This window comes from Odontesthes bonariensis, chromosome 13 (genome assembly GCF_027942865.1).
Source record: "Odontesthes bonariensis isolate fOdoBon6 chromosome 13, fOdoBon6.hap1, whole genome shotgun sequence".
Lineage (NCBI taxonomy): Eukaryota > Metazoa > Chordata > Actinopteri > Atheriniformes > Atherinopsidae > Odontesthes > Odontesthes bonariensis.
The window spans coordinates 22,985,149-23,246,984 of record NC_134518.1 but is presented as its reverse complement, the minus strand read 5'-3'; the positions used below and the strand labels follow the sequence as shown (position 1 = coordinate 23,246,984).

Below are 261,836 nucleotides of genomic sequence, written 5' to 3'. Positions count from 1 at the left end.
ATTTTTCACATTGCACCTTCACATCTGAAGTATGTTTGTGTTGAATCCTGATTAATTCTCAAGCACTTCCAACCTTTCACGCATTTGAGATTTGAAATAAGTGCAAGATTTTTTTCACATTAAATTACACATATTATTATGAAGGCCACTCTGCACATCCAAACCATTAATCAACAAATTTCCTCATATTGCGGCTTCCCATTTTTACGCTGGATGAAGAAAATGAATCGGATCGTTTGGCTTCATCAATCAAATTAGTAAATGATGTCGTAATCCTTACACAGTTAATTGAGCAGGTTGATTGTTGCCTGTCATTATTCAAAGCTCACAGATAGATCTCCGAGTATTTTAAGATTTAGAGCTAGTAAAGTCAATTTGATTGCCGTAGCTTTTCTCAGTTAAAGTATCATATTTGTACATAAAATAGATGTTACCATATTCACAATTATTTGAAAAACATTTTTGAAAATTAGGCTTCAACACCTTGTGGCCTGCTTCTGTTTCGCAAAAACGATTAAAAAATAATGATATAGTGATTTTGTTCAGTGCTCTGTTCCTGTAAAAAAAAAAAAAGAGAGAAGAGAATATTAGGTTTTCATCAATGTAATTGTCATCCATCCATCTTCTGTGCACAGTGAGTTGATAACAGTGCATGAAAAATGACTCAGAGCTGTAATGAGTGTCACACCTCTGAGGTTCACAGCTCTCCGTGCAACATCAGTTCCCCATTTATTCCACTTCGCTGTCTTTACTCAACCTAATGTATATATATTCTTTATCCTAACAAATTCCTCTCTCTCTGTGCAACCCCACCTGATTTCAGTGATAAACTAAAAGCCTTTTGTCCAAACAGATTCTGATAGGCGATCGGTGTAGGATTGCAGGTAGGGCTGAGGGGGAAGAATCCTTAATTCACTTATAGAATACGTTGATTATGACGGTTTCCCACATTCTTGCTCTTAGAGTTTTTTCATACAATCTGAGCCACCAAGGGAGGAAAAAAAAACAGCCAGTTTCAACCCCGGAGTGCAGCTGCGAGGCAATTATCATCAAGCACCCCTGCATCTGTGTACAAACAATCTCACAGCTGCTGCCATTGATACTGTACATGCAGAAAAGAGCAGGTTGACCCCAGGGCGCCCGTATCGCCTCCAGGAACATGGCCTATTCATGTACAAGGTATTAGTGACACCTACGAACACTCAACCTGTTTATAATTTTAAATCAGCTGTCATTCATTGTTTATCGCAACGTGTGCTGCTTTTTGTTGCTATGGAATATTATCTAAATGTTTTTGTCTTTATGCAAAATGATAGCAACAGTAATCAAAAGGTACCCACTGAAGCATAGGTATAAAGTGTGAATTCCTGTTTGTCCACACAGGTGTAATCTGGTGTAGTCTTTTTTTGAGTTGCCAGAAAAATGTATACAACTTAAAGCACATATAGGCTAAAGATTTTTCGCTATTTTTCAACTTTTAACCTCTTTTTTTTCAGTAGGTTTAACACTGGAAACACAAGCTTATTTCACAATTTGAGTGTAGAAGCCATATGTTACAATGCACAAAAATATTCTAGAAGTCTAGAATGCCTCCATTGAATCACAATTTAGTATGACACGTTCTCATTAGGGGATGTATTTAGTTTCAAAGAGTTTCTCATATGAAATCTGTTAGTTTCTACTAAAAAAAAAAGAGCATCCACCTACATCTATATTCTTCCGGACAATTTTGTTTTTCAGTAGCTTTACAATCGTATTAAAAAACATTTAATCATTGCTGTGTGATTCTTTGTTTGCTACCAGGGTGGGCATATGTGTGTCTAAGATGGATGAATGTGTGTGACGAAGAATGTGACGGGGCCGGTGAGAGTGCGTGAGCGGGCTCATTTGTGAGAGTAGTGTGGCTGTTGGGAGCACTGTGGGACAGAGCGGAGATGGAGGATGACTTTATGACACAGAGGGGACAGGATCAGGGGCAGAAACAGAAAGGGCCTGGTGGAGGTGTTGGTAGTATGGGGAGAGGGGCTGCCCAAGCTGTCAGTTCTGAGGGGCTGCTGGAAGGCTCAGCGGGAGCCCAGCTTGGCCCCCGGGATGCCTTGTCACCAAGGCGAGGCCCTGGAATGCACCAACACACAATGAGCTCCTGGGGCTTAGAGGGCACTCCGATTTGATAACCACATTAAAGTCCTAGCAACATCTGTTGGGGTGCAGGAGAAAGGGCTACTGGCAAGCTTTAACCCCCGAAACTGGGATCATTAACCCTCACCCCTGTGAGAGAAGGGGGACAACAGCCCCCTATTTGTCAGCCGCCCTGCACAGAGCTGCGGGGGCTAATATTTTACCAGAAACAGCGTGAGAAGAGAAGCAGCCCCGGGCACCATGGAGAGAACTCCTTCACACTTTACATACGCATTAACAGGAAAGTACAGTCTGTTTTGTTTTACGCAACTCCCAAAATAACATTTGCATGGACTCAAGAGGCCCACTGAGCATGTTTTTGATTCATTTTGATCAATTGCTTATACTTAAAAAGGTAGAAATTAGAATTTTGATATGTCATTCCTTTACATGAGTAAGTGCAAAACATTTTAGTAAATATCTAATAAATAGAAAGGACTGTCACTCATTAGGTACAAAAAGATGCGTGGGTGTAGTTTTCCTCTCTAATTTATTAATATATGGTTAGGGATGAGAGCCTGGGGTTGATAGAGGATGGAGAAATAACAGGTGTCCTGTCACAAAGACACATCTCAGGCTCCAGGATGCTCTGGTGCTTCATGGGTCGGCTCCAAGCCTCATTCACCTCCACAGGTTTCAAAGCGAAGGCCACCTCCCTGTAATGAATAATTAAGGAAACAAAAGGCCCCAAGGGGGTGAGAGCGTAGAAGAGGAGATGGAAGCTGTGGAGGGCCTAATGCAACTAGACCAGATGCGATGAGGAGAGCCAAGGTTTTTGCCCCTGCGCTTCATAGAAAACATCATCCTAAATGTATTCCCTGGAGATGAGGGCCTGCAGGAGGTGCCCCCAATGCACAGGGTCCTCAAGTACCTCCGCACAAGTAATCCCATTCACTGCAGCTCATTACATGGGCAATTAAGTGCTGGGGTGGAGGAGCGAGGCGGGGTGGATGGGGTGATAGCAAAGAAGTGTGTATGTGCGCGTGTGTGTATGTGTGTAAGTGTATGGGGGGAGCTAACAAGCCCATCATTTGGTTTTAAGGATCAAAACCCCTACCAATCCATTTCCCCTTTACCCAGCATCACCCTCGTTGGCCACCCCCTCCCTGCTCCTTCACCTGATGCTGAATCTCTGTGGACACCTGCCTCTCCTAATGAAGATCTATGGCTTCATTTCCATTTCTGGAGTCATATCAGAGACTGCCAAGCACAAAACAGGCCTGTTTCCTCAGAAGCCCAGAGAGCCGGATAGAATGACACAGCTAAGTGCTTTGGCAGAGCAGGGCAGCTGCAGAGCCTGAAAATGGGATTTGGTTGGGGGTTCTGAAGTGGGGGGCTCGGATGGAGAGGATCTGATGTTTGGATTGGCCACAATGGCAGCCGTGTGCTACCTCAGCAGCTCCTTGGTACTAATGAGACTTTCTGCAGGGATGGAAGAGGAGAGGAGAGGGCCTGAGGAAGTGGAGAAGCAGAGAACAGAGGAGTACACCACTACACACCTACCTCACACATCCCTCTCATCTCTTCTGCTGACAACAGCTATGCTAACTCTTGAGGACACACACCAAAGATCTTTAAAACACAGACATGCATTCGCTCTCATGCACACTCACAGGTGTCAAGACTCACATAGCCACCAAAGCACCTGTTTTGCTCTGTGGCTGCAAAGCTCTTGTGTAGGGTAGCTGACTTAACTATAAAGGTTTATTGTACATGGATACATTGAGAACAGGTGGTAAAAAAAAGAATAACTGTTGCAACATACATTATATGTTCAACTCCAGTTTATAGAGTAATCACTAACTACGGAGACTTGATTGTCATGCTCAAGCCTAAAGAAAAGGCACTCAAAAATGTGCATAAGCTGTAAATTGTCACTGGAAAATATAATTGCATGCCAGCCCTGAACTCTTCCTGCCCCACCATGTTACCCCCTTCTGCACAGCAAGCATGTGTGTCTTTCAATACAGTGGTTAAGGTCTGGCTTGTTAACATGTTCTAGCTCACTGACTCCTCTCAGCACCCGGGGCTAGGGACACAGAGCTGGGGCAGGTGAGGAAGAGGAGGACAGGAAAAACAAACAAGGTGACACCTTAGCCATATCACAGCTGTCTGCCTCCATGGCACACTCAAGTGAAGTTTTTTTCCGGGCTGGCTGTAAAGTGTTATATTTGGGCAATAAATATGTGTTTATATACAGATATACATACATATATATGTAAAAGTAACAGAGTTAGGCCATGATAAAGACTCGTCTGTTTTGACACATAGTGTCTGATGAGGGAAATGACTGAAACAGTCAGATGTGAATTTAGTCTTCAATGGTTATTGGAGTTAAAACAAAACTCACATTGGCTGATTTAAGTATATGAATTCAATGCAGTTTATATCAGTATAGATTCCACAGCTAACATGGAGAAAAGCAGGTCATTCATGAGGCATAAGGTTACCTGTTTGTGTGTGGGGGGGTGGAGCTTGGAATGGTGTGTGTGTGGGGGTGGGGGGGGGGGGGGGGTGGTCAGGTCAGGATTGTGTATGGTGTCATTTTGCAGGCCCCTCTTCACTCACCTGGAACAGAGCACTTCCCCTCCCTGTGTCTTATCAGCTCTAGGAGGAAATACCTGCTGCAGGTAAACACGACCCTTCGACCCCTCTGCCATCCACTCTGCCCGACTCTCAGCGGCCAACATCCCCGTCTCATTCTAAATCCAGGGATTAGCTCGACCACAACCCCTAACACCCAGCTCAGAGTCTCACATCTGCATTTAGCCCTGAGTCTGTGTTCAGACCAGGTCTTCTGACACCCCCTTGGCCCCTACCCCAACCACCTAAGATGTTGTTCTTCATGCACGGGTGAGGACACCTTTACCCCCCCCCCACCCCAACCCTTCCTCCATCCACTCATCCCTCAGTCTCAACTTTAATCTTATCTACATATCACCAGGTGTAACCAAATATCCCCCTTATCAACCAAGGTATCCTCAGCTCTGTTTTGCACTGTCAGGGGAGTGATTTATTCACTGGAAACTGGATTAAATACTACATCATACGTCAAAAGAATGGCTGTGTTTGCGATGGAAGTTACGTTCATTAGAGTATGAGAAATATGATGAACTTTCAAAGTGAACACATTAAAGAATGGTTGTAATTAAAGAGAAGACGTCTGCTTTTAATGACTTTGGAGTGTAATTAATTCCTCTCCAGTATCTGTAACAGATTTTTCTAATAAATGTGTGGGTGGTGATTTATTTTTAATCACTTCCTTAAGAGTTTTGAAATAAGAGTTGTTCTCTGAAATATGACATCGCTCGTTATGGCTGGGGCAAAAGCCCCACCCTGTTGTTTTTTTGGGATTACACATAGACATACATGCAATAGCACAGGCACATACAGATGCAGGGTTGCAAATATATGATCAGTATCTCCTAAAATGCCCCCTCCTACACACAAAATGTAGATATCCAAAAAAGTGCAGAATATGTGCCACATTGCTTTCACTACTGTCTTTGTATTGCTGGGAGGAGGAAGAGGAAGGTGGGTGAGGCTCTGCTAATTGAACCAAGAATAGTCTGTTTTCTAAGGGTCATGAGTCCCTTTTAACAACAAAAATGTTCCCAGTTGCCTTTCTGCCCTCGTGATAGAGTGCCAAACCAGAGGGCGCTGCCAGCCACTGCCCACACGCACCTCCCCACCACAGGGAAATCTCTCTCCCTGAGCCACTACCAACTCCCACCCCCCACACTTCCCCACCCCTCCTCCACTGTCACCTGAGCCACACAGGTAAATAGCTTGACTATATTTGATGGATGTGGTTTCCCACGGAGACAGTGATGTATGCAAGGCCAGAGGCCACTCCCCCACACCTCCCCTCAGTGAAGTCTGGAGCTGGAGCCGTGATTTTGCACTGATAACCTTGGCACGCCCCTTATCGGCTGAGGCAAAGGAAACTGGAGAGGACACACGACTTCCTGTGTGATGCACCTGAGTGTATGCCTCATCAGGCTGACACAAAAAAAAAGAGGGTCTCCTCTTTGAAACCAGCCCATGAAGACATACGCACATATCAAAGTAAACTTAAGTGCTTCATGAATGAGATGACTGTGAAGAATAAATGTACATTTTGTTTGTGCATGTATGTACAGATATCTATTAGACCATTGTTCAATTTACTATTGTTGGTTTATCGCTGACATGAATCTCTCCGCCACATTATGGGGAGGTTGCAGTCCCCAAACCACACCTTAATTAACAAAAAAAATTGTTTTTGTTCTTTATCAGTGACAAGAACTCTCCTCCTCGTCATTAGCAGATAGCCCCTAAATTAGAGATAAGCAGTGACAATGGTAGAGGTGAAGGCCTGGATCACAGTTGTTTTTTTTATCTCTCACCTCATCTGCAGCCTGTGGTGTCTCTGTCAGAGGATGTTGTTAAACCAAGTCAAACACTCAAACATCCTGTGGCATCATCCTGCCTATATAGTGTCCACAGTCCCACACACACATACACACAACCCTCTTTCTTTTATGACAGTTCACACTTGGCTGGGGCCTGGTCCCTGTGGACAGTTCTCAGACTCAGGGATGCTATTTGCTGGTGTGAGGGGGATCCTGGATTTCTCTGGGTAGATTTTATTAAACACCCATACTCATTAAAACTTATACATCTATCCAATAAAAGGATGAGGACATGTTTTATTATGACAAAGGCTCAGAAACTTAAAAGGCAAAGCTTCACACATGAATTACCTACTCCGATCAATAAACTGGCAAAATTATTGATCTAATTTGACCAACTTCAGAGTAAAACTCTCAGTAAAAGTATAGCTCCTTCTGGACAACTTTGATCGGCGCTCAGCCTAAAAATACTTACACGATTGCGCTCATAAACTCACACGCACGCACGCACACACTCACTCACTCACACACACATCCTCTGTGTGAAGGGAGGAAGCCCCAGAGCAGGCAGGTTAATATCAGGAGCACTTGACAACAATAGTGTGTTATGAGGTGCTGCAGTCGTAATAAGGTCTTTGTTGGGACTTTAAAGCACAGCCACATCACATCATTACTCATCCTGGGAGACCAGTTGCCAGTCGGCATGGCAACCGGGACTTGGCTGAAACCAGAAGCAAGACCAGAATCTCAATGCCCAGAGAGGGAACACACACACAAAGAATGTTCTAGTGGCAGGAAAAAGTTTACAAGTGGCCACAGTGACCCCAAACCAAAACTTTGAAGATGGGAAAGTTTATCTAAAACATGGCAAGTTAAATCAAATGTACATTTTGTGCCTTTGAATTTTAATGTAATGTTGACTCAGTGTTTCATATCATGTGTTCCATCAAACTAAAAAGTTTACTCTTAACTTTTTTAGTCCAGTCAAACAGGAAACTGATTTAGTCCACCCATGCTGAGTGTGTGAATGGACAGATTAGGAGTGGACAGTGCAGTTAGTGGAGGTATGCAGCGGTGTGAGAGTTTTATCCTGCAGGTTGTTGGTAGTGTTGGGTCAGTGTGGAGCGGTCAGCAGCTGCTGGCTGGCCTAGGTCCCACAGTTCCCAGGCTGGGGGGATTGACAGGCCAGTAATAAAATCAGGCGCCCTGGTTGGGCTGTGTGCGGCCCATTGTTCCCTCAGCAAGGCCCACGGCTGCTGTTTACTTTCTCCCATATGCATTATTCAACGGCACAGGAGCTCCCGGAGAAAGGGGCCCCATTCAGGGATCCTCTTGCCCTTGTTTTGTTTTGCTAATTTTCAATTAAAATAAACCATCTCTTGCCAGTGCCATGGCTGAGTGGGGAAAGAGAGTGGGACACTGTCCCTGCCATTTGGGACGTCTGAGGAGATTAGACAGAATCTGTAAATGAGAATAAAGTGGGATGTATCATTTATACTGTTAGTGATATGTTTAAATGTTGACAATAAAGGAGGTTGCCATTTCAGCTGGGCACATATGCAGGCCTCTCGTGTACGTTGTTATTGTTTAGCTTGTCTTCCAATGTGACCTACTTTTTTAAGAGGATTTTGATAGAAAGAAAGAAAAAGAAAAAAACAAAGAGTGTGAGATTTATTTTCAATCAATCAACAAGTGCACATTTCTTCTATTGAGGGACATGATAAAGTTCACCCTCGAGGTTGCAACAGGAGGATTCCCATATGGTAAGTGAAAGTGTGAACTAATCTCAAAGACAATGACTTTTCAATAATGACTCCCAGAGGTCATTAAGTGAAGCCAGCCAGGGCAGGCTGGGCTAATCAATAAGTCCAGTGATAGCTCTCTTTTTTTCAGTCGATCTATTCTCACAGGAGGGGGCTGAGCCAGCCTTATGAAGAGCCGGGACAGATGCAATGACAGTGGGGATCTAGCAGAGTTAAAGATTCACCACACATCTGTCAGTTCAACTGGAGCGGCAGCTCAAAGTCTACCCCCGCTGCCTGCCTGCCTGCCTGCCTGATGCCATGCCTACCTGTGGATTGGGTTTGGTCTGTTGCTAAGCCTTAGCCTTACCATATGCCTCTTCTTTGGGATCTCTGTCTTTCTGATAGTGCAACATTCCCCTCTCATATCTTGCCTCAACTATGTTAATTCTCTACTAAATCTCCACGCATGCCTTGTACACACAAACACCTGCTGCCAACATGCTCCTCTTGAAAAAAAATTGGAAAGCAGTTGTAACTGGCTGGCTCCCAAAGCAGTCACTCTTGCTACCTATCAAATGTTGAAAATTACAGCATTTAGCAGCAGCCTGTCCGAGCCTGTTGTAAGCTTCACAGAGGCTAACTTTGACTGAACAAAATCAATCCCCCAAGCATGTACAGTACATGTACTGTCATCGTCTACACTATCAACTGATGATTTGCTTGTGTCCATAATTAGAAATCATTTCTCTCTGGAAGACCATGGTACCCCGTTAGTGCTTGGTGAGTGGGGATGTGAATGTGGAGGGCCTCTTGGGATGGTTGGACACACTATGTTGTCCCGCTGGGTGCAGGTGAGCTCTCAATGCAGCCCTCAGCACCTGCCCTCTTTGTTCCCTTGTTGATGGCTTTACGGCATGAAGGGGATCCGTCTGTCTGGCTCTCGTAAAGCCAGCAGCGCGAGGCCTAGTAAAAGCCACACTGCTGCCATGGCATTGTGTGGGGCCCCCATGGCTCCCAGAGTGACCCCACCAACTATGGGGGGAGCTCGTTTAAATGCCCACCACACATGTCATGCATACTTACAGTTCACCTCTTGCAGGAAATTTATATCAACACCAAAACAACCCACATATGTTCTGTGTGAGTGTACACATGTGAGTGTATGTATGAAGAGATATTCTGCAGACAAACAGTGGTATTCATAGAAGTTTACTAAAAACTCACCGTGAAAATAATCACTGCTTCAAAGCACATTTACTCCAGTGCTAAACCTGTAGCTGTATAAATGAGCTCTTCTTAATGTGCATTATCCTTTTCTTACTGTACATCTTAAGGGATGATATAGCCTTGTGACGTTAGATAAAACTACACAACCACATACAAGTATAAAGTAAAGTAAAATCTTAATTAGTTAAAACATTACAAGACTGCCTCTGGTAAATAATGCAACATAATTACAACAATGTAGTAAATTCAATAGAGAAACCTTTTTTTTAAACTCAAGTGTACCATGTGTAACTTTTATAGAAAATCTTTGTAAGTTGTGACCGTAATGACTATTAAGTGACCTAGAGTCAGGCATCCTGTTGCTATGCCAGTGAACATTCTGGGCATCAGACCAAAATATACACAACAGACAGGTTTTTTAGGCAACACAATTTACTGGATGCACACACATCAGTGTGGTCAAAACCACAGTTAGCAGTCACAATATCATAATAAACAAATTCTTCTCGGCTCAATGATGAAATAATCACAAAAAGCTGCTTCATAGTTCAGAGATTTAATGTAGCCTTGTGGAGAATATGATGATATTTCTCCATGACCTTACCTGTTTTTTTGACCATGATTGTGAGTCTCTGCTCCCTTCATTTGACCACAACTGCATGACGTCAACTTGGGTTCAATAAGACAAAATGTGCACTACAAGGCTACTTTACAACCTGCCACATTTAACAGAAATTATACCTGCTGTAAAAGTACTGGATAAGTTACAATTAAGGGTTTGTCTCTGATATTGTCTGGCACTGGTTTCATTGTTGACTTGGACTGCGCTGATTACATCAATACATCAAATATGCTGAGAAGTTATCAGATCCCAACACTATTCTTGAAAACAGATGTTTCAACATAAGTGAAAGTAATGCATGGTTTACTCTACCCATCACTGTAAAACCGCCAGAAGTTGACAGGAATTAAAGCCTATTTTCTCTTTTGCACTTGTTGAAGACAAGGAATACTTTAGCTGTTATGTCAACGGATATCCCATGATAACTGAGTAAGTACTTCTCAAGTGTTAGGCTACAGTTTATGTTGAAGCCTTCAAATCAGTTTAACTGACAAACACTGAGTACCCAGCCCAATAAAGCAGCTCAATGGCTGTTAGAGGTCAGTGACTGCACAGAAATAAATTGATATCATTTTCCTAGATATGAAATCTTACTGATAAGCTAAAGAAAATTAAGTGTCTGAAAAGAAGGTGATGAGCAGCTTGGTGTATGAGATCAGGTCTTTGAGTGGGAGCATCTTAGAAACCAATTACCAGACAAGAAATAGATCATTATTTTTTCTTAGAGGATTGCGTTGTGGGTATGTGGGGGGGGGGGGGGGGGGGGGGGGCAAAGGTGGTTGCTAAAAGGAAGGGAGGGTTTTCTAGATTGAGGAGTGGGGGCACAATAAAGACATAATCATCTACCCTCAACTTTTCCTATCCAACTTTCAGATTTTAATTTGCTGTCTGTGAAGTGGTACCTAATTTACTTTCGCCTAGTCCCTTCAATGCACCATTGTTGCTGCTGCTGAGATTCAGAGCTTCCTCTCTTAGCTCACCTCGGCGTGAAATTGGTTTAATGAAGCTGAAAGGTATGGGGCTCTCACAACACTGTGAATTCCAATGACACTGCTTGATCCACCCACCCCTCCTCTCAGTACCACCCCTACCTCAACCCAGCTCCCTGCACACTCACATTATGGTACAATTTATAACGAGGACACAAAAGATCCCTATCTCGCACATTACATCAGTGCATATTACTGTGCCTTTGAGAGCCTCAAACCTCATGCAAATGCTAAAAAGGAAAAAAACAGTGACTGATATCGCATGCATGAGCCACTCGCTGGGATTTAAACAGATTAAGTGTTTGGCTTGTGGGGAGAGAGGCTGTTTTAAAGTGAAGGAGAAAGAAGAAATGCAATGGGATCACAATAAATAAGAGAAAGCAGATATATGAAACAGTGAATAATAATCAGAAAGTAATCTTGCCTCTTTTTCCCACCTCATCCAATCTGACCCTGTGAAAGGTGTTCTCGTGTTACCTGTCCTCCTGGGTGTGGCCTCTAATGGGAATGGAAAGGAAGTCCTGTGGGATTATTATGTTTGTATGTGTGTGTGCGTTACATCAATATGATCCCCTTCAGTCATATCGCTTACTTCTACTCGTCCCCTTTTTGAACAATCGAATGGAAATGCATCCGTAACAGAATATTCCAGCCTGCACCACTTGTTTCTGGTTTGAGGACCAGTTTGGAGCGGGTAGATTTCAGGCAAAAACTGCAGAAAGTGGAAAAGAAAGTAGGCCACATGCGTGTGAAGAAACAGCAGGATATCTAAGGTTTCCCAGCTGTGGTAGCCTCCGATGCCAGTGGTGAGGAGGGACTGTGATGAGCAGCTGTTGTGTTAAGAGGATGGGTTTGTAATATTGCAAGTATGTCTTAAAACAACAGTCAGGTGCCTAAGTGAGCTCTGAAATAGTTGTGGTTGCAGAAATCATTCCTCCTGATCACACTGGCAATGAAAAAATCCCTTTCAAATGCGTTTCCACTGAGATTAAGGACAAAAACCACAGTCTGCATTCCAGAAAGACATGTACTGAAAAGTTTATCTAAAGCTGTTATTTGGCTTGAGCAGAAGGTGTTCAATAGGTGTTTCTTCCAAAGATCCAAGATTCTCGGGACAACAATGCCTCTTTGTCTTATAGTTATTTCACAACAACTATCCAAGGATAACCTTTCAATGTAGGTTTTGTGCCATTTGGCTCCTATACATTACAGTGAAAGTACAGTTTATTTAATACATTTTTCATGATCAAGAAAAGAAACTGAAAAACCTGTTTCCGTGTTCATATTGAGGCAAATACACTTTTTCTGACAGATGTGAAAAATATTAAACTGAGCGTGTTTAGGGGGAAAAAATCATCTTGTTAGTCTAACCACGACTAAACTTTCAAAATACACGTAAACATGTTAGTCTGATGAAAATAGTTATGAATATATTATTTATATAATATATTATTATAAATAATAAGCCGGAGTAACATATTCAGATAATGTGGTTAAGGGTGAAATCACTTCTACATGTATATGCTTAATGAGACTAGATTAGGCTCAGATGGTCCACACATTCCAACATTTTGCATCCTTCTGTGGAAACAGCAAAGCTTCAGTGTATATATCAACACAGCTGGTTTCCCAATCATCATTCAGCAGCTTTATAGCTTCTTTCAATAATCACCCTAAGATGATGAATGATAAAAAAATTAAAAAAGAATACTGTAACTTTATAATTTCCCTTTGAATTTTTTTTTCAATGTCATTTCATTTTCGTTTCCTCATTCACATATTTTTCTGTTTCTATTGCCATACAGCTAAACGCAGCAGAAATTGCGACTGAAATTCAGTCCATTTAGACTTCACGTCCTTTTGTGGCCACTTAAGGCATTTGCAGACTGTCTCTCGGCTTTAAAGAAAAATCCTGATTTTATAACCCATTCAAATAACTTTAATTCAATGTCTGTGCTGTGAATTCAGCTATACTTACATGTATGACGATCTCCCACAGGGAACGTTGAATGTCTTGAATTTGCTTTTTACGTGTCTCGTAGCGTTGCAGTCTCAGACATACTTCACTCAATAGATCGATTCTCCTCCTATGCCTAATAGGACAAGGACAGTGGTTCAAATAAATAGCCAGGGTGAACTTCAGCCACAGTTTGACTAAACTCAACATGTAAATGTATTGAGCAATGACGTTAGCACAACATCCAGGAACATCCTACAGCTAAGAGGAGGGCTAAACCGTGGCTTCTTCTCTTCATATATAACTTTTGATAGATTCAGTTGACATCAGTGCTGCAAACTTATCCTGATAAAAAAGATGCCGTGAACTTGCTATTGAAGGCCAACCCAGTCTCACCGCAAAGTAGATTAATCACAAAAACTTAGTTAATTGATGTCAACATACACAATTTGAGCAGCTTTTCGTGCGACTGGACACAAAAAAAACTTCACAGGGTTCACTGAGTTGAATTGACACAACATGACTGTAGCAATCCCATTTATGAGGCGACGAAGTTTCCTGAGGAGGTTGGAGGTTTCAAGAGATGACACATGGCTGCCATGCTGAAGAGTCCTGTTCCAACCACCAATAGTAAGCAAATTTTACTTTCAGTTTACTAACCAATTGCCGTTTTCATGTGCTTTCAGATACTGTTTTGTTTTCTGTTTTACGCAGTACAAAACATGTGGTTAAGATTAGGTTTTACAGTATAATTGGTTGAGGTTGATGAGTTAGGAGCCACATACGGATTGCACGTCCTACTGACAGTCTTTGAAAGTCGTGCTGGGTGGCAAGAAAAAAGACAGAAATGGTGCTCACCAGCACAAATAAAATGCTTCGTATTCAATGACTATTTCATATTTTTCTGTGAAACCAGGCTACAGAGTTGATGTTATACAAGCGTTGTGACACCAAGAGACCAGATTAAGGAATGAATTGGGCAAGGAAAGAAAGAAAGAAAGAAAGAAAGAAAGAATGAAAGAAAGAAAGAAAGAAAGAAAGAAAGAAAGAAAGAAAGAAAGAAAGAAAGAAAGAAAGAAAGAAAGAAGAGAAAGCATGAGCAGGTTTAAAGACTTTTGTACAAGGTTTGACTTACAAGATTTCTTTAGTCTGTGATGACACGGGCATTATGCTGAACTTTGGCTGCCGTATGTCAAAAAGAATGAGCACTTTCACCACTCTGGAGTTCTAGCCAGCACCAAGCACTGCTGTTTGTCTTTCAAATGCCATTGTGGGTGAGGCCACCAATGTACGCACAAAGTGCCTGTTACAACTTTCCATTCACTGTGGGATTGTGAAACTCACAAAGGAATGTCAAATGATCCACCTGTGATTTTGTGAAGTTGTGAAAAAAACTGTCATCATCTAGTCAGAGTTGGCAAATGATTTCTTTAAACGCTTTTCTTGTTTTCTGTGATTTTGTAGCTACTAAGGCCATTTAGTGATAGCACGAGGGGAGTTATGCGAACACAATGTGTACCTCACACACACATTCACCGAAAGAGAAGCAGAACTGCTAAACTGTTATATTTAGCTTCATTTCGAAAACCTTATCTCAGGTGAATTCAGATGGGAAGATTACAGCCGAGCAGAACCACGGGAGCACTATCTTTTACAGGTAATTACTCAATTATATGTAAACACTGTCACAGGAAACACAATGCCATGGAGTGAATCATGCCACCTGCTAAATGATCCACTTCAGCGCCACAACAATCTGCATTGACGAAAAGGAAAGGCATGTAAAAAAGAAAAAAGTCAGGAGGCTACATCCACTTGTCAGTGCAATCTCATCCAGAACACAAGGTAAATAATAATATGCTAAAATATTTAACAAGTAATCTGTAATCTTAACAAGGCATCTGTGGTTTATTTTCTTAAAAATTAAGTAGCATGTATCTAACTTTGATTAATACTTTTAAGATAAGACATCTCTCTTATTCAATATTTTCCCTGACAAACCAAACACCGTCTTGTCACTGTTCATGTCAGCTTTGACAGTACTTCTTTTTTACCACTAGTGGGAGCTAGTAAACAGATGACATGAGTATCCAAGGATTCCCGTTCAGGCTCAAACACAGAAAAAGTTCTTGTTTGAACAGTGTTAGGAACCAACAGTGATTTTATAGGTTTGTTTAAAGACACAGGTTAAGACTTTAGACAGCCAGGTAGTTAAATAGATGAGTTTGAAGAGGCTGGGTGTTAGGTTACACTGATGCAGGCTAAATGGATGAGTCCTTTCATGAGTCTGTAAACATTTAGGCAGAGCTAACAGAGTGGATAAGATGTGACACTTGCCCTGAAATACTGAGTTCTGGCCGAACTGACTCAGAGAGGCAGAGGTGACAGGTTTTCACCTCTTAGGTTTTATTTCCTCATATTTTAGATGTTAGTCAGAGGGCTGCGGCCTCCCATCTGGAGCATGAAACCATACACACTTATACACACAACCAAGAATGGAGACCCCATATGGTGTTACCTGCTTGTGGTCAATGGTCACACACCTGGTGTAAGGCCACAGCCCACAGTCCTTCCCTGTGGTCCTGCACTCACCACATAGGTTAACACACACTAAGTAAAACAACCCACTCTACTGAATCAGCCCCACAGGCCTTCTAAATCTCTCCTGAGACAACCTACTGAGAGGTAATGAGGAATTAGAGGGGAGGAAGGAGGTCTGCTGAAGATTTACAGGTTTTAACTCCTGGCGCTGTCACCCAAGAAGAGCCACAGGCCTGTGGCTCAGTAACACCGACAACCACTGCCTAACCAACACAATAACACCTAACAGCTGATGTTAACTTAAGAATAAAAACAGTTTGATGTGTAAGTCAAAATAACTCATATATAAGCCTGGACTATTTTTACTGTTTGACATCATCTTGTGGCCTCAAATATCCAGTCATGACTCATGTTCTGCTTCTCCTTCACATTTATTTCCTCTATGATTTAGTTGAGAAATTAGGAGTCAGCATACTGCGTTACATATTATTTTAGGAATATCAGTAAACTGCCTATAACTAGGAATTTAAGATTCTATTTGTACGTATTTTCCCTTTACTAGTTTAAAACCTTTGTTCAGCTGGATTTTTTTTCTTTGCTGCATATCCGAAATCCACAATGACAGACTTGGCTTTACTGTCAGACTATGTCAAATTAATTTATCCGTATAATTTTGTACATACAACAGAGAATAGAATAGCTCTAAAACAGGGGCTGATATGAGGAGAAAGTCCTCCTGAAAACGTGCCCATCAGACAACCCATATCAATTATGCTTGTAAGAAATGCAACCTCCGGTGGTTGTTAGGGTCACTACATGTGAGGGTGACAGTCACATTGTAAATATGATGTCTTTTAGCCCCACGTTCGAAACCAAGACCAAGTAGTTTTAATCTCTAACAATAACCAAGGGTTGGTATTACCTAAACCGCCTAAACAAGGAAGTAACAAATGTTCTTGTTGTGTTTATCTGTAACCAAGGGATCAAGCAACATGCCATCCAAAAAAATGATAGTCATGTTTTGAATCTTAGCCCTAACCATGATAATCTTCTAACCATAACCAAGTAGGATTATTGTCTAAACTACACTAAACGTGTTCTAGTAAAGAATGGCCAAAGGTTGTCCTATGACGAGCTCATTTTCACTTCACATGAAGACACACGGTTAGATGTGTTGCGTGTAACTGTGAAATTCATCCCCCGCCTTCCTACTTATGAGAACTTTATGGCTTGTTAAATGAAAAACTTGAGAATGACAATTGCTCCTATGTGGAAATACTCATGTGTTATATTCCCACAAGTTAAATGGGTCCCATTTAAGTGTATGAAAAAACAGCCTATATGATCGTTCCAGTGAAAGCAAATATTAGCCTGCAATGTAAAGGGTGAATTATTACTTATATGAACCTGTATTATGGCATAACGTACAGTACTTTGTTCATACTAATAAGGCCGAATCTGTCAGCAATACTTTGAGTTATGTGTGTTTTTAGACTGAACTTGTGTGACAAACTTCTATGGCCACTCCTCATTCCAGTTTGCTTCTCCCTCGAACAAGCTGGTAAATACTCTGAAATTATGTCGCTTAATCTACCTGTCTGCATTAATTTACTTCTACTTTCTCATCCGGTCTTCCTTATTTTTATACAATCATAGAGCAAATCATTTCTCCTTTTCCTCCATTTCCTCTTTAAGGTGAATCACAATATCTTGTAGAACACCTAAAGGCATCAAGTTTACATGCATAGCAAAAAGCTATTGACATGTCAGACAAAATTACACAAACTCATGCAATGTCAGAGAGCTACTTTATGAGTAAGAGGAGCTGAAACTTTGTTCCTGATCTAAAGTTAGGAGAGATGCTAATATTAGTCAAACAAACCACCGTTTGATGTAAGCAATGCTTTGGTGGTTCCAGACTACATGATATACTATGAGGGACGTCACAATCAGGCAACACATGCGCACAGTCTGACTCATTCACATGTCACGAAAACAACCCCAGGATGAAGAACTGTGCACTGATTCACAAACCCATCATGGCTTAACTTTCAAAGGGGTGGTTCTCCTGCTATGTGTTATTCTAAGCTTTCGAGAAACTGGTTGTTTGACTTAGAAGACTTCATAATCATGCCTGCTAATTCCAGAACCCAGCAGAAAAAAAATACACAAACGTCTTTGAGTCAACCTTTCTAACTGTGGGATACATGCAAAACAGAGTGGGGATGCACACTCACAGTGACAGATACCAGATGACAGATAGGTCCTCTCATCTCCCCGTTGCGACCATGTGGTGAGCCATCTAACCGAGGGGGCCCATGTTCAGTGGATGGGCTTACACCCTGGACAGGTATGTACCGTGCAATCATCAGACTAGCTCAGAGCATGCAATTATCAGAAGGTGCCGTGGAAGTAAGTGTGGGGCGGTGGTGAAAACAACTTTAAAGAAAGACAACTAGTGTCAGATGTCAAGATTTACCTCCCCCGACTAATTTTTCTCCCTTACAACTGCGTAAGGTGTCTTCTCATGTGAAAGCAGACATTGGCTGCAGTGGGTGTGACCAAGCATGGGAGAATGTGTGTAGGTGTGTTTACCGTTTTAAAAATAGGGCATGCCTGACAGAAAACTGACATATCAATGTGTGTGTTTATGTTTGTGTCAAAGGAGACCGTGTGAACGTGGCTCAATCGTGTCTAGGTCTGCACACATGGTATGAGAGTCTGTGAGGTGTCCATCATCAGAGATTGTCAGAACGCAGACATGGCAAGAATGTCAAGTCTTGGGCATATATATATATATATATATATGTATAGTTACGAGGGAGGGAAGTTTCCTTTGAATTCTTGAAAACCCAAGTGAGTTATATCCATGATTTCTGCAACTTGTACCTATGCGTGTTTATGTGTGCATGCATGCGTGTGTGTACAGCCATGTCTTCAGGGTGAGGTGGAGGCCGAGGCTTTGGCAGCAGGTCTGGCACGTCTTTCAGGCCCAAACCTGCACAGGAGAGAATGAGAGAAGAGAGTCAGAAAGCAAATAGGTGTGAGTCTGCTTGTGGTCACGTGACATGGCTCATCTCTTCCTCTCCATCAATTAAAGCTACTCACACAGTCGAACCAAAGACAGACCAAGTTTGTGGTGAAGTGGGATATAGTTGTTATTGGACTGACCAGCAAGGCAGAAAAGAAAATTGATCATTTAAAGTTATTCTGCATTCACACACCGACAATATAGGCTGCTATGAATCTCTGTTCAAATCAGCTTGTTTGCATGCAGCTGGGTGGTCACAGTTTCCGCTTGATACAGTTTTGCGATTTCTCTCTTTTGTGTTTAGGTTTAGATTAATCAGTACATTTTGTCTACCACAGAGCTTGGAGCAGGCATGTGGGGCATCTTTGTTTTGCTTCGACATTTCAGTCAGGCGCATCGCTCTTGATGAATACATTGTATTTCAGAAGTCAAGCATTTCAGGAATGTGTCCAAAGTCTATCTGCGGTGCTTTTGTAGTTAGTTTTTTCACCAACTGTCCACACAGTTTGACTTTTATTTTTATTTAAGCTTCCTGAGAATTAGTATTATGTTACGATATGAAACATTAGTCGAAAAGGAAGCACTTCAATCTTTCATTTAAGCAAAAGAACACAATAACAATCAGTGAATGTGGTGCAGATTATGTGCTTGGAGTACACAAGTATTCACGGCAGAAACATGTTTCCTGTGGTTGTAATGTAAGAATGGATATCTCAATCATAAATGTAACTGTGGGCTGTTGTAGTCCAGCTACAACTAATAGAATATTATGGGTTATTCTGCTTATTCATTTCTCCATTAATCTATCGATTGTTTTTAATTGTTGTGAAAATTCTGAAACTAAAGATAAATGCTGTCAAAACTGATTGAAACTATTTAAAGAATACTCGTAAAAGGTTACTTGACAGATTCATCAAATCAGCTGAACTTGTAAATACTGTTGCTTTAAATCTATAACGTGACAAACTAGGACTATTGTGATGTTTGGTTTTCACAACACAATGGCTCAGGTGACTCTGAAACATCCCATAGTTAAGATGCTATAGGCCTGGACTGCTGGGAGGCCTCTTATGTCACACCTTTCCTCACTTTACTCTCTTTTTTCCCCCTTTCATTTCCTCATATGACATTTGTCTTCCTGTTAAAAGGGAGTTGTTTCTCTCCACAGTCGCGTCACGCACAGTCAGGACCAAAGAGAAGTTTCGGTGCAACCTGTTGGTTTCCTTAGCTAGGAAGTTGTTTTTGAATTGGCTCTACATGGATGAATTGGACTGATTTTTTATTTAATTAATTGGATTTGATTGGATTATGATTACAATGAATTGGCTTGAAATGGACTGTATTATTGAAGTGCCTTGAGATGACATTTGTTGTGATTTTGCACTTTATAAATAAAACTGAATTAAAAAATGGCTAAAATGCTCCCAACGACAATATGATCATGATTGAGGAATACAAATAGAAAGCTAGAAATAGATCACTAAAAGACTAATTCATATTTGTTTTTAAGTTGTTGCTTTTTTGGCAACCAAGTTGCACTCAGAACAAGAAAAAAGCAACTATAAAAAAATAATATGCATTCACTAAACTTTTAATTTCATCACGAGAGATTAAGTCACAATATTATCATGTGTGTATTATCTACAGTATATTGATTTTTCATTTTTTTGATATCATGATTATCTTCAGGACACCGCAACACATTTAACTCTTATCATGCACTGTAACAACACTCCTCATTTGTAAAGTGACGAACACTGATTAAAGTATTGAGGTAAAAATGTAAATCTACCTGAGGAGATTGAGAAGAGAAGAAAAGACTTAATTAAAGAACAAGTACACCTGGAGTTCTCAGTTAAATATACCAACATTTGGGCTGAACACCAGCTGGACTCGTTTGTCATTAAGTTGGTTTTATGTACTATGATCAAGATTATAGGTTGCATTCCAAATTAAGTCAAAACTCAACTGTGGATTTTGTTAGATAAAAGGATTTCCTTAATAATGACCGGATAATACATACACCTACACAGAAACACTTCTAAAGAGCGTATGTGTCCCCTTAGGCAGAAAGTAAATCACTGTACATTGTGACCACGGCATAAAAGTGGCATTTGAGAGTGTATCAACTCCAGAACCTCAAAGGAAATCTCTATTCAGTGGCCATAAAAGAACGCCTAAGCCCATTATCACTGTCGGGCCGGTTTCAGAAAGAGGGAATGGATTAAGAGAGAAAACAGAGAGAAGAAAAGTGGAGAGTCCACAGGTGAAGTCCTATGGCTATGGAGGTTTGCTCAGCTGTGCTGTATTCTTTTTTCCGTGCCCCACCCAGTAACCAAAGGCCGGGATATCTTTCCATTTCACTCTTCTCCACCCTCCCCTGCAATATCGCTCTCCCTCTTTCATATTTGCACAGGTGAGAGGACAGCGGTCCAATAGGTGTGGGTGGGAGACCTGAAAGTCAGGTTTGCCTGGCTGGTGGAAGGAGTTCATCTGTGGTCTGTGGGTGGATGAAGATCTGATGGCAGGGGCCCAGCCAGCCTTTTGTCTGGAGAGACAGACAGCAAACACACTAACGCAAGAAAATGAGGGAATTCTGTTTGTCATTATGACCTGTGAAACAGTGAATGATCAGATTAAGAAGCACAACTGCACAAGCAATCAAAGAATGAGGTGCTGCGCTGTGAACGATACTAACGCAGTTTTAGAAATGTGCACAGGAACATGTTAGTAACAGGGTGGGACTGGACAAAGCGAGAGCAGAGAGCAGGGAGGCAGGTGGAGCAGCACAGGAGTCATAAGGGCGGGGAGGTTTTGCTACCACGGCCAAAAGTGAGTGAGGCAAACGAGTAGGTAACCCAAGCCACCATGTGCCAGAGTCTCACGTGTTTCCCTCTTTGTCTTAACTGACTGGAGCTCGAGTTTCTGGCACATCCAAGTTTCCTAGTAGATGAGGTCCTCTACAGTCCCCCCCCCCCCTCACCCGTCTACCCCCTGAGCTCTTCGCCCCACCCTGCAAAGGTAAACACACACACTATAAGCAAACACATACATAATACATCAACACCATGAGAGAATTAGGCAAACACTGGAGTGCACAAACAAGATACTCAACATCATCCTGCGGCAAAACCAGGGCACACAAAACTACCCCAACCAGGTAGACAGTGTACAGATGGTCCAAATCAAAGTGAGACCTTTTTTCCTCTCACTGCCACTCAGTGCCTGTTTGAAATATACAGTCTATGCAGTATAATGAAAGCAACCAGAGGAACAAGTTGTAAATCACCATAATTACCATTACGTCCCTGTCAGGAGAGTGTCTCTCAGACACATGAGGTGGGATTATCAGACATATGTACACCTAAGGCTATTCCCTCCCCCTACCCTCCTTCTCCTCCTGCAAAATTCCACCAGGGCAGCTTGTCTGATTCATAGTGAGGGAAATTTTAGTTGTTCGAGTATGTCATGTTCACATTTTAGATTGTATGCGGACAATAAACATATTTCTCTATAAATGTCAAATGAGTCTGAAATAAACTTTTGAAATATTGCTAAAAAAATGCAAATTAGATTGGTTTGCTGGTTTTACATGCAAAGGCAGTTTGGGCGCCGAAACTAAAATTTTTGGCAAACGCCTTTCAGGGGGAAGGTTTTCTTAAACCAAGTGTAACCTTACTGGAGTTTTTTGGCTTGTGACATCCGATTTTCCACTGCTATCTTTTTGGTCTGACATCAGAATTTGTGCCAAATTCCCCTTTGTTAACATGGTCGCAGGAGATGTCAGCAAGATAATGCCAGCGTGAATTTTGTTGACGTTCCTTTTTACACGTTTGCACATACATTTACGGTTATTCTTCTATATTATTGAAGAACGGAGGCATCGGAATGCACCGCGGAGTTCACTGCTACATAATCCAACATAGAACCAGTTGCCAGCGACACCAGTTTTAGACCAGACTCAATCAATACTTGCGAGCTGTAGATTCAGTCGAATTTTCTTTTCCTAAGTCCTTATCAATTTCTCCTTCCACCTTTCCTTAACCCCGTTTTCCAACAAGGTCAAGGAAAAGATCTTAGGAAAAGATGATAGGAAGCAAAGCTACAGACCACACACATTACCTAAATAAAACCAGAACAAAAGCCAAAAGTAACTATAGACAAAACAGGAGCTGAACAAAAGCAACAAGACCAAGAAAAACTAAAGCTTTACCAAAGCTCACCCTGTGTTAGGGACACTGTCTGCCGTGACTGTTTCACGCATGTGCTAGATAACAGGAGGCTGCGTTTGACAGGTTTTCATAACTGAAAATATTCAAGAATAATGCAAAGGTGGACTGTACAGCATCTATGTCTCAATCCACAAAATCATTCATGTTGTGAAAAAGTTCCCCGGTGTAAACATTCAGTGGCAGCTATTGGCAGACATTTCTGACACATTTAGCCATCTGACAGTATGAATGGAAAACAGGTCAATGGGAGCGGTTTTATTGCAACTTTGTATTATCATACACTTCAACTTTACTGTGCTTACAAAAAGATGCAAAAAGATGGAACTTTGAGCCTCTGCAGAACACCCAGGCACATGTGAGGATAGTTGAGCGCATACATGCACGAGTTATTTGAGCCCTAACTTCATCGTTTCTGTTTCTGGGTGTGTTAGTCTGCTTTGACTTTGTATGATTGCGGTTGGAATTTTTTGGACAGTTTGTTTTTGCTAGTGTCATGTAAATGTCATTACTGACTTTAGAAAGGACCTTTTGTGTTTTTATTGCGGCTCCTATAGTTTCTACTACACTGACTAACTTCACCTCATCAGGAAAAGATAAGGCGAGGGAACTCTGCTGGTGGCAATCTACAACATGACTGCTAATTGTCACTACATCCTTTACACTGGACCTGCACTGTCAGTATTAGATAGAGTTTCTTTGTAATCTTTTAAGTTATTATCTGCTGGAGCTAATGTTGTGCTTACAGAGAAGTTAACAGGGACGTCTAATAAGTAAAGAATAAAAGATCTTTAGGGCCTCAAACCAAATACTTCATCACAATGGAGACCATCATAATTTCTCTCACCGAATCCATCTCTTGAACATATTCTTCATGCGGGTCCATAAATGAAGGCACTGGTCTGACAGCACTAACAACACTGAATTTGAACCAAATTTCTTTCTCCGTTCATTTTTGCCAGGAACAAATTACATGTAAACAAGGTTTGATGTGAGAAAATGTGCAGTTAGATACTGTTTTCAAGGACTTCTCGATTATGTTTTGACTGTTGGCAACAACAATATGGCGACAAAAGCTTATACAAAAAAACAACATTCCAACTTTTTTAAGGGTAATCTGAGAGTAATTTGACTGATTCTCTGTATGTTCAACTCTAAATACACAGTTTTCCCACTCAGGTTTATGGTTTTGTCTTATGTTGTTCTTATCAAATGTTATTTGCACAGAAAATGAATGGATGAACATTATAGTAAGCTCTCCTCTTATGTTAAAAAAAAAAAAAAAGAAACAGCATCAGAGAGTGCACTTGTAGTTAGGACCATGTTTTTCTAAGGGTCATTTGATTTGACCAACTGTAAATGTTGAATATGCAAAATACCTTATATTTGCATTTAGGGTTTTTCTCAGATGTTTGAAGAGACAAATAAAAAGTTTCGAAATGTTGTGGCTTTTTGGTATTGATATAAACCAAAATATTAGATTTGATTTTCTATCTGTAATTCAGTGAAATATGTCATTCAAAACTGTTTTAAATCTTGTCTGGGGCCTTTCTGTGGGGAGTTTCCACGTTCTCTCCAAGCATGTATGGGTTCTCTCCAGGTACTCCGGCTCTTTCCCACAGTTCAAGAACATGCATGTTAGGTTGATTGGTTTTTCTAAGCTGAGTGTGCGTGTTTTGTTTTTGTTTTTTTTCTTTGGTCTTTTGCCCTGCCTCTCACTTGATGGCAGCTGGGATAGGCTCCAACCCCCCCAGCAACCATTAATAGGATGAAGCAGGTATGGAAAATGAATGAATACACCTCACAAGTTCTAGTCTGGAGTTTACTAGATTTGAAAGTAATCTGGCCAAATGTTGTTCACACGCATCTAGCCAGAATTTTTAATACTTCCCCTGTCTGTTTGTCGTCTGTCTCCGTTATTTCACTGTGAGGAGTCAGACTCAAGGCTTCTGTTCTCACTGATCACCTAAAACACGCAGCATGAAATCACTGGGATATCATCGGGAATCCATGAGGCTTGAACAAAGGTCCCCAACAGCATAACTCAGCTGGCCATGGATGAGAGAGTGTGTGAGTTGGTATAATCTATATGTTTTTTTTATACCTATCCCTAACCATGTATTTGTTATTGGTAAACTGTTTTCTACCCCAAAATGTGCCCATGAGTCCATGCAGTCATGCAGGCAGATTACATCTATGAATACGCTCAAAGAGTTTGCAAACCCTAGTGTTCATGAGAGCAACTACATGGGAAGTTCAAAAATATGGTGTCCGCTACGGTGACGGTGTAAAAAGTATATTTTAGCAATGATCCTTTTCTAACCCTATCCAAGTGGTAACTATGGCAATCAACAAAATGTTGTCCATAAAGCTGACGGTGGTGTTGTAATAAGAATGCTTTTTAGCCTTAACTATGATTGTTGTCTAACCCTGACAAAAGTGTTTCAGTAAAGTGTTGTGAGATAGATAGATAGATAGATAGATAGATAGATAGATAGATAGATAGATAGATAGATAGATAGATAGATAGATAGATAGATAGATAGATAGATAGATAGATAGATAGATAGATAGATAGATAGATAGATAGATAGATAGATAGACTCATATTTATCTCCTGCTGCTTGTAAGTGCAATACTTTACAAGGTGCTGTTATGGGTCATAATGAAGGGTGAGACCAAATGACCTATTTGCCCACATTGATCGAAGAACTTGTTTTGATGCATGACGGTCCGTGGTGCAACATCACTTCCCACCTTTTTACCTCTTTATAAGCACTTAAGAGCCCGTTAATGTTGTACAAAGTTAATGTGATGCAAAATCTAGACATTTCCAATGTTGTAAGGAACACATTGTGGAGCCAACAGATTTTGAGCATAGATTTTATGCACAGAAAATGTAGTCATTTTACCATTTCTGAGCCTTTATTGTGGACCACAGCCCACTGTCATTCTCCTCACCACTGCTGCATAGATGTTGATAGATAAGTCTTCATGGGAGGTCATGACTCTGGCCTTCCCAGCCATTGGTCACTCCCAGATTGCTGCTGACAAGGTGATCAGGCTAATGGTCCCCTACCGGGAGAACAAAAGACCCCATGATTTAAGGCTACATAAGCTGCTGTAGGTGGAGGCCCCTGCAGCTACCAGTAGTCTCATCTGATCAGCTCATGAATGTAATAGTATCGCAATATGTGAAAGGGAGAAAAATGATCAAGGAGAATGTAGAAAATGACCCATCTGCATTGCCAGAGGGAGTAGTTGAGTGAAGTGAAATAGAATCTTTGAAAAAGAGAAAAACTGTTCGGCTGCTTTAGAAATTCCAGTGAATGGCTGAATTGACTTAATTATATTCATTAATTGCATTTTCACCGTTTGTTTTACGTTGAACTCTGGACTCATGACAAGCAGGGTGGACAGTCAGCGGATAATCCTGTTGATATAAACCATACTGAACTGAATTACTGTGATAATCACAGTGACAGCAGTCTGAATAAGAGAGTAATAATGTAATATAAGCTCTTATTTTTAATGGCAAATATTAATCTTTAAAATGACAACAAATCTTGAAGGGTAAAAGTGACCAAATGTCACGACAAGTCTGAATTAGATGGCAACAACAAAATCTAAAGCCTTTTAAAGAGTAAAATCAGCATCTCTTAGATAAGGAAAGCAGATTTAAGATGTGTCTTTGGATTATTTTAATTTCTCTGCTATTCCATCCACAACCTGTGTTTCTTGTGTTCTTTTGAAAGTTAAAAAAGCATGAGTGGAATCTGGTTTTCGTCGACATTTCGGAGCTTCCTGGGAGCACTCAGAGGCTGTGTGGAGGTGTGAATGCTAACATGGCTCAATCTGTATGCCAGAGAGAAAAAACAATCCATGCTAATCTGCCGCCACAGACAGGAGTCCAGTTAGGCCAATCAGGAGAGGAATCATCTGGAGTGGAGAGGGCTCAGAGAAGCCTAGATCAGGGCACTGATTGCAGTGGGGTGAATTACAGCTCGAGAACAATGATGGCTGCCTGGGTCAGCACTGATGGAGAGGCTCAAACTGCACCAGCACAGACAGCTTAAACTCACCTGACATTCATGCACTGATGTGCATACATGCATGAGCACACATGCGGATGGTGACGCGCACAAGCACAAACCAGCAAACACCAACACTTTGTGTTTGTCACAGATGTACTAGGATCAAGCTTGCCAGGTTTACTCTGTGACCCAAACGTGCCCTCAGGGCTTGCATTTGACCCTTTGCATTTCACTAACAACACATAAACTAAAACAACTCAGCAAGCCACTTCCTATGAACTCACCACAGATAAAACGGGAAACTACCTCTGCCCTGCAGCAGCACATGTAAATACGACAGGAAAGGCTGAGGTTTGCATGAATGAAAGAAGCAGGGAGTTCAGATGTTAAGTGCGCACGGGGGAGCGAGAGACAGAGCGGGGGTGTCCCCATCGAGAGTTTTCTTTCGAGCACCACCTTTGATCTGCCTAGTCATGATTTTAGAAGAGAGGAAAGACCACAAGGGATGAAAGGTCTTTGCCGAGCAACCCTGTAGCTTCACTGGCAAGGCTGGCATCCACACCTGTGGGGCGCAGCAGGTTATTTTTGACTGATAAAAAAAAAAAAGATTAATGCTGTCTTGATTGATGGTTTTTTTTCAAAATGCTCTTAATTGACCAACTCAAAGCTACATCAAACAAAAAGGTCAACATGATCACTCTTTATCTTAGTTTTTTCCTTTGACGATGTACAAAAGATGATAGTTGAACCCATTCAAAACATAAAACTAAGAAATTGAGAAAATTGAGAAAATTGCATAAAGATAAATTATGAAATAATGAATCTAAAAGTAAGTTGTTTTGTATTTTTGGGGGGTTTCTCACCACCTTTACCACAACGTAAAACACGTGCCAGTATTTTTAAACAGAAATTTTAAGATTTGAAGGCCAATGAGCAGTTTTCCCAAACTATTAAAAATGTCATGGTCCTTCAGCTGTGAAGTGCATGTTTAAAATGGATCTGCTCCTACTTGCAGAAACTAGTGGTATTAAGTAAGAGTTAATTCAGGGTTTGTCTTGTGAGTTTCAAAGTGGTTGCACCGTTGCCCCGGGTCCTGTGTGGGGGCTGAGTGTTAGGCTTCGACGTGCCATACTCCACAGACGAGATTTTCTCTCAGCTTCCAGAATAAGCAGGTGAGTACATGCACATGTGCCCCCTGCTCCGCCATGCACACACTTTAAAAACATGGAGTCACATGGGTGATGAGGCTCATGTAACTGTGCTGGAGTCTTTGTAAAGTGGAGATTGGATACCAGCGGGAGCAGGTTTATTCAATTTAATGTACGATGAAAACATTTTTTACCTCGAATGTTTATCCTGGATTTAGAGCAGTAAAGCTGAATCAGCCTGTTTTGTACATGCGTGACAGTGATACAGGGGGGATTTTGTAGGACATCTCTGACAAATGACTGAGATTGGAAACCATGACAACAGCTGGCAAATACATCCTGTTTTGGACCTTTAGGGCATGACTCATAACACCTAACCCAGTACTTAATACTTTGAAGGTTCAGTTGTTGTCAGTGCACTTTTTTCATTCCACTGGGATTAAATGAGCAGCTTTCAGCAGCCGGCGCACTGTACACCCCAGAGCTGAGGGAGGGAGGGAGGTCTGGTGAGGGTGAGAAGGCAACAGGGGGGGTGGGAGAAGATTTTTAGGGTGCCTAGAATTTTGAGGCTGAGTGGGTTCGATATAGCCCCCCAGCAGATTGTCCCCTCTCTTCTTCCCTCCCCTCCTCCTCCTCCCTTCTCCTCCCCCTGGCTTTGTGTGCCCTGAGCCCACTCCTCCCCCTTTTGTCACCCGGGCATTCCGCTTTGGTTAGCACACACAATGGGCGCTCAGTGCTCACCCTCCTGACACTGCATTCTGCCTGTGCACTCGGGAGTGGGCACGGTAGGGGGAGGGAAAGGGTGCAGTGGGAGGGGGTGTCGGGGGGGCAAAGGATGACAGCAACTCACCCCATGTGACCAAAATGCCATCAAGTATCAACTACCCCCCACCCCAACACACACACTCTTCCCCTTTTTTCAAAGACCATCATCTAACTTTGCCCATCCTTGCAGATGGGCAGTAAAACTGCCGGCGGGCCTGGTTGGCACAGTGAAAAACAAAACCGCCACTTCACAAGCCAAACAAACGAACAGGTGTCTGTTATGGCTGACTGGCGATATGGAGCCCTGCCTCTACTGGCTCGCTTCTCGGTGTGCCCAGCAACATGTGTGTTCCCTTCATCTTTATGCTGCAGAGCACACATCCTAAACGGAATTTTAAGACCTGGCTTCAGAGCATTTTTGTGTGAAAAATAATCCCTCACATCGACAACGGTAAAAGTAAAACTGGCATAGTTACAAGTCCAGACTTAGTTGCTTTGACGTTTTCATCAAAGATTTGGAACTCTTCCTGGCTTCCAGCAGTTTGCTTCGCTGATATAATGTCTCCTTTTACTTTGACGTGTTATGGATTATGTTATTTTGTAAATAGCTGCGTTTACACAACTCAGAAACAGAGAATTTCACACATCCGAAGTGAGTTAGAGCATAAAAACAGAAGCACTGTAGTGGTTTTCTTTCTGATCCGTATGACACTCACAACAAATAGACAGCAATGATGTGTCACCCGAAAGTATCAAGGTTTGGAGTAAAGTCACAGAGCATTTAACTACCCACTGATCTGGAGTTTAATTCCGAAATGAGGTAGCAACCATTGGAGTGCAAGAAGATGATTGTATTTATGTGTGTGTGTGTGGCAGAAGCTCAGGCTGGTGGGGGGTTAGTTTGGGTTTCAAAGACCCTGCTTGTTCGCCCATATTTCACACCACAGTGACATCTTAAAGCCTAGACAGGCCTGGTTGCTTCACCCTCTCTTTCACTTTCAGAGAAAGAAGGGGAATTGGGATGTGAAGGAGGGGGCACTGAAATATATGCAAATGGTTCCCCAGAGGGGATACGAATTTTATGGGTTTAGAATTTAGTTCAGCCAACCTGAATAATCAAATGTGGGAACAAAAAAACAAGACCCCCCCCCCCCTCATCACAACCACAACTCCATATACTTCAAACTTCAGCCCCCCCACCCCCCCACCCCGCCCACCCCCCCACCCCCCCCCCCCACCCCCCCGCTTCCCACCTTAGGCCTCATCTCTGTTCCCTCCTGCTAGGTCTTCACATAAGAGGAGCTCAGTACGTCCAAACTCTTATTAGGATCTCCTTACGGGGCAGGGGAAGAGGAGAGAAATTACAGGAGGGGGTGAGTAGGAGGAGGAGGAGGGGCTGAGGAAACAAGAAGAAGGGCTAGTGTACCTGATCAGCCAGAACTGCCGGCTCCTGATTACGACACCATTTTCTCAGCGGGCTTCTGAGCCTCATCCTGCTCCTGTGAATATGGAGCATAGGGCCAGCCAATCCCCACAGCGCTCCCTCTCATCTAATGGCAGAATTAAGACCGTTTAGAGTGATTTCCTCTGCCTTCATGGTCGCTTTCTGAAAGAGCTGAATCTTTTTCCCTTTGCGCCGATTTACAATGTGGGGGGTCTGGCATGCAACTGGTGAGAGAAAAGTTCTACATGACTGAACATAACATTACAACAGGTGGGGAATTGAACAGAGACTGTAGAACACGGCTGAGAACAATTTTACCTTCAACTATACATTCAAAGCAAACTGAAATACCATTTAAGTTGCCAATTTTTTACTTTTGAAGCACTCCTACCACTGTGTGGGTTTGTGATTATACAATCAGCATCCTCATAGAACATCTGTCATAAAGAGTGGAACAGATACCAGTTACATGTACTTAATCCCATTCTATACCATGATACTTTTTTGTCTCTTACCTTCTCTGTGGATCTTTGTCTTCAAAATGAATTTCTTGGCACATGGTACACACGCATTGTGGGAAAAAAATTGTTGTACGTCATCCCTAATAGTTTCAGTTTGGGAAGGTGACAGCTATGAAATGTCTGAGAAAATGAATGAAAAAAAATGACACCATAGAAACCTAAAACATACATAACAGAGAACCTAAACAATACCTTTAATGGAAGCAGAACCAGCTGGCTGCAGTTACATCAGAGAGAGACAGATTCAAGAAAACAAAAGACTTACAGAGATTTACGATATCAGACCAAAACACTCTGCAGGTTTGTTCTTATAAGACACTTTACTTTGTTTTTACATTGCGAGGGCTGATTTTACATTTTGCAACTTTTTAGAAAAAAAAATCATGAATATCCAATTTGGAGTTTTTTTGATTAACCAGAGAATAAAGTCCCTCTACTTCTGAAGCCCAAAAAAAAATGAATGAATAAAATTGGAACAAAGCAAAAACAAGGTTCAGATCATGAAAGTTTGATATAGCTTTACAGCCTTTTTTTTTTTAACGGAAGCAATTTGCTCATTTTAAATTTGAGGCGCCTAAATGGCCAAGGATCATGAGTTATTATGATCAAACTGATTCATTATGACACTAACCCAAACAAGGTGTAAATCTGTACTCAAATCTGCTTAAACTTAGTCTTTCTATGTCAAACTGCATTACGTCAAGCCCATCACAATATGTCATGGCACCATATTAAACAACCACAGTTTGAACCTGTTGCTTTTGTGTTTCCCATGCTGTCTGATGACCCACCAACCCCCACCCCCCACCACCACTTTTCCTCAAACCTCCAGTAGACAAATCCTTCAGCTTTATTACCCAGACTCAAGGGCTGCAGGTGCACAGGCCACAAAAGGGGTGCAGGGGTGGAGGAGGGGATGGGATGGTAAAGAGAATGGTCAGTCGGAAGATAAGAGGGAAAGGAACAGAGCCCCCCTACCCTGGTTTAACCTCTACAGCCGCCCAGCCATCCCCTCACCCCTCTGCCTCCACCCCAGCTCCATCTCTACCCTGCAACACCTCTCTGTTTCGCTCGGCTGCCTTGCCACACGTGAGACGGGTGCAAACTGTGAGTGGTGCCGCCTGGTGCTGCCAGGCCTTGGCGGGTGTGTGAGGCTGGGGACCGGGGGCAGGCGTGGCAGACTGGCCATGTGGCAGGAGCAGCCCTTTTCTTCTGAATCAGTAGAGAAGCAGTAATGACTTTGCACTACAGCTGTGCCTACCGGAGCTTGCCTTACCTTGCCCTTCAGTGGCCCCTCTCATGCATCTGAACATATCGCCTTCTGCTTCCTGGCTTCTACTGCCATCAGTGGAGGTTATATATGTCGATGAGTTCACCACCACAGAAATTTTCAAGAACTAAAGCTATTTATCACGGGCTACGGGTAGATGAGATTATTATCAGACATAGACTTTGGCATAATGTGAAGTTTGGTCATGGTCATAAACAGACTATTGAGTTGAAATCATTATCTACTTTGAACAACTTGTCACTGATTTTCTAGAAGCGGTTATATTGAAATATCGAGAAGAGTTGGAGCAAGATATTTCCTGTGTGTAATGAAAAATGGTCTGTTGTCATGTGGTAAAAAGCAAATGACCAACTTATTGTCTTGTAAATAAGGTATTTAAACTTGTGAGAGATAACAATCCCTGCGTGCACTGATGTTTGGGAACATGATCTCGAGCGACCAGTAGATTTAATGCAATGCAAGAGGAGGACATACATTGTTTGTTCTATAAACGCGGTGGTTTAGAAATGAAGTGAAACAAAAATGAGGTGAAACTATTTGCAGTATGACACTTGATGAACACTATAACTGTGTCTTTTCAAATCCCTCCCTCAGTAGGATGCACTTTGAATTGCCTTGTGTACGAATTGTGCTCTACAAATAAAATTGCCTTGCCTTGCCTTGCCTAGGATATTATGACAATAGATTTATTTGCTTAATTAATCAAAGACCACCACATGCATACTTGAGATGATGGATTTATGTGTTGCATTAATTGATTAGTCTCAAGCCTGGTCAAACTGGTATAATGATCCTAATCCTGAGTCCAAACGTATTATTTTGGATGACATAACGGTCCCTTCTGCCTCAATTAGTGTCAACAGTTGTACAAGTGGATATGTTTTAAGTTCAATTAGATAGCTAAGAAAAAGGTCATGCCCTCTAAGTTCTTTCCTTTTTTTGTTTAAATCAGTTTAATATGTGGATACATAAGAATTTGAACCAGCGTGCACATCATTGTGCGTGTAGATTAATTCTTGAAACATTAGACAACTCAATGACAAAGCTGAAAACACAAAGAAACTTTCAAAGGACGACATTTTTACCTTTTATTTTCTTTGTTGTGGTGTTTTGTGAAAAGTGCGGGTTTTTTTGTTTGTCTTTTTTGTTTTGTTGTTCTGTTTGGTCATATAATGCTGTGTTTGCTGTTTTGTTGTGTTGTGTTTTGTGAGACATCCTTTTCTTTTCTTAAATTTTAGTGTTATTGCTCTGTTTTGTACAGTTTTTATCCTTTTTTATATATGAAAAAAAATCAATTTCACAGGCGCCTCTTTCAGACACACAGATCTTTCCATCAGCCTGGTGGCATCTGAAAGTGTCAGTGTGATGTATGAATTATCTTCCCGGTGCTTTTCCGTAACATCCTGCAACAGCAGTCTGACTAGGAAGGACCTGGGAACGTATCCCTTTCAGCATGCCATAACTCTGAACTGCAACCGTCACATTAGCAGACACACACAGCTGCAGTGGGTTGATTTGACGTGTGATCAGCTGTTCAGAAGAATCCAACAGATTGCATTTATTGGTAAATAGATAATACCTACAAAGATTAGCTGCATGCAGCTCTAAGCTATTTTTTTTTCCATCAGCATCTGAGACGAATGAATGAGAGTATACTAATTAAAAGCATTTAGGCAACAGCTGAAGCTTCTCCTCGCTAACTGTGTTCCTCTCGAAATATTTTTAACTGAGCCCATCCACTGCAATTATTATGTTTTTGTTGTTGTTTGTTAAGCATAACTGCAGCATGTTTGTTATCTTCATGTTGTTAAAAGAAAACCAAAACTCTATAAGGACCGGTGGTGTTGCTGTGGCTTTGCATCTGACAAACAGCAGTGATGTTGGAGAATGTGTCCGCTGGTAAAGTAAGTCAGAGTAGATGAAGTTACGTCATGTTGTGTTGCCTACTGGAACAGGAACGTCATCTTGTAAGGATTGCTCTCCTGTTTCCTCTACCTACTACTATAGTTGTCTGGTTAGTTTTTTGTTCTGTTGAGCTAAAAAAAACTGAAAAACTGGAGGGAGAAGAGAAGAAAATGAGACAGGAATAGAGAATGTCTGACCTTTCCAGGGGGCGACTGATTCGTGCTGCTAAATGAAAGACCTGCTAATTACCAAGCCAGTACTGTGCCAAAATCTGCCCCCCTCCCAAAATCTAACTCCTCTTTTTGTGGCCAAATTATTGGAGTACATGAATAATAATGTTTCCTAATTCATTCAATGATGTATTCATATCATAGAGTCATATAGGACTTTAGGTTATAGAAATCACTATATTGATCATAATGTTGAAGTCATTAAAATGGTGTTCTGTTTTTTTTTTCCATTATTTTACTTGCAGTGGATAGATATGTTTAGCATTTGGTTACCAGGAGTAAAAATGGACTGAGATATGAGATTCGAGGCTGATCCTACAGTTGGAGCGTAGAAACACAATCTTGAAAATAAATATCAGGGTCTGTGTGTACAAAAGAGCAAGTGGGAATACGATTCGGAGTCTACACAAACCGAACATGTGGCACCAACTTACTTCTCATTAAGCTTAAATAATATATCTGAGAGTGATATTTTCCGCTTCTTTCATCCACTGCTGCTATGTTTTACACAACACTTGCACTTTGCACCCTTCTATGCATTGTTATCGGGATAGGTGTGAGTAAACTGTAGCTCTTAAAAAAAAAAGATCATATTTTACCCCACTTTATGTACTGTCCAGTCTTCTGTGAATGGAGGATATTGTGTGAACGCCTCGTTTTTTACTTCAGAAATATCCAAATAAAGCGAAGAGCAACATAAACAGGAAAATATCCCATGTCTGAAAAGCGCTTAAATGACATTGAAAACCACTTTCAAACTTAGCATCTGTGCGTGCCTCAAGTTCAGCTCAACCTGTTGAGAAAGAGCTAGCAGTTTCCCCCTGCACACATAAAATGCCAGGCCGCATCCACTCCAGCTTGATCTCTATCGTACATATGTATAAACACTCAAAACTGCCAGTGTTCCCCGAGCTGTGGAGCTGGGAACACACCCTCAGGGACAGGAATAACAGGCCACTCCAGAGCATGAGGACAACTGAGACACAGTGGCACCATACTAGCATGATGACTCTTTAACGTCTCCTTTATCTCCTACCCTAAGCCTCGTCTGCTTCCCCAACAGCTAATGTTTACTTCAACCACAAGTCAAGAGTAAAAGCAGAAAATGGACTTTCTTAATTTTGAGTGGCTAAAGTCCTCTGGAAAGCCATAGAAGAAGGTCTCTTGTGTGGAAGGAGCCTCATATTGAATAAGGATTGAAATTTACATGACAAGTTAGGAAAAATGCTTTTTTATTACTCATTCATCCCTTAAATCACTCTGCTCCCCCCACTCCTTTCCTCTGCCTGAGCTATTAAATCACCATCTTGACCCTGCGACCTGGAGCCGCAACCATAAAGAGCCCCCTGTGGGTCAGAGGCCTGATTGTAACATTTGAATATGAAATAGACTTGGTTGGGCCTGGAAACAGCCCCATGCGCTGAGGCACAGGCTGACCCCCAGGAGAGAGGCCTGCCTCAGCAGCCCTGGGCCTCCAGGCTCCCTCTTCTCTCAGCGAGGATTTACTTGGACTTGAGAAGCGTAGAGAGAAGAGCTGAAGTCGGGGGTGGTGGAGGGGGAGATGGGTGAGGCAGGGTAGGGGTTGAGAGAGAGCGAGGGAGAGGAGAAAGAGAGAGGGCAGACATTTGAATAAGACAAGAAGCGAGTGGTGTTTGCATGACAAAGAAGCCCGCCATCTCCCCTGATTGGTGTCACAGTGCGGCACTAAAGCCATGCAGGCCCCCCCGGGGTGGGGTGATGTGTGGAGCACAGGCATGTTTATGCATCCAAGGTGTGATATCAGGGAGGGATAGTGGGGGCCCGTCGTCAAGTTTCAGGATTAAGAAGTTTGTGCGCATATTCTTAAAAGGAGAAGTTTGCATTATTTTGATTGTCGATTTAGAGTTCTGGTAGCAAACTGTCATTGAAACTAGTAAATATACTGCCAACTATATGCTTTAACAGAGGAAGAATGTAGGGATGTATTTAGTTCAATTTTCAACAATTTGGGGAGATATTTTATGACTGAATCATGCCAACAACAGTAATTGCAAAGATCTAGTTTAAATCAATCAATCCAACAGAGCCAGAAACAATAGCATGTTGCTGTTTTGCCAGATCAAATGTCCCTATTTCGAGGGCAAGTCACAAGCGTATGTACTCAAAATTACTGTAATAATTACACTCTGGTGAGAATTACTGGATGCATATCAAAAGATGAAAAATGAACCGCAAATTCAGGATGTTTGCAAAGGACAGCTCGGTTGTTAACTTTTACCAGGGGCATTTATGTGTTCTCTCCAAAGACGTTTAGGCAATCTGGGAGTGGTATGAACTTGCATGATTGCCTTGCATGTCTCCACGCTTCCTTATTTCAGTCATTAAGTTGGTAAATGCAGTCGCATTAATACTAACAAAGGAGACGTCCCAAAGTTCGAAGACTTGTTACCAAACAATTATGTTTTCCTTTCAAACTGGCCCATAACCAAAAACTTTTTTTTTTTAAACAAGAACTGAAATATTCGAGATGCATCCACATATGTCTGCTTCTTCATCTTTAACCACCCACTGACTGTCCCTACTTGTATGTTTCTACCTGTTTTCTACCTGCGGTTCTCAGTCTTGTAATTATTCCAGAAAGATGTTAAGTTCAGCACCATAATGTCTCCTACTGAGCTGTCACCAGAGTCGTCAGTTACTGCAGGTGGAGCTGTGGCACTTAAGTCCTGAGCATCCAGCTCCCTCCTGCAACCCCCTTCTTAAGCTTTGGAAGGAACAATGACAATACAAAAACAGAGATGAGAGGATCATATGAGTAGGAAAATCCAGGGACTATAAGGAGGATTTCACAGCTCAATAAGTTTGGACAATTTGTTTACAATCCCCATTAATGCAAGTCCCCCTGGGAGTACGTTTAAGCATAGATATTGATGCATTTCTTGGAACAATCATATTTTGTTAGTCTGCTTGGGAGAAGGATGCAAAAGTAAAGCGCAAGTAAAAGTGTCACCGGAGGGGTCAAAAGGAGGAGATGAAGGAAGCGTGAGTGAGAGTTTGTGAGGTCATAAGCTCTTACTCACGCACACACACACATACTAAACCCCCTGCAGACAAAGCCTCCACAGGCTCATCTGGGCAGCGCTGCTGGCCGGCGGGGACACACCTCCAAGAGGGATGGCCTGCCTAACTCTCCATGGCAACTAATCAATAAGTGACAGAGTCGGTCAGGACTGACCCGTAGTCGAGTGTGTTCCACCTCCCCCCATGTTCCCAGGGTTACACTCCCATAAACCCCACACGTGCACATGTATAAACTCAACAAAGTTTTCTCAAACAGGCCAACAAAACAAATCTTCACTCACACTTCAAGTCTGTTGGATTATATGACTGTTTCAACCCACTGAAGGCCTGTTTCTGTGTTTTTGGGGCGTACAGGTTGCTGAATGAACACAGCTTCTGACAACTGTGATATGATCAGACAGCCTCTGATGTGTCACAGCCACCACATGACCATTGTGTATCTGTCAATCTACACTGACTCTCACTGTCCTCAGCAAACACTGATCAATATCTAGCCTGGATGAGAGGCCTCATCTTCCCCTCGTCACCCCCGTAAATCTTTAACCTCCTGCCTCTGCATTGTCTTGAAGGGGTCCCGTACTCACTTCACTGTCCTTAGGCATAACACATACATCAGCTCAGAAACACTTGGCCCCATTTTCGCCAATCTTCCGGGACAGGTCACAAGTAAGGTCAGAATTCTACAGTTATATTTTCGGCATCGCTACATGCTCCACTGTTCATAAACAAAGCGATATGTTGTTACATGAAAAGAGGCCATCTGCGGCGGAGACACTTTTACACTGGAGTAACCTCGCTTGGTGTCTGAGCTTTTCACATTAGAACCAACTGTTTTTATGTATTTGTCAGTACAAGTTAGCCAGGAAGAAGCCTCTTAATCCTATTTCTTTTTCTGGTTGTGTTGTGCTTTTAAACGTGCGTGCGTGCGTGCGTGCGTGCGTGTGTGTGTGCACGTGTGGTTTTAAGACTTTACCTTCGATCACAGTTACAAGCAAAAACAAGTTCAAGTAAAGCTCAGTAGTCCTGTGCTGAAAAAAATGTCAAAAGGATCCTACAACGGGCAGCAAAAGACTAGATTCCCTCCGTTTCAGCTGTTCGTGTGATTTGTATTTGTTTTGTTTGGGACAAAAGCGTGAGTAATCCTGCCTCATATTTGACAAGTCTCATATTCACACACACCTGCTGGGACAAAGTAAACACACCTTCAGAGTCAAACACCTTAATGGATGACCCTTGCATTAAAACCTAAGCCAGGATAAACCCTAAAGCAGGCATGCTGACATGATATGGAGCGGAGACATGCCCATTCTGGATGTGATTGATGAGAGAAAGCCACATCAGAGGTAACTTGTGTACAGTCTTTTCAGTCTGTACATAGGTCAAAAAACATAATGGCCATGGTGCTTGGAGGTTTCGCTCATCCAAAACAACTCAACCGAAACAGATTCTTAGTTGATTCTTTGAAAAAATATAAAGAATTTGAGGGAAACAGTGAAAGTGCCTCCCTTGATCAATGCCAAAGCCTTATTCTGTAGTTTAAAAAAAAGCAATCCAGATATGTACCACAATTCAACGGGTTTTTCCTTTATTTATTTTCACTTGTTTCCCGCCATGTTTAATGAAATTTAGTCTGGTTGGTTTTACCTAATCTTACCATTTACTTAACTGCATTTAAAACATACCCTGGATGAATGATTAAAAATATCTCACTTACTCGTGAGTGACTCTTTCAACAAATCAGTCACGATAGATCTAAGTGGGTTCAGATATCTATGAACAAAATATGCATCAGAATTATTGTTTCATCACAACTGATTCTGCCCCTTTTTTGCAGACAAGAATTGCCACTCCTCCTAAAATGTAAGCAGATGTTTCAGAATATCCTCGTAAATGAATTCAAATGAACAAAGTTGTATGATCTGGGGTACTGCACAAATGAAAAAGCAATGGAAAGAAAACCGAATTGTTTTAAAAACTTTTACCTATTTACTAGCAGGTTCTGACTCTGTTCCATTTCTGTGAGTTTCAGCCTCTTTTAATTGAGCAGGATCTGTTTTTCGCAGTGGTGGATTTCTGCTCTTTTTAAACATCGTCAGTGGAGATTTAAATCAGAATTCAATGATGGCCGTTTTGAAAACTGTTCTCCTTTTGGATCTGATGTTGATTTGTGCTGTTGAATGCGCACAAGGTGACACATTAACTTTAATTTCAGGGGCGCACCGGTTTTGATATTCTGGACTGATACTGACTCGGATGTTAGAAATGATCATTTGAACAATGGAGACAATGGAGAGCAAATAAATTTGCATTATAAAAGAATAACTGAGCAGTTTTAAAGCGTTAGACCCTCGTCAGACTATCTTTGAATGAGCCCAAATTCATTCATACAAACGCATCTAAAAACACTTTTCATAACCTTTTTAAAACATTACATTGAGCTTGTCAAACCCTCACCAACTCAGTGGCTTCTCAGTGTATACATGACTTTACAATTCTTTTGTGACTAACTACATTTTTTTTGATGAGTGATCCTCCACCATGTATTACAGCGAGCAGGAGCTCTTTTTCTTATGGGCTGTAGTTCATCGCCCATAAAGAAATTCATGCACTGAATCCTCAAAATGCCTTTCTGTGGTTTCTTCTACACATGGAACAATGTCTTCAGCTGATTCAGTCAGAAGGTTTTTTTTTTTTGTGCCTTTCTTTTAAATAGCGGTGTCCTGCTTCATCATCGCCCAGACCGACTGGATTCTGCGTGTTTCGGGATGAAGCCGCCAATCAAGATCGCCAAAAGCCTAAATCATCTTTAGATGTCTTGTGTGTCCTTTTTTTTTCTCACTTTTTCTCAGTGAGATCTTTCTTCAGGATTGAAACATTTTAAAGACTTCCAGGCCCCTTGACAACATTACCAACTCTGGAAAACAGGGATTTCTAGATTCTTGATGGTTGTTTTGTGGCTTCTGGAAGTTATTTTATTTTATTTATTTATTTTTTTGTTATAATAGCATTGCTGCTGTTAAACAGTGTCCTTGTCTTAGGCATTGTGGGAAAATGAAGTGAAAACTGCCCCTTTCATCTCATAAAAACACCATTCACTGGTTTTGGATCATTCACCGACTGAAAATTAGACACTGGGGGTTTTGGTCTGTTTTATCAGTTTTTATAGACACATCTTTAAACATACCGTACCTCTTTGAAAGAGGTACGTTGGTGATCGATCTATTTGTGTTCTACCTGTTTTAATATGTACCTTCTGAGTATGTCTAACCCTTTACTCAGTTCTTGCTTTTAGATTATATTACTGCTATGAGCTAATCATTCTATAGTTGTTTTTATCTTTTAATCCTTAAATCATCCTTACGTTTTCTGTAAATGTGTACTGTGTTGAACTGTGCTGTCTAAATAAAGTCAAGCTGAGTTATTTTGTTTGAGAAGTTTCTTAAATTCATCAAAAGGGTGCTACTATCTGTTATGATATTCTAATGTTCCAACAATTGAAGGGTGACAGCAGTTGCGATTAATATTGCACACACTTTACTCTATGGCAGCTTGGGCGCCTGAAAGTCTATAACACCTTCATTCGACTAATTTACCTACCAGTGACATAAAGACAAGAAGCTCGCTGCTGGGTGGATGCAGTTTCTTTGAGCGGCGGCATGCTTGTCTTTGAAGCATTTCCCACTCAGCATTCCTTGTGGTTGTGTAAGGACACAGTGATCCAACCACAGTTATCATTAATGAGACATTAACATCACGCAGCAAGATGAGTCACTGCTCACATAAGTCCAGGCATGGGACTGAACTGTTTGGGATGTACTTCAAGAGGCATAAACACGGTCAAATGTGATTTTCTAGAGCCTCTGGTGAGTGCTGTCAGTGAATGAGTGAGTGAGTGGGTGCATGAATGGAGAGGGATTCAGAGGACGGTGCGGTGGAGAAGGATGGCTCTCAGTGGGTCAGCCCAAAAGCCCTGACCCCAGGAGGATTTGATGCCATTTTCCCACGCAGGGAGTCGACCTGAGAGGAGCTCGTTAACAACATCTGCCCCAGTTCAGGGAGATTAACCCCCCATCCCCAACCCCCGCACCTCTACACACACACACACAAACCACTCTGCTGTCAATCTCAGAACCTCACACAGGTCCCTCCGCTCTGGACAGGCTTGCCCAAGCTGGACAAGCAACTGTAGCCCCCCTCCAGGCTCACATCAAAGGCCCCCTCTGAGGATCCCAGCCAAAGCAAATCAATACGGTCTGAATCTGTCATAGGTGCAGTCCTCAGTAGCGCTCATGCATTCATCTGTTACACCCAAACTATGTTGATGTCTGATCTGTGCATCAGACGAGGTTCCAGATTTGAGTTGGAGATTATATCAAGTGTGTGTGCGTGTGTGTGAAGGGTGTGCTCCTGCTGCAAGTTGCCCAGCCAGTTGAGCAGGAGAGTTGGTGATGTCACGAACGTCAGTCTGTCAGACCGATTTGTGTAATGAGTTTTCCACTCATCACACTGACGTAAAAAGAGACACCCCCAGCACACTTGTACTGCTTTTAGCACTTTTTTTTTCTCAGAATACTCCCACAAGATATGCAACTGGCAGGACATGTTGTGACATAATATCAGGACAGACGTGTAAAAAAACAGGACCGAGTGAAACATGGCCCATGGCGATGCTGCTGTTCACACAGATAAGTACACAGAGGTAGAATCCACTGGGAATCCGCTGAATCCATGTTCTACAGGGCTATAATTAGGTTAGTTTTTGGAGTGGGGGTTAAACAAACAGGGGCTGTGAGGTCATAGGCAGATGGAAGTGGGATATGCCTGCACTTGCTGAGTGGGCACAGAGCTCCGCATGACAGGGAAGAGAGGCCCTCCGGGCACTCAGCAGGGGGAGATTGAGGGATGGGGGGTGGTGGTTTGGAGCCAATCTCAGATGGTCTAACTGCCAGAATAATCAAACACAACTAATACATATGAACGGTCAAATCTCACACCTTTGCTGAACAGACTTTCAGTCATAAAACATCAGAAGGCATTGTATATTTCTTTAGAAGTCTCTGTCTCAGCTTTACCGAGCAAAATGTCACTGCACTGACATGTTTGAACTTTTACATCGGTTATTAAGAAAAAAAAAAACTCAACATCTTCTGTGAAAGTTAACCCATAACTCACTGTTGTTATGAAGCTATTCATCCTGAGCGCAGATAACTTTCTTCAGTTTGAGAATTGACCACTAATCTTTGCTCTGTCCGCACTACCGAAAACGCTTCTGTGGACCACTAAGAGAAAAGCTGCTTAATTGCAAAAAAATGAGTTGGAGAGTGTGATTAGGTGACGGGTGGCTGCTGGCACGCTAGAGTGACTTAAACCCTGTCAGTGAATGCAGGGAGGTCTGGATAATCTTTCCTTCCACAAAGGTGCGTGGGGCTAATCCAAGTTGCTGTGCTGAGCTGTGGATCCAGTCCTGCAGGGAGTGTGGGAAGGCCAATAGGGCCGCCACTGCTTTGGCACTCTTGGTGGCCAGAGCTTTTTTTTATCCTAGGATACACTGCAACAGCAGGCCAACCCTTTCTTCCAAACACCTTTGCATTGTATTGCAAGGTGCAGAAAGTGTGATTATGTTTAAAGATGCTGTGCAATTTCAGCGCAATTTGTTGAAAAATCAAATCACAGAAGAAAGTTCCCTCGAGTCATCACAGGACGGACAGCTCTCCGCAGTGTTTGTTAACGGACGTGTACAACTTCTGTGTACACATTACTGTATGATCGATTAAATGGTGAAAATACACTCTGAGTTACACTTGATATCAAATTTCTGAATGCGGTTTCTTAGGTCAAACTGATCATTAAATTTTTATATTCTTTGGCGCAAAAGGACTGAAATGCAATGTAAATTCACAAAAACATTTCCAAGACAAAGTTTCAGGTTGCTTTCTTGAGTTTTATACAGTATGCTTTTAAATTTTACAAGACATTACCTCACATGCAGGCAGTTTAAATAACCAATCTTTTTTTTTTTTTTGGACTATATATTTAGATCCTTTCATTTAAAGGAATGAATCAATCTAAGAACAATTCTGATATGAAATCTAAGAAATAAAGTGACACAGCAAAGTGATGCCAACCTGTGCAACAAAGCGCTGACGGTCGGATTTCCCCTTTTAGTAGAAACTCATAGTCTGAAAACTGGTTTAGTTTCAAGAAGCAAAAGTGGTCCTTGACCATTCAACACCAAGTACAGCTGTTCTGCATTTACCCGGGTTAGAATTCAGAAAGTGAACAAATATGTACCCTTTTCCTCCCTCAAATGAACTCAAAATTAAGAACCTCGTAAATTATTCTAAAAGAGAAACATAAATTACAGAAATATCAGATCCATTAGCCTAAGAATTAAGAAAAAATATGGTCTAAATATCAAATGAATGTTTAAAAGGATGTAAATGTCCAGGGATGGAAAGTAAGATTAGTTTAATATTTGTTTTGTTAACTCAGGTTTACTATAGTGAGACCACCTTGAAATGTAAGTTACATTTTTGTTGGTCTTTATAATATTTGGAAAAAGAGACATTTTAAATTAGCGTGTTTTAAGATCCGTTCAAATCCTCATCTTTACATTTGGTGCTGCCTCTGGGAAACGAGCCAGACCTCAGAGATTTCGAACGCATTTCCAAACCTCTTTTCTTTCTTTTTCGTTTTTTTTTTTCCAAACACACAAAACACGGAGTCACAGATTACGTTTCGTAGAAATTTATTCAGCATTTAAGAATAGAGGATGGTCTTAAAATATTTAGAAACGTCAGTTTAAATAAACCTTTTTCGTTCAGGATAATGAGTAAACGTGACACTGTCAAAAAACCATCACAGAACCAAACAATTTACAAAAAAAAAACAAATATGAACATTTTCACGTGACGACAAAAAAAAAAAAAAAAAATCGGGTTCACAAGCTATAAACAAACAGAAATCTTACTATAAATAAAACTTGCGTTTGCGACCCGCACAGTCTTAACATTTCATTTAACCTAGTTCATGAATGAAAAAAAAATGAAAAAAAACAAAGACTACAAAATTTGGACACAGTGGAGACGACTGACATTCTACAAATTAAGTGTAAACATTTATGAACAACTGTCCATCCAGCTTTTCTGAAATACACCAGCCCCTTCACGAGGCCACATGCCTTTTCATTGAGAGAAAATATGGCATCATTTAAAATATAGAAGTCCAATTCTTCTACATAAGTTGATTGCTTCTACTTGTGACAACAAGCCTCTCTGCGGTGCAGTTCACTCTGCAGGGCTCGACCTTCGGCTCCGATCCATTTAAAGTTCATCTTGAGATAAAGGTGTTCATGAACAAATCTGCTGTTTCTTTAGCAACCAAAAAGTTCAAGTATCCGAAGTACCTTTTTCAAAAAAAAAAAAAAAAAAAAAAAAGAAAGTTTGAAGTCTTTTTTTTCTCTCTGTCTCTCTCGCTCTCTGTGACTCAGATGTGGGTGAGAGGTAGAGTCCCATTGACGCCAGTCCCTGCGGTCTGATAGTGCGGATGGACGCTGTGTAACCGGCTGCTCTGCAGGGAGGAATGCTCTGCGCTGTCCCCGCCGGGAGGCAGGTACATGCTTATCATATCCCTCAGGTCCCCCAAACACGCCCTCTGAGAGTGGGACGTGATGGCCGGCGGCGGTGAGCTGGGCTCGGTCTTGCACACTGATGCCATGGAGCTCAGTCCCATGGCGTTGGTGGTCTGCTGCGTGTACGCTGGAGACATGCTGTAAGTGGAAGCCGCGTTCATGTAGGTCTGCGCCGAGGTCATCATCGGGTACTGGAGGCCCGCCATCTCGTACCGGTGCATCTGCTGGATCTGTGGGCTGTTCATGCTGTGGTGCTGAGGGTAGGCCAGTTGATCCTGCATGAGGGAGTACGCGCTGTTTGTCCAGCCGTTCATGTGCGCGTAACCATCCATCCGCTGCCCCACCGACACAGAGTTGTTGACGGAGTTGGATCCTGGCGCCAACAGCCCCCCGGGCAAAGAATACTTGTCTTTCTTGAGCAAGGTCTTGGTCTTCCTGCGGGGACGGTATTTATAATCCGGATGCTCCTTCATGTGCATAGCCCGTAGACGCTTGGCCTCGTCGATGAATGGTCTCTTCTCGGCGTCAGTCAGAAGTTTCCAGTCAGCGCCAAGCCGCTTGCTGATTTCAGAGTTGTGCATTTTGGGGTTTTCTTGCGCCATCTTCCTCCGCTGTCCCCGGGACCAGACCATGAAGGCGTTCATCGGCCGTTTCACTCGCTCCTGGTCGCTGGCATTGTTCTTTGCGCCCTGCGCCGAGCCAGAGTTAGACTGCGGGAGCGGGGTCTTGAGCTCGGTTTCCATCATGTTATACATTCAGGCGGCTTTTAGTGATCTCTCACACACACATGGAGGAAGAAAAAAAAAAGTTCACAAAAACAACGCCAAGAGTCAGAGAGGTAGAGGTAACCTACTGACCAGTCTCACGGGAAGAGAGGAAAAAGTTCTGCCTGAGGAGGCAAACGTGTCTGCAGGTGCTTCTGGTTTCTCTTCGCTCTGTGCTCCTTCCCTGTCGGCTCTGAAACAGAAGTCTGTAAACTTGTTGGCCAAGCTCATCTGTTAATAGGCCTAGAGGCCGGACCATGTGATGTGGATTGACAGCATGACAATGAGGAGCAGGCGGCCAATCAGCGCGCAGCTCCCACATCCAACCGGAGCGCACACCGCTGTGTTTTGGTCACAGGAGGAGGGAGAGGGGAAGTTTTAAAACCGCAGCGCAGTTTAATAACCTGAGCTCAGAGCGCTAGAGAATTACATTTACGATCTGAGGATGAAGATGAGAGGAAACATGTAATACTTTTTTTTTTTTTTTGTCATTCAAGTAATACATTTTTGGTCTTGGGTTGAGTTTTAGAACCCCCCCTCTTCTGATATCGACATTCTGGTGTTAAAATGATATGTAGAGATTACTTTAGTAAAGAGTAAAGTGAAGATGACGTCAGGATAAAAAAGTCTTGAGATTAGTGTCGATTCATTTGTTACAGAAGTGGTCCCCCACTGGCATTTACTGACAAGGAGAGAGAGCAAATAAAAATAGTGGGGTATTGTGAGAAAATGTGCAACTTGAGCAGGAAATCTACGTCTTACTTTCTTAATGTCTTCTGTGTGTTTTGCCAAATTAACAGTAAACCCTGGAGTATTTTGACACTGTCAAGGGATATTTTTTAAGATGATGCAAATACCTTTAGGGGCTTCCTGCTCAGAAGTCGTTTTTGCCTCTGCATTGGTGCTTTAGAAAAAAGTTCACGACACTTTACTGTTTATATATATATTGGGCAAAAAACTTTGAAATGATGGAAACTCATTTCAACGTGAAATGGAAGTCGGCCGGTGGCAAAACATTAAAGATACTTTGAATCTGACGCTTAAAAGAAATAAACATAACAGAAAAGAAAACGTGTTTCAGTCTAAATGAAATAAACGATGTGGTAACGCTGCGACTGGAGCCTTAAAGGCCCCTCTGTGGGAAATTTTTATACATCAACGACCTCTTGTGGAGGAGACAGGCCATATCTTTCGTCCCTGACAAAAAGTTGAGTTTGGAACTCAGACAGCCCGGCCGGTCGTGAGCTCCTCTTTAAAACCGCCTCGGCTGCGGTTTCCTGACATGTTTTCTCTCTGCAGCGTGAACGGTTTATCCAAACGATTAGCATGGAGTGGCCCCGATTTGCATGTGTGTCCTTACAAACGACTTTCTACACCGAAACCAAGCCGGACGGGAGAAACCTCACACCTGCTAATGACTGGGAGCGTATCGCCCATCGAAAACCGCCGTTAACACCTCAGTATCTACGCGAGGGTCGTTCGCGCAATGTGCATTTCACCTCCTGGAGCTTCACGAGATGAAATGCAGCTACTGCGGGCCCTCTGCAGCGCGGTGCGCGCCACAGCGGAGCGGCCGGTTTCCATGTCTAATCTGTCGCCGAGAGCAAACTTTGAACCAGAAAGAGGCAGATTTCATGGGAAACGTGGGTTTTGGCTGACTACGCAGAATTAAGCCCAGTTGTCTTCCTGATTTAGAGGTTAGAAAGGAGCTGCCTCTGATCGATTTTCAACCAACCGATCGAATCTGTGATCATTTCCCCGGTTTCCTCACAAAAAAATGAGAATGTTCAGAAAGTTAGAAGCAGCGTCACAATCAAGCGCAAGTTGACTGCAAGCTATCATGAAAAATATATTCGCAGTCTGGAAGTCACGCTGATGGGTTTTATCTCGCAAAATGGGACACAAATAAAAAGTTGGGAGTATTTATGACTTTTCAAATGAGACCACACATATTGGAGGCATAATAGCTTGAGGGGCAAAATGATCTAAATTTCGTCCGTGGCTGTGTGGCATGCCGCACAGTTGTCGTAAATCAGCTCAAAAAGAGACATCACTTCATGAATTTAATTTTCCCGTTCAATGGGGCGACACAAACAGGGCAGGAGCAATAAAACTAACGTCCAATTAGTCGTCATCTAATTCTCAGGGACCAGTTATTTGTTTATCTGAGCGAATCTCAATCCGCTTGTAATCTCCTTATGGAAATTGACCGGTAGCAGAGACACAGAAGGGGGGGGGGGGGGTAAAACCCCACCAGGAGTAACCAGGAGTTTGATAATGAGGGCCTCTGTGCAGCTAATTTCCTAATTAAGGAACGGAGGACCACCAGCACAGTCTGCTCCGATTCAGACTCAACAAGCCTGACAGCCCTCAGGGGCTCTCAGGGCGCGGCGGCCGCGAGATCCCTCTGTTGAATGTTGGGAAATATGCGGATGTCCTGATGAGAGGATGGAACCTGAATGCATCGTATCAGTCCAACATAATGTTTTGAATAAATGTGAGCGTGCGTAAAAAACGTTTTTATTTTTTTTTCTTTCTTTGAAATTGCGTGGAGATTTTTATATAGCATCACGATTCGTTTCTTCACCTCAGAAATGTGACATATTTTAGTCTATTAAAGCCCTTTGATTAAATGTGACTCTTTTTTTTTCCCTTTGCATGATTCGATATCAGGTAGAAATTTGGGAAAATAAAGCTTTCGGGTGAAGAATGGGAGTGGCCTTCAGGCCTAAAAGGTGAGACAGCATTTTTCTTTTTTTCTTTAAAAAAATAAAATAATGCTGGCTGCATTGGGGTTGATGAGAATCTAATCAGTTCGTCAAATTGACACAGAAGGAAAATAATCGCCTTTTTGAAATCTCTACCTTCACGTGTTCGCGCCTCCAGTTGGCGGTCAATTGAACTAAATTAAATATATATCAAAAAGCGCAGAACAGCCTTAAATTGAATATCGTCGGCTTTTCATCACCCCCCAGCAACATAATTATTACCAGTAAGTCACTGCCATGTTTTCATCGTTACAGCCTGCATTAGCAAGTTTTTAGTTTTCATTCTATTCTCGATCAACGCAGAAGTAAAACTTCCACCTCCAAGCCACAATAAACATTATTTGTAGCTATGTGTAGATTTGATCCCATCCACCACCACCGAACCCCAGAATCAGTAACTTTTTTTTTGTTTGTTTCAGCTCAGTGACCGCGGACAAGGCCTTTGAGGAACAGTAATTAACAAAGAATGGCTTTTCAATTACAGCCACAAAGGAGACTGTCTCATTAAGATTTGCATGATTTTTTTTCTCCCTTTTTTTTTTTTTTCTTTTTGCACCAGGAATGCAAATGAAGATGCAATTTACGCACGGTCTGCTGTTCCCTTTGTGTCGCGTGAATGGTTGCGTGCTCCCAGTTCAACACAGGTAAAATAATAATAATAATAATAAAAATAAAAATAACAATATTCACGGGTCATTTAGACGAATAAAAGTGTTGCTATCATCACCTCTTTGTTGCACAAAGCTGGGGAAGTATTCCTAATGACAATTTGACTTATTTGACCAGTGAGAGCTGTCCCTGATTAATACACTGGATTTTTCTGCCTGTGTGGTGGCAGGCGGAACATTTTGGGGACTGATGACACGTCTCATAATCGCCTCTTCGACCCATTTTCACAAATAATCTTCAATTGTGGTCCATTCATTCCCGAAGCTCCTCCGCAACACGTAGCTGTACTCCTAGATGCTGCTTTGGAAAATGCCGCCATCAGTGATATGATCAAGAATAGCAACAGGTAATTTGGGAGGATATGACATGAGATATAAGAATATTGATTGCACCGTGTTGCTCAACAGAAAACTTTTCAGTAATGGGAAACATGTTTGCTTCTTTATTGACTTAAACATAATAGTCTTGGTTTTATTTGAATGATATTATCGTGATTTACACGAATGTGCATTTGTTCCACATGGAAGATGTCAGAGAGGCTCGAAATGAAAATGATTATTTCATCTGCACATAGAAGAAGCACCACCAGAGGAAGTCCGGCTCTGGTCTCCTCTGGGCCGTCAGAGAACTGTCACACATGGAGTCGTTGCCATTGTGAGAAGAAAAAAGCAAAGCTCAGAGCAAACAAGTCCGAAGGTAGGGGACTTGGTGCCCCCCCTCCCAAGAAAAGAACAAATGTATCGACTGATAGGGAAATGAATGAGGAAATATAAAGAGGAATTAATGAAAGATTAAATGTGGAAATAATCAAATGTGAAACTACAAAGAGAAACATTTTTTAATATTCTTTCCATACATTGTGATTTCTGTATATAACAATGTTTTTCCTATTTTTTCACAACGTTTTTCCTTTTTCTATCTTTTTAACAGTTTCTTTTTTTTCCCATAGTTTTGCTGTTACAATTTCTGTTGCATTTGCCACTTTGCATCATTTTTTTTTTCAGCCCCTTTTACTTTTACTTTAGCCTATGTTTTTAGTCTAGATTTCAAACATTTTTTCCCCTTTACAAATTGCCCTTGTCTTTTCCCAACCTCGTGTCCTACTCTGAAAAATTAAAGAGGTGGGTGCAGATCCTAGTCTACAACCACAAACCTACAAGCCAGGTACCTTTAACATGCTCTGTGTGGATGTGCCTCCAGGCATAGCCTTGTGTTTAATTTCACTTTTGTAAGCTCCAGGTTGCAAGTTCAAGACCAGGAGGAGGCAACGGCGGCATTTGATTTTCCTGGGTACGCCACAGATTGAGGAAATAGCTAAAGTGATTCAGAGAAGGGACGAGCAAAAGTAATTGCCAAATGACGATGGGTTAAAGTAATAGCAAGTAAGAAATTAGTGACTGAGATGAAGCAAAAGCAAAGCCAACACAAAAGGGCAGACAAAACTCAGAAAAGGCTGAAGAAATAGCAACAGTTCACAAAGAATCAGTAAAAGTAATGTGGGGAAAAAAATAGCAAATCTAAAAATTCTATAAATTAAAAATCAATTCTGTTGTATAGGAATTAATGAGAAAAATACTTTTATTTATCTCATTTTTTCACTCACTCCGCTTCATATGTCCTCAGTTATTTTCTTACTCTTTTCACAGATTCATTCTTTTTGTGGCACTCCAATCATTCCATAGCTATCTCTGTTTTTTGGGCCCATGCAGTGCAGGGAAAGTTCGGCAATTAAGCCTTTTAAGAGAAGAGATTCAAACCTTCAAAAGAAGCAAAACACACTTAGAGGGCAGATGCATCGATTGTCAGGAGCTTTAGTGTTGCACATCTGTCGGGAGGACTCTGGGCTAATGGAGAACACTGCATTCTTCCCTCCACTGTAGGAGAGTGTTCTGTGCGTGTGTGTGTGTGTGTGTGTGTGTGTGTGTGTGTGTGTGTGTGTGTATTTTGAAGCCCAGAAGTGTCATCTATGCACTCAGAAAGTGTCCTTGCTCTGCTCTGAGGAATTTAACCATCTTACTAATCGACTTTTTCTTGTAAAACAACACACAAAAAGCTGTTAGCTGCTGGTGAAGGCTATTTCAAACTCGAGCCTCTTTTTTTTCTTTCTCTCTCTCCAGCAGGCCAAGCATGTCCTTCCTCATTATGTTCTTGTGTGAGCAAGGCCAAGGCTGCTGACACAGACCCAGTGTAATCTCTTTAACCCACCACTGTCATGAGCAGACAAGGCGTGACCACCCAACACTCTGCTCCGTTTCACTTAGCCCAGGGAATAGTTTTTCACCTAATCACCTTTGGCTTGTAGCTGCTTATCGTTTAGGGATGCACATTTCAAACATACTCGATCACCGATGTGCATACACACACACACACACACGCGCGCGCAAGGTTAATCACTGTTACGAGACCACTCTATATAATCATGTGCAGCAGGGTGAAAACTCATACTCACTGACCCTTGGAGCTCCCATAATTGACACGAGCATCTTTTTGCTGTGGTTATTGGCTAATGAAGCTAAAAGCAAATGAAATTATATCACAGGGGAGGACAACTGTGGAAACAATTTGAAATGTGTGATTAGTGGGAGTGTGATTATTAGCTACTTAATGTCATTTCTTAGACACAGACTCTTTGCTTTACAGATTAGGGGAAACATATTAAAGCATTTGGTATATGATGCGTTAAATGAAAAATAAAATACTAAATTACTGTGAATTATAAACTCACATCCATTAAAAGCTAATTTCAATTCAGGGTAAATTAAGTGGAAAATTTCAATAAATGTGCTTTTACTTCTAAGCCACTGTGTGAGGCTTTATTAAGCCATCTCGTGCACATCATGACTTCTCTGTTTGCTCGGGAACAAAGTCTCTGTCTGATCTTCCTCGGCTCCCACTTGAGCCTCTAATCTGTGCACTCTTCATTCATCATCAGTAGACATGCGTTAGGCGACATCGTCTTTGCTGCGTTTTGGAATTATAAGATGCTGTGTACATGCAACAAAAGAGAGGAGTTCAGCGGCACGGTCTCCGGATGCTTCTCTGCTCGAGCGTTGAAGCCGTGATGCCTGCTGCCTAAAACTGCCACATGTGAATGGCATTATCAAGCACCTCTATATGATGATCATTTTAAGTACCGCTATTGCCCGAATAGCTAATTACAGCGCTCATTATTTCCCATGTATCTGTTGAATCATTGCCATGTTCAGTGTTTCCAAAAACAATGGAAACTTTCTTCGTTTTTTTGTTTGGAGGAAAGTGCTGAATCGTCACGTTTTGCTTTGCACCATGCCCAAGCAAGCGGCCCTCTTTTGTTTTAGCCATAATTGAGATCCCCACTAATCTAGCCTCCTTTAAAAAAAAATGAAACAGTCTCTTTGTCAAGCCTTCATTAGTTTAAGATAATATTATGAGAATGCACAATTAATTTGCGGTGTAACTGTAATTAATTGAATACACCCAATTTTGTAATATGATTAATGTCGCCCAAGCTGTTATCTGTATTCTCCACCAAAATGAATATGTAACAGCGATACAGCACTGAGCATTAATTGCAGAAATTGGGGCTTTTAGAAAGCAAAAACTAGGTTAAGGTAATTACAAGTGGTAATTTATTAAATCTGAAAAAAGAAACAAACAAGCATAGATTGAAATATAAATCACAAGTTCCACAATGTGCAATCTGGCTGTGATTTGGGAGAAAATGACTAATCTCTATTGCATGCCAAGCACTTGATAAAGCCGATAGTGGTCATAAATTTAGTCCCAGTCAAGGTCTCATTAAGCGAGGCATAATTTAATTAAGAGTTAGCCATCGCCCTCTAAATATATTAATTACCTTGAGCATGACGAGATGAGTGTGGTGATTATTACGTATTTCATTAGAGTGAGTCTTCTGGGAGAAGCGCAAACTAAGGTGGGAAGCTGGCTGTGTTGACAAGATAATGGATGGGCTGGCCTGAGATGAAATTGGTCACCTTGCCTTGGGTTGAGGCTCAAAGAGGTGAGACGTAGGACAGCTCCTCGAAAAGCAGGGAGGTTTCAGCCTTTTTTTATTTGGATTCTAAAAGTCTGAGCATTAAGCCGAGATTACAAACATTTGATATTTTTCCTGAGTCTGAAATCACTCTTTCATAGATTGTTTTGTTTAAAGTAGGAAGCGAACATGACTAAATTGCATCCGAGGGCTTCTTTGAAAAGTGAGCATTAAAATTGACGTTTTCGCGTCTGAGCTGACAATGCAGGAGAAATAAAAGCCTCATTTCAAAAGTGTGCTTTCATCTCTTAGGTTGTTTTTTTTTTGTGAGGTTAAAACTCAGGGTGTTTTCTCCTTGTTGCATTAATCTGAGTTCAGAAGTACCAAATTTCTTTTTTTTTAAAGAAAATGTGCAAGTAAATAACATAATCATGCTTAAGCTCAAGTACAAAACAACTGAATGCCTTGTTTCTACGCAGCCAGAACGTAACTGTACACTGCTCTTATATTGACTTGTCTTTCACTGACGCGCCCAAGAGCTACCTTGTTGTGCCACTTATTCGCGCACACACACACATCCACAAATACAGACCAGCGGTATACTGAAGGGCGCAGCGGAGACGGCTCATTGCCCCACAGACTGATATGTCAATGAAACATACAAGATGTTGCCGCTGCATTGGAGAGATTTCCAGCCTCGCTCCTCTTCGGGCTGACAGCCGGACAAAGAGCCTAAGCTACTATTATCTGGTAGCAAGCTCTCATTCCTGCTTTCATCCTTTTCTTCACACATACAAACATGGATAGAGAGCTGTGCATAAAGTCACTGATGCATCCAGTACGGATATCGGACAGTAGGAGTGGAGGGAGTTTCTTTCAGAATGGTCATGGAGCATGTTTGTACGTAAAAGAAATGTAGCCTCTGTTTTTACACTGATAATTTTTATTTTTTTTTACCTCACTGTAAGAGAGTGGATCTTCTATGTTTTACATTTCAATAAAGTCAAAGGTGATGTCCTGATGGTTTTAGTTCTGTAGTGTCTGCTAAGAATGACACCAAGACCAACAAGTGACACGTCACATCCCAAAAAATACGTTATTACTGGAGGTTAAATCATAAATCGTCACCCCAAATTTAGTACATTTGAAACGAGCGCAACTCAGACGACACAAAGCTCCCGACACCATCTTCCCAAATGCCCCCTCCTTCTTCTCTCTTTACAACGAACCTCCTCCCACTCTGACCAGAAAACTGTGGACACTCACCAAGCTCTCACTGGTCCCAATGCTTCTGCTGTTTCCCAATCCCTCTGTTAGACACACCTTCAACAGCTGACTGTCAGCAGGCCCCAGAGGCAGCACTGTGGACTGAAAGATGGCCGGGACATCTGCAACCCACAGCTTAAGCCCAGACTCCAACCACAGCTCTTCAAAGAGCAGTACCTCCATCTCACTGCAGCAGAGAAATATGAAGCGTGAGAGAACTGGTCAGTTACTGGAATGGCAGTGCACGCTGCAGCTGAGCTCTCCCTGCTCTGGGACCCATCTCATTCAGCCAAGATTGCTTCATACAAAAGTTGACAATGCACCAGTGAAAGCCATTGTTGATATTCAACATTTTTTAAATAGCTGAGCAGAATAGACAACATGGCAGGCTGCAAAACTTGGCAAGGGAAACTGACCTGGAGCTTCCCATTTGAAAGGATTGCCACGCTGGGTGAGAGGAGAGGGGCTATTGTGTTACAAAGAGGCAAAGCTGGTGTGAAAGAGCCAAAAAAACAAAACATCTACCATCCCTGGAGAGAGCGGAGTATAATAATGCTCTCTGTGCAGCAGGAAGAGGACAATCACCTTACACAGTCACAAGCATATATGCATTACCGCATAGAGCAGAACAATGAAATCAGTGCAATCAGATCCATTTTTAAAACGGGATATTATATTTCTGACTCTGGAACGAAAAAGGGAGGCAACACACACTCACATAGATTGGCTAATGCATAACTAAGCATGCATGTGTCATCCCTAACTGGTTAGATATCCGTGCCAACACAACAGAACCAAAAGTTCCAACTATAAATCACCCACAGTGCACTGACTTGGCTAACATCCAGAGGAATGTCCTGCACAGAACCATCTGTTTCTCTAATGTCACACAGATGATGATACTTCCCGACGCTACTAATGGTGTTCTGTTTCTGTCATTGTCGAGCTGACAAGTTTGCAGATTGATATGGATATTTAAGAAGCCTTTAAGCGTCCATATATCAGGGCATCACAGTGCTGCTCGTGCCTCAGAAGATATCAATACATCTAATGTAGCTGTGTGTGGGTGAATGCATGCCTGGTGGCCCCGAGGCAGATCTCAGTGTTATGTTTCCTGCATCCTTGTGTCTTGTGGCAGTAGCAGGATGAGGGGGGGTAGATATGGATTTTAGACAACCCTTAGGAAAACAGCTGCAAATCCGTTCACTCGATTATCACTATTCTGAACAATATAAATTGTAATATATATCTTTTCTAAAAAGATGCAATACTGTTTAAACTTAACATTTACAAATTATTTACAAATCATTTCATCAATCATCACTAGAAATAGCACAAAGAAAACACATTAAATGTTATCGAATTGTTATCAACATATTCAATTTGATGTCAGCAACAACCTACAGAAACATGCACCTGGAATGCAGATTATTTTGCTGTAATATGTACAAAATATGGTTTCTGGCTGATAAAAGCAAAACCTTTCCTGAAAAGGACGACTGAAAGACAGCTTAGGTTGCTGCCATCCTTTATATATCATTCAGCATTAATGGCGCCCACATAGATGTGGGAAGTGACCCATGCCGATGCACCCCGAAAACATCATGAACGCTGGCTTTCCACTTTGTGATCACAGTGGAATCTCTCCTCTCTTTAGAAGATGACACACATTGTGTATGATTTCCAAAAGAAATCCAAAGTTAGGAACTGTCAGAGTAGAAGACGTCAATCCTAAATGAGCTGAGGTTCAAAATTCAAGATTCACAATTGAAAAGGGTTCTTGTCACTCCAGAAGTTACAGGAATGAGGAGTTACAGGAATAAAACTAAAAAAATATATATAAAATGATAAATACCAATGTGAAGGTGACAGTGTAGTGCAAGAGTATTGCACCTGACACTCTACAGTCTCTAATTTCTAAATTATTAACTAATTATATGTTTATCTATTTATTTATTCATCATACAAGAACTTCAGCTTAAATGTCTGGATATGGAGAGATGTTTCTGAGCCCATTAAGCGATTTCCACCTCATAAACTCGTGTCTTTAATGCAATGAGGATCGCTACAATTCAAAACGGTCTTTCAGTGTTGTTCTGTGTGTACAGATATTTCTCCAGCTTCACTGAATCTCTTAACCATATGCAGACTCTGAATATCCTAAATTCTTTTGAATTATTCTCCAACTGAACTTTTTGTTCTCACAATATTTCACTTCATCTTATTGTTCTTATGGACTCAAACTCTCCGGGGTGCTCTTTTAATATCCAGTCATGTCTCTGACCTGTTGCCAGGCAACCTAATCAAGTCTTTTTTTGTTAAAACTGTTACAGCTTTGTTTTTTTTTAAACAAGTTGCTGGCATCAAATTCAAAATGAGCATACTTATTCCAAAAGTTGTGTTTATAATTCAGCTTTGTTGTCTTTTTATTGATTTAACACAAATAAGAAATAATTGCATTTTACACACTGTTTTGGGGGCTAATTATGTTTGGTTTTTCCTCAGTTCCTCAATGCTTCCTGCATAAAGTACTGGCCCTTGGATTACAGAGCATGAGCATCCTCTGTATTTAATTCTTGTCAGAAGCCAAACCAAAGTAATGTGCCATTTTTTTGCAAAGCTCTACAGCAGGTCATCTGTTCGCACTCCTGTAGAAATCATTTTTGTCAACTTATAGCGTCATAAAATTAAAGTCCTGGATGTCAACACCAAAAAAGAATTTAATAGAGTTTTAGTTGTTTTTTTATGCTGTCTTTGTTTCTTAATGTGAGTTTTTGTACATTTAAGTGAGTGTGAGGAGAGAAACAGGACCTCTTTGGCCTTTTGACATAGGCTGGCTTGGCGTCGGAGATATATAATTACACTAAGGGCAAAATCACAGCTCTGAGAGAGGAGGCAGGGCCGGTGTAATCTTACAGGTGTGTCAGAAAGAGAGGCAGAGATGCAGGAAACCTGTGGCGTCTGTACTGGAAATCCACGTCAGCGCCACCCATCACACACTATTAGCCGCCATCAAAGCTCTAATTTTACTCTAGCATTACACCCCACTCCCTGCATCCCCCTCCCTCCCCTGCTGGTCTGGATGGCGAAGCCTGGTGGGAAAACGACATTCAATCCCCTGTCCGCCTCATTCAGGCCAAATTGGCAAATGACAGCTCTCCGCCTCTCAGATTGCTGGAAGAGAAAGGTACCTCTACCACCGTCCGCCCGACCCTCCAAGAGCTGTTGGGGAGGGTAGGGAGGAGAGGATGAGTGAGTACAGAAGAAGAGTGAGAACCAGTGAGGCCAAGGAGTGGACCGAGGTGGGTTAACAGCCTCCCTTGTCCTCCTCAGTGGTGACAGTGCAGGACAGAGAACACAGAGAAAAGACAGAGATGAATGCCTACTTTGCAGATCAAAAGAACTTCCCTGAGACCAACGGGAAAAGTTGACCTGAATCCACTAATCACCCACTTTACCACCGCAGGCCGAGTTGTGCGGGCAGATGAGAGAAGAACATTTGGCCTCATGGAGGTCAACAGCCGAGATTGGACAGAGTTAAAGCTTACAGAGGCAAGGACGGAGGCATGCTGACATGGGAGCACACGCCTTTGGTGTGCCCAGACCGCTTTTTTTTTCTCGCTCTCTTAGACGTATCAAGCAAAATTATTTAGACAGAAATAAGCCACGAAGTAAACAAGCTGTGGCAATTTTGCGCTGATGAGCTACATAAGAAGAGAAATCTATATGGAAGTAGAACTAACGCATGGACAAACAAGGGCTTTCGTCAATATTTTACCGGGACTCACAGGGAAAACACACAGAACATAGCATGTTAGACGCTAACTCGCTGCCCGACTGAATGGTACTCTCACCGCTAATTAAGTGCTAATGGCAGTTCCCCCTGCAGAGAATACTAATTAATGTTCCATTCTTCTGCGGGCTGAGCGCACACTCCACCACGGCCTAATGAGGGGAGGCAGGTACGTCTTCTCCCAGGCTGGGTTAATAAGCACAACACAGTGGGGTCTGAGTAGAGAGGGCCATACCAGGGGGGCTGCTTCCTGTTCCCTAATCTTAACAGACCCCCCTCAGAACACTCACAATGAGCCACGAAGGGTAATGAAAGGACAGGGCCCACAAATTCAGAAAATAGGCCAGCCTCTGTGTCTGTGTGGATGCTGCATTAAAAGTTTTGGTGTGTGTACTTGTGCAATTATATTACCATGGAGGAAGTTACATTTGAAATAGTAAAAATAGAGATAGTTATCTTTCAGACAGGCATTTGGTTAAATTTGTACATTCAACACCATATAACTTTGTATATTGTAATTTATTTATGTAAATACAGCAAAACTTTTCTTTAAAGAGGCCCTTGACACTGAGCACTGTTTCATATAAGGTGCGCTTTTCTGTGTGTGCTCCTACTATCTAGAAACTGCTGATGTCTATTGGAAAACAACTTCTATTTCATATAGTTTCCAACCAGCTGAGAGTGTGCGCCGCTGCGAAAATAAACACATTACCTGTTCGGATGCAGAAAGCTTGAGAATCAGATTCAAAGTGCTGAAGAATGAATGGATGTGCGAGCATGTGAGTGTGCGCACGAGCGTAAACATAGATGGAGGATGGTATTGGAATTACCTGAGTGAGATAATGGTGGTGCATTAGATTAACTTTCAGTCCTTAAATGCAACACATTTAGGCAATCTTGTCCCCCAAAAACATGTCAATGTCTGAAAGGCCTCCCGTTCGCTATCAGGAGCCTCTGGTCCCCAACACTGATGCAGCTGGCAAGGCGCTACCGTCGACTGTCAAAACGCAGCGCCAGATCTAGTTATAAAATAATTGAATTTTCATATCAGAGGGGACCAGAGTCCCAGCAGACAATAGGACTGCTGAGTCCTCTCTGATATTGGCTCAGGCCCTTTGCCATGCGCATGAAATCAGTATGTTAATGTTCCAGGGTTTTCTTTTTTTAAGGGCACTTGTGCACTCGCAATGTACTACCGATGCGGTTAAAAAAAAAAAAAAATTGCAACTATTGATAAGTAGGCAGCCAGCAACCCCCTCGACCCCTCCTCCCACCCAACAGGCCCACCCCCACCCCCCCCCGACCCACCAAGGCTCTAGACATTCTCGCACCCCCATCCTCCCCCATTATTAAAATTGTAATTTATTTTTCTAAATCAGAATGACAGCTTGCTTTCTTTTCTCTGCAGCAGGCAGTGAATCACCAAGCTTTAATTACTTTCGTAACTTCGCTGACCCTGTGAGCGCGCTGCTCTGCCAGAGAAAATGGGACCTCCAACAAAGGCCCTCCACAGCCTCAGCCGCCTACGCTTCATTCAAAACACGAAAATTTATCAAACTACAGATTTTATGAGATTTTTGTTAACATTTCACCTCCTATCTTTCTCACACTCCCTCAAAACAACCCCCCCCCCCCCCCCCCCCCCCACGAAGGAAACAGCTCTGCACTTCCAGTCTCATGACCCACCTCTTCGAGAAACTCACTGGATAACAGAACAACCTAATTCCAACTCTCCCTCTTCACTTCTCTCCCTCTCTCTGTGTGCGCTCGTGTTGACTCAACAAGGTCTCTCCGGGTCAAAACAGCCAGAGGTCACACTATTATCAGTAACCCCCTAATATCCAGGCCGTGGCCTCAGCAGCATAGCGACAGGCAGCACGAGGTCCTGAGGCTACAAAGCACAGATCAACGGGGATGAGCACTAAATTCGATCACTTCACAGATCTTTGGCCTGCGGACATTAAGGTCAGGCTTTATTTAGTAGGACTGTCGGAGTCTATTAGGCAGCAATCAAAGGTGTTTTCCAACCATAAGTCATGGTAGCAGATGAGTGGCTGCTGTGTTCAAATGTATGAAAACACTCTTGGATCACGGCCACGACACTCATGAGTGAGATGTGTGACTTTTAAGCTGAAGAAGGCTTCCCCTGCTTTGTTGTGACAAAGTTCAGGCATGCTTCTTGTTAACCACGGGATCTCTATTCGCGTCATATTATTCCTGGGGCCTGACTTATTAAAGTCACTAATATGTTGTAATCCCTGCTATCGCTCTCACCTTCCCACTGGCACACCTCTGTTTTGGGCTGTGCCACTGTGTGAACCCGGGCTGTGGAGGCACAGTTGGTCTTTTGCTGACTGCCTGATAATTGAATGAGCGATTATCCCTCCCATTAATAGACAATGATACAGAGAGCACTGCCATATGTACAGAATATTAATGAGTGGCTGCAGCGGCCTAGATAAGAGAAGCACCATGCAGTTGCTGTAATAGGGGTTAAAACAATTTGCCCCCTCACCACCCTATCCCTCCTTACACACATGGACACACATGTACACACACACACACACACACACACAAATCCAGCTCCCATGCTTTCTTACATGCTAATCCACCATCCTCTTACCAACTAAGCAGGCTGCCACCAACAATCCACCCCCCGCTCCCTGGACTTCTGCTTGGCGCTGACCAAACTGCTACCAAGGCCGACCCGTCATTGTGTTAGAAAGCAAGCGGGGTCACTTGACAACAAAATGACATGCTAATGATGGAAAGCAGCGGAGTTTATGGTATTTCTGTTGTGAGACATTTTGCAAGTGAGCCATTCAGAACAAAAATGTTCTCCCAAACCACTGCATTGTTTAGCAATTTTCTACCTTTATCTTACAGATTTTCACTCTACCCTGCAAACACAGAGCGTTCTTTGAATTAAAAAAAAGAACCATAAACTAACATTTGTCCAAGATTATGTAGGAGCAGAACATCTGTTAAACGTTTGGGGAACCAAAAAGCTCACTCACAACGCTCTCTTTTGTTGTGGGGTTGTATTTTGATCATTTCTGAAAACAACCATCAGAGAACTTTCCTGGAACAGAGCACAGAGCTGGAAAGGTCAAAGGTTTTGGAAAAGCGTGGTTACAGTTAAAACTGCTTCATTATTCAGATAGAAGATTCAACTTCTGTTAAATAAGTGTTCCGATTGCGCAGATTGTGATAAAAACATGATAATTTTCTAACATTTAAACAAGCCGAACCCTGATACCTCATTTTAACTTGTGTGTGCGCGAGTCTGTTATCCTGTCTCATATGGACTACAGCCCTGGAGTTATATTAACTTCACATTTAGTTTTATGGAATATGTGCACAGAATGACTACGACAGAAATTAGCACAGAATACAATACTTATAAACAAAGGTGACTGGTAAATTAAAAGAGGTTGATCTGTGATCATTTATTTAATGAAAGACGTTGTGTATGCACTCCATTTGTTAAACATCTTCCAAATGTTTCAGTACCACTGTTGGCTCAGTACAGCTGTGAATGCGCTCAAGAGGTAGCTAATGATCAGTTTGACTGTAGAGCTAGTAGTTTGTTAGCCTGATTGCTATTTTGTTTGGCAGACTTCCCGATCATACCATGTTGTTTCTTTCTCTGAAATTCATAGCGAGGGTAAAAATATTTCAACATACTCGAGGCAAAAAAACGGAAGGTTTTGCCCACAGGAATGAGTAGACTTTCCAAGGGTTGTTCACCGCGCAAGGGTTAGAGGACAACCAAAACACAAACATTCTGCAAAGCTTGCCCAGAGGCTCAAACGTTAAAGAGATTTGGGGAAAGTTGGGGGAACCAAAACACGCAAATAAAAAACGTTATATTCGTACCAGGAAAAACTTTAACCATAAAACACCTAAAAACAAACTTTCTGGGAACCAGAATTTGTCACTGGGTCATTTGTCTTCATCCTCTTTCTGTCACAATGAAAGTGTTTCTCTTGTGACTCTCTCAGGTGAGGATGAAACAGCAGCTGAAGCCAACAGAGCCACAAAAAAACCCACCCATCACATTTCCTCTGAGGCTGCAGAGGGTCAGGCAGGTGAAGCCGTTGAGGCACGCTTCCACATGAGTTGCCATGCCAATCAATATGTAACATCTATCAGCATTGGAAAGCAATATTTCCCCTTTTACCTTGCAATAATTGTGCTTAATGCTGTGAAGTACCTTATCATGGGTCTGGCTGCAAAAGAAAGGCTGGTTGCCGTGGCGACCATGAAAGCCATTGGTTTCCTTTTCAGCACAATAATGAACTTCTCTCCTCTGCGTGTCACTCTTCCACCCCACTCTGAGCCTCTTCGATTAAATTGAAGTCCACGCGTCCTTGAAATCCCCCATCTCTGCCTTATAATTTGACAAACTGGAGAACACAGGGAAAAAAACTGTTCGAGGCTCAACAAATACATCACTTTAGGTCGAGGCGTAAGTGTATCTCTGCTGTGTATTTTGAATATGCAGGATTAGACCCCTTAATTAAAAGTTGAAATAGAATCGGCTGTTATGATGTATTCTTTTCATGTAAAATGGTTCAAGATTATGCTTTCCTTGAGTTTCCCTTCAGGCTGAGATGCAGAGTGACATATTTGTGAGATTTATCTGAAATGACTCGCCTTCATCCTCTCAAACTATAGGCAAATCGGAAAAATTGATTTTGAATCCAATGCAATCAGTCACATTGCTTTTATTATTGCACAAACTGATTGGTGGTACTTTTGAATTTCAAAATGCCTCAGCCTTGCACTCTAAAATAAAACCTATCAACAGTGCTTTGTGTATTTGCTGCGGGAAGGTGAAAGATGATGGAAAGCTTGTGAACACTCTATTCAAGTCAAAACTACAGGACTAACTTCATAATGGAAGAAAACTTGGAGAACCGAGGCGTGCACAGATCTGAATAAAACCAGCAAATGAAGAGGCAAAGTAAAAGCAGTCAAATAGGCTAATTTAGCTGGCCTGGAGTTCAGAAATGACTTTGTCTGTTAAATTAAAACTCTTCTGTTGCCTGCTATATATTTACAAAGACATGTTATTGAGGCGCAAAAACTGCAGATTATAAAAAGATTTTCATTATTACATATATATGTATATACTTATATAGAATATACATATTTTAAGTAAGCTATTTTCTAAATGACATCTCAGATTTGCCTCGTTGATTTTTTCCTACAATAAAGCCGCAATTAATTGATCAATTATGATAGTATACTACCTAACTAACAAAACGACTTACACTAATTGATAAACTGCCTTCATAATTAATGCTGCGGTCGTAGACATGTCGACGCTTTATTTATATGTAACTGACAGATTTGATCGCTTGTTGTGGTTCTGTGTTGCAGATGTGGCTCTAATATCATGATTTATTTTCCAAAGTATCAATCACACGGGGGGGTGGCGGGGGCTACGCCGCCAACATTAACATGCATGTATAAACGTGCCTCTGGTCATGTTACAATTTCTGCAAGACAATACAGCAGCAAAAAAAAAAAAAAATGTTTAAAAGTTTAATGGTAGTCACTCTGCATCCGTCAGCTGCATTTGCGTATTTCCCAGCAGTAAATCACTGCGTTGCACTAATAGGTTTAAGAAATACATTGAGATTGTTCGGCTTAATAAAACAATACGATGCCCATCTTGAAATAATTGCTCCCAAACATTCATAGTAGCCACCACATCTTGTCAGCCTGACCGCAAACTTCCAAACGCTGAAATCAGTGAACTGCTTTGATTCATTAAATAGATCTTACCTCCCTGAGGGCGAGCAGATAGAAGGTGGTAGAGATAAAGCGATAAAGTCTAATCGGGCACATTTCTGATATGAAAACGAGGTCAGACTGGAATAAATCCTTCAACATTTTAGATCATTGTAAACTAAATAAGCAGCTTTTTTTTTTAAAAAAAAAAAAAAAAAAAAAAGACTGTGTGACTATGTGGATGGAATTTGTTGTGTGAGGAGAGAAAAAAAAGAAACTGCACTTAATCATTTGATGTCGCAATAAATGTTTCAAATAAGGAGAAATATGTGGAGAAGCAATATTGCCGTTTCCCTGGTTCAGCATCAAGGAGGGAGGGAGCAGGTCAGCAATCCAGGATGTAATTTACCCAGAATTCATCAATCATGTCCGGCTCACAAAGCGCCTGGAGGATCTCCTGGACAGTACTGTGAGTAAACAAATTATTTCAAACCACGCATTCTGTTTATTAATTAAATGCACCTCTTCGTTTTTTTTTTTTTTTGCACGTTGCTTTGCATTACATTCAGCTCCAGGCTGGCACCAACTCTGCGAGTGCAAACTTCCAAATCAAAGCTATGCACCTGCTTCTTATCCCATCACTGTCTTGACTGTCGAGGCGAAGCACATTCCTGCAAAATACCAACGTGGATATCAAAGCGAGCTCCGATTTTCTTCACGGAGGCTTCAGCCAACAGTGTGTGTCATAAACATTTTATATGTGAGGTATTTTAGTCGCGCTCCCGGATCCATCCTTCAGGTTGGGCACAGGGCCAAACACCATCAATAGAAATGTGGAGGGAAATTACAACGCAGAAACATGAGTTATATCAAAAACCAAACACGTTTTTGTATTTGACCTGCTTTAAGTGAGTAAAGAAAGAAAAATTAGGCTTCCCTGGCCTGCCACTGGAAAACAGCCTTTGGACTTAATTAGACCACGAGGAGGCGCGTGTGAGCTGATGTCACGGTATTAATTGAGCTGCATTACGGCTGAGTGAAACCTGCAGGCTCCTCCAGTTGATCGGCAGTTTGAAACGTCTTTGTGTTTCTGGCTATTAGGACATCTTCGTCAAAGTCACCTTTCTTTATTTAACATGCTAATGCCAAATTAAGATGAGGGCAATTCTTTCGTGTTTTTACACGCTGCTTGTGGGTCAGAGTTCATTTCTAAATGGGGAAATCTGGTAAATGTCACATTCCAAAGCCTTAAAAAAAAAAAAAAAAACATTTCCAATCTTCCATTTTTAAATTTCATATCAATAAAAGACAACAAGAGAGACGTAAAACGTCATATTTTTGCCAAACAAATAGTATTTTGTGTCTGTATGTAGCTTCCAGTGAATTTGAGGAACAAGCAGAGACAGTGATGAATTTGATTGTGTCTGGTTTGATTCAAATGACAACTTTGTGGGATGTTACGACGTGGGAATCAATAATATTTTGTTGGTTAATCTGGAGTTTAATTATTTACAGTTTTATTGTTTGGCAACCTAACTTATTGTACACGTTACATTATATTTGCATTGTTTTAATTCACGAACCAGGTAAAACATGTTTATTATGTTCATAATTCAGTGTCAGTAATGATCTGATTATTAATTGCAGCACATTATTGTAAGACATAACACCTACTTATTTCCAGCTCATTTTCTGAATGGGATTTTTGGTCCTCCTTGCTCTTATTTGGGGTGGGACAGAAGTCCGAGTGACATGTGCTGCTGTCAGTTGTAGGCGGTCCTGCCCTCTGGGTGTTACTAGAGACGTTTGCCAAAAAAAAAAAAAAAACTGGAGCTCATGTTTCACTCAGCCCAAAAGGAAACAACTATGTTGCCTAGAAGTTATGTTAAGGGTTATGATTTCAGTGGACACCTTTTTAAAACCTGTGTAACCTGTGTAAAATTCTTCCTCAAGATGAAGACCAAAATCAGTTGTTATATGAACGGCATCTTTTCTTTGTTCCTCATGTACAAATGCTTTTGCAGGTCTCTCTCACTGACACCACCTTCCAGGGAAAAATGTGACATTGATTGCACTCAATCTGCTTTCATTTCGCACACTGTTGTCATGTCTATTCATGTTGTTGATCTTTGTTACTGTTTGACTAAAGAGCAGTGGTTTGGTTTACAGACACGAACATTTCACCACATCACCCAATGAGAGCATGACCTCTTTAAACCTTAATTAGGCCATGCGCAAGATATATTCAGATAATAACACCACTGTTATCATGTGGTGACACTTTACGAGACAAATAAAATTCTGATTACAGGAACATCTTCGAAGATAGTGCTCCTGCTTTAAATCGTGAGACGTGTTACACAGTGCTTCATACACTGACATTAAAAGAGCTCCGTATCACTGAGTAAAACTTTCCAGCTATGATTTCAGCTCTTGCAAAAACAATCAAGGAGGTCAACCTAGATGACTGATAGAAAACCTTTGCATTGCATGAATGACTCCCAGAAGTAAAGGGGGAAATGGAAAAATCTAAAAACCCCCCGCCGCTTGAGGTGTGGGTGGTTTTAAAGGCAGAGAAACTGTCCAGAGCCATCTTGTCTGCTTTTCTGCAAGGTTGAGAAAAACAAAGCCGTGAACATTGAAGGACAAAAACAGCTGGTCTGGGATCCGGGGCTGCGCTGGTTGCAGCTACAGTTTCTGGGTAACACGAAAACACTGCTGATGAAACAGGAAGGACTGCCTCACTGGTGTCTCATCTCGAAGACAACAGCCAGATTGTCTGCCATATTTTGGCCACAAATATACATAAACAACACATGTGCAATCTAATCTAGTTTTATGTATCCATGACGACGGCAGATCACAGACCGAATATCCATCATTTACGTTAAGGCAGCTGTGACCTGCTGTGGCAAAGGTATTTAATCAATTATTTCACATTCTTCTGCATGGAGGACATTTTCTCAAGCATTCTGTCTGTGTAAATACTGTCTATTTACATGTGTAGTATATATATATATATATATATTTATATTTGTAATAATGCCCTCTGTGGTAGAACACTGCACACAGGTAAAAGGAATATACTCTTTGATAAAATTTAAAAGAAAACACTTGAACCTCATCTCACAGAGTAATATGAAAGCAGAGGAAAACTGAAGCATGGTCTTTAGACCTGTTGAAAAGCTGATATCACACACATCTATACTCAGTGTAAGTCATATTTATAGTATACTGATTATTGTTCCAGTATCCCATGAGAAATGTGTATCTTAACTGGGTACACTTTGGATTTCCCATTATTCATTTTCCTCCTTGTTGACTTTAAGTGCTGACTTCTTATAAACTAATGCTATGCTGCTGTTATTGTTTGGCTGACTTTGTGCCTGTTCTGGTGTTTGGCTGTTTGTTATGTATCTTCTTCCCATCACGGCAGACATCAGTTTGGAACGGTAGTGATCCCCAGCCAGAAAATACAGAATGGGATCAATGCAACTGTTGACACTCGCCAGAGGCCTGGTGATCTTGTATGTGAAGTTTACAATGTTGAGGAATTCGCAGTTCAGATCCAGCACTCGGGAAGTGTAATAGAGGGTCCGCGTGATGTGAAATGGGACGAAGCTCACTGCAAAAACCACCAGCACGACTACGATGAGCTTGATGGACTTCTGACGAGAGCTGGCACCCTGCTGGCTGGCAGATAATCCCTGTCTGGGCCGGCACAGAGCCCGCGCCATCAGGCAGTAACACACCACAATGACCATGAACGGAATGCCAAACAGCAGCACCATGACGACAGAACTATAGTCCACATACTCCTCGAAGGACTCCTGGTTAGTTGTGTCATGGCACAGGGTGTCATTGTCCCTCCTGGAGGTGGTTACGAAGATGAGATTGGGCACCAGGCACACAGTCACCATACCCCACACAGAGCCACACACTAGGTGGGCATGGCGAGACTTCACCATGGTCAGCGCCTTGATGGGGTGGCAGATACCAAGATAACGATGCACGCTGATGCAGGTGAGGAAGAGGATGCTGCAGTAGAGGTTGGCATAGAAGAGGAAGCGAACTGTTTTGCAGGCAGCCAAGCCAAAGGGCCAGTGACTGCGGTTGGCGTAGTAGTAGATGAGAGTGGGCAGGGAGAGTACATACAAGAAGTCTGAAAGGGCGAGGTGGAACATGTACACTGTACTGGGTTTCCATGGACGCATCTTTGAGAAAACCCATAGAGCTGTAGCATTGAGTATGAAGCCAACCACAAACACCAGACTGTAGGACACAGGAAGCAGAATGTATTTGAACTCCTCATCAAAGCGGCAGCTGGAGTTGAAGACTGAAGTTAACACTTCTGCCTGGCTGTGTCCACTGACATTTCTGATGAGCACTTCCATAATGCGACTTTACAGCCAGTAGATGAGAAAATCTAAAGAGGAAAAAGAAGGTTTCCACATTACTTGTAATGAAAATACACAGTCGGGCTAGTAAAAGATTTCAATTTAACAAGGATATCCATCCATCCATTTTCTTTACCCACTTAATTCATTAAAAAAATGCTCACGGGGGGGGGGGGGGGGGGGGCTGCAGCTGCCCAGCTGTCCTTGGGTAAGAGACGTGGTACACTTTGGACGGGTTGCAGTCCATCACAGGCCCACACAGACACAAACGAGACAAACAACCGTGCACACTCTCACACTTACTTTTAGGGTCAGTTTACAATCACCAATTACCCCAACATGCATGTTTTTGGATTGTGGGAGGGGATTAGAACCAGGTTTCCTCCTAATATGAGGCGACAGTGCTAACCACCACCCCTAGATATTCTATTCATTAATCAAATTACCTAAATTAACTAGCAGTGGCCACAAAAACAATCACTCATATAATTAATTTAACACACTATGTGATTAACAACATACCAGATACTGGAGAGTAGAACTTTTTTTTTGGTTGGTTTTTTTTTTATGGCAGAAATATATCTTCCACGGTGTTGCATCACCTGTAATCTCAACAATACCGTTGGCATTTGGAAACCGAGGAGACCAGTTACAGTAGTTTTGAAAACATATTTTCCCATTCTTGCTTGATATAGGATTTCACCTACTTAACAGGCCTTTGTAGTCTTTTTTGTTTTTGTTGTTCCATAATGCCATAAATGTTTTCTGTGGGCAACGGGTCAGGGCTGAAGTCACCGTTGTCATGTCTATTCATGTTGTTGATCTTTGTGACTGTTTGACTAAAGAGCAGTGGTTTGGTTTACAGACACGAACATTTCACCACATCACCCAATGAGAGCATGACCTCTTTAAACCTTAATTAGGCCATGCGCAAGATATATTCAGATAATAACACCACTGTTATCATGTGGTGACACTTTACGAGACAAATAAAATTCTGATTACAGGAACATCTTCGAAGATAGTGCTCCTGCTTTAAATCGTGAGACGTGTTACACAGTGCTTCATACACTGACATTAAAAGAGCTCCGTATCACTGAGTAAAACTCAGCTGCAGCTGCCCAGCTGTCCTTGGGTAAGAGACGTGGTACACTTTGGACGGGTTGCAGTCCATCACAGGCCCACACAGACACAAACGAGACAAACAACCGTGCACACTCTCACACTTACTTTTAAGGTCAGTTTACAATCACCAATTACCCCAACATGCATGTTTTTGGATTGTGGGAGGGGATTAGAACCAGGTTTCCTCCTAATATGAGGCGACAGTGCTAACTACCACCCCTAGATATTCTATTCATTAATCAAATTACCTAAATTAACTAGCAGTGGCCACAAAAACAATCACTCATATAATTAATTTAAGACACTATGTGATTAACAACATACCAGATACTGGAGAGTAGAACTTTTTTTTGGTTGGTTTTTTTTGATGGCAGAAATATATCTTCCACGGTGTTGCATCACCTGTAATCTCAACAATACTGTTGGCATTTGGAAACCGAGGAGACCAGTTACAGTAGTTTTGAAAACATATTTTCCCATTCTTGCTTGATATAGGATTTCACCTACTTAACAGGCCTTTGCAGTCTTTTTTGTTTTTGTTGTTCCATAATGCCATAAATGTTTTCTGTGGGCAACGGGTCAGGGCTGAAGTCAGGACACTTTAGCGGCAGGACTCCTTTATTACAGCCACATCTGTTGTAACACAACCGGAGTATGGTTTGGCCTGCCTTCAAAGATGGGGAAGTTACCCGTGTCATGTACACAGATGTGTACCATCGTGGATGCTGACCTTTAAGCTATGTGCTGAGGACGGATGGATGGGTCAGTCAAATAACTGTTCATTTTTATTTATTTATTTATTTCCCAGGCGAGGACGTCTGTGAATTTTGGTACAAAGAAAGGTTTCACAAATTCTAAAGTGTGTTTGATATCATTTATATCATGTGATCAATGATTAAACCCATATTTAATCATTTTTCATACAGGTTCTGGTTTTGGATGGTCCAAATGAAAAGAAGAAAGAAAGCTCAGAGGAACTTTTTGAATTTTCAATGACCAAATAAAGTTTTCACAAATAATAAAATGTGTTTTAAAGACTCTGTACCCTCTTTATAATAATTCCATCCAGATTTGAGCAGTCTAAGTAATGTAGTTTCCATACAGGACCCTGTTTAGTGTGATCAGAATACCAAAAAAGCAGTGAAATGGCCCTATTCTGCATTTTCACAAATCAGAGAAAGGTTTCACAAATCACAAACAAGGTTTTAATGAATCAACAGCCTCTTTAGAATAATTCCATCCAGATTTGAGCTGTCTAAGTAATGTAGTTTCCATACAGGACCCTGTTTAGGGTGAGCAGAATAACAAAAATGCAGTAAAATGGCCCTGTTCTGCAATTTCACAAATCAGAAAAAGGTTTCACAAATCACAAACAAGGTTTTAATGAATCTAAAACCTCTTTGGAATAATTCCATCCAGATTTGAGCTCTCTAAGTGATGTAGTTTCCTTACAGGACCCTGTTTAGGGTGAGCAGAATAACAAAAATGCAGTAAAATGGCCCTGTTCTGCAATTTCACAAATCAGAAAAAGGTTTCACAAATCACAAACAAGGTTTTAATGAATCTAAAACCTCTTTGGAATAATTCCATCCAGATTTGAGCTGTCCAAGTGATGTAGTTTCCTTACAGGACCCTGTTTAGGGTGAGCAGAATAACAAAAATGCAGTAAAATGGCCCTGTTCTGCAATTTCACAAATCAGAAAAAGGTTTCACGAATCACAAACAAGGTTTTAATTCATCTAAAACCTCTTTGGAATAATTCCATCCAGATTTGAGCTGTCTAAGTGATGTAGTTTCCATACAGGACCCTGTTTAGGGTGAGCAGAATACCAAAAATGCAGTAAAATGGCCCTGTTCTGCAATTTCACAAATCAGAAAAAGGTTTCACGAATCACAAACAAGGTTTTAATGAATCTAAAACCTCTTTGGAATAATTCCATCCAGATTTGAGCTGTCTAAGTGATGTAGTTTCCTTACAGGACCCTGTTTAGGGTGAGCAGAATAACAAAAATGCAGTAAAATGGCCCTGTTCTGCAATTTCACAAATCAGAAAAAGGTTTCACAAATCACAAAAAAGGTTTTAATGAATCTAAAACCTCTTTGGAATAATTCCATCCAGATTTGAGCTGTCTAAGTGATGTAGTTTCCTTACAGGACCCTGTTTAGGGTGAGCAGAATAACAAAAATGCAGTAAAATGGCCCTGTTCTGCAATTTCACAAATCAGAAAAAGGTTTCACGAATCACAAACAAGGTTTTAATGAATCTAAAACCTCTTTGGAATAATTCCATCCAGATTTGAGCTGTCTAAGTGATGTAGTTTCCATACAGGACCCTGTTTAGGGTGAGCAGAATACCAAAAATGCAGTAAAATGGCCCTGTTCTGCAATTTCACAAATCAGAAAAAGGTTTCACGAATCACAAACAAGGTTTTAATGAATCAACAGCCTCTTTAGAATAATTCCATCCAGATTTGAGCAGTCTATGTAATGTAGTTTCCATACAGGACCCTGTTTAGTGTGAGCAGAATAACAAACATGCAGTAAAATGGCCCTGTTCTGCAATTTCACAAATCAGAAAAAGGTTTCACAAATCACAAACAAGGTTTTAATGAATCTAAAACCTCTTTGGAATAATTCCATCCAGATTTGAGCTGTCTAAGTGATGTAGTTTCCTTACAGGACCCTGTTTAGGGTGAGCAGAATAACAAAAATGCAGTAAAATGGCCCTGTTCTGCAATTTCACAAATCAGAAAAAGGTTTCACGAATCACAAACAAGGTTTTAATTCATCTAAAACCTCTTTGGAATAATTCCATCCAGATTTGAGCTGTCTAAGTGATGTAGTTTCCATACAGGACCCTGTTTAGTGTGAGCAGAATAACAAACATGCAGTAAAATGGCCCTGTTCTGCAATTTCACAAATCAGAAAAAGGTTTCACAAATCACAAACAAGGTTTTAATTCATCTAAAACCTCTTTGGAATAATTCCATCCAGATTTGAGCTGTCTAAGTGATGTAGTTTCCATACAGGACCCTGTTTAGTGTGAGCAGAATACCAAAAATGCAGTAAAATGGCCCTGTTCTGCAATTTCACAAATCAGAAAAAGGTTTCACGAATCACAAACAAGGTTTTAATGAATCAACAGCCTCTTTAGAATAATTCCATCCAGATTTGAGCTGTCTAAGTAATGTAGTTTCCATACAGGACCCTGTTTAGTGTGAGCAGAATAACAAAAATGCAGTAAAATGGCCCTGTTCTGCAATTTCACAAATCAGAAAAAGGTTTCACAAATCACAAACAAGGTTTTAATTAATCTAAAACCTCTTTGGAATAATTCCATCCAGATTTGAGCTGTCTAAGTAATGTAGTTTCCATACAGGACCCTGTTTAGTGTGAGCAGAATACCAAAAATGCAGTAAAATGGCCCTGTTCTGCAATTTCACAAATCAGAAAAAGGTTTCACGAATCACAAACAAGGTTTTAATGAATCAACAGCCTCTTTAGAATAATTCCATCCAGATTTGAGCAGTCTATGTAATGTAGTTTCCATACAGGACCCTGTTTAGTGTGAGCAGAATAACAAACATGCAATAAAATGGCCCTGTTCTGCAATTTCACAAATCAGAGAAAGGTTTCACAAATCACAAACAAGGTTTTAATTCATCTAAAACCTCTTTGGAATAGTTCCATCCAGATTTGAGCAGTCTAAGTAATGTAGTTTCCATACAGGACCCTTTTTTGGGCGATCAAAATGCAAAAAATTAAGTGAAATGGCCCTTTATGCTGAATTGGATGCCAACTTCAGCGTCGTTACCTAAAGATACAAGTCCCTGCATGTTGAGCAGATAAGCAGCATTTTTTACTTTCACTTACATTATCCTATAGAGTAGGCCTACTACACTCCTGGATAATAATCATAGATGCATGTGAGCATTAATTAAAGTTTCAGGTGTCAACTTTGGTGCTATCTCAACTTTTTGACGCTCACTGATAACAACGTCAGCAACTACTAAGAACATGTGACGGATGTGGAGGAGTTTCACTCTTATCACCCAAATGGAATTTTAAGATAGATTATATGGTTTCCATTTAACATGTGCAATCATTCCACATCCACTTGGTTTTTACAAAGTTGTCAGTTAAGAGTGCGAGCAAGCTGAGCAGCAACACGCCTCTACTCACCCAAACAGGATCCCAACAGCGTTGCTGTCAGGCTGTTAATATCCAGAGAAAGTCGCCTACTTCTTCCGCCACTTTTGCTTTTCAGGCGAGATCTGAAAGCTGCTCCTCTCACCCCGTCCCTTTGTTGGCTGCCTTTAAAGTCCAAACGCCGCACTTAGTGGCTGCACTTGGATTTATTTACCGTACACAGTCACGTTTGAGTCCATATTGGCGCCTCCAGACACGGTGAACGGTGAACGCACAGAGGGCAGGAGACATGGGAGAGCGGGTGAGGAGGGAAATGGGAAGTCAGACGGCTGAGTGGACGAACAAGGCCGCCCAAAAAACCCTTCAATGAATCATTATCGATTATACTGAAACGCGTGAAAACTTCTCCCAGAGTTCACGCGCGCACTGATAAAACTTTGGGTTTTGTGGCCATGAAGGAAGGCACGCCATTAATAAGTCATTCCGTACATCTGAAAGTTACACCCCCTTTATTCAGGGCACGCGCAAGCACACACACACGCGCGCGCGCACACACTGCTGCCCATCTGTGCTGGTAGAGTCAAGCTACACGCGTTGCAATAAAGCGTTTGGTTGAATTAACAAAGGAGTGTGTGCGAATCTAATGGCAACTATAAAAGTTCCACAATGTGAATTACTTCTACTGTTAACTATGATCAATGTGTTTGGCACATGTCAACAGTTCTGTTTTTTTTTTTTTTATGTCATTGATCTAGATTAAAATACATGAATGCTCAGTCATCATAAAAGACATGTGATGTGGAATATCATTCATATCCCTCTCATTTATTGTGAGATAGCTGATATGATCGTTCCACTGATTACCCAATACCTAAGTTAGTTTGACTAATTTCATTAACCTTTTAACTCACATGTTAAAACCCTGCAACACCAAAGTTACAGATCTCTGCTGACATACAATGAACCCACACTTTAATAGTGGTTAACCAGGAGTACTTTTTCAGCACATTTTGCTGTGAATTTGGACAATTGCAGGACTTAATGTAATGTAATACCTTTACATTATGATACTGCTTATTTTTCATTCGTGAAAGACCTGAATAATACTTCCACCGTCAATTGTCTTGGGGATTAAACACATTCCAATGGCAACACATATGACACCTAAAAGTTAAAGATGCTCATAATTGCACTGTTGTACTGCAGTTTGTATCGCAGTGAAAGCATTTCCTCTCTGGAGCTTTGAGGGATTGGCTTGTTTGTCTTATCTGTGATTGTTATCATCTAGGCTTTCCCCGAAAAAACTCACAAGACAAGGCGCAGAATTATAAAGTCAGCTCATAAAGGAATAAAAGCAAGCAGGATGTGCAACTCCTCTGGAAACACACAATAAACTGAATTGAAATGAGGCATTACTTAATCATTTACGAAAGACTCAAGTTTGAACGATCCACTGTCAGAAAACAAGATCATATCAACACGTACAACCCACAGATTATGAACTCAACAGGTTTGATTTACCGTTTTATAGTCTGCGTAGACAATACAACAGAAAATACGACTCGGCCCGTGTGTGCAACGAGCACGTCTCCACGTTAATGATGTCTGACAGGAATGCTTACACTTGTACAGGTGATGAATGTAACTGACTATGTTTGTGATATGAGGAAATTATTGTTCATTTATTAAACATTTGCAAAACTGATGATATGAAATCTGATAAATCGATTTCAAGATCCGCCCTGCAGGCATATTCATTCTAATTTGTATTCAATACGTTTGTTCCATAGAAAAGGTCAGTCATCTCAAAAGAATCTCAGAAGTAACATCTTCTACCTTCTCCCTTGGACTCCTGAATAACATGAGGGCTTTGTACCTATGTAATGTGCATTTTTTTCAGGGTCATCTTTTATCATGTTTTCACCAGAGCTCAGCCAAAGTGTTATAGCTTATTACAATGATTGCAAAATGTCACAGCAGCTGAGAGTCCGCACTTCCATTAAGCCCAGTTATTTAGCTGCAATTAATAAAAGAGATGAAACCAGAAGGTAAGATGTAGCCAACAAGTCCTTCAATTGATATCATATTAAAGTTCCTTTGTTAATAACCTTTAATTTGACCCATATATTAAAGTACCGCACCTACAAACAGTAGGAGAGTAATATGAATCTTGAGTGAGTTTTTCAACATCAAAACAGACATCATTCTCAAGTGTTTCTTTTCAGAAGCCATAAAATCCTCAGAGGAGGAGGGCTTGGATGGCACATGTTGCACCATCCATTAAAGCCTCCATGACACCAGCTCAAGACCAACATAATGACAACAGCTTTTTCAGTTAATAACACAACAACACCTTAGCAAAACACTTTTGTCCCTTCCTGGTTGGGCTAAGGCAATAACATTAGTTGGTTAAGGTTGGAAGAAGATTGTGGGTGGGGCTAAAATATATGTTTCTAACAATGCCACCATCATGGACTTCATTGACACCATTTTGCCGGATGCGTTGGTAACATGTAAACATAAAACTTTGTCACTATAACTTGTCTTGGTTCGCATTAGTTGTTCAAGGGGATTTTATATTATATTATACTATGATATTCAGGATCCCATTGGCTTAAATACCCACAATCCTTTCAAGTATGCGCATTCAAGTGCACAGATATATATACAAACAAGAGAAGGCATGCTCCATTAGTTGTCTAACGTTAAAAAAGACTGTAACATCGGCAAGTGATGATAAATCAGAGCCAAGAAACAGAAATCAGAGAGGCTTCAGAGAGGAATATGACAAAGGAAAACAGCACTCCACTTTTTTTAAATTGGATTTTCTGTGAGCATATAGAACAGCCTTAGTTGGAAACTCTGCACATGCAATACATTATTCTGTACAGTGAAGTTCCAGCATTTAACAAAGGGAATAAGAAGAAAATGTATCGTTTTAGTGGAAAAACCTTTTTCGCACAACAATAGTGTACAACTGTTCTCTCACTTAACAAACTGACCCCTTCACCCCAATTACAGACACAGTGATGTTTTTGTGCGCGCAGTGATCCACTTTGTTTTAATGTGGATTTCGGTTGAATAGGTTATACTTTGATAGCACTATGACTTCTTATGCTTGTGTACTGTATTGGTTTCTGTTGTTCGGATATAAGGGAATATGAGTGGATCACGGAGCAAGAATGTTCTGCATCAGAAACATATTGAATGGTTTGCTCTTATATTGTACTTTTTTAACCTTGGTGACTCCACAAAGCGCTTCACAGTTTTTCTTCTTCACCCATTCATACACGCACTTACCTATGGTGGGCGAACAGCTTTGCGAGCCAACCAATTCAGCGTCTCGTCCAAGGACACTAACGCATTTGGAAAGGCCGGGGATCAAACTGCCGCGTGTGCGATTTGTGGCTTCGGCAAGGATGGAGCTTCAGCAGGCTTCTGGGTAGTTTTGACCGACTTCCTTTTACTGCGCCACAGCGAGCGAGCCCACTTAAACAAGCCGTTTATGTTGAAAACTTTTCTTTTTCAGCTTCCCTCTTTCAATCTTGCAAAAAAAAAAAAAAGGACCAAAACAGTAAAAATCTGTTTAAAATCCAAGGCTTTTTGGTCAAGATTTGGTCAAGAGAGTGAAAAAAAGGAAACTTCAGATGGTTGAATGCGATTTTAAAATAATTCTTAATTCTTTTAAAAGAGATTTTAAAATAATTTAACTGACCACCTTTATAAGAGAAATGAGCAGTCTAATTATTCTGTTGCTCTCAGAGAGAAATTTAATCTATGCCTTTCCTTTCTGGTTGCCGTTCCTTTACTAGAACATGCTGCTATGTAAATAGGTAGCATCCCTATTCAGCTAGTCCAGTTGGTTAATAAAACTTTGAATACGTTTTAAAGAATCTGCTTATCATTTATGCGGCCAAAACTTCCCAACCCTCGCACATGTGATGATATCACTGCAGTCAGTAAAGCAGTGACTTGGTGGTCACTGACACATACCAGCTGTCAACAGACATGTGTTTGGCCTTAATAAGTAACTGCCTGCAAGGACAAATCCCAAACACTCTGAGTAAGATGTATTTTCGGCTCGTATTTACAGTTGTAATTGTCTCATCTCTTTCTGCCGCAGTCTATCATTACGTGAGAGTGAGCTGACATACCACTCACGTGTTTTGAATGTTGCTATCATTTCAGGAATCCTGCAGGTAGTTGCTTATCAGAGTGAAAAAAAAAATTGCTTCTCTTCAGATATTTGTGCACGTTCAAAGAAAAGTTTCACATCTATTTGGGAACGTCAGCAAAAATGGATGTCGACACTGACTGAGGATTACAATGTTCGGCCGATCTAGCAGGTCATTTGGACTAAGCTTTCACTTGTATGACCTCTGTGGACCCCAAAAAGCTGTATTTGCTTTACCTTTGCAGGGTGGCCACATCAAACAACGTATGAGCAGGGTGGTGCGAGGACTGGACGAGTGCTCCGAAATGGATAAGAGAGACACACACACGAGATCTCTCTTTTTTTTTCTTTCCTCTTTTTGCCATTGCTTGACAGCATGAAGCGACACTTGTGATTGCCCGGTCACAGTCAAGTGTCGTTTTATGCTCTTTATAAACGTTGCATCATGGGTATAGCTACTGATTAAGTGACTTGATAGCAACCATATGAAACAGTAAACAGAATGGCATATAGCAGGTCTTTTTTAAACCTGCTTTCCTGACAATCTTCCAGTTGACAGGGATGTATTTTATGCTCTATCAGTTTATTATAGGGCTTTTAAAAGCTTGGGCTCTGGCTCAATAATAATAGCAGTATGCAATGATGGCACATAGTAGAAAAGTGGATGGTAAACACCAACCTTGAGTGAACACTGGAAAATGAAGGTCTATATTTTCATAGTAATTTATAATTCATTGAAAACAAAAATCAATTAGGCCTACATATCATAATCAATAGTTGTTAGGTGTCAGCAAATGGAGACAAATAGCAGAGTTTTCCATTCATATCACCCACCTCCTTCATCAGCTATTAAGATGGCAGATGAAAAAAATAAAAAATAATGTGCAATGAGTACTTCCTACATTGTATTCTCTTTTCTGTGTTTGAGCAAGAACGTGAAAAGATGTCAGCGATGTGGTCAAGTCCAGCTGATGGGACTGACAGTCAGGTCAGCCTCCCTTCAGCTCTCAAAGTTCTTCCAGTTTTAACTGAGCAGTTTACAAGGCTTTGTACCATCAATGCCTTTGTCTCTCTGTCAGTTCCAATTCCTGGGCAGGTTCTCCAAGATCCTGCGTCGGTGTGAAGGGTTTGTTACTCCTGCAGCACATAAATCCTCCTCAGTGATGCCACTGGTGGAGACAAATGGTGTTGAGAAGAAGTTTAGACATGAGTCAAACAATTTATTTACTGATTTATGACCGTTTGTAATCTGGTGAATCTTTGTAAACGCATGTCTCCTCTGTATTCCCATGCAGCTACAAAAGGGTATAAATGCATCGAAACTCTGGGAAGATACTGTATTGTTCCTTGAAGAAGTGGTTTCGCATTTTGGAGACAATCATAAAACGGTACAGAGAGCCTCTTTGCTGTGAGCATTCCTCCGTTCCTCCACTGAAGCTTTCATTCTATGTGAACAAAACTTTATCTGAAGTTACTTTGGGACTGTTGTGTCTGAGTTAATCATAATAAAAAGGTTTCTCTCGTAAGTATAGTGGCCCTGAAGTGCAAAAAAAAAAAACGATGGTTAAGAACAAATAAAACAGTAAGACCAAAAACATTTTCACCAAACACTGTTTTCAGAACGATCGTGTTTTTCTAAATGTGTTAAAATGTTTTTTCTGTTCACAAAATGTTTTGCTTTTTTATTATTTGAATGAAAATGTTTTGTTTTCTTGTCTTTTCTGTCATGGGACTATGTTTTTAGGTCATGTTTGGTTTTAGATCACGTTTTAGTCATGTCTTAGTTTAGTTCTTAGTTTTCCCATGTTTTAGTTTCCCTGCAATTAGTTTCATTCACGTTACCTGCACTCATTTCCATCAGCTGCACTCATCAGTTCCCCACAGTACTTAAGTTCCCTGTTTGCCTTCAGTTTTTGTGAGATCCTTGCACCATACTTATGCACCATCATGCACCATCATGCACCATCATGCACCATCATGCACCATCATGCACCATCATGCACCATCATGCACCATCATGCACCGTCATGCCACGTCAAGTGTTTCAAAGTTAAGTATTATGCCATGCCATGCCATGCCAAGTTGCTTTTTGTTCCTAGTCTTGTTAATGTTTCGTTTGATTCCACAGTTTAAGTTTCTGTGTTATCCGGCTCATTCGCGCCTTTTGTTTGTTACTTTGTTTTTGTAAAATAAATCTAGTTTGCTTTTTGAAGTCCCCATCCGTGTCCTTCTCACCCACCAACCCTGACATTTTCTGTAATCTCTTATTGTTTTTTTTCCCTGTTTTGTCGAGGTTTCTTCCCCTAACTGTATTGGATTTTTTGAGAGTTTTTTTTTTTGGGGGGGGATTTCTTGTATTTTGTCCAGGACTGTTGCATTTTTCACCTCAGTGCAGGAATAAATAAAAAAACACAGCCTCAGATAATAACACAGAGGGAGAATCTTGAAGTGACTCAGGTGATGTGTTTACTGTGTGTATATTTGCTTTAGCACTGATAACTCTAAAGTGGACAGTCCTGCTCATCTGCGTCACATGCACATGAGCAACTTGATTTCACTTTTAGCTGACTTTTGAAGCTGTTGAACACCTCATTTACCTAAACAAGTGAAAACACATTCAGGATCAAATAAGAGTGTGACTAATCTGAAAGTGCATTTGTCATCAAAAACCCAATTAAGTGCCAGTTCTTTCACTTTTGGTCATATGGAGAGATTGAGACACAACAAAACCCTGCGTCTGACAGATAACAGCAATCAAAATATTAATGTCTGTTTGTGAAGTGACAGACTCATTATGTTCAGCACACATTTAGAATGATATTACCTGAAATAATCCAGATCATCCCAGCCATTGAGGCTAAGTCCCAGGGTGTACTTTTGAAGACCCAGAGCACTGAGAAGCTCCCGCACAGTTTCTGGTGCTCCTTTGAGGACAGACACCTGCTTTGAGATAAGATAGAGAGAATATTTACAGATAACCGGGAGTGGCCGCCTTTCCCATTTGTCTTGGTGAGCAGGGTCATACCTCTTTCTCCCAGCTGTAGCTTCTGTCTCCATGCTTCGAAGGGCCATTTCTATAATTTGCCCTGTGGCTGAGGATTGTCGGGCCTCTCTGCTCTGAGGGGAAAAAGTCAACTTCACTGAGGGATTTAGCAATTTGCAAAGCAGTGAGGGAGTTGTCTCCTGTGGGCTGCTTATCGGTGTTCCAGGGAGCAGAGGCCTGACAGTTTGCCAGGTGAGTGGGAATGTAGGGGATAGCTGATGGCAACTTAGCTGCTTGGACAACATTGGTTCTTGTTGGAAGAAGCTGGTGTTGATCCCTTCTGGCTTTTTCCCTAAGGATTGCTGAGTGATTCATATACAAGCTCCTTACATTGTTTTCACACTGTATGGAGTCCTGAACAATGTTTTTTTTTCCTTGGTATTTTTCTCTGGATTGAGAAGAGCGTTCCTGGTACTGTGGGATGGCATTACATGAGGGTGGAGGTATAGGAGATGGGTTTTGGGCCGGAAAAAGCTGATAGGAGGAGTTGGTTTGGGATGTGTGAAAGTCACTCTGTGACTGAGGCAGGATGGCTGGAATTTCAATTTCTGTAAAGTCTGATCTGCGACAGGGTCCCCGATCAAAGCCTTGACGACCTGAGACTTTGGGGAGCTGCAAAGCTTCATTGCCAGACCAGATCACCTGAGGGTCTCTTCGCTGGGGGAGAGCCTCCTCCACCCTACGTGGCACTGATACACCTTCAAAGATGAAGTAGGCTGGGTTGGTGTAGCTGCTCGGTGCGATTTTAAGTGGAACTCCGGAGGACCTGCGGTGAAAATACAAGTTGTTGAGTTTTACCAGCTTAACTGCATGTAAATGTTATCAAAGTCGCACTTTGATACAAGCTAGTGCAACCTTGTGACTGTGCCATCAAATCAGAACCCACACAAAACAAAAAAAATCTATAAATGTATCAATGGATCTGTGACACCAAAACAACAGTAAAATGTAGGATACCGATAGTTTTTAACTCTTTCGGTGCCATTGACGTCTATAGACGTCAATTCGTTTTTTAACGGAGCGGGCTGGGGGACAATCTAGCGGAGTTCGTCACTAAATCTTAGGCTTGTAAACACTAAACAGAGAATATACTGGAAAAATTACCCGCAAGGTGGCAGCAGTGCCACTTTGCACAAAAAAAAAGAGCTCGTTTTCTCCATTTTTTTTTGGGGTCAAACAGCTGTTTTTGGTGAAACCAACCTATGTTCTACTGTCTATTACCAAAGGACTGAAAATGGTAGAAACAAACTTTTTTTTCCTGATCAAAGAAGAGAGTCTACTCTTTCGTTTGGTAATTTCGGTGTGTACATAGTCATAAGACACACTTTTCTGTGGGTCTTGGAAAATCAGTCAAAATACTGTAAAACACTTGGCAGTATGGCTCTCTCTGCACTGAAAATGGCTGGCAGCCAATGAGTTAATTTGCTACGTCAGCTTGTGCTGAAAGTTGATGATGACCAATTTTGAGAGAGAGGCAATCTATTGCTCCATGTCACGTTTAACCAGTCATTGTTAAGCCCAACACTTTTTCAGGCCCACAAATTTGGTATTCTTCCTCACTTATTACTCCTCTATGCATTTTTTCCAGCTTGTCTGCTGCAGTTGTCTCACAGTTGAAATTCTGAAAGTACGGCATTTGTATCATTTGCAAGGAAGTGAATCACAATAAACAACAGGACTCCATTAGTGTTTCTCATGCAGCTGCTGTTGCAGTAATGCTATCTACAGATTTTAAATGCAGCAGTTTGCTGTATATTCAGGGGTTCTTAGACTGTAAATGAAATGCATCCAACCAACAGAACATGTGAGCTCCTTCCAAAATGTTCCAGAGACTAAAAGGTGTGGGTGGAAAATAAGCTTTATATATCAATGATTTCAAAAGCTGACAAGACACCAGAACTGTGCACAGCAGTTTCTGTTAGCTTAAGGCAGGACTTTGCAATCACGATGATTCACGATATTTAAAGTACATTAAATCAAAATTTCAACAAATCAAGTAAAAATCAATGAATCACCCAAAGAAAATCTGTGGCTATAATTGCACATGTCTACATATAACTGACTAATCAGCTAAATTTGCTAATGATGTTGCACAGCTGAGTGCTACTTTACCCAGATTTAATCAACTTTGAAACACGTATTTTGCTTACAGGCAAAAATTCCAATGACTGTGAATTTCTAAATGCTGTGAAATTATTGTTTCACAGTAACTTAACTTACTTAAAGTAACTTTACATTTTTATTAAAATGTGTTATCAGTAGCATCGCAGTGTATTTTTACTTTTTTTGTAGTATAAGCAACACATACTGCAGCACATTTCCATCTAACTTTAAGAATTGTATGAAAAATGTTTCGTATTCACAACTAATCAAAAGACTGTTGTAAGACGAGGGCAGGGGAAATTGCTGAGCAGTGACAGAATTTTTCAATGAGCCTTTGAAAACCTTTCAGTGAAAACTTGAGGCTTTATGTTGTACGACGCTGATGCTCAAAAACAATAAGAGGTCCTCACCGAGTTATTGGGATCCTCGCTGGAGCAGGAGACACGTGCACCCTCCCAGGACCTTTGTCATCTTTCTCAAAACAGAACAACTCTGAAAAAGTCAAATTTCAGGAATTGAAAATCTCACTTTGTGACAAGCAAGACTTCTTCAAAGTCTGTGTGTTTGCATGCAGGCAAAAGGTGATTGCCGGTTTGCAATAACACAGCATGCTGGTGTTTGTGTGTGCTCGGCCTGACCTGGTGGCATAATACCCAACTGTCCTGTTTCAGTGTCTCAGGATGCATCTGGTGATGGTCAGTCAATCAGGAGCCAAAAGAGGAAGCGGTCGAAAGATATCAGCAAGTGTAAAGCCAAGCCAGGGATCATTGAGGAACCAAAAAGAGGAAGCAATGGCAGACTCATAGCAGAGTCAAAGAACGCAGTGACAGTGGAGAAGAAGGTTTTAGTGGGAAGTGATAGTGCAAGCAAGGCAGAGATTTGGAAATAAACACTTTGAGCCAACCCACCATAGATCTTCGGCCGTGTTGATCGCCTGTCCTTGGGTACATGGACTCTGACCCGTCCTCGTATGGAGCCCATCTCCTCGCCCCGGTGAGTCAAAAATGTCTCAAATTGCTCTGACGCACCAGTCAGTGAGCGTAGAGCCACACAACATTCACCTGTGGCAAAATTTCTATTTTAATTTCCCATGATGTGACTGGGGCCGTCCATCCAATGCAATTACTTGATGTATGTCACATTTACCAAAAACAATTAAAAACACAGTGAAACAACAATGGCTCAGCATGAATATGACATTGAAAGACGTACTCTGGCACTGTGCCATTAAAATATTTTCTTCTTTCTGCAGACTACTAATGGAAGAACCTTTGGTCCTCCATAAAACTCCACAAGTACGTGTATAATCTCTGAAGACATACTCGTTATTAAAGAGCTAAATGTCATCACTATGAGCGCCATAAATGGCAATACGTCTCTTGTCAATGTACTGGGGAAAGTGAATCCAAAATGAGCAAACATTAAGAAAACATAAGAGAACAATTTGCACTGGTAGTTGTGAAAAGGTTAAACTCTATAAATAGCTTTTGTAATGTATTTCTGGGTCTTTAAATGTACCGATTAGCAGCCTCAACAGAATTACATGAAATTCTAAGTTCAATAGTTGAAAAGACTAAATCATTTTTGTCCTGCTACTGACCGTATGACTCAAACCCATCACATGACTTGACAGACAACAGCAGGTGCTGGTCCTGAAGAAGCTCCATGTCAGACATAACTGGAAGGAGCTGAGAGACACAAACAAAACCCAAGTCAACAAAAGTCAGTTCTGCGCAAAAGTCTTATTCGGTCCCTAATTTCTTTATATTTTGCCAGACTTTCATGAAATCTTTCAAATGTGGTCTTGAGAAATAGTTTCTGAAGTTTTCTGAAGGGAAGTTTTTCCTGGAAATGAGAAAAAAAATGTCAAAGACATCGTAAATATAAAATAGTAATTTTTCCTTTTTCAGCATGTTGATTTCACCAACCAAGGAGCTGAAAACATCTTGGCACAGTGCATCCTTAAAAAAACTGAGGAAACAGGACAAGCAAAGGACAAAAGAGGAAGTGGTAGGCTTAAAATAAACTATCTACAGGCTCATAAACTGTATCTAAATGTAATGTTCTTCATATATAAGAAAAAATCCAACAAAGATCTGAAACAGGACCTGAGAGATGCATCTGGTCTTTCAGCTGATCTGTCTACTGTTGGCCAAAGCCTCATCAGAAGAGGTCTTTATGGAAGGGTGGCTGTCAAAAAGCCATTCTTAAGGAAGGCAAACGGGGAGAAAAGGCTGAGGGAAGCCAAACTAAACAAGAACTGGACTGAAAATAAGTAGCAACAGGTCTTATGTGGGGGAGTCCAGGCTCTGGGGAGTGATGAATCCTCCCCAGACCTCAACAGTACTGAGGCAGAGTGGGATCATCTTGACAGAGAACAGGGCAAAAGGCAGCCAATATCCAAAGAAGAGCTTTGAAATGTTCTTCAAGAAGCCTGGAGAACTATCCCTGAAGACATCTTAAAGAAATGACAAGAGAGCCTGTCTTAGAGGATTCAGGCTGAGTTAAAAAATAAAGGTGCTCATACCATATATTGACTTTCAAGCTTGTTCAAATCATACAAACTCTGTTTGTGAATTATACACTGAATCTCATTTAGTCATCCCATTTCCCATTTCCCTGGCAATGTCTTAAGAAATGAGGGTTGACAGGAGATTTCTGCACAGGACTGTCATCATTTCAACCATCTTAAAATGGGCTCAGCCGCTCACCTTCGGTAGCTGTTTAAAGGACCAGCCCAGTTTGAGAAACCCTGGGACATCACAGCTCTGCGAATCATTCTCGCTGGAGCGCCGCGTCTCTGCAAACAAAGATATGAATTCATTTCTGCTCCTGAGTTCCACTACATTGCTTTACAAGGTCTTTTTTTATATATATATATATATATGACCCCTTACCTTCAAGGCAAGAGGAATGAAACTCAATGAAGAACTTAGCCTTGCTTGCTGTCTTCACAATGGCCTCGATGCCTTCAAGCTCAATCCAAGCCCTCTCTGTGCTGGAATTTGAATCTGTTTGAAATTAAAAAGGCAATCTTGTTTATTCAACACGTGGATTCTGTCATATTCCAGCGGTTTACGGCCAAAGAGCCACAACAATAACAGCACCTGTTTTGGAGCAGCATTGTGACGTCACTCCCACTTGAAATGTGGCAAAAACAGGTGAGTGGTCACTCGTAAAGAGGTCATCTGTGCAACCTAGTAGGAAATAAACCATGAGATTGTTATCATTTTAGTGGCCAAAACAACCCTAAATGTCTGAAATATTCTTTGGCTGACATTGGGTGAGAGCACTGTAAGACACTTGAAGCGTCAGTATCATTTCAACAGAAAATGATTCCATGAAACCATCATGCTACAGCCCAGTATGTGGTCTGCTAGTTTGCTGAAGTTAATGAAAAACAGACAAGGGAGGAAATGACGCTGTGTCTTTACCGACCACAGACCAGGGGATGACTGTCATTCGTTGTCAGGGTTCAGAGCGGTACAAAGGAAAGCAAAACTGACCACAGAATCACAAGTGAAATCCTCCGTCTGTGTCGACACTGAACCGCAGCCCAGACTTCACTGGTCGTCATACACTTTTATAGTGAATGCCTTTCCGCATGTTTATTTTCCTAAGAAATTCTCCGGCTCTCACCATATGCGGTGCAGGTGATGTGTGTCTCTGGGTAGGACTTCCACAGAATCCTGTCACACCATGACGGAACATTGACTCGCACCTACAGAGAAGGAATTTGCCACAACATAAACACCAATGTAAGTGAAATTGCCGTATACCTACACACATACATATATATATATATATATATATATATATATATGTGTGTGTGTGTGTGTGGGTAGTTAACACTGAAGGGTGCCTTCATTCCTAATACACCAGACGTTCCTGTTTTAGACAGGAGGTTAACTCTTAACCTGCTATTTTTAGTGGTCAGAACAGCTGCTGTCAAAGTCACTTATCCCTACAGATTTCTGAAATAGGATTAAGTTACAAATGAATTATCTTAGGAAGTGTATACTTGGAATGAATCATAGAGGCTCAATGGTCTGGGTTATGGCTTAGTGGTTGGAGGGTCAGAGGATCAAGCCCTGACACTGGCAAGCTGCCACTGTTGGGCCATTGAGTGCGGCTTTTCACCCTTTCTGCTGGGGGAGGGAGTTACGTCATCCTGTCTACAGCTTCCTTATAAGTTGAAATATTTGGAGTTTTACTGTGCCTAATGTGTAAGAGACAAAAAAAAAGACTTCATCCTTTGTTTCCAGACCCTTTTCTTGGTAGTTGTACTCAGCCATGGAGCATGTCTTGACACTCAAATACAAAAGAAAAAAAAGTATCAAACAGAAAATGTCATTTAAAAAGGTGATGAAGGTACAAAGCAAAAGAAGAGGCAATTAAATGTGAAAGATACTAGATTTCAGACAATAGCAATTCAGCTTCAGACTAGAAAGGCAAAATTACACACCTTGTAATCCCCCAATTGGTCTAAAAAATGTTTGGCAGCAGCTCAGTTATAACCCTTTTTTATTATTGGCAATCATCCTCTGTCCTGTACCTGAAAGAACTGTTTGATCCATCATCTTGTTTCTGATGTGCTTTTGTGTTACAGCACAAGACTCACCCCTGATGTCTTGTATTTCTGCCACAGGTAGCAGTCTCGAGAGCCCCTTTCATACCGATAAGTGGGTGGAAAAGTGATCTTCTCTTCCTCTTAACCACGATAAATGAGGAGAGCAAAGTGAAAATAAGAACATGCTAAACTCAATCAAAAGGAAACATTAAAGTTGTTTATTTGCTGTTGATTCTAGAACTCACTGAAACTGAGAAAGGCTTTCCTCTTGTGCCTTTCTCTGGTTAGTTGGTCCGCACACATGAGATCTTCGAATTCTCTTTTGGACACGTGTTTCAGGATGTCCTGCAGTTGTCGGGAGCCAGGCAGATGCAGGGTATTACACATGCCCAACCAAGCCGCCAAAAAGAACAGAAATCCAATAATGAAAACTGTCAGTCTGACCTGTACGTCCAAGTCGAGCCGGTAGTTGAGGTCTCCACACCAGAAGAGATGGGTGAAGCGCAGGCTGATGTCAAATGCAACAAGCTGTTTGTCTCCCAGAGAGAGCAGTCTGAGGATGTCCACAAAGCTCTGGTTCCTCCTGGGCATTGAATACGTTGCAAGACAGAAATTCACTTTTAAAAACCGAACAAAGTGCACGTTTCTCACACAGAAAACACAACGCACCTTATTACTTTCTCACTCCCAGACGTCAGGTGGCAGTTAACAAACCCAAAGGATGTTCCACTGAATTGGAGGGAGACCCCAACAGCTCCCTTGTTTCCTGAAATAACAGAAGCAGTCAGCCTCGAAGGTTAATAAAACATGCTTTGATTTTTGTTAAACATGAACTGATATTTTGGGCTGTCATCCAAGATAATGCACATCTTCCCTGTTTGGTTTGTGTACATCTGTGATTGTGAGATCGTGCAGACAGGCCTACCCAGTGTGTTCCCCAAGCCAGTCTTCACGCTGGCTGTGTTCACATGGCTGATGCGACTCTCATGCTCAGGCTTTACAAACACAGCCAGCTTCATGTTCCAGAGGGACTGCACTGCCACCTACAAGACATTGTGTCACATTGCAATACATTAGTTTCAGATGACCCACAATCACTGACTTCTTAGTAGATTTGACTCAATTCCAAGGCTCTCCACTCAAATGTATTCCCATGTAATCTGAAATGATTTAAGATTTAAGAGCATAATGTAGTCAAAACATGTTCTTTTTCAGTTAAACATACGAGTTACTTAAAACTTAATATATTTAGCCAAATGTGTATTTTAGTATTAAGTCGAAGGATGTTATTTTTTAATGTTGAAAAAAAAAAAAACGGTGTAACTGTAGAGGAGAGAAAATGTATAAACTGTATGCTTCATGCTTTACATGTGTGTTAAGAGACCATGTCCACCGAAACCAGACCATACATTTAAAAGCGGATAATTCTCAAGATAAGTTTCAGAAGTTTATGGACAAGCTTCAGGTCCAAGGCACCTGTTTTCAAACAATTCATGGGTATAAAAACAACTTTCTCAACTTCTCCAACAAATTACATAATTACGATTGTTCCAAAAAATCTGTTTGTTTTCCGTCAGATGTGAGAGCTTAAAGAGACGGTCATCCGTTTAAGATTAGTGAATAAGAGAACAGCAACATTAGACCACATGATATCACTGTATATGATGTAAAGACAACCGCTAAATAACTGTTTAAAGAGCCTGAACGCAAACTGTTTTTTCTTGGTTTTGGTAGAATGCGTCAGTGAACTGCAGAAAAACTGTATGTTGACATTTTAAACCTGTTTTTAATTTGTATATTCATCACGCAAAAAATACTAAATCGGTAAATTGATAACAGTGTCAGAAAATTTGTTTATAAATAACTAGTTATAAATAACCAAATTTTGATGTTCGGGAACAAATATCAAATAGCTGATTTTAAAATGAATTTCTCAGATCATACAATGTAGCATCTATCAGAAATCAGCTCTCGATGAGCAGAATCAAAAAGCACTTTGGTGAATTAACATCAGATTCCTGTCAGAACACTGTCAGAGACTCTGTAAAGCTTATGAAAGGACTGCAATCTTTACATTTGTTGGAGTAATGTCCCCCACATCTGAACAGATCTTTGAAATATGAGTAAAGGCCCCTTTCAGACCAAAAAAGAATTAATCCACAGATAAAGTTGAAATTTCAATAAGAAAGGCGGATTACTTGTTTAAACTCGATCTGAGTATAGCTGCGAAGGACTGCTTTGATATGTTCGGTCCATTCTCTCTCGCCCTGAGGGTTTTCCTGAGTCCCGAAGGCGTAGATGTCATGAGGGAGCAAAGCCGTCGACTCATCGGGGGTGTGTCCCAATCCGCAGCAGGTCACCCATGACTGCAGACTTCGAGGAGGAGGGGAGCCCCCTTAGTGCGCAAAATAAAATGCAGTAAACCAGTCAATCAAAATATTCCCCACGCGCTAATTCAGCACATTAGTGAGTTTTCTGTTGCCAGACAGTGAAAATGAGTGTCAGCATCTAAATGAATTACCCATATTCCAGGTGCCAACAAACACAGAGACCGCGTCAGGTTCGCTCCGCTGAGAGTGCCTTGACTTCATCAACTGGAGGAGTTGAAGGAAGGAGTCACATTTCTGAAAGAGATGAAAGTGAGTTATGGTGGGGGGAAATAGAGGATTTCACTTAAAAGCAGATCTCAGTGTCTTGCCTTACCCGCGCACTCTCAAATGTCATCTCCTGCGGTGTGTTGTGATGGCTGTCAACCACCATTCGTACCTTGGCTGGACTGCTCTGAAACTTGACGACCTGAAGAACTGATACGTGGGAATTACTAGACATATTGCATATACAGTAATGGTGTCACTCAAAGCATCTGCAAGCAATGGGAATGTTTTAGTTAATTGTTTTCTTACTTCTTTCATGTGCAATCCTCTCTATACCAAATGAGCCAAACTTCCTATCAAAAAGCAGCACTCCTGCGTCCACATCCACAGAAACTGTTTGTCTGCCATACCTCACTACCCTCACCTGCACATGCAAAAAAAATAACCATCAACACACTCACAGTGTCAGAGAACAGCTGATTTGTATTGGTTTGTGTCATCTGTTTCGAAAAAAAGAAAATGCATCTGAAAGCAGTCATTACAGTAGAACTCAGCTGATTATGAGCTCATCCTGTTTACCTGAAAAGAGTGGACAGGCAGTGGTCTGGCGTTCTTCACAGGTGTTACACTGGTGGGTGTCGGTTCAGGAGGAGGTGGGCTAGGCTGCACTGCCAGATTGTGATTGGTCACCGCATCCTGTAACGCTTTCAGTACCTTAACGGGCAGAAAAGATGGCACTCAAAAAAACGTTGAGTGTAACGAGCAAGATTTCTATCCCCATTTCCCCTTTGTGAAGTCTTCATTATCAGTTTAAACACCACTCTCATTAAAGGTAAAGTGAGAATTTACCAGTACGCTAATAGTGGCTGACTCAGTAGTTCTTCCCTTTTTTTTCCATGCGAGAGCCACTAAGTTTTGCTTCACTAGCAACAAACTTGTACTCATGTCTAGACTTAAAGTCGTGTTCTTACCTGAACTTATTTTGTATAGTTTTTAGACTTTTCTCTTCTCTAATTGTTTGAGCTTCTTAGTTTTATTTAGTCCCCCCTAGAAACAAGTGTTGCAAATTAGCATCTGTGATGTTTTCAGCATATCTGTCTACTTGAGTGTCTGTTCCTATCACATACATTTTAAATAATTCATCAAGAAAGCCATTATTCCATGTGTGATTTTTCAATGGTTGAGTCTATTGACTCATCGTCATGAACACACCTTTTTCTCCAGCGAGGAAAGGAGGCTGACCAAAGCTGAGATTTTACACAGCAAGCTGTCAATCTCCATCTCTGGACCCTTGTTCCCAAAAAAACAAGACAAAAGTCTCAATTAGGTTGCATATATGACATCATGAAATTATTAAATTTATCCAGTACCGCACTGGGTCACTAACTACAGTTTGTTAATGTTTTTATACAAGCATAACGCCTCGTTTTATATTCATACCTGCGACTTGATGGGTGTTAAGGAGCAGCTAGGATGGTCGAAAACCTTGGCCAAAGTTTCCAGGCTTGAAAGAGTCTGATCAACCTCACTGTAGAACCAATAGATACAAAGCTTTTAACTGTAACAAATTTATACAGAAGATTATGTCATAACTGCTGTTGGAAAATGTTATCTGCTATGAATCTCTTACTTAGCACATACATTGCACCATATTTCAAAAACAGAATAATATTATGTGATATAAGTTCAAAGCAAAGTGGTTCATATATTTCAAACTATGACTATTAGTTACTGTTAACATCAAGAGCAGAGTGGCTCTAACCTGTTCAAGCCTTGGCACGCTGCTCCCAGAGTACGCTTAAGATGGCATAAAGTTGTTGCCCCTTTATGCACATTTTCAATGTCAAGAGGGAGCTCACTGAAGAGGTAGTCACTGAGCAGGCAAATGACTTCACCCGCAGCGCTGCGAACAAACAAAACATCAAATTCAGACTACAGCACAGAATCATACAAGTTAAAGCTGTTATCGGGATATTACTGCGGCCAGGATTTAGGTTTAAATGTCACACAACAGGAAGAAAAACTGTGAGACCTGTCAGGAAACTGAGGAGATTGAGAGCAGTAGCCAAGCACACAGCAGATACTATAGCAACGCTGTTTATTAATAGGACAAAAAAATAAAAAGCCACACACACAGTTTCACAAGTAGTTGCTGTGATTCATTGCCAGCAGGTGCATATGTCTATGAGCACTGAATGTAGTGAAGACATTGATGTGACACCACAAATCATTTTGCCTTTCCAACATACTGTCACATGTAAAAATGGATGCAATACTGCAAAAGATGCAGACTTAAGGTAGAATAGATATGTGAAGTGAAGTCATTTGTGTACATATACAAGGAAAAAGACCAACGTTAGTAGTTATGGCAACTCTGATCAAGTCTAGTAAAATCGAAGGCAAATTATTATACTTGGATGTATTCAACTCTTGCAACTTCTCCAGGAATAAGGCATGAGGGGCTGGTTTGGTTGGTGCTGCAGGGAAAGACGTCGTGTTGACAGAGGCTTGAACAGCAGGTGGCTTCTCATCATCTGTCCATGCAAAAAACAATAAAGTTCAACATTAGGAATTCACAATGAATATTGCTGTTGAAAGAGGAGGATCTTTAAGTTTTTATTACAATTTCAAAAGGACACATTTCACTACCCGATGGTGTTTCATAATGTATTGACAACACGTACAGTATGTGCGTCTGCATTACAGCTTTGTTTTTGTTGAATAAATCATGACCGTACCAGATCATTTTTATCTTATGTCCTGTCCTGATACTTAAAACCTTTGAACTAAAAGGGGATGTACTTTCTTTTTCACACGACTCGAACATAAAAGCTGGCGACCCACCTGAGCTCTCATCCCCCGTGTCTGTATCACGGGGAACAGGGTAGAGAAGAGGAGTGACCAGGCCTTTGTGGGGGTGTTGGTACCCCAACACCAAGTCCTCCAGTGTCCGAAAACAATTCACCTGCACCCCCTGGGTTGTCTGAGACACACAAACACAACAGCAGCACATTCAGTGCATGTCCTGCACAAACCGCGCTAATCCGAAACTGGAAAAGCCACAGAGACTTTGAACAAGTGTAACGCAGAAGGTAAGAGATGCTGCATAATAGAGAATGTTTTGGTTGAACGTTTATGCACATAGAAAAAACAACAAATGCATAGCAAAGAGGTTCTGGGTATTTCTAACTGTAAACTATTTATCATGGATATTCATTTAGACTTTAAATTAACTAACCAACTAATTTGTATACTCTGTCTAGCTGTCAGTGAACGTTTCACACAGGATCCACATCCGTCTTCTGAATTCTTGCTTTGTTGAGAAAAGCAGAAGTATTTATTTGCATGACAAAAAGAGCACATCAAGATGATCTGCTGTGATAAAAGGCAACCCAGACGGATTTAGAAAGCTCTGCCCCAGAGGAAAGGTGTCATCGCTGACAGCTACTTCCTGACTATAGAAGCACTTGCCTGTCTTGATTCACTGAGGTCCAACATTCCCAGTTGCTTCTCATAAAGCAAATGCCATTTTGAAAAGACCCTTTAACATTGAAGCCAGAAGCGCACGCAAGCCTGCTCTCAAACTTCACAACTGCACTTCAAACGTCATGCAGAAATTCAGATTACATACTCACAGAGCAGCCATTCACATGAACCAGTTCAATATGGTGCACATTAGACCACAATGCTGAGCGAGTTCTTTTCCTGTGCTCTCTTTTTAGACGTTTTTGTTTTCATTTTGCGGTGAGAGAGACCGTTTTTTTGGCATGGGCTACCTGTCTGTTTTGCCAGGAACTCTTCAAATAGTATTTTTTAAAACCACAAAGATCTCTTGGAAAAGCAATTTAAAAGAAATGAAAAGGAATAAGAGACAGTGCACGACAAAACTGGCCCCAAAATATCTCCATGGCCCTCTTGGAAAAGCAAAAAGGCAAGCATGCGACTAGTGAGTTAGTGGAGCAAATCCAATGGGGGAAAACACATACTGGAGGTTTATATCGATGGCGGTGGAAAAACAACTGAAATAGCAACTAAGTTTAATGTCTTCATTGGAAAGCAGAGAATTTATCCAAGTCAAAGGTTTAAAAGCAACTGCCAGACTATTGGTATTAAACTTGACATTGGGCTTTAATATGTAGCAAAATTGTTCTTTAGAAAAAAGTTTTATTTCTCTCTCTCACCACTGTTTTGGGATTGCAGATTTTGTGCTTGTGTGGGTTTTTTAAGGGTCTAATAATTAGGTCATCTGCTAACTAAATACCCCCCTGTTCAGATAATCTAAAACAGACATGTACCATCTCTGGCTCAAACTCTACCACATCCAACAGACTCATTATGTCTAATACAAACACTCTCATACATACACATAACAAATAAGCCCACTTTGGTCAATGACATAGTGTGTGGGTTGAGTAGGAATCTCTAAGACATAAAAAACAATTTCTCCTCTGTGCTGCTGAGCTCATGCAGCAAGCATGCAGCCACATGGCAGAGATGCCATTCAAACAACAAAGTGACTGCAGCCGTAACAGTCTGTTCAGAGAGCAAACACAAACATGCTTCTGTTCTACTTGCAACATGGAATAACAGACCATTTTTTCATCCCTCTGATCGGCTGGGTTTCTTACTGGCTGTACAGTTTGGGCCAAGGTTTCAGACGTCTGTGCTGTTTTTCTTTAGCAGAGCATTCAGTGTCGGGTGGCGAATAATACTCACCTGGACTGCAAGAAGACCGTCTGCATCTGGAAGAATACGATACGTGTGAACATGACGCTGGAACCTTTGGAAACCAAAGACAACTGTTATTAAGGGCATTACAGACTCCAACAAAGCAAAGATTCAAAGGGAAAACTGCTTTGTTTAAAAAAAATTTTTTAAAGAGTTATAATTTAAGACACCAAATCTCTTAACAAGGTGCTAGCTGTTTTGCACATCATCACTGATGTGGCTTATTTTAGTCAATGCAGAGTCTGAAAGAAACTTAGACCATCACATCATCAGTCATCATCATCAGCACACAAAGATGAACAGCAGCCGCTGCACATAACAAGAAAAAGGTAGAATTAGAAAACAGAGGGACTAAATACAAATCACATCTGTGGGTGAATTAAAGACACCCAAAAAGAGAATGATATACTGAGAAAAGAATGAAGGGAAAGAGGGAGCTCTGTGAGCAGCCAGGCTCAGCTCTCAGGAATGTATCTGGCTTCGGCCGGCAAGTAGTCAGCGTAGTGCGGTCGCTGGGGTTCCCGCCCACTTTCAGGGGCCCAAGGGATGAAAGAGGGGTAAGTGGGGAAACAGAGAGCCATAAGTTAGGATTTGGCTGGCTGAAATTGACTTTTTTTGGACAGAGCAGTGTAGCTGATTAATAGTGTCTTTGCAGCCTGCTGGCAGACGGTGGTGCAGGTGATGGATGAGACGGGGTGAGTGAGGCTGCTGAAACAATTTACAAATGGGGAAATTTCACGAAAGCTCACCAATTCTATAGGTCAAATCTAAGTGTTTCACAAGTTAGATAATCGAGCACTGTTTTACCCAAAACAGAAGCTTTTAATGTGTCCTCTTACACACGGCAGGACAAGATTTACTACTTCTCCGAAGGAGGTGAAACTCGTCAAATCACACATCGCACACAAAAGGATTTTTTAAAAAGAATTGGTTTATTTTGTGTGCAGAGCTTCACTTTTCACATGTCTCGAGAAATGCCAACAGATTGTCTTAAAAAAATGAACCGTCAAAGATATGAAGAAGAAAAACTTGTACAGGTGAATGTGTTTCACTGTGACAGGGCAAATAAAGCACACAGCTAATAGATAGTTGAATTCGTGTGTGTGTGTGTGTGTGTGTGTGTGTGTGTGTGTGTGTGTGTGTGTGTGTGTGTGTGTGTGTGTGTGAATACTCACAGCAGGCACAATGCATAGGCTCCTGGCACAGATTCACTGTCTCTTACTAGGTAGCTGCCATCCCTCCCCGCCCGTGCCAACAAGTCCTCCGCGTGCACACGGCTGATGTCACGATGATACCATGATGCCGAAGTCATGGTAGTTGATATGAAGAGATATGTTCATAAGAATAATCCACATGAGGTGATGGACTTTACACAGCATACAAGTTTACTGTGTCAGACTTGCACAGATGGCATTGTGCTGGAGGCCTGTCCCTCAAGTCATCAGCATCAGAGTGTGCTGAGTGGTCTGAGAGTTTAAAACTGTCATGACCAAAATGTCAAACCCTATCAGCTACCACTTCCTGGGTCCCCGCTGGCTGCTTCTGGGTCACCCATTCTGTTGCACGGAAGGAAGAAAGAAGCAACATCCAGCTGATTTTAAGGTTATTCCACTCCAACGCTCCTTTACAGTCTTCAGCAGAGACTCAAGTCCACCATTCTGATAATATCCTTGTCTAGAAAGGCACAGTCTCTGTTTTAAGTTGCAAGTTGCTGCACCCAGGTGGGTGTGTTGATCCAACAAACACAGACCAACAGAAGAGAATGAAGCAGCCACCCCTGAGGCAATGACGCTGCCTCTAACTTAACCACAAACACGAGCCCTCCTCTTGTCCCAAAACAAAAGCCCTACATGCAAACAACAGGAAAAGAAGAACCAAGAATGGCAAAACAAACAAATCGAGCCACACACACGGTACCCACACACTCACACACGCACAGAGCAAAGACAGAAACATACCAGATGGAACTCAGTCAGCACTAAAACCAGACAGGCATGCAACAGAAACCAGACTAATTCAAATGATTTCCCAGCTCTGGTACCATATAAGGGAAAAGAAACACCCTCCAATAAGTTCAGCCGATGACTGCAGTTGTCTTTGCTTTTTCCAAACCCAGATTCCATTTAGAGTGTGTCTGGATGAAAGCAGGCTGCCCCAGGGGTCTTACTTTCACGCTGGATGTCTGTAAGCCAGCGTGTGTGTCTTGTCAGAAGGGTCCCATTTGCACTGGCGTGATCTCCAGCGGTTCTTCAGAGAGCTGTCAGAGCAGAGGGAGGGAGCAGAGAGGCAGAGGACAACCCCGTTAGAGCGCAGGGCAGACAGAGGAAGTGACTCGACATTCCAGATGGCGGACATAGCCAGGAGAATTCTTGTGAGGGGCTCAACTACACCACCAGTGTGTGAAACAGCAGACTACTTCCTTTTCCTCCCTCTCTTCTCCTGTCTATTTTTCTTCTTCCTGCTTCTGCCTCTTTCTTGGCTCTTTCATCAAGTTACAAACTGAAAACATTGCTTTCAACTCACAGACGAGCCTTTTGGCTAATCCTCAGTTTGTCCTTATTTTCAAACATTTTTATCTTCAGACAATAAATCTTCTCGAAGGCATATTTACTTTGACTCTTTCTCCAGTCTTAGCCCTTTTCTTTTTGTCAGCCTCCCTTCACTTCCCTTCCGCTCTGGCTCACTCCTTCCCTCTCAGCAAAACACAGTGTGCATATGGTTATGATCATCCCTCAGTTTCTTATTTTTGCACTCCTAGTACATCGCCCAATATTCACCCCTCCTACGTCCCTCCCACTCCATTAGCTGGAGCATAAAACTCTGTGGGAAGCTGTTCAGTCCCACATTTACTGCTCTGCCTCTCTCTACTCAGCAGAAATGTGCCAACCACCAACCACATACCCCATAAAACAAACAGACGCAAGTCTATCCCAATCTGATGAGGCATCTTTTTAACCCTCAATCTATAATCACTTCTTTCTGTTATGTGATTTGCACATACGATTAGGATTGAGAAATTTAAGAGTAATTACACTGAAGCTGTACAGCAGTACTTGGTAATTTAGCAGAGATTACTGTACTCTAATTACACTGTAATTAATCATAACTGGCTGATGGGAACGTCATTAGTTTTGCTAGACAAAAAAGGGGATTACCAAAATTTTATAATTCATACTGAGTGCAAGTTGTACATACAATTTCTTATTGTTACTATTTAACTGTTGATCTGCTGGTGGTACTTAAATGGACGATCTGATTTCAGAACACAGTGTGGATGAGCTCAATCCAGCTCCTTCAAATGTTGCAGTAAAGGTTCAATGACAGTGTGAGGTGTGTGCTTGGCTGTAGGGGGAGAAGTGAGGCAGTGGTTCAGGGAGCAGTGGCAGATCAGGTGGTTTGGTGCAGCTGAACCTGTTGGTAATCACCTTCTGTCTTTATATGCAGTGGTGTGCTGAGGCTCCCCAGGACACACTTCATAACTGGAGCAGCAGCAGTGGCACTGAGTGTGTCAAAACCATTGTGCTAAGCTTGTGTGACGGCGGTTTGTGTGTGGGACCAGAAGAAGGCTGCATGGTGGAGAAGTGCTACACAAACAAACACTTATAGGAAGGAAGGAAAGTTGGGTGGGCACATTTGTCCCCCACTAAGTAACAAAGCTGATTTCAATTAAACAGAGAACGTCCTCATGGATCGTTTGTTTATTCAAGCAGAAACAACCTAAAATGATGTTGTAAGAATATGTATTTAGTGGATGTTTTTCAATCCTAACAAGTGATATTAGGAAGTGGCTAAGTTTTAGCTTAATGTGTTGTTATGGTCACATGTAACCAAGGAAATCAGCAAAAGGGTGTTTGTGTTGGTAACGGTCCCATTGTAAGAAGAATGTATTTTTTTTTTAAAGTCAATTTTTGTCATGTTTATTATACCTTAATTCAAAAGTTATATGTTGGTTTCGATTGATCTCTGGTTGCAGGTGGGACCTTAACAGTTATGTTTCCAAATAACAGCGTAATAAAATTCCTTTACAGTTACAGCATCAGCTGACTTGAGTTAGAAGGCAGAAACTCCACTGAAACTACAGCCGCTTTCACATGAAAGTTGCAGAACACATTATTGTTCATACCCTGTTTGGGTTTCAATCCACTTCAGCTAATAATTCAGCTATGTGAAGAATAGATAAAGTACATCAAGAAATCTTTATCAAAGCTTACACAGACAACACTGGAGACTTTCCACCATCCGTTAAAGGATTCGCTAGTTGGCTCCACATTAGTCGTAACAGAGTTTCTGTTAACAGCAAACACCGCATCGCTGCCTCAATTTAGCTACACACGGAAGACCGTGTTGTTAAGAAGTGGTAATACCACGAGGCTCTAATGTACTCGGACAAGACAGCAGTCCCTTTGAGAGACAATGCTGGATGTCTATATAAAGCTTGTGCCTAAAGTGGCACCAGATTAACTGTAAGGGGCTTATGTGACTGTATGTTGCCTCACACAGCCGAAACTAGTCAAATAAAACTCACGAGAGACAGTTAATGATAAAGAAATCCCTAGGCTCTTTAATAAGTTACTTTTTCCTGGTTAGTAATAAGCGATATACAAAGCGCAATCAAACTCTTACAGTATAGTAGAAGCTGTTACTGTATCTCAACAGCTAAATCTTGAAAATCTTACAACCCCTTAGAAACACCCAGAAGACCCAGCTTTTCAGATTAGCCGAGATTTAGCTGTGTTATGTTAGGAAATGGCAGTTAACAAATAATGGTGTAGGTCACGTTAAGGTCTAAGGTCATTTGCAGAGAAAACTGCTCTTAGAATTAATTGAAAGACAAATAAAAATGCTGCTTTACTGCTAATGACTCTAAATGATTTAGCTGTCTGGAGTGGTAGTGCACTGTTCTGTTGTTTATCTTCACCTGAGGAAATATGACCTTCGTGGAAGCGTCATGGGTGGACACTCTTTCCCTGTCCATCAAATTCAGGATAGGAAGTTTGCAAATCTGTCTCAAGAAGTTGGATTTATCTGTGGACCTAAAGGAATGAATAGATTGCAATAAATACCAAGTAAACTCTGGAGGCTAACATCACACTGTCCGTAAAAAAGTTATGATTTCTGCCAACGGTGGTGCTATCAAGTGCTGACCATGTAGGGTGCCAAAACTTTAGTCTTAATCCTGTTGTTATTGTTGTAATACCACTTTAGAAATTATATAGATAAAAAGCAATCTTGTTTAAAATGTTAAAGAAATGTTAGTTCTCTCATTCTATGCCAATGGGAAATCAAGCAACCTTGCACACTCTTTCCTACCATTAGAAACAGAAATTTTGGCCATGGGTAGGAAAAACTGCAAGGTTTATGCTGGAGCACTATTGTGTACTGATCTAGATGACTTTAACCTTCAGAGATTATACTCCTGACTGATGATCCGGCGGGCTAATTCAAACCAGTGCTGTCCGGGCAGCTTTAAGAGGATCTCAAACCATATCCCCATTTGACACTTAAAGTGAGGACAGCACAGACATGCACTAGTCTGATTCATTATCTTCAACTGCAAAGGTGTGACAATCCATCCAAAATACCTATCATCCAACACCCTCATTAATTAATCAATTATTCTTAGCTGAGGAAACCAGAGGATCCTGCATCAATCCCTACTATGGATTTACCAACAGCTGTGTACCAGTTCAGAAACTGGAGCTTTTAAAGGTCACGACGAATAAACGTGGTTTCTTTGACGAACCTTGAAAGCCTGCTCAAATCTACATCTCCTTCTCAAACTGAGTCTAGTAACAAAGAGACCAAATTAACATATTTAGGTAGTCCTGATATCGAAACCTTATCGGGAAGATGTTTATAATGAATGCGGAGTCAAACTGGGAAACAGAGCGGTGGATATATAACTTTTTCCTGAAATACACAATATATTACTGCTTACGTAGTTTATGTTATAACTATGGTTTCAGTTTTGTTTTTATAATCCCAATAAGAGCAAGAAATTGTCACAACTTGGGGACATGTTAAGCCAGCCACCTGATTTAAACCTACCACAAGGCCACAAGTGTCCTGAGCAGTGAATTATGGTGCATTTCAACGGCACTAAAAACTTGAATGCCTCGGGGCTTTTTCAAAGGAGACGAATCATTATTTAAGCCCTTGGTCTTTTACATTTCCACTAGAGTAGAAGGTCTAAGGTAGATTAGGTGAATTAAATCTGTTGAAGTGTGACGCTCCAATCGGAAAATCCTTGCCTGGGACTGCAGTGCAGGACAAACAGCAGCTTACAGAGCAAACCAGGAGGTCTGCTTCGTCTTTATCAACTCCAAATGTGTTCTCTACGGTTTGTGGGTGTTGTTACTTGTGCCTCAGAATCTAACTGTTTTTTATAAGAGATCATATTTTCTTGCTTCACTCCTTTCTTGACATGAATGTTGCTTTCTGTTTTTCATGTAAGTCACACATGGACTTTTACTAATCAGCCACAACATTAAAACTGCTAACAGTTAATGTGAGTAACACTGCTTATCTTGTTACAATGCGATGTTCTGGTGGGAAAACCTGCATCCTGGCATTGATGTGAATGTTAATTCCCCTTTTGCAGACAAGTCACACATCCAATATGGAAACAACACTCCCCTAAAGTAGCAGCCTCTACGAGTAGGACAACAGTGAGCCCTACAAAAACTGCTCAGGAAAGGCTCAAAGATCACAGCCTCCAAAGTCCCCAGATACTAATCTGATGGGATCTGATGGCATCTGTGGGAATCAAGTCCAATAGTCAAATCGCCACAACCCACAGGCCCCAAATGATAATTTGCCAAATCCCCATTACCACACACTCCTGGACAGCCAAAGATGAGGCTTGAAGCTAGATGGGTGGCCATAGTGATGCAGCTGATCAGTGTACAGTAAATAAAGAAATGCTGATCGAAGAGGACGTGACGATCTGATTTCCATTGTTGTGTTTAAAGACTGTAAGACCTATTCCTGTTGTAAAACTTACAGTTAACAGATTTTACAAGTTCTTGTTGATATCAAGGCCAGGTCCCCACAGGCAGATATTTAGCACACAAAATTTGTTCTACTGCATTGTTTGCACCTCCAATCCACATGGAATCAGCGTTTTTAGTCAGGAAAAACTGACAAATACAGATCTAGAAAACACTTGGGAGAAAACTTAAAAACTATATACAAAGTATATCTGTTAGTGCACAAGGTTTTGAGCATCTAAACCTATTTGCTGCATGCCAACTGTTGCTTTGTGTAATGAGTATTCGCAGGAAACAATCCCAACAAGGCAAGGCAAGGCAAGGCAAGGCAAGGCAATTTTATTTATAGAGCACAATTCATACACAGGGCAATTCAAAGTGCTTTACAGCTACATAAAATCACAAGAAGGCAATAAAATCATTAAAAAGGAATAAAAAAAACTAAAAGAAAGAAATTAAAAAAGAAAGAAATTTAAGACCCATTAAAATAATCATTAATTAATTAAAAAGTGAAGAGTGCAGATAAAATACTTTCAGGTGTCATATGCACAGCTAAATAGAACTGTTTTCAGCCTGGATTTAAACATTGTCAGAGTTGAGGCCTGTCTCACATCTTCTGGAAGACTGTTCCAGATTTTAGGGGCATAAAACTGAAACGCAGCCTCACCTTGTTTAGTCCTGACTCTGGGCACCAGCAGGAGACCCCTCCCTGAGGTTCTCAGAGCCCGAGTTGGTTCATATGTCAACAGTGCCTACACACAGGTTTTGGTGCCTGTGTACTGTAACATCACACTGTACCACTGTAACATCGAATTCATCACCTGTCCATACAAAGGAACAGTATTTGTCTTTTGATTTCATCACTGCACAACCACTGTTTTGGTCCTGAGGTTTTCATGTTTTCAAAGAGGAATCAGTTCAGTGGGCATGCTCAGTTTCTCCGTCTGTGTTTTGGTGTTACGATAACAAAGACAATAATCCAATGTAATTATTTCAGTGTTGATGAGAATTTCAGTATGTTATTTTTAAAAATTGATTTAAACATCCAGAGTAGTGCAGAATACTAAACCTGACTGGCTATTGGGCTACTTGACATATCAGAAGTGTCCCAATTTTCTGGCCCAACCCTGACAGGTCTGGCTAATCTCAAAAGTACTATGTCCATACCAGTACTGTTTGTGAGGGTAAAATATCTCATCCAGAACTCTGTTCAGATTCTGGTTCCTGCAGTGGAAATCAGGGGAATCTATAAGAAAGAACCACCAAAGGACTCTGGTTAATAGAAAAGGTTTCCGTGGTTCAAAGCTTTTGATTACTTGATTTTTTATTCAACATTGATGCCGTTGTTGGAAATCCTTGTTACTTGGACAACAGTAAGTCAGCAGGTTACTTAGATTTCTGTAAACCGTCCATGAGCACAGATTACATCAGGCTTGGTAGAGCAACCATCTGTTCTCCTGGCTACCACAACTAAAATCCAACTAATACCACTCTGTTCCAATCTAAGCTTTCAGATGAGCACAAGCAAGCCCTTGACGTCAATTCACGAGACAATCTTTTAACTTAATCTAATGGCATGTTAAAATTATTAAGACGTGATATGAATCATTTGTTGCTGTATACTGCAGTCAAACTACCTGAATCAATATTTCAAACAGGATTTTACATGAACAGATTTTTTTTTTTAAAAAATCAAAAGCCACTGTAAGGTTTAGCATGTTCCTCACCGTTATTCATGAAATAAGCTTTTGAACATTTATTCACAGTAATATATTAATCATTATTGAGCCATCTAAACACAAGCTAAAATATTCATACACTTCGAGACTGTTTCCATTCATATCTATGTTCATCCACCAGATTTCCCTTTAGGAAATATGAAGGCAGGTGAGTGGAAAGTGCACAATATAATTACAAAATGCAGCGAAGTGGTTGTTACAGTTTTCTATTTGGCTGTGTGCGTTTGATATTCAAATATGTGATCCTGAGGGGACCTGCTATAGAGGGAACTATTTCAAAGTGGTACAAATTACATTGGCATGTGCTTGCCTGTCTGTCCATCTTCCTGTCTGTTGATTTGTTTGTTTGTCTGGGAACTAATTTTGTCTCTGCAATAACGTCACAGCATGCAGTCCCAAAAGTTACAGGTTCAATGTTTACACCAAGTTAAGAGATCGATATGGTCCAAACCGTGATTACCAAGAAGGCATGGAGCAACAGTCAGTACTGCAAGATAATATATATATATGTGTGTGCACATCTTCAGTAGAAAATCTGAGATTAATACATTAAAATGAAAAATTCACCAGCTCGGTTTGATTGCGCCACTTGTTTTTGACGTCAGTATCTGTTCCCACTCCAAGACTTCTTAAAGCTCTTGGGTTAGTCTTTTCAAGTCGCAAACGCAACATTATTTTTAACCCCGCAGTGGACCAAAACAGTAGTGTTATAATGAATTAATCAGATTTTCTCCAAAAGAGTCGTCCTTCTGGCTGCCTAAGCTGAAGGGAGGGCTCCAAGGTTGGGAGGGGTAGGAACACCGTATAAAAGCAAAACGGTAGGCAGTGATTGGCACTCGCTCTGCATCAACAGTGGAACAGGCAACAGAGATAACCCACTAAACGAGCTGAGGGCACGGTAAGAGAGCTGTTTTTTATATTCACCCACAACTTATTAAATATAGATTAGTTGGTCAACAACTTAAAATCATAATACAATGACTGCACAGCAGAAAAATCCAGTTGAACTGGTTGTTATGGCACAGGAATGAACTTAACAGTAAACTCAAGAGGATACTCACAGAAAACCGCAACTGTCCTGGACTGCAAACGTCTTGTGTTACTGATAAATTATTATTTGATTATTTGCAACAGCACAAAAAACTGTGGATGTGATAAGTCACCAATTTCATGTTTTCTCTATTTTCAGACTGAATCTACAACTGCCATCATCATGTCAAAGTATGTATAACTGCTTTTATCTTATCTCAATAATCAGCAACCATCCTGATAGAACAGCTGGTTTAGATTATAGATGTTAAAATCAATCACTCTGGCCGTGGAAGCCAATCCGATAAAGGAAAAGGAAATGAGTTAAACCTGTTTGACACCACTGTAATAAAGATCCTTTTACACTGTCTTAAAAACAATTCCTCAACAGTGATGATGATCTTACAACGCTAAATTTACTTTGCTTTTTAATGACTTGCTGCTTCACGATTGCTTTGATGCAGGAAGAATCACCACATGCAGAGATTAAAGGGTTAACTCGATAAAAGAGCAGAGCAGCTTAAAGGCAACATTCTGACCTCTTTGTCGCTCCTGCAACACTTTCATTATTTTACACTTTTCAATCATTTATCCAGGATATAGATAAACCCTTATTATGGTGGATTGTGTGGATTTAATCTTGCAAGACAGATTTACAAGACAAAAGGAAAGGATTAAAAAGGATTACTTGGCAAACACCTGAAAGAGGCAAACACCACCACGGATTACGTGTTTGTTTATGGCACATACACAGATCGAGGGGATTCCGCCTCCTACGTAACACTCTTGGGTATGCATATCGATGCAAAACTTGGCATAATGATAATTACCCCTGATGTCATACACAAAGTTTTGCCACACTATGTCACTGCCTTATGTCATGTTGTTCCATGTTACTTATATAGGTTAAACGACACAGATTGCCTTCCCGAAACAAATTGCTAAAGTAACATAATTAGTGAATTGTGTGTATGGATTTACCAAAGTAAGCACTAATCCGTCCTCACAGGAGAGGAGTGAGAGGGTGGGTGCAGAGCGCAGGGGTGTTTTTTCTCTAATGAGAGATGACAACCACATTACTCTGTAGGCATAGGTGTGTGTGAAAACTTTGAAAACAGACAAAAGAAATCATTGCATTATAATTCACCCGCAAATTTAGATTGCGGCGAGGCCCGTTTGAAATGTCTCATGTCTCATATATTCAGAAAGCTTGGGTTGTTGAAAGTTTGTATGTCTAATTCATGGTCTCTATTCCTTTTTCCTCTATTTTTAGAGTATTCAAGAAGACCAGCGGGAATGGATCTGTAAGTGGCCTCTATATAATGTAGTCATTACAGGGCAGCCCTTGGGCACAGGGAGGAGTGTGAATTGTATGTTGCTTTTCCAATACCCAGAAATAGCTTTTGCAACCTAGTTGGAGGAATAACCACAATTCTCTATTTCTCTTAGATTGCCCTGTACTTGGGGAAGAGAGACTTTGTGGACAATGTGGACAATGTGGAAATCGTCGGTGCGTAGACGTAAACTGTATACACATACATGAAAATTAAAATTCCAATGGCGTGACATTAAGTTAACCGATTCCTCTTCTTGTAGATGGAGTAGTTAAAGTGGACCCTTCTGGTCTTGATGGGAGAAAAGGTACTCTTATTTTGTGCCCGATTAGAACAAGTTTTAAGCTCAAAATGTAAGCAACAGAAACTAATACGCAAGTGTATCATTTTCCTTTGCAGTGTATGTCTACCTTGCGTGTGCCTTCCGCTATGGGTCTGATGACTTGGATGTCATTGGACTTTCATTCAGGAGAGACATCTGGATACAGCGAGTTCAGGTGTATCCAGCAACAAATGAGACTGTACCTAAATCGCCGATGCTGGATTGCCTCATGAAAAAAGTTGGAGAGCAAGGATGTCCCTTCAGCTTCCAGGTAGCATAATCTCCTTACGCAGCATCAAATCCGTTTTTGCTCTTCAGTCGAGCATTATTTGCCACAGATAATTTTTTCAACTGTTTTTGTTTAATCGGTTTTAGATGCCAACCAATCTCCCATGCTCGGTCGCCCTGCAGCCTGCGCCAAATGATTCAGGCAAGGTACAAAAAGGGTCTATTTTATCATTTATTCTTATTTATTCCTCTACATTATGTTCATGTTTGATCCGTTCATTCATGCTGGCCGCATACTGTTGTAGGCTTGTGGCGTGGACTTTGAGGTAAAAGCATACATTGCCAATGCACCTAACGATGGAGATGAAGTCATTGAGAAAAAGTAAGTCTGCTTTCATTAAAGTGCAGCAGCATAAAGAGGAGTCAGAGGCCAATGTCTGACGTTTTTTTCATGCCTTCTCTCTGTTCTCAGGGACACTTGCCGTCTGATCATTCGTAAAATACAGTTTGCTTCAGTTAACAACAAGGACGGACCCAAAGCTGACCTTTCTAAGCAGTTTATGATGAGTGACAAACCAATTCACGTGGAGGCCGCCCTTGAAAAAGAGGTACACTGAAGTCTTCTGTTTTGGGGGGGCGGGCATATTCAGAAATTCATGCTGCTGCTGAATTACTAAAACACAATGTTTTTTTCTCTTTCTTAGACTTACTACCATGGCGACCCTGTCACTGTCAAAGTAAAGATTAACAATGAAACCAGCAAGACTGTGAAGAAAATCAAAGTTTCAGGTATGCAGGACGAGGATTTAAGCTGGATGTAATCAAGTGTTTTTCTGGCGTAATTTAAAGAGAAGGAAGAGAAGCACGTAAATACACAAACCAAATCCTAAAGCAAAACTTTTTTTTTCTTTTTAGTTGAGCAGTTAACAAGTGTCGTGCTCTACTCATCTGACACCTACGCCAAGGAGGTCTGCTCTCAGGAGTTTGGGTATGTAATTCTCTATATCAAGTAAGCTTACGAACAGCATCTGAGTCTTTTCGAAAAGAACTTATTCACAATGTGAATTATCTAACACATGAAATCCCAACATACAAAAAGATCTTCACATCCCAATATCTCTTCCATACGCTACACAGCTATAAATAAGAAAAACACGTGTGTGTTATTACGTTTCGCCGCAAATTCAAGTTTGCATTAAGGGGTTGGAAATGAACAAACATACTGTGAATTGTAATTCAGTTTTTTTCCCTGCAACACACAGAGAGACGGTAGCTGCCAACGCTACATTGGACAAATCCTTCCAAATTACACCCCTGCTCGCCAGCAACAAAGAGAAGCGAGGTATTGCAGTCGATGGACGGCTAAAGGATGAGGACACCAACTTGGCATCCACAACACTGTAAGACAATCTACTTTCTCTCCAACCAAAGAGCTTACAGTGAGGCCGGGACAGGTTTTCATCCTCTTAATGAGGGGCAGCCATGCAGCTATATTGTGACATCCACTTACAGTGTCTTAAACCAAATCCTCAAGCTCTGAAAAGTAAACTATTCGTGTCTCCTCGCAGGAGTCAGGGGGATAACGAGGTGCAAGGAATAATCATATCCTACAAAGTCAAGGTTGCTGTAAATGTGTCTGGCGGAGGGTAAGGCTTCTAATAACTGCAAATAAATATCAATAACACTTTTGCATTTGGCAAAAAAACCTTGCAGCTGTAGCCCTTGTACTGTTGCTTACCTGCTTTCTCTGTCTCTCCCTGGCCAAAGCCTACTTGGTGGCCTGACAGGAAGGTAAGCATTTGTGCTATGTTTGTGAACAACACATAATTCACAATGGAATATCTTTTTTTAAAAAAGACAAAAAACTTTATCATTTCAGTGATGTCGTTGTGGAGCTTCCTTTGATTCTGATGTCCCCAAAACCTGCAGGTTAGTGTCATGTTTTGTATATAATTTCCATTTAAATGTTTCTTGACATAATCCTCTGAGAAATACGATTTCCTGTGACAAATCTGATCATCGCTTTTCCCTTTTGTCAATTTACTGCATGCCATTGATGTATATCGAGCAGAAGTGTAAGTATAAGTTAAAAAAAAAATTTTTTTTTGATTCTTGGTCTCCCCGCAAAGACTTATCTGTGTGTGTGTTAATGGTGACATGCTGCTGATATCTTTCTCATTTGTAATTGTGTGTTTTATGAACCACAGCACATTGGAATAAAAGTCCCTTTAGTTAAGGTGAGGTCAACTCAGATTCATTACATTCTCAGGTGTTCACTTCCTCAAGGATTTATTTATCCTTCCACCCTTTGATGACAAAAAAAGAAAAAGCATCAATGATATTATTAAATGTTGTAAAACACATCTTCTTGATGTGATGACCCCCCCGAGTCAGTGCTCTTCTTCCACCTTGTTGTTCATTCATGTGAAATGTTACATGTTAACCACCTGCCCCCCTCTCCGAGATGATCATTTGTAGGATCCTCCTTTAGTACTTATAGCAGCATGTATGCTGATTTGGGAACTGCCCAAATTAAGCATTTGCATAAAAGAAGTAGTATGCATTTATTTTTAAAAAAATGCACGCTGTTCAAATGTTCTATTCGTTGCTGTATACAAAATTAGACAAAAAGAAAAAAAGTGCTCCGTACGTTACCATGTATGAGTGTGGTCTCTTTTTCATTCACAGAACGGACATCACAGTTGAGGGATAGAAGAAGGAAAATCCTCTCACTGATGGAGAACACAGAGGAACTCAGCACCTACAAAGAAAAGCACCGAGTGTCATACAACTACTACAATGTTCTTATTCCCCCTGTACATATAAATTTTTATTGTAAATCACTATGGGAGTTCTATCACTGAAAAACTGTTTGTGGCATTTGTTGGAAGGCCATCATGGCATTACTTAGAACTATGTACGTACTGCGCATTTGTCAGAGGAAATGTCCCATCGTTTAGGGTAGACCTTTCTGCACATTTGAAAATCCGAACTTGCAGACTTTAATTAACCCTTAATACCTGTTGTTTTGTCATTAGATTAATTAAAAACTGAAGAATGAACCTGCAGATGTGGGATGAATATGCTGAAAATACTTGTCACGACCAATGAAATAAACTGTCCTCCTCACTACTCATGAGTCTGTTCATTTGCTCGGGATCTTTGTCTGACATTCTTAGTTTGCACTCAACAATGAGAACATCATACTGTTAATGCTTTAAAAGGTTTTGAGCCACACCTCATTTCTTTATATTGTGCTTACAAGGAGCCAGACTTTCTTGTCTTATTCCCAAGTGTTGAACCAGGGATGAACCAGTGCTGTGTCAACCCATAACAGACAAGTCAGCAAAGAGTCTATCTTACTGTGCCTTTATGCACTTTGTTACTTGTAGCCTGTCGCAAAGACACACAAATTGCTCCTTTTTCTTTAACTCCATCTATGGAAATGCCAAAGATAACAAAGTTTGACAGACATGAAATCGAATTTTTGCAACAAAAAGCTATTAGCCAAAAAAAACTGGCACATCTCGGCACGGTGCGCAGATTGTTATTGTCCTTTGAAGAAACTGTAAGGAGTGGCAGGCCAAAAATACTATCTACAGTGGAAGAAGAAATATGGAAGTGTCCAGAAAAGATCTGACAAAGGACCTCAGAGATGCATCTGGGCCTTCAGTTGATCCAGGAGCCTCATCAACAACGGTCTTCATTGAAGGGTGACTGTCACGAAGCCACTAAAGAGAAAGAGGGAGGCAAGGCTGAGTGGCAGCTAGTCTTATGGAGCGATGAATCCTAACCAGAGCATAACCTCATCATTACTGAAACAATGTGGGATCATCTTAACAGACAGACAATCTTTGGAATGTCCCTCAAGAAGCCTGGAGAACTATTTCTGAAGACTATTTAAAGAAATTACAGTCTTGAAGAATATAGAAATTAGAGTTGTACATTAGAATTGTACAACTATGTTTTTTCATTGTGTTGAAACAACTGAGCCTATTTCTTGTTTTCCTGAAAAAATATAGAAATAAATACGGAATGCTCCAAGACTTCAGCCATCACCTTTCAGTGAGTCAGATTTACCAGAACATGTGTTTTTCATTGTTGTTCCACTATACATAGTTAACTTTTTTGTTCTTACTCATCTCCCAAGCAAACGAAGCCCGCTCAGATTAAAGTAAAACCTCACTTGGAAGCTCTTTTATTCCATGATCACTCTTCCTGTAAACAAAATATGTGAAACTGTACCTTTTCTGGCCTGGGAAAAAATATATATATATAGAATGGAAATACGGAAAAACAACCCCTTAGCTGTTGTTTTTCAGGGACTGCCTCTTGGTTGCGCTATTTCACTACAGTCTGTTTAAGAAAACAAAAGCTCTGGCTAGTGCACTGTAAAGATAGTCGGCTTGGTCCTCTCCGGTATAGACGTCACATCATTAGCCAAGTCAGCTAGTTTAGCTAGATATTTTTAACAAAATGTCAACCACGACCGGCGGTGGAGAGTTTGGCAATCCTCTACGGAAGTTCAAGCTCGTGTTTCTGGGTGAACAGAGTGGTAAGCTGTGCATGGTCTTGTTCAAACAAACGTTGGCGTACTCGGATGTATGGAAATGTTAAAAGAAGTGTCAAGATTAGCGAACTAGCTTCTCGCGTTAGCTCACTATTGGCCAGCAGGATGCAGTTATCAAGTGGACTGTGATGACTAGCAGTGATATAAGACAAAACTTTAATATATTCTTTGGTGTGGAAATAGAGTATTAGATAAAGAAGGATTAAAAAAAGACTACGGACCTACCCATTTTTTTTTTACTCTAGTGATGATGTCATCGGTAGCTACCGTTAGCTGACTGTAGCTTGCTAAACTAGTTAAACACCCTGCTGTTCATACGAACAATTGCTTGAAAAAGATCCGAAATTAATTTGTTGTGTCAGCCATGTTAATTATTAATATCCAGGTTGTTTTTCTGTCAACTTAAAGCAGTGAACGACGTTATTCAGGCTCCAAGTTGATGATGCATCAGCAGCATCCCACTAGCGTAATTCCTAGCTAAACGTATCTCCCACCTAGCAGTCAACCACTTGAGCCAGAAGCATACGCGCATATGTTGACGTCCACTGCCCACATGAGACCTTGAATGAGGTTGCCAATAGGCTAACAAATCGCATGATTTATCTCTAATGGGGAGGCTCCACATACGTTAAGGGATTTAAGCGATACTATCTTCATTTGTCATTGTAGCATGTAGCTAACGATTAGCTGGCAGCATCTTGCAGAGCCACGTCGGCCACTGAGTCCGGAGCAGTCGGCCTTTTTCCTCACTTAGTATCTTCAGCCTCAGAGGCTGAAACCGTCAAACCCGACTGTGTTTTGTGATGTTTTATGTGGTGTGATAGTTGCAGTCTTGCACCATAGATCAAATGTCAGAAGTCTTATCGTTTAAATTTTCCAAAATTCTGAGGCTCCACCCTTATTGCCAGCTCAGCGTGTGGGTTCAGCAGTCCATCCTGCATCAGTGATAATAGCAGGTTACTCACCATGCGATGTCACTGAACATTGTTTTTTTTTTTTTTTTTATTATCTTCTTTTAATGTAAGATTAGGATTTTTATAGCCGGATATTTGGATATTTAATTTCACCATTGGCGCTTTTGGCTATGGTCTTTGATTGTCTGGATGAAATGTGGTGTCTCTAGATGTTCTTACTTCAACTAAACTGCTGTGTTTGTCTGCGCAGTTGGGAAGACCTCACTCATCACCAGGTTTATGTATGACAGCTTCGACAACACTTACCAGGTAAAAAGTTAATTACTATGATGAGTTAGACTCCTGGAATGCACTCTGTCATCTGAATCGGACACATTGAGCACTTTAACACAAATGTAATCAGTAACCTTACTTAATATCAAGTTACAGCTCTTTCAAAGTTTGGACAGCAAAAAGTTCATCCAGTTTTTGCTCATTTGATTCGAACTACATCCGGGAGTGTTTGAGTTTGTTTTTCCTCATTCATTTTATACAGATGTGTCTCAAGGCAGCTACACAATGTGTGATTTATTCATTTATTTATTTTTAAGCCCTCTTTAAGGTGCACTGCGTGCCACACTGTGCGACGGGCATCTAATAAACTTAGCTATGACCTCATGTTTGCGTGCAAAAAAAAAAAAAAAAGTTGGTTTTCTGAATTTACAGTCTGAAAAATAATCACCCTTTTTACTGTGGTCTACATTGATATGTTGGCTGGTTTGCTGCTCACCTACAAGTTATAATTCAAACACTATTTCCCCGCTCAGTGCGTCTTTCTTTGAGCCGTCCTAGTTTGAGCTGGACGACATGTTCTACTGAGAAGACTTCTGCTGCCACATCTCAATCGGATTTGATTCTTAGTTTGAATACCACAGGTTGCGTTTTGTTCATTTGGCTTCCATCTCCACTGTTCAACTTTGTTTTTTTGCCCAACGCCACCAGCGTAGCTTTGATCAACACGTCACTCTTCTGCTTTGTTACTGCGGATTGGTTTGGAGACGCAAGTCATAGCAGCAGACACACAGCAGGATGACCATCCTGTATTTTTTTTGGTCGGAAGACAGTTGTCTTTTGACTTCTCTCGCCGTCTGATGCAGGGCTACCGTTCAGCGCTGCTTTTGCTTGTACCTTTGTTGTTACCCGCAGCAAACGATGCCAGTGAGGAAACTCAAATTTGATCTGGTCACATCCACATCAAAATAACTGTCCACATGATCTGTCCTAAAGACCTGAATCGAGCAGCAAATCTGATTTTCCTTTAGTTTGAATTTTTTTTTATCCTTTTTATCCTGGGGAATTGTTAAACGTAGCAGTATTATTTAGACTTTACATGCACATCAGAGGCACAGTTTTGAGTCTCTCTTCCTGCCTCAGATCATAATGATGATATGATGTTTACATGGAACATGATAAATCTGGTTATTAATGTCCTTCTGTGTATTATTGTTACAGTATCAAGGTTCCTGATGGTGTTAAACAATGTTTCAAAAGCACGATGAGATGCTAAAACGTGGGATGCTTTTCCACATGTAATCGCACTGATTTTTAATTTTGAGTTCTACCTATGAATCTTCTGTGATGCTGTGTTTATTACTTAAGGTGGTCTAATGCTTTTCCAGAATCCTGTACAGCATATATGGAAAAACTACATGCTGATCAGAATACCTAACTACACAATGCTTGTCTTAACAGGCGACAATTGGCATTGACTTTTTGTCAAAAACCATGTACCTAGAAGACCGCACGGTAAGCCCTGTGCACTTTGTTGTGTTCACATCATTCCCATTGAAGTTGTAAAACTGCTAGAAAAGCATGCATCTGCTCTCTGTGTAGTTGCCACCACTTATTTCCCTCTCACCATTTCATATTGTGTTGTTACATTGTCCAAGATATTATTCATATGATCGACATATGATCGTGTTTTTTTTTAGTTCCCATCATTATTTTTCAAAACTTTGTTTTCCTTCCATCCCCTGGCTGGATCACGAAATGCCCCAACCCACCCGTCCCCCCTCCCTTTTCCCACATTTGTATCATGGCTGGCCACAGATTCGGCTGCAGCTCTGGGATACGGCCGGACAGGAGCGTTTCCGCAGCCTCATCCCCAGTTACATCCGCGACTCAGCCGCCGCTGTGGTGGTTTATGACATAGCCAGTAGGTATCATGGCCTTGCCTCTCCTCCTTGTCCTTCACTTATTATGTGGAAGGGCAAAAAAAAACAAAACACCGTTTTACCAGTGTGACAAACCCTGTTAGACAGCATGATAAGACTGTTTGCTGCTGCTGTGGTGATTACAAAGCTTTGCTCCAGCAGTATCCACAAGGGGTCTGCGCTTTCTAAATGCTGTCACATATGAGGCTGATAGACAGAATGACTGTCTATCAATGTCACTTCATGGGCTGAGACTCTCAAACTGTCTAAACAATAATCCAGCAGGGTCTCCTTTCACATGTCTTGTATGCATAACACTTGTCATCTTTAAGCTTTCTGTATTCGAATGATTCTCCCAATCCTCCATTAAAGTCCATATTCACCTTTGCTGCTTGGCTTGCAGATCTTTTATGTTTGTCCTGTTCTTCACCTTGCCGTTCCCTCCTTGCTGCCCTTTATCTCTTCCATTTTTGTCCTTCTCTTCTCCTACATTCCAATCCTTAGGTCCGGCTCCAGCTTTGGGATACTGCTGGACAGGAGCGTTTTCGTAGCCTAATTCCAAGCTACATCCGTGACTCTACCATTGCTGTGGTTGTTTATGACATCACCAGTGAGTCAGGGCTGTACTCTAATATTCTAATAGGCGCTTAGAGCAATTGAAAAGAAACTGTCTTAATTTCTGCTGATTACTATTAGAAGTTCCGTTGGAAATTTTCCTTTTTAATACTTCTCTTCTGGATGCTTCTTCTTACTTTCACATGACTCCCGAGCTTAAATAAGATGCTCTACCTTTGTCACGAAGTGTAATACCAGCCTGTGCATACTTTTACTGAAGCTAACATAATGCATGTTTGATGCCTTTTTGAGGCCAATGTGCACAATAAATTTGTGTTGATGTTTTTTTCCCATTTGCAGATCTCAATTCATTCCAGCAAACCTCAAAATGGATCGATGATGTAAGAACAGAGAGGGGAAGTGATGTCATTATCATGCTTGTTGGGAACAAAACAGACTTGGCAGATAAAAGGTACATGGTTGCGTGCTAAGTGCCGGTGGCCTGTGATGATGGTTTTATTATTGTGTTGACAAAGACTGATAAATGCGTTGTAATGGTCTGATTCTTCTACAAATAAGAAAATGGGTAGCATGAACTATTGCGCTTTATAAAAACTCTGCCAAAGCCTGGAATCCCACTGTTCTTCCCTTCAGAGCATCTCACCCAACTTTGATTTTTTTTTTTTTTTTTTTTTTTTTTTTGTCATTCCTTGATATGTTGCATACTCCAGCCTCTTTATAATTGATTTAAGTACCTTTATTTCTTATAATTTCAACACATTTTCTTTGCCTTACTTTTTTTTTGTTCTCCTGCCTGGTACGTTGTCTCCATGTCATTTTGAATTTATTTTTGTGTTTCCTTCTATCCTAAACTCCACCCCATTCACTCCCACCCCCTTCCTCTCCCGGGACCATGGCAGGCAAGTTTCTGTTGAGGCGGCAGAGAGGAAAGCTCGTGAGCTCAATGTGATGTACATAGAGACCAGTGCCAAGGCTGGCTATAACGTCAAACAGGTTGGTGTTAAGCAGCAGCGGGTGTCGTTCTCACAACTTATCCTGCTTCCAGCACAGGTTTTAATATCCAGTAGGGTCAAGCAGGCCCGCCTGTGACGTCTTGGATGCCGAACCCTTCATGTGTTCACTCAGTTTATGGATTATAGTGTGACCGTTGTGTGAATGAGTGACCCATGGAGTCGATTACCTGCTCTGTCGTCTTCACTCAGCACAGCTGCCTCTCTCCCTTTGGTCTACTTCCTGTTTGTCTGAGTTACAAACTAACCTCTCTTTTTCAACCAAAAGTAAGACTCTGTGTTGAGCTCTCTTTGTTTTTCTCTGTCTCCATTTCCTCCCTCTCCTTTTGGCTTCTCCTCTCTGCGACGCTTCTTTCCGTATCTGTCTCTTCGTCCTTCTCCCCACCCTCCGCTTGTACCGGAGCAGACAGATCACCACGGAGGAGGGCGAGCAGAGAGCTAAGGAACTGAATGTCATGTTCATTGAAACCAGCGCAAAGACTGGCTACAATGTCAAACAGGTAGCGATTCTGTTTTCTAAGGGCAGTTAAGCTAATCCTTCCCTCAGAATCTCCACTTCCCTTTTCCCTTTCATGGCTCACCGTGACTTGCCTTTCTCGTGTTAAACGTGTGATTCTTGTTGCGCACTGTTTCGTCTTTTCACCCCCACAGGCTTTGCTTGTAGATGTGACACTATGGTTTTCACTTGCTCTGCACCGGTTTACTGCCATGGCTTTTGTTTCTGCATTTTGTTTGATTCAGCAGAACATATTAACCAGCTTTAGAAATAGTTCTGCGACTATAAAATCCCAATCGCCAAATAAGTTGGAAGGCTGTGCACATTTGAAATACAAACCGAATGCAATGATTGGCTACTCGCATAAACCCAATGTGGAATTTGAAATGGTACCCAGATAATGTGTCTAATCTTGAGACGGAGATTATTCCTTTTCAAAAAATACATGCCCTGTTTGAAAATGTTTTTTTTTTTAAGAAAAACTAACTTTTTTCATCACTATTTCTTCTGACAACACTCCGTTTGTGTTTGTGAACACTGCATCCGTGATTTCCAACAAACCGTATTCACCGCGGGGGCTTTCAGAAGGCTTACTGAGCCCATTGAGTGATTTCTACAACAGAAATGTTTCTGTTTGATGCAGTGCTGCCTGTCGATCCTGCCGGACGATTACAGCAGAAAGGCTATTGATTTCCAGCCTCGTCCCTTAAAGAGCAATCTTTGGATTCCAGAGCAGATGCAACAGATGTTTACATTTACCTTTCAGACCAGGAGTGATATTCCAGCGTAACACTGGGCTTGTCCAGGCCAGTCTAACTTCTGAGATGTTGTTTCTTTTTTTTTTCATTTCTAATCCATAGTTACTTAATGGCCTTGAAAACAAAGGTCTTTTTCTCAACGATTCTTTCAGAATATCCTCTGGTTTTAAGGGTCTGTTTTCAAAGAATTCTTAGGACTCTATGACACTTTGTACTGTATATGATGAAATCCTTTACATACATACATTTAATCAAACCTTTAATTGCTGAACTTTTTCCCCCACATTGTGTTTATTCCCTCCCTGTCTTTTTCTTCTTTAACGCTATACGGGGTTTAAATGATTTACATTCAACACAGCCTCCCAACGTTTTTGGAAACGTAATACAGTCGATCAATAGAGGAGAATAGCATTGCATTTTGTATCGATGCTGCTTCTGTTTTCTATTGTTCAATGAAATGTGGTCAAAGTTCAAACTTGATTACCGGCCGTCTATACAAATATTTCATTTTATTATATATATTTTTGAAATATTTCGAAAAACAATATTGATATATTTAGAAATTCTACCCCGTTGAAGATGAAACAGTGTTCATGCATGAAAAGTGTGTCTTTCACTGTTTTTGTTGTGTTGAAGAAGTAGCAACCAGAGTTTTCTGGAAAATGTATCTAAAACGAAGCCCACACCTTAAACTTTTCTCCTATGCGGTTTGACCCTGTTTTCAGTCCCTCACTTTGAGCACTCTCCAGTTTGAATCTGGTTTTAAGTAACTCTTCCACTAATGTGAAGCAGCCCAGTCAGTCTCAGTCCATCGATATTTGGGTTGCAGATTTTCCAATAGTGTTGGAAGAAAGACTGTTCCTCAGCTCCAGCCCTCTGCCACTAGTGCCCCGCATGTTTGAGATGTTTCCCTACTTCAGCAAACGTGGCTCAAAATGAAGGCTCGTTGACAGGCTTGAGCAGAACCTGCGGACAAGCCGAATCTGATGTGTTGGATCAGGGAAACGTCTGAAACAGTCCAGTAGGCCGTGATGAGTGGCGCTGAGGAGCACTGGTGATACGATGATATCCTGTTAGAGAAAACAGTCCGACTATTGTTCATAGGTTTCTTTTTTCATTCCATTACCTCAGTTTTGGAGGATTGCAGTGGCAGTTTTATTAGTTGAATTTCCAGGAAATAAGAATACTGTTTTGTTATGAATATGATAACATTTTATTTATAGTAACTGGAGATTATAAGCATATCCAACACGCCTGCTTGACATCATATCGTTTTTACGTCCCACTGTAGTAAGACCAAGTTCTACTGCGCTATCTAACTCTTCTTGCTTTTGTTCTGTAGCTGTTCCGGCGCGTCGCTGCTGCACTGCCTGGGATGGACAGCACACCAGAGAAAAGCAAAGAGGATAGTATCCTTTTCCAGTTACTTTCAGCAGAAATTCTTTTCATGTAAAGTTGTTGTTGTTGCCATTGCTTTAATACTTCTAATATATATAAAAAAAAATGGTAATGAGGGGCCACTTATGGTGCTTTCCAGACCAGACGGTTCCACAGACGGCCTGAAGATAAACCACTCGGAAGCAAATGTGTTCATTTTCATTCACACTTTCAGTAGAAGCTCTGCAGTGACATAATAGAAGACATGTGATTGGTTAATGAGTTCCAACGAGCGCTTTCTAAACTGAGAGGCAGACCTCCACATGGGGGCTCTATATGGTTTCAGAGCAGAAATAATATATTCGTGATTGAATTACTTGTCAAAGGGAGATAAAATAGGATGGGCTAAAGGTTAAAGGCTAAAGAGACAATTCATGGATGAATTAGCTTTGGTGGAATTTTTCCTGTTTTTCCCAAAGAGACACAAAACAACCACGAACGGTCTAAGCAACCACCAAGAACCTCAAAACAAGACCAAACATACGAAATATTACCACAAAACAACAACAAAGAGACTACGCAACCACAAAGGTGCACAAAAACGACCACAAGTGAAGACTGAGCAGCCATGAAGACAAACTCAATTAAACACGAATTAAAACAAAGAACTCTAAACAGCCACAGAGATGCATAAGGGCATTTGAGGAGTTGAGGAAGGGTACTTCCTCTAGAAACATTATATATGAGCAAGAACTGTGGTCTGAAAGCACATTAAGTGTACCGGGGAAAGATGGAATGAAAGCTCTCATGTTGAGGCGATAGTCAGTTAGCGCTGCCGGGAAAATGTTGAAGTGAAAACTCGCAATTCATCGAAGATATTGCTTAACCCTCTCTGTCTCAGTGATCGACATCAAACTGGAGAAACAGCCAGAGATGACTGTAACCGAGAGCAGCTGCTCATGCTAGTGCTCCTCGGCCCCCACCCAGCTCGTCTCCTCTCCCACCAACAGCTTGTCTCTCAGCGGTCACTCTCCGCCCGCCGCCGGAAACGAGGACCTTTTTCTTTTCTTTTCTTTTTTTTCTTCTCCCCTTCTTCTTCTTCTTCTTCTTCTTCTCATCCCTCCTTTTCAACTCAGTGACTTTTCAAAGTAACCGTGTGGATGTGCATTACATGTATTGAATCAGATTATCTTGCGGGGGGGAGAGAAAAAAAAAGAAGCAAACATTTAAAACCAGGAATAAGTTGAATATGTTCAGATTTTCCTCCAGTTGCATGGCATTATATAGGATTGCAGACTGACATCGCTAACCGCTCTTGAGTTCTCGCAAAGTTCAGAATCTTAGTGCTGTTACTCTCGTCGTTGTAAAGTTAACCTGCTTGGGATGACGTAAATGACTGCAAGGTTTAATTCTCTGCCCGTTGTACTGTATTTTTATTTCAAATGGAGAATTCGCCCGAAACCGTTCCCTGCATCTGCGTCTCTGACAGCTCAGTAGTTCTCGTCTCATTTTGAGGAAGTAGACACAGGATCTTACCAGTGAGTTTGCATCATTTCAAAACATCATGTTACCACATTTTGAGTCGAGTTAACCCTTTCCGTTGAAGAGGATCGGTGGAATCGTTCTTTCTGTGCCAGTTCATACGCATCTGTGGGTTTAAGCTGCCAAATACGACATTGTGTTAGCACGCCAAATTGACAGAATGTCGATCCATATTAGGAACTAAACAACAAGGGAATAGATATCCATTATCATCAAAGGGAAAGCCATCACAAATTCATTAGACTGGCTGCTAACCTTAAACATTGTTTGCATTAAGATTACAGCAACCGTCTTTTCGATGTTGTTACATTAGCTGCACGTGTACTAATACAACTGAGGGGGAGTTTTCAGTTATTGGATGAGGAAAAAAAAAAAAGAAAGAAAGAAAAGCCAGTGTTTAGTTTTTTTTTTTCCCACCCTGATGGAGACCACCGTCTCATTGACAGTTTGTGTTTGCGTCGATAACACTATCGCGAGAACATGCAGCATGCTCACCATGCAGGATTTATATGGATAAGAACACAGATGCCTTGCTTGTTTGTTCACCATGTTGTGCACTGAATCAAGCCACAAATATTGTAAAATATCAAAGAAGCCTGCTGACTGGTTCATGGCTTCACTCGATGTTTTGTAGAGCTGGTAGATTAACGTCCTCAGATGCAAGCTAGTGCTTACTAACACCCTTGCTGTAAAAAAAATAATAAGAAGAAGAAAAAGGAAAAAAAAAAAAGTGCAGAGAAGTTAGTCGCAGTATCTTTTGCTGTATCGCTATTTCCTGTGTAGGACTGTTGGTTTTATGCATTTATTTATTTTTAATTTTGGACATACAGATGACATTGTACGCTTAACCAAAAGTACAGACGCTGACACGCATTTTGAAAGTTTTATTTTATTTATTGTTTGCGTGTCTGCTAAGGCTCCACATAAAGGTGACATTTATGCCTGGTGATGTTTTCTCTTGTGTAGTCGGTAGCTTGGTTTACAGTGACGGGTAAAGGCTGCAGCATCTCCAAACACACACACACACACATAGTGCAACACAATCCAAATAACTAGCCATAGCACAACAAATAACACCGGTCATTTGCTGTTGCTTGTTTTGAAATGTCGGCCTTTCGAGGTGGATTTGAAGGTTTAAGTATTTAATGACGTCACGAACAAATATTTATCATGTGCAGCTCTTCTCTTATTTGTCACTGACTAAAATACTCAGCTTTGTGCTCTTCTGAATTGTGTCTGTCTATTTGAAATATGACGTCTACTCGTGTTTAGCAGCGTTTTGTGTGGATAATGTACTATTATTATCTTGTGTATAAAAAGGAGAGTCAATGAAACACAAGTGTAGGCCTGTCACATGGAATAAAATAAAGATATTTCACCAAAACGCAACAGGTTGTAATTCCTTTCTTTCGGAAGCACTGCTGGTGAAGGAATAAAGACCTCCATTAGCTGGGATGGGGTCGTATGGTTGGTTCATTCATTCATTCATTCATTCATTCCTTCATTCCTCTCTGAATTCTGTTAGTGCAGTTAATAGCATGTGAGCTGAAGGTGAAAAACCTGTCTCGTAGGTGTGTGACACGTCATCAAACCCTGAAACTACACATTGGGCAACACATCGCTGACATGAGACGTTACAACACAAAGGTGCGGTAAAATACACGAACAAAGAGTGTGTGACTACAAACCAAATTATTTGCTACATTGGAGTTAACAGAGATTCCTGTTTGGTGTGTTTGGCGTACAGAAACCTACAGCCCTCTGTAAGAGGCCCTTTGACAGCAGGGATAATCTCTCCATTCCTCACTTTGTGGCACCACTTCAAGACTTGGTTTGTAGTTTAACAAAATAAAAGAAAGCGGACCGATTTCAGTTTGAAACAAGCTCAGTAAATAGTTAATTATTGTGAGGTCATGTTGGTCGGACAGCGCGGGGGGGGGGGCTAATAATGTTAATCAGCTGGCCATTAAAGCAACACTTTTAAGCCCTCAACGTGGACAGATTAGCTTTCCTATCGGGATCCTACGGGGATCAACAAGATCCCCGTCCTGGAAAATCGGCTGAAGTGATTAGTCCCGCTGTTGTCTACCTCTGAAAGCCTTCCCCATTCCTTTTTCCATAAAAGCACTCTTACCAACCAAAGAGGACAGTGTGTGGAATCATTTTGGGTGACGACAGCAAATAATAGTTGCACGCTGAGACATATTGCGTAAGCAATAAGTACAGTTTACCTGCTGAGGACATTTTTGTTTGAGAGTCTGGTCCAACTGGCTTCTGTAGACATAACTTGGTCACACACTTGACAGTTGACTTAACAAAAGAGTCTTAAAAATAACAAACTTCATAGACATACACAGTGATAATAAGTCAACCTACAGGTAAAAGCAGAAAAGTAACCTAATCTAGAACTTTCAAGAGCTGTCGGCAATGATCAGTAAAAGTGATTTTAAAATGATAACTGCAGTAAAGCACAACAATCGTTTAGCAATAAAAAAATAAAAAGGTCTGTTCCCATCCCATCTGCTCTGAATGATCCACTCATAATCTCAACAGACTTAAAGGCAAGGCATCTTTATTTATATAGCGCATTTCATACCACAGGCAACTCAATGCTTTACATAAAGACAAGGCATTTAAAAGAACAGCATAAAGCAGCATAAAAACAAGGAGTTTAAAGAGAATAAAAAATAGAATAAAAATTCAAACAGTTAAAAGCAATCAAAGAAGAAGGGAAAAAAAGAAAAATATAAACAATTAAGAGGATTTATAGCATTATGCTTTAAAATTATTTAAAGGAACTCAACCATAAGCACAGGTTTACAAAGGGTAAAAGCTAAACAAACAAAAAAAGACAATGTACTTTTTCTATGATAAAGGCTGCCTGGTCATAATCAGCCTTGGTCATGTAGGATATCAAGACTTCTGATCCTTTGCTTCAGTCAGTTCCCTGGTGGTCTTCGGACTTCTTGTTCAAAGCATCGAAAAACCTGAACAAAATGAAGACTCGACAACATTTAGACAGAGTCTGTGGCTCAGTGAAGGATGTGCCCTGAATTTCAGAAACCTACAGCCTTTAGATCCTGTTTCATTTGCAGAGGATATGGCCTGATTTAAGTTCATTTAAGTTATGTCTGTAACAAGTATGAAGACACTAGAATTTACTTTAATGGCTGGACAATAAAAAGCGTTATTCTGTGTGAGACGATTGCATGTTGAGTCCTTGGGTGTCTGGTGCCTGGACGTGGCAGTATGTTCTTTGGGTCTCATGGATTGTGGGGTGAGGTCTCTGGATTGGGCTTGCTTCTCACACATCCCATCACACTGATATGTGGGGAGTGCTGAGGCCAGCCAGGTGCTTTGAGCCATTCTTAAGCAGTGTTTGCCCGGCTCACTGCTGTCGTGCCAAGTGAGGCTGCTGCTGCTGCTGTTGCTGTTGTAGTGATGTAGGGTAGTGATGTTGGCACGTGATCAAGAAAGGCAGCAGAGCATTGCACTGAAACAAGATGAGCAGTTTCACTGGGTTTTAATGTTATGGCCGACGCAACAGAGATGCTTGGGAGAAATGAAACATTCCCACGGGTATCAAATATTCCTTTTTGTCTGTAGCTGCCTCTTGGTTATCTTCGCTTGGATTGTATTTTGTTATGCATCTGTAGATACCCAAGTAGCTGCGATACTTACCAATATTACAGCCGCCTTCTGATAAGTTTGATGTTATCGGAACTTATTTAAGAGTCCATGTGAGACTATAGGTCAGGTGTGGACGAGAATAAATTCAGATTTACTATGATTATAAGAAACATTGCGACAGAGTAATTCTCACCCACCCTAAGCCTCCCACAGTCTTCATCCTTCTACTCCCCCCCCCCCCCCCTGGTTTCAGTCACGACCAGCGGAGGTGAAACAACAGTGACTTGACCATTTTGGTCCCTTGTAACAGGGCGGGGCCAATTTATTTTTATTTTTTTTCTCACCTGCACTCACACCTGGATGCCGGAAGGGCTGATACGTCAGCGGGAGAGGCGTTTGTTTGAAGGAATGGCTCAGGAATCCAACGCAAAAAAATCCTGCTCGACTTGATTGGTGATCTCCGCGCTTATATTTGTCTCTCCGGTGGTGCACATCCACAGAAGCCCTGAATCTCACCGACGCGGAGGTTCCACCTGGAAAATAATCTAAACAAATAAATAAAAACACCAGCTGGACAGAACTCAGACATGTCACAGCGGGCGAGTATTTTACCGGGCGAGGCGGCCTTTGCAGACTTCAGAAGGCAGTGTTTAGCGACGGAGAACTGGCAAAACAAATATGACAGAAGCGACATGCAAGTTTGGGTCGAGGTTCAAACGGCAAACAAGGGGAATTATGCGCCTAAAATCCACAAAATCAAGGTAAGCTCATTCCAACTTTAACTCCACGTTGCTGTCCAGAAAACTATTAACTTTTGAAGGTTGTCACGCTTAACTGTGGGTTGTCCTCCTGTTTGGGTAACCCTTTGCCCGCGTGCGTGTTTGTGCGTTTCAGTGCAGAATGACAATCAAAGATGTGTCAGCTGCTACCATGTACGACGTCATCCACGACGGCCAGTACAGGAAGAGATGGGACCCCACCATGTTGGAGAGCTTTGACATTGCCCGGCTCTCTGACAATGCTGATGTGGGCTACTACTCATGTGAGTTACGCTCCTTCACATGTTCCTTCTGCGGGTTTGGGGCCCGTCAGAAGCCCTGCTGCTCCGGTGTAGGCCTGGCTCTGATAGACCTTTAATTCAGCAACGTCAGCATTATATTCTTCATCATCAAGCTATTCTTTCTGCAATCACTCCCTTAAACCGTTTTCTTTCTCCTGAGTGAATCTTTGTATTGTAACCTCTGAGCTCTTGAGTCTGCCTCTCTTGACTGATGCAGCCCTCAGGGATGTAGAGTGGCCTCTGTGCATTTATTGTCATAACATTAAAAAAGCAGAACTGATGGAGATTGTTGTGTTTTTTTTTTTTTTTGTCCTGCAGGGTTATGTCCTAAGCCAATAAAGAACAGAGACGTTGTGACTCTGCGCTCGTGGCAGGTGGCGGATGATGAGTACAGTATCATAAACTTCTCGGTCAAACACCCGGTACGCCCGCCTCATCCGAACACTTGGCTGCACATGGCAGCCGCTGACTCTGTTAAACTGTATTTTTAGGGTTTTTTTTCTCTAATTGTTCTGCATCTGTTGGCTCCATAACAGAAATACCCTGCACACAGCCATCTTGTGAGAGCTATTTCCATCCTGACTGGCTACTTCATCAAGTCCACAGGACCAAACAGCTGCACTTTCACCTACCTCTCACAAGCCGACCCCAAAGGTGAGAGCACACACGACCCGACATTTTCCTTCTGTTGACTTCTTTTAATTCAGAATTCTTACTTGAAACATTTGGAAAAGTTTTTAAAAGTGTTCTCTTCCTTTAGGCTCTCTTCCGAAGTGGGTGGTGAACAAATCATCGCAGGTTCTCGCTCCTCGGGTATGTATGTTTGAACCAACTCTGTTCATTGACTGTGTATTTGGCTCCTGTGCACAGCAGAGGGGAAAGTGGTCAGGTTAATTATGCATAAGAACTAGAGTGTCGGCGTCTCGGAATTTAAAATGTGTACAGCAGGTGTGTTCATATGAGAGGGGAGAGGGGAGAGGGGGGTTTCATGTGTCTGAAAGGACAATGGTGGCCATAGAAACGCATCTAAAGGGCCTGCCCAGGTAAGTGCTGCTGCTGACAAAGGAGAATCTCAGCTTGAGCTGTTGGTGGTTCTCCTGGCAGAACTCGTTCCCCAGGTTTCATATCTTGCATAAATTGAAACTATTTCGTTTATTTGTGTGTGAGAAACTGCCATTCGGTTACTAATGCCTTGAACTAAACACTGCGCTTCCTTGCTAGTAAAAACAGTGACTCATAGACAATGGTCTTTAAAAAAGAACCAAAAGTTTGGTATAAAAGACAGGAATATATATATATATATATATATATATGAATGAATAGGATACTATTTCCACCATGCTGCTGTGCTTATTATAAAGGTTATCTATGATCATTTTAGTAACTCAGAATCTTTAAGTAAAGCAGATTTGTAGGGCGTTTACAGGTCTGCTTCCTCTAATTTGTGTTCGGTTGCCTCTGACCTTTCTGTCCATTAAGCTGTTTTAATCATCTCTAATCCACTAATTTGATGGCTTCTTTGTTGCCTTTTCAACATGCCAAAAAATTCCCGCGTATGGTAGTACGTGTGCAGGGCTCGGGTGGAAACAAGTTTTTCTTTGATAGTTGAATGATAACAATTGATCAATGGTCATTGGTTATTGGCTGCTCATTTTTAACTACATAAATCCCAGTTTGTGCATCTGGATGAAAACAATTGGAGATCCTTTTGAATGTTGCAGCCACAAGGAATAGTGGGATAGAATTATCTACTTTTTTTTCTCCCACAATTTATGGCCCAGAGTTTCCTGTTGTAACGGAGATGATAAAAGACTTACTTAAGCTGTGGCAAGATTACTCGGAGTATTGTGTTTATCTTCCAGGTATACAGGGTCAGAGAGCTCTTTTTTTTCTCACAGTCAGTGTAGCTCATGAATACTTTCCATTCAGTCTAATCTGTCGGCATTTTGTCACTCTATTTTTATCTTCAGCTTTGTTGACTGATAGCGAAGGCGTGTTCTAATCCTCAATGCCAGCTCTCTGATAATCGTCCCTTGTCTTTCCAGGTAATGAAGAGTGTCCACAAGGCGGGACAGAACTATCCGGAGTGGAAACGGCAGAACGCTCCCAGCCACAAGCCCTGGCTCTACCCAGAGCAGAACACCCTGCCCATGATGGACCCCACCGAACTGTCAATACAGAGAGCGGACTCGCTCGAAAACTTGGACGAAAGCTCCAAGTTGGACGTTCAGGACAGCGAGGACAGCAGCTAAACCGCTTAGAAGGGATGGGAGGAAAGGTGGCCAAAGGGGGCTGTATACATATTAAAAAAACAAACAAAAAAAACCCCAAAAAACTACAGACTCTGAAAAGACTTTGAGACTTCCGGCTCTCTGTGATTTCCACCTAATCCTCACATTTTCCCAAACCGGTGTGCCTTCTTGGATGAGCAAGAGCATGAAGTGTTTACGGCTGTCTTAACGGGACAGAAATGAGCACAGAAGATGCCATTCACCTCAGTCCATCTTAAACTAAGCTTTTGTGCAGGGTTAGAGGTGGCGGGGTTTTAATGCGACACTGTTGAAGCATTACACTCATAATGGATCGAGCACGGGGGGATTTTTAGTCACGGCTGCGTAAAACACACATTCACAGAGCCAAAAGTCGAAGGAGATTAAGCCAAGCTGTCCACTAGTGGTTTACCTTAAGTGTCTGTGGAGGGAAAATGACTAAGCATTGAAATCCTGTTCAACTCTTACTTTTGAAAACATATCTGAAGCTGCTGAAACTCAGACACTTAAAATAATTCCTGTTTTTGTTCATTCGTTTCTATTGTCAGTTACGCTGTTAAACACTTTTTGGGTTTTTTTGAGCTTTAATCTTGAAACAAGTTTCCAATATATTATATTGTGTAAGGAGAAGTTAATTTGTTACTCATATGAAGAGATGAACGTTGCTGTATCTCTGCTTTCAACGTTTAAATCAGAGGACTGTTTGAAGGTTTTGCCGCATTAACGTAGAAGTTGTTCAACCGAAGTAAATGTAAAGCTACTAAAGTGCTAGATTCTAATTGGCTCACAAGGAGGGGAATCAATGTGACCATCTCAGTAGGTTGTATTAACATGTATGATGTACATAGCAAGACTGTGTTTTGTCGAGTATCACCTGACCTTGAACGATTGGAATGGCCATAAAAGGTAGATTTCATTGTATTTATTTATTACTATAAGCTGATGAAGTTATGACAAACAGGCGCTGGAATGAAGCCCTGCAGGCTGACTTTTTTTTTTTTTTTTGAAGATATTGCCCAGTTTTGAACTTTTTCAAATAAACCCCATGAGGTGAACATGCTTTAGGAATCGCTGTCCCACGACTGCATTCTTCTGTGACATTCGGCCTCAGTAGAAACCAACCGTAACTCAGGGGAACGAGTTGGACGGCTTATACCAGAGCAAACCAGTCGCCGTCCGGCTCCTGTGCAGGTTCCATCAATACACAAAGATAACTAGAGTTCAAGCTCTTACTTTGGAATTCTTGTCTTTTCAGTGTCGTGCTGCGCTTATGAAAAATGTTGCAGATCACTGAAAGAAAACTTCCACACATAACAAACCATAAAACACAGAGCCTAAGCGCCACTCACTGACATGAAATCGCATTGAACGTGGACATGGCAAACGCGCTTCAGCTACAACCCCTCATAGACATTTATCTATATATCCCATTTGTAAAGCCTTGATTTTGATCATTTTGGCCTAGGATGGGTTCCGGTTTTGGTTATTTTAAGCTCGTTCGTCCCGTCTACGATAACCGTGGAAACAAGAGAGAGCTAACCGAATGAAACACCAGGGAACCCTTTCTTTCTTACACTTTATTTGCAGGTGTTAAACATACACGAGTGCACTTTAAATCAGCAGAAAAACAGTGGCATCCAAAAGTAAAAAAAACATTTTTTTATTCATTTTCTTTGCAAATGTTCCTGCGTAAGCAGACGAAGGTCGAAACGCTGAAAGCACCGAACCAGAGGAAATACTGCATCAGTTCTGCAAATTAGAACCTAAACATGGTTGAAAAGCTCAAGACACATCAGCTCCGTCATATAAATGACAGCCCATTTATAGATGGTGGTCTGGATATGAGAGTATAGCAACATGTGGTTATCTTCGCTCATCTGCTTATGTGAATGGGAGAAAACGGCGTGATCATGCAGGAATTCAGGCTAAACTAAGCAAATAGTTTGCATGAGCGTGGTGGGTGTTTTCTTTTTTCCACCCAAACTTTTTCAGAGGAGAGGCACACTTTGCAAACCTCGAAGTCTCTGCTGCACACCGATGAAACGCCTCATTATAACCTTCGCCACTCTATGATTTGTGCGGTGCACTTGAACGGCACGCTGCACGTCATACCTCTTCACCGTTTGGCACCTCAAACAACAGGTTTAAAGCAGCGACAGAAGCATCGTGTGAAGAACAGCACGTACAAAACAAAATGTACCGGACAACCTTGAATCTTTGAGAGCAATCTCTGAAATGAATATTTACACAATTCATCAGTTCGTGCACAATTACAAATGTTTGTTAAATAGTTAAAAATTCATGTACAACAGTAATATTTAAAAAAGAAAATTGCCAGAAGTCCTGCACCATTATTTGTTCTTACAGTATATGAGACAACAATGTCTTTGTACTCAATGTGTCAGTGTGTAGTAAAATATTAATCTACTTTAGTATCAGTGTCAAATGTGCAAAACGCACGAGTTCTAATCAGAAGTCCACAGCGGACACAAGCGATCAAAGGTTATTGTTAAGTGTGTTTACAAAATGTCTCGAGTCGAGGCTCTGCTCACACATTTTTAAAAATGCAAAGAAGCTACAAAACTAACTAAAACCAGAAGTGTAGAGCAGAGTACATTTCTTGTCCTCACTGGGAGGACTTTGAATGAGGGCGTTAGTCATACATCTGTCATCTTGAAGCTGAGACAGAATGAAAGCCAGAGTCTGTGGGAGGAAGGTAATGACGTCCAGTGAAGAGTCTGTTCGGATATCTTTGCCTCTCTTCTGCCACCTAGTGTACAGTTCTCTCCTTTTGCCTTTGGTAGTCTGTCAGAGGAACCGAGAACACCCGTTATTGTAAAGAAAATAGATATCACATCAAATGTTGAAAGCCAGACAGTTTAATGTTTCAAGTAAATATTAGCCTCATCTCTCATTTGATGGCTGCAAAATGTCTCATCAAATTTTTGGACTTGGGGCCATGTTTCCCCCGCTGTGTAGCATCCCCTCTTCTGTTAACAAGAGTCTGTAAACCTCTGCGAACTGAAGAGATTTGCTCGAGAGACGTCGTCCCATTCTCTGCTGATATAAGATTTCAGGTCTTCTTTGTCGTATTTTATATTTCATGATGTTTTCAGGTGGTGAAAGATTAGGTTAGCAGGTGGACTTTTTTTTTACTGCTGAGCTATGCTGTTGTAGTACACTACAAAACTACTGTCAAAGCTTTTTAATCTGTGATAATAGTATTTTTTTTTTAAAGTTCCAGTACAGGTACCTTTTTAGAAAGCAGTATAAGTAAAGAAGAACCTTAAAATTTGACTCAATATTGCAAATTCTGTATCAAAACAAGGCAATATTGACTTCTCTAGTTGTCAAAAGTACCGACTCTGTACGCAAAATCCAAAGACTCCTGAAACGATTTAGTAAACCGAGACTTACTGTAAGGAAAGAAGCGAACCCTCATCAGGATTTCTCGAGCCGTCTTCAGAATCTCTACGGCCTGGAGAGGAAGACAAGCGTCTTAGTTGCACCGCCACAACACACAGCTGCACAACTGAGCAACATTTATCGATATGAATGGAAATCTAAAATCCTTAAACATAACAACTCATTTTACACCAAAGTCTGCAAGTATGGCTGATATAAAACTGTCTGACAACAGGCCAGAATGATTACATACAGTTGCATGTGGAAATACTGGAAAATGTTTGTTACTTTAGTTTCACCAAAACAATATTGAAGTTACAGTTGCGCAATTAAGAAGATAAAGAAGATTCTCCGCTTGAGTTAAAAAAGGTTTTCACGTCCCAGTTGAAGGAGGTGTTCAGAAATTCGAGCTATTAGGCGAAACCGTCTTCCTCCTGGGCTCCAGAGTAAACTGGACGAATGACTTAAAAGCTGCTTTGTGGATGGGTGTGTGGGATCCAATCCTTTGTAATCTCTTTACTGTTTAAGCAGCTATAAGGTGTGGAGTCCAAGTGTGATATTTGCGTTTAAAAGCAGAAACGTGAATCTTCAACATGCGGTCGAAGGAGATCTCAACTGACGCAGGTCACCTCTGGGCTGCCAAAGCAAAATTAATCCATCGGCTTGCAGGTGCACATTATTCACTATGAGACGCAAAGCATTCAGAAGAAAACAAACATCTTTAAAAGGCAAAAGCAGCTCTGAAACATATTTCCTGAGAAAGATGAAACTAAGATCGACTAAGCTGGACGAGAACGCCAGAACACATAGATTTTCTGTAAAACAAATGGAGGCAGCGAAACGGCATGGGCCAAAACATGGCCAGCAGTGACCCTTGATGACCGGCTTTTACAACAGAAGCAACCGGATGAGTTCTGAAGTGTGAGGGAACGTGCTGTCTGCTCAGATTCAAAAGATTGGACGAAGTGGACCCAAAGTCCACTGGAAAGCAACCCAGGAGCTTTTCTCAGGTAGAGAAGAGCTTCCGCTTGCTTGGGGACAAAACTACAGGCAGAGAGACCCACAAACAATCAAACAACTGTAGAAATCTCCTGCGAAGGCCGGGCAAAGATTAACAGGCAACCCATCCTTCGGTGGAGTCCTCGGATTCCAGACTTCAGCGGGTTTAACCCTCCAAAAAGACTTTTGAGAGAGTATACCAGCATCTTAACATTTGTGTTGATGCGAAAGCTGATGCAGAAATATCCTTTTTCTTAAATGTGTAAACATTTATTTTGCCTTTTTTTTTTTTTTTTTTTTTTTTTTTTAAATTGGAAATAAGAAAAGAGGAAACCTAAATTTGTCCCTTCTGGGAAACCCGAAGTAGTGTCTTTTATAATGTATTCTAATTAGCAAGTTCTGTGCCATCTGTACAAGACGTATCCCAAAACACACGCACTGCATGCGATGAAACAGGTAACGAGACTGAATTTGTACTTGAACTACAATAATGCTGTCAGTGTCACACGGCCCGCGACACTGTGGCTGTGTTCGAAACCGCATACTTCTCCTACTACTCCTACTACCTTTTTGAGTTAGTATGCGAGTTTGAGTAAGCGAGAAGTTCCCGGATGCATACTAGATTCGCCGAAATGTTGGGTATGCATCATGAGGTTACTACTCATACTCAAACTACCCAAGATGCAACGTAACGTGACGTCGCAGATCATCATTTCCTGTTCAAAACAAAAGCACCAATTGTATCTTAATGGCTTTCCCTATGATAAAAGACAAAGGGTATTTGCGTTGCTCACTACGGCTAGCTTTAGTAGCGCCGAATTTGTCGGAACAAAATTGGAAATAGCCGGTATTTTGTCAGATTTTCAACACGTTGGTGATCTAAACAACTACTTTCTCGCCTGTAAAGTTTACAGAGTTTAGAGCTTAAGCGAAATCAGCTTCAGGCCGGCTGATTTTGGCTCGGGCAGGAGCGAAATGCATTATGGGTAAATGCTCTGCATACTGTCTGATCGATGAGTATGCAGTATGCAGTATGGAAGTATGCAGTTTGCAAGTATGTAGTATGTAGTTTCGAGCACAGCCTGTGTTGAATAAACACTTTTGGGACCTCAGCCTGAGGGTACTCCTCCGACTTACTCTCGAGTGCTCGATGTCTTGAAAATCCACGTCGTTTACAGAGAGAACCTGGTCTCCCTCCTGCAGCCCTGCTCTGTGGGCATCTGAATCGGGTACCACCTGCAGGCACAGCGCACACATGCACAAGTGAAGAACAAATGTAGAAAAACAGACAGACAAAACACCAGTGCCACATGCACACCTTGGATATGAAGATTCCCAACTGTGACGCCTTGCCCCCACGGATGTTGAAGCCCAGCTGGGCTCCTGGAGGTTTCTTCAACACAATGGCACGAGGCAGGAACTGGGTGAGCTCGTTGTTGTAGTCAGGGTGATGAACGCGCTAAAAATGAACAACGAAAAGATGAACAGCTAATAACGTACAACCAGAGCTGTGGGACAGCTTGTATAAGATTCCATCTAACAAGAGCAAGCAATCTTAGAAGGCACATCATCACATATCTGAGGACTGGAAACATATTCAGACCCATGTATTTAGTAAAAAATTGAGCCTAAAAGTTAATTCCGTTTTTGTGTGCGTGTGTTTCTCTGGTGTTGATAAACTCCTTGACCAGATGAGAAATAGTCTACACTGAGATATCCACACAAATTATAAAGATGGGGCTGGGCGTGTGTGGTATGTGGGATAATGATAACATATTATCCTCCATCAACTACCTTGAGGATGAAGCTGGAGGCCCTTTTCAATTCAAATCTCTCACAATAAAAGTCAATCTTTTAGTTTCCAAGGCTTCTTCAACTTAACGGTGATTGGCATTCGTTTCCAGCCCTCCTCAGCCGCTTCACATCTGTGTCCTAATATGTCAAACAGATATCTGGTGTGTGTGTGTGTTATCTGCCACTTTCTCCTCTCAAACCTGGAGTCAAAAGAACCACCACTTTTATTATGGTTTTTCCAACAGATAACAGTGAGAATATAGAGGGGTTGATGGCCACTATACAATGCCCTTATCGTGTAGTTATTAGCTGCTCACTGGTGTGAACTGTAAACCTGAACAGGTTTGTGCAAGTAAAGCAGTTTTTCAGCTTCCCACATGAGAAACCTGCACAGAAATGTTTGTTTTGATTTAAAAATCCCTTAACTCCGTGACCTGTTCTCTAAGTGCAGAATTAGAACCCCAGAATGTTCCACAGTTCTAATATATCCGCTGCGGCCCCCTGTGACATCCCACAGAACACCTACATGTACAGAATACGGAGCCCGTTGCAGTCAGATCCTTACCAGACCGCTACAGAGCAACACGTGTGTTTCAGTAGTTTGTGAAAGCCACTTTAACTAACTTCAACATTGTTGATATACAACTTGCAGACATCGATTGCATCTCTCAATTTTGAATGAAGATGATGCCCTTCGGTGACAATGACGATGATGTGAGTACAACCAACTGTTCGATGCTCCCCCTTAACTAGCTCTGAATTAATGACGAGTTATGTCCTCTGATAAGTATGTGAACTGTGTGGTAGTTTGATGAGCGTGTTGGTGTGACAGACACACTGTGCTCATCTGGGGAAGCATGCAAAAATCACTGTTTTAAACATACTGGGACTCTCCACCCAGCAACAACCCATCCAAAGTCCTCCTGATCCCCCGGCCTTCTATAAGCAAAGGCTTGGATCAGCTGCCTGCAGACGGAGGCTCAAACCACTCTCAGTCGTGTCAACTTTGACACGGGAAACCGAAGACAGGATGTGGATCGAGATTCAGCAGAACTGATTTACAAGATGAAGACATGGAGGAGCTTGAACTTCTCAGAAAGAGTGTCAGCCTCTCACATTCTGTCAGCTCAGCATACACCCTTATGCTCTGTGGATGCTGAAACTCCGAAAGAGCTGCGGGCCATCCCACTTATCTGTAGCCCTGATAAGATGCCCCTCATTCCCTCACCCTGTGATCCATCACCGCGGCCGCCACCGCCCAAAATAAGAGCATCCCGAATCCCTGTGTTGATTGCGAAACCCACTGGAGAAGGTAAGTTCTTCTGTAGATAAACTCATGAGTCCAAAACTGACTAAAGTCAATGTTTACATTCTCAATGCTGAGCTTCAATCGACCTACTCCACGTGTTGGAGATAAAGCCTTTCACTTCAGTACAAGCTGAAATCCAGGCTGGCAAAATACCTTATTAAAAACATACATGAATGTAATTCTGTTTAAAACTACACATTTTCATAGAGCTTAAATGAAAGTCCATATAACAATGACCATGTTACTTCCCTGAAAGCTGAAATAAAGGCGGTCGAGGAGAGACAGAAGCGCCTAAAGCGCAATTCGGTCGCCCCTTTGCCACAACGTCCTGAGGCCCCTGAAAAGAACCCTGCGGTGGCAGCAATCAGTCTAGCTCCACCTTTAAAACCCAGCCCACTTACAAAGAAAGCAACTCAGGACACAACAGTGCAGTCAAGAAAGATGACAATAAGGAGGATGAAAAGGGTCTTAACGCTCAAGGTAGCAGAAATTAAAGATCCGGAGAAACTGCAGCCGCTGATTAATCCAGCAGCGAGTCTGTCTCAGTGCTTCACTGCAAAAGGCAGCCAGAAAGTAAAGGGGGAGCTGAGAACCGCCATGAATACAGAGACTTTAAAAAAAGTTTATCAAAGTCGAAGTGTCCTTGGGCAAAACACTGAACCCCCAACGTTGGCCACCACCGCTTCCATCCCCTGTAAAATTCCCCCCCGACTCCTGTTGGTTCTCTGTGATTGATTTATCAAATGCATTTTTCACATTTTGCACGTTTTGTCCGAAGAGGGCAAATCTCTGTCTAAAAAAACATACTGATGCAATTCAATCTGCACCCAGACCCGCTACTGCAAAGCAACTCCTCTCCTTCTTGGGCCTTTGTTCTTACTGTCGTGCCTTCGTGCCAAATTACTCTGCTCGCGAACGTCCACTTCATGTCCTCACTCATTCCACACGCAGCAGTTCTGTTCTGCAGTGGACCCCCCAAGCTGAGGCTGCCTTTACGGACCTAAAGCAGGCCCTCATGTCTCCCCCCATTCTTGGTCTCCCTGACCCTTCCAGACCTTTCACTCAAACTGTTGATGAACATTCCAGTTGTATGATATCTGTTCTTTTGCAGAAGCATGGTGACCTCCTGCGACCTGTTGCCTACTTCTCCGGCAAACTTGACCCTGTGGCTGCAGGCCTTCCTACCTGCCTACGTGCCGTTGCCGCAGCTGAAAAGGCCGTTTTAGCCTCTCGTGATATAGTAGTGGGCTATGCCCCACTCACTCTTCTGGTTCCTCATGCGGTAACCCATATCTTACAAGAACATCGCACCTCTCACTTCTCTGTCTCTCGTTTCCTTCGTTATCACACCTGTTTGTTGGAAATGTCCAATTTGACTGTCAAGCGTTGTACTGGCCTCAATCCTGCTTCTCTTCTTCCTCTTCCCGATGACGGGACTCCCCATGACTATTCTGCGGAATTGGCTCTGACCTACACTCCCAGACCGGACCTGACTGACTCTCCCCTCCCAAATCCTGACCATGTTCTGTATGTTGACGGCTCTGCCTCCCGTGATTCCCATGGCACCAACAGGGCTGGCTATGCCGTATGTTCTGACCATGCCACACTCTCTTCTGGCTCTCTACCTTCCTCCTATTCGGCTCAGGCTGCTGAATTGGTCGCTCTAACTGAGGCTTGTTGCCTCTCTCGTGCTCTACGCGTCACTATTTACATTGATTCCAGGTATGCCTTTGGCGTCGTCCTTGACTTTGGCGCACTTTGGAAGCACCGCGGCTTCCTCAAATCAGATGGCAAACCTGTCCTTCATCATGATCTCATCGCTCAACTCCTTGACGCCATCCTTCTCCCATCTGAGGTTGCTGTTTGTAAATGTGCTGCTCATACTAACGCTACTGACTCTGTTTCTGCAGGAAATTCTCGAGCGGACCAGGCTGCCAAGACAGCTTCCTATCTCCCCCCACCTTCTCCCTTACCCTCGCTGCTCTCTGGTCCCTCCTCTCCTTTCACAGACCTCCCGGCCCTACAATCATTGGCTTCGCCCTTTGACAAGGCTGCCTGCCGCTCTGCTGGCGCTGTTTACTCATCCAATGGCTGGATTGGCCCTCATGGTAAACCCTGTCTTCCCTCTGCCTTGTTTCACCATTACGCCAAGTTGACACATGGGTTAGACCATGCACCATAAACAAAAACGTTGATCGTATTAATTACATACATTACAATGTCCAACGTCTGGCCAATTATACCAGAGATGGCCTTTAGCTTGTGTTGATCCAGTAGGATCAAAAGTAGGGAAATGTGAAAGAATTTATATACTTACGTTACAGGTAATCTTATATACCCATGTTACAGGCAATCTTATATTCGAGTGATGTGTGTTGTACCATACACTGAACTTTTGAACTGCCAGACACTGAACTTTAATTGCACTTTGTCTCTGCTTTGCAACAACATGATATTAATAGTATAATCTGCCCTGCAACTTGCAACCTGCGAACATCTGCGTCCTTATCTGTAATCATGCGTGGTATCATGCGTGGGATGCGCAGGCCTTACTGTGAGAAGATCCTGTTGATTTACGTTAAGCTACGTCATGCACCTCACGAGATCGCGCCAGACAGGAAATAACTCCTTTCTGTGTAACTTGTTTATACCACTGTATAAAAGCTTGGGTGACGCGCCGCAACGGCAGAGCTCTCCATGTTCTGTATGAGCATGTATTTCGAATAAATCAACTACCAGGGCACATAACGGACTTTGTTCATTTATTTGACTTAAGAAAGAAAGATTTTATTCCTCCACAAAAGCAACGTCTAACCTATGTGCTGAGTGTGAGTTAATAGGTGAGTGTGAGTCGTAGACTAGAAAGCTTGATACAAGTACAGCCCATTCACCATCTCATTCCCCCTCCTTCTCCACATCAAGCCCCGAATGACAAATCTCTATCGCATTTTTAGAAGTTTTTTAGCTCCATATTTGTCTAACAGTGTTTTACTGTAAGACTTTAATGTGGTTCCTATAGTCATTCTAATCTGTTGTTACGGGGCCTGACCAGCGATGAACAATGTGATCCAAACCATTTTCATACGTCAGTTTATTCATGAAGGCCGTGTACTCCACTCTACAGCAACTCACAGTGAAAACCAAAACTGGTATCAGTATTGTGACGGGAATAGTAGTTACAGCTCAAGGTGGCGATGACTAACGATGATGAAGACCTCGGGAAAAACAAGATTTTGTTGACCTTGAGTTTCCTTTGTACAATGTATCAAGGTCATAGACAGGTTTGAGCCGCGGACATGGCTGGTCTGAAATGTGCCATACCTCCTGTGGAGGTATCCATGCAGGTGGGTTCTCATAAGAAGGCAGGAATACCACCGGGAGCTGGTAATCATCATAAGGAATTTTTTGGTCCATTATGGATGAAACCCCTACAGAAATTGGATTAATATGTTAAAGTCAGTGCACCGCTTGTCACAAAGACAACAACGTACGATAAGGACTCCACACTACTGTAGCCTAACAATCTACCTCTAAATGACCGCATATCAACTGAACTACACCTTTTCAAACATTTTACTACATCACAGAAAGATAATAAAACGTAAATAATACTAAGTTAAATCAGTTAACAGAGATTAAATGCAGTGCTTATCGACAGTGAATATGAAAACAAACTAGATGCTAACTTCTCTACAACGGTTAAAGTGGCTAACTTCGAAACTAGCTCGCTTCGCTACCTTAACCGATTTTAAGTCAGGCATTCATTATCATCGTCATCTAGAGGATAAAAAGACGACAAGGCATAACAACTGGATTGAAAAACACAAAGTAGCTGGTATAAAGCAACAAAATTGTATCTCACCTGTCAGTCTGAGAGCTAGCAGCTAGCCCTTCTTCTACTTCTACTAAATGGAAATAAACACCTCAGAACGTACCACCGCCGCCTGCTGGCACGGAGTGATATATACTGACATTTTCTGGAATAAGAAACATCCAACTTGAATTCTCCATAACTAAACAGATATACTAAATCGTTTCTTTGTCCTTGTCCCCTCAGCCAAAGTCCAGTGTTTTTTGTTTATCAGTATTTTCATTTTCTCCACCCTCTCATTATCGGCAATGCCTACATGAGCTGAAACCCACATGAATGTCACCTGAGAACAATGTCTAACTACGCTGGCAATATCTCATTAATCAAGTTTTATCTGTGAACTGATGCACCTGATCTAATGCATTATAGCACAGACACACAATGACAACATATCGGCACATTTTTTGTGCCGATTTTTTATTATCACTTTATATAACAATAGTTAACCATTGTTCTGCACAAATTATCATTAATGGTATCTCAATTTGCACAACTGCATTGTTGCACTTTGCTGTACATATATTTTTATTTTTATTTTATTCTTATTCTTATTTTTACTGTCTGTACGCTGCAACTGCGAAGCAATTTCCCAGCTGGGATGAATAAAGTAGTTCTAGTCTATTCTATTCTATTCTATTCTATTCTATTCTATTCTATTCTATTATTTAGTTGCTTTCTCTTTAAATTGCTCTGCCAGCTAAAAACCCTCAGTGTGACAGACAGCGTACACATTTAGGAAGTTTGACATTTGCTCAACCAATTTAATTGTATGGGACAGGACAAGCACTGCTGAGCTAGGAGTGCTTATCTCTGGACCCCTTGAACCATCATTAGACTTGGACATATCCTGAATTTATACACTGTCAATATCTTGTTTTCTTTTGGCTCTTTATTTTCAATACATTCAAATGTGACATCTCAAGTGTCCAAATTGAGATTCAAGGCCATACTACAGTGGGTTTTATATCCTTGTCAAATATTCCCATGCGCCTTGCCACTCCATCCCCTGTCTGTCAAAAACTGGACTTCTGTGTTTTCTCTTATATCCTGCCTGTCCATAAAATCGGGGTTGTTTTTGACTGTCTTCGGGACCCGTCTGACTGACAGTAATTGTCAGTAATAAATGTAAACTGATACTGTGCCAAGTCTGCACCCTTCCATCTTTCAGTAACGACTTTAGCGAAAGAAAATCATCCATGATGTTCACACTTTGCTGAACTTTAAGAATCAGGTTTCAAGCCTCAGCATGTTTTTCACTGCAATTATGTGAAAAGAAAACCAGGGTTATATTTCTCCCCGCTCTCCTCTCACCTTATCCAATCGAGACAGTTAGCCTCAGTTGACGGCCTTCCCATCTGCTTTTGTTTTTCCTTGTCACTGTTACTAATCTTCATTTTCTAACCTATAAGTCTGTTCTCGTCACACCCGCAGATATTCAAAAAAGGAAATGTTGGAAGTGCTTCCTTTGCAACCAAAAATTCTGTCTGAGAGAGCCAGTTATTAAGCCTCACTAATAATGACCTGTCATGACTGATTGATAATGATTTAATAGTCCTTATTGTGCTTCTTTAGTTTCGCTTTTTTCATCATTTCTACATGTCCGGAGTTGATTCTTTGCCGTCTCTTAAATGTAAATGCTTGATCTGTTTGTTCCTGTGTACTCTAGTGGAACCTTTGCTGAGTCAACAGCTGGCTCTGCTGACTGATTTTAATAGTAAAAACAGTCAAAAAAGGAAGGTAGAGGAATCTCAAGGAGGTATCGGAACATTGTACGGTCATTAGCTCAGTGGGACAAGTGCCAAAAGATGACTTTTGTTATGCTATGTTGTCACTAAGTGTCTCATTTTATCAATAGTGGCAATAATAGAGAGATTATAGGCATGAAATATTCATACCACGTTGATAATACAATGAATTAATCTCAGCTGGTAAAATAACAATAAAAAAATACCCACTACTGATTGAAGATTGTAGTTTGAGGGATTTTTTCTAAAGTTACTTCACTCCATTTTTTAGTTAATTCAATTGCCATTAAAAGAAAAGTGAATTAGTCTGATAAGAACATGTTTTTGCAGGTTTTCTATTGATATTGTGATAATATAAATATATGGTTTAAGACAAGATCATTGTACAGTGGGAATCTGATTTTCTGACACATAATTAAAATTAAAATCCAGATTTCTTAAAAGAGGAGCTGTGCAAATTGCACATTTTGTACTGAATAAATGACACATATTCAGGGTTGCCTTACGACGTCCCTATCAATGTTTCAATCCCAGTGCAACAACTAAAGTAACATTGAGTGGGCAACATTATGTCTATAATGTGTGGAGCTCTCATTATCATTATGGGGGAAGAGTTCATAAAATTTAGAAACAATACTTTGAAACCAAGAATACTCGTGATTCAGAATGGGCAGAGAACGACATGGCATGGAACACCACTGCAATATTATTATCGGGCCACTGAAGCACTGATGTGTACGTCTATCAAATTGTATTTTTTAACCTGTCCAGACAGGTCGAGATCTGTCGATAACAGGTGGTAAATACGCAGTCTCACAGGTGAGGCAGAGGACGGTGCCAAGTCAGTTGTATTCACACCGAACGTTTGCATTAATCCCCTTTTAACTCATCAATTTCTCACTGTAATCATCTCTGTATTACTTATAACTGCCCAATCTTTAATAACTGACATTACGCACGAACGAGCTTTTTTTTTGTTTTGGCGCAACGTTGACTCTCCCAACCGTCACGCAGAAGATCACGACTGTTTAAAACGATCAACTGTCAAAATTGCATCCTTGAAGTTTAGCCACATGTTCTGATAACACATGACGAGTGGGCGAATAAAGCGTCCTTGATGAACGAAGTCGTGACACCTTCGAGGTCGTCTGTGGAAGGCGCTCCATCGACGCTCGGGCAGCCCTTACTTCCTGTGAGCAACAAGTTTACCTCTTGTCGCCGACCTGCTCAGAACTTGTGTCCTCCCACCCTGTTTGGGCGACACCCCTCATCCAAGCGCCCTCATTCATGTGGATCCATTCAAATGCATATCACGGACTCACAGCAAGTGAAAAGGATGCGAGAGAAAGTGAGTCGCGGAGGCGAGCGCAGAGGGTTTCCCACGAAGTGTCCGTCTGTGTGAATTCGATTCACGGTGAGTCACTTTTAGTGTGATTTCATAGATAGATAGATAGATAGATAGATAGATAGATAGATAGATAGATAGATAGATAGATAGATAGATAGATAGATAGATAGATAGATAGATAGATAGATGCACATATGCACCTGATCTTTTGGGGACACTCTCGCAAGTGATTAAAAACACTTGGTTTAGCTGAAGCCAGTCAGTCTGCTTTCATGGGAATCTTTCTAAAGAGGTAAACCTAACACCTTAAGCACTCATACAACGATAATGTTTCAGATAACATTTGAGAACAATGCGATGTTGTTTCTTTTAATCGGTGTGGATATCATAGTGGCAGTCGCTCTCTGCAGCTGTGAAAGGTAACAAGAAAGGAGGGAAAGTTATTCCAGTACCATAAAAGTTGTGTTGGAAACATGTGAAACGTAACGTTGCAGTAACGGTGCAGACAGTCTCCAGCTTCTCTTAATTTCTTTATATATTGCCAGGAAAATGGGAAAGCAGCGGCGAAACACTGACAAATCTGCAAACATAAAAGGAGATAACGTAAGGTAAAAAAAAACAGGGTTTGTTCAATACTGAGCTTAAAATTCCAGTTTTGATTGACCAACTTTATTCTGTAACTCAGTCTGAAATGATGGTGTGGTGGTTAGCACCGTCACCTCACAGCAAGAGGGTTCCTCCAATCCCAGCTGGGGTATTTCAGTGTGGAGTTTGCATGTCCTGCCCTGTGAGGTTAATTGTCTTTAAAGGGAGTGTCTCTGTGCGACCTGTCCAGGGTGTACCCTGCTGCCTCTAGCCCCCCCCCCCCCCCCCCCCCTCGGATTAGGATTAAAGGATAAGACCGGTTTTTTGACATTGGGCCCTTGATTTCACATTATAACATGATGTTCTACTCACCCCTGCTTGTTGTTGAACATTTGGAGCTGTTCCGAAGATATTCGCGAGGCGTCTGGCTGCTCTCTTGAGATATTTGGCCATGAAACGGTTTCCTATGGGCAAGCTTATACAGGCACAAACTATGCTGTTTATAATTTATTAATTACTGTACACTAGCACTGATAACGTGGAGGTGCGTCGCTTACTTAAAAAAATCCGGGTTACTAATTTTGAATTTTAGCCGAATGAATAAATAGGCAGCAGGTCTGTGGGCTGTCTGTGGCAGTAGCACGATGAGGACGTCAGTAACACCCACTTTACGACAAAAAAATCAAAATTACATTCGCCTCGCGAATATCTTCGGAACAGCTCCAAATGTCCAACAACAAGCAGGGGTGAGTAGAACATCATGCTATAATGTGAAATCAAGGGCCCAATGTCAAAAAACCGGTCTTATCCTTTAAGTTTGGTGTGATTAAATTGCTATAGAAATTGGATGGATGCACTCTCTTAGGCCCATGAGGACCCATGGTGACACAGGTGCAACAAAAATGGGCAATCTAACATATATAACGTCACACATCTTTGACACTTGGTGGTATTTCAACTTGTTTTTTTTTTTCCAGAAACGTGATCGATGTGGTCCAATTGTCTGATCTGTTTTATATTCGCTAGGATTTTTCTTATGGGTTAGGCAAGCATTCTTGTCATTTCTTTCAGCAATTCAGGAATTTTACCTCAGGCTTCCGTGAACAGTAGATGGGTCATCTGGAGGTGCAGATGCAACTCTTAGGCCCTGTGCCATTCTTTCCTAGAAATTCTCCTACTTGCAGGTAGATGGTATATAGTTTTTTTTCAGGCTTGCCACTTCTTCATTTGCCCTCCACTTGACCAGATTCCTCAGGTTTTTTTAAGAGCACAAAGCAAACTATCAAGAGGTGCGCCAAGTTTCGTCAAGCAGCTGTCAAGGAATAATGTTGCCGCAGAAAAAAGTCACATTCCTCTGAAAATGGTCAGAAAATAAGTGAAAATGCAGCCAGTTTCCAAAGAAGAAAAAGTGCTGCCGTAGACCAATTAATAGAATTACAGGAAAGGTTGGCTCCTTGGAAGCAAGTTGTAAAGGAAATGAGGCTTTTTCACAGTGCTGAACTTTACTTAATTTCTGTTTCGATCAGTCTCGAGGCAGTAAAATCAAAATCAGGAACTGTTAATACTGAAACAAGACATTGGCTGGGGTTTTATTCTGGACAATTTTAGGTGTCCCAATGTCAAACTTTCCTTTAAGTTCAGGGAAAAATAAGGGCAGAGATTCTGTTATTGTAAAAGGTGCTTTTGTATCTTTAAAGTCTTTTTGTTGGTGACACATTACAAAAAAAAAAAAAGAAAGCTGGAAGGAGAGTTTTGCTGGAGGGGAAAGTTTAACATCTCAACAGCTTGTGGAATGTTGTGAGCAGGGGAAAACCGTTTTTGATCCAACCTACCTCCACCTGCATGGTTTTATGCACCAGTGAGTGAAGAAGAAAGTGAAACTGAGACGTGTTTATTTATATAATATGTATCTTACACATGCACACCCACCCGCAATGGTTAATAACTGCTCACATTGTCAAGCAGTATGTATTAATAATTTCCAGGTTGGCAAACTGCGTCAATGTTATCATTTGATCTACCTAACAATACAGGTATCCGTGAGTGCGCTGCGTTTGTTTTTTGTTGTTTGAGGTTTTATCCATGGTGTGAAATTACATGCTTCAGCTATGGGATGGTGGAGTGCAGTGATTAAAATTATCACTGAACAAATAGAACGCTATTGTGTTCGAAACGGGCACAAATGGGACACTGTTATAAGCCGTCCAACCAGAAAAAAAAGTGCCATGTTGTTCTTTAACTGTAATGGTAAAAAAAAAAAATTTTTCTTTACCATCTTTCTCATCAAGCGGTTAGTCATATTCATTACGGTTATTACACAACACTCAGCTTCCTTGAAGGTTTGGTTTGTGCTGTGAAACAGTGTGCCTTGTGTTTCACTTCAGGCACACAGACCTGTCCAACCACGTGTTTATTAGCTCCAATTTAACGATAGAATCACATCTTCCTCTACGGGATTTAATAGACCGCGAAGGTTAAGTTTCTTTTGGGCTTCCTGGATCGTCTACCAAAACGTGTCCCCTAAGCTTGAACTGGTTCATTACCCTGAAGGCTTTGACTATAAAAACAGTGAGACCAATACAAAATAAGCTGGCCAAAGGCCAAGAAAAATCAAGTTCAACCAGAAAGATGTAGTGAAGGAGCAGTTTCAACAACAGAAACTCCTATTGCTTAACGGGGGTTTATAGGTGGATGACAACTGACGGTTATCATTTCCCATGTCTGTTCCAGTAGATGGGACTGAAACCTGGCACACTGAAACGATAATGTGCCTCAACATGTTGACTAAAATCTTGCTATGACCCGTTTAACAAACAAATATGTGACTGCCTAAACCCAGTTGAAAATTTGTCATTGTGCATGACCAACCATTCACTTTGATTAGGCCTCTTTCTTTACTGACAGTTTATTTCCTGCACGTACTCCCGGTGCATGGCGGTGCCAGTCACTGTGTCCATTTGCGTTGCAAAGGCTCGAACAGTGTGACTTCACTCTCAGGCCAGACCGCGCAGCGCTCTCAATGCCCCACGGTGTTGGCCATTGTGAGCGCTGCCAGAGCCTATACCCGCAGAGGCTCTGTCGAGGGGGTTTTTTTGAGCTGGAATTGCCTTAATACCACAAGAAACCCCCTCTGTCACTGGCTTTCTGTCACAGTCGTCTTTTTCCTTTAATGCTCCACAGGTTTCAATACGGTGAATGAAGACAGGCCTCTCCTCTGTGTTTAGAGAAAGCTTTAATGTGGGCTTCTTTCATCTGTCTTCAGGCAGCAAATATCAGGTGTCCCGACGACACAGAGCAGAATCTCCTGTCTGTGAATGAGGAGGAGACATAATGCCTCACGACACCAGCTGTTTGAGAGTTTTCAGCAGAGGTTCGTACAGCTGCCACTGGAGGAAGTCAAGTGACAATAATAGGAAAGTGAGTATCTTCAGCCAGGTTTGTGTGTGTATTTAGGCTTTCACCTGTAAAAATGCTTTATTTGACCATTTTCCACATCAATGTTCATTCAGTGATCTGTCTCAAACTGCTCCACTGATGTTAGTTTTCTTTGTTCTGCTACTGAACACAACTTTTACAAATCCCAATAATCAGGGATTAACATTCTACAAAGACCGAATTCATGATATTAAACATTACAAATAAGCTGTTCTTACATGCATCCTGGGCTTTGATGGTTCAAATGGACACTTTAGTGGAGAGAAAGCTATTCACATGTTTTTACAACTTGGATAGTGAACAGATGAATGAAAATATGAGGTCCCCATTGTGTGCCAGGCAAAATAAACAAGCTGACAGGCTGTAACAGGCTTGTTTAGGGTTAGGAGGGAACTTGATCATAAAGGTGGAGGAGAAGGGGGTTGTGGTCTATAATTTTGCTCATAAATGAGAGTGTGTGGAAAAGGGCATGTGTGATGTTGAAAGAGCATGAAAGGGTTGTTTGTGTTGAGCTGTCATAATGAAATGCAAGGGAACAAAACCAACTATGTAAAAATGTTGGCTGCGTTCCATTATCTGATCTCGTTGCTGATAAAATTTATCACACACACTTTCACTCACACACACACGCTCACATACACAAAAACGATTCATGTAATTTTACTCAGGTATTACCAAAAAGTCCAGATATTTTTCCTACAACCTTTTTTCTCCTTTTTTTTTCTCCATTTCAGTGTTCGTGCTGCTGGTTCTCAGTCGTCACTGTGGTCTCTCTGTTCTCACTGTGCTGGATGTACATTTGTCTGGTTACGTTCAATGACAGAGAGGATGTTAATTCGTAAGTAAATGCAAAGAAATCACTGAACCACTCACTGAATAGTTAAAAAGAAGCCCGGAATTCTCCATATTTGTCAGTTTATATAAGTGACCCGTACTCTGTTAACCTCGTGCTACCCTCTGTTGTTCTCATATCAGGGAGGCATTCGCAGCGCTGAAACGGTGGGTGAACTGGTTCATGGTGCTGATCATCATTTCTGCCGTGTTAACCGCCTACTGCGTTCTGCTGCTGGTGAGAACTAGCATCACTGTGATTCTGAAACTATGGACTGTGCAGAATATATCACATGTTATTGTAATGGAGCAGGCTAATTTCTGGGACTTTCTATCTGGAAGTGATGCTAATTGGTGGGATTGCTGTAGAGCTCAGTCCCACTGTTTGTTGCTGTGTCAGCAAAAAAAAGCAGTCGATCATTTTCCCCGACAGAGTGCAACAAGTACTCCAATCAAAAGGTGCGGTGCGTTTAACAAGGGCACATAAGTTTGACATAAGTTTCACTTTGATGCATTCACATTAACATGACATCATCTTACACTTGTGTCACTTCCTGGTTTGGTTTAGGCAACATTCCTTAGTTTAGGGATAGAAAACAAAACAAAACTACTTGGTTATTGGAGAAAACTATCATGGTAAGGGTGTAAAATACATTATTTTTATAACATCACTGTCACCTACACCATTGTTTCAGCCTTAGGGCGTTCCTCAAGGAAGAAATCTTTTTTCCACTGATCTTGAGCAAGGCCCCAGAAGGTCGAAACGTTGATCAATAATCAATGATCATGATCAATTTGGCTGCCTGTGGAGCCAGAGTGTGCAGCACTTTTTTTCTTTTCAATGATCTGCTCCTAGTGATCAGCACCTCACTACAATCTTCGGTGGGCTGCATATGACTGAAATTATGGTCTTTGTGCTACGCCACCGTCACCTTTTGACACCTTTGATGCAGTTGCCCTCGCAACCACTACAAGTTGCATTATTGTTAAAAGTAATAGATGTGGAAAAGTAATCATCAAGTCTTAGAAAGAAATCTCTTTTTTTCTCTCACAGTGTAACTCTCCAGGCCAACAGATATACACTTTGTATGCTAGAAGCTTCCAAATGACAGGAATGCCGCTAACTACCCCATAGATTCAAATACAGTGAGAACAGGATTTTCAGTAAAAAAAAAAAAAAAACTGAAGTGACTCTGTATATAACTTGCACACGTGCCAATATCTTTTACACCAGAAACACAGAGATCACACCGATTTGTGTGAGAAAGCCTCGCAATAGTCGTGGCACAACTGCGTCAACTGGACTCATCTTTGTTCCTTGAACAGTACAGGTTAAAGACCAACTCTGAGGGATTTCTCCTTCAGAGTCGGTTAGAACGTTTCAATTAACATCACCATGGCGACCTCAAATGCCACTCAGTAATTTGACAATCGAAATCTTCTCTCATCTCTGTCCTTTTTACACAGAAGACGGGCGGTTTCAGCAGCATAATTTCTTCAGAAATTGTCATGTTCCAATTTTATTTTTCTAAATAACTTTCAATGTTCATTACAGCTCTTTGCACTGGTCCAAGTAGCCTTAGGAGAAAAACTGGACTTACACTGGCTGCATAAGGTATTATAAACATTTACATGTTCAGCTTTCTGTATTAACTTTGCTTATATTGCTAAATATAATATTTGCTTGGTCTCTGCACAGATTTTCCTCTGTTTTGGTGTGATATTCATCGCTCTTGGAGTCGCGGGAATAAGTATCAAGTGGAAAAGAGAATGGCCGATTGTTCCTCTTTCACTCCAGGTACAGTGGGAGTACAGATCATTAGTGTAAGCATCTCTGCTTTTAACATGGCTCTTAGTTGTTTATGACCGTCATGTGTTTTTGTACCTCTTGGTAGGCCACGGCTCCTTTCTTGCAGTTTGGTGCTGTTGGAGCCTTAACTCTGCTAAGCTCGTTTGTCTTCCAGAGCTACCACATGGCCAAAGGCGGTACGTGTCAGACACTGGATATGGACGACATTTTACCAGACACATATACAGTTACATAAAAAGAGTCTGTCAACTATGTGAAACAAGTGGCATTTCTGAACTGGTTACATGTGAAAGGTGACCTGAGCCTCACTTAGAGACAAACAGGATCTGACTGAACCAAAAACGATCAAACAGTTGAACTTGTCATGTCTTTATCACTCAGAAATGAAACATGTTTATTTAGTAACCCACTGAACTCACTTTAGCAGCACAACTTCCATCAGAAATGTTCTGATGGCTGTCTGATTGAGAAACGTTTTTTAAAGCAACGACAGGTGAAAAGGACATTTGGATTTTTTTTTAAAGTGGGGTTGTGTGGAATACCTGAGTGTCTTACCTGTGGTCATATAATCAGTGAGTTGGTCAAGCAGACCTTTGCCATCTAAAACAATATTACACTGATATTGAAAGTATAAGAATTTAACACAACCACAGTTTTAAAAAAATGAAATACTCAGTCAGCCACTGTGTTGCTGATTTACTTGTGTGTTGTCTTGTTACATAACATTTTCCCTAAAGCCATGGATTGTTGCCCAGATATTCACCTGTAAAATGTGTAGACATAGGTGCTCTATTCATTTTTCCCCCAATAATTTAAAGCTGCCGAGGCTTGGAGTTGGTAAAGCAGCCTCATGACAACTCCCCTCACTGTGCATTGCACTTTTTCCCCTCACAAAATATCACTTTGATATAAAATTTTGCAGAAAAGTTTGGTAATTGGCACCTTCTGTAACTGGAGACATGCCATGTGTTTGTTTTTTTTTTGTTACCTGCAGGTTCTTGCACAATCTCTCAGGCTTAGAAGCTGTGTTGTTGGTGAGAACTTTACGGGATGCTTCAGTCACTGTAAAGCAGCTACAGTCCTACATTTCATTAGTTTGCAGTTTATGCAGGTCTATAAAGACGCTTGTGCAGACTTTTCCAGTTCTGAGTAATCTCTATAATTCTTCTTCCAAGGTCCTGTGAAAGTTATTAGTTCGTACCAAACAGTCTTCCTTAGGAGCAGCAGATGTTGTCATTGAGCAGACATGCACTTTGTCTCCTTGAATGGAACCCGTAACTTTCAGAGTAGTCTTTAACAAAGAAGTTCACATAGTTTATCCAGCCCGGACTGTGAGAGAGTGCTCAATAAAGTAGAGCTCTTTGTATTTTTTAGTAATTTCTTTTGTCAGTTGTAACCGGTCAAGTGACGAACACCACATTAACATTTTATAAATGAAATCATCCCGATCCATTCTGTGTAACTGCATAATAGCTGCTTTGAAAATAAGAGAAAATCAATTGTACAAGTCAATATGAGATGGATTTCCATGTGTCTTAAAGGTGGGAAGATTACGTGAGTAACACAAAACTCTTGCAATAGATCAAACACAGCATGTCATTGTCTATGTCTAATTATTTGAACAGTCATAAATTCAACAAATGGGAATTGCTTGTGATTCACAGTGACTGGAGAGAAACATTATAACATGATAACTCCTGTAGTGGACAAAAGAGATACAAATGAATAAAAGGAGGGTGTCTGGTACGGAATGGGAAAACCACAATTGAAATGTATCATTCTCCCATTGGAACATTCTACTCATGAAAGGGACTTCTGCAGAGAGCTTGTGGTCAGAGTGAAGGCAGCGTAAATAGCTTAAATATTATTGTTTTATTTTGATTTCTCTAGGATCTAAGTTCCTGATTGCATTGGTATTTCTAACCGTGTCAGCTGCCATCTTCCTGTGTCCCCTGATCATCCAGTCGCCTTGTTTGATAAGCATGGAGAGTTTACCTGAGAAGCCGAAACTCTTTGGCCACAGAGGCGCACCGATGGTGAGCATCCTGTTTGACTTGTCAGCACCCTAAAGATAAATATGGTGCGCCTTGCAACGCGTTGGAAAGCTTTGGAAAGAGCTGCAGAGCACTGGAACTCTTAACACTGAATTTAATTTGCATATTACTTATTTTATTTGAGTTGCTATCAACTTGAGCAAGCGGTTTGGGGTTAAAAAGGTTACTTGATTTAATGTACTTATGCTGAATCAGTGGAAAAAAAGATGAGAAAACAAATTAGAGAGATTTTATGTAAACTTTGCACTCTTGCTCTCGGTTCGGTAGTTTTTGAACGTGCAGCTATGTTGATTGGTTGATCAATGATTTATATGAAGCTTTAAAAAGTTGTAGTCATTTCAGTCGGGACCAAGAAATGTTAAATAAAGTATTGTATCACGGCAGTTTTCAAGTTATAACAACTCAGATGTTCCAATTGTTTCTTGCTTATATATTTCAATGAATAAAAGAACAGAAAAAACAAATGTGCATGACGTCACCTCGGATGATCTCTAACTCTAAAACTCGAGCCCGCAAGCACGAGACGGGAGTAACTTTTGTTTGTCATCATATCGACCTCACTCACATCAGTAATTATACAGTAATTATATCAGTAATTAACATCTTTCACCAGATATTTTCAGCCTCAAAGCAATATGCTTCAGACATTAAAATACAGCTTATCTGCTATGATGAAGAGTCATGATGATAATTATTTTTAATGAAATTCCAGCAGTTGCATATAAATGCTCTCAAATTACAGCAGGGCAACTTTGATTGCTTCACTTTTCGAGTCTTAAAGAACATGGATTGCACTACACTTTATGTGTTTATGGTCATTACCAGAGTGAGCTTTTTAAAAAACGCTCGTGCAGGCAGTCGCACTGCAGCGGAGAGGTCGGTGGTGTGGATACAAACATGCAGCTGCAACGGAGCACTTGCCCACAAACACGCCAAGTTCCAGCACGAGTGAGGCTGTCAAGAGAACAAATTCAATTTAATTAATTTAATTAGGATCAGAATCAGAATCGGAATCAGAATTAGAAAAGATTTTATTGCCAAGTAATTTTCACATCACAAGGAATTTGGCCTGGTCTGTTTGGTGCAATAAAACAAAAAATATAATAATGATAAAATAAAATAATAAAATATAAAATAATAAAAATATATGTACAAACTTAGTACCATCATGTTCATAGAAAATGAAAATAAGCTTTTATGAAGCATTACCTTTAACCTTTCATTTGTAATCAGCTTCTAAAATCCTTCCAAACGTATCGATTCCTACGTTACCACTAGAAAATACATTTCGACTAATAATCTGTTCCCTCAAATATCTGAAACCACGCTGCCTTTTCATATATTTACATAACAGCAAACAGTCCACCCAGGCTCAGGTGTAAGCAAAAGTTGTGTGAGGGCCCCATATGCTGTTCAGCTGCGTCCTCGTCAGTTTGCGCTGCTGCTGGGTCACCAACAAGCTCCATTTAACAGAGTTTAAAGGGTTGTGTGTGTTCACACTGCTTTGGATAGTACATGAGTGTGTCTCATCCATATGTCCTCACCGTGTTAAGCTTGCCCCAGAGAACACCATGATGTCGTTTGAGAGGAGCATTGCATGCGGAGTGACGGCCTTCGAGACAGACGTGCAGCTCAGGTACAATAAAAATATGTTTGCCTCGTTCGTAGAACTGAGTTGATTTATGTCAATTTAGCAGCACTGTGGATGTCAGTTCTGTGTCAGATATAGACCAAAACAATCTGCCCTTCAAAACTCATCTCTACAGATGTTGAATAACATACGAATGATAAATGAAATATATTGTTTCATGTGTTTTTGGGTATAATTTCATCTTTAAGTATGCTACTAATTGTCAGTATCTCTTGAATTTAGTAAAGACAGAGTTCCCTTCTTGATGCACGACAGTAAGTCTGAGTTCCTGCTGAGAACAACGAACGTTAAAAAGAGGTTCCCTAATAAAACATTCCAACGCAGCATTAACCTGACCTTTGAGGAGTTGCGGAGTCTGAATGCGGGGGAATGGTTCCTTAAGGTGAGGACTGCGCCTCCACACATGCTTGACCGCACATTTGCAAGCTACAGTCAAAATCTCCAGATACATGAAGCATCAAAGCTATCTGACTTTGCAGACGGATCCTTTCCAAACATTGTCCCGGTTGTCTGAAGAGGAGAAGGAAACAGCAAGAAATCAGACAATACCTTCTCTGCGTCAGCTTCTGAACCTCTCCAGACAGCACAATATCTCAGTGATATTTGACCTTTATAGTCCTGACCAGAAGGTAGACACTGTGGACACAGTCAAGACTATTTTAGAGTCTGGCATTGACCCAAGCCTGGTAAGTCTAATCCCTGTCGGAGTGGTGGAGACACTTCATTCTAAAACACATTATCAAAGCATTCTTATTTTTTCATAGGTTCTCTGGCTTCCTAAAGATGAGAGAGACTACGTGCAGGAGACTGCTCCAGGTTTCATCCAGGTTTACGACAATGACACTGAGATGCTGGAAAAAGGGGGAAGCTACCTCAATGTCAAATACAGCCAGCTGAGTGTGGAGAGAATCAGGTAAAAACAAGGGTAATACAGTCAAGCCACATTATCTGCTGTATGTCAGCTGGTCTACATGATGAGATTAATTAGATTATAGCTATAGTTCAATTATGCTCCTTATTTGAGCAAGGGCAATTATCCAAGTATACATGGTGGGGAATCTAGCATGCTGAGACATGGAGGTGTGAGATCAGCCCCCAGGGACCACAGATTTATGTAATGTCCCAGCCCTGCAGTGTTGTTTGATTGACAAATAAACCAACCAGTTACTGAAGAATGGCATGCAGTGTGGCAACATGTTGTAAGAGGTCTCCGTAGGAACTGTTGACACCGCCTTGCTTTCCTTTAAAAATTTCCACATCTCTTGTCCCCTAAATGTTTTACTGGCACTGCTAGCAGGAGTCATGATGCTCCTAATGTGCAGGGTCAGTCCAGTATGTGTCTTCATCTTTTCACATACAGCATCTTGCAAAAGCTGCGAAGACAAACTGACCTCCAAAGGATTCAAGATTCAAAAAGCTTTATTTATCCTGAAGGAAATTGCTGTGCAAAGGAAAATAAAAATAAAAATATAAATATAAATAAATAAATAAAATAAAATAAAATAAAATAAAGCTAACCGAAAATAACATAAGTAACTGAATACAATATGTGGAAAAAGGGATGAATTTAAAGAGGAAGGAATCTCTGCAATGTTTTATTGTGAAACGCTTTTTTTGGAATTATGGTTGGAGCAAAGGAGGGTGTTACTAAGTTCTGAGCATGTCCCAGACTTTTGCCTCACTCCCTTTTCCTCTTGTTACTTTGAAATTGCAAAAAGTTAGAAATAGTTACGTACTTTCACATCTTACAATCCTCAAGTGTGTCTCTTCCTTTTGGAGATCAGATCATCATCTACTAACTCAGCCTGCCTCAATGACAGAAAACGTGTTCATATGATTTTTATTTCATTGTTGTTATATTTTTTTTTATGCAAGCAAATGCAAAAATGATCATATACGATCAGCCATAACATTATGACCACCTGCCTAATATAGAGTGTGCTCTCCTCATCTTGCCATAAGAGCTCTGACCAGTCAAGGCGTGGTCAAAGAACATCTGAGGGTGTCGTGGAGTGTCTCGTACCAGGACCTTAGCAAAGGATCCTTTGGGCCCTTCGGATTGTAGTTAGGCTCTCTGTTTATTGGACTTGCTTTGCACGAATGCCATCAGAACCCATGTGATTGGTATCTGGAGAGTTTAGAGGTCAGGGGAACACCTCAGGCTCTTTGACATACTTTTTAGCCCTTTCCTAAGATATCCCTCTGTGGAAATCTGCTCATTACCAGATTGGTGTTGGTATACTGTATGGCTCTAGGGGGTGATTGGTCTGCAGAAATGTCTAGGAAGGGGGCAAAGTACTCTGTGAGTACCAGGATGCAGGTTTCCCCAGCAGAACATGGCACTGGATCAAGATGAGAAGTGTCAGTGATTTTATTGTTATGGCTGATCTGTGTATATATGATATATATAATTATATGGAGAGATGGGGAGGCGTACTTAATCCGCAATAAAGTGTAGGTGGGTGGTACGTGTCAAAGTGACATCTGCATAAATGCCGGCACCCAACATTTCCTGGCAGAACATTGCATTGTTGAGGAGATGATCAATATTAATCTCTGCACCTGTCAGTGGTTGTAAAGCTGTGGCTGATGGATGTTTGTCTGCAGTAAGTGGGTGTATGCCTGTATGCCAAAAATCTGTGTAAAACATTTATGGTGATCTTTTATTCTACATTTTACATACACATATATGTATATACACATTGCAAAAACTGCACCAACAGAGAACCTCCAGTGCATTTGGCAGGTTTTAATATTGCAGCTGGTTGGTGTATTTACAACATTACATTGCCTGGCCCATGCAATATGCAATATGGCCCGTGCAATATGAAAATATTTATGGTTCTGGTTTCCATAGAGGTTTGCATGTGCTGCATTTTGTTTCTGATGATGTGTCTGTATCTGACAGAGAACTCCGAAAGGAGAACGTTACAGTGAACCTGTGGGTGGTTAACGAGCGCTGGCTGTTCTCTCTGCTGTGGTGTGCAGGAGCCGGCTCCGTTACCACCAACTCCTGCGACCTCCTAAATGAAATGAAGGAGCCTGACTGGCGCATGGTAAGCAACACATAACAGCTGCACTTACAGGAGACGCTCATTTACTCGCCTCCCTGTTCATTTCATCAACCCAGCATGTAATACCAGCATTTCCAAGTTCTTGTTTTAGACAGTTTTCTACCACTGTTTTCCCAGCTATGTGCCACACTTTGATCCTGCGGCCATGTTTGTGCGTTTCAGGCACCTTCCAAGTACAGAATGATATGGATTTTGGTGGATGCGGCATCAGTTTTGTTAATGGTTGGGCTGTACATCTTTCAGTGGTAAGCTGAGCACAACTTTGCTTCCCAAATGTTTGTGTTTTTTCTTGACAACAGTGAACAAACTGACTTTTCTGCTTCACTGTTTCTGCCAGGAAAACATGCTGCTCCTGCTGCAGAGAAGGTACTTACATGTCATTATATCAACCAAATAATCAGTTTATCAATGAATTATTATGCATTCTCATTTTACAAACAAGTAAATGTTTGGCTCCTTGGTTTTTTGACTTTTTAGCAACTATATCGACAATGGTGATGATCGTAAAAAGGCTAACTACCAATAAGTACATGATGGCCATTGAGGTTTTGGACTCAGTGTTTGACCTTAATAACTGTAATGTAAATAAAATTACATTGTTTCTGTACATAACAAATGATGTGTCTTTACAAAATAACACTCCAGAGGATTTCTTTCTTTTCTTTATTTCTGACAGAGAGGCAAAGAGACGGCAGTTCAGTCCAGGATGAGAAAGAAATGTTTCCTTTCTTAACCGCCGTGTAGTTTCGACAGACCTCAGCAGCAGATGTTTCACCCCTGAAGCTGTCCTACATCCTTTTCTGCTCCGCCACAGCAGATCGGAGCTGTAAAAGGAATAAAGCTGGAGTGTCAGTTTATGAAACCATTAAATGTAGAAAGTAATTTACTTTTTACTGAGATTATAAGATGTAAAGCAAATGTCACAAAAATGCTGCTGGGTGGCAGGTTGTTACATAGGTTGTTACTTGAGTTTTTATGTTTTATTGTTCATCTCTTGCTACTGAAAATAAAGTGCCTTTGACTTTCTGATTGTACAACATGTACTGTTAATCTGCGTTATTTAGTCTTGGCACTTTATTTCTTAAAAAAGGTAATTGTTTCACCACTTCAGGAAAGATGCGTATGTAATTAGAGCCAAATACACTAAAACTTCTTTTGTTTTTTAACCGAGTCCTGTGTCTGCATCTTATCCTTCACTGCACTCTGTACTCTAAGGGGAGGAATAAAAACTTGTATCTGGGCAAACGTATGTGTTGAGAATAAAACTGATTGGATTTCTTAGTTTGACATGCAAATGCTTCCTTTTTATGTATAAAAACTAATCTTTGATAAACACCAAGCTTTGTTTTCTACATTCTCATTCAGTGTCAAACCTCAAGAAGCATTTTAGAGATATTTTAAGAGTCGACACATATATGGGCCTCAGTTTTCTGCACCCAACTACTGTGAAAGGATGTAAAGAATGGAAACCGACAGAACTGCCTGTTAAACCCATCCACAGGAGTCCTGCTCCATCAGCGTCCCTGCACCCTAACTCCATGTCACAAAACTAACCACTGGATCTCCACTGCCAGTTTAGTAAAAGCAATTAAGTTTAGTAAATGGCAGATATTACATCATATATGAAAAAACAAGCGAAATTTCACAGTTTAGTCATACCTACAGTGGACTCGGACATTATTCAGCCCACATCACCTGTTCACTTTCTCATGTATATTTAATATGAAGTGTTGCCATTTTTGCCAATTATTCCACACTCAATTACCAACAAGGACAAGATGTTAAACCTAGAAATTATTTGCAAATGTATTAAAATTATACTGTACTAATAACAGCTGTAACTTTTTATTTGTAACCCACAGTGTACATGAAGAAAAATCCTAAGAGATTTCTGGCACATGTTTGTATTGTGTAATTTTCATTTACAGATAGTACAATAAGTACAGTAACGCTGAGATACATGTGTTTCACTTTAATACTGAACTCTCATTTATTTCATAATTATGCAGAAAGAATAGATAATTTATTTTGTTATCTCTTTTCTTATTTGTTACAAACACATTTTCATGCAGGGTCAATTTTTGTAATTTCATGCCTAAAATAGTATCTTTAGTAAGTTGTACAGATTGTTTTACGAAAGCAAAGTATGTGGTACTTATGTAAATATCAGGATAATTTATAATCCAGCCTGGGAGTCAGCCCTATTTTCTGCTTTCTGCTACTTATCTAGATTACAACATTAACAAGCTCACCATGGATAATAAAAATAACTCAAAATCCATGCAGCAGGATCAGAAAAAAGCCCTTTTCATGAAAACCTGGCGCCTACATTACCCACAATCCAGCACGTTCCCCAACAGTGGAATTGAGATTTGGGTGTGTTATGCTAGTAGCTGCTAAGGTAGCGGTTTTTGTAGCCTCGAGCCTCTAGCCTCTAACAGGGATGAGGATCCGGCTTAATAGCTCCGGTAAGCAAAGTTATCTAAACTACCTACTTATTTTTATTTTAATTTTCAAACGAGTAGCCTTCAGTCCCCGCTGAATTTGAACCACTTGAGCTAGCCTAGCAGTTAACGTTTTCACTCAAAAGAGCTAACCTGCCTGATACATAAAGTCGGTGGAGTTCTCCTTTAAAACTGTGATTTATTGATTTTTGTAGCACTACTCTATCGCGCCACAAGATGGCGCACACTCCAAAGTAATACAAACTGGGTAACTTCATGCAGATAATAGTATAAATTAAATATGACTTACAGTAACCTCACAAACAGGCTAATAACAACTGATGAGAACGTGCTGTAGATATAAGCTTTCTGCAAGTGCCATTGTGCACATTTATAAAACTGGTACTGGCCCAAAAAGGTTGGACCAGCCGGTCTTTTCCACGAAGGCGAGGCATGTGTTTGTGCACGTGTATATATATGTGTGTGTGTGTGTGAGGGGAGGAGGAACATGCCAGGCTCCTGGGCCGTTTTACCCCAAACTTCTGGAAAGTTAAATTGAAGTAAACAGTCCCGCCTTGTCACATCTTAAGCTCACGGTGTGGGTGTGGATCACACTTGCGACCGCTGCAGCAACAAACTGGGAGCGTCTTGCAAATGGATTTTATTTTCAACTTAGAGATATATTAAAAAAAAGTATTTTAGATGACTTTTCGAGTTGTAAACAGCATGGTGCATAAATATGGTAAGTGCGGTCATGTCTTCGTCTCCCTCACTAGAGTCTCAGGGTAGGGTTTTTGGGTTGATATCAGCGTATTGCTCCATCAAAGTTACTGCTCTGTTTTTTTTTTTTTTTGTCGCTGCTTAGGTTTTAACCTCAGCTGTAATCCCCGGAGAAACACGAACTTTCTCTTTTTTTCTCTTCTCCCCCTCGGGTAATGAAAAAGTTAACCGGAATTTCCACTTCCGGGCTGCAGTTGATTATTACTGTCTCTATCGTGTTGTTCGGGCTGAGGTAGGACACTGTGAAGTAGTAGATTTACCTTCGTGATGTGCATCATCTGTGATGTGTTCCTCTCCACCCACCGGGTTCAACAACACACTGCAGTGCTGCTTTATGTAGGGAGAAAAATGTGCGACTTAACTCTGTCTGATTTGCCTCATCTTCTCAGGTAAAGACTATTTGGTTAGATGATCGTGTGATTCCTACACACTTTATTTTGGGATGCCAAAATCCAGGAGAGGATTGGCAGGAGAGATGTCAGCAACAGTTGTGTCAATTGAGTAACTGTCCAGCTTTGGCAGGAATAAAGTTGTTCCAGCTCCTGCATTGTGCCCAATCTATACGTGCCTTTGGATTAATAAATGTGTTATAAACAAAACCACATATTTCAAGAGGTAACAAAAGCCTCTTTCACCATTTGCTCACATTTTACCATCAGGGTGGTGAATTGAAAATCATCCTTAGATCAACTGATGCCAATTTCTTATTTTTACATGGTCTGTGCCTGAATTAGATGGCCTCGAGGGTCAATTCAGATGTGAGATGTCAGCTTTAGCAATACCGTATAGATGTCCCTGTGAACGTCTGTTCTGAGCATGTATGTATTTTGTGAGGCAGACACAGAGAGGGCGGTGGGGCTGCTCAGACAATACCAGGCCAACCTGACCAGCCCGGAGGAGCAGGCCTTGAAGACCAGCGTGGGCAAAGTGTCAGCCATCTTGGGCAGCCAGCTGTTCCAAGCTCTTCTTGGTAAGGAAAAAAAAAAAAAAAAAAAAAAAAAAGCACTGTAAAACTGCTTGTTTTGCAGCGGAGTCGTTTGAAACTCTGCCCTTTGGCTGAGATTACAACAGACATTTCTCAGCGTGTACTTTCAAAACTCTCCTTTGCAACCCGATCTGTTTGGTTTGCTGCACTTTGTTGTCACACTGTTTATTTGCTGTAGCTTATGCGTGTGACTTGCTGCAGGCGGACACAGGATGGTGACTGGGTCAGGTTGTATTGATTTGTATGGGACCATAACTCAGTCTAAATGTTTCCCAATTAACTCTTATGAAAGAGGCCTTTCAGTACTCTTCACAAAGGTTTGCTGTATGTCCTCCACCTCTGTAGCATACTCAGATTGTAATGAAATCCCATTAAAGCCACACTCAACACGGCCTATATATAGACTGAGATATTATAAACCCAGACTGTTTCGGTACAATTCTTCCCCGAGCCTTAACAAAATGGCCTCTTTTGTACCATATGCCTCATGAACTTGTGTCAACATGATGTAGATCATTTCTCAGGAAACTCGACTGCCCTCTGAGTAATTGTAATATAGTGATGCTGCGGCTGTAAACACTAATCCTGGAGTGCGCCTAGCTTCTTGTCTGAAGAGCTGCTGTTATTACACTATATGTAACCACCTACACCTTCATGACAAGTTTGGGGTTTTTATTGAAAGAGCTCGGGGGGGTTCAGCGCGAACCTTCCTTCCTTTTGGAGCACATAAAACACATTTCTTTGGTTTAACCAATGGTTCAGTGGACCTTCTAATTACCACAGCCATGTTGTAATGATGCTCGCCCTTGGGTCCGCTATTGCTTCTGCTGACCCACTGCTGCCTCTTTGCTGGGGATCTGAGGAGCACAAGCTTCCATGACTTTGGCAGCCATAAAAAAAAAAGAAAAAAAAAAAGAAAGGCAGCACGGTTGTTTTTATTCGTGATGCACACAGAGGCGGGCTTCCTATGCGAGGTTGATGTAAGGCTGAGGCATAAAGACGAGATTTGTGCTTCTCGTTTGAGGTCAAGGCGTTGTAGTAGGGACTCGTTTGCGGTATGCTGTCGCTTAAAATCCACAATTCAAGACTAGATATTTCTGATTGTCCCATTTGAGATGCTTCACAAAGTGAAGCTGAGAAATGAAGCCTCAGATTCCCTCAGGAGAACGCAGCTGGTGTGACCTTTAATAAATGGTTTAGAAGGCCCTCATCAACATAGAAAGTTGAGAAATACCTTCTGGTATTTGCCTGTTGAGATGATCATGTTCATCACACAAGACAGACAGTAGGAGGTGAATAATAATGTCAGACAGAAACAGTATTATCAAGTTTTCTCTTTACCTGCTGGGCATGATGTTAATTGCACAGTCTGGTGCACTGATTGCAAGATGCCCATTGTGAGTTTCAGTGGAATGTTTGTTCAACCGCTTTTGCCCCTTAACATTTCTGTGATTTTTCCGCTGCAACTTTGGCAAATGTATATATTGTATAACTGCTCAAATTGACCACAAACTTAAACCTGTAGTTTCGGTGTTTATCCCTCCAACTTTTTCGTTTTGCCCATACTGTAGTTATTGTGTTGACACGGCGCCTGTTTTTGATCAGTCTTAGAATAGCCCATTCAGGTGGAAACTGGCTCCCACTGCAGTATAATTAAACCATCCTTCTTTAACACAATAAACATACACTGCTGTGCAGTCTAGTATATAGTGCCGTAGTTTCTAGAACTGAGGAATCTAAAGGCAGGGCATGGATGTCCTTCTTACGATCCAGAGATGTTGTCAGCCTTGCTAGCAGCATACAGACATGGAAAAGAGAAAAGTAAGTGGTTCCACTGCTTTTGCTACAGCTGAAATATCTCAAGAACTGCTGGAGGGATGGAAGTCAGTTTTGTTAGAATGCTAACAAGGTGATGAAAGAGGCAAACACATTAGACCTGCTAAACAGAAGCATGTTTGTTTGTTAGCTTTTAGCTCAAAGCAGATGGGTAAGTACTGCCTTACAGAGCTAATATCTTGGCTCTCAGTCTTGTGTTTTTATTTGATTTTTTATATATACATATATATATAAATTGCTAGCTCATTATTCATTTGCTAAAACGTTTCTCACAATTTTAAACTTTTTTTTTTTTACCTGACCCATGTTTTGTCGATTAGGAACTAGCCAAGCTATAGTTTCCTTGAGAAAGTCACTGATTTCCCTCTTTGGGACTTTATTGTTTCTCTGAGAGGGCAAAGCCACGAAAGCCTAAGCTAAAACCTAAAATGGCTTGTTACGAAACAGCATTTTTATGAGACATGATTCGAGCAATTTTGATCCATAGACTATTGAGATCAAATGTTATATTTATAGAAATCGAGGAGACTCAGGGAGGATTAGCTTTCCAAATCAGGATTCCAAACATTCCTCACAAAGATTCTTCAATCGGGGCCGAGCCTGAGGCGGACAGGAAAATAAATTGCTCTTGGCTGCTTTGCCAAGCCTCTTCCACATCTCTCCCGGCTCTCTGGATCAGCCACGCAGTATGTGAGGGTAGTGGAAGAAAGGGCCTGTGGTTGCTGTGTCTCAGGTGCAGGGCTGAAGTGGCTTTGCCCCTTATTCAACATGTGGTTCTCATTGGGAGAGGCCGAGTGGAGGAGCAGCCGGTTCCCAGCTCTAATAGGAACACAGTGCAGTATAAACATTAGTCATCCTCTTATCCACTCCTGTTGTGTTTGCCTTCGCATGCTCGGGGCCATGTGAAATGGTTCTAGTTGGACCTTTTTTGTATTGTGTTTGTCACAGTGGCGGAGGGTTCAAAGTGAGGAGCTCTCTGTGCAGAGCAGATTGCGTTCAGATGAGAGTTAACAAAACTCTCATTTTGTGACTAAAAGCCACTTCTTTTTTTTTTCACAATCTGATGACAACGCTCAGCCAACTTTACTGTGAAATATTTCTAATTTAGAGATCCCTGCGACTTTGATACTCTGTGGGAAGTGTAGAGGTGCCAGATACAGTGGGGGGAAGCTTTGGTACTGGCGATTTGATTGGTTGTCTGCATGGTTGCACAGTCACGAACAAAGGTTGCCGTAACTATGCATCCTTTTGTTCTAACCTACGAGCATGCAGTGGGGAGCACGGGAGGGGGGCTGCTGGCTGGGAGCCGGGACAGACACACACGTTAGATTACAGACGACCCTAAATGCCTGGGGAGTATTTTATTGAGGCTGTGACAAGGGGGTGAATTGTTTGCCTCCCTTGAAATTGTGACCCAGTTTTCCATCAGTGTGTCGTTGTAGTGCGGGTTGCTCATCATCATGTAAAAATCCAGGGGATGCGTTCTCTTTTCTTTTTTCTTTGTATGATTCACACAGGCAGGAAATGCTGAGATGACTTCGGTCCAGTTGAGTAGGTGCACTACAAAGAGAAGAGGCCTATAACGCACTGATTGCGCATGCAGTGTTTTTGTATGGAGAAGGTGCTGGAAAAAAAAAAACAGTGCTTGTGGCAAAAAAAAAAAAGCTTCCAGCTCTGACCAGGCTACTTCAAAATAGTATCAATGTAAAAAAAAAAAAAGCTCTGGAATAAGTCCTGTGACAGTGGCTTCTGGCTTGAATTGTGTGTTTTGTCTCATGGCCAGGAATTTCCGTGGTCTGCGAGGATCGGAACATTTCTGAGACTTTTTGGAAGGTCACAGATGTAGAGAGAAAGAGGGGAAAAAAACAAAAACTGTCTGTACTCTGTGTGACTGTGAATCCTGATATCAGAACACGTCAAGACCTGATTTAGCACCTTTGTCGTGCTTGTTACCTCAAATAAACAAAGTAATTGGAAGTGTTGTTGAAAGTCAGGTGTCCAAGAGGCAGCTGAAGAGCAAATCCTACAAAACCTAACAGAAGCTGAACTATTTTTATTGGAACATTGGGTCAAATGACTGGACGTGCAACTCTTACTCACTGAGAATAAAGTGAAGGTGCTTTCATGAGTTATGCCATGTTTTTTTTTTTAGTTTGTTCAAAGCATCTTGGAGGTATTGCCACAGCTTCTCTGTAGAGTTAGACTGCCATGTGCTGTTTGTGTGTTCCCAGACTGATCCGATGCTGATCTGGGCTTCATTGGGGCAATACCAACCGTTGTAGTACGTGCGCCTTGTTCTTCTTTCCACTGGATAAAGTAACCCTTACGATTGCCCTGTGGGTGGGTGGTTGACATCCACCAATCTGTTTTCATGGCAGGGTGTAAAATACTGACACGGTGTCTCTGAAAGAAGTGCATCGGTGCCCTCAGCATTAGACGTCTTTAGATATCGTCCTTTTTTTCAGTGCCTTGTTTTACAATTCAATTCAATTCAATTCATTTTTATTTATATAGCGTCTAATACAACAAATGTCATCTCAAGGCACTTAGATAATAAAGTCCAATTCAAGCCAATTGGAATTCAATTAATTGTAATCATAATTATTCATAAAATAACCCAATTCGTTCATATAGAGCCAATTCAAAAACAATTTCCTAGCTAAGGAAACCAACAGATTGCACTGAAGCTTTGTTTTCGGTCCAATCTCCCGTCCTGAGCGTGCCTGAGGCGACTGTGGAGAGAAACGTTTACATTATTTTCTTTTCCGCTGTTTGCTTTCACTTTGGGTTCCTCACAGTTTAGGTTAAGGCTCTAAAAAGGGCGCTTGGTTAGGATGGGGAAAACTATCACGGTTCATTAAAATGATTAAAGTGTTTCACAGCATGAACGTTGGATCACGATGCTGAACTGCACCATTTCACAGCATTTTGGAAATTACATTACATTATATTACGGTCATTTTGCAGACGCTTTTATCCAAAGCGACTTACAATAAGTGTGTTCCACATCGGTAGGCAAAAGAACTTCAGGTCACAAGAAATCATAAGTGCATTTCCTTCCAAAACCAAACAGCTAAGAGCATAACTAGTGCTAGAGTAAGTGCAGTAAGCTAGGTAACTAGACAAATGGGAAGACAATTTAGAAAACAATTTGGAAATCATTCCAAAACGTCCACAAGTTGGTTCAAAACATGAACCGTAGTCCTGAGCAGAACACTAGCAGCTCTCCTGACACCGATGACACAGCTGCTCCTTTGTAAAGAAGATTTAAAAGGAAAAAGAAACAATCAAACACTTGTCATTGTCATTGCTGCCAACCATGCTGCCCATGCTGCTCCTTCATTGTGTAACTTAAATGGCAGTGTGACTGTAAGAAGCAGGTAGGCCCAGGCTGTGTCTGCGTTTGGGAGCATCTGCATGCATATAAGAGTTTGTCTAAGTGAGGCTGCTCTTTAGTCAGCTGGTCAACAAATTGCTCTGCCCACACATGGCTTCACTCCTCCATATTCAGACACGGTGATGAGTCACATGCTCCATTCTTACACTTTTGTTCTCGCAGCCTCTTGTCGGGACACACTGACTCTCATCTCTATGTCTCACCGAAGGCAAATCTTTCCTCCCGTGTTCATTTAAGAGAAAAAAACCTGTGTGTCGTTGATGTTAAAAAAAAAAAAAAAAAGACCAGATGTCCTCCAACAATGTGTTTTGTGGCCTATCTTGACCTGACAATGAACTGTGGGAAAGTTGATGAACTCTTTAGCTATCTCCTTATGTCAACACCGCAGTCAGAAGGGCTGCGTTTGACATCAGCAGAATTGTCACAGAGCATTCTCGTCAAACGGCTGCCACTCAATAGGTGACCACAGAATGGGAGCCAGGGGAAGACAAGAAGGGGAGGGAGGCAGAGACGAGGAATCCTTTGAAAAGATGAATTGAAATGAAACAAACGGAGAAGAGGCATTGTCGTGATTTCATGTTTTAATAGTTGATGGATACTTCTTTTTCACTCTTGGCATTTAAGGAAAAACTCATTTTTGTTGTTGGTTTTTTTCTACCTCTAACATACAAGCGTGAAGTTAGGGAAAACGGTATTTGCCCGATGCAGATAAACCTTTTGCTCATTTTGCTCCTCCCGGCCATGGGTGTGTTGAAACTTACTTTGTGAGTTGATGAATGGCCGTTGTTGTGATCCTCGTGACGTCATCATCTAGCAGACAGTTTTAGGAAACAATGGGAGATGAAGGACAACTCTTGATGCGTGTTTGCTAAAGGTACCCACGGATAATGTACCAGAAATGCTTTGTGATTGCGGTGTTTTAAAGTATTGAGCGTAGATGAGATCAGGGTCTCTGTCTGCATATCTGTGTGATTGTGACAGGGGGGAGCTGCCCTTGCCCATCGCACACGGGCTCCAACAAGAGAGACATCTCGCATGGATTTGGAATAACTAAAATAGATAACAGATAAAAGAAATAGATGATGCAAAATCAAGTTACCTTTATGTAGCAGTAATTAATAGATGTTCCCCTCCCTTTTCCAGTGCTTAAAGCAAACACCTGAGATTATTAATCCTTTTTTAAATCTATGATAATTACAAGCTAAATGAAATGATAACGAAGTAATGGTTTTAGATAGAAGTTCATTTGTAGTTCATTTATAGTGTAGTTTTCTCTTTTTAGTTGGGAGATGATGTTACTGGGTTCCATACCGGTTTGGTTTGGATTTATATGTTCTGAATGGTTCAAAGTAAGGTTGATAAAAGGGATATATTAAATTAGATACTTGTAACTGCTCAGTTTCAGAGAATTTTTGCAGTACTTGTTTCACAAACTCTGCGTTTAATCAACCCTACACTAAGGCTGTGTTATTTTCCCCTCTGGGATTATTGAATTGAACAGAATCTCTTTGGGTTTAAAGTGCAACCAAACACAAGTCTACAAAATATGCTTGTTTAAAAAAACAAAGAATGAAAGAAAATACAAATAATGTCCCAATTTGCAGGTATATAATCTTTCTCAGTTTTGAAAAATGCACCTTAGAAAATGTACAGATCTCTGACAGTGACCAAGTGTCCCGAGAAAAACAGCGTCTACTTTTGTTAGCACTCAAAGTTAGATGCTTTTCACACAGATTAACCATTCTCCCCTTTTCTAAACATAACTTTGTGCCTCTCCTATACATATGTGGAGGAAGACGTGTGTGTTCTGTTGCACTGTTCTCATTGTTCAGCTTCCGTGACATATCGATTTGTGGTTCTCTCACACCTCGACTCCACGGTAGCCAAGTCATACAGTTCACCGGGAAGAAAAGAGGAACGCTCACAAGTGTGAAGACATAACCTTTATTTAAACAGACAACTCCCACCCCCAGATGCAGACGTTACCCAGCATGCTAATGATTGATCAGTGGAATCTTTCACAGTCGTGAGCAAGAAATAGACATGACAGAGAGAAAGTGTTCCTGTTGTGTTTATTACGCAAGTAAGGAAAAGCATCTAATTACTGTTTTGTTTTGTCTTGTACTTCTCACAGATATTCAGGAGTGTTACGAGGTGACCTTGCAACTGAATGCAGAACAAACTGTTGTGAGAGAAGACAACAAGCAGGATGCGTGGGAGGTAATGTTCCCTCTTTCACATTGGAGTTTGGAGAAAATCTGTCTCATGTTTACGTTGCGTCGGATGCCGCTCACGCTGTTGTTAGCTGTGCTTTTACTTGGCATAGCAGTCCCTCGTGTTTCGACATAGAAAGCTTGTTGCCGTGACTCACGGTTGCTATGACTTCAACCAGGTGTGGGAGTGTCAAACAGAACAAGTCAGAGGAAGCCACACATGGTTAGATGAAGAAGAGGAAATTGGAGTCAAAGAGCGCTGATTAACACTTGCTCATCAGTGGGTTGCTCCCATGAAGTCAGCCAGTCCAGTTATTGTAAACAGTGTTGATAGTCACATGACTATTTAGAATAATCTTAGTGTTGGACACAGAAACAACTTAACTGAATGGGAAAAAGAGTCCTTTTATGATTATATTTTGATGTCTAAGTAGCATCACAGAGCTCAGTCAGCACGTTGAAGTAAGAGAAGCATCAATAAATCCATACACTCTGGTTAGATCAGGACATTTTTCTGGAGCTCTTTGTCACCGATCCCCTCATAGTCTTTGGTTGGAACCCCTCACTTCATATTACTTGTGTGCTTTAAAGTTGCTTTCTAACTTTGCTTGAGCTATGCCAAAATGTTAATGAAATTGATCTTTGGCTGATTTCTACTGTCCATTAAGTGAGTGGACTGTGGGTTTCGTTTTTGAAGAGATTTTTTTTAAGATTTCGCAGCTACTGCGGGATAGTCGCGTCTGGATATTTGGTTACATGTCTCCGTGTAGCACGTGATTGAACGCATGATTTCAATTTTAGCACAAAAATGCTATAATGTAATTTTTAAAAAGAGATTCTTCCACTGAATTATCAGACTAACAGAATTATATGAGTCTGAACGATACTCATAGACTAATTTCCCTTATTAATAGGAGTGGGCTGAATTTCCTTAAGCCTCCTGTTCTATTTAGTGACCTGAAGAAAGACAGTATGTTGCGATAGTTTAAATGCTCATGAATAATCTTACAGAGTGCCAGTAGCTTACACGTGTTCACACGATTCTTGTAAAAAAAGGCTTGGGAGACTGACCAGATCATCATTTTTCATCTTTTTGTAACAACAGTAAAGCGTAAGTGTATGTTAACATGGATTCATTCCCAATAAAGCTGCTCTCATTAATTATTTTTTATTTTATTTTTTTTATTTTCTGGGTTTTTTTTCTCAGCCTGCTAAACACGTCAGAAAGTGTGACCGCGCGTCGACTCGCGGCCACTTAAAGCGTTTCCAGACTGTCGCTCTGCTCTTATAAAGTCCTGATTTGACAACTGCTGCATCACCAGACAAAGTCATCATTCAAGTAACTTAAAGACAACGTCTTTCTAAATTCAGCTATACCTATGTGTGACATTATCTCCCGCAGTGAAAGTTAGAAGCATCAGAGCGTGTTTTCTCACACAATCCTCAGCGTCAGATGTACTTCGGTCAATAAATCAATACTCCACTGGAGCACGTATATCGACACTAGGACAGTGGTCCAGACAGTCACCTCTAGAGTACTTGGGATCTAAAACACTAAATGTCAGTCTTAAAACGATATTATTGTAGATATTATCTCTGATTGTTTTCTCTTATTTCTTTAGTTTTAATCCATCCATTTTCTATACTCGCTGAATCCGTCGGTCGGGTCACGGGGGGCCTGGAGCCTATCCCCGCAGTCATCGGGCGAGAGGCGGGGTAGTTATAAATTACAGTCCACACCAATTCTATCATGCAATGATTTCACTGTGGGCTCGGTTAGACTCCCTACATTTCAAAGGGAAGAAGATGCCAATAGGAGTTTAAGATATAGAAATATTAACGTGAAATTTTCTTCATCCTGCTTAATCTGCTTCGTTTGACAGCCTTTGCTTGCGTAGCCATGGCAGGGGGGTCCGAGCAGAAGCGGTCTTTGCATAGAGGCATAGCTAGGCAACCGCCTTGGGCCCCTCCACTGTAGGGGCCCCCTGACTAGCTGCAAACTTCCCATAGGCCTTCAGCTGGTAATTGGGGCCCTTTGGACAGTAATTCACAGATAGTGCGTTTATAAATGGTGATTTTTGTATGTTTAAATTGGAAATAAAAACAACACAATAAATTACAAAGAAATACAGATTACGTGCACACCCCCTCTTATTCGCGTTAAAATGGAATATTCCATCCATGCCATGTGCGCTAGACCAGAGTGGTGTAAAAAGAGAGTGGCGACACTCCCACAGACTTCTATAGAAAGAAAGGAATGCGGAAGTCACGTGGGTCACGGAGACGCCAGAGTTCCAAACAAGAGATGCAGCTCCGTTAACCTCAATTACTCGTCAAGAACAATTACTGGTAAGTTAATAAAATAACAGCATTTTAAACGTTTTTTTTTTTTACATTTTTAAACATTATCTATCAGAAGTATACTCTTAGACATCGTTATCTTTACATTTGGTTTGCATGAAATGTTGATGTTGATGTTAAAAATGGAATGGATTTAGAGACCTAACTGAAACCATGGTAACGGAGGCTAACGTGAGGTAATTAACGTGATCATTTCACTAAAGTCCGGTAACTTTTTATTGTCAGGTGACATTATGTAAAGTTGTTTTGATTGTTAGGTTTTAAAACATTTCCAAAATACTATATAGGCCTATAGTAATAATACATTTAACATATTTTTGGAATTTCTGACGTATTTTCTCCGGTAAATTGATTAAATTACAACATTTTTGGCATAGTGAGGTATTAGCTGACTGGTCTTTAATTAAGTAAGTTTTTTTCAGCATGACTTTGCAGCTGTGATAATGAATTTATTCATTTCTCTGTTGTTGTTGTTGTCAGGGAGGTCAGCAGATGTGGTGGTCGCTGCTGCCATGCTGCCATGGATCAACCCTCATTAGGGCTTCAGCAGATTTCTACAATGTCCAAACCCTTAAATTTGATCAAATACAGTTCATTATTGCAGATTAATCTACCCAACAGTATAAATAGCAGTAAAATAACTTCTTTATTAAAGGGACACTATGTAATAAATTAAGTCATTTATTAGCTCAAATCAACATATTCATTCATAAGTTAGTCCTCATTGGTGTAAAATGATCTCTGTCAAAAATCTCACTTATCCTCCTGAGTGAAGAATAACTAGTCTGTATCTACATAGAGCAGGTAAGCTCTATGGAGGCTGCCATGTCCTTCCGGTCTATGAAAAATGACGAAGTGCCGAGAGGGACATAAAGCACTTCGAATCGCGATTTCCCCACCAGGCCTACAAGCAGAAATGACGTCATTGTGACGTCATTTCCGCCAAATGGCTTATTACAGCCGCTAATGCTAAATAGATTTTATTCCTTGGCACATATGTCTTTGTGTTCATTAGCTTTCTTTTTGTAAGTGCATCATCTTCTTTTTATTATTATTCCTATGCTCCCCCTGGATATCTTCTTTTTGGCGTTATGCTCACATTTGTAAACTGTTATTTTGTTGATAGGGCTCGGGCACACGCGTTGCATTCTGGGATATGGTCGCCATATTGGAGGCACAATCTCGTAAACAAACCCTGAGGCAAGACAGAGATCAAGGAACAAACAGTGAGAGAAAAGCGAGAGAAAAGCATGTTAAAATCGAAGAAAGGATGTGGGATATACCGGGATACATTACAGAAGGAAGCCAGAGATCGGTACATACAGAAGATTGGCGTTATAAACGGACTGGACCCTTATGAAATACCGAGCAAGGAATGGATTGTCGACGAAGATTTACTGCCCAAATTCACCCTTTCGGACATAATTGCGTATGTAGTATGTGGTGTCAGTGCTTATACTTTGCAACAGTTTCAATTATAATGACACTTTACACTTTTGTCATGTTACTCTACTTGTAAATAAATAATGAAACACACACACTTGGCTGTATCTCAAAGCATATTTATTTCAGACGACTTCAACTTTGCACAACACTCCTGCTCATGGTGGTCAGAGTACAACATACAGACACAATCTTGTCAAAGAATGTTTTGTCTTCACCTTCGCATGGCAAAACTATGTTGATGGGTACTTTAGCTGACAAAAAGGTGTATTGTTTCTGACAGTTCCAATCGCCCTTTTCATGTGAATTTGGAGATGGGCAATTTTCCTTGTATTTTCCACATTAAATTAAGATTAAGATCAGATTTATTGTCATGTATACATGCATACACACGAAATTTGTCCTCCGCTTTTAACCCATTGAGACGTCCCTTGCTTCCAACTGACAGTGTCCTCTTGTGAAGGCGGGGATCTTTACCTCAGCACACAAAAGTCTGTAACTTACCAGAATGAAAATGCAGAGAACACACTCTCATCGACACCGGGATTGAGTGGAAAGTTATGCTTGGTTGTCTTACAGCAGCGATCCATGCTAGTTGACGACGCTTTGTTATCTCGGACACTTGGTCTCCGTGGGTGCGCCTCCAAGCAGGAAACCGGTAAAAAGATAAACCATTTACGATTTCCCCCCCATTCCTGTCACGGCTTACGCTATTGCACCCCACGACACAGCAACGTGCGACCATAGTGGCAAAGACAATAAGTAAAATAGATAAACCAACGAAGAAAGTTCCGAGACCAGGCGGGAGTACGTCTGCGCGCAGTGGAAAACAATGTAAACAAAACAGTTCTGAGCCTCCAGTATGGCCGCCGCTCACGTAGTGACGTCACGTGCCCGAGCCCTATTTACTAATAAAGTTTAAAAAAAAAAAAAATGCTAAATAGATTTTATCTCGTAAATGATCCCACTAATAATGCATTGATTGTTACCAAACTTCTGCCGTAGTACACATAGGCTCTTAACTCACAAAACGAGGCATTAGAAAGTTTGTAAGTTTACCGGGAGTTTATTTATCGCTGCTAATGCTCCTATTGCTAACGCAGGCTAATGCTAACGCTGCGTCGACGTCACTTCCGGTAACTCCCGGAATATGACTAATTGCATTGCTTGCACACCAAAGGAGATGTTATGTTATCTGACACGTTATCTGTCATCTGTATTCATAGTGTTGTTGTATGTGTGTTATATAATCCTTTGTACTGTGTGTCTTGATTTCTTTTTGTTTGTATGGACCTTGAGTCTGAAGCTATAGCTTCTTGAATCTTGACACATTCCGCTTGCCGTAGTTCAAGAAGTTGCAGCGCACATTTGAAAACGTGAGGCGCTAGAGAGCAAATTCATTCAACCTTGCAAAATAAAATTGCACCACTAGATGGGGGAAGAAATTACATAGTGTCCCTTTAAGGCTTGTTTTACATTTTCCATGATGACATTTTATAATAAAATGTTTGGTTTAAATCTGTTTTGTTAATTTTTTTCACAACTGACACATTTATTTTGTCATTAATATGGTTTTAACCAGAAAAAAGTTAAATTCATATTTTATTCCATTATACCCGCTGAATCCGTCGGTCGGGTCGCGGGGGGGCTCATTGTCCATCTGACACCAGAGAGAACAGACAGACTGAAGGACATCTTCTACAGATGGGCTGTTTGGGACAACAGGAGTAGATCCTGGGAACAGACAGTAACATCAGGCTCTGTTGGAGGATGTAGATCTGAAGGTAAGCTGGACCACTGGCATGATTCAGTATAAAGGAGGACAAGGTAGCTGCCCCCTGCTATGGTACCCTCTACGATTTAAAATGGTGATAAATGTGTCTCTGCGCTCCAAAAAAGAAAAATGTTGATAAAATACATTGTCAGTGAAGTGATCAATGCACATTATGGGTCAATATTTACCGAAAATTGCGTCGTAAATGTTAAAGTTATCATTTTTGTGCTCCGTCCCGCTAAGACCCGTTCAAACTGACTGACAGCGCTGTGATGTTTGGAACTCCGGAGGCTTAATGAACCACGTGACAGCCCTAGTGGCGACTTCAAAGCGTGTTGCAACTCTGTATTACTCTATAGCTCTGCGCTAGACGACAGTTCCATATACAGTAAACTTATTTCTCGCATATTAATGTTGATGGGCCCCCTAGCTAAATTCGCCTTGAGCCCCCAAATTGCTAAGTCCGACACTGGGTCCGAGACCAGAAAAGAAAACAGTGATACGGAGTTACAGTGTAAGAATATAACATAATAACCCTCGTTTGACAGTTAACTGGGTTGGGGGCCCAGATGGTATTCATTTTCAGTGATTTTGGACCTTCTGATCAGTAACAGTGATCAACCCCTCAGTGGCTCGCAAGGCTGGCTTCACCTTTCTGATCCACTTTGCTGCAGCTGCCCTGCATGTTAAGTGTGATGCCATCAATAACGGATTTCACACACTGCCCAATAAATCAATTTTTGCACACACGGGTACTTGTAAGCGCTTATAATGTGCGTTTACCTCATGTGATGCAAGCCCTATCTCTGCCTTTTAAACAAAGCTGATGATGAAATTATGAGATTTAGACCTTCCACGAGAGGAAAACTTTAATCCGACATTATTCCTCAGTGCTTTACGGCCCTCCCAACCAGTCAATCACTTAACGGCAGCATGATTTTAAATTCACATTAGCCGGAACCGGATTTTGTACGATCAGTAGAACAAGACAATTACACTAAAGTTGTGACTTGTTTGACTGTATTAAATGAACAGGGGGGCGCAGCGGACTGTCTCCTTCATGACGCTCCCCAACACATAAAGCTTGGCTTGGTGACCTCGAGTTCAACAGAGAAGTATCTAAGGAATTTGATAATATGTTTCCAGTTGTGTCCTTGGCACAGTGTGTGTACAGTTGCAGTGTATTTGTCTCAAGCTAATAGATTGATGTTCTTCAAAAAAAAAAAAAGAAGAGTTTTCCTGCATGAGCAGCAAACAACACTGCCCACTATTTCAGCTGTCGATGCATTGCTTTTACCTACAGTGACGCCAAATAATGTAGCTTTCTCCTGCCTTGTTGGACAAGAATTATTTAGATTTTCAGAGTGTTAGGCGGCTGCTGATTGTTTAGACGAGGTCTTAGGTGTCAGATGTTCAAAAAGGAAATTAAATTAGCATCATCTGCCTTTTCTAACAATGATTGTAAACAAGCAGTAGTTAAAACAGTTAGAAAAACAAGACCTTCAATCTATTAAGGTTTTAAGTTTATTCAAACTGTTGCATTAATGATAAGACCCTTATCTTGCTAAAATATTTTTACTTTTCACTCTTACGCTTATAGTATCAAGTGTTTTTGTCTGAACTTCTGAAACAAACATACAAACAAAATCATATTTAGCTTTTCCAATAGTCTTGCCACATACAACTGTGCAATTTAAAAAAGGAAGCGGCTGGATGGGAATCACTGGATTAGTTAAGCCTGAATTGCTGCCTCTTGCAGTGCCATGTGTTCAGAATATGTCGCTCCCCTGATGCAGCATCCAAACCATAAATTATGACCGCGGTTTGAACTATATTCTGCCCTCCTAAGAGCCTCTCAGTGCTCCTGTGATCCACCCCGTCGAGCTTCTAATTCAACGCTGCTCGGCTCCCGGTCCTTCCTCCATCATCACCTCTCTGGATCCCAGCTGTTCTGAGTTGTGACTCGGATGGAAGGATGCAGTAGTCCTGTTGGGAAGTTTGTGAGAGAGAGAGCTGCTTAATGGACACCCAGTGAGGTGCTCATCAGTATTCCAGCCATGCTGTCACCTGAGTGGAGGATGGGAGGGAAACTAAATGAGTCTGCAAATTCACTGATTTGGTGCAGAGTAGCAGGTGAGGGTAGCTCCCGTTGGGAAAAAAAAATCAAGCTTACATAAAAGAAGAGGCCGTTTTTGATTTTCTAGTGGATTTTTGGAGGGGTTTTAGGTAAATTGCATTATTGTTTGATTTGCTGTGTGATGACCTGTGACTTGGAGAGTAACGGTCAGCGAAAAACAGGCGTTTCATGAATTTTAGGAATGATTCATTAACAAGCTCGTTTCAAGTGTGCCTGCACAGTTTCAGTATGCCTGTGAATGAACGTGCAGATTGCACAGGGCACATTCTAAGCTGCCACTATTTTCCAGAGCGGGCAGTTGGGAGGGGCAGTCCTGGCTCTGCTGCTGTCAGCTGACCTGCCTGTCACCTCATGCCATATGGGAATAAAGCTGTCAAAGCAAAACTTACTGAGCGTCTCTGAGATAACACAGTTTATTTGAATCCCCACTGCTCGAGATTTACAGATACATATGTTGGGAGAAATCAGCTAACCTGAGGTAACGTTGGTCAGTGACTGACTGCATCATGGCAGGTACGGTACTGCAGCCTGCATGCTTCACAGCTGGGGTTGTTTTTTATTAAAACACTTGTTGTTCCTACGTGAGCACACAAGCTGCCCTCATTTTGATTTGAAGTGAAGGTGTGAGTGATAAGGCACCATATCTTTTTGGAAAAGCCACCGATCCTTTCTCTTCTGGTAAAGTTTATATATTTATTAATTTATCTTTTTGCAACTTGGCACCAGTGATGACCAGCTCTAAAGGCTGCCCTCTGCTGTCAGATACACGGCTGTGTGGTCTAAACTGTGGATGTGATCCTGGTGGATTTCAGGTACAAAAAAAAAAAACCCACAAAGAATGCTTTGGTTGCTGTGAAACTTAACTTTTCTGAGTTCATTTGTTTTGATGGTTTCTTAGCTACAGGTTTGCAGCTTTTTTTCCACTGGCCGAGTTTAATTAGTCATAAAAAGCAGGGTTGAATAAGACTGACAGTGTAGGTCCGAGCTCCTCTGAGAAGTAACTGTTTCCACAACAAATAGCACTCTGAAATAATCGTTTCTGATATTCCAACAGGTTCTTTCCTTTATATGTCTCTAGACAAGCCTTGGTACTTGGAGCCAGCCGCTGAAGACTTGATTTCATGTTCAGAGACGACTGACGAACACTTCTTTCTTTTATATTGAATATGAAGCTACACCCAGCAGCTGGTTGGCTCAGTTTAGCTTAGCTTACAGCCTGCAGACAGAAGACATTCAGCGGAGGTGCAAAGAGAACTGTATTGGTTGTATAGCAAAACTACTCTTGTAAAATTACTTTTTCACGGATACTGTAAATTTAGTAGTAGAGTAGCTTATCTGGAAAGGATTATAAGAAAAAGTTTCCCAGATACTTTCCTTTTAAGTGCTTTGGTTTAGCGAGGTACAGATTGGGCTCTTGGACCATGCTGACAGGAAAAGAACCTTCTTATAACAGTAATCATCTTTAATTTCAAATAACCATTTTCATACACTGTGCAGTTGAATAAAATACCCCGTAAAGGTACATCATCAGCACTACTGGCTAATACCATGGATGCGTTTTAAATCAAACAGCTCTTTAGGCTACCTGCACAGGTTCGATGCAGGGTTGTTTTATATCTCCACATGTTTCTTTGGTAAACAGATCAAACATTTCATAACAAAGCTGTAATTTTTCTCATAGTTGTTTGGGGAATTTTCCCCTTCAAATGTGGCCAGGCGTTTTCATTGTCGTCATCCATCAGCCTCAGCTGAACATATCTAATGTTTACTTGTGTCCACTCTTTGATCTCGAGTCATTCATCTCTTCATTCACTTTTTTAATTTAGTAAAATATCTGAGAATACAGCAGTTTTACAAAACATACCCAAACGTAGATCCATTCATCCACTTTCTATACCTACTTTGTCCTCTTGTAGAGAGCTTGAGTCTATCCCGGCTGATGTACACTCAGAACAGGTCACAAGTTCATGACAGGGATTGCTATTCGCCATCATCTTCTGATCACTGCAGGGGGATTTTATTATTCTCTGCGTACTTTTCTGAACTGGTCATCTGTCTTTGTGCTGCAGGACCAGGAGGACGAGGGCGTGTCTCGCGTGCGAGTGACCAGCAGGAGGAGTCCTCACAAAGTGGAGCGTGTTTCTGGCCTGGTTGCTCGCTCCCATGTTGATATGCCAAAGGTAAGTGGAGTTTCCCAGGGGGTCCCTTTAACACAACCATACAAATGCAACTCCAGCATCGCTGAATGTTTGTCACTGCTCATAACGGTTGATCATTTGGCTTTGTGTGTGTAAAAAGGTGAAATATCTCAAATCTCTTTGCTTCGTCTTTGCACTAAAAATTGTTCAAATAACAGTATGTGGATTACAAAAGGGTCAAAGTGTTGAACACATTCTTCCACTTCTTAAAATGTTTTTTAAATCATCGGATTAGCCGGAAAAACACCTTTTTCTCATGAAGTGCTTTCATTTTTAATACTTTCAGAACTTTTTTATTATTACACATCCAACATGTTACTTACATTTTGAATGCATTTGAATCCATTTCCCGGTGGGATTTTTATTTTTTTTTACATTTACACGTGAAGGAGCTCCAGTACCTTTCCTCCAGTGCCTTTTTTTTTTTTTTTTTTTTGTACAGGTTAAATGCACCAGTGGTAAGGTGTTGTTTTGTTGGTCGTCTGATTTGTTGGTATTATAATTTTTTCTCTTATTTCCAACTTTTATGTTGAAGGAAGCTGGTCACCTTTTATGGAGTAACTTTTAGCCTGTTAGCAGCTAAACAAGATGTCAGTTTCTTTACTGGTTGGCCAATTTGCTGCTTACACGAACAATAAGCTCAGTCCTCGTCTTTCATGACAGATACGTTTTATTGCATGCCATGTTGTTCAGGATTGTTAAAGGCCCTCGTGTTCACATGCGTTCCACATTAACACGGCCAGCGGCACAAGGCAGCACAGTGGCCGCAGGCGTTGGCATCTCAGCTGAGCCCAGATCTGAGCCGGGGGGGATCAGGGGACTTGAAGGGGGTAAAAGAGAGAATGATGCAGGCTGTGAGCACATGGGGTTCATTGTGCACGACAGTGTCTGCATAAGAATCCTGTGACCGTACAGGTTGTGTGCATGTTTGAGCCTCCCTCTGTCACATGAAGGAGGCAGGTGAAGGAGCTGTGGAGGAGCAGGGACTGAGATGGAGAGAAAGGGGGTAGGTGGTGGGGGTCGAGAGAAAGATGTAGTGGGAGAGGCTGGAGAGGGAGAGCAAGGCGGCTGAGAGGCGAGGGCCGGTGCAGTGCAGAGCTGGAACGGACACCCAGGGCTCAGCCTTCCTTGGGTTGCCATGGAAACCAGATTCCTCCCCCGCCTGCATCCCTACAGACTGCACTGAGTCTCTTTCTATCTCTCTCTCTCTCCGCTTCTCCGTTTTTCATCCTGTCTTTTTCATCCCTCTTTTAATTGGTGTCTTTGTTTTTTTTTCTGTTTTTTTTCCCCCTCTTCGCTCTCATCCTGCTCTGCTTTCCCACTTACACACACACAGCGAGCACATTTGCGACGATGCGCACTCAGCAAGCACACGGAATTCAGGTGCATTGTACTCTTCGGTGAGGTGAATGGGTAATTGCACAGTTTATTTTGCATTCCCATGCCCTCACAGATGCATAAGCACTTTGTTGTTTTCTCAGCATCTTTCTGTTTTTTTTCTCTCTATTTTTACTTCCCCTTCTGTTCAGCACCATGCTTCAGTAATGCCCCCTCTAGTCATTGCATTTCTGCCCACACACAGGGCACCTTAGCTCTGTTTCTCCTCTGTTATGGCATATGTCTTGGACCTGCAGCACCTTCTACATATTTTGCCAAATGCTTTCACCTTCCTGTCAGTTTCCCACCAGTCTCTTAATCTTCTTGCAACCCTTTTTGTAGCCCTCTTTCTTTCTTTTATGCATGTACCCAATCCACACAAACACTGTTCCTCAGCACTGCAGCTCTGATACAATCTCCTACTCTCCTCTCTTCACATCTCCCTCATTACCCTCCATTTCTGCTTTCCTCTATGTGTATGTTTCTCTCTCTTATTATTCCATCAGTTGGAGGTGCTGGCTTTGGTGTGTGCGGTGTAGCAGCTGTTCTTTGCCAATAAGGCCTATTAATAGAGGAGTCTTAGCGATATAACCTTTGTTTTTTGCATCTCAATTGCTGGGAGAGCATCACTACATAACTGATCTCTCGTTTCTCTCGGTCTTACTGGCTTTCTGTCTTGAGATCTCTCACCCTTTGCCATTCACATCCCCCTCCTCCTGCACATTCACACTTTACATAATCCATGAACAGCTAAGACATTAATTGTAAGTCTTCTATGAGAGTTATCTGCTACTTAAAATGGAAAAAAGAGGATGTAATTATGTCTGAGAGAGACCTGTGAAACTTGCTCCTTCATCCCTTTTTGTACTTAGTAAAGGCTACAGCAGCAAATCTCGGTACGTGTTGATAAGGAGCTGCCACTTTAAGAACGCCTCACTACCGACAGTCCTTTTATGGTGTTGCATCCGGTCAGGTGACAGAGGAGCAGTCACACAGCTTCTCAGAGAAATGCCTAGAAATGACTGAAAAGCTCAATACACGGTCCGTGCAGTGGTTGGGGAGTTGTAATGCTCATTGTGACTGTGTGTGTGTGTGTGTGTGTGTGTTTGCTACAAGTTGTCCAGGTGGGTTTATGTAATAAGGACTGTACAGGCTGCATGGTGGGATGCAGAGAAGCATCTATGTTTTGATTTTCTCATTTAATGTTTCCTTTTTCCACGTGTTCAGAAGCCACAGCCTTCATTCCAAACATACATCATGAAACACTTTTGTCCAGGTTGAGATTTTTACATACATTTTGACTCAGTGTTGACATATTTTCATATTTTCTTCCCATACACACACATATATGTATGTTTTTGCTACTTCTTTCATTGCCAAGATTACTACAAGATTTCAGTTCTTCCGAATCTACTGCAACTACCAACCTTTTGCTTTATATCCTGGATAAGACTAGTTATTAAATATGGCAAGAGTCTGAGTGTGATTACCACACAGCCTGCTGGGATGTTGTTTAAGTGTTCGCTTTCATGCACTGTTCCGAATGTTTTTCTTAGAAGCAGCTTTACATTTTACGATTAAAACGTTTCGTTGGGTTTATGTTTGTCCACTTAGGAAATTCCTGTAAGACTTTTGTTTGCCGTGTCGGAAAAGGAAAAAGAAGCCTTCACATGTGGCATTTATGATGCCGTTATTCACAGACTTGATTTGATTGTACAAACAAACATTGAAAGTTTCAGTAGAAAATGAGCGGTTGTTTTTCTCCGGTAATTATTAGACGTTATGTTGCTCTGACGCTTGTGTAATCCTGCCTCGATTTGACGCCGTCTCATCACTCAAATGTCTCTTAAAAGTAGCAGATGAGTTTAAGAAGCATCAAAATTCCACGCTGATTAAAACAAAGTGTACACATCCACGTGGAAAATCTTGATTACATTGAAAAATAACTTGTCTTGCAGGACATGTTTGCTTACTCTTCAACAACAAGCTATTTTCTGTCTCCTGTAATAGCTCTGATTTGATTGGCAAGTAATAACTTCCTGTTTTCCTTCCTGTCATCCTGATACGGAAAACCTGCAATTAGCTCCAGCAATTAATTGTCTCTACACAGATTTTACAGTTTATATTATGTAACATTTAAACGGAGAGATTTCTTTCATCTTTACCTTCTTGGAATTGAACTCCTCACATCACAAGTGTTTTTTCATGTTTATGCTCAAATTTCTGTGTTCATTCGAATGCAGGTATGGTCCTGTCTCCATTTCCCATTCTTATTATGTCATTACTTAGTAAATCAGACAAAGTATATTGTGTTTGTTTTGTGCTGCACACCCCCTGAATGCGCTGAATGTTGGACAGGATGTGACCAGTTTATGAGAGCGACAGAGCAAGGCTGGGCAGGGATGGTCGCAACATGTGCTCGCTCATGTGTGCCGGGATCAATATGCTTACAACGGCCTTTCAAGCCGCTGCTTCAAAGCCCCGCCTCACCGCTGTCATTGGCCTCGTAAGGGTTTGTAACTGCATCCCGAGGCTTTCAGTTCTGATTTCTGCTTAAATTTGCCCCTCTCTTGCGCTCTTTTTCTCGGAAAAAATCTCTGCAGGTTAGAATGAAAGAATATCATTCTAATGAAGTGAGTTACTGTTGCATGTAATTAAGTGTGGCTCAGCCTGCTGTGTGTGCTTCCTGGTAGTGCTGCAACACAATGCAGCGGGCCTTTGTCCCAAGATCCTGTTCAGTTTGACCCGAAGGATGCACAGATCAACTGAATGAATGGACATATACATATGGTTTAAAGGCACTAAATGATTCTTCAAATCAAAACACTGAAAGGGTGCTAGCATTAAGTAAGAACACTGTAACATTTAGACTGTGTATAAACATACTATCTCCCCCATGCAGACACACCCAGCTTCGTTTCCCGTCACATTTCATTAATAATGCATATATGCGGGGCTTTAATGGCGTCACTGTAACATTCTCTCTCACTTCTCTGGAAAGATAAAGCTTCACCTTCTGTGTCAGGATGTTTTATATCTAGCTGTGATCAACCCACAAATTCATAAGCATGCAAAATGGCTCACAGGCAGTCCTATCGCATGACTGAAAATATAACTGCCACCAATACATGAAAGCCATATAGTCTCTCCTTCTCTCTTTTTCCCCCCTCACACATTCTCACTCTCAATCTCTTCCTCCACCCACTCAAAAGCTCAAGCGTGTAATCTTGTTGGTTTGGAGCACATGTGTTGATGTCATCATTGTGAACACAATATAATTCCCCTATGGTTCCTAAATGAGGCTCCAGGAGTGCAGCTTTCTGCCACTGCTTTTATTTTGTCCCAACCCTGCACGCGGGCAGGAATGTTGCTTTGCATCTCTAGAAAAAGGAAGGGAAGAAGAACGATGCAAAGTAATACAGTGTCATTCAAAGACTACCACTGTTGAGAGGAAGGTCTTTGTGATACCCGCAAGGAAAAGGATTTGCTTCATCTGCTTCCACTATGAGATTATTTACAGATGTGTGCTGTGACACAGAGCCTGAGGTTGACAGTTGATAGCACAAGAAAGCCTTTAAGTCTGAGGCTTGAATTAGAGATGACTTGGGAGGTGACCAGTGATCAGTCAGAGAGACAGGGGTGCTCTTTGTAAGTTGGATTTTGGATGCCCTGGTCTGATGAAAAACATGGATTAGACTCACAGTTGCTGGATTAGAGTCTGGGGATCGTCATTGACAGATTGCGGATTAAGATTTACTGACATTTTCTCTTAAAAAAATTTGGCGACGGAACACATTAGCAGCTCTTTTACTGTGGCACAATTTGTGAAAATGTACTACCACACCAAAAAGCAAGCAGCGGTGAGGCTTACGCGCCGCTGCCCCTTTAAGAGCAGCGAGCGAAGCGCTCAGTCCTGTTGGTGCTGCTGCTGCTGCTGCTGATGGCTGCGCTGCAAGTTGATTGGCTGTGGCTGTCAGGGCTGAGGTGCTAGAGGGATGCTGCTACGTATCCCTCTCCTCTCCTCCCTTGCTGCCTCTACCTCTCTCTCTCACCACCTCCCTCCTGCCTGCTCACATCCCTCCGAATAAATCACATCTAGGGCAAGCTGACTGAGAGGCGATCCAGTGCTCAGCTCCTCTCTGCAGGCTGAGAAAAGAGACAGAGAGCGAAAGACAACGATTTTCAACGCAGGAGGAAACGGGAAGCTACATCAACAGAGGAAGATTTTCATCTGCGGATATCATTTATTTATACATATTGTTTATATATCTATATATATATATTTGTACACACGCATATAGATATTTATATATATATCCATTTATCCTTGTACATATATGTATCTGTGCTTGTCTGTTTATATTGATATTTTTATATGTATTTGTGTGTGTAAATATATATGATATATAAACAAAAGAGTATATATATGTCTATGAATTTATATGCTTATCACTGTGAACCAAGAGAAGCAAGAGGAAATTTCTACCATCAGAGCTGGTCTCTGATTGTGTGGTGGCATACAATATTTTGATTATTTCCTTTGATCTTCTACGTCAAGAGGACAAAGACTACGTGCCCATTTTGTATTTTTTGTTTTCCTGTTGCTGCTTCCCATCCCTCTCAATCTCTTTTTTTCCCCCCTGCATCCAAGAGGAATAACGGAGAGTGACGGGATCTGACGAATAAGGGAAAATCTGTAGAAATTCTTGTGATTAGTGTTATTTCCGTCGGCATTAGCACTCTGCGAGCCGATCACAGCGTGCCGAGTGAGATCTGAGGAGGCAGCAGAGACAGAGTGCCACGCCGCTCATCTCAGCGTCAGCCCAGCCAGCGCAGCCAGCATGCACAAACACCACCACTGCTGCAAGTGCCCAGAATGTTATGAGGTGACCCGTATGGCTGCCCTGCGTAGGATGGATGCCCCAGCATATGGAGGAGACTGGCAGGCCGAGTCCTATGGATACCCACCTGGGTATGGGGGAGGCCAGACCTTACCCCCTCCGGCCTCAGGAGGCGGTGGAAGCATGGGAGGAGGAGGGGGCACTCTGGGGAGAAGTAAGGGCAAGATAATGTCTGGTGGGGGCCCTGGAGGCCCCAACCCAAAGGGCCAGTCCAAGGGTGGCCCCAAAGTAAATGGCAACAACTCCAGTGGACAAGGAGGATGGTGGCCCGAGTGCACCTGTACCAACCGGGAGTGGTATGACCAGGTAACTCTTCTTCTTCTTTCTCACTGTGTTACGTAGCTCAGGCTTGTGGGGCCTGACGAGGGAGAGTGGGATGAGATGAGGAGTTGTTGAAGTAAAACATTGATTGTGTATCTGTTGTGTCTGTTAACGGAAGAGAGTTCATATTCAGCATTCATCCCAAACCTTTCCGTTTGCCATTTGTTGACTGTTTGTTCCTCTATTGGAACAAGACTAATCTGGTTTCACTGCACATGCATGGAGATGATCTTCATGTTTGGGATTGATGCAGATGACTAATGCTTATAGATTTAACACACCTAGTGTGTGTCGTCAAAAGCTTACGCTGATGCAGTTACCGTAGGCCAACAAAATGTTGTATTTTTCTTCCATCTTTTCTTCCATCGAAGCAGCACTGGGATGCAGTTTGCATTCATCACGTTTTTCCTCTAACCAACAACTCAGACTTTACCGGCTGACTTTGGAAATGAAATGTAAGAAATAGATTTGCAAGACATCAACTCACTGAAGGATTATGTCTCATTAGCTAAGAGCAGAGGAAGAGATGACGAAATCGATGTCTGATACCACTTCCATTCTTGTTTGGCAGGCCGTTTTTGCAATCTAAATATCATGAATGATTTGTGTAAGACAAATGGAGAACCTGTTTCTAAGTGCTGCCTGTTATACATTTTGCACAGACTGAGGCAAACTGTCTCTTTCCATGTGCTCCATTTTGTTTCTAGTATCCTCATTTATTTACATGTGTTTATGAATTACAGTTGAGAAAAGGTCAGGACAGCTTCAGAAGCACAGGCTTTAATTAAGCAAGGTGCACGTATGTGAGCATGAGAGTGAGCTTGGGTGGGGGAAGGGTAGCTTGAGGAGCATGAGATTCAAGGAATGGTTCTTGCTGTGCATGAGTATGTGCCTATGCAGTCTCGTATTTGCGGCATGTGAAGCCGCTGCATTGTTTGTATCGCCTCCGTTTTTTTGGTCTGATCGTGTTTTTGGAAGGAAAAATATGAAGTAGGAGGGTGAGAAGAAAATGGAGGCTGAAATTTCACAAGCAGAGTGAGAGAGATCCCCCTGAGCTGAGCCTTCATAGGAGCCGCAACCTGGCTGATATTAGCAGATTACAGCAGCCAAGGAGGAAAGAGATTTAGCTTTGGGGAAAAGAAATGGAGATTCTCTCGTGGTTTGTGTTAGATTACAGCTGCATCCAGAACAATCAGGCGTATTTCATGTTTCACACATATGAGAGCTTGCAGTAGATGTGATTATATAAGCAATTATTGCTTACATTGAGATTTTAGTCTCCGTCAGTAATGCCCACTCTTTTTTTTCTTTTTCTGCTGCACATTTTCATTATATTTATTCAACATTCAAATTACACTGGGAAAACATTTGTACATTCCTGATGAAATGTGATTTTCAGCTGCAATGTGATTCATTTAGGGATCTTATATTTGATGAAGAGGCACTAACAATGAATTAACCTCTCTGTAGAGTACTGACTTTGCTCCCTGGTTCTTCATACGAACTCTGTAGAGAAAATATTCAGGCTGGAGTATGTACAGTTTTACAGTGGAATTAAAAGGGCTGGGATTGCAGATAAGAAGGGTCAGTGGGGTAAAAATTAAAAGGTTGAAAAGGATAGAAATAAGCCAATAAAGACAGGCAGCAGCTCTGAAGGGGGGGGGGGGGCATTATGTAAGAGGAGGAAGTTGGTGGTGCTGTCAGAGAGAGAGGCAGGAGAAGCACTGACACTATGGACAAGCATCTGTCCCTCAGTCTCATAAAACGGACATGTGAATAGCCAATATGTGCTCCCCCCTTCCCATGAACCGGCTGTAGCACGGCATGGATGGAAATGCACATCCACCGTCACCCCCACCCTTCCAGCTCTCCTCAGCTACTGTTGCTCATCCTTGTTGGGAAATGTGAACGCTTCCCTTCCCCCACTACCTATACACAGCCCGAGAGCAGGGCAGTAATCACACACGCCCAATCACACAGGAATCCTTATAGCTTTCATAACGAGCCGTGTTTTTGGATGCTAGCATGATGATACGCAGTAACCTTGCACAGTCATTCAGAGTGATCCGAGGCAGCTTTTTATAGCTGGATCATTGACATTTTTAAATGGCTCCTTTAGCCATGAACATTTCATGTACGTGCAAGGAAATCATTAGACACCCCGAGACATAAAGATGACATATTAATTTCCTTTCTCTGTCATCTATTTACAAAACGGTTGTACCGCTTTTGTCAAGAGCTTGCTAGGTTAATTATGGCTGATTTCAGCTGGGATTATAAGAACATTCTTTTAAAACAAGAGCTTTTGAATTTAAATCTGAGGAAAGTAGAGACCTCAGTCTACTGGGATCATCACTCAGAAACCTCCCTCTTTCCCCGGCGGGCTCCAATCTGTCTTTGTGTGTTCTCCAATTCTTTGGCTATGATTAGCTTTAAATATTAATTGGATTTTACTTTATTTATTAGCATCAAGATTTAGTTCAAAATGCTCTGCTAGAGCTGTTGTTTATTACAGGCCTCTGTGGTGGTAGTGTTTTAAATGAATGCACAGACACAGTGGGCGTTCCCTGTCAAACCCTCCCATAGGTGATTACCACTTGAAAGCCTTCGGGTTTGATCAGAATTGTGTGTTTATTTTTTTCTCTGTGTGTGTATGCGTGCCTCTTATAGCCACATTGATTTATCGGTGTCATTGGTTTGTACATCTGTCTGATGAGATTTTGCTGGGTCGGATTTGATTTGCCATTCCTGTAACAGCATTCCAGAGAGTATTAACGGACGGGATTTACAAGTGCTCCATTTCCAAATGTCTTGAGCTGAATCCCACGCTGTGATCCTGAAAGGTTCCTTCTAAAACTGGGAATATTCTCCTCAGATCAAGCCAGATTTATCTGAGAGCTCGTCTTAGATGTGTGCTATCTGAATTAAAGTGCACTCAGTATTTCCATACATTTTCTTTAAAAATCTGGTGTGAACACAAAGATGGATGACATTACACATCCAAATGCAGTTCCTGCCCGTGCATACAGTCTAGTCTGATGCATAATTACTACATGCTTATTTTTAAAGTGTTAAGAGGAGAAGTAAATCTGCATATTTAGTTTCCCTAATAGATAAGACAGCAGATTCAAGAATAAGTATTGTGCACAATAAAACGGGCACTGTGACTTGCCTTATCATTTCTAACCACGTTTTACATCTCCGAATCACATGAACTCGAATGATTGAAGCTGCGAGAGACTTGAGACATCAGGAAACCCAGTTATCCCCCAGTACCACCATGTTCCGGAACCGCAACATACCTGGAGTGTCCAGAAGCACGAGGGCTCAGACACATGAGGAAGGTAGAGAACAATGAAACATGATCGCCGCTAAGATGCACGAGTTGATGTGTCAAAATAAGTTTATGGACAGATTAAATGATTGTGAGTCTGGATGGGCCCGTGTTGGATCACGAACAGACACAGATTATCACCTCCAGTCTATTCCGAAAACCTGCTGCCAGTTTCTGGACGACATTCTCTTCAAGCAGGAGTACAAGAACTCCATAGAATTTAATAAGGGCGTGATCTTTATGCAAGAGCCATCACATGCGGCAAAGTCCTCCACAGTGAGCAAATAATGACCCGGTCCCCCCTCATCACCTGACTTAAAGCTTATTCAGAACTTACGGGCCTTTCTCAGATGAGAGATTTGAGGCTGTGGTTTCTGCTTCAGTGAAAGTAGATCATGAACAGAAAAAGAAACTGAAAGACTGCATGAACCGAAGGCTCATCGCAGTTATTGAAAAGAAGGGTAGTTGTACAGAAGGTGTTTTGGAAAGGTCCCATCGGAAGGAGTCATTGGGGCAGACCAAGGGCTCGCTTGAGAGGTCATATCTGTCGGCAGGCTTGGGAACACTTCAGCGTCCTTCCGAAAGAGCTGGAAGAAGTAGCTGGGGAGAGGGAGATCTGGGGATCTCTGCTCAGACTGTGATTGTGAATTGGAAGGGCATTTTATCAATAGATATACAGTATTTGAGCTAAAAAAAAAAAAAAGGCTTTTTGTGGCACTTATCTGTTACACTTACTGTTGAAATTGAAAAGAAACAATCAAAAATATCTTCTGTAATGTATTGGAGCGATAATTCTGCACAGTAATACCTTCCTAATGATGATGCACACTCATAGTCCTCTTTAGACAGTAGAAAATTTGTTTCTTTGTTTAGTTTCACGTCCGTGGTTCAGTAACATTTTGGATCGGATCAACCGACAATGTTGTGTTCATTAGGCAAGAGAAGCAACCCTTAGAAACTCAAGTTGCCTCAAACAACAACACTCATTCTAGCTCCATAAAGACATTGCTTTTATTGGCGCAAGCTGCATTAAAACGTCAAATTGATAATTGAGACAAGCTATAAGACATGATGGAAATTGGTGATCCACAGTTAGAAGCACATTAAAGACATGAGGAGGGCTTAACCCTAAACATGATCCACTGAGAAATATTCTTTGGGAGAGTCTTCGCTTCTCCCGATGAGACCACGCGGCTTTAACCTCTGGGAATAAGGATGTGATGAAAGCAGTAATCTGTTCTGAGCGCTTTCTTTTTTTCATGGATTTTAATGGCTTTACCTCTGCAGCTTTGGCTGTAGGTCTCATTTATATCAACGGGAGTAGAAGCGAAGTGGTTCGGTTGTGTGGTCGTGTTTGTGTTTTCAGAGGAAGCAAGAGGATGGTTTCTGCTCATAGCGTACGGATTGAGGGTAAATTCCTTTTCATTCCATTTATTTATGGCTTGGGATCATTTAACAACAGTCTCTAGCTGTTTGACAATTGGTAGAGATCCTCCACAGAGCCACTGGGTGAATTTGTTGCCTCTTTAGCAGATTAGTTGTACTTGTCATGCAGTACGTTTGCATACACAGCTAAGCTGAGCTTATAGCTCAACGAGGCCATTTTGTTGGACTTCTGTCCTTGTCCGAGCATACGATCACTGGAGGGGAATCGGCTTTTTGACCAAAGGATGTCCATCTACGCTACCATAGGTGACACTTTCAGCTGAGAACAACTGATAAACTATTCAGCTGGCAGCAAATTAGTACCCCATTGAGTGGTGAGTTAGATAGCTTTTGATCTTTGTATATTCCATATGTGCCATAATATTACATATGATTGGCTTTTATAGTATTCGAATTCCAGCTATATTTTTTGGGTTTATCAATCTGAGTTCAGGAATTTTCTATTCCTATGTCATTTTAAAGAACAATATTAGTCGTACGAACGCATTCATTTGATTTTTTGTTTTTATAAACATCATGTTAACTTTACTGACTGCTTTGATTCTGGCAGTTCTGGCCTTTGGGTCCATGAAGTTCTTTTCTTCCATCTCTCGCAGTAATCCAAGACTGCAATTGTCTTGTTTATAGTTTCTTTTGAATTTGTAAACACTCTACTCTATGCTATTCCTTTTGAAAACAGAAGGAAGAAGTGTACCAAAAAAGCCCGAAAGCCTGTTTTTAATCCCGAAACAAGTAAGTTCTCGGCTCCATGAAACGTCTCACATGTTGACCCTAAGCATGCGTTGTGTTGTTTAGCCATCGGGCCAAACATTAACTGCAGCAAACCAAAAGATGTTAAATCATCAGGAGGTGTAAAAGATCTAATCTTTCTCTGGATGTTCACTGCTGTTTCCCACAGTTGACAGTGTTTGAGCAGCTCTCATGATGGTGGCAAAAGATACTCCACCACTACATTGTTTCACCTTGGGTGTACGGGGTAAATTTTACTTATTTATTTGTACATGAGAAGATAGTCAGAGCAAGTAACTTGAAGCCAAGTGTTTTGATTTAAAACATCGCACTTCAATGAGCTCTGCTAAAACGACGCCGGAGCAAATCTTATCTCTTGGGTAGTTGGAAGATATTTAAGCTTGCTAATCTTGTTTGATGTGGTTTCACCGTGATGTTGACCAGCTCTCACTGTATTCAAGCCTGAAAGAAGTACAAACAATGTTATCAGCCAGTATAGTTTAACTGAAAAAATGGTTTCAGATGTGTTAAAAATGTAGAAATGCAGCATTCCAGAGCAACAATTTGAAAAACATTTGGTGACAAGGAGCAGCAACTGATGCTACTAATGAATATTTTACTATTTGAATATTTCACCCGAGGTTCCTCACTCTAATCGAAATGAAAAGGTGAAACATTTTCAAAAGTTTAAATGTTTCTAGAAAGAATGTTCACTTTTTAGTCTTTAGCAACCATGTGTGCATGGAAATATGTGCATATTGCAGAGTAGTAGTAGAAGATGGATGTTTGGAAACCTGCTGCAGACTGTGTGGTTCAGATTCTAACAATCCACCGAAACCGGATCTCAAAACCAATTCATAACACATAACTTAATTTCACCTGTCTTCCATGAAACCTCCAACATCAAACCCTGTTAACACAAAGCAGAAAGACACAAAGGGTTCTTTACCAGTGAGACTTAGTGGGTGAAAGGAATCATGGGTAATGCTCTACAGTACAAGGGAGGTAAGGTGCACTGTAATATTCATGTGCACTTTGACAAAAGTTAGCTTTTTAATGCACTGTGAGAGGGGGCAGGGGCTGAGTGCCTGGAAGAAAAAAAAAAAGGCCAGACTCAGAAGTTGATGTCAGCATGCTGAAGAGACTTTGACAAGCCAGCCACCATTATGTGAGCTGAAGGGCTTGATCTGTAGGGAGAGCTGCTGTAGCTGTGACCCAGAGCCTTGACTGCGTTGAATCCCACCTCCTACGTTTACCTTTTAAGCGTCCACTCGGTTGCAACTCGATCCGTTTGTATTGTTTTTATCGTGTAAATGCTGGATTCATAGGAACGTGTTGTTCCTTCTGTTCATCAAGTGGTTTATTCATTGCTGCAGCTTGACTTCACCTGTGTCTTGGAGGCTTTTGTACGGTGTTACAGGTGCAGTAGCCTGAAACTGCAGACGCTGTGTGTGTGTGTGTGTGTGTGTGTGTGTGTGTGTGTGTGTGTGTGTGTGTGTGTGTGTCCTGCTGGAAACGGAGGTTGCCATGCCCCTGTGATCCATATGGTCATTGTCAGAGGCCCTGCCAGGGCTCAGCCCCATATCAGCAGCTCGCCTGTTCCCCTTGCTAGCGCTCACTGCCAACCAGGGGAGGACAGTAGAGGAGAGAGGAGGAGGGAGGGGAAAGCTGTTTGTTTGTTTGCTTGCCTGCTTTGTTTTATTTAGAGGTTTCTGCTGATCACAGTAGAGACTGGCCTAGAAATGTGGCAGCGCTGTACGGGACGGACCGGACTCCTGAATCAGCGATGGAAGCATCGGATCTTCTTTTTAGAGAGAGAAGAGGGGGACACGGGGCTCTTTCAATGGAAAGAGGTGACGGTGTTAAATGCATTACCACTGCGACTGTTAATTAAATAGGCCCTCGTTGTGATAGGCTCTATTTACAGATATTAAAACCCTTTTTTTTTTTTCCTGCTTTGCCTGACTGCTTTTTGTAAGGCTGCCGTAGCATCCTCAGGAAAGTGCACCAGTTCCGTCACCCACATGCTGCTGCGGAGTATGTGTACATCCAATCAATATCAGTGAAGAGCTCGTCCCGAAGCCTTCTGACTCCTCTTCGTTTGTGTGGGGGAGTGTGGGCGCTTTCAACAGTGCTTGTGCTGTTTTTGCTTGTCTTTGACCGTCATATCAGCTGTTATTTTGGTAACACTTTACAATAAGGTAAAAAAATAATAAAAATCCCAAACAGTTTGTGCCAAAGAACAGAGCTTAGAACCTGGAGAATTTTAAGATTCAAAAAGACATCCTGCATCGCTTCGTATCAGTAAGCACATTAAAGAAGAACTTCCTGATGCAGTTATCAAGCGGCCTGTGTAGATTCATGAGAACTAAACTTGACCTTTATTTCAAACAGAATTAACCTTATTTCAGTTGAAGAAATGTCCCTCCTGTTCTGATTAATGCGTTGCACACAACGCCATGAATGTGACGTTATGCGAAGTCACCTGATGCCCGCATCTCTTCTTTGAAAGAAATGCTGTTTTCAGCGACTGCTTCTTTCTTGCTGCTTCCTCTTTTTTCCTTTTTTTTCTTTTTAACTGTTTTAAAATGCGTTTGAGAAGCTGCCATTGGCACTCCTCACTTCCCACTCAGATGTTTCACATTAAAAACCTTTCTGTGCCTCAAAAGCTTTAGTTAAACACATCTGTGGGAGAGGTTTAGTTAGATTTGCACTAATCCAGCCTTGCTTGATAAAATGTTGGAGATGAAATGATTGAAATTGGTTTGTAAATGAAAAAAGCGTTATTGGAAAAAAAAAAGAAATCGGAGGAGCAGAGCTGTAGTGCACAGATTGACACAGCACCATACTTTATGATTAATCTGATCACAGCTATATGTGAGAGTGCAGGTAGTTCACTGTGTTTTCACCTGTTTTTTCATCATTCGCTGCAGTTATTAGAGAATTGACTATAATTTGAATGCCTGCACTCCTTTTGAGAATTGAACTCCCTCCACTGGCATTGATTAAAACCAGAGAAACTCATCTTTGCTTCATAATTGCAAATCATATCCTCATATGTTTTCCTCTGAAACGTATAAGATATGAATTTGTAAAGAAGTGACTAAATGTGTGCACAAGCTGTCTGTCCACTTTGCTACTTCGTTCTACAGCGACATTTCCGGTAGGACCACAAAAGTACCGAGGCTCGATGCTCACCTTCATGAACATCATTTTGTGTTGATCGTTAGGGGAAGTCCCCACAGAAGTGATCACAAATAGAGTCAAGTCAATCACACAACCTGATTATAGCTACTCCTGTGCATACTTGGTAACATTTTCTTCATCTGGGATTATTGGGGTCGTGTGTCCTGGCTGATTGGATGACAAGTGGAGCTCGCCAACTGTTCTGAATACACTGAGGATGAACTCAGATCTGATCCCTTAGACCACACTCAAAGGTGGTCTGGGACCCTTCGGGCCACATTTCTGTAACCTTCTGAACACAAAGCCGTCTTGGAGCACATTGGAGGACCACTTCCTTCTTTGACTTGACTCACAGAAGCGGTGGAGCTCCTGCTCGTCCTTCATATTCATTTCTGCTGAGACAGTAAACAAAGCAGCTGTGAGTGCAGCGCCAGATCTGGAGCTGTCCTGGATCTCGTCTTTTAATGGCCCAAACGTTTAGAGCTGAGTCATGCATATGCCTGCTCCTCGAAGCTGAGGGCTTTTAACCTGGCCAGACCTCAAGGGTAACACACTCTGACCACACAACCTGCTTCAGAGCTCCTAATATTCAGACTTCATGATTACATTTCCTGAAAACAGGCTTTCATTTCATTATTTTACTGATTCTTTTCCGGATTATTTCCCAGACATCTCAATCAGATTGAAACAACATTTAAAGCCATTGGGTAGAAAGACTGAGCCTGCTGATGTCTGACAATGTAACCAAATTTAAATCATGTGGTTGATGTAGAAGAAAAGGCTGAACTGTTAGATAACTCAGAAAAATCAACAAGTTAACCGTCATCTTAAAAATTGGTGAGTGCCTTTTAGGTGGTGATCAAATGTTGGTATTTTTATCAGAACCCACCAGGAAGCTTTGGAGCGAATGTATTGTTGCACATTACAAGGTGCACACACACCCCATGAAGCTATCACAGGCAGTAAAGTTTCTGTTTATATGAGCAGATGTTTTCAGCCTTTTTCTTCAGAGGTGAATGGGACTGAAAACTGCAGATAGTTAGAAAGTTTGTGTGTCTTCAGGCAGCAGAGGTGTGCTGCCTCCAAGCTCTGCAACAAACTAATCAATTATTTGATGGCTCTTTTACCTTTCTCACATCACATCTGATCCATAAGCTTCCTGAAATGTTTGTGCTGGTTAGCTGACAGGGTGGCGTGGCTGCATATTGTTTGCAGACGGAGCGGGTAACTGATATTAGATGACAAGTGGTCACTCAAGACGTACATTCCGATGCCAGGCGTGAACACAAGTACTTGGAGCCGTCCACTTGTGATCGGATCACCAGGGATGCACCGATTTCTTCCCCACTCGTTCAGAAACGTTTGCACTCGCACACCATTTTACGTCGTTCTCTCTTAGTCTGCGTGTGTCCGGTGATATACAGGAATTAGTTACCGGAATTCACATTTTTTTCAGGTAAATTATCATTCGAAAGGCAGAGTAATCTTTATTCTGTCGTCCATTTTCTGTAAGCGTGTGTGCAAAGTTTGTGTGAGTGTGTGTGTGGAGGACATTTGGCGAAGCAGTGCGTTTCTTACCATGTGTGGCTGCTCTGAGTGCCATCTCTGTCTAATGCATTATCCAAGCAGCCCTTCAGCCATTTGGTCTGGCCTCTCTTTTTTGTGAGTGTGAGTGTGTGTGTTTGCGCTTTTTTTTTTTTTTTCAGTGTTCTTCATTTCTACCCCCCCCCCCCCATCTCTCTCTGCCTTTCTCCTCCTCCACTCTTTCTTTTTTCAAACATTGTACAAATCAAAGGTTTCATTTTGGGATGTAGAGCAGCACTCAGAGCGGATGCAACAGCATGAAAAAAACTGCTGGGATCTTTAGTAACCGACAGATGGGGTAAAACGTCATTTTGCCTAAATGACGGCCCGTCAGATTACATCCACCTCTGTATCCCGAAAGAACATTTTTTGATCTTAAGATTAAGTTGTTGACAAGTTTATTTTATACTTTTCATCATTTTGATATTAATTACATTATTGAGAAAACAAAAATGGTAAAAGAATGTCTAACGTCTTGACTCATACGTTAGAGTTTATTATCATTCATATTTTATATTAAGCAAGAGGAACAATGCTGAAATGCATGTAAGAAAATCCTCTGAGAACATCTCTTAATGGCTTGTTATATTTATTATTACACTTTTATTTATATATTCAGGTATAGCTTGCATTGGTTTCACATTAATAACGCTGACGAATGTGTCTGGACAAATATTTGCATACAGAAAGAAGATGGATGACGTTCGTAGTGATTAGTTCTAAGACGTAATCTAGACAAACCCCAGATTTAGCTGTAGTTTATCTTATTATAAATATCTTAAGCCTGTCTCAGCCAAAGTGTTTAATGGATTCTCACCACTGCTCATGGTGGTTGCAGCTCTGTATTAAAGCATAAAATCAAATGTTTTAAAAGGAAAAAGCCCCAAATTGTCTTCCTCGACTAGGATCTATATGGGGCTTCTTATGTGAACACTATAGACATACAGTATATTGAATCATGATATATTTGTCTTTAATGGACTTCCTCTTCTCCCCCACTGAGCTGACCGCTAACATTATCCAGGCCCCATTCCTGTTTTATGTCCACAGAGCCACAGCCAATCCATAAACATGTCCATCCATCTATTATCAGTCATTTCTATTAGTTATAATCGACCCCATCTGCCCGCTAGGTTAGAGAAACCAGGAACATGTGTCTCAAATTTCTGAGACACAAAAGAAAAGGAAGAGCAGGCCCTCACCACATCGCAGTTCTAAACAATAGAAGCAATCCCAGCTTAATATCACACATTTTATTACAGTGTTGGTGGAACATCTCAACCCTGGAACTGTTTTATGAGCTTTATTACTTTTTGTTTTCCTCGGTGTGTTTGTGCATTTTTGTTAATATTTCTCCAGAATGGATCACATCCTTCTCCCCGACACACGTCGAAGCCAAATTCGCCTTCATATCGTTCGTTGTCTTTAGTCGTGTAAATGAAACTGAGATAAGCTGCGCTGGATGAATGTTTTTAAGGTTAGAGTTTGGGTTAATGGTTTGCTGATATCTCACCAGGTTTGAAAAGAAAGGAGTTTTTCAATGGAACGCTTCTTCTCAAAATGGCCAGTGGCTCTCGTGTTAGTGTTTTGTTTTTGTTTTTTTGGGAGGGGGTGTCGGACACAATGGGGAGCACGTTTTTGTTTTTTTACGTGCATGTTTATATCATGACATCATTTTACTGGTAAATAGAAAAGGGCTTTGTGATATGCTTTTGACCGACTAAACCCCCCCTCTACATATCACTTTGCTGTGTGTATTTCAGTGAATCATTGAATGGGGAAAGGATTCAAATGCTGCACCTGCTTTTAAAAGAGATGCGCACATATCCTTCATCTGGTCCGTCTTAACCACAGCACAGTCTAGTTTCATAAGATGTTGAGTCATGAGGGTAAGATGAAGGTTTAGCCGTATTTCTACGTCTTTACAACAATAACCTAATTCTTTGTTGATATTATCATCTTTATGTTGTGGCATATGTAACCATCTAAGCTCCGAGTAAAAAAAAAAAAAAAAAAGATGGCCTCAATTAAGTTTGTGTTTGACTTGCAACGGTGTGACTATGAATAGTTTAGCAACCAGACCCAGTGATGCATTACAAATCGAAAGCCAGTGCCTTTAAGTTGGCCCTTCATGAAATTGTTATAATCATATGAATACTTGAAAACAAGACATGAATGGTGATTTATGGCTGATGTTGAACACATTTTGTGGAGATTAAATCATTTAAATATCTAAAAAATTTGAAGAGGTCTCTGTTTTAAACCTATTTAACATATAGGTGACTACATATAGGTGATTGAAAACCCCTTTGGTGCAGGTTACATTCAGCAAAGCTGGATTTAAAAGAAAATTGAACTTGACTTTAAGAGATATGCACAAGACTCGCAGATCACACTCATTAAGTACAGGATGACACAGACTATTATATCAGTTGTGTGCAAATCTGTTTGACTTGTTCGGATAATTTGCCACTAAAGATGAATTTATGTAGTATTCTTTCCATTTCAACACATTTAAAGCTACGTGCACGTTTCTCGCATTGTCCCTCTCAACGTGTAACAGGGTTTGATGGGCTACACTTTATACGGCGCCTTTACCATGATCTGTTGCAACCAACATGCACACATAAAAAGAAATGCCGGCTTTATTTGCTACATCCTACCAGAGAGCGTGAATGTGGTGCGAAGATCGTGTCACTGTTACGGCCTCTCTGCAACAATACATGTACATTTAGTAGGAGTAATGGATGAATAATAGATTTTTTTTCCTTCCTTCCAGTGGTAACATGGAAGGAAACTGCTTACACACAAGTTAGAGGATTAACACACAGACCAGATTAGTATATTCTGCACTTGATCTTCAGATGATTTCCCTGACTACAACCAGCTGCTTGGAGTTATCCTGCTAAAGGGATAGTGTGACACTGGAACAGTCAGACATTTTCTTTGTTAAAGGGACACTATGTAATTTCTTCCCCCATCTAGTGGTGCAATTTTATTTTGCAAAGTTGAATGAATTTGCTCTCTAGCGCCTCACGTTTTCAAATGTGCGCTGCAACTTCTTGAACTACGGCAAGCGGAATGTGTCAAGATTCAAGAAGCTATAGCTTCAGACTCAAGGTCCATACAAACAAAAAGAAATCAAGACACACAGTACAAAGGATTACATAACACACATACAACAACACTATGAATACAGATGACAGATAACATGTCAGATAACATAACATCTCCTTTGGTGTGCAAGCAATGCAATTAGTCATATTCCGGGAGTTACCGGAAGTGACGTTGACGCAGCATTAGCATTAGCCTGTGTTAGCAATAGGAGCATTAGCAGCGGTAAATAAACTCCCGGTAAACTTACAAACTTTCTAATGCCTCGTTTTGTGAGCTAAGAGCCTATGTGTACTACGGCAGAAGTTTGGTAGCAATCAATGCATTATTAGTGGGATCATTTACGAGATAAAATCTATTTAGCATTTTTTTTTTTTTTTAAACTTTATTAGTAAATCAACAAAATAACAGTTTACAAATGTGAGCATAACGCCAAAAAGAAGATATCCAGGGGGAGCATAGGAATAATAATAAAAAGAAGAAGATGATGCACTTACAAAAAGAAAGCTAATGAACACAAAGACATATGTGCCAAGGAATAAAATCAATTTAGCATTAGCGGCTGTAATAAGCCATTTGGCGGAAATGACGTCACAATGACGTCATTTCTGCTTGTAGGCCTGGTGGGGAAATCGCGATTCGAAGTGCTTTATGTCCCTCTCGGCACTTCGTCATTTTTCATAGACCGGAAGGACATGGCAGCCTCCATAGAGCTTACCTGCTCTATGTAGATACAGACAAGTTATTCTTCACTCAGGAGGATAAGTGAGATTTTTGACAGAGATCATTTTACACCAATGAGAACTAACTTATGAATGAATATGTTGATTTGAGCTAATAAATGACTTAATTTATTACATAGTGTCCCTTTAAATAAGCATGTTGGTTGTCTTGGGTTGACTGTAGAAATCGTTGCTGCTTTTGATTCAGGTTGGCATAAATGCTGCGAATAGGAGGAAACAACAAGCCCGAGTCTGTCCTGGGCTCAGAGATCTCTCTACAGGCATATCTCAGTTCATTAATTACCACTCTTTACTTTTATGGTGCGAATTAAGCGAACATCCGCATCGCTTTGCTTGTGCAAATTCAGCCGCTGGAGTGTTTTTGTGGCATCTCGCTCTCGGTCAGCGCTCACAATTATTTCGGTTATCAACGATGAGCCGCCTTGTAATTGTCACATGATGTCGATGAGAATATAGATCTACAAAACAGCAACAAAACTCTTGTTTGTTCGGCTCGCGTGTTCATGTAAGAATGATGTTTTAATTGGTTGAGAGTGAATGAATGAATGCATTTTATATTACAGTGTACATTTAGCTAAATGTTGAGCCTAAACATTTACTGTTTGATGTGAACAGCTTTCCAATACACACATTTTGTTTTTATGTTGATTAAAATGCACAGTGTAGACGATCCAGCATAAATTTAGAAGACATAAAGACATCATACTGATTGCCATATGCCATGAAAATGCTTAGTCCATATGTCCAGAATGACGAGGAAAGCAGTAAATCGGCGAGGCTCTTTTATGTCGTGTCGGCTCGGGCTGTGACGATGCAAGAGAGGAGAGGATACATGGGAGGGAGATTTGCAGAGAGGGGAGGATGAGAAGCGGGAAAAAGAAGAAGAAATGAGAGGTGTGGTGCAAAGAAAGGGATGAACCAGTAAAGAAGAGGAAGGGGAACGGAGGGAAAAGGGGGAGGAAAGGAAGGCGGAGAGGAGCCTGTGCTCAGACACAGCCCTGTGTGTTGCCATGGTGCAGGCTCAGTCAGAGCTTCACAGTAGCTTCACTGCTCAGCTAACTAATTACCACAGACTGCAGTGCTGATACGCAGGCGAGCAAAAGCTATCTGGTTTTATGGAGCCTTTTTTTCTTTTCTTTTTTTATCCCCACGTTGACATTGCCATGTCAGGGAGCAAAGTGTAATCTGCATGAAGAAAAAATTTGTACCAAACAATCATGTAAAAATGTGTTGCTGGTATGTGGTGAACGACATTATTGAACACTGTAGTGGTGCTCAGCCGTGTCAGCTATGCCACTTGTGTGAAATAAAGAGCCGTTCCGGTCCAGAGCTTCACTACCCAAAGACTGTTGCTGCAGACTGAGAGCCTGCGCATCCTGATCAGGCTGCTTACAAAAGCCAGCATAGGCCATCGTGGATTAAAATTCACCATTAAAAATGTCCAATTATGTAATCTGCCAAATCCAAGGCCCGCATATGTTCACTCGAACCTCTCAGCAGACGGGAGACAGGGAGGGGAGGACCGGGACGGTCTGAATGACAAGAGTGACGCAACACCAAACTATGCACCCAGAATTCACGAAAAATCTGTGTTGCTGTTTTAATTATTCATTCACAGACGGAATTTCTTTGCCGTCATTAACATTTAGCATATCTAGGGCTAAATGAAAATGAGCTGCTTGGTGTTTTAAAGCCTTTTAAAGATGTCACGTGTCTGTCGATGCAGAAAAACTTCCTCTTTTTAAGGTTGTGTGCAAACACTATGATTAAGACAAATTTCTGTCCTCATTTCATGAGCAAACTATCAAGCACAGTGTCGATCTGTCCATACTTGGATAGAGTTACAACATCCCCGTTCAAGTAATATTTGCAGGGTTAGCTTAACTCCGCACACAGACTGGCAGGAGATGGACACATTTTGTCTTATATAAAACATATTAAACATCACAATAGATAAAACAGAAGACAGGCTAGCTATTTTCCTCCATATCCAAGCTTTAGGCTAAGCTAAAGGAGTACAGCCCTCAATGCAGTTTCATGAATGTGAGAGAGGTGTTGATCCTTTTATTCAACTTTTATTAAGAAGCATACTCTTGCATAAAATACACCCGTTTACCATCCCGGGTACCCTCACAGTCACCAACCAAGACATCCCAACCCCTCTGGGCTGGCACTAAAGACAGAATCCAGTGCCTGTTGTCAGCATATTCTCTGTAGATCTTCACGGAGAGAGCCAGTCAGGCACGGTCCGAATCTTTGTCTCAACTTTAGCCTTGTCCCATTGAGATGGCTAGAAGGGGGAAGAATGCTGCTCAAAATGAGCGGCCAGTTGTCAGGCTTATACCAGTCGTTGAAACGTGCAGAGACAAACAGCCAAATGGACAGTTTCTCAAAATGTCAGACTATTCCCTTCAGCTCTTTGTGGATGAATTTTAATTTGAAACTCTCTCTAATCCCTCTATTATCACGTTCTGACACTGAAAGCTGTTCTTTATCTTGCTGTGTTCATTTTGTGTTATAATGGCCATCATCCATTACATTTTGTCTTTCTACTCTGTCCAACACAACAGGTTTTTGGGTGTTGTGACAGCCAGCTGGTATACAGTGTTTCATCCCAGGAACCCCCGTTAGAAGTCTTAGCGCATTAAAGCTTTGAGTGTCTTCATATCAGTGTGTCATCTCTGCAGTTCAATAAGATGGCTGCTCTGATCTCGGCTAAGCCGCATTCTTTAGGGGGACAGTGTGCCTTGCCTGAATGCAACCTGAGGTGGGCAAATCAAAATGGCAAATCTGGACCCTTCACAGGGGGCAGATTGATTTGGCAATCTTCAAAGTGCAACAAACGTTTAAAAACAATGCCCTGTTTTTCCCTCTGCTGTTTGGCGCTAAATACATCAGCATATGGATAAGTGTGTTCATGTATTCATAATGGTCAGAGGGAAACTAGAGGCAAGGCTCTTGCTTTTGTTGCACCGCCCGTTGTCCTACTTACTGTAATTTTTCATCACTTTCAACACCTACACTTTTTGTGAGCCAAAACTCAGGCATGGGTAGTGAATAGAGATATGTGAGTGTGTGGGCGTTCCTGAGTGGAGCTTATAGAAGAGCATGAAACCTCAACCATGACAGTTTGATCTCTGCTGCTGGAGATGTGGAAGAAAGATTCTCACTGGCCTAAGGGTCAAAGTTAGCCTTGTTATATCCACTGTGTTGTCTTTCAACTGGACCTCCAAGGGCTTTTTTTGGAATTCCGATAGTTTCATCACTGTAATTTTGATCGGTAAACCAGCACCGGCTGGACAGCTGGTTATACTAGTCCCAAACAACACCTTGAAACCGTGTCACTGTCTGAAGAAAGTCTTGCGGATTTAAAGTCAGGTAAAGGGGCTTCGGAAACGCTGAGGCCCTAAGAGGCACGAGGGGGTAGCAACGGCATCGGGGCCACTGAAGCAGAATCGCAGTAAATGTTCCCAATTAAAATGGGGGGAAAAGTCTAAAATTGGAAGAGTTTAATTGCAGCTTGGATGATTGTGTTCTGGTTTACTTCCTCTCATGGGTATAAGGTGTGTTTGCTAGTACAAAATCTCAGATCGTTCACTTTTATGTGGATCTCTTCTTAATACAGTGAGATACTTTTTACAAGGAGAATTACAACCCCAGAGCTTCAGATCATTTCAGGGACTCAGGAGTTTATGCTGATTATTTGAAGTAACTGCAGCCAGTTACCTTATCTCAGACTGTATGCAGAAGATGAACGTGGTCATATGGCCTGAATGCAAAGCCAAAAGGAAGTGCCCTAAAGTACATTACCAGAGATGGTCACCAGGGTGTGGCTTTGGAAAGTCTCTGGCTCAAATTCAAAAATCACTAATTTCTTTAATGAAATATTAAGTCTGTTCATTTTGTCCACAAGTCACTGTGGTGTCATTAGCTAAACTCAGTCTATCTGAGCAGTATCCTAGTGGTCCTTTTTAAAATGACTTTGCATTTAAGCAGGTATTAGGTCTTTGTTCAGGCAGATTTAATCTAAATATCGGACGATAACCAAATTCGCAATGGTTTCCTACTAAAATTGAGGCTACTTAACCAGGACCAGGGGGGAGAAGTTAAGTCTTCTTCCTCTACACACACCCCATTCCTTAGATGACCACAAAGTCTGGAGAATAGCAGGTCCAGCTCAGGCTTTTACCTAAAAAAAAATTTATCTTCCGATGCCTGAAAAGGATGTCCATGCAGTCCATTCAAAAACCTTCATGTGATACAGTTGTACAGCCATTATGTGGCAAATAAGAAGTATGCAGATTTGCAACTATTCACAGTCATGAACTTAAACATAAATGCTTGTGCAATGGCAGATTTTTGTCTTTAAACTTTGGCTTTACACCAGTGAGACAAGATATTTTAATAACTGAACTTTAGCATTTTGTGACCTCTTGACAGAGGTTGGAAACTGCTGTTTGCAGTTTCTAACTTAAACAACTTCTAAACAAATGTCCTGATTCGCCATTATGTCACAGTTTTGCTTTTGGGCTACAGGTTAAAATGTGATTTTTTTTTTTAATGGAGCTTCAACAGGTGAGAAAAGTGATGCAGTGCATAGACAGCTTCAGCGGTACTGTCGTCATCTTCTTAGTTTCAAACACAGAAGGCCTCATGTATACATCATTCAAACTGAACCCGTTTCACAGCACAGCGGCACAGTGATGTACTGTTGTTGGCCGTGGAGACAGCCTGACCGTGGTGAAAGCATCAAAATGGTAGCAGTCCGTTTTGCGTAGTTCCAAAGGATCCAAAACACCAGAGAGGAGCATGTTCAGCAGCTCTGTCAGCTTAGCAACAAAGGGTAGCAACTAGTCAAGAGTGGTGAGCCAACATGCTGCAGTGACCTCTGATGTAGAGGAAGAAGTGGGGGTGGGATTATGTGGAGCATACTGATGACACTCACACATGACAGGCTTCTGCAGTAAGGAGCTTCACCACAGCCGCATGTGTGATAACTTTCAGTGGAAGCTCGCCGTTTGGCTGATGGGAATTAGGAGGAGAGTATTTATTATATCTGTTTAACAGTCAGTCGTGATCGTGGACTGTTTATATGGTTGCGTCTTAATGCCAATCAGGTGTTGCCATGAGGGGGAGCGCCATTAATTCTGTTCCTCTGTTGTCAGCAGCATTTGAAAAGCAGGGATGACTCAATCAGAGAAAAAACACTGAGACACCACTTGTTATGCTGCTTTTTTTTTTTTTTTTTTTTACACGCACTGTACTTTATACCATGGAATATATCTGAACTGTTACTGAACTGAGTTAGTTGACGAAAGGAATCTATCAAGCTAACGTGCATTACCCGGTTTCTGCTTTTCAGCCGTGTGTGTTATATAACTCTAAAGTTCATTTTGGATTTTGAATTGATGGTCAGAGAACGCAGCAGTATCAGGCTCGTCATTCTTTTCTCTTGTCTTATCGAGCAGGAGCATTTCATTTAGAATATTTACAATTCTAAACATAATTATCTGGCTAAAAGCCAGTCACCTCAAGCAGTAATTGTGCACACACATCTTTAGCATCACTTTAAGAAGGCTTTATCCAGAACAATTTCAGTAACACAATTCCAATCAGTGAATTACACTGTTGCACTTTAGCTTGTTATTTCTTACTTTTTTAAAAGACCGAGACGTATTTTACTGTAGAAGCTGCCAGAGTAGTTAGCTGTTCAGATCTGCTGTCATCTTAAGTACGGCCTGACCCTGAGGGTCACATCTATTTGAATAACACTGCACTCTCTTTTAAAATAATTGACAGACAACCTGTCTTATGAGCCCCACTTATTCAGCTGCCTGTTCTTGGCCCTCTGTTTGGCTTTGTCACTCTGGTCAGGTATGATGGCTATTTTTATCTCTTTTCCTTTTTAAATGATCCGAGAAAATGAGCTTGCAGGGTTTGTACATCCATCTGAGAAAATGTTGGACAATTGAAATCGCACCATAGCAGTGAGGATGCGTGATTTTTTTTTTATTATACATATTAAGGAAGAATGGACTGAATTCAGTCATACTTATGAAACAAACTTCACCCTCTGTCCTTAAATGCTGGAATCAGATGATCCCCTTCAACTGTGTGCTTTGTTGCTTTTTCTGTACAAAATAACATATATCTTTATCGAAGATAATCACATCCCATGATATGTTTGTATTTAATGCTCATGGTGTACTGGCACAGTGCACTGCAGTTTGTTTGTACCACTTCATGTAAAATGCGCAAAACATCTCCAAATTTGTGGGTTTGAGCTGCAGATGTTTGTAGAAAGACAGCATGGCGAGATCAAGCTCAATAACAATATCGCTGAACTGTCGCCTGTCTCAAATATAGTTCTGTTTCGCAGCAGGACTGCAAGCTGTGTTTATCCCACAATGACAAATGTCAAAATGACCACTTGCCACACACCGCACCGTACGTCAAAAGGCACAAACAGAGAGACACTCAGGTTCAAACCTGATAAGATGTCAGCAGACTTGTAGGAGGCCCTCGCCGGCAACACTGTTATGAATATTCGCTACACTGAGCTCTTTTCCCTCTGTGGCTGCTCTTGTGAAGGTCAAACTAGCCAGCTCTCATTTGGAGCTGCTCAGCATGACAGAGAGGTAAGCCAGAGCATGCTTTTTGTGATATTACATAAAGATGAGGAGGGTGCGCTGCTGACAGCTGTGACGGGCTATTAATTATAGTTTCATGGGTGTGCGTGTGCAGCGTGCGTTGGGAGGGGGAGGATGAGGACACAGTCAGAATGCTCAATCATAGCTATCAAATCGGAAAACTTTAAGCTTTAATGGGGCTGTTTTATGGGTGAGCTAATTAATTTCCTCGCCGAAATGAATTCTTGTGTTTTAGAAAGAGAAAAGGAGCATTTGACCTTTACCGCAGTGGGGTTTTCTTTATTGCATCTCGTTATTCCGCCTTTGTCGCTGACATTGAGTTTTGACTATGTGTGCGAGTAAAACATCTCCCGCTGTCATGTGTCCAACCTTCTCAGATCCTTCCATCTGTCGCTCCTCTGCTCACCTCGCCTCTTGCCTCTCCTCTTCCCTTTGCCACAGGGGGGTTCCGCGTGAATGAGATGTTGGGTGCATGGTAATTGAGTAGTTATTGATTGGACTGCAGCGTGGCCTGTGAGAGGCCAATGAGAGCCAGAGGATCAGAGCAGCACCACTGACTGCGTCTTTCATTCCACATTCAGCAGGAAAATGTAAATGCAGAACTCCTACAGGCATCTGGATTTTTAGATGATAAGTATGTATTAACATGACTTGCTTTTAGTGCTGACTCCAGTACCCAGGAAGTCACCATCAGCATTAGCTATCATTAGATGGACTGGTCACATCATTTGAACAGGGTGGACTGTCATATTTCACCGCGATGTCACCACTAGAGACTCGACTTCCATGTCGGTTTGCCTTGATAAGAGAGGAACTGATTTAGAAATATTTGCTAATGAGGAAAGGGTTATTGCCCTGTCAGCTGTGCAGATGCTGAATCCTGTTGTTCTTTCTCTCTTCTCTGCCTATGACGAAGTTGAGGGTTTGAAAACAGAGGCAAAGCTGACACTTCGAGAAGCAGGCCGAGGTTTGGCGATGGTTTAAGATCCTCCTCTCTTGCGCTACCCTTTCCCAACCTCCATCACCCCTTTCATCCTAATGTTATGCTGCGTGTTGCTGAAGGAAGTCAGCTTCAGTCATTCCCACAGAGGAGGGGCCTCCAAGAGCAACAGACACACCACTGATGACATTATGCCGATCAGCAGGGATGCAGAAACATCCGACGTGAACATACAATGTCAGATATACTTGTTTTTTAATTGTATCTTTTCCAAGAATATAGTTTTTGCCTTGATGCCCGAGTGCAGCAGTTTTCTTTTTCCGTTTGTTTACCACAGTGCAGTAGCGATGATTAATGAAAGAGAGACATAGTGCAAAGAAACTGAAACCTTGAAGCAGCATTAAAAAGATTAAGAACAGATTGTTTTGCTGTTTTGGGAATATTTAGTTCGACAAGATTATTTGAACCACATGAAATATAAAGCCACCCTCCGCTGCCCAGCGAACATAGAATAGCAGAATACAAAAGTATCAAATGACAGCTTGTCTGACTCTTTTCAGATATAATGAAACTCTTGCATTTGTTGTTTTAACCCTTTGGATTTGTAAAGCTCAAACGAGCATTATCTATGCTGTAAATCAGCTTTACAGCTGCTGTTAGGCACATTATTTTCATCCCCTGCTTTGAATGCACGTGATGCACAGTGCGTCTGAACACAGCGTGCATCGCATGATCAAGGTTCGAATCTTTAAACACACGCGATAAAGATGATGGATATTCACTCGGACCAGTCGGTCTGACTCCATTGTCATTTTTATGGTAATCTTCTCCATCCATTTTTCTCAAATCCATATGTCATGCGATCGGGACATTTCTCATTTCTCATGATTTGAGAGGCGCTTTGTGCTTGTTGTGCGTCTGATGTGGGCAGGCAGCACTGAAGGCAGTGAGGCACATCCACCCAGCGGCCGGGCATGTGTGAGCACAGAGCCGCATTAACTGCAGTGAGGCAGCAGTGAGGCAGCAGTGAGAAGCCCGAGAGGTGAAGCAAGAGGAGGCTGGCAAAGCGGGGTTCTGGCCAATACCGTGCAGGCACTGGTTACCATGGGAACACATTGATTATTTAACAGTTTGGATGAAGCTTCTGCCCTGCACTTGCCAAGGTTCATTGGAAGTCTTTGTGGGTTTTACTGTCCCAAGGGTCCGCAGCCAAGTGAGTGCCATGTGATGCAATGCCACCAGGACATGATATACATGTGCGGTGATGCTGAGAGACAAGAGACGGGCACATAGTCTCCACTGACAGAGGAGCGAGATGATACAGTGATGAATGAGAAACTATTATGGACAGATGGGTGAATGAACCTGGGGAGAAAGAAAGCACAGTAGCAAGTTGTTTTTCATCACTCCTGGTGGTCAGTGAGGACTTGTAATGATCTCATGCTGAGGAGGCAGTCTGGACTTGCACTCATTGTCTGTACATGAGGTCCCTGTATCTGGTGTGCTCTCTTGGTTCCATTTGCTTTATAGCCGGGGGTGTTTATGCAGTGTTGTGCCAAAGCTTCTGTAATCCTACCAGCAAAGAACAACTAAAAGGAAACAACGTCCATATCTTTTTGTCCCTCACAAATCGCTGCTATTAAATCTTTTGGGGCAACTCTCTGTTGCTATGGTTTGGTTGCTATGTGGTGAGGAAAATACTTTTTTAAATTTGCGTATGGGGTGCATAGTGATCAGATCAATTGGTCTGTGTTGTGATTGGATCTCAGGCAGCTGTAAATTCCTTTCATTTGCCATCTGTCACAGCTGCATTATTAAGAAAAAAACATCTGCCTTCAATAGGTCAAAAGGTCACCTTAATCCACCTCCTCCTGCTAGCTAGCAAGTGTTTCCTCTTGCAAAAAGATAGAAATGTTCCATCCATGATTCTTTTTTTCGACCTGGGACAGGTCATGTCAGACAAAGTCTGCAAGATCAATTTTGCTAATGTGCAGTGTGCGCAGTAAATGAGGCTGGCATTTGTAGATGAATCCAAATGATCAAACTTGTCCTTGAAGTAAAACACGACATCATTCTTGACTCTGAATGTTGATTGCTGCTGAATTTCGATGACATTCCTTTGAGTACAGACCCACTCTGATGTAAGTGGAATTTTTCAGCCTTAATATTTTCACAAGGTATTTTCTTTTGAATTGTAGTAAATATACGGTGACTAAAACAAGCAACCAGCTCCATGACTATGAACTTCTGCCTTGGAACGGCAGTGTACCAACAGCAGTTTGAAAAATAGGGATTCAGACTTAATGAAACAAACCTCAGGAACCAGTCTTGTCAGCTTCCAGGTTGGAGTTGACTTAACAGAGCTGAAACAAGCACAGACTGTAGAGAAATTTAAGATAGAAAAAGGGGATCCAATGCAGAGGTGCCTTAAAGAAGATGGCTGATTGTATAAAAGTCTATGGAAAAATGAGTTTACTTCTCTCTCGATGTGTAACTTCACTAAATATTTTACAAGAAGTTTGTGTTCTTTATTGCTACTTTCAAGTCATTTTCAAAAGAGAGTGATGTTTATTTGATAGATTATGCCCCCATTAAGAGCTTAAGACCCTGACAGCTAAAATGCTGAATTCAGGGCTCCAAAACAGGAGTCACAGTGGCTACATCCATAATTTTTACACCGTCTGCAGGGGCAAGTTCTAATATTAGTAACACATTATTAGAAGTCAAGAGTATTTCAGTCGAGTCATCTGTGAGCCGCAGCAGCCAGACCAGCGGTGGAGACAGATGGGATATGCATATTGAGAGTTAAGGACGTTTTAAATCAGGCTCAGATGTAGGTTTACATCTAAACAGCTTAAGTGCATAAAAGGATCTTATTCGTGTATTTAAATATTTGTCTGTGTACATGAAAATAAGAATGTTAAGGGTTTAATACATGCCTGCAAGGGAGTTTAAGATTGAAGTGTTTTTTACTGAGCAAAGAGCACAGTTTCATTCACAGGAGTGTGATTGAAGTCCAGGTCTGCAGACTCTTATTCTACAGCTCTGGCACTGTACCACATCTGTAATCTTTCACAGCGTTACTTTTGATGCTGCCTGACCCACATTCACCTGTAACACACTGCCAGGCATCCTCACCGCCCCCCACCCGGGTTGACTTCAGTCAGGTAAATTGTAAATGATCTGCACTTAGGTTATATGGCACCCTTTTTAACCTTGGCAAGGTTCTGCAAAGCGTTTCCCAATCTGTTTTTCATTCACCCATTCACAAAAATACTAATACTGGGCTCCTTATTATTTATGTGCGCTCTATATACACTGTGCAGTGCTTTCCTCGACAGTCATGCATCAGTGATGAGCATATTGGGGTCAATGTTGGGGTTCGATGTCTTGCTTAAGGACACTTCAATGCTTCTGAGAAAATGTTTGACTTTTTTCAAAAAAAGTATTTAAAATTCCACCACTAAGATGCCTTTTTTTGTTGTTGTTGTTAATAAAGCCCTACTTAAAGCAAATCCAACTATACTAATGAAGCAAACAGCATCCAGTGTCCTTCGATGCTCATTTCAGATAATCAGATAATCCTATTATAGTACCTTTATGTGTTGATATTTACAGTATGCTAATATTGGCACAATACATGTTTCAGTTCATGTCACTTCATGGGAAATGGGGAAAAGGTGATTAAAATGATCAAAAGCATGAATAAAGAGCATTTCAGAGACTTTCTGTATCTCAAAGGAAAAAAACTGAGATACTTTGTCAGGTTCAAACCTTGTTATCAGCACACTGTCATGAATGTTTGTAACAGTGGGTACTTTTCCCTCTTGGTTCTATATGCATGCAGCGCAGTTTTTTCTACAGTCACACGCTGATGAGCATATCGAGGGCGATGCGGGGGCTCAGTGTCTTGCTCAAGGACACTTTAACACACGATGGAGCTGAGGATCGAACCACCGATCTTCCAAATGGAAGACATCAGACACACAGCCTTTTCTGTGGTGCTCAACTTAAGTCAATTGGTGGGAAGAATCTGGGAGGTTTTTGTCTTCAGCTCACTCTTCTTCCTCATAGGAACCATTTTAGCGCAGCCTCCCGTGTGGGTTATGAACTTCAGTCGTCTTCAGGCAGCTTTCTTTTTGTCTGCTTGTTATGTAAGGTTTCTATAGAGGGATTAAGCAATAAAAATGAAGTCCGGATGATATTGCTGTGTATACACAGTGATCCCATTAAGTTGCACTGGTCTGTGATGATGGTTATGATCAGCACTGCAGGCATCGTGCTGCAACAGGTGTGTTTTGTCACATGCTGTCTCAGTAGTGAATTCAATAGCCCAGTCTGTCACTCATCCAGGGACAACAGTGGCCAGTGTATTCCCCTGTGTTGCCCTGAGGCAGTGTTTCATCACTTCTTGCTATATCAACTTGGCATCGCAGCTGTCATTGACTGTACTCCCATATTACAGATGCTTTGACCATTCAAATCACTTCTAGAATTTTGGGTAATGCGTTGGGGGGGGGTCTTGCACGAAGCTTTAACCAGAAATGTGCAAACACGAGCACAGACATGAGCATCTGTTTGTACATATGCAGATCACAGCGAAGGCTGGATTGTGCTGACTTGGGGAGAGTAGCAGCCACAGCTGTCCAGAGTCATCGCACATCACCACTGAGTGAAGCGGGTCAAATCTGCTGCTCATCTGAAGAGCATCTTTCATTACCAAGGAACTCAACACAGAAATGATGGACAACTTGTGATGAGCTTTTGATCAGAGGGTCAGATCTATTAAAAGTCTGTTTCAAGCTGCTGTTGTGCAGAAGCAGAAGGGTTTCAGCCCCGTGTAGCTTGTTCGAAAAAACCCTCAAACACGGGCTTTCAGCACTTCTCAAGTAGTTCCAATTTGCTTTAGATGTCTGTAATAACGGGATGTTTATCCAGGGATTTGAGAGTGAAAAAAAAAAAGGACATGAAAGAGCTGTATTATCTTTTTATATGAAATGTGTCGATATAAAAATGGGGGAAAGTATGTCGGTCAGCTGTTTTATACTGTGATGTTTGTTCTTTAAATGTCAGCCGGCATATAAGTTGATTGCTGGTAATTTTTTAGTGCAATAGGCAGAACTGCTTTATGGCAAACTTTGACTTTTATATGTTAAATGTCATCTATGTGTGGAGCTTTATTTGTAATTTGTTCCCCAAAAACATACTTGTATTTGACTATATTTTTCATTTTTGAGTAACCAAATGCCAACACAGAATCCCATCATGCCGTCTCACGTTATATACTGTACTGCATGAGGGCAGAGGACAGATAAACAGCTCGTTTTGGACCTCAGGCAGCATAAGATCCCCGAGCAGGGCTGTCAGCGTCCCCTCACCAGCACAACTCGATGAAATCAATAAAAACTGCTCCCATCAAGCTCCTAAACGAACCAGAATCTCCCTCCTTCACACCTATGCTCCACCGTTTCCACCCTGGCTGCTTTCCCTCATCGGTCATTCCGCAGGGCATGAAAAAAAAAAAGGTGGGGGAGAGAAACACCAGGTGGCACAATAGAGCCAAGCTGGGAGGTTAATTGCACTGTACTGTGAAACTTCACGTGCAGCACTGCATTTTGGATCAAGTTGCTCTTTTTTTTACACGCCGCTCGATGCTTACTGTTCAAACATTTGCTATTTTTCAAATCTTTTTTTATAGAAAGAAAAGAAAAGAAAAGAGAACATGACACATTTTCAGTGTTCCCACCAGAATAATTTTAAGGACTGAAGCATTAATTCCTTCAACAAAAAACTACAAAAAGCCGGCTCATAAAAACAAGAAAATGGGGGGAAAAAGGATATTGGAAAGCTAGACCAATCAATCAAAGTGATTTTTCATTTTGTATTGGTCAAAATTCAATGAGTTACTTTTATCAATGAGGATATGATGAGGACCAAAGCGCCAGATGCAGGTGAAATGTTCTTATTTGAACATATGTTGCCTCGTTTTAGGATATTTCATCTTAGACTTCAGTTTTTGCCATTTGTTGAGATCGTAATGGGGAATTATATTATCTGCATCGGTTTGATTTGATTTTGTGTCCAATCCACATTCTTTTTTATCATTTCCAGCCTAACCCACGATCATCAGACATGTGACAGTTGAATTAAACGGTTATTGTACGGTAACGCTTAATGCTGCAAACAACAAATGCATTTTCTTTTTGTTTAGCACTTAAACAGCCTGCCGAGTGTCAGGACAAATGAGGACAATTACTGCCTGAATTGAGTACTTTTTTGTTTGTTTGTTTGTTTGTTTGTTTGTTTTATTCAACTCTGAAAGGTTTTATATTCAAAGCTGATAAATCTAATATTTGGAAATAGGAGCTGTCTCAGGTATTAGATTCTCAACAGAAAGGTGAATTCATGTCAGTCATCTCATGAATATAAACACTGAAAATAAACACTTACATAAGTGTTTGATATCTTTATATTATTAAATGTCGATACTGTATAATTTATGATATTATCAACTGGTTCAGTAAATCCTTTCCTATAAACTACTGTAAGTGGTTACTAAACCATAAAAGCAAGTGTTTTCTATGTGATACTACATGGTGTTATTTCTCATGGGTGTAAAGTGAAAGTAGATGTGGGATAAACGGATTGTCCCAACAGCTGAAACACAAGCTGTTTTGTTTTATGAGGTGACCGCAGGACGTCTGGCTGTGGCGGTTAATAAGCAGCGGTCTCTCTGCCCCAGTTCTCATTCTCAGTCCTCGCACCTTTCTACGCCCCCCCTCCACACCCAACTCGTCCCTTCCCACATTCTCAGTCCCAAGGAGACTCGCTGACTGTTCCTATGGCATCCGCAGCTCCTGAGCAATAGTGTGTGTCCTGCATCACGTCTGCCAGCCTCACACTCTGAGCTAATGTGTATCTGTTCATATTCACAGGCAAACCCTCCCCCCATCATTGTCAACGCAGACTCACTAGATGCAGGCCCTTATGTAAGTATCTGCTCTCGCTGTCTGTACAGTATATATCCCTCTTGTTCTCACTTCCTCTGGTGCATGAACATGTTTGTGTGTGTGTGTGTGTGTGTGTGTGTGTGTGTGTGTGTGTGTGTGTGTGTGTGTGTGTGTGTGTGTGTGTGTGTGTGTGTGCTTGGATGGAAAGGCCTCCTCCTGGTAGCAACATGCTGTTCTCCATGTGAACCGATATCCATTATCCTATTGACCCTGCCTGTTTGTAGATCATGTGCATTCTGCAGTGTCATGGTGTGTGTGCACCTTTCCTTTCAACACATTAGAAATTTGAAGGTGGATTTTTTTTTTTGGATTGTAAATCAAATCCGGTGGCTATATATATATTCTCTATATTTGACAACAATCCTGTTCTCCACGGTTCTGTCTGCGCACAGATCTGTTTGTATGTTAAAGGTTTTAGCCGTAACATTTACACGCTTCTCTCTCTCTCTTTTTTTTTTCTTAATGCTGTATTTTTGGGAAATGACATTGTGCTCAGTGATGTAACCAACCATTGTGGGTTTTTTTGTTTGTTTTTTTTTACAGGTAAATGGAAGTGATGGGATGTATAAATATGAAGAGATCATCTTAGAGAGGGTAAGCTTTTCCAGTTGTTGTTTAGCATTGTGTCCACACAATTCACACGTTCTTCTTTAATGTATTTTCTGCATGATGAATGGACTTCTCCCCACTAGGTGGTAGCAAGCAGCTCATTCTGTGCTCCTTGAGCTTCAAGAACCTGAATAAAAAGGCAAATCTCAACCTTTAGAAATCCCGGAGAATCTTTGCTTTAACTGTGCGCTCGTTAAGTTGAAACTGTAACATCACTGCATTATAACATCCTTTTATGTGATGTCTCATGTGAGTAAGAGCACAGAAAAATGTCAGTGATGCATGGCTTTTTACATAATCCCGAGGCACATGTCATCAGCAGACGCCAGAAATGTAAAGTGCTCTCCTGTTCAATTGTTCAGCAGGCACCACTGCACTGCACTTGGCAGTGGTGGTTCGGCGTCTAGTGGGGGGAGCTATATGTTTCTGCTCTCATTTTTTCCACCCACATATAGATGCGGCTCCCAACTCTCGGTGGATGCATCTCTCGATGTGTCTCTCTGCCCCTTTCACTTTAGGTGGCATTTCTGCTTGCAGAAAGCTTAAATAAACTATGCAAAGTCACACTTGAAAAGGTCTGTGGGTGTGTAAGATTTGGTGGGGAGGCCCAGTGTAGGCTACTCCTCTCGGCTCCGGAGCAGCGCACTGGGAGGCCTCAGCCTTCCTCTGTCCTAATTTGTTGCGACCGTTGCTCATTAATTATGGAAAATAATAAAGTGAAGTCTTTTCTCAGCTGTCTTGTCTGCTGCCTGTCTCTGCGGCCATGGCTGTCAGATGCAGCAGTGTGCCTGGACCCACTGGATCCCAAAAAAAAAAGGGGGGGGGGGGGGATTTCAGGCATAGTAACAGCAGGAGGTGGCAGTGTCTATCTCCTGCCCTGAGTGGGAGGCATCATACCATGCAACAGAAATGTTGCTTCTAAATTCCAGAGTTACTTTTTTTCTTTGTGGACAAGGGGAATTTTTAACACAGATGCATCTCTGTGGGTTGGTAGAATAAGTGTGGCCTCCTCCAATGAAATACATCATCTCCACATGTTAGGACAAATGCGTCCGTGTCCACAAAAACAGAATTCAGGATTACCTGAAGACACCCTCCCAGCATTTAGCATCAATCACGTTACAAAGCATCGATTTACCACTTACATCTTATTGCATGCATATTTGTGCTGTTTATTGCACCCTTCTGAAAGTGCCAATCACAACTTGTGTTCAGGGGAACTCTGGACTCGGCTTTAGCATTGCTGGAGGGATAGACAATCCCCACATTCCTGATGATCCGGGGATTTTCATCACCAAGATAATCCCTGGAGGAGCAGCTGCTATGGATGGACGGCTCGGGTAAGTTTGCGTCTTCAACACGTTCTCCTCCCCCTCACCTCGCTCATTCCTTCTCCTCTTTCCTGGCTCTACTGCTCCCTCAGTCCTCCTTCTGCATGAACCTCTGTACTCTCGTCTTCAGCGCTCACCAGCACTGTGTCCCGCCAGGCAGCGCCGTGTGGGAGGCAGAGTTTCTTTAGCCCTCTGCCTCCCGGCTCTGTGTGCTTCCTCAAAGTTATGATTCAGTGAAACATGCAAAAATTATAATATGGAAAGCTTTGGAGGTTTCTTATTATCTTAGCCCTGCTCGGGTCTCCCTGCCTATGTGCACCAAACACAGTGGTGTGTGTAATTTAGATTTGACCTTTTCCTTTCATAGAGTTAACGACTGCGTGCTGCGTGTGAACGACGTAGACGTCTCCGAGGTGGTTCACAGCCGAGCAGTCGAAGCCCTGAAGGAGGCGGGGCCTGTGGTGCGGCTGCTGGTCCGACGGAGGCAGGCCCCGCCCGAGACCATCCTGGAGGTTAACCTGCTGAAAGGGCCCAAAGGTGAGACGTTTCTAGGGATTCGTTTTCACTGAATGTGCATTTATTTATGTGGAATAATGCAAAAATGAAAACACTTGCATTTGTGTATCACTCAACCAGGACTGGGATTTAGTATCGCTGGAGGGATCGGGAACCAGCATATCCCAGGAGACAACAGCATCTATATTACCAAGATCATAGAAGGAGGAGCTGCCCAAAAAGATGGCCGACTGCAGACTGGAGACCGCCTGCTTGCTGTAAGAGCCGCCACTTCCCTTCACTCACATATCTGCTGTTCAAATCAAAACAAATTCAAGCGTTCATGTGGTTCTCTGCTGAGTTCAACAAACATTTGGTCATTTCGTAGCTTTTCTTGACTTTTTCCTGTGTGTAAGTTTGTCTTGTTCGCCCCATCCAGTCACTTTGATTTAAGACATCAGCATTTAACGAGGCTGAAAATGAGAGAAACTATTTCATTTTATCGGGTTTGTGTGTTTGGTTGTTATTTTTTAAAAAAAGCATCTATATATTATTAATCGCTGGAATATTACCTGGAAGCAGTGATGTTTATCGTTATCACTGAAGTGTTATTTAAGTCATTTACAAAAAATACAAACATATCCCAATTTTGTTAAACCCCGAGAGGCATTTTGATGCCTTTTCGTGCTCTTGAAAACAATATTGAGATGCTACACAGTTATTTATCCATTCATTTGTTTATGCTCAGCCCTATGCATGTGTTTGTGGTAAAGCCCACATTTAGAATCACATTTTGTGTGAAGGCCATCCAATTGAAGGGAGAAATAAAGCAAATGACAAGCAAAATATTAAAATGAACAGATCATTGAGGCAGTCACGTGTCAAGCAAGCTGCAACGCCTGTCTTGGAAATATTTACTCAGAAAAGTATTTGATAATTACATTAGAAAAGGTCTGGCCCAATGTACTGCTGTATGCTGAAAGATAATTAATGCATGGCATGGAGTGTGACCTATTACAAGTGTCTCTTGATTTTAAAGTATCTTCCCCTTCCGCTGCATCATAGACTGGGAGCATGTTGCTTCAGTGTCACCAAGACTTCTCAAATACGGGGTGCTGCTTTTGACCTCCGTTAAATTCGCACAACATGCCCTCCTTTTTCTCTGCCGTCGCTATGCACTGATGTATCTCATAATGCCTCCGAGCTATGATTCATTGCTGTGTTGGCTGGTGTGATGACTGCGTGATGATGTCGCAGCGCAGTTTAGACACAACGCTTTCAGGTACTGACACAAGGATTTTGATTCATTTTTTTCCCCCTCCTCTCATTTCTTGACAACCGACGCATTCAGGTGAACAACATCGTGCTGCAGGACGTGCGTCACGAGGAGGCGGTAGCTGCGCTGAAGAACACCTCTGATATGGTTTACCTCAAAGTGGCCAAGCCAGGACCTGTGCATCTGAACGACATGTACGCCCCTCCAGACTACTCCAGCAGTACGTATCTGCCTCGTCTCGTTACTCTAATCATCCCGTTCCCGCACCGTCCAACTCAAGGAAACTTGAGTTTTATTTTCAGCGATCCACAGGCAGCCGGCTCCAAAATGAGAACATGTTTATTGATATAAGACGTTTTGATCTACGGTGAAAAAGCGATTAGTGAGTCAGGGTCCATGTTAGGTGTTTTGCGCTGGGAGTCATCTTTTGATCTTTATCAGAGATGTTCTCCGAATTTTTATGTTCTCTCCCCCAAACTGCAGTGCCCATACACCCACATACTGACTGTAGTAAATGCTTGTTCACACACACACAAACGCAGAAACCTTCCCACAGCAACGACAAGCGCAGTTCTCTGCCTCCCACTGAGTGTGGATGGTTTCTCACATCCCACCTGCTCATGTGAGCCCACGATCCTGAGCTGCAGCTTCTCAGATTTTTCCGCAGAACAGTGATTTATTATCAGAGGGGAGCCACTGTGAGCTTTTTGTATGTTGGTAATGTTTGCAGTTGTCGGGGTTGTATTGAGCCCCTAATGCAGACTTAACTCTGCAGTGACATCAAAACGAGTGAAACTGAGGATCTCGATTTGAAACGCTTGTTTTATCACGCTCAGCTGCCTCCAGCGAGAGGTTTTTTTTAACTTTTTTTTATTTGTAGTTGTGGTCTGGTCTGGAAACACTCAAACATTTCTGTTCATGTATTAGTAAGTGGTAGATTCCTGTTTGATAGTCGGTGCACTTTTCTCTGGAAGAAAATAACTGCCAGGGCACCAAAAAAGTCCTCTGACACAACAGAGCATTTTTTCAAAAACAATATCATGGCAACACATCGCCACTTTAACCTTTTCCTTGGATTATTTACATTCATTTGATACTTTTTGTTAAATATTCATCACCATGATCGGCAAACGGAGGACACTTGCCTTCATATCGTCGATGGATGAGCTTCTCTCGCTGACAGCTGCGCAACACAATCCGTCTTACACATCTGTACGGGAGCAGGATTCTGGCGTGTTTTAGGTTAATTTAGGGACATTTTTAAGTGGGACTCCTTTCAGACGGTTAGCAGTGCCTGGACGCAGCATTCAGTGAGAAAATTAGCATCTCTGTGCTCTGCTGTCCCCTGCAGGACAGACGGCAGCTTATTTTCATTTCAACACTGTTTCAGCTCCACCGTCATAACATTCTTAAGAGGCTAGTTTTACCGTCATTTAGTGTCCGATCGATCTGCTCCGGCAAATGAGCTTTCTGTGTAACATGCCATAGCTTGTAGCTCAGAGAAGAGACACACGGCGAGAGATTTTCACCTCAGAGCGGCCACACAAAAAAGGCTCTGAAAAAAAGACGTTGGATGCAGCGCTTTTTTTCAAGGTTCCCTATGAGGAGAGAGCATGTGTGGCCGCATGCGGCCCTTAGAAGGGACAGAGGTGGTAAGAAACCTAAACAGTCTGACAAGTTTTAAGGAAACGCACAGGTCACACAGTTAGTACATGTCCTTTAATGTCTAAAGCTTACACAGCAGGTTTTCTTGTTCTTTGACGTGCTGCACTTCCCTAGTGTGTGTACTCTGTTTCCTTGTGCTGTGAGGGATCGTCATCATTATGAGCCCTTGTTTTTTTCAACTGTCATTGTGTTCCCACATTTCTTCTTCTATTTTTGTGCACACAGTTTATTCAAGTTGCCCAAGTTGTAAGAAAAGTGGACTTTTCCTGTAATGAAATCGGTACGTTGCTGAAGCCGTGCCTGTGTTTTAATCATTCTTTCTTTCCCCCTATTGGCCTGGCCCTCCCTCCAGCCTTCCCCACCATGGTGGACAACCATGTCAGCCATAACTACATGGGGGCAATGGAGCCTAAGCCAGTGTACCCGCCACCCCAGGTCACCCCGTCCAGGTACTCGCCCGTTCCGCGCCACATGCTTGGGGAGGAAGACTTCACGAGGTAGGTTACAGAGTGGTGCCTCCATGACCTCCATGGTTCTCTTCTAATACTACCACAGTTGTACTGTCTTGTGAGCGTGGATTTCAACATTTCAGAGCACAGTTTGCCCGCAGAGATCGGCTGCTGTGGTCGTTGTTAAAGAAATGTGGCTGCGAAGCAAACTTTGTTTTGGGGATAAATGACATTTCTAATTCTATTTGTATTGCGAACGGGTTTCATTTCGTTTGTTGCACATGTACTGTCATGTCATGGTGTTTTTGATGCTCCACGCATCAACTGCAGTTTAAGCACCCTTAAGACGCGTTTCGTGATGGAAAATGAATACTGGGGCCCTGCTGGTGCATACTACATCATAGCTGGACAGTGTGCGGTGGCTGTGTGCTGAGAGAGGCCTCCTTGTCACTTCTTGTTCTTGTTATGACTGTTTTAACCTTTGACCTTCTATCCAAGTAGTGGATCAGAAGCAGCATTTATAGAGGCTTGATTGGACTGTCCCATGAGGCTTTGAGTCAGCTTAACCCACAGCTCTAGGGAGAGATGGCTGTATCCCCTTCTGTGTGTGTTTATGGGTGTGTGTGTGTGATCCCTGTAATGTCCTTGTACAAGCTGTCTACATGACTTGTATGTGCATTTGTCGCATCTTTGTTGGTATGTGTGCTTTCTTTGTGTCCCACACTTGTCCCGTTCACTGTGATTCCTGTACCCCACAGCAGGGCCGAACCTATTTACAGTGTCATCCACAAACCTGGGGATAGCAAGGTGCCCCACTCCCTCTACAGAGGCTTCTGTCCTTCCCCTGCTCCCTTGTGCCAAGGCCCGCTCCCCTTCTCTGGCAGGTACTAACCTAGTCCATCACGCCTTGCCTAGCTAACCCTCCTCTCTATAGCTCAGCATCTGGATCTGGCATCAAACAGGAGAAGGGCCAAAGGATAGAGGAAACCTACCTCACCAGTACTATGCTCCATATTATGGATTTAGAGCGAGAAGTGAAGGAGAGGGGAGGGTTGGAGGGAGTCGCAGGGTGATATTCGTGGTTTCCTCTTTGTGTTTGCATGTAAATGTTTCCCCACCTCATGTTTACCTTACTGCTTTATGTCGTTACGTTGCTGTTAGTAGTGTGTTGCTTCTTACTATTCTGTTAGGTGCTCAGTTTTTAACTTAAAGTTTCAGTAAACCCCGATCTTGCCACTGCTTTTGGTATATTTTTACTTGTTTTGTTTTGTTTTGTTTTTTTGTTGGAGTTGTGCTTTTTTGTGGTTTTTTTATAATCAATACATGGTTAAAAAAATAAAATAAAATAAATAAAAACATAGAGGCTAGCAACTAATATTCGGTTGGATGCACCACAAAAAGTTGCACCTTGACCTGAAGCCTTTGGTAAAATTCTGCTTGGATATGTGACCACTTTTCTTGGCAGATTTGGTAAAGTAAAATTGAATCCTTTTGACCTTAATCCACTTATTTTTTTTTTTTACTGAAAATGAGATCAATACCATTCCAAAAGCTTAATGTTTGTGATGTTTGTCTGCTTTACCCATGCCACAACCAGTTGATGTGTGTCTGTGGTCATTGTCATGGTGGAACATCCCCTTGTGTCCAACTTTTAACTGTCTGCCCGACGCATTGATGTCACGTTGAAGAATTCAAAGTAGTCCTGCTCTTTCTGCTTCATGCAATCTAAAATTCCACGCCAAAATCTGATGGTAGCGCCGCCATGCTTAACTTGATATGAGTGCTGAAAGCTTCACCTTTATTCCTCCAAACACACCTCCGGACATTGTGATCTAACAGCTCAGTCTTTCCTCCACAAAACGCGACTCGAGATTTAACATTTGTTTTATTTGTCATTACATGACAGAAAATCGCGTCGTGAAGTAAAAGACTTAGTCCCTCGAGTCACTAAAACAAAACGAATTCCCAAAATGGGAAATCCAAACAAAAACATAGTAAAAAGCAAAGGACCTACAGGCCATTCCATCTGTATGTGCCGTCGTTGCCATGACAATAAAACTTCCCTGAGCCGCTTTCACACGTGTACACCGGACATTCTCTGGAGAAAGTGCGGACAGTTTGGTCCAGACTTTTGTCTTCACAGTAACTCTCTCTCAGCTGGAGGCCTTCTGTTGGAGATGTGCTCTCACGGCCGGACATGCGAGGCCCTTTGTCCGCGGCATGCAGGAGGCGGGATGTGATGCAGAAATTAGACTGTGGAAATTGCTGCGTTTCCTTTACAACGCGTTGAGAATCGCAGACGAGGGTCCCCGTTGTGTTCAGCACTTCCTCGTGCGTTTGTACGTATGAATGATGAGGGAGCAGCTCTCACCGGCTAACACGCGCACTCGCCTGCACGAAGGCAGTAAATGCCCCGCAATATTTGCTTCCACGTTTGCATGTTGTCCCCAGGTTCTGGAGGGCTTTGGTGGAAAGTCTGGAGGCTGTAATGCAGACATTTGCACTTGTAAGTGCCACCATGAAACTCCAGAACGTCTCAGGAGCATTTCAGGACTCCCGTGCATGCGTGAGAACCGCTCTGCAGAGCATTTGTGATTCATTTCATTCTGAAAAGTCAGCTTTGGGAGGAAAAATAAAAAAAAGACCAAACTCGTCGTCTCTGTTGTGATGCTGCACATATCAGTGAGAAATTGAAATCTCACCTGTTCGGAATTCAATAAAAGCCTCTATTGTAAATACAGCAGTGTCCAAATCTGTGGAAACTATCGTCGAGCTCGAAGGTGTTTTTGGAGCAGGTGCTCTTTTTTTAGGCAGCAGCCAAGAAAGGAGCTACTGGTAATATAACATATCTAATAATATATCAACATAATATCCCAATTCATGGTAAATCTTTCCTTTAGTAGTTCCTGGGTGACTCCATACCATCCAAACCCTGTTTCCTCTTGGGTAAAGGTGACAGTTGGGTCCTCTTCCAGCCACATCTCTCAATAACTTGCACTTGTAGACAGTTGTTTGAACTAATAATCTCAAAATCTGCAGTTGTTTAAAAATGGCCCCAGGGCACATTTTTGTAATGTGTAAATCATCTGTCCACTTTCTCAGATCTGCACTGAGGTCACTGGACTGCGTGTGTTGGTCAAACCAGTGAGAGCTCCTAAACAAACCTAAACAAACACTTTGGAAATCTCAGCAGCTCTGACTTAACAGTCTCAGTGGGTGTGCTGAACCTTTCCATATAATTGTTACTCTGAGCTCATTTCAGAAAACCTGCGGTAGCATCCTTTTTTTTTCCTTTAAAGATTGGAATAATCCTTCTGCCCACTGAAAAAGAAAAAAAGCCCTTTTTAGCTCTAATTATCAGTTTTAGACAGTTTCTACCGATCTGCTCACGTCCGTGAATCGCAAGCAGCAGATCCCTGTTCGGTGCAGTTTAAAATGGAGCCGTACCTGCTCCTCACAAACACCACCACAGGAGTGCAGCCGAAAGGGCTTCACAAGCTGCTCAGTTCCATCTGTCAGGAGGCATTGTTAAAACCAAGCACACATCTCAGCCCTAGCTGCTCCCACTACTGGTTACTGCTGAAGAAAATGGTATAAATCATGTCTACGGCAGTGGCTTTTGTGTTTTTTGTTTTGTGTTTTTTGTTTTTTTTTCTGTTTGGCATCCCTAAATGTACAAAATGCCCCATGCTTTTTCTTTTTTTTTTTCGTTCCAGTCTTGTTCGTTGCGCATCACCACATGGACGAATGCCTGAATGTTTTTGTGTGTGAGCCACTGCTGCTGGTGAATGTGGTCGATATAGTGTAACGCATACATGCCGTGCACTGATGCCAATACGTGTTTTGCTATGCGTGTAAAATAAGATAGACCGTTGTCTTAAGGCAGATTGTGTCATTTAAAAGGAATGAGAGAAAAGGAGAATAACAAGGCTGACTGGAGCCACCCTACACAAAGATTCTGCTTTGCAGTGTTGGAATGTTTTGCCTGCTGATCGATGTAAATATAAACACAGAGCCTCGCTGTTACCATAAATGCAACGGGAAGTAGGAGCCTGATCTGGTGCAGACCAGCAGACAATCCTGCAGCTGTCATGATTTGTCTGCACGCAGGCAAAATCAGGCCACGCACTCAGGTCTTACCCCTCTCATCACCCAGGCTGCCAGCACCAATCACACATGTATACTGTAGACCGAGACGTTTGCTCATCGCGCGCCGACACACGAACGCACAGAGATGCGCGCTTTGCGTGCAGCGGTGACACTGAGACATACCTGCCGCGTGCACACCAAACTGCTCGTGAGCCGCCCCGCATATCGTGACCGTGCAACGGTCCCGTGTTTGCACCCAGTGGGGTGGTGCGTCAGTCCGACTGTGCGATCAGAAAAGAGCGGCGATGTCTCAGAGGACATCATGGCTGACAACCAACTTGATCCCAGTCACAGCACATGAGCATCCAGCTCCATCAGACTAACAGGCAGATTGCAGACCAACCAGCCTCCCAAGTAGGAAGGTTATTTTAGATCGATGCTATAGTAAGCACAGGCTTCCATAGAAGTAGAGCCGGCTGGTTATGAGGAATGAGTCAGTGCTTGTATCAGCCTTCTGCCCAACTGCACATCCCCCTCAGTGGTGTCATCAGAGACACGTCCCCTGACACCCCCTCCATCTGATATCACCCCCCCCCGTCTTGTATTCGTCCACAATGGACTTGATAAGGAATCAAACCTGTGTTAACTGTGCATGTTTGCTGTAAACATACACCAGTGTGAGCAATCCCTAAGCAAGCTGCTCCAGTCTGCTCGCATTATCAGACCGTGCTGTGGATTCTGTATACAGTTCGGAGCAAATGTTTTGCGCACTTCGGATGCTTAGATTGGTATCCATCCTGCAGTACCATCAGGGACAGGCTGATGGTCTGTGTCCAGTTCAATCTGAGACATGACAATGACACAAAAAGGCAGCCAAGAAGAACGAGGGGTCTCTGCAAAAGACGAAAAAAAAGACTGTTTTCCTATTATACTGAAACGAGTTCAACCAGTCATGCACGGTCGTGTGAAAAAAGAAAGTATACCGTCTTTCAACTCTCTAAGGTTTTACGCAGAAAGACGAGATTTGATTTAAAAAATCCACCTGGTCCTTACCAGGTCTTAAGATTAGGTCAAAACAATCTCACCCTTTCTGCTGTCATAGGAATTAGCCAGGAATTTGACAAATCATCATCAAGTGTGACCTATTCTGTAAGAGCAGTTTGCTGGTTTGAAGCTTTCAGGTGTGTGTTAACACAATGCCAAGGAGGAAAGACATCAGCTATGATCTTACAGAAGCAATTGTTGCTGCCCATCAGTCTGGGAAGGGTTGTACAAGGCCATTCCTAAACAATTTGGACCCCATCATTATACAGAGAGAAAGATTATTCACAAGTGGAAAACATTCAGGACAGTTGCCAATCTTCCCACGAGTGCAATGCTCAGAGAAACTCCAAAAATGTTTTGAAAAACTACATCTCGGACTGCAGGCCTCAGTTAGCATGCTAAATGTTAAAGTTCATGACAGTTCAATTAGAAAAATACTGAACAAGCATGGCTTGTTTGGAAGAGTTTGGAAGAGGAAAGCCTCTCTCTATAAAGATGGCTGCACAGCTTAGGTTTGTCAAGTTACATCTGAACAAACCCCAAGACTTCTGGACCAATGTACTTCAGACAGATGAGACCAAAGTGGAGATGTTTGGTCCTAATGCTCAGCAGCACGTTTGGAGAAAACCAAACACAGCATATCAGCACAAACACCTCATACCAACTGTCAAACACGGAGGTGGTGGGCTGGTGATTTGGGCTTGTTCTGCAGCCACAGGACCTGGACACCTTGTTGTCACCATGAACTCCTCTGTACACCAAAGTATTCTAGAGTCAGATGTGACGCCATCTGTCTGACAGCTAAAGCTGGGCTGAAACTGGGTCATCAACAGGACAAAGATCCCAAACACAGCAGCAAACCTACAACAGAATGACTGAAAAAGTAAAGAATCAGGGTGTTCAGATCAAGTCCAGACCTCAGCCTGATTGAAATACTGTGGTGGGACGTTAAGAGAGCTGCGCATAAACCAATGTCTGCACACATCAATGAACTGAAGCAACGCTGTAAAGAGCAGTCGGCCAAAATTCCCCCACAGCAATGAGAGGCTGATAACGTCAAACAGAAAACAAATGCTAACAAATACAGTTTAATATGTCATTTATTGTTGTTCATCTGAGGTTGTATTTATAAAAGGTCAAGAATTGCTAAGGACCAGATGATTTCTGATCGTCCTCTGATAAATAAAACCTTTCAATGGAAAGGGAATCTACTTTCTTTTCACATGACTGTAGTTTTGTTCAGGACGAGTGCCACTGTGCTCGCAGCAAATTTGATTTAGCTTTTTTTTTTGTTGACTGTAATTTGATTCAAGTTCATTTGCAAGGAAAACGTACATTTGCTTCGCTTTTAGTGCTAACCTCTTTGCACAATACTGTACAACAGTGTCCTTCTAGTCTGGGTGCTTTGTTTAGACCTATCTTCAGTGAGCACAGAAGCCTCGGTACTTAAGCAGCAGGTAAGCTAATCAGTAACTTTTGCCACTCTCGCACCCACACAAACACATTATCTTTGACTGGCCAGTGCAAGAATTCAGTCGTTAGTGACGCTCTGACCTTTGGTTGGCATCTTTAAAGGCTGCAAGCACACAAAGGGAGGTTTAAAGTGAAACTAGCCACAGCAGACGCAGCTGAGCACACATCATAGGTGTTAATCATTCTTCACTCTTCTTCACTCTGATTTCATTTGGAGTCACAGAGAGCGGAACAAAGTTTAAGCCATCACTTGAGCAGGGAATAAATATGTGCCTGTCAAATTAGAAGAAAGGAGCAGCCACAGAAAATCTATGGCTGAAATTAAGTCGGCGAAAAGGAAGACAGAACGTGCTACATGGCTCTCTATATGTAAGCTGTTGTCATCTCTTTGGAGACGGGGAAAGATAAAGTGCATCAAGAGGTAGTGTCTGTATGTGTAAAATGGCGTCCATCTGCAGTGTCCACCATTAATCAGCCAAGCAGAGCCAATTACTGTGCTGCGTCCAGAGCGGCGTGACCCGCTGAACCCAGCAGCCCCAGATATCCTTTCACAGCTTTCAGATTGAGCTGCGGCGGCCGCGGCCAACACGCTGAAGCACAGAGGGGAAATACAGAGAGAAGAGGGGAGGTGGGCTCTGAATTATAGAGACGCCTGAGCAGAGCGAAAGGGCTTTCTGCTGCTGCTCTATAACTGTTTACATTCCTGGCATGGATGAAAAGGCAAAGTGGGGAAGGGAGGGGAAGCAGGTCTTGTGATATAGAGCGAGGACTTGATCCATGAATTTAAAATTGTAGGAATTCACTGCCATTTTCCGTGAAAAAGCCTGGCGATTCACATCTTATGGACAAACGCAGCTCACACAAATGCGTACTACTCATTTAGAGCCCCAGCTTTAAGATCTTATCTGTTCAAATATTCCACAGTTGTCTATATATTATCTTCCTGTTAGGAAATGTGGCTGCTATCCAGTGTGCAGCCAGGTCATTGATTATGAGGTCGACAAATCAAAGGCCTAGTAGTTATGAAAGGCAGTCCACGAGTTCCTCTGTCTGTTTACACTTCTGCAAATTATCAAGGACCTTCTGGGAATCTATCTGCCTAGTCTCCAGAGAGCCAGGCTGACAGACAGGAATGCTGCCGTGCTGTACTGGAGAGGACTGAGCCCACCACAGCCTGAGAGCAGAGGCAGGGGGACAGCGCGGCTTGAAAGGAGATCAAATCTGGATAACCTCCAGCCCCAGATACCCGAGCCGTGATCATTCCAGATGTGACGAAGGGATGATTTTAGCTTTTTCCTGTTGAACAGAGGGAGATTTTTTTGCATGGGAGCGCTGGGGTTAAATATGTTGCGTTGCTGGTGATAGGGAGAAAGCGATTGTCACAGTCCAAAAGAGGAGCTGTTTTCCATCACAGCACACGAGGATGAGATAGAGAGCGCGGGGCCCTGAAAACAGGAGCTTCCAAAAGTGTTGCCCACCTCTCCGTGGAGGGCCGGATAGAAAAGAGCGGCCGAGCAGCGAGCTGAGCGATGTGCCATCGGCAACATGTTTACAGTTAACGTCTCATCTTCCATGTCGCTGGTGAGGAACCTGCCTGAGCACACAGCGAGGAGGTGCTCTTTCAGAAGCAAGCGTCGGATCTGGATCCTGAGGTAACCATGGAGATACCTTTGTGCCTTGTCAAGCTGACATGAAACGCTCGAGATGGAAACCGAGGTTAATTTGAACTCAACTTGAATGAAGGCAAGTCAGTTTTAGCGTATTTCATGGCAATGTGCGCTTCCTATTTTTTTTTCATTTTTATCTGTTGTATTAGAATATTCTAAATGCCTGTGGAAAGATATAAGACCATCACTGAGCAAATAGTCGTCAGTACGGTTGTGTTTCCTCTGTCCTGAATCTTCCTGGTAGAACCACTAGTAGGGAACCCTGCAGACCAGCTTTCTCATTATTCCTGATGAGCCATTTTATTTAAAGACTCGTCCTCTCTATTAAACCCAGGGAATTTATTTTCTTGCTTTCGATACCATTTTACTGTTTCCAGTATTCCGCTCTTTAAAGCCTTTTCCAGTCGGTCGCGGGTATATATGGTGATTTTGAAAGTCTGGAATGTTTCCCCAGCCGCCGTCATCAGGAAAACTGTCTCAACAGCAAGTTTGAGCGCAGCCGTTGGGGAATGAGCAGGAATTTTTCCTGCAGACCGACTGAGTACTGCAAGAGGAGAGCACTAATGGGAGCCATACAGAGTGGAAATCGTGTGTTTTTGTGTTGCTGTCCATAAGAAGTGCATGTGCCTGTTTGTGTGTTTAACTTCCTAGAACGCGTGTGTGTGTGTGTGAAGTGAATTCTCAGAGCGTCTCTGCTGCACTGTAGTAGCGGTTTGGCCTCTGTAGCATCTTGAAGCTGCGGTAGTCTGAACTGCCTGCTGGAGGATGGAGAATGAGTCATTGTGGCTAAAGCGGAGTTTCAGGGGGAGGTCTATTTTGCATTAATATGAGTGGATGTTTATGTGTGTAAAAGTGTACACTTCCAAAACAGCAGATGGTGCTGGGGAAGAATGTGCGTTTTGACCTGGTGTCACTGTGAGTGAACGTTGTTATCAGTTATCTTTACAGCAGCAAACCCTGCTCAGATGTTCTATTGCTGTTAATAGTCATGGATGACCTCATCTTCCAAATGAAGGAAGCTGAAGATGTTCCATATTTAAGCAAATTTACTTTTTTGAGTTTTCCTCAACCAAACATCTCCCAGCTTTGAGCGTTGCTTGTCTTTTACTGTTCAGGGAGCGGTGAAGGCAAAGAGAAACCTCCAGCTTGCACCTCTTCAGTTAGTCTGTTCTGGATTTTGATGTGTGTTTAAGACCTTTTTCCAGTTGTAGAAATCATCTTTTTTTCAATAGATGTTTTGATATGTGCTGGAATTCTATTTGAAACAGTATTTCCTTCTATCGGTGGCATGCTGCCTGTGACGATCACGATCAATCCACCCCCCCACTTAACTGCTGGAGATGTGGGGTTTTTTGCAGTCATGTAGTGGTTTTAAATAGCATTTCTTGCAACACTACGAGCAGTTCTTTTGAAAAGCTTTCTCCATTCTTCTTGATCATCGCCATCTCTTTTGTTACTCACTTACGTCACACTCTGAGTAAATCCACTTCCTGAAGACACTCCGTTATCTTTTACAGCCTTCTTCTGGACTGGGGGCATCAGTTATTTAGATTTTCAGCGTTCGGCAGCTGTTTAGTGAGGCCATGGCTGTTCATTTTTGGGAAAAGTTATATTTAAAAAGCTTTGAAATATGCATTGATTTATGTATTTAGGTCTGTCGGTGGCCCTTTCTTTTTCTCATTGTAGATTTATATAGATTCAAATGACACACTAGTCTTGCTTATGGTGTTATGGGGGGAAAACTTAACCTAATGCTTTTTGGTGATTGTACAACCAGATCTACTCCCACGAACTGAAGTGTTGACCTGGGCACCCGAGCTTTTTCATGGCCCTGCCACAGCATTATAATTACTGCATGTTGCTTAATGATGAGTCATTGTTTTCTGTTCATTTGTGGTGTCCTCCACCGAAGTCGTTTTCTATTTCAAATGCTACATTTCAAACACGAACACAGTGGATCCACAATAAAAGGATCCGCTGCTTGCAGCTTTCCTGAATTGGACACACTTGACATTTTTGGTGTACAGAGTGCAAAGATGATGGCTGTTGTCCGAAAACGCCTCTGCACACCCATCTGCATATGCTATTTCTACCGCAGCTGTGGTCATATCTGGCCCCCGTGGTGTCTCCTGTACACACCGTGCTCTGCCCTTCACCCTGACGCTGTCACTCTTGTTTGGCAGGGAGCCGAGGAAGGTGGTGCTGCACAAGGGCTCCACAGGTCTGGGCTTCAACATCGTTGGCGGGGAGGATGGAGAGGGGATTTTCGTCTCCTTCATCTTGGCTGGAGGACCGGCTGACCTTAGCGGCGAGCTGAGGAGGGGCGACCGGATTCTCTCGGTGAGTGTCTCTTACTCGAAGCTTCCTGTTTTACCATATACACAGCTGTAACAAGTTGGAGCAGTCAGCCAACTCCTGCAGTCAGAATAATGGTGATGAAAGAAAAGTGGCCCAGTGTTGAGAAAGCCAGCAAACACCTGCCCACGCTGAAATGTCCTTGAACGAGACATTAAATCATCACCACTCTGAGGGAGTAAAGCTCTGCCCAAAATCTGTTGTATTTTAATGCTACTGATAGCCCAACTGTACATTACCACACATTAATTATATTAGTTATTCAATCTAAGGATGCCTATCAGAAAAACAACTCTGATTCATCACCATGTTTTAGTTAATGTTCGCTGTACTGATTATGAGGGCAGATCTAAGCTCTTCATGCTGGAATAAAAACTATTTGTCAGGTTGGTTTAGGCTTTGCTCCATACAAGTGAACCAATGTTTATTTCACACAAAACCTCTGCTTTCCTGCAGGTGAATGGGGTGAACCTTAGGAACGCTACACACGAGCAGGCGGCTGCAGCTCTGAAGAGGGCTGGACAGACGGTCACCATCATAGCTCAATACAGGCCTGAAGGTGAGCCCCGACTCTCATGTATGAATTTATGTGTGATTAATGTGTGAAACCAGGGCACCATCCATGTTGTATACCAGCTTTATCCAGCTCAGGGTTACGGGTGGGTGGGGGAGACAGAAAGAGTCAGTATGTGTGAAACAACCACTTTGATTGTTTTATTGGGACGTTAATCAGAGGATGTATCACTGAGCTACTTTGTGGCTGTAACAGCTGCCACTTTAGCTGCGGAAAAAGCAAATCTTTGGCTACAATATGTCTCTTAAAACAAACCAAGAGCACTTAATACATACTTTTATAGGACTACATGTGCTTCTCAAAGTCGAGGATACTTCCTTGGAGGGATCGGACCTTCATACTCGCATCCATCTCAGATAAGAAATGGTCCCTCCTTAAATTTGAAAAAACACAGTCCTTAAAAAGTGGGCTTTAAAATGAGCAACAGAGCCACCATCAGTTAAGCCTGACAGAAAAGCAGCTAAAAAAAACGACATGGCTGTTAGCAGCTTTAATCTGTTAGCTGACTCCCAAACAACCATTTTTACTGGCAGTTTTAGACTTTGACGGAGCACACTGTGAGAACTTCTGCTGCATCGTCGGACGATTGTTGCGATGCAGCAGGAAACTGTATTTAATTACGTCTGTCAGATGAGAATTAAATCTGTTTTGTGACAAAGTGCATTTCTGCTTTCAATTCAGCTTAAACTGAAGGAATAATGTGTCCCACCCCCTAAAACAAAGGCTGCGCCTCGCTTGCAGCTCCTCTGGCAAGCCTCCCCTCTCTTCTCCTCCAAGCGCATTTTAGGAGCTGAAAAATGCTTCAAATTATTTGGATGTGAACACTTTCAAGAGGACAGAGGAGATGCAGTCTGTGTCTAGTTGCTAGGTAACCAAACACTGATAGAAAACACACAGGAAGCACTCTGACACCTTAAGTTCCTGTTAAACCACATGTTGCCAGGCTACCTTGGTTCCAGTTTTTGTGCTGAGCTAAGCCAACTTAACTTATTGGTAGGTGTTGCTTCTTTTTTTAAGAGTGCAGACTATTTATCTGTTTTAACTGGGGTCGGCAAGAGCTTTAAGGTAGTCTTCTCGCTGTCTCTAAATGCTTTTTCTTTTTTCTCAAATACACGAGCATTCAGCAGCCAGGTGAGACGCATCCAAAGCTATACTGACAGATTGGATTGTGGGAAATGTAGGAGCTGGTGTTGCCGGGGGTTCACTCCAGGTAGTGAAAGATATGAAACCTCGGCTTCAGCTCTTTAACTCTCAGAAGTCTCACAGCTTCATGTAAGCGCAGCAGTGAAGGGCTGGAGTGGCCCTTTAATGGTGCAGCCATGTCTACCTGGTTCGGCGGGGGCGGCCTGAGCAGCTCAGGCTGCAGACAGCGGGGGCAGCGCTCCGGATAGGTTGGCTGGGAGAAGTATTCAGGTTCAGGGGCGGGTCTTGTGTTAGCAGCCTGAAGAGTTAAGCCAACTGCAAGGCGGGCAAACCAAGCGCTGTTGTCCTTCCCTGTTCAAACTCCAAGCCGCCGCTGGTAGACAGAAACCCAGGCTCCGGTGGAAAGAGGAGACTAAGCGGAAAGCGCAAGCCCCGCTTCCATTACAACTTAGAGAAAGTTTTAAACGCGCTCAGAGTGAAGGTGGAAAGCGACAAACTTGTCCGTCTACCAGCCAGAGTGGATGGGGGATGGGCTCGGCTACAACAGCAGCAGCAGAGCCGCATGAACTCCCTAATGGCTGGATGAAGAAACTACCGGCTGCGACAGAGAAATAAAAGCCACCGTTTCATTTATCTGAGGTGAGGGCGAGGAGGGAGGCTGTGACCCGCTAAAGCTGGGACAGACTGCGTGAGTTACCCTGTAGAAACAAGTTTAAGTGTTGCTGTACCGGGGAAGTTTAATACACTAACCTGTAGGCTTCCTTCTGTCGTGCCGTGCGAAAAATACAAGTGCTCGTCCCGTGTCTGTCTGAGCCTTCATAAGAGTTATAATTAACCTTCACGGAGAGGCAGCACAGACTGTTAAGCAAACACTTATTTTATTAGGCTTGAAATGTGAGCATGTACTGTGTCAGACATGAAGAGCCTCACCCTAACTTGTGCAGTAAACTTCCACCTCCACCTGGAGCCCATCTGGTTTGCTGATTGGCTCTTGTTATCTCGCGGTTTAAAGCCCACAAACACTTAGACCGGCTGAAACAGCGCCGTGTGGCAACCTAAGCAGCAGGGCTCATTCACTTACGGTTCTTATGTAACCAGGGTTTATGGGTGTGTGTGGGGGGGGCACAGAGGTGTGGTCACGCAGGTGTGTGTCGGCTCGTGGTTTGACCCCACGGGTGAGCTGTGAGCTCGCCTCTTTGCGTTGGTGGTGCATTTGTGCGCCGCTGTCTTACCTGAGTCACCAACCTCAGGTCATTATTTCACGCTGACTGAAGCAGACTTCATGTGCTGCTCAGCTTCTTTGAGTTTATTCAACAAAATGGCTCCACTGCTCTGGCTGTGCTGTGTACATTCTCATCTCTTTGGTCTCAGACTCTCTTTGTGTGTTCATCCAAGCATGTTGCCGTAACACTGTAATGTCAGTGGAGAGGATATTGTGAGCGATTTATATCTTGGCTGAGTTCTCAGGTTGGACTATGACAGGAATGCGAGGGGCATAAGTTGTAGCATGCTCTCCCTCCATTCCACTTTCTCTTTCAATAAAACACAACCCAGGCCTCAGATGTCCAATAATGCACCAAGGACCATGGAATTGATGTGGAGCGGGTTCTAAGAATCGGGATCAGGTTAAGCTGTAGACAAACACGGGCTGAGATAAAAGCTGACAGCAGTGCAATATGAGTTTTCCTCCTGTCTCTGAATGCAGATATAAATCGCCATAACTGGGAGTTTGTGTCGTCTCGCATGCCAGATCGTTCATGCAGAATCTTGAATAATGATGTGGTCAGTTGAAGGGAACCTTTGTTTTCTGTAGCAAATCCTGCTTTCAGCTCTGTGCCCCCTTTTGTTACCCAGTGAAGGACACTTATCTGTGTACAGTCCTTAACCACTCTGCACCAACGAGCCCAACTGCTGGTAAATGATTGACTTCCTGAATCCCCTCCGGTGACCTGAGATCCGTCTCCAGCCAACCTGCTGGCATCCTAAAGCTGTGTGTGACAAGTTGCTCATTTGAGTTTGGAGCAAGAGGAACCCCCAGTGAGCTGTACAAGGACCAGTCAGTCAGGGGAGGAAATGGAGGATGAGTGTTAGTTTATGCCAGGCAAAGTGCCTGGGGAGTTTTCTCAGGGGCAGGGGCCCGGGCATTCATGGGCCTCTGATCGAAGGCCAGCTCCGAACGCTTTAGGAAGCCACAGCAGAGCACACGGGCTGCAGCAGGATTCCCAGCAGCTTCCTGGAGCATCACCAGGTCTTTAACTCTCCTTCAGGAGTTGAAGTGAGGGCCACTGCCTTGCCCAACCCTCGACCAGGGTAATTACACTTAAGTCTTTCCATGTAGGAAATGGGAGGAGGGGTATGAAGGAAATGTTGCACTCATTAAACTCGCACCAGTGTTCATCTGGATTCTACATGCGCCTTCTGCACTGCACTTCAATATCGGAGAGGGGGGTGTTTGTATTCACTGCCTCGACTCTCCCCGAGAACATAACACACTCTCATATTACAAGCACATGCCCGCTGTGTTGCATAACTGGATCAAAAGAGAAGCCACCGTCCCCCAAAATAAAAAAGCTGTACAACTAATGAGGACACGCAGTGGGAGTGAGATACAGAATAGACCCAGTTTCTATTAGCTGTCTTTTCTTCCTGTGGGTCACTCCTAAAAATACAGGCTCGCTCTGGAGTATTAATTGATTTAAGGAGCCGCGACGTAACTATAGTAATTGTAAACTCCACAGTCACTTGTGTGGGACCGATGGCCATCGAGAGAATGTCAGTCAGCTTTGCGTACGTGAGTGTTTTGTGTTGTCGTCGTTCTTGAATAAGATGTGTTGTCAGGAAGACTCTCAGCCTGCTTCTTCTGTTGGTGTTTGATGTCAGAAACCCCGGCCAGTTTCATGAGTCGTGGTGCTGCGTCCAAACGGTTTTAATCCTTTCAGTTTTTGTTTGGTCGTTTGTGAAATGACGGCAGGCCAAGCGAGAGTGATTTTAAGTTACTGTGTTTTTATTTGAGTTCATCCATTTGTGGTCGATTACCAAATGAGCTTGTGTCCTAAAACCAATGTGTCGATGTTACAGTGGGAGCTGAAGATGTTGTGGTTTGTCGGCGCTTTAATTAACTCTGTTGTGGTTTGTTTTCTATATTCTTCCAATCATTGGGAAAGCCCACCTCCTCTGGTCCGTTTGGACCTTTAGGTTGTTTTTGTGCGAGTCGTCTGCCTGCTCTGGAACATAAGTGTTGGTATTCGGTTAGTTTTAGCTGAGGAACAATATTTTTCCGGAGTTATGAAGTCTCGTCGTGCCTCGTTTCATGCATTAAACTTCCTCACCTGTATCACCACACAAAGGGAAGCAAGCGTAATGGCATCCTCCTCTGATGGGCTTTAATTTTAACTTGTTTGGTACCAAAGTATCAATATTTTGGGGCTCTTGTGCAAGGGACCCGCACGGCTCTGATGTCTTCTGTAAGTCACTGCACCCTCTGAGCTCTCCAAACGCTCACAGATGGCATATGGAGCCAAACTCCCACAAAGATATGTTGTTTTAAGAAAACCACCAGTTTTTTTTTTTTTTTTTTTTTTTTTTTTACCACTCTTGGTGCGTGTGCAACTCTGGGTTAGCCACAGCAGTACCACCCATCACTTACTGTTTTTTTTTTCATGTTTTAATCAGTGTGATGTCTAATATGTTGGTGTAAAAATGGATTTAAGGTCCTCTTCATAGTGCAGCATTGCTAGCTCGTTGAGATTAGTTAAAAGTAAAAAATAAAAAGACTCTGCTGTGTTCCCTCTCATCACCAGCGTGTGCAAAAAGAGCATTTAGGCCCTGTGCATCGAAAAATAAGACAATCTATCAACGTTTAAATGAAAGCGTCTGAAAGAGCTGATTCATGTCGACATTGAGGCACCCCGAAGGACGACAGACTTGCAAACAGCTGAAAATTTGACATGGCTGTTAAATAGTAGCTGCTTCCCAACAGCATTTATGTTGGCACTTTACACTTTGCCTCTTTCGTGACTCACAGCGCTGACGTTGTGATGACGACAAACACGGTGAAAACAAACTATGTATTTAAGCTCCATCACCTCAGGTGTGGAAATGCAGAAGCATCCTTGAACTTTCTTTGACATTGGAACCGGGCTTTGGCGAGATTTGATGACGTGGCGTGTTCGAAGTGGCAGCCGTTAATGATTCTACCCTGACTTTGAAAAGCACCGACAGTTGACTGCTTTCCGTTCAGAGGCCTTGCTTTAGAGGTTTTCCACATCCAGTGTGGGGTGTTTGTTCAAGAAAAGGCAGACATTTCTTCAACTGATGTGTCCTGCTCTCGCTAAAACAACCCAGGTGGCACAGAAAAAACACACAAGATGAACTTTGCCTCCTTAAGGTTCCAGCAGCTTTTTAGTGAAAACAAGAGAGATCTGAGGTTTGGATGTTACGGTTTGTTTAATAAGGTGTGTGCTGGTTTTTGATCAGTTTCAGACAGTTTCAAATCTCTTGTTTGCTTTACTGTGGATGCACATGTTTAATGTTTGAAGAGGGACAAACGCTCAATACAGGGCTTATATTTCAGCACACACAGTGTGTCATATTGTCTTTGTCCTGTTGTGAGGTAGTCCGCCACCAATGTACGGGTGTGTAATGGCGAAACACTCCTTTCCTTCCCGTGTAACAGGTGCATATCTGATCTTACTGTTTCATATAGTCCCATCGCTGTTTTCCAGCTGAGTTATGATGGGCTGTATGTGGGGGAAATCACGCAGCAGAGTCGTCTGTAGCCTGATGTCATCATTATCTATAAGGAGTGGCAGCAGTTTTATGGATATCGCATGATTCCCACTCCAACTTCCCACAGAGACTTAAAACTAATTGTAGTTCAGTGCTCTTTCTGCTTCTCCTGAATGTCAACTGTATTTAGATGAGTCATTTGGACGTCAGGAATGTGAACGAGCGACGCACCACCTGTGCGACTGATAGCACTGGTCCTGTCTCACTGGCACAGCTCTCAGGTTGGTGGTATAATGAATCGGTGCATTAAGACTTTCTGCGTTTCGCTACTCTTTGTCTTCTCCCGCAGCCCCTCCTCAGCCAGGCTGCTGCTTCTCGTGCTCCTTTCTTTTGTCTCTCTTGGGCCTGAAAGCCAAGTAGACCGGTCTGAATGGCTGTTTCCGCATATGTTGACCCTGTTCAAGGAGTGCTACGTCGTTGCTCATGGTTACAGCCAGTCAAGCGGCGTCTGGTTACCTCACCTTGCAGCGTCACTCTATTGTATTGTTAACCCTTTGAGCAGGGCGGGGAGCTGTTGCCAGGTTCGGGTCGGATCTGTGTGGGCTTTGAATACCCTGTAGGTTTCAGCAGGGAGTGCGTTAGTTTGTTTTTGCACCTGCTCACACTGTTCCAGGAGCTCGGGCTAATGTCATATAAGTCATCTGGGTAGACATAAGGTGTTTGTTTTTTCAGGGCTGGACTTTGATCTCGTGTTGTTCACATTGCAGGAAGTGTTGCTAGCTTTTGAAGATTAAACAGTAACGTAGGATTCTGACATGGCAGTCGATTATGAACAGGTAAAACAGGATGCGTTCTCTTGCACTTTTTTTATATTTCTGTGGTCAGCATGGTGGATATATTGTCATCACAGCAGTATTGTATGCTAATTATGTAATTGTCTTATGCAGATAAATCCCTGAGCTCAGAAGCTGTGCTACAGGAAAGATGGTAACAACGTTTAGATTCGCATTTCTATATTTTTGCAGCCCCGTTGCATCCTTTGGGTACCTTAGCCTACTTGTTTTTCTAGCTGCATCTGTCGGTCTGTTTATCTAAGCGTGCAGTGCGGTGGCCTCGCTTGTTCCAGCAGCCTGGGCACAGAGCACGCTGTGCTCAGCAGGCTAATGAGAGCATTCTTAATGAGGAGGTGCAGGTGGATTCATACATCATCCTGTGCTGCTGAGCTGCAACTGGATTTACACACCTATGACAAATGGTCATGCATTTGAATTTGTTGGAGGCCTTCCTTTTTTTAAACCACACTAAAGAGCCCATGTTGAACTTAATTAATCTGTATAATTAATTACCTGACATGAGAAATTACTGGATGTGTAAGGCAGATCTGTGATAAACCATCTGTTCCTGGGGTCATTAATCAGCTTAAGGATTCGCTCAACCTTCCCTCTCTGTTCACTGTAGCTCACCGCAGCGCTAACCGGACTCGGATCTTCAATAATATTCCAGTGAAACGAGAGAGCGGAGTGTAATACTCGCTGTTCTTTTTTATTTATTTATACAAACTGGTCAATACGACCATACCCGGAGGGGTGGTGTACATGCTCGAGGACTTGTTTTTGCTGTGACTTTGACATTATTTTGTTGTTTTTTTCTGTCTCAGAGTACAGCCGCTTTGAGTCCAAGATCCACGACCTGAGGGAGCAGATGATGAACAGCAGCATGAGCTCAGGATCGGGTTCCCTGCGCACCAGTGAGAAACGCTCCCTCTATGTCAGGTACACTGACCACACACACACACACACACACTGATACGTGGAGCTGCATTCACTACAGAAAACTTGATGTGGGAGGAATGAAAACTGGATGCACATTGTTTTGAAATGTAGTCACACGTGGTACAAGATCATATGATGAAATGTACTATTTCATGCTCAGCTTACATTTGAGTTATGGCGTTGGGTTGAGTACATTTACGATCATCTAAAAGCTGATGGACAGGCGTTCCCTGTTGTTGTTTTGATGACATTGCCTTTACTTTATTTAATGTAGGTTGACAGGGGGGGTTGTTGATGCGACCCGTGTTATGACACTCTGGGCCATTTGCCAAACAGGATGGAGGCTCATTTAGGAATTAAAACAGGTGGCATCCCTCTGCTCACACACATGCTGCGAGTCGCAAAGGACACGCTCGTGTCAAGGTGAAAGGGCGGTGTCGTCCAAGTGCTTCACTATATTTCTGCTGAAGCTCTAACGCGCTTCACCTCAGCTTTAATAGCTACAGTACTAAACTGATTTAGTTCAGAAGCAATGTTTCCAAAGTATATAGGTGTTATCTCATTGGAGGCCCACTATAGTCAGCGGAATGCTGACCAGCCTGACTCATTGCTCTTATTGTATAATATACACTGAGTCCCATGAGCTCAGCCTGCTCCTGTGCAGGTGACTAAGACCACAGTTATGTTGGAAAAAGCTGTCTAGTTTGTAGACTGAAGTGGGAGATGCCATATCCTCCCAGCTAAGCCTCAGGAATGTGGAGGCGTTCAGCTCGTACGGTGCCTTTAAAAAAAAAAAAAAAAAAACTCCTGTATTCACGCTCTCAGCAACATAAGAATATGTAGGTGCTGTACATTTGCAGGGAATTTGATTATGGCCTGTCAGCCAGTGTTGATAGTGAACTTGTCTCTCTGGTGATGACACAATCTGGATAGCACCGTGATGGTTTCACCATTAGCTTGTTTTGCCAGTTTCAGTTTCAGGAGTGTGTCAGCTTAAATCTTAAAGCGGAACGGTTGTATAAACGCAGCCCGTCCGTTCACTGGACTGGTTTGGGATCTGTAGATTCAGGCTTGTGGGTCAAGAAAAGTGGAAACTTGTAAAGCAGGTATTAATGCCTTGAGAAAAAGCTGTTGGTAGGTATACTCGTCCAACAAGACGGTGACGCACTCAGCCAGACAATAAACAGAACATGTTTGTAGTGGAAAGTATGCAGGAGCACCTGATGGAAATGTCAAATGGAAAATTATGAATGGCATTTTTTGTTTGTTTGTTTTAAGGCACTTTTTCCCCTCTTGTTTCTGTGGTTATATATAAACAAGTAATTCAGTTTCAACTGTCAACTAGTCTTAATGTACATCACAAAACCTTAAATTATTGTGTGATTTCAATGTATTTTCAACATTACAGCTCACACAGAAGCCCTGTAATATAATAGGAAGAAATAAAAACACTAATTACGTGATGATGGATATTTATAAGCTCCCCTGACATCTTTGGGCATGTGGTCCAGTACTTTGATTGTGGTGTGCAGGGACTTTATACAGAGAAATTCAACATAAAAGAAAAGGAGAGTAACCAAAGCCTTTGTTTTTGTAGAGCTCTGTTTGACTACGATCGAACGAGGGACAGCTGCTTGCCCAGCCAAGGCCTGAGTTTCTCTTATGGGGATATCCTTCATGTCATAAATGCTTCTGATGACGAGTGGTGGCAGGCGAGGCTTGTCACACCTCACGGAGAAAGCGAGCAGATTGGGGTCATTCCGAGCAAAAAAAGGTAGCGTCTTCCTCCCTGTCCATCGATGTTCGAACGCCAGGCGACACTTAAGCGATGGCTTCCAAAAGATGTCTTTTTCTTTTTGCAGAGTGGAAAAGAAGGAGCGGGCCAGATTAAAAACGGTCAAGTTCCACGCGAGGACAGGCATGATTGAGTCCAACAGGGTAAGTGTAGAGGCCCAGCTGCTCTCTGCCCTGGTGCCTGAGCGGCTGTCCTCAGAGCTGCTGCTGGGCTCCCTGGGAGATGGCCTACTTCCCCCTCAGTGTGGGAAAGGGACCAGCACCTGCTCACTGAGGCGAGCACTCGTGTTACTGTATAGTTTACACAGAAGCTCCGTAGAGATGAGAGGTCTCTGTAACCTCTGCAGCTCATGCACTCGGTGAAATTAAGAAATGTGCAATTGCAACACGTCTGCTGGTTTGTCGGAGACTAATCTGTCAGATTGAATTTGCAGAAGTTTAAATCGGCTGTAATGTTGTGTCTGTATTATCCAAGGAGATTAAATTTGTTGAAATGGTGATGTTTAAATTTGGTCAACAGATGCCCGTTTCCTTCACATTGATGTGCCTGTCATTTTCACCCATTACCTGCTTCTTGTTCTCATTATTTGACGAGTATTGTTTGTTTACATATCATTTTTTTTTCTTTTATTGCATGCTTGTTGAGTACCTTCATTGAAACCCAGTCTGTTTTTTGTTTTTGCCCTCTCATTGCCCCTCCCCCCTCTCTCACCCACGCATCAACAAGCAGCCAGTAAAAGTAAAGCGCAAAAAAAGCTTCAACCTCTCACGCAAGTTCCCGTTTTACAAGAGCAAGGAGAATATTGTGCAGGAGTTGGTGGAGTCTGAACGTGAGTACCAGCTGTGTGATCGAGGGGGGGTGCTGTTTTTTTTTTTTTTTTTTTTTTTTTGTCCTTTCCCCTTCGTGCTTCAGTTTCCGTCTCTCAACTCTCATCTTTCCGCTCACCTCCAGGGATGGTTTGTGTGATGGCACCGTTCTCATCCCTTTTCTGACTGTCCCAGAGAGATGCCCCACATGCAGGAGCCAGCACCACGAGGCAGGGCATGTGGGGTTCCTCTCTGGTGCAACTGCATCTGTCTGTGGGCTCCAGAGGAGTGTCCAGCTGTGTGTGCTACCAGCTGTGTGTGCTAGTTGTTGGCTGCATTAACACACAGGCCTTCTACTGCTGCGATGCTAGCCCTTGTTTAAGTCTTGATCAATTCTCTAGTCAGTCACTTTGCCACAACAGGGCGAATCTCATGAACTGGACTTTAACACTTAACAGGTCAAAATCCCGTTTTAATGGGATTGGGTTTGTAATTGAAAGGCAGTGGCTTACTATGAACAAAGTGGAGCTCAGGCTTAATGAGCAGGACGGCACCGTGTGTCAGCGGGCCTGGTGAGCACCACACCGCACTCCTCTCCTTCTCTGCCCCGACTCTCACTAACCTCTTCTTCTTCCTGTCTGCTTTCTTCTCTTGGTTTCTGCTCTCACCTGTCGGGACACCTAGGACTTCCCAGGGTTAAGCGATGACTTTTATGGATCAAAGAGTTTGAGTAAGTGTGTGGTTGTACTGTGTCAAGCAGCTGTCCCCAGAGAAAATGCTTTGTCACTGCAGGCCCAGCTGGGAATGCAAAAACCACACACATTTAGTGACACACACACACACAAAACTTATGTGTGTGCTCACGCACACCTCCTCAGATTCACAGTACATACAAAAGATGCATTCCCGGGGGAGGGGGAGTCAGGGTGACACTTATTCCGAATCTCTCCTGGGGTCTTTATGAGACATATTTAGCAGATTTTTGTCATTTAAGGTCGCACAGAGGTACGATACTTCTGTCACCAGAGCAGAGTGTCGCTCTGTGTGGTTGGAAACAGTTCCCCTGAGTCAGCCAGCTCCTGCCCCCCTCCTGTGGTCTGTGTAACGCCTGTATGTTTTCTTTGTCTTTTCCCTGATATGAGATCTGCTGCCACAGGCGCAGATCTAGCAATAGGAAACATTGGCCTGGGAATTGTGGGTCATTTGGGATATTGTCACAGGAAACACTTAATTTCCTATTGCTGGCACCTAAAACCACTTCCCTAATATTGCAAGAGCTTGGCTGCCGCACCAAACAAGACTTCTGCTTTCTTTATTCCCTTTTTTTTTTTGGATTGCCTAGTTTTTGAAGAACAGGGTGTTTTTTGTTTTTCTTTTTGTTTTAGTTTTGCTTTGCTTTGTTTTCCTGATTGTTTAAGCAGGTGAATAATAATTTTCACCCATGGGAAGAGCATTTATTTGAATGTAGCTCTGGTTGATCTAAAATTCACACTATTTTGCTTTTGCAGAATGCCTGACATCCAACACAAGTGACAGTGAAAGTAGTTCGAGTGAGTCGCCTAAATTTCTCATGTTCTTTCTGGTGGTTTCACACTGCCTGGATATATGAACATCTCAGCTGATGTTCTTGCATTTATTGAAAAATTGATAGCTTTTCTCTTTACAGAATGCGAAATGTCTCATTTTTGTTTTTTTTGTTTTCTCACAGAGGGTCAGGAGGACACAATCCTTTCCTATGAGCCAGTCATTCGACAGGAGAGTGAGTGGAATAATGTCTCTACATCTGATTGAATTCTGCGCTTTCTTTCTCCGATGTATTCTCACCTCCTCGTTCTGTCTCCAGTTCACTACACAAGGCCTGTGATCATTTTGGGCCCAATGAAGGACCGAGTAAATGATGACCTCATCTCCGAGTTTCCCCACAAGTTTGGCTCCTGTGTACCCCGTGAGTCAACACTCAACACCACTTCATGTCACACTACACATAACAGCGGCGACAAAAATAAACTTGTTCCATTTGCCTCTGCAGATACAACCCGACCAAGGCGAGAGAACGAGATGGACGGCCAGGACTACCACTTTGTGGGCTCAAGAGAGCAAATGGAGAAAGACATTCAGGATAATAAATTCATTGAGGCCGGCCAGTTTAATGAGAACCTCTATGGGACGAGCATCTTATCTGTCAGAACTGTGGCAGAGAGGGTAGGCGCTTCATCTCGCGTTTCTCTGTAGGATTTGTTTACCAGAGTGGTAACCTGACCCCAAGTTATGTTGGGTAACCTGCGAATCATAAAGCAGACTCTTTTTAAAAATATATATATATAAATGTTCTTCCATCATTCACCCACCCCCCCAAAATAAACCTTTTAACAGCATCGCCGCTGTCCCTGAAGAATATGTGTAACAGAAATGTCAGCGTTGAAGTATTTCTAACAAAGCACGATCTGCCTGCCTGCAGGGGAAACACTGCATTCTGGATGTGTCTGGGAATGCCATAAAACGACTGCAGCAAGCACAACTTTATCCGATCGCCATCTTTATAAAACCAAAATCCATTGAAGCTCTAATGTAAGTAGGAGTCCTTACAGATGTTGGAATAAAGACGTCATCGGGTTGAAGTGTGTTGAAGTAACTTTCCCCGCTGTCTTTTTCAGGGAAATGAATAAGAGGCAGACGTACGAACAGGCCAATAAAGTCTTTGACAAGGCGGTAAAGCTGGAGCAAGACTTCGGAGAGTATTTCACAGGTCGGTCTCACTGCTGTTTGCTTTGGTCGCTGATAAATACTTACAGCTCTGACTTGGGTATTTAAAGTGATCCGTCATTACTTTTCTCACTTTATTGTTGTAATGAACTGTCAGATAATGTGAGGAATCTTCTGTCATTGTGACATCTTTGAATTGTTTAAGAAGAAAACAGACTTTCAGTTCTGTAAATATCACCATAAATGACACATGACCAGACGCAGCTGATTAATAGAAGAGTTTCAGCTCCAGTGGGCTGTTTTTTTTGTTTGTTTGTTTGTTTTTTAAAGTTGTCAGACTTTAGGTGTGCACGTGTAATTTTAGCTCAGTGTGAGTGTTGCACCATGATTGTGAAAACCAGATGTTATTTGAGTTTAAGACAACTTGCAATGTTATTTCAAATTCAGTTAAAAACTTATCGCCATAAGCCAAAATGGACAGATATTTACCATTTATTAAAAAAAACAACTTGAAAGTAAGGTGCTGATGGCGCGGAGACTAAAATCTGTCCACAGCACCGTCAGCTGCTAATATTGTGTCATCTGCACCCGAAACAAAACCAATTGAGGAAGGGGAAACGCTGAGCTCTAAATAAGTTAATGCTTGATTCTTAATGTCTTCTTTTGTCTGAACAACACTGAAATATGTCAAATTGTTACATTCACTAAGTAAATATTTGTCTTTTTGTCTCGAACGAGTACGGTAACTTGCACTATCAGCAAGTTTCACGTTAATTTCACCGTCTGTTGCCGACTCCACTTGTGATGCATCCAATCAAAGCTGTGCCTCTGTGTTGTTCCCCAGCTATCGTACAGGGTGACTCGCTAGAGGAGATCTACAACAAAATCAAGCTAATCATCGAGGAGCAGTCTGGACCCTACATCTGGATCCCCTCCTCAGAGAAGCTCTGAGCTCCCGGCCGTCTTCTCTCCGGCACAGAGCTCCCCTCCTGCCTCCCAGAGACCCCACCCACGCCCACATAGCCCCCCCCCCCCCCCCCCCCCCCCCCAACTCTCCCTCACCTCCTTTTTGCAGATATGTTTCATATCAAGTTTTAGTGTCATCATTATGTTACTCTAAATGAAAAAGAAGTCTTATCACCATTACTGTGACTGTGCACACCCCTGCATGAGTTTCTCAACAAATCCATTCAAGACTGGAAATGCCATTCCACGGGAATTTGTCAAGTGAAAACAAAAAGGAAAAGGAATAAAATCCTTTTGGTGATCGGGGGACTGCCTGAAGATCAGAATGTTGTGCAGAGATCAGAAGAGGAGTTGGGATTCAAAGAGAAGTTGCAGGGGAACAGAGACTAATCATACCAAGCTGAAACACTTTGTAAATGTTCATCAAATCACATTTTAAAAGACACGAGAAGACGAGAAGTTTGAAGACGAATTAATATTTTGTTGTTTTTTGGTTTCTTTTTGTTTCTTTTTTTTTTTCCTTCCTAAAGACTGGATAAAATGGAGCCCTGCTGATGGTACTGTTCAAGAAGTCATCTCTCTTGTTTATACTGACTGAGGAAATTAGTGGAGGAGCCTAAAAAAAAAACTGGTGATCTATTTATCACAAACCAGCTCGCTGTTTGGTCGTCTGCCGGTCGTCTGCGCTGCAGCCTACGAAGACGCCTCGAGAGGCGGATCGAGAGGAAGAAATGCGTCGCGAATCTCAACGTTTATATTATGAAATCACAAGATAAATGATAAAATCCTACTGAGATTTTACTACATATTATACATTTTACACTTCACCAGAATTGTCAATTTGGAGGGCTGTTAGATTATTATCATTATTATTTTCTTTCTTGTGGGATTCTTTTTTTCTTTTTCTTTTGCTTGTGGTTTTTAGCTGCTCTGTAAAGGTTGAGGGTAGAGAAGTGTAACCGGGCTCTCTGCAAAACACCAAACTGCCTTACATCAAATACAAATTCTGTTTTGTGACTACCTGTTGTCTGTGAGGGAGGCTGCACACAATTGACGGAAAAACAAACAAAAAAAGAGGAAACGATCTCATCTTTTCGTACTTTTGTGTCCTCCAATTGTCAGGAGGTCTGACATTGAGTGCAATAGATTTAAAACAACCTTTTTTAAGCTGTTGGCACCTTTTTCTCTTCCTTGTTTTTTCAGCCATTTTCTTCTTCCCTGTGCAATTTAAAAAAATAAAAAATAAAATAAATGGATCAAATTTGGCCACTGGATTACAATTTGGACAGCCAAAGCCTCCTAACTCATGTTGAGCAGCAGACCACCCTATTACACTCTCTGCCTTCCCAGAGGATTCTCTTCTGATTGGTCACATGGTACTGTCCTATCTGCTGCCATTGTGGCGGCTTTAAAACGGGTAGAACAAGACAATAATTGTATTGGATGTTCTAACAATTAAGAGTCAGTATAATCTGTTTTGGATTCCCCCCCTCCCCCCCTGTTCCCCTACCAAATACAACACTAAAGTTGGGTTTGAGTAAACTTTTACGCTTTGTGTATCTATAAACATATGGATTTTTAATGACTCTGTCGTTAGCAGGTGCTGAACCACTGTGTTGAGCTCTTGGTGTGTCTGGGGTGAGCTAGACCAGCTCAGGAATCTTAACATACTGATACCATTTCCCCTGTGACTCAAAAGGCCACGTCTGGCAATGACACCGAGTTCATGGTAGAAAAAATGTGAAAAACCAAGTATTCAAGGAGGGCACTGACGGTTAGTTTGAGGTGTGTTCAACAAGACGGTTGCGTCGTCTTTTTCGTGGGGCTGGGAGTTTGTTTGAGTCCATTGGTTAGGGAACGTTTTTTTATTTACTTTATTTTTTTTTGCTGTGTGGCATCGCCAGGATTGAAACGACCTGCTCCACTGCTCCCTGCAGATCCTGCCACTGTGTGTGAATGTGTGCATGTTGGAGCGCTCGTCTGGAGAAGAGTGCTGTGGCCCAAGATCTCATGACCGTTTTCACTCTTTGGCATTTTGAAGAGTGCAAAGGGAGTTAAATATATTCATATGTGTGTGTATATATACACATATAAATATATATATATATACACATTTTGGTTTTTCCTAAGAGAGACGGACCCAACAAGAAATGTTAACCCAGACCTCTGGGTCCCCTGCTCTCTCCCACCCACAGAGCAAACCTGTACCTGCAGGCATTTTCTGAACAGGTGTGCCCACCTGCCAGGCACCACTGCTAAACCAGCTGTCATTACCTGTGTCAAAACCAGAGTTCAGGGAATAACCGAAGGGAACAGAGCCATTTATAAACTGCTTGCAGACTGTTTCAAAAGGGTGTGGTAGCTGTACAATGTAAATAAGCCCCCAGCAGATCCCCCTCACCTGTGCTTCATGCATGTGTGAATCAAACTGGGACAAACATGTTTTATAGACCACAAATGTCAGGTAAGTCAAGTTTGAGCTACTATTGAGATATAATTTCCATACAAATGTGCTGTATTGTTGGTATTTTACTTCAAATGCCTATTGGAACACTTAACTAGTCAGTTGGGAATTCAGTTCCCTCAAGTAGGGCCTGTCTACATGTGATTTCTTGTGGAACGTGTCTGGGTGTATAGATTTAAAAAATATATATATATTGTAAAATAAAGTGATGCAGGCAGAAACCTACACGATATCACAGAAACCGGGAGCATTGATCAATACATCATTAGAAGTTTAGAATTGGTCCTCTCTGGTGTTTAGTTGAAATACAGCTGACTGTTAACAATGTGTGTGGTATTCATACCTCAGTCAGCCATGTCAAAGCCCAAAGAACTTGATTTAATTTTACTCTTTCCATTGAGGTCGCGGTAACGAGATGGAACCTGAATGCCTCTGTGTGTGTATAACTGATGAGGGTCGTTCTGATGAGAGCAATGATGACGTATATGCTTTTATTTTTTTTTTGGGGGGGGGATCAGGGTTCTTGTTTGTACTTTTGGGTGATGATATGTTTATGTTATAGCACATCTGTGCAGTAAGTGCTTGCAAACATGAACCCTTTGATTGTACAGTAGTTTCCTTCCTGTCACTGCAGGTGGTACAGCCTATCGGGACACTTGGCCTCATGGTCTTCCCTGTCCTAGTCATGAGGGAACGCAGTCCTGCTACTTTTGTTTGGGTTTTAATTTGGGACTTGACAAGAGTTTATTTGTTTGAAAATAAAATATGTGACTCAGTTATGATTTCGATGTGCTTGTCATTCTGATTTAAGTGGCTCTAAGTATAGTTAAGTTACTGAAATAATGCACATTTTTAAAAGAGATTATTTGTTGATCTTTTAATCACAAGTACATGGAGGGGGGAGGGGGGGGGGGGTTTGAAGCAAACATCAACCAAAACAGATGTGGTCGTCTTCCAGGAGGGCTCGGTTATGTTATTTTAAAGCGACATATCAAACTGGACTATGTGCACTATGAACACTTCTTTGTTAACGTGAAGAATTTCCTACAACAAACTGATGGAGCTGATTGAGTTCGAGTTCACCCTCAGAGAAAACAGAATATTCTGCTAACATCAGCTGACCTGCTCGTCTATTCCTCCATGACGTTATTTCTCTTTACTTTGTCCAATCTGTCCAGGATTTCACTGTAGAGACCCGACATCTGTGGGCACACAAACAACCGTAAGACTTAACAGCTTTAAGACTGCTATTGGCACCATGAAACTGTTTTTCTCTCGGTACCAGTTTTGTTTATCTTTGGCAAAGGACAAGTTCTACCACTTTAAATGCTTCTGCAGTTGTTTATGGAGGAAAATCAACTGGCACTTTTCACTTTAAAGATACAAACGCTGCGTCTTGTGAGGGCGACATTTCAAGTTTGCACTGATGCTCTTTTCCCTTATTCTGCTCAAGTGTTTATGAGGAGCAGGATTCTTTTAGCTCACTCGTGCTTCATCCCTTCCTCTCCCTAAGAGGGTTCTCTACCTGTGTCTCGTAGCTCTCCCGCAGAGATCCCAGGTGGCGGATGAAGCTCATGGCATGACCACACCACTTCTCAGCTTTGGGGTATTGAGCCAAGCTGTACAGCAGTATCCCCGTGTTCCAAGCCTGAGTTAGCAGCCACAGGGTCTCCATCTCTGGGAAATCGTCCGGCTGCAGACGAGAGCAGGAAGACGTTCAAACGGCCGTTTCACAGACGCCACCTGGGTGGCTCACTTGAAAAAATTCAGGGTTTTTTTTTTTATGGGTCGAAGCAGCAAAAACCAAGCAAACTTTCATAAAATCTTGTTTCTTTTGCATTTTAACCTTCACTAATGTTGAAATTAGACCATGAATTTTCATGATTTCATTCATATTTCACACTTCAACATTGTCCCTTTACTTTGATCCAAGGAATTCAACAGCTTTCAAGTAATAACTCACTCTGAAAGGGGAAATATGCTCTGCTTCTAAAGCAGCATGATGTCTCAATAATTCCATGTCTCTTTCAGAGCTGCAGCTCACCGGCAGTGTTATGATTTGTACAGCACATTAACATTCAAATTGGCAGGAAGAGGCGGTGAATGGAAGCATCTGCTAATTGAAGTGCGGCTGAAAGCCCATTGATAAAGGGAAAAAAAAGATGCTTCTAGAGCAGCGGGCAAGCACGAAGTGGAGGAGAGGGGGTTAATTATATAGCAGGGAGCAGTTCTGTTGGAACAGGATGGGAGCTGAGGGATGTCAACGTATGGTTGGTGCTGACTCACTGCGGCTTCAATGATGGACAGGGCCTCCTCGTAGTAGTCCCACAGCTCCTCCAGGACACGGTCCTCCACCTCTGACACACCACTTGGGAGGGACAGCTTGATCAGACTGTGAACACACTTGCTGTGGGGAAAATGCAAAAAACATCCACACAATCAAAAACACTTTCATCCCATTCACCACCTTCTAGAAATGGATGGTTCATGAAATGTCGAGTGTGTTTCATGCAGTGTGGTGATGCCTGCAGTGGACCAGGTCAGCCTGCGGTTGCTTCCTATGCAGAGCCAGAGCAATTCTCAGGGCCTTCTTACACAGCTGAGGGAAGTGGGCTGGAGGCTCCATCGCCAAGGCTTTTGTTTAGGGAGAAATAAGACGTAAAACATACAGTTAATACAAGCAAGTATAACAAATAGTAAAAACAGATCTTTTCCAAACTGAGGTAAAAATCAACCCCGCTGTTTTCTTTACCTGCCATGGTTTCCAACATCTTGGTTTCAACATTTTCAAGCTCCAGAACCGACTCCATTATTGTCTCAACCTTCGGGTCATTGAGTTTGGCACGAGCTTCAAATTCATACAGCAGCAGCAGCGAGTCTGTTGGGTCCATTGGAAAGCTTCCTGTCAGTGAGAAAACATTCATCAGCTCAATTTTGACTGATGGAGGGCCAGAAAAATAGGCGTTTGCTCTCCCGGAATGTAACATTGCTGTTGGATAACGAAGCTTCTTCGTGTACCTGATGCTTTAAGGGTTTTCCAAACCTCCCAGCAGGTCTGAATGTGCTCCAGAGCCTGAGTGAGCTCCTCAGTCTGTGAACCAAACAGACACGCTTTATTTTACAAATATTCTGGATTTGCTGTCGCCATCTAGTGTTCGGTTCCGAGGGGATTAAAATAAAAACCTCCTACGCCTGCACTCATAATGTTGTTAGTCACCTCTCCTCTCCACTGGTCTTGGTAAATTTCCATCCATGTAGATGGAGAGTGTGTTAAATCTAGGAGATGGGGAGTGGGTGGCACACCTGAGCAGAGCGAGGAGACTTTCTGCAAAGCTCCAAAGAGGCAGCAGCAGCCATTAGCAGACAGGTCCTCTGGCCCATGAGCAGTGTGCGGTCAGGAGGGCACAGCTGGGAGAGCTGCGGGGTCATGCAGAAGAACATAAATACTTTATTGCAGTTTTGAAAGCTTTAAACCAGAGTTAAAGAGGAAGGCTGTGGCTTCTGATCCAAAGGTCTGTGGCTTTGGTGACAAGAAAAAAGTGGACAAGCTGTGAAAAGAAAGAAACACTTTTTGATCATCTGCGTTTTACGACTGCCAGGAAAATAAAGTCATTCATTCAAATTTCTCTGAAACAGCTACTTCCATTACACGGCCATCTTCAGACCAAAGAAGATAGAAACCTCAGCAAACTAAAGTTATATTTAGATGTTTGTTTTACTACTTTGTCTGTCATTTAATATAAAGTAAGATGATATATTATTAAAGAGGTAACAGGAAGAATAGTTGTCCTCATGTACACATCCAATTTCCAGAAAGGTTTTCTGAAATCAAATCGAAACTTTAATCTGTAATTTCATTTGTTTTTGTTTTTTAACTCCAAAGTGTCTGAGTCCACTTTTCAGCTGATTCTGATCAGAATCTGATGTCTGGTTCTAAGTATCTGAGACGAGAACAACCATCCAGAATCTGTGAAGGTGCGGAGGTGAATCGTGAAGGTGCCACTGATGTAGAGGTGTACATTGGACTTTTGGAGACGTATTTTCCCGGCAGGTAAGCATTTATTTCAGGGGAGGAGGACGATGTCAGACATTGTTCTGCACCACTTACCACAGCATGGCTCCACAGACACAGTGTGTGTGTGTGTGTGTGTGTGTGTGTGTGTGTGTGTGTGTGTGTGTAACTTGCCTGCCTGCAGGCCTGATCGGTCTCCTACTGAACATATACAGCACATTTTGAGGAAGAGCATCGAATAACAACAACAACCACAGAGTGTTAAGCTGCTGTTATCTTATATTCAGCAAGAATGGACACAGATTCCTCTTGAAAAATTTAAACGATCAGTATCTTCAGCTCAGAAAGAACAAAGTGTAGTAATGTAAAAATAAGAACAGTATGATAGACGTAACACTTTTTACTTTAATGTGTAACTGGGATTTATTGGTATTTTGTAAACAATGAAGTTGGTCAGTGAACACACTGAGAATAATTTCTTTTCAGTCGTGGCTGTTAAAGGTTAAAACAAATTTAAAAAGACAGATTTAAGATTTTGTTGCATTTCAGAAAAACCTTCGAACTCTTCTGGAAATGGGGTTTGAAAGTTCTCTACTTGTGGTTTCTGTGAGAGCTGCTCGAAGGCTGCTCAAAAGGGGTTTCTTCTTCTGCTTCTACTAATAATCTCCAACTCAGCAGCACTTTCATCCACGGTTTTTCCAAAGTTTTTCGCAGGGACTTTGCTCAAATATCATTCACCCCCCCGATTTATAAGACATTTCATTTCCAAAAATGTGGCAACATATTTTTCTTATCTAAGGAAGTTTAATTAGTTAAAAAAGAAACGTTGGGGGTGGTCGGTGGCGTAGTGGGTTGAGCGGCCGCCCCATGTACAGAGGCTACAGTCCTCACTGCAGCTGGCCCCGGTTCGACTCCCACACCGGGTGGCCCTGTGCTGCATGTCTTTCCCCTCTCTCTGACCCCTGCTTCCTGTCTCTCTCCAACTGTCCTCTCAATAAAGGCATAAAAAAGCCCAAAAAAAAGAAACGTTGAAGTTAGCTCACGTGAGCTCAGTCAGCATCACATGTAGAACAAGCAGCTTAAAGATGCAGCCGTCTGTATATTAATAAAGGTTTGGTCAGAAAGGGAGGTAACTATCATTGTCATAATATAGATTTTTTTATTTCTTTTATCCCTGTTCAGGTGTTCTTTATGTGCAGTAAATATTGATTAGTTGACCTGACAAAGCTCATGAGAGCACTTACCTGGTAGGAGAGCACAAAGAAATCCCTCATGCTGTCAGGGCTGCTCTCGCACTGCAGAGCTGAATTCCAAGCTTAAAGAAGACGCACAGGAGCCCACATTTAGAAACAATGAGGGTGCTGCACGGTGTTAGCTAATAGCAATCTATGTCAGACTGAATTTGCACACAAGTACCAATCTTTCTGAACCAGTGAGCTTCCTCTGTGCGTTCCTCGACAGTCATGTGAGACTGGTGTGAAACGGTCTTCAGAGCTGAAGAGATGATAAATGAAACCTCTGAAGGTTATGAGGCACAGCAGGACCTGTAGCTGAGACACTTGTTGTACTTACCCATTTTTAGATACGGCAGCAGGACATCCAGATTCACCGTGCTGTGTGGATTGAATGTATTCAATGTGAAATCTGCATCAGGTAAACTACATTATTATATGGTTGTTCCCTTTTGCCTCACCTCGTCTCATCAGTTGATGTTTCTATTGTGGACAGCAAAAGCCGAATCAAACACCTGTAAAAAAAAAAATATGAATGGGGAGCCTGGAGATGACCTCCTTTCTTTCACCTACTAACTGTATTTTACAGAGACACACTTTCTAAGAAGTGGGAAGGGGAAGTAGGTCAGTGGATCATAGAGGTGAAAGGAAAAATCAGCAACCTACCAACATTAAATATGACAATTTTATCTGTGAAATAATGTTCCAAAGTCTGCACTGAAATACTGAAAGCTGGTATGTGAATACCAAAGATAATATTTTTGTTCGACTCTTGGCTTTATAAGCAAACTTAGAGCTTTGTATAAAGGTTATTCCCACATTAGTCGATATCCAAAAGTCATGTGTATTCAGGTTAATGACTTAATTATAACTGCAAGAAGAGAACAACTATAAGAACTGAGTAAGTATCTGCTGTCAGTTAGTGGTGCCTCCATGTTTATTTACCATTTCTGTCATATATGAAAGGTTCTCTAATAATAAAATGATTTTTTTCACTTTCATATGCCATATCAGATGTAATTTCAATAAAACTGACATCCGTTGTTTGGCACTGTTTTGACATTGAACTCTTCAAGTCATATTCCAGTTTTCACAAACCTCAGACCAGTCAGAACCTGAGCTTCATCTTTGGAGTGTTCACACATAACCTCCAGTGCTTTCATGGCAGTTTCCTGCTGTCCGCTCTGTCACAGGGGAACAAATATCCTCATCATTACCACTAATATTCATCACAGTTACATAGTAAACCACAGGAGCTCTAATAACTGGCTGCTGCCCTGTATTTTTTAGCTAACAGTTGTTGTAATTATATGAAGCTGAACTTCAGCTTAGGTAGAAGACTGTAAAGCTTCACGTCTGATAGTTTTTTTTTTAAATTCAACTTTAAGGATCTTCTTAATAAAAGGTGCAACGTGCCTATTAATACTGCACAAGAGGCACCGACCAAATATGATCTAAGCGATGAGGATCTGATCCCTCATCACCTTCCCACTCCAAAACACTTTCAATTGTGTTAAACCGAGTGTCTGTACAAGCTGCAAGTAGCACTGATGAGGCGCTTTATCATCATAATAATACCATAAGACTGGGAAATGTGTTAATCATCCCATAAGACCTCATTTTTTACGCTTAGTGTCCCGAAACATGCAGTGAGGGATGTGAATAATTCTACCTCCAGAGCGATCTGAGCCGCCAGGCTGAGGAGAACGGAGGCCGCATTCTCAGAAAGCAGCAGTTTGTCCTCACTGGATACGGGACCCTTGGAAAGCAGTCCCATCACATTCAACGCCTCCGCAGCTAATGCCAATAAGCAGCAGCATCAACACAGAGAACATGCTGAAAAATGGATTAGCAATGACACTGCAACATTCGTACCATGCATGCCTTTGCTGTACATGAATCACACAGCTTATGTCTTGTATATACCTTTCTCCACGTTACTCCCAAGCACAGCGATCTTGTAAACACTGAACTGAGTGAAGATGCTCTCAGGATCGCATCTCTCTGCTTCTTTAATAGCTTCTTTAGCCTGAAAACAAAAGTTTTAATGCACATGCACACATAACTGTAAAAAACAATTAGTGGGACCATTTACGATTGAAACCTGTGAAACAGAGTAAGTACCAAGCAGATTATGACATGCACTTCCTCCTGCAGCCCTCTGGCCAGCAGATTTATTTCACTATTGGCTCAGTTTGTTTTACCTTTTCCAACTGCTTAAGATGCAGGAAGCAAGACGCTCTGTTCCTCTGCAGTCTGGCTAAGTTGGGTTCCGTTTGACCTGCCTTGAAGAAACTTAGGGAGTAGTTATACCACTGAAGAGCCTCAGAGTAGTTACAGGCCTGGAGAGAAGCATACACATAAAGTTGTTTTTTTTTTCCTTGTGGAAATTAAACTTTTGGACTCAAGCTATCCTAAACAACTATCAAGGAACAATCCAGAGATCAAAGACTTATGATTCTTTTTAACCTTTGTTAACCCAAAAGAATAATGATATCCCCATATATCTCCTTTACCAGCACAGTTAAAAGAACAGAACCGTGGCCGTATTCGTTCATATCAAACTCTTAAAATCACAGTGACATTTCAAGAAAAAACAACAAATCACTGTATTCCTATGATACCCTTAAATTCAGTGACAGAGCTCTCTAATTTGAGTTCTGTCTGCAGATCATCCCATGACCATGAGGCACAGCAGGAAATTGGAGGTGTAAAAATTTGCAGACGTGAAAGAATCTCCATCCATATAATTGAGTTTTCAGCCTACACAAAATGATAGTTTACGACGGTTAATTAGTGATTTTCCAGCCACAGTGGAACAATAAAGTTGTGCAACTATTGCATTATGCTGCCTTCGCCTGCAGTAAAACATGGAAGAAGTAATCACGGAGTATTAGTTAACTCAAATAAAATTAGTGATGAGTAATACGGTGAAGGAAGGGGTGATTAAAAAGGGATGTTTTCCATGCTGACACTTAAGATTTTACAAACTTACCTGAAAGCAAGAATTAGATCAAATGCACGTAGTGGTGTTAAATCTGCCCTGCAAAAATGGCCTGCTTTCATAAAACCACTAACATAACAAAGGCCGTCAGCTGTTTCCACTCTGACCTAACGTCTACAACCTCAAGTAACACAGCCAGCCAGAAGAATATGCCCAGAATTAACAAGGTGCTGTAAACGTTGGCCCCAATCTACGAGAGAGGGAAGAAAATCACCAAAAATTTGCCATTTTCGAAGGATCTACAACCTTACCTAGATCCCCCGCTCACCAGCTGTTGACAAAGACAATGTGGGGCCAAACCAATATGTATGAAGACAAAAAGGATTTAACTTCCCTGAGAGTAACTGAGATTACACGTGTACAGTATTTACAGTATAAAACATCTTGTGAACTGAGGATAAACAAAGGCTCACCTCAAAGTGTTTGGATGCTTGGTCCCACAGCATAACATGTAGACTTGTGAGTGCCTGTGGAGCCAGCTGTTTACCAGTGTAGTGGCCTGTGTGGGAGTAAGAAACTGTCATGCTAAAGCAGGGGCGCAGTTACAATTCATTACCTGCTATCTACAAAACCTATCGTTATCTTTATTCAAAAGAGATTCATTAAAGAACTGAGTGCAAAAGTAAAGTACCAGTGATGATATCCTCTATCTTCTGTTTGCCCAGCAGCTCTTTGCCTCTTTGCAGCAGCAGCTCGATGTGCAAGACAAGAGCAGTTCCCAAGTCAGGGGACGACTCAAAGTGCTGACACACCCGTTTCAAATACTCAAATGCCAGCGCTTCTCTAGAATAATAACAATATATATCATTCAGAGGGGGACAGTGTATACTGTATCTAAACCTTAATACAAAGAAAACATGTCAATGTGAGGGGTTTTTCAAGGACAAAAAGGGATCGCCAGCAAACACTTGAAGGTTTTTACCTGTCTTCAGACATGAGTAGTTGCACTGCACTTAGGCACACTTCAAGAGAAACCTGAGACTCCAGCATCTCTTTAAGTCCTGAAAACATATGCGTGTGATCTGCTTTTAAATTGCATTTCGAACTCAGCTGAAGTCATCCGTAGAGACAAATTAACACTTCCCAGGCTCGAAGGACGAGCTCTATCTTTTACTGCTGGAGCCGGAGCTGCTCTCAGGGAAAAGCTGACCTAAGTTGTACAAACTCTCAAGAGGAGTTACATCACTGAAAAGACTCGATAGTTTCACAGGATCAAAGTAGCAACACCTTATTATTTTTCAATCTATTTTTCAAGATTCTCAGGAAATGACACCCCGCTGCCGCTGACATTAATCAAATTCTGTATAAATAATTCATTAAGGTCTGGTGTTAACTAACCTCCTCTGATAAGATTGTCTGGGGCCCCGCATCTCAGGAGGATTCTGATCTTTAAGTACAGCCCAGATATGCTCACATACTCCTGCCAAATAACACACTGGCAATCAGGTTCAGAGCATGTTTGTGTTTATTCTATAAAAGAATATGAAAATTATACCTCATACCCTACCTTGTTAGCTAAAATGACAGCGTTTAGAGCTTTCTCCTGAAACCTCTGACAGTCCCACTCTATATAAACTGTGGCAAGGAGCCGCAAAACCTTGGCCTTTTTTGAGGGAAATTAAGAGTATGTAAAGATTATTACTTTAAATGCATTTACGGTTCATTCTGGACTCCATTGTCTTACCAGAACTTCAGATCCAGGGCCGTATTTCTCATTAGTTTTTCCAATGTCATAGCTTTGGCTGAAAAAAAAGGAGGTGCATTTCTCACTTCACTGTTTCCTTAACATTGTTTCCATAACATTAAACACCATATTTACCTCAACCAAAATACGCTGTCCTCAAAGTTCCTCAGATTGTACGTTTCTATACCAAAGTTGTAGCACATGAGGGAGAGGTATGCCGTCTGTATCGAGGGAGTACGCTCACTGTTAGCATCCCCCTCATTTTCAACGACAATATGTGCTGTGAATGTGATGAATCAATATGTGATGTTGTTAGAGAGATAACAGAGGGCTTTTTTACGTCTTTTGGTAGCCGCAGCAACATGTCTTTGCAACGCTGCATGTAGACCACAGCCTCTTGGTTATTGCCTTGAGTTATGGCCTGTAAAGAAGATCAGACTTGAAGTTTCTTCTAAATGTCAGCTAACAGTGTGATACAACCCTATCAGCTATTAAAGATTTCCCCATCTCATTGTTTCTCAGTTCACATTTTAGCTGTCTCACACTTCACACAGCAAGTCTGTCAGAACAGCACTTCCTGAGCTGCCAAATATCACAAGAACAAATATTCACATCGAAGGTGTCAAACATCACATGCGCCACAGCTCACCGATTCTGCCTGGCAAGACAGAATTCGAAGTAGGTCCTTCTCCACATCCGCCTTGGATGAAGTGATGTCAGCTGCTCCATCTACCCTGGACGTTAGCTGGCTGTAGAGGGTTTCCAGGCTCTGGAGATAAAGCATGTTGAATCATTTGTAAAGCCAACATATTTTCTGTTTGCTGTCTCTCAGTTTGTGTTTATTTTTTTTTCTTCTTCACCTTGACAGCAAGCCTTAGAAAAATATCTGCCATCTGGGGATTTTTGCAGTCCAGCCAGGTTCTCCCTGTTTTGCTGGCCATCTGTAAAGATTAGACACTGATAAACGGGCCTTGTCCTCCTGAAATGCTGAGCTCTCACAGAGGATGTAGGGGGTACGCCTTACCAGGATCTGCTTGCGGATGGCGCCCTCTGTTGGATTGTCAGGCTCACAGCAGTACAGCAGACTGGATGCAACATGACGCACTGAAAGCATGGTGAAAAATCTTTGAATATGATGTAATAGGACTGCAACTAACCCTGCTCTCATCCCCCACATTGTCACAATGTTTCAGACGGTGTGTCTGAGTATCATCTGTTAATTTGATTATCAATAAAACTATCACTGAAATATACAAACTGCAACCAGAGGGGTACCTTTGGCTTTTTGAATTTTACTAATAGCAGCACCCACGTTCTTCGTAACTGCCCAGTTCCACAGCTGGATGGCATTTTCCTCCAGCTTTAAGAGTGAGAAGAATACATGCAGCTTACAAATTATGACAAGTAATCATGATACTACCAGTCCTTAACTCAGAGATAAATAAGTTTCTAAATTATGATAGGCTGAATCAAATTAGCTGAACATAACAAGTGACAAAACACTGTAAAGCATCTGGTATAAATACTGTGATACACTGGACTGGTGTTTTCAGCTTAATCACATGTTTTGTCTCTGTCCCTATCAAATAAAATGCACATTTACAACTGTCTAATAAACAAGTAATCAATTGTTTTTTTCTAATTTACTTTCAGAGTACATCTCTGACTAGGTCTGTCAGCTATAGCCAGACCATCTCACATGCTTTTATCTACCTGAGGATCCAGTATTTTGGGAAAAGCCTCCAAGGCAGAGACTTCAGAGAAGAGTTTCTCGATCACCTCATCATAATCTGTTAACTGTTTCTGCATCAGAATCTCTATGAGACCTGTGTTACAGCAAGAGCAGATGAAAGCATATTTACAGGACACAAACAAGACAAGAGCAGAGAGATCTCCACAGAGATCTGTGTAGAAACGTGTAACACTGAGTCTGAGGAGGGATAGGATATACTGATGTCTGACAGGGTACTACACATGTGGCAGTGTTCTTTGGCCTTCTCCTCTGACAGCAACTCCGAAAGAAAGATCAGAGAACAGAGAAAAGTTTTAGCTTATCTGTAACCCATGGTTGCATTCAAAACTAGATTAATTATTGCCTGTCCATCCTTAGGCTAACGTGAATGTCGGGTGTATGAAATTCACACCGTCAGGCCAAAAAATAGCCATAAATACGAAGACTACTCAGTTGATTTTCTAGCTGCAAAGATTTACACTTTAGCAAGGAAGGAAGTTTGCCATCAGATCAAAATCTTATGTGTGAAGAATCATTTGAGCCCACAGGGTCAGTACGGCTATAAAAGCTGCAGATGCATTATTTGTCTGAGTGGACATCATCGCTGATCTGCGGTGACTTTAGCCAGATAGTCTCATTTATTGTCAACAAAACAAATGTTTTTCGTGTTTTTAAATATTTCATGTTAAAACTCTTTAGTGTTCAAAGAGAAACTTTGTAATCTCAATATTCCAGAGAGGTTACTTTGCTTTTCATGGTGCTTTTGTATCATCCTGCACAACTCTGCTGTCTCTCTTTTTCCCCTGTATAAACACACTTTAATATATGCCTGCTTCAAAGTATTCTCCACTGAACTTAAGTTGATTGTAAGTGCCTTTAATTCAACCAACAACACTTATCCAGGCTTCAGGAAAGTCTGGACAGGAATGGATTTCATTTTTAAATGTCATCAAGTCCGTAAAATGTAAACTCTAGTTAAGATAAAAACATTTCACATTTAATTGACTAAAAAGAGAATCAACTGGTTGATTAATGATTCAGCGCTTGCATCTCTTATGTCAGTCGCATAACCCCACCTTTAAAATGTCATGTAAACAGTCTTGAGATGAGGTCATTACAGGCGGACTTCAAAGGGTCAGGGGGTGTTAAGCTGTCTACGTTTTTCATCAAATATGTTTACAATGACTGACATCTGCTGAAATCAGCATGTGTGTTTTAGGTAACCTGTTATGTAGTCCCAAGCAAGAGGAACTTGGTAGTTAAGCCATTTCAGCTGAAGATCAAACTGTGTTACCCACATTATAATTGAGGTGCAGATGAGTAACACTCATCCAGGGGTTGCAAATATTTAACGCTCCTATATCCACTCTGACAAACCTGTGTCCCCTACTTGTGTATGTCTACAGACACCAAAGGATTACATGATATTACACATATTATATTTTAGTACGGACAAAAAAATGCACACTTCACACATGAGGCCTACATCGATCTTGGCAAGAAAAAAATAAACAAATAAATCAATAATACACGTATAAAACTTTGTGGTGATTGAAATCTTCAGAGAAAGGATTTGTAGGGGTTCAACAGTTTTAACAGAGACAAAAAAATATATATTTTAACAATAGTTTAAGCTATTACTCGACAGAAAGACCATCAGATAAGTCTGGGGTTGGAAGCTAACTTTGCCATCAGTGCAGTATATTTTATCAGCTCTGAGTTGTTAGCTGCAGGTTTTTTTGTTGTACCATTGTATGATTTTTCTTCTTTTGTTTTTTGATATAATGACATTAACTATCTGATGTGCTAAGCCTAAAAAAAAGGAACAAAAAAAGGCCATAAAGCATTTCAAGAATGACAGGCTTGTTCTAAATGTTAACACAAACCATCATTATCGTTAATGGACCCAAAAGAGAATAGAGCATTTTTAATGCTGTATTACAGTGTAGTGCAATGCAGTCCGTGTGTTTTGGGTACAAGTCAGACACCAGAACAAAGCATTACTAAATGGGTATGGATACTTTCACTAGAAATGAATGGAGATGGGGTTTTTTATGTAAAAATTCATAAACTAACTCAGTGGCAGCAACACTTAGCCATTGTAGTCAAGCCAGCCTTCCTCAAAAAACAGGGAGCCCTGCGGTAACTATGACAACCCAGTACATGGTTAAAGAGTTAGCTAGTTAAGAGTTACAACTACACTTCGTATAATGGCGCTTTTCCACCAGCTCGCTTCGGCTCAGCTCGGCGCGCTATTCCGTGTTTCCACTAGCACGCCGTACCTGCAACCGGGACGATTTTCTATACCGCCTCAGCCCTGGTTCCAAGCGGGCCGAAGCGTTACTAAAATGTGACGTCAGCCGACTGCCTTCCACTGATTGAGCGATGAGTGTCGTCACTGGGAGCGTCATAACGCGGATAATAAATCTAGCGTTAGCAACCGTTAGCTTACCTCCAAACGTCGGCTTTTTTAAGCTAATAACAAAACTATCCGGTACTTTTCAATACTAATTTTGTCTGGCGGCCAGGAGTCTTCTCTGGCTCTCTTCTCTTGCCTTCTGTGCGGCAAAAAGCCACAGGGTGAGCAGCAACATGCGCGGCCGTGTTACGACGACCCCGCCCACGTCGAGGAGGCACGAAGTGTAATGGAAACACAACCAAACCCAGCCGTGGCGAGCCGTGGCGAGCTAGTGGAAAAGCGCCATAAAACACCTGGCTAGAGAACAGGTGATTAGACTAAGTCAAGCAGACAGTTACTCACATTTAACAGCAGAGACAAACTGCTCCATACTCAGGTTTTCGGTACCAATAAAATCTTCTTGTTAGCTATGTTTCCAACGTCTTGACGGGTGTTGGTTGACAGCTGCCACAAATGCCCGCGAAAAGGAGCTACATTCGAGGGCACTGGGAACTCGGCAATTATTATCGCCAACCAGAAGTTGGATTTTCTCGTTCAAAGTTTCTTAACCCAAAAAATTTACGTAATGTCTTAAAAGGCAGTTTGAATAATAAACACCAAATGTTTATTTTTTTTCTTGATCTGATAAAAACATCACACAACTAAACTTTTGAGTTCTCTGTGCACCAATGCATTGAATGAGAAGTTGTTATATTTCCGAGTTCTACAGTACAGTGAATGCAGCATAAAAGTCTGAGATTGTCTTGTTTTATTTTGCTTTGTTTTCTATGGTCATACTGTCTAGCCTTTTAATTATCACAATAATCAATTAAACTCAATCAAGAATAAATGTTTTGAATTTCAAGTGCGTACTTTTGCAGTTACTTTACATTAAAATATTAGTTTATCACATTTCTCTTTTGTATAAAACGAGAAAAAGCTTCTATTTTGACAACATCAAATGATGTCGGATGAGCTCGGAGAACTTGATGTCACACTGTAAAATAATCAGCAAATGCCTGGTATCTTGCATCTTGAGTGGGAGTGGGGTAATCACTTAATCATCATCTGGTGTTTCACTGATAGACCCACAACATTTCTAGAGGGCTACGCATCCCTTGGTTTTAACCCTTGGTGTTAGAGATTTTCCTCTTTTCTCCACAGCCAGTTGCTGCTTTGCTCAGCAGCCTCAGATAGAGCATTGACAGCTTGTCAGAAAGCCTGTCCTTGAACCTCCCCGTACTTTTCAAAAGCCCAGGTGTTGATGTGGCTTCAAATCCTCGACATGCAACCACTGCAGGAAACACCTGGCTACATAAGCTATGTTACTCTGTCTTTTTTTTTTTCTTTTATAAGTTTCCCTGACTGCTCCAACTGGAGCTGCTTGTTCCATTCACAGGGACCTCTGCAAAGTTTGAAGATCAAGTGCAGTCTGGGATTAGTCATGTAATCTGTGGTGTAAAGATACATTTTTTTATCTAGAACAATATGAATCTTTTCAGCCATGTGCATTGTCCAGGAATGCTGTTCTTGCAGAGATTTTCACTGAAAGCTGTATTTCTCTCAAAAAGGGAATGGTATTTTGGAGTGCAGGAATAGAAGGCAGAAGGGGCATTCATGATAATTCTTCCTTATATCAGAAAGATCTCCACTTGACGTAGCTCTAACTCCTTGAGACAGACTGGTTTTGCAGTCGGGGAGGATGTACCTTCATGATGTTTGCTTTTGAGATCTTTTTTGACACCAGTAACTTCTTATTTCTGTCAGAATTACACCTTTGACCTTTCAACTTTTTAGGAATGTATGCGCATTTATGTTTATAAGAGCTGTTCTGAAATATTCTTAATAGCAAGTGATTTAACAACGTGTCAGCCATGGGAGGCAAGCCAGTCATCACGGTCTTAAACTCTGGATCCAAATTTACAAAACCAGAGAAAAGTAGAAAAGATAATAGAAATGTTGTTGTCGAGTTTTCAAATTTACCAAGTGAGCCTCAATACAAATACAAAACATCCAGAATATATACAGTTGATCGCCGGTTTATAAGGCTGGGTGCATGTTATTTAATTATACACGCAATTTTGAAACGTTGACTTTTGTTAGATAGGATTTTGAAGTGATATTTTATTCCAATATTAGCAGTTTCCGTACTGTTGATTTTCTGCAAAATATCAAACACAAAATATCTAACTTGAATCTTTTGTACAAGTTAGTACTAAGCTTCTTCTCTTTTTTTCAGAGAGCACACGTCCCAAGCTGTGGACCTTCTGCAGTGCTGGCATATCAAATTTAATGGATGACTGGTTTCTTCTAACCTCATGTTGTAAAACATGCAGAATTCTGTCCTTGACCCTGATGTGGAAATGGACAATTTATAAGACTATTATCGTGTGGGAAATAGTTTTGCTAATATTGTGGGCTGTAAATTCTATTTTACCGACCAAGATCTGCTCAAAGTATGAATGTGGTCTGAAAACTGTGATGCAGTTTTTAGTCATGGCTGACGGCAGTCGTTGGAGCAAAAAATAAGGCAGAATCTCCTCAGTTCTCCCAAAGAAGGACGTTTTTACTGGTTCATTTGGACCAAAAGGAAGACTGCGTGCTGTGTGTGTAGAACCAGTTAGTCCCCCATAGTGTGTTTTGAACACAAGTTTCTAAAATGGATCACTTCAAATCCACCCTCTCAGCAAGTAACTTCCAGCAATTGTTCATCAGAAGACT

General features: G+C 41.8%; 10 protein-coding genes across 27 annotated transcripts; 5 read left to right on the top strand and 5 right to left on the bottom strand.

The window, feature by feature from the left end:
• Window positions 1-44,725: 44,725 nt before the first annotated feature.
• sox3 (SRY-box transcription factor 3) lies at window positions 44,726-45,927 on the bottom strand. Its single transcript, XM_075481659.1, has one exon. The coding sequence runs from the start codon at window positions 45,694-45,696 to the stop codon at window positions 44,797-44,799; it is 900 nt and encodes a 299-aa protein (XP_075337774.1). The 5' UTR covers window positions 45,697-45,927; the 3' UTR covers window positions 44,726-44,796.
• Window positions 45,928-65,733: 19,806 nt separating this feature from the next.
• On the bottom strand, window positions 65,734-74,099 carry LOC142397343 (P2Y purinoceptor 4). The gene is made up of 2 exons (XM_075480689.1): window positions 73,621-74,099; window positions 65,734-68,342 (listed from the first exon to the last, which is right to left on the bottom strand). The coding sequence occupies exon 2, from the start codon at window positions 68,308-68,310 to the stop codon at window positions 67,216-67,218; it is 1,095 nt and encodes a 364-aa protein (XP_075336804.1). The 5' UTR covers window positions 68,311-68,342; window positions 73,621-74,099; the 3' UTR covers window positions 65,734-67,215.
• A 1,059-nt stretch (window positions 74,100-75,158) lies between these two features.
• Window positions 75,159-97,515, bottom strand: inppl1b (inositol polyphosphate phosphatase-like 1b). 3 transcript variants are annotated; one of them, XM_075481656.1, is made up of 27 exons: window positions 95,975-97,515; window positions 94,788-94,851; window positions 92,916-93,054; window positions 92,485-92,605; window positions 91,834-91,974; window positions 91,512-91,599; window positions 91,284-91,361; window positions 90,651-90,785; window positions 90,381-90,495; window positions 90,181-90,281; window positions 89,999-90,101; window positions 89,676-89,872; window positions 88,403-88,520; window positions 88,147-88,243; window positions 87,922-88,060; window positions 87,723-87,822; window positions 87,529-87,617; window positions 86,547-86,628; window positions 86,015-86,104; window positions 85,805-85,918; window positions 85,619-85,707; window positions 84,508-84,595; window positions 83,816-83,968; window positions 83,318-83,399; window positions 80,787-81,570; window positions 80,586-80,704; window positions 75,159-78,930 (listed from the first exon to the last, which is right to left on the bottom strand). In XM_075481656.1, the coding sequence occupies exons 1-27, from the start codon at window positions 96,109-96,111 to the stop codon at window positions 78,837-78,839; spliced, it is 3,657 nt and encodes a 1,218-aa protein (XP_075337771.1). In that variant the 5' UTR covers window positions 96,112-97,515; the 3' UTR covers window positions 75,159-78,836. The 3 variants fall into 3 exon arrangements, with proteins under 3 accessions (XP_075337771.1, XP_075337773.1, XP_075337772.1); XM_075481658.1 differs by having other exon boundaries at window positions 94,788-94,813; window positions 95,975-96,065; XM_075481657.1 differs by having other exon boundaries at window positions 75,160-78,930; window positions 80,586-80,701.
• Window positions 97,516-104,368: 6,853 nt separating this feature from the next.
• Window positions 104,369-109,572, top strand: arr3b (arrestin 3b, retinal (X-arrestin)). The gene is made up of 16 exons (XM_075480687.1): window positions 104,369-104,425; window positions 104,717-104,748; window positions 105,830-105,860; window positions 106,006-106,066; window positions 106,153-106,197; window positions 106,290-106,483; window positions 106,588-106,647; window positions 106,746-106,822; window positions 106,913-107,048; window positions 107,145-107,229; window positions 107,356-107,428; window positions 107,703-107,840; window positions 108,009-108,086; window positions 108,208-108,231; window positions 108,320-108,369; window positions 109,129-109,572. Exons 2-16 carry the CDS (start codon window positions 104,741-104,743, stop codon window positions 109,302-109,304), a joined length of 1,236 nt encoding a protein of 411 aa, XP_075336802.1. The 5' UTR covers window positions 104,369-104,425; window positions 104,717-104,740; the 3' UTR covers window positions 109,305-109,572.
• A 1,240-nt stretch (window positions 109,573-110,812) lies between these two features.
• On the top strand, window positions 110,813-121,264 carry rab41 (RAB41, member RAS oncogene family). Of its 5 annotated transcripts, none has more exons than XR_012772731.1 (8): window positions 110,813-110,995; window positions 112,175-112,233; window positions 113,656-113,709; window positions 114,621-114,726; window positions 115,032-115,143; window positions 115,592-115,685; window positions 116,109-116,202; window positions 118,299-118,365. XR_012772731.1 is itself a non-coding variant. In XM_075481655.1 (8 exons), exons 1-8 carry the CDS (start codon window positions 110,917-110,919, stop codon window positions 119,297-119,299), a joined length of 636 nt encoding a protein of 211 aa, XP_075337770.1. In that variant the 5' UTR covers window positions 110,813-110,916; the 3' UTR covers window positions 119,300-121,264. The 5 variants fall into 5 exon arrangements, 4 of the variants coding, with proteins under 4 accessions (XP_075337770.1, XP_075337769.1, XP_075337768.1 ...); XM_075481655.1 differs by lacking the exons at window positions 114,621-114,726; window positions 116,109-116,202 and adding exons at window positions 114,013-114,118; window positions 119,235-121,264; XM_075481654.1 differs by lacking the exon at window positions 116,109-116,202 and adding an exon at window positions 119,235-121,264 and having other exon boundaries at window positions 110,815-110,995.
• Window positions 121,265-123,968: 2,704 nt separating this feature from the next.
• Window positions 123,969-127,903, top strand: stard14 (START domain containing 14). Its single transcript, XM_075481650.1, has 6 exons — window positions 123,969-124,266; window positions 124,400-124,547; window positions 124,884-124,987; window positions 125,102-125,219; window positions 125,326-125,378; window positions 126,611-127,903. Exons 1-6 carry the CDS (start codon window positions 124,093-124,095, stop codon window positions 126,815-126,817), a joined length of 804 nt encoding a protein of 267 aa, XP_075337765.1. The 5' UTR covers window positions 123,969-124,092; the 3' UTR covers window positions 126,818-127,903.
• A 494-nt stretch (window positions 127,904-128,397) lies between these two features.
• Window positions 128,398-138,249, bottom strand: pdzd11 (PDZ domain containing 11). Its single transcript, XM_075481651.1, has 6 exons — window positions 138,205-138,249; window positions 137,664-137,770; window positions 132,558-132,698; window positions 132,377-132,475; window positions 130,253-130,313; window positions 128,398-129,640 (listed from the first exon to the last, which is right to left on the bottom strand). Exons 2-6 carry the CDS (start codon window positions 137,754-137,756, stop codon window positions 129,606-129,608), a joined length of 429 nt encoding a protein of 142 aa, XP_075337766.1. The 5' UTR covers window positions 137,757-137,770; window positions 138,205-138,249; the 3' UTR covers window positions 128,398-129,605.
• A 2,858-nt stretch (window positions 138,250-141,107) lies between these two features.
• Window positions 141,108-156,027, top strand: gdpd2 (glycerophosphodiester phosphodiesterase domain containing 2). Its single transcript, XM_075481649.1, has 16 exons — window positions 141,108-141,372; window positions 145,154-145,308; window positions 146,061-146,164; window positions 146,302-146,395; window positions 147,713-147,772; window positions 147,857-147,955; window positions 148,053-148,143; window positions 149,858-150,003; window positions 151,575-151,657; window positions 151,895-152,054; window positions 152,152-152,358; window positions 152,437-152,585; window positions 154,581-154,728; window positions 154,909-154,991; window positions 155,084-155,112; window positions 155,423-156,027. The coding sequence occupies exons 2-16, from the start codon at window positions 145,222-145,224 to the stop codon at window positions 155,488-155,490; spliced, it is 1,608 nt and encodes a 535-aa protein (XP_075337764.1). The 5' UTR covers window positions 141,108-141,372; window positions 145,154-145,221; the 3' UTR covers window positions 155,491-156,027.
• Window positions 156,028-157,152: 1,125 nt separating this feature from the next.
• On the top strand, window positions 157,153-245,835 carry dlg3 (discs, large homolog 3 (Drosophila)). 10 transcript variants are annotated; one of them, XM_075481643.1, is made up of 24 exons: window positions 157,766-157,932; window positions 158,809-158,940; window positions 166,323-166,408; window positions 176,186-176,296; window positions 211,575-211,628; window positions 212,193-212,243; window positions 213,474-213,598; window positions 213,957-214,126; window positions 214,226-214,362; window positions 215,436-215,581; window positions 217,361-217,522; window positions 227,931-228,087; window positions 228,559-228,661; window positions 236,205-236,319; window positions 237,917-238,093; window positions 238,182-238,257; window positions 239,605-239,650; window positions 240,429-240,470; window positions 240,629-240,679; window positions 240,764-240,865; window positions 240,950-241,122; window positions 241,379-241,488; window positions 241,575-241,666; window positions 242,468-245,835. In XM_075481643.1, the coding sequence occupies exons 1-24, from the start codon at window positions 157,893-157,895 to the stop codon at window positions 242,572-242,574; spliced, it is 2,565 nt and encodes an 854-aa protein (XP_075337758.1). In that variant the 5' UTR covers window positions 157,766-157,892; the 3' UTR covers window positions 242,575-245,835. The 10 variants fall into 10 exon arrangements, with proteins under 10 accessions (XP_075337753.1, XP_075337755.1, XP_075337751.1 ...); XM_075481642.1 differs by lacking the exon at window positions 239,605-239,650 and adding an exon at window positions 238,844-238,943 and having other exon boundaries at window positions 157,767-157,932; XM_075481645.1 differs by lacking the exon at window positions 239,605-239,650 and adding an exon at window positions 238,844-238,943 and having other exon boundaries at window positions 157,768-157,932; window positions 215,436-215,580; window positions 217,378-217,522; window positions 242,468-242,661.
• Window positions 245,836-245,959: 124 nt separating this feature from the next.
• tex11 (testis expressed 11) lies at window positions 245,960-255,934 on the bottom strand. Of its 3 annotated transcripts, XM_075481648.1 has the most exons (25): window positions 255,846-255,934; window positions 255,635-255,754; window positions 255,326-255,406; window positions 255,121-255,206; window positions 254,988-255,043; window positions 254,809-254,921; window positions 254,640-254,721; window positions 254,224-254,302; window positions 253,933-254,084; window positions 253,715-253,800; window positions 252,502-252,639; window positions 252,224-252,326; window positions 251,970-252,094; window positions 251,396-251,481; window positions 250,759-250,812; window positions 250,638-250,678; window positions 250,482-250,559; window positions 250,310-250,380; window positions 248,357-248,470; window positions 248,072-248,144; window positions 247,806-247,955; window positions 247,579-247,687; window positions 247,340-247,460; window positions 246,579-246,746; window positions 245,960-246,255 (listed from the first exon to the last, which is right to left on the bottom strand). In XM_075481648.1, exons 1-25 carry the CDS (start codon window positions 255,924-255,926, stop codon window positions 246,184-246,186), a joined length of 2,439 nt encoding a protein of 812 aa, XP_075337763.1. In that variant the 5' UTR covers window positions 255,927-255,934; the 3' UTR covers window positions 245,960-246,183. The 3 variants fall into 3 exon arrangements, with proteins under 3 accessions (XP_075337763.1, XP_075337762.1, XP_075337761.1); XM_075481647.1 differs by lacking the exons at window positions 254,640-254,721; window positions 254,809-254,921; window positions 255,326-255,406; window positions 255,635-255,754; window positions 255,846-255,934 and having other exon boundaries at window positions 254,986-255,043; window positions 255,121-255,136; XM_075481646.1 differs by lacking the exons at window positions 254,640-254,721; window positions 254,809-254,921; window positions 255,121-255,206; ... (1 more) ...; window positions 255,635-255,754; window positions 255,846-255,934 and having other exon boundaries at window positions 254,986-255,054.
• Window positions 255,935-261,836: the final 5,902 nt, after the last annotated feature.

What these genes read in the sequence shown, in the direction of transcription:
- sox3 (XM_075481659.1), bottom strand. Translation starts at nt 45,696, where the DNA reads ATGTATAACATGATGGAAACCGAGCTCAAGACCCCGCTCCCGCAGTCT.
- LOC142397343 (XM_075480689.1), bottom strand. Translation starts at nt 68,310, where the DNA reads ATGGAAGTGCTCATCAGAAATGTCAGTGGACACAGCCAGGCAGAAGTG.
- inppl1b (XM_075481656.1), bottom strand. Translation starts at nt 96,111, where the DNA reads ATGACTTCGGCATCATGGTATCATCGTGACATCAGCCGTGTGCACGCG. An exon ending in CTCAGATCGAGTTTAAACAA is followed by an intron (nt 88,521 to 89,675) that starts GTAATCCGCCTT and finishes AATGTCTTGTAG; the next exon opens with GTGGCAGTGCAGTCCCTCTG. An exon ending in CATCACCTGCACCGCATATG is followed by an intron (nt 86,105 to 86,546) that starts GTGAGAGCCGGA and finishes ATTTCCTACTAG; the next exon opens with GTTGCACAGATGACCTCTTT.
- arr3b (XM_075480687.1), top strand. An exon ending in GGACAATGTGGAAATCGTCG is followed by an intron (nt 106,067 to 106,152) that starts GTGCGTAGACGT and finishes CTCTTCTTGTAG; the next exon opens with ATGGAGTAGTTAAAGTGGAC. An exon ending in GTCTGCTCTCAGGAGTTTGG is followed by an intron (nt 107,429 to 107,702) that starts GTATGTAATTCT and finishes TGCAACACACAG; the next exon opens with AGAGACGGTAGCTGCCAACG.
- rab41 (XM_075481655.1), top strand. Translation starts at nt 110,917, where the DNA reads ATGTCAACCACGACCGGCGGTGGAGAGTTTGGCAATCCTCTACGGAAG. An exon ending in ACAGACTTGGCAGATAAAAG is followed by an intron (nt 115,144 to 115,591) that starts GTACATGGTTGC and finishes GGACCATGGCAG; the next exon opens with GCAAGTTTCTGTTGAGGCGG. An exon ending in AGAGAAAAGCAAAGAGGATA is followed by an intron (nt 118,366 to 119,234) that starts GTATCCTTTTCC and finishes TCTCTGTCTCAG; the next exon opens with TGATCGACATCAAACTGGAG.
- stard14 (XM_075481650.1), top strand. Translation starts at nt 124,093, where the DNA reads ATGTCACAGCGGGCGAGTATTTTACCGGGCGAGGCGGCCTTTGCAGAC. An exon ending in TGATGTGGGCTACTACTCAT is followed by an intron (nt 124,548 to 124,883) that starts GTGAGTTACGCT and finishes TTTGTCCTGCAG; the next exon opens with GGTTATGTCCTAAGCCAATA. An exon ending in CGCAGGTTCTCGCTCCTCGG is followed by an intron (nt 125,379 to 126,610) that starts GTATGTATGTTT and finishes TTGTCTTTCCAG; the next exon opens with GTAATGAAGAGTGTCCACAA.
- pdzd11 (XM_075481651.1), bottom strand. Translation starts at nt 137,756, where the DNA reads ATGGACCAAAAAATTCCTTATGATGATTACCAGCTCCCGGTGGTATTC. An exon ending in CATGGATACCTCCACAGGAG is followed by an intron (nt 132,699 to 137,663) that starts GTATGGCACATT and finishes GTTCATTTTTAG; the next exon opens with CGCGTTCATCACCCTGACTA. An exon ending in GGTTCGCTTCTTTCCTTACA is followed by an intron (nt 129,641 to 130,252) that starts GTAAGTCTCGGT and finishes TTCCTCTGACAG; the next exon opens with ACTACCAAAGGCAAAAGGAG.
- gdpd2 (XM_075481649.1), top strand. Translation starts at nt 145,222, where the DNA reads ATGCCTCACGACACCAGCTGTTTGAGAGTTTTCAGCAGAGGTTCGTAC. An exon ending in GACAGAGAGGATGTTAATTC is followed by an intron (nt 146,165 to 146,301) that starts GTAAGTAAATGC and finishes TTCTCATATCAG; the next exon opens with GGAGGCATTCGCAGCGCTGA. An exon ending in CTGGCATTGACCCAAGCCTG is followed by an intron (nt 152,359 to 152,436) that starts GTAAGTCTAATC and finishes ATTTTTTCATAG; the next exon opens with GTTCTCTGGCTTCCTAAAGA.
- dlg3 (XM_075481636.1), top strand. Translation starts at nt 157,893, where the DNA reads ATGACTTTTCGAGTTGTAAACAGCATGGTGCATAAATATG. An exon ending in ACAAGCAGGATGCGTGGGAG is followed by an intron (nt 166,409 to 176,185) that starts GTAATGTTCCCT and finishes TTTGTGCTGCAG; the next exon opens with GACCAGGAGGACGAGGGCGT. An exon ending in GCATGATTGAGTCCAACAGG is followed by an intron (nt 238,258 to 238,843) that starts GTAAGTGTAGAG and finishes ATCAACAAGCAG; the next exon opens with CCAGTAAAAGTAAAGCGCAA.
- tex11 (XM_075481648.1), bottom strand. Translation starts at nt 255,926, where the DNA reads ATGGCCAGCAAAACAGGGAGAACCTGGCTGGACTGCAAAAATCCCCAG. An exon ending in CTACTCATGTCTGAAGACAG is followed by an intron (nt 254,085 to 254,223) that starts GTAAAAACCTTC and finishes TTATTATTCTAG; the next exon opens with AGAAGCGCTGGCATTTGAGT. An exon ending in GATAGAGGATATCATCACTG is followed by an intron (nt 253,801 to 253,932) that starts GTACTTTACTTT and finishes ACTCCCACACAG; the next exon opens with GCCACTACACTGGTAAACAG.